The 288,358-nt window shown below is 34.7% G+C and overlaps 2 protein-coding genes across 4 annotated transcripts; one reads left to right on the top strand and one right to left on the bottom strand.

The window, feature by feature from the left end:
* Window positions 1-66,694: 66,694 nt before the first annotated feature.
* Unc-115a (actin binding LIM protein Uncoordinated 115a) lies at window positions 66,695-280,292 on the bottom strand. Of its 2 annotated transcripts, XM_085813788.1 has the most exons (22): window positions 280,115-280,292; window positions 166,608-166,703; window positions 149,722-149,905; window positions 144,095-144,231; window positions 143,888-144,014; window positions 142,445-142,538; window positions 142,212-142,302; window positions 136,194-136,294; window positions 132,368-132,439; window positions 129,805-129,970; window positions 125,828-125,878; window positions 125,699-125,713; window positions 125,406-125,573; window positions 113,983-114,110; window positions 113,701-113,842; window positions 111,448-111,561; window positions 109,506-109,606; window positions 106,827-106,896; window positions 103,349-103,383; window positions 103,125-103,259; window positions 68,980-69,051; window positions 66,695-68,874 (listed from the first exon to the last, which is right to left on the bottom strand). In XM_085813788.1, the coding sequence occupies exons 1-22, from the start codon at window positions 280,116-280,118 to the stop codon at window positions 68,761-68,763; spliced, it is 2,217 nt and encodes a 738-aa protein (XP_085669914.1). In that variant the 5' UTR covers window positions 280,119-280,292; the 3' UTR covers window positions 66,695-68,760. The 2 variants fall into 2 exon arrangements, with proteins under 2 accessions (XP_085669914.1, XP_085669915.1); XM_085813789.1 differs by lacking the exon at window positions 132,368-132,439.
* LOC118181220 (uncharacterized) lies at window positions 77,640-78,722 on the top strand. 2 transcript variants are annotated; one of them, XR_004756850.2, is made up of 4 exons: window positions 77,641-77,918; window positions 77,995-78,354; window positions 78,477-78,534; window positions 78,644-78,722. XR_004756850.2 is itself a non-coding variant. In XM_035350305.2 (3 exons), the coding sequence occupies exons 1-3, from the start codon at window positions 77,705-77,707 to the stop codon at window positions 78,479-78,481; spliced, it is 579 nt and encodes a 192-aa protein (XP_035206196.2). In that variant the 5' UTR covers window positions 77,640-77,704; the 3' UTR covers window positions 78,482-78,687. The 2 variants fall into 2 exon arrangements, 1 of the variants encoding a protein (XP_035206196.2); XM_035350305.2 differs by having other exon boundaries at window positions 77,640-77,918; window positions 78,477-78,687.
* Window positions 280,293-288,358: the final 8,066 nt, after the last annotated feature.

Here is a 288,358-nt window from a genome sequence, read left to right as displayed (position 1 = left end):
CGAGATCCAAGAACGTATCCTCGACGTTTTCTCATAGGTCTTCTACGAATGGGTCTTTGTGTTCCTCTACGATTGATATTGGAAGGAGAGGAAGAAGAAGATGCAGACGATGAAAAGGAAGCCGAACGACTTCTTCTTACAGGACTTCTTCTTCTAGAACGACGTATTTCTAAACTACGACTACGATTTCTCTGACTTTTTCTTCTTCTTGGACTTGGACTTCTGCTCCTGCTTAGACTTGGACTTCTGCTCCTTCTTGGACTCGGACTGCGTTTTCTTGGACTTCTTCTTGAACTTGGACTCGAACTTCGAGAAGAAGGAGAAACGGACGGTCGAATAATGTAAGGGCTAGTGGTTACATCGGATTTGGCATACGTGTGGAGAGGAAATTGAAGTTCGAAATCGTCGGGAAGGTCGACTTGGTTTTGAATTTGTGAAGGTAGAATATCGTCATAATAAATAACTTCGGGGGTTCCAAGAGGTGGAATTTCCTTCGAAACATCATCCTCGTTAGGATCATTCATTCTGACTTTATTTCAATCGAAACACGGATCCGACGACAGGATCTAAGTTATATCGCATAGAAGCTCGATACGCATCTTGAACCGATGTGCAAAGAATATATTCCAAAGGTCCGAATCGTTTCTTTTCTAAAATAATGGGAAGATCGACCGTCCCTGCTCGATAAAAAGGCGTGAGGGAGAGAATTTCATTCAATTGTAACACGTTCCCGTGCTGGAATTCCCTACAACAGAGATAATCGATCCATTTCTGAACGAGTTTCTTATAAGCACGAGCTTCCGCGCACGTTTTAAAACACAATTGCCAGCCTTCAATGCGATCGATATGATTCAGCATGTAATCAAAAGCTGTCCAAAAATGAAATAACAGTGACGACGTATTCCGGAAGGACGTGAGATCGATTAAAATCCATGACATGTTTTCTAAGGGAGTCGGATCGGGATTCTCGGGACTGATCCATCGATCCAGGGTAGGACTAGAACCGATCGAAAGAGCTTTCTTGGACTCTTTAACTTCGGGTAGATCCGTTTTGTAAAGGAACGTCTGTTCCAAATCCATCAGTTGTTTGGTTTTTTCCATATACCTTTCTAAACTTCCCGGGAAATGAAAATAGGATAAATAGGAACACGTATGGTATCGATCGATAAAAATCATGTGGCTCGTTAAAATGACGAGATGTTGAGCCGTTTTAATGTCGTGGTGTAAAACGGCATGCGGAAAAGGTTCAATGTAGAATAATAAATCGCACGTGTTCGTGCTCAATTCTTCCGGTTTAATTACACGCACATGAGGGGAAGACGGGTACGTATAAAAGGGACAAATGACAAAAATGGTGAGGTGGGATAAATGTTTGGAAATGTAATCGTTGATCACATAGGGTAATCGACTCAGGTTCCCAAACACAATAGTTTTCTTGTGTTGGAGAAGGTACTGAAACAATTCGTCTAAATGATTCATTCTTTGCTCTTCTTTTTCTTTTTCTGAAATAAATGAAAAAAAATATTTAAAAATAAGGAACCATGAATTCAGAAACGATTATGAAACAAACTGTAGCTTGCATTTCTTGGTTTTTGAATGAAACGTTCGGTCCCTCGATTGCCGATCGGTTCAACCAAGAAATTCAATGTTGGCCCGAGACGTGGAAACGGTTACGCGAATGGTTAGTTCATACGCCGATGCAGAATCCCAAAGACTGTATTTTATCGTTTGCTCAAACTCTGCCTCAGTACGAAACGTTCCAGGCCTCTTTAGAAAATTCGCTCGCTATTCACGAAGAATTTTGGAATAAAGTATTTACTAACTTGAGAATTGCCCAGTCGCTTTTAGGATCCCCATGAATATTTCGAAGCTAGAACCGTTCGGTATCTTTGCTTTAGTGGGCGGATTACTTTATTCCATTTGCGTGTTGATTGTGCATGAGGAAGAAACTCACTTTAAATTTCATTTCACGGTCTTAACGCTCGTCATTTTTCTAGCGCTCATGGCCATCACATCTTTCAAATATTTAAAATACCGCTATCAATGTGAGAGAATGGAAGATATAATGTCCACTTTGAAAATTCAATAATAATAATAAGAAGAGAAAAGCACTTCCATCATGAATTTTGTCGAACAGTTATACGAAATGACATTGGATGAAATGGCCACTTATTTAAGTGAGAAAGATCCTATTTTTCGGAAATTGTTCACTGAATATGTGGAGTATGCCAATTTATTACCCGAAGAACAAACTCAAGCCGAAACGCTTTACCGACAATATTTTCCAGAATCGGAGGATACTCTCGACGCGTTTATTGACAATTGGCGACGGTTTAAATTACAGTATCGTTCCGACAATGGCCGACAGATCGAAGAAGATGTCGAACCAGACGAGGTGGAAGTTCGTTCTCAAAAAGGTGGACCTTGTCCGGGTTTCGTCTTTGATCCGAAGGGGAAACGACTTTACAGTCCGAGAGTCCTGAAACCGTTCAAATCCGATCGCCGGCCAAATGAATTTGATGTGTTCAAGTTTCTCATGGACAAAGAACGCAATCATGAAGTGTATCACCTAAATATTGAACCGAACGCCAATGAGCTGTATTTAGATATGTCTTATGAAGATAGACGCAACATGGACACTCGAGCAGATCAAGCGCTACGGAAAATGGCGAAAATGGTGACCATCTTAAATCAAAATTGCCATTATAAGATATTGGATCTCTATAGCGAAAGACGAATCACATAAACTAAACGCGAAAAGCCAAAGAAACAAAAAATATATTATTAACATACCTGAACAGAAGCTTGTATTCAGGTCATAGCACAGACTGATTTGAAGTGAAACTGGGATGGTTTAAATAAATAAGTGAAAGTTCATTATTGTAAGAAAATGGTGATGTCTGGTCAATTGAGTTGGCTGGGAAAATTTCTGAGAGCTGAGAAAAATATTCTCCAGTAGTAAAAAAAAAAAAAAAAAAAAAAAAAAAAAAAAAAAAAAAAAAACTTTTTGTTAATTTTTATCATGTCTTCTAGACATGATAAAAATTAACTCTACCCTCCTTTTCGTTTTGAATGATGTCAACATGTGTCTAAAAATAGATTTCCAAGAAAAGTATGATTCATTCTTAGAGATCTATTTTTAGAAACATGTTGACATCATTCAAAACGAAAAGGAGGGTAGAGTGAATTTTTATCATGTCTAGAAGACATGATAAAAATTAATAAAAAGTTTTTTTTTTTTTTTTTTTTAGCTCTTGGGAAATTTTTCTAGCTGACTCTGATAATTCTTGTTCTTCCTTCTTGGGTGGGCAAGATGTCAATAAAAGCAGTTGTTGGTATATTTCTTCTTGGATTGAAGTTACGCCCGTCCATCACCTTGAACGTGTTTATGAATACGAGTGACTCATCGTTATCTATGAAAGTATTTCTCTGAAAGATTTTGGATTCATCTTGGGTAGGTCTTGTCATATTGTTTTTTAATTAAATCATTACTTTTTCATAAAAATGCCTCCACCTAGCATCAGAGCAATAATATGTAGCATTATATTTCCGTAAAACATCCAGTTGCGTTGATTAAAATGTTCGGCTCCTGTTTTGGGTGTCGCATCACTGTAAATAGCTGTTGCCAGGTAGCCGAAATTGAGTAACGAGACAAATACAATTCCTAATAAGATAATTACCATGATAGCCTTTGTATCCATCGTGATGTATTTTTGAATCTAGTCTTTATTCTCTTTTCGGTTACACGTAAAGTAATAAACCGACCATTAGTATATTGATCACATTGACAACCGTTGGAGCAATGAGCAACATTTTATTGTTGGCCCAGAAATCGCTCGCTGTCGTTCCTTTGGTCGTGACTTTATTCGGATCGGCAGCATCGTAAACGAAAGCCACACTGCCGTAGGAGAGACGATATACGATGAGGGCCATGATGACCAGTGTTGTCACCAGACATATTAAAATGGTTATGGCGAGAGTCGAACGAAGATTAAAACCAAACATTGTTTTATCCACTAATGATTCCTTTATTATGTGATTTCTTGATGGACTTGTCGATACCATTGAAGAAGATTGAAATGAAAAAGGATCGATTGTCCCGAATAATAGACGAGTAAATTTCGGTACATGAAACATTGGAATAGGTAAAGAAGAAAAAAACAGAGTAGATGAAATAATATCATGATGGAAACGATTCTTGATCGTTCATCAGCTTGGATTCCTTATCAGGAAGAATTTCTAAGAAGTCAATTGTTATTGACGTATCCCAAAAATATTATTTTTACAGCTCAACTCTTAGACGTGCATTTACGATATGTAACGGAACATGTTTATCCCAATTACCCCTCGGCAGAAAAATTCAACGTGGATTCTTTAAATGAGGTGGATTGGGCTCATTCCGTGATTCTGGTGAATCAAGACAGACAATTATTAATCGCTCCTGAACCGGTTAAACAGCTCGTCAACCTTGATCGGCGTTTACGATACCATGAAGCGGCCGAAACTATATTCCATGGATTTAATTTCTTTCCTAAACTCTTCTATATATTTCAGTTTCGATGGATCGTGTTTCTGGTGTTGGTTGCGTGGTTTATCGAATGGAGAATAGACATTCAAAAAAAGAAATTCTTTTAAGAATATGGACCCAAATAAGAAGGTTTTTTCCTATGATGGAGTATAAGCTTGGATCCAGTCCACAGCACTGACTGACGATTTAAATAGTTAAGTGAAACTTTATTCTGGTTAAAAAAGGGTAACTTCTTGTCCACATCGAATTGACTATTAAAAAAAAAAAAAAAAAAAAAACTTTTTGTTAATTTTTATCATGTCTTTAGACATGATAAAAATTAACTTTACTACCCCTCACCCCTTATTTTGGTTTGAATCAGGTGTCAACATGTTTCTAAAATAAATTTCCAAGAACGATATGACTCATTCTTTTGCTTAGAAATCTAGTTTTAGAAAGTGTGAGACATCATTCACAACAAAAAAGAAAAAGGGGGTAGAGTTAATTTTTATCATGTCTAAAGACATGATAAAAATTAACAAAAAGTTTTTTTTTTTTTTTTTTTTTCAGCTCTTAGAAAATTTTTCCAACTGACATTGTCATGTTTTGTTACTAATGGACTTTCGTATTTCTAAGCTTTTTTTTTCATTGGTTATTTTTCTCCTTTTCTAGGTGTTCCGATCATTTCAAAGTCAGGCGTAGATGCAGTTGCATGATTCGCTGCGATCGCCATTAATATACTTGTCACGTATTTACTGACGGCATACATTTGCTGCGTGAAACGATTATACAAAGGATTGGGGACTTTGAGAGGTTCCTTCTTTCACAATTCGTCTTGAATCAAAAACGAAACGCAATGGAGTTCCGTGGATACGTTCGTATCGTCTGCTTGCAGAGTTTCTTGGAATACGGCAAAAGCCCGATTCAAATCATGATCGGTGACAAGTTTCGTTAAATATGGAGCGATATATTTATCGTGAATGACTTTCCCGATCACGCCATTCAATATGTCAAAGATGGAATTAAACGCCATCAATTTTTTTAACTGAATTTCCGAATGGACGCATGTTTTAGCGATACTGTACATTTTTAAAAATCCTTCTGGAATTTCGGTCGTTGAATCTAGAACGTGTTTACTCATGGGCAGTTTTTCAATGACTTTCCGTAGATAAGAAACGAGATATTTTTCGCGAGCCGTTTCCAATTCTCGATTCATTTGCTGACCGGGATCTGTGTGTTTATTTTGAAGCTCTAATAATAGAGACACGTCCGACTGTTTAATTCGTTTATGGGTAGGTTCTTCTTCCTCCTTCTCCCCCTCTTCATGGTCCATTTCCTTTTCGGATTCTTCATGAGCGCGTTTCATTTTTATTTTGATTATATGTCTCCCTTTCTTTTATTTTGATTTTCTCTCTCTTTCTCTTTAAAAGAAATGACTTTTTTCCAACGCTTTCGTGGGTTCTCCTTTAATATCGGGAAAGACGGCTGGATCTAACGTCGCCGCATATGTTTCTACATAAGGAGCTCGAGCGAACGTAACATGCCACATGCCTTCCTCATTCGGTTTCATCTGAATACCGTTCGATCGAAGAAGGTTTGGGAGGGCTTTCAACAGTAAATGGAAAGGATTGAGAACGACATGGCCTTGATAAATTTCGGGAACGCGTCGATCCTCCTCTGAAAAAAGACATACGGGATATCGATACAGGAGCGTGTAGCCGTTCGCGTGTTGACTTAATTTTCCATCCAGTTCTTGCTCGATCAACTGGCAACGCGTGAGCTGGTTTTGTCGAATAATGGTTTCGTAGCACGTTTTAACATGAAAAATAGGATCTTCGTGGCAGTGACGCGTATGCACCGTAAAGGGAAGGTACTTAAAAACATATTGCATGTAGTCAAAAGGCCACGTTTCTTCGATTTGTAGATGGTGTTTCTTGGACTGGACCACGTAATAATTGAAAGGATAGGATAATTGAATCGGGTCTAAATTCTCAAATTCGATGAACGCGACCGGCGAATAATCAAACATGTAAAAATAGGCAAACAGTTTCACATGATGGATCGGGGAATCGAGTTCGCTTTTAAAAATATTCGCGCAAGCATTATAGCCCTTATCGTTATTTTTCAAATAATAGGGATGATCGAGTCGCACCCCGATATTCCCATACCTCGGATCACACACACAACTTCCAAATTCTGCATGATAAAAAGTATGTTTTAAAGGCTGACCTGTAAAAGCATCGAAGGAACAGGGCTGCTGGAAGTAACCGGGTTTTTGGAAAGACGCGAGATACTTTTCGGAAAATACGGTCGGATCCCATACGTTGTTTTTTTCTTCTTCCTTCGAAAACGCTAATCGTTCGTGAGCGGTCATTTCTTCACACCCGAAACCTTGCAAAAGCGGCTTGTATCCAAAATCGCAAACACATTCACCTTCTTTCAAAGGATCTTTGTCTAAACTTTCTAATCGGCCGTGAGGTCCGCAAGCAATGTCTACGTCACAATTCCCCCCGCGTTCTTTTTGCGTGACGAGATGAGGGTATTTACAAAAACAGGTCGCGAATTTCAATCCTTTTTGATTCACCAGAACCCACTCTCCCGTAGCTGAAGAACAAGTGGAATGGGGAAGGAGTTTGGGAAGACATTCACCCCGAAAACATATTTGATCGTCGTCACAATCGGTTGCGTGAATGCAAGTCGAATAAAGCGTCGTCCGCTGAGGAGGGTGGTAGGAAATGGATTGCCAAGGAGGGGTTGTAGTCGTTTGGGACTCGTTTCGAAACAGGTAGATCATGATCAGGTAAAGATAAAAGACGAGAAGAAATATCCAAAGCGTCATCTTCTTTTTTTCAATAGAGGTTCACAACTTTTATTTTATCGCCTCGATCTTCATGCAGCAGACCGGCATTATCTCGTTGGGCCCCTATTTGTTCAAAATATTTATATTTGGTTTGTAGATTCTGGATGGATAATAAATACTTTCGAACACTGTAGACCATATCGTTTCGTTGAACCTTCACCATTTTGACAGGGTCGTCCATTATTTTTTAAATTACTTGTTTACGCCAAACATTTGATTCAGTGCATCCTCCGTGGAGGTTCCTGGACCCCCCTTAATAACACTTACTTTCCTAGCATTTGGATCCTCTATTGGGTCTTTAGGAAGTCCTCTTGTGTCCATCGGTAATTCTTTCTGTTCCGGTTTCACCTTTTCCGCGATCGAGGTGGCTATTAACTGAAGGAGGAGAGGTTGATTAAAATTGCGGCAAGGAACGATTTTGTTCAAATATTGACTGTACTGAGGATCAATATTATCTTTTCGGTGTATAATGCTGGAAAGCATATGATCGGTAATCACAAAACTGTTACTCAACAGCGATTCCGATAAACCTCGATGAATAAACATATTATGAGGGGTGAGATAGGGAAGTTGATCCATTTCTTTTTTAGCCATCTTGGCAAAAAATCGGTAACGTCGTTTGGATAATAAATGTCGACGATGGATTTTCCATAAATCCATTTCTAAATGCTTTCTTCTTATTTAAAAATGAGTAACGGGTTTGAAGTAATTGGGAATGCCGATAATTTCGGGACACTTCTCTTCCCCTTCTTCCATCTCTTCGACTACAGGGAGGGAAAGAGGAGTTTCGATATCCAGATCGGTCGAGAACAGAACAGATTCTTTAAATAAGATAAATTCGCGAACTAAACCTCCTACCTTGTACGAATTTTCTCCGAAAGTGTACCGGTTAGAAATTTGAAGGTTTAGAATACCTAGAAAAGAAGTCGTCGTACCAAACATATTTTCAATCGAACACTGAAAAGTATTTTTTAAACCCTCTCCATTAAAGATCCGACTCTTTCGTATACACCACATATTTCTATGAATTTGAAATTTATCTTGGGCTCCTTTACAAGCAGAGCAGAACGCGGGATCACACCGGTCCATGAAAAAACGACAATTCTCCGCAAATTTGTGTTGCGGATTCTCTTTCATGCTTTCGCCAATTTTAGTTAAAGGAGCACACAGTCGAGTCATGAACGAAGTTCCTGTTTTATTATTCTCCCCCGGTTTCAAATACCAATAACCAGCCACGAGAACATTATAGCAATTTTGTAAACCAATAATGTTTCGGATGTGAACAGTATCTTTTCGAGTTCCTTTGGAAAATTGAACTTTTTGTTGACAATGTGTCTCGTACAGCGGATCGTGATTTAAAACATCTTCCCAGTTGGGACATATTAAGTTGAGAGCACCTTGACGTTCTTTTAATTCGTCGATAGCTTTCTCAAGGATGGGAGAAGAAAGAATATTCTTGATAATCAACGAATAATCCATTCTTACTCAATAGATTTCTTTTTTTCGAACAAAGTAGAAGGTAGTATCTTGGTTATTAGACTACTGGCCTTAGGAGATGTTACCTCTTTAGCAGCACAAACTGATTTGAAGCGAAAATGGGATGACTTAAATAGATAAGCGAGAATTCATTCTAGAAGGAATTTTGCAATGTCTTGTTTGGTTGATGAAGTCGAGTGGAAAAAAAAATTTTGTGAGAGCTGGAACAAAAATATCTGGAGAGTAAAAAAAAAAAAAAAAACTTTTTGTTAATTTTTATCATGTCTTAAGACATGATAAAAATTAACACTACCACCCTTTTGTCTCTGAATGATGTCTTACCATTTCTAAAAATAAACTATGACTCATTCTTTTGTTGGAATTTTATTTTTAGAAATGGTGAGTCATGGTGTATTTTAGAAACATGATGCTGAGACATCATTGAAAACAAAAAAGGGGGTCATTAATTTTTATCATGTCTAGAAAACATGATAAAAATTAACAAAAAGTTTTTTTTTTTTTTTTTTTTTTTTTTCAGTTGTAAATTTTTCCTGACAGATTTTTTCCAGCCAGATTTTCAACCGACCTTTTCCCAATCATCATTTTTTAAAACTGGCTCGCTATTGGTTTGTTTAAAAATGACGTCATTGCTTCAAGAACTATATACACATAACTTTCTCGTACTCACTTCTCTATACGGAATGGGGTTCCCAGCTGACATAGCAAAAACCCTATCTCGCTTCATCTACAACTCTCGTTGATGATCTATACAAAATTGGGTAATTTTTTCCACGACTTTATACAGTTCTTGATCACGGGGATCTATCTGCTTGTACGGCTTCACGTGAATTCTTAAATCATAACGCTCGTCCATATTTTCATTGACGTTATCATCGACCCCAATTAAAAGAATGTCGTAATCGTACAAAACTCTGATATGTTCCGAACATTTTGAAATATTATACTTTCGGCACGACTTTTCACATTGCGCGCGGCCAAATATCCGATACGCATATCGTGCAATATCGTGCAATGAACTGTTGATCACTCGCTCGACATAATCATCCGAACCTTTACTCCACAAAATGATATCGATATTGCAAAGACGTAAAAACTGGATCAGGAAATTGGTTTTGGGTCGAATTTGAAATGTTTCTCCTTCAAAGTATCCAAGCGTCTCATCCATATCTAAGACACAGACCACCACCATCTTTCTTTTTTAAAGAAAGAAGAAGATGAGTCGATCCACCACTCATACTATTATTGAACACGTGAAAGAAATTGTTTATTATGCTCCTTCCAAATGTCCTTGGCATTTTGATTATGCCTGTTTTCTCATTTTAAATAATTTGAATCAAAGACGATTCCACTGCCTGTTTACTTCCCACTCGATGCAATGGAGATCTTACAGTGCCAGCAGCTCTTGTGACTTGCCCGAACATTTTTTCGATTTGATCCTTCTTCATCGACAATTGAGTTCGGAGTATGTGTTGCCTTTTGCGACGCATTTCCGAGAACGTTCGGGATATACAATAGGTCTCTTTGAAATGAATCCTGGACTTTATAGTGCTCGCATTCTTCAACCGGAATATTTAGCAGAAACGTTTTACACGTTCATTGTTTTCTTGTGTAGTATTTGTTATCGACTCGGAGGAACGGCTCCCGTTTTAAAATTATGTTCTTTTGTGTACACGGACCATCATCCCGTGCTCGTGGATATTGGAGCTCTGAATGTGGAAAAGAGAGAACGCATCGGTCATCGAGAATTTTTAAACGAGAAGAAATGGCATCGGTTCTTGAAACGACGAACGACTCGAGACATTATTCGGTACGTGAAACTCATGCATCCGGATTATTTTAAGAAGAAATGTCGCGGTCAATGCATTCTCTCCGAGAAAATCGTCTTCAACGATGTAACGCATCAACTGATTTGTAAAAGTCGACAACGCAGTCTGGCCGAGGTTTTACATACTTTTCAAGAACTCATGCCCCATGAGCCTATTCGTCAACTCATTCGAACGTGGCTTTCTGCGAGATAAACAAGAAGATGGATTATAAACAACTCGTCCTCGATTTATTGAAACAGAAAAAATATCCCATTTTATTGGGTTATGTGGTCACGGATATTTATTACAAAGAGGTTTATAAATCAGACGGGAAAGTAAAACGATTTGACTCCCCATGTTTCGAGTTGAATCAAAGATATTTAGAAGAACCCAATCCATATAAACTGGAATTTATCACTTCGGACGAGAGTAGTAAATTGGTTATTCGACGACAAATCAATCCTAAAGATTTTAATATAAATCAATATCCGGAAAAATGTTTTCGTGTTAAACTGTCCAGTCACCATCTTGCTGAATTTGATATGTTTAAATACAAGATGTTAGAACAAATTTATAATTTCATAATGTATCTGAATAGTAACATTCCTGCCATTCGAGAATTTTTGAACTTAACTCACGACGAAAGTACTCGATATTTACCCCAGTCCATACGACTATGGGTGTATAACTATAAAACGGCCAAGATCACTCATCAAATTATGGATCCCGAATATTTTGGACCTCGTTCATCTCTTTTACTGGAAACACGCATGATTCAAGGTTTATTGTCACCGTGCACTTCTAAATCAGTATTATTGTCCCTTCGAGATGATTATGCTTGGAAGAATCATACCGATAAAGCCATTTTACCGTCTTATGTATATGATTACGATCCTTATAATTTATATTATTCGGATCACTGGAAGGCTCTTGTCCCGCTGGCTTTTAATCCGTTAGAAAATCCCATCATTTGTTAATATTCCAGTTGCAGCACGTACTCATCGTCTTCACTCCCGTCACGAACAAAATTGATGTAACGTTTCGTTTGAGGATCCTTGTAGCGACAGACTTGGCGAATACCCCGACAAATAGATCCCGGCAAATTTAAATCTCGATCCATTCCTCGAGTCGGTTTTAGAATCAGACCCGATTCGTTTGTCTCGAGGGCTTTTATAAACTTTTGATCGTAGCCAACACGAGCTTTGAGTTTGGACTTTCTCTTTCTCCCTCTTTTTTGGGGTAGAGGAGCCAAGTAATGCCGAATGGGTATATCTATACTCGAAGAGCGACTTCGGGATCGATTTCGGACTCTTGTTGGACTTGGAGATCGACTTCGGACTCTTGTTGGACTTTGAGATCGTGTTCGGACTCTCGTTGGACTTTGAGATCGACTTCTCGATCGACTTCTAGAACGTTGACGTTGAGATCGACGCCGCATATTTGGATTTATTTCTACTTTATTACGGTTTAAGAAACGTTTTACATAGTCTTGGACACGAGGTTCTTCACTCATAGCGTCATACCAGTAATTTCCCGGAATGATTATAAATTTATCGTCTCGAAACTTTATAAACTCTTCTGGACTATAGCGGGGAAAAAATTTTTGTAAATGAGACAAGTCGAATAAAACGTGCCCCAACGAACATGTCCCTGTCAATTCAGAACGACGCACGTTTCGATTTAATTTCTCTTCTAACACTTTTTGAACATACTCAATAGGAACTTTGGAAGGATAAGACATTTTTTTTTTTGCTTTATATTCCCCAAATGACTTGTCCATAGAAATATAATCGGAAGAAAACTGAATCTCGAACGTGCTGGTGTGTATCATAGTAAGCGTGATCGTATAAATCAAACACATCTAAATGAGCCAAGGCATGTAAAGTAAAAATGAATAATAATTGCCATGTCGTTTCATTACGATAAAATCGAGTTTGATCTACATTGACCTGATTAGCATAATAGGTGTTCATATTGATCGTGCCCCTGTTTTGATCTACCAGCATCTTGTTCGAAGTGGAATAGTTTAAGCAGTAATTACGATGAATTTTAATAAACTCGAAAAGATTAAAAATAACGTAGACGGGAATTTTTCCTTCCTCGGTTTCGGTTTCATTAATATATAACTGAATAACCTCTTTGGTCCTCCTGGCTCTTCACAATAATACATGGACATTTCGTAACGGTCCAATCGACGAATTGGATTTTCCAAGATACGATTGAGAATCGAGACCCATCGTTCAAATATGAAATGGAATTTTTTAAAATCGATCGTGGCCCAATCATCCATGATTTTAAAGCATGCCGTACAAGCATCTCGCCAAGTATTAATTTTAGACTGAAGAGCCGTTTGACGACAAGATCGACGTTCTTCGTGTTGATCAACTCGTCTTTCCATATCCTTATCCTTTGTTTTTTGTCCAAAGAAAAAAAAAGATGGCTGAAATGTATATATTCTTGATGATGTTTGGTCTCTTTCTATTTTTCTTTCCTACTTCTGTCATAGAATCGGATTCCATCCCCATGAACGAATCTATACCGCTTTAAGATTGTCGACGAGAAAAAATCTGGTGTGTGGATACATGTGATTTTCTTTGCACAAACGGGGAAGAAATGCAATGTGTTCGAGGACTCTGTATGCCCAAACTGAATCCTTACCCGTGTCAAACTGAAAAAGGAGGTATGATTATTCTTACCGAAAAAAATGGATTCTATCAGTGGTCGTGTTACTGTACGGATCCAGCTTTTTACAATGGACCGGATTGTGGAGAATTGGCGAAAGACGTTTGTCAAAATGGTACATTTATCTATAGGGGGTTCAATCAGCATGAATGCATGTGTCAATTTCCACAAGTAAAGGCTATGATTCAAGGAAAACCTCAGTGTGTGCATAGGAATATAGCTCGGTTTTATCGGGATCCGTAATGAACTGGATCATTAAAAAATGTAAGGACCAAATCAATTGAGTAAGTTGGAAAAAAAAAAAATGTCTCAAATTTTTTGAAAAAACAAACCGTGACTCTATCTTACATTGGGTGTAATTAAAAATTACCCCCCCTTTTTGTCCGAAAATGATGTCTCACAATTTCGAAAAATTGAAGACATTAATTTCAGACGAAAAGGGGGATTTTTTTTTAAGTTTACAGAAAATTTTTCCTACCAATTCGATCGACTTGATCTTTGTGGTTTTTTAATTATCCAGACTCTCACTTATCTATTTAAACAATCCGACATTCCCTACAGATCAGTCTGTACTGCTGAAGAGGTAACATCTTTCAACGCAGCTTTTACGTTACGACAAATGCTTCAATAAAGGTAAGAGATTTTTCCTTCTTAATTATTTTTCGTTTTACTAGAAAGAAATGATTATCCTATTTTTTTTGAACCTATCTAAGTGTTTTGAGTTCTACTTCAGATTATGAAGTGCTTTTGAAGATCCAATCTGATTATCTTTTTCAATCCATAAAAGCAATGATCCCTATATTTTTTGAAAGTTTTTTAAAGAATAGACTCTTGTGTTACTGATTCCATCTCTTTTTTAGCTTCTTCTCGTATATATTTACGATATTTTGCAATTTTCATGGAACGTTTAATGATGGTATAAGAAGGATTAAAGGGTCGATACGGAAAATACTTTCGAAAGAATCGTTTTAATTTTCTTAAGCAACCATCTAATGATCGAGGGAAAAGTGGGCCGGCAATAACCCAAGCCAAAAATTCATACAAAAACCGATTACGTTGATCCCATATATTGGACGATGCCAATTTCTTTTCTGCATAATGTCGTCGAAGATCTGTTTCGTTCAGAAGTTTTAAAATTTCGTTTGCTTTTAAGTCAGTTTCAAGAATGACAAGAATAAATAAAGCCATCTCTTCATATTCATAGCGATCTATAACTATTTTTCTAAGTTTTTTGAGATCATTTAATGTAAGAAGAGGACCTTGACATCTTTTAATATGAATTTGGTTCGAGCGCTCCCTTTTTTCACCGAGCAAACGGTATAAAAACACGATTTTATTTTTTATTTTATTATACGATTTCCTCTTTTCCTCAGTCAGATACTTTTCATATATCTCTAGTGCTCTTTTATAATGATATTTTATACCGTCACCATGTTTTTGATACCAATCATAGAATTCATTAAAATAAAATTCATACTTACCTCGTGTTCCTTCCGAAATGTTCATACGTTTAATAATATTTTGACATTCCTCCATCAACGGACATTGTTTGAATACTGTATTGTCAGGCTTATGTCTATGTTTAGGAAGAGCGTTATCCCAACATTTCCATCGTCTCATTCGTTGGTATTCTTTTTCTTTGAATCGAACGTTTGGATCTTTTCGCCTTTCTCGTTTTCTCCATCGATTTGCTTCTTTTACTCGTTCCAGTGACCAATAATGTTTCAAATATGCTTTTCTTTTTCTTTTCCTTTCAGATAAAGTTGTAGGTTCCTCAGTATCCATCTTGATTCCTACCCTTCATTATTAATTATTATCTATTATTTTTCACTTCGTCTTATATTTTTTAATCTAATCCTTTTTTGGTACCTAAAAAGTAAATTGATTAAAAAAAATATAAGGATTCCATAAAACTTTTAAATTTTCCTTGACCGTAAAATAACAAAGATCCTAAAATCCTTACCTTTTAAATGTAGTGTGTCCCATAGGACAAACCGGTTTGTCCTATGGGACACACTACATTTAAAAGGTAAGGATTTTAGGATCTTTGTTATTTTACTAAAAATTTGATAAAAAGGTTTATACTAGAAGGTTTCAAAATTTTATTAATGATATTAAATTATTATTAATGATTTTTTTGAATGGGTGCCAGGATCTGACGCTATTGATAAAGAAATAACTTAATCCATAATATATATGTCTGAAAAACAAATACCATGAAGGGGGAATATAGTTTTCCTAATATTTATCTTGCTGTGTTTCATAAATCATGTAGATGGTCAGATAAATTACTAATGTAATGACAAATAAACAGTAAAGCTGAATAGTATGAATAAAAGGCATAAATGTCTTATAATTAGATCCAAAAACGGATCGGAGAAATGATTCATAACTCATTTTATCTTGTTCATTCCTTTCTCTCTAATTACATACAAGTTCTATCAATATCCTTAATGGATCCAAGATTCTACTTCAACTATAAAATTGACTCATCGTAAGATTTTTTACTTGCAGATACTCAAGGCAGTTTGGTCTGTTTATTAGAATTCCAAATACATTTCCCGCATCTGTTCTAACCAATGGATTCTGGATTTACAACGAGCGGTTTTTATCAGAAGCATAAAAGATTTTCCCCATCTATTCTCTAGCCATGGATTTTAGATTTTATTAGACCCCTTAGCGAATGTCAGTTCGGATACTACGCCAACTATAAAATCGGCTCATTGTAAGCTTTTCCACTTGCGGATACTTTCTCAGATGTCTATTTTCTTCTTTTTTTAATCCGACCCTCTCAAAAACAAAGGATAATGAATATTCATAAATACGCTACACTTTACAGCCAATTTCATGGCTTGCATTTAGGAGGATTCAATGTGATTCAAGATACGATTTTTTTTCCCTTAGCCCATATGCGGCTTCAACCTTCTGTGATTCGAAAACTCGCTCATTTCGATAAAGTCGTCCCGAGTCAGAAACCACTCGTTCTCGCCCTAGCCGCCTATTGTAAAATGTCGGACTTGTCGTGTACCGTTTTTCTTCAACGCAATGCATCATGGATCCTTCTTTTAGAAAACGAACGGGTCATTTTCCCCACGATCCCGAATTCATCGGAATCCTCCCACAATCTTTTCAAACTTTTCGCCACACCATTTTTTGTGAAAGATCCTAAAACGATCGAACGGTATTTACAAAATCCCGTGTTCGAAAACGTGTACCGCTCCCAAAATAATCATACAATTCTATATTTAGACGAATGGGATATACCGTATCCAGGAGGACATTACTTTGATGATGATAACGGGCCCAGATTACATTTACCAGAAGATGACGGAGGGAAAAGGTATCGTCTTTGTTTTTTGTCCAACCAGGTCCATCACGAGAATGACCTCGTCCATAATTTCATCAACGAATGGAAAGATCGACCGGACGTTTATTACGATCCTCTGAAAACTCGAACGGCTTTTCCGTCTTCCTTTATTGAATTTTTACCGTCCGTGAATCCTGAGAAACCCATCCCGTTTCCCATTGAGTACAATAAGAGTACGGCGCTCATTCAAAAACAATGGACGTATCAGCACCATCCTCAATATATTGTCCAAGATATTTTGAATACGTACGATCAGAGAAATTCGCTTGAGAAGGTCGGACTCTTGATCGAATACCCGTTTCAAATCGGGTTCGAAAATGCTACTCGATCGAATCCTAACGGGAAATGCATTGGACTCGTCGTCAACGGTTCTGAACCGGAAACGATTTTATATGTTCGATCACCGTATCAGCGGTACATGGAATATCAAGCCATCCCCACGACCGTGCACTGGATTCCTATTCTTTACGAACCAGAAACCACGTATCCACTTCAACCGGTCGTACTCTGTTCGACGATCATCGGGTTTGAATACAAAAAGGCTTTCTTATGTTTAAGTTATGTCATGCTCGAATCTCATCCGAAACAACCTGCTAATAGAAACACAGCGTGTCTGTTCCATCCCGTCACAGATGTGAGCGAATTGACGTTTCTCGAGAGTTACGAATACGATTGTCAGCATGCGCTTCACCGAGTTCGATATGCTTCCATTCCTCATGATTTATGGTGTCTGACCAAAATCGAAGAAGAAAAACCAGTTCCACTTGCTAAACCCTATGCTCATCTACCTTACCTGGTTCAATCATGGCTGGAATTTTATCATCAGAATCGTTCCACGGATCCAGAAATCAGGTACGGCAATCTGAAACTCTTTCAATTGGCTCTAACTTTGGCTCGACATAAAATATGCTTTTCGGCCGAAACGGTCGAAACCGAAGAAGAAGAAGATATCATTGTACCAAGAAATTCATCGTCCCCGATCGTCATTCGCCTAAGTCGGGAAGCTCGAAAATTTCTCGATATTGTCCGGTTAAGAATTGAATTTATGGAACGACCAGTTTCCTCTCCATGTGTTCTGTTGTAAAGAGAAAAAAAAAACGAAACAAATATCTGTAGATTGAGAAATGGTGATTCCCTTAGCTCAGCTAGGAACTCAACTCACAAGAAGTGCGAAAGTTATCCACTGATATACACAATTCTTGAAACGATGACGTCATCTTGAAATGTCTTGTGAATCGAGTCGGCTGGAAAAAATTTCTGAGAGCTTAAAAAAAAAAAAAACTTTTTGTTAATTTTTATCATGTCTTTAAGACATGATAAAAATTAACTCTCTCTTCTTTTTGGCTGGGAAGGATGTCTCACCGTTTCGAAAAACAAACCGTGACTCATTCTTGCAATGATTGCCATGAGAAAGGATGAGTTATGGTTTGTTTTTTCAAACGGTGAGACATCCTTCCCAGACAAAAAGAAGAGAGAGTTAATTTTTATCATGTCTTAAGACATGATAAAAATTAACAAAAAGGTTTTTTTTTTTTTTTTTTTTTTTTTTTTTTTTCATCTACAGAAATTTTTCCTAGCCGACTCGATTGGCAAGACATCTCAAAATTCTTTCTAGAATGAGCTCTCGCTTATCTATTTAAACATTTCAAGTTTTACTTCAGATCGCTCAGGAGGGTTGAAGAAGAAGCATTTCGTAACTTCGAGATCATATTGTATTCTTTTCCATTTCGGAATTGGTCAAGATTCGATTAGGAGCAGCAATCAAGTAATCATACATCTGATTACATCGTAGCAAATAATCGACCGTGATCCAATTGAGTTGAATATTCACAATCAACACTAAAAAATAGAGTATTTCAACGCGAGTTATTTCGTACGTCATATCTCCCCGTTGAGCGAACTGGTCGGCTATCTGATCTATTTCCGTAATGATAGTAAAAAAGTTCAGTGGATCCACGACCAATTCTGTATTCCATTGAATTGTAAATGGAAGTACGAGGTTTTGTTCACTCAAAAAATACAAATAGCCGTATTTCTCTTTTTCTCGAAACAGCGTTTGAATATAGTCTCGCACCGCTTCCCGTACTTCTGGATCGCGCACCAGTTCGAGCGTGACGAGGCTCGTGAAAGGCGGAAATTTATGAAATTTGATATATTGAGGTACCACGGTATTCAGTCGAGGACGATATTTATGATGAAGAAGGTGATCGATAGGAGTCTTTAAGGATTGAAGTGTAACGATATCCATCTTTTCTTATACGAATTTCCAAATAATAAGGCCGATGATGACAAGAACGATTCCCAACAAGATTGATTTTAGGTACGGTATATTACCCAAAACATCTAAAATACCACTCGTGATGGAACCTGTCACGTCTTGACTGAAATGCGTTAAAGCTTCTCCGATCGTGGGTCGACGGCATTTCAATTCTTGCGTCGGTGTACAATCGTGATATTGACAATCACATAATCGACAACACGTATCCTCTTTCTCGTTGTCGTACCCTTCACACGCATTCCATTGCTGAATAGGAAATCCCGTGCACGATTCGATCTCGTGAACAGGTTCGGGTTGACAACAACTCAATTCTTTAAGTTTACAAACCATGTTCCCTCCGTTGTAGAGAAAACAGCCCGAATTGTCCCGAATGTATTGGTTGACATATTGAGAACCGAGCGCGACGGCCATCACCCCTCCTGCGGTCAGAAGAGCTTTCTTACTAAACACTTTATCAAAAGCTTTTTGAAGGGGTTTATTCTTCGCGACGACTTTAGCGACCTCCCCTGCTCGTTTGACAGGAATGTCGAATTGTTTAAATTGTTTAGCGACTTTGCCTCCAGACTTGTTAAAAAATCGCATGTCTCTTGACCCTTGCCGGATTTTCAGAAACCAAGACAATGAACGAATCCAATTGTATTTTTAGTAATCGAAAAATTCCTTGTGGGTCGGACAATATTTCGGCGTTTCGGAATATTCTCTGCCTGAACCATCTTCGAAATCCTTATGGATTGCAAATTTATTATCATCGAATGGAATCGGAATCGCATACCAAGGTCGTTGGACCTTTCCTGATTGTGAAGGAAAATTTCTCGTTTCCGAAAAATACTGTCATTTTACCGACGCGCGAGTTCCTGGATAAACATTTCCGACCCGATTTACACGACGTCCAGTTGGACGATCTCACATTTAAACTCAACCCGTGCATCGAGCACTATATCAACCACCTGTATTCTCAAGACCCGACCGAATTGAAACGCAATAACGCCATGGATGTGTTTGATCGGCGTTTCCATTACGAACTGCTACGGAATTTAAGTGTTGGCAACACGAACGAAATTGGTTTAGGCGTGAACAATACCACGAAGATGCAAGAAGAAATGATGGTTCATTTCAAGAGCACGCTTCAGCAACGTCTTTGCGATTTATACCACTATATTAATAATTCAAATGTAGCGACGCTCTTCGACAAGATAAAGGTATGCGACATGGCGAATGGAGGTCTCTTTGTCGACCCTAAAACGGAATTCTCTCCTTTTTACAATTTCCTGCTGGCGCATTGTTTATTCGATTTTCATAAACTACCCAATTTAGACCTCGTTCCCGAAACCGTCATTTCGAATGTCGCGTACAAGAAAGGGGTTGGGTTTTATACGTTAGAAGATATTTGTCACCCTGAACCGATTGTTGTGATGGGAGAAGAAACAGGATCTTCGTATCTCTATCAATCCAAATGCATCACGTATCCCAAAGAAACGGCTTTAAATAAACAATTGACGAGAAAGGATTTGCCCGATAATCTCATTATGAAAAATGCCATGCAGTTTTCTGATACGCGGTTCCTAACTTGCTAAATGCGAAAAGGTTTGGAGAAATAAATTGATTTGGTTGGGGGTTAAAATGTCAGTACAGAAAAATTTCTATTATGTAAAAAGGAAAAAAACAAAATGACAATATACCTTGACACAGAATCTGTTTTCATCATGTAGAAGCTTGTACACAGGCCACAGCATCAAACGATCTGAAATGAAACTCGAATGGCTTAAATAGATAAGTGAGAACACATTCTTGAAAAAAAATGATGGTCTTGTTGATCGAGTCGGCTGGAAAAAATTTTTAAGATCTTAAAAAAAAAAAAAAAAAAAAAAAAACTTTTTGTTAATTTTTATCATGTCTTTAGACATGATAAAAATTAACAACCCCCTTCCCTTTTTGTCTGGGAATGTTGTCTCACACTTTCTAAAAATAGACCATAACTCATCCTTTCTAATGGCAATCATTCCAAGAATGAGTCACGGTTTATTTTTCGAAAGAGTGAGACAACATTCCCAGACAAAAAGGGGAGGGTAGTTAATTTTTATCATGTCTTTAGACATGATAAAAATTAACAAAAAGTTTTTTTTTTTTTTTTTAAACTTCTAATCCAGATCATCCAGATCACGACGAGACCTGAGAGCGTACGGTTTATACGCAAATTTACTAAACTTGTTCTTCATAGAACTGGCAGAAACCTCACCTAAATAGACTGGATCCTCATTGCCTTTTACATCCTCAGCCTCCTTCTTAGGCTTCTCTTTCTTGAATGGTTTGCACAGATCTGGATTGATCTTGCTTTTGATGGGAACCTGGTCTGGATCCACCTTTTCAGTTTTGATTTTCTCTTTATCAAAGGTAGTGGAAATGGTTTCGTTAATAATATTTCTCGAAGAAGGTTCTAAAATATTTAACTGAAACACGGGTTTTTCGATCATATTCAGAGCATCTTCTTGAAAGAGAATCATATCTCTACAAATGCCTCCTACTCTACAATACAAAGCGTCCGTTTCGTAAAAGTACCGCGAATTAATTTTAATATTTAAAATACCAATAAACATATCGTTATTCACAAATTCTTGGTCCAGGGTTTCTTGAAACACGTTTAAAAGGGTCGTTCCATCAAACACTTTGGTTTTGCGTAAACACCATTGATTTTGAGACATCTGAGAATTCAGATCATTTCGTTGACTCATTTGCCGACACGCTTTACAGAGAGAAGGTCTACATTTTTCAATGAAGAACCGACATTGTTCTGAAATCAGCATTTGGGAATGATCGGCGGCCACGGCTTTGGTAATGTCCACCAGAGGAGGACAGAGTTTACATATGAAAGAATGGGCATTCAGATTCCTCTTATAATTAGTAGCGCAGAGAACCCAATACCCCGCTACGAGAATATTATAATGATGATTGAAATCTTTAATATTTTCAATATGAATATAACCTTTTTCTACGGGATGCTGGAACGGGATCGCTTTAGCTTGAAAATCTTGAAACTGAGGATTGTTGGCTAATATATTTTTCCATTCCCGGCTCACGAGGTTTAACGTTCTCGGGTTATTTTCAACGATTTCGTCAATCCCCGCTTTTAAAATCGGGTGCGCAAGAATACGATCGATTAACTCTGAATATTCCATAGTTCACCTTTATTATTATTTTATGGACTTCTAAACATCTCGGTCTGTTTCCTCAATTCTTTAGCGTACCGGTCAATGATTTCAATCGTTTGATTCATGCAATAGGTTAAGAATTCATCTTTAATGTAGGCTGTATGCGACCCCTGCCAATCTAATCCTCCTGTCAGAGTTTGTACGTCCCATTTGATGTATTGCAATAAAACATCGGTCCATTCTTTCACAGTCATATTGGATCGAATGCTTCGATCCACGAAATCCAATTTAATCAGCACGGATCTAATATATTCCTCCGACGAAAAAACGGTTTTTCCGTACACGACATCAAATCGTAATCGAAAATAGGACACGTATAATTGATAAAACAGGTCGCTGAGCATTTTGAAATCGGACGATACGGAGGGAGAAGGGGTTGGTTCGGTTTTAATGTGTTCCAATTCCTTTTGCAAGTGGGCTTTTTCGTCCAGACATCGATCTAAAGCGTGTTTGGCCTCTTGTAAATCCAATGACAGACCTCTTACATAGTCTTCGTCGACCGTCGATACGTGCTTTCGTTTATATTTCGAAGTATCGGACATTTCTACATCCTGCGGAGCTACGAGAGCTTTAGCCAGTTGGTTTTCTAAAGTTTGGTTTCGAGACCGAGACACTTCCAGTTGGTTTTGTAAATCTTTCACTTCCCGCTGTAATTCCTCCACTTGATCCGTAGGATACGTAATGGCCGGTACAGTAGTGGGTTCTTTCACTTCGGTGATGTGAGGACGTTCCTCCAACTGCCGTCGATATAGGTCTCGTTCCTGCTCGAAATATAAAATCACCGAATTCGCCAATTCTTCAATGGGATCCGGTATGTTCGGAAACTGGGCTCGAAGCGTGACAATTTGTTTATAATCGAGATCTTGAAATTGTCGATGCTCGTGAATCACGTTTTGGAGTTGATGGACAACAGCTTGCGGCCAATCTTCTCTTTGATCACTAGGGTCATTCTGAAGGATCGTTTTTAGGAACGTGGTTAATTTCGTTTTGTCGTAGAGAAGGTACTCATTACATTTCGTATAAGTACTTTCGACTTGATCGAGTTTCTGTTTCAATTCGAAAAGTTGTTCTTTGGTTTTACGGAGCTCGACTTCACAATCGTTGTGATTCTCGACCTGTCGAGCCCATTCGATCATGCTCGACGCCAAATTATCGAAATGAACGACCGGTATTTCGGGAAAATGACCTTTCAGTTGCGCCAATTGCGTTTCGAGGGTCCTCTCTAGATTTTCTTTGAAATGGAATACTTTTTCGAGTTCCGCGAGAATCTGATCGTAATCCGTGGCCCCAAAATACGCATTCCATTTAGTCCGTATCAGAGTTACCAAATTCGTTTTCAGGACCTCCAGTTTCTTTTCCAAAGCGACGCGTTGCCGTTTTTCATGTTCTAGACTCTGCTGTAATTTTTTATGTTCTTGACTACGATCCCGATGGAGTTGAGCTTGGATTTGTTGTAGGACCTCCTTCGCTTCGTTCTGGTTCTCAATCGATTGTTGAAGATCGTGCAGTCGTTGCAAGAGGGTCGTGTCTTCCATCATGCTTTTAGAGGAAGAAGGGAGACTGTGAAGAATGGTATGAGCTAAATTGTCAGGCGTTAGCGATTGATTTAAAGCATTCCCGAGAAGTGTTAATTGGTTCAAAAGTTGGGTTTGCCAATTTTGTAAATACTGGATATACGTTTGAATTTGCTGGAAGAAAAACGTTTTCCAATCTTGGTTCGCACCTAAAGGTTTCCAAAATGAGGGGGGAAGGATCGTCTGTAAAAACGTCATAAACTGCGTTTCGTGGAACTCCTTCATTTGTTTAGCCATTTCGTCTCGAAGAATCGTCTCGATATGAGGATTTTTCTTTTGCAGCGTGTCAAGAACGCGTTGAATACCTTCCTGGAAATGTGTTTCGGACTCGATTTTGCATTTTTGCAGGAGGTCGGTTCGTTCTTTCTGACCCTGCTCCAACTGCTTTTCCAATATCCGTTTTTCGTTTTGACAAAGGGTCAATTGTCCTTTCAGTTCCTCGTTCAATTGCTGGACGTGCTGGTTTTGTTCCGATTGATACGATGTTAAAAACTGGTCGAGGGTTTCTTGTAATTGCTCTAATTTAGATCGCGACGACTCGATCATGAGCTGCTGAGAAGGAGGCGATTCGAGCGGTAAAGTTTCAATGACCGTAGTCGTAGAAGAAGGAGGAAGTTTCAATTGCTCGATCGTTTCTTGTAAAGCCATTTGCAAAGGGCGGATTAAACTTTCCGTTCGTTGCATCCATTCTTCAAGTCCCGTTTCGTAGCGTTGGTGCAGCATTTGCCATTCGTTCATCAAACGGTTTGGAAACTCGATATTATTATTATTCAATTGTTGTTGTTGTTGTTGTTGTTCTACTATTTGCCTCTGCCATTGTATTTTTTCAGACTCATGCGTTCGAATTTGTGTCTGTAAGGTTTCGTGATCTCGTTTCAATTGCTCCCACTGAGTTTGTAAGGTTTCGTGATTCCGTTTCAGCTGCTCCAACTCAGTCTGCAGGGTTTCTTTCTCCCATGTAAGGCGTTCCAATTGTCGTTGCAAATCCACGACTGAATGCTCTTTTCCGAATCGAGCGGTATTCACATATTGTTCTTTTTCCGCTAGAAAATAACGCATTTCGTTCCTGTGCTCTTGTTGGAGCGTCTCGATTTGTTTCTCAAAAGCTTTCCGATCTGCCTCCAATTGAGTTTCCAAAGAAGCGATTTTGTTTTCCAGGTCCTGCGATTCCATCGGAACAATCTCTTCCAAATGCAAACCCGAAATGCGAAACAAGAAATCGATGATGCTCGAACTCTTTTTATACAGTTGAGGATAGAGATGGAGTAAAGGTCGACTCAGGAGAAAAGCATCGATCACGTCGTCTCGAAGATTTTGTTTGAGACCATCAACGACATTTAAAGATATAAAAGTGGGGTCGGACTGGTATTGAATAAGACATCGAACCAGTTTTCGTAACATTCTTTTCTTTTTGCTTTTTTTAAATCATTAAAAGGTAGGCTACTTTGTTCAAATCGAGCAACATATATTGATATTTTTCTTCGGAGCGGGACGATAACCAAATCATGACTTCTTTCAAGTAGCGACGATTCTTTCTAAAGTGGGAAACGTATATTTTAAATCCTTCTCGGGTCCATAATTCATTATTTCGGTAAAACGGTAGCCAATAATTACATTGTTCACGATTCACGTCGAGGAACGTTTCATGATGGAATGACGCAATCATGGGCGAAACATACATCACTAAAGACATATTCAAAACGACAAACCAAACACCGGTTAATTTCGTGTCGTCAAAAGTAATTTCACAAGTATAAAAGTCCGATGGAATAGAATCCGTATGCAGGTAAGGTGGAAGGGAGCGTTTAAACAATTTATGAAGTTTGGCAGCCAATTGAGCACTCGCAGCTTGTCCCGTTAAATGTATGAAGTGGAGGATGAGCATGGGATGTAAATAGTGATACCAGTTGGACCACGATTCCCAGACGTGCGTATTTCGTTTGAAAAATCGGAGGCGCATGCAATGCTCTAACTGGAAAGGTTCTCTTTTTATGTAGGTCATCGTCAGATCGCTTAAGGCGCGAAAAGCCATATTGCGAGGAAGTACTTTCCAGAACAAGGAAAACGGATTGATGGTCGAACAAACAAATAAGGTATTATTTTCATAGGAGACCTTGATAAAATCTCGAGAGGGAAATAGACTTTGTAAAAACTGATCGGTCGTATCTCTAGAGACGTTAATCCAACGAGGATCCTCTTTTGTTCCATGCACGCAAAAGACTAAAGACCCACGAGGAAACGGATAGTCTTTGTCTAAATTTTCTCCTTGGAAAATGAGTCGATTTTCACTGACCACGAGAATGCAAGGTGCTCGAACGAGACCCGGGCTAAAATGTTTCAAAGTATCGACATGGAAGATGGGTAGTTTGAAACGAACAGCTATAAAATAATATTGTCTATAAACATTTCCATACGCTTACACATAATCCGAAACATTGTAGTACTTTTCATTATCCATGACAGAGCTTACTTTATCTCGCCTTCTTCCTCGAAAGGAATAAGTCTACAGAGCCAACTTACACGCTTTATATATACATGAGAGATGACGTCATTCAAGGACATAAACAAGGACGTTTATGTCTAGAAAAGTAAAAGCTGGCTGGGAAAAATTTCTCAGATAATCTGAAATGTATATTAAAAAAAAAAAAAAAAAAAAAAAAAAAAACTTTTTGTTAATTTTTATCATGTCTTTTAGGTGTCCAGGGCTTGTCATTTAAATTGGGAACAATGATGATTTGATCACACGTGATGGGGTATCCACTCGCAAAGATTTGTTCCTCACTCACTTTCTTGAACTGAACAATGTACTCGTTATTGTATCGATCGACCGGGTAGTAATATTCACCCAATTTATTTTGAGCGTACCGGTTTCCTAAAGGTTTTTGGGTAATGCGCTTATCGGCATGAATAATTTCCGGATAGATTTCATTATTGTCTGCATCTTTGGCGTATCGTTTCACGGCCGGATCTTTCATCAATTGATCGTACGATCCTTTGTCCGTCACTAAATATCGTTCGTTGCCGTGTTGATCGACCGGGTAAATAATGACCCCGTTCTTATCATGAGCATAAAAGAATTCTTTCAGCCTCGTCATGGCGAATTGACCGCTATCCGGGTAAATTTCGCCTCCATCCGCTTTCCGCGCATACACTTGGTTCTGATCGGTATCTCTTCCAAAGATGACTTGCTGAGTGAAAGGGTGAAGGATTTGATAAAATTCATCGCCTGTAGCATTTTTAGGATAGATGGGTTTACCCTGAGAATTGATAGGATAGAACGGAATACCGTTTTTATCGAGGGCGTAAGACATGTATTCGGGCTTGTGTTCCGTATCGTCGGCGAACAAGGGATATTTTTCATTTCCTGTCTCATCTTTAGCATAATAATACCGCCCGTCGGCATCTCGAGCAATCATGTCGTTCCCAAACAAATCTTTGGGATACATCTCGGCCCCGGAATGCTCTTTGGCATAAATTTCTCGACCCTGGTACTTTAGAAAGACGGGCAAGTTATTGATTTTTCCATAATACTCCTCACATTTTTTTTCTCCACCGATATACACGGGTTTTTTAGCATAATGGGGAACTTTATATTTGTCTAGGGCATACAGTAGACTGGGATCGTCAGTGGTAATATATGTTTCAAATTCCCTTCGATCCTTTCTATATCGCTGATTTCCAAGATTGTCGACTGCATAATACTCATCTTTTGCCATCGAAGATCCTTTGGTAATCGTTTTGCTTTATTCGTCATTGTCGTCATGGTAAATTCTCGGATAATATTCGTCCAAGTTTTCATCTTTCGCATAAATGCCTCCTCCTAAAGCATCTAAGGCCGGTTCGTCCCTATTTCCAATTCGAATATACGTTTCGAGACCGTTGAGTTGCTTGGGATAGTATTCGTCCCCACTCGCTCTCTTAGCGTAATAAGGGGTTCCATCGATGTTCCTAGCCGGCATTTCATTGTGCAAACGATCTCGAGCGTAAATTTCATCGTTGAATTCGTTGACGGGATAATATTCGCCTAGCGTATTGTTTCAAACAGCATTGAGAGTTCAAACAGCGGTCGTTTTGTGACGAGATTAAACGGGTATTGGAATTTATTGTTCTCTAAGGGAATATAGATCCGTTGACCGTTGGAATCGAGAGGGGCATATTCGATGGGGAATTGATTGACATCGAGTTTTCGAGCATAGTAAGGCTTTTGATGTTCGTCTTTGGCAAAATAGGGTCGATGGTGCTCGTCTAAAGCATAGATTTGTTCTTTGGTCTGAGGATTTTCCGGATACCATTCTTTTCCTCCGTAGAACAGATACACCATTTTTCCGTTTTCCATGGGAAACATGGGTTCCCCATCACTATCAAATCCATACACGGGACGGTTTTGAGCGTCGACGGGTAAAATAGAACGGTTCAGATGATCGACGGCATAGACAGGGGTTATTTTACCGGTGATGGGAGAGATTTGTTTTGCAAACACAATATTTCCATCGGGATCCAGCATATAAAATTCATCTCCTTGTCGATTCTTAGCATAAATCTCATTTCCGTCAGCCAATTTGGCATAGCGTTTATCTGATTTCATTCGATCGGGGTAGTATTCTTCGTAATTCAGGAGATCTCGCCTATGCCGACGAATTATTTCCTCATCCACGTCCATGGGAATATTGCCTACATTATCATTATTAGGAGGATTGTCATGGATTGGAGGAGGATGGTTAGATGGATTGCTTGGAGGGTGATTGTTAAGGGAGTTGTCAACGACTGGGTCTCCTACATGATTAGGAGGAGCTGCTTCCATTCGAAGCAATTTTCGTTCCGCTTTATCAGATTTGGATTTATCCCTTCGAACCATTTTTTTAAATAATATGAGTTACTTTATTATTATCTCTTCTCTTCTGACTCAAAACAAAGAAAACAAAAATATGGTATCGATCCTCTTATGGATTTTATTATTTCTCTTTATCCACCATCCCGTTTATAATGCTTACCAGAATATTACGTATCGGACCCTTTATTACGAGACATTAGGTCAAGAATAGAGAAGAAGAAGAAAAGAAACAAATGGATTCCTTAACATTAGGAACGCTTTTAGTCGCTGGAGCGTATACGTCCTTCGTGATCCTGTTTTGTCTCATTTTAACACAAAGCTGGTTCTTTCTCCTTTTCCTCCTCATCAACGGACTCATTTTTCTCTTTCTGGCTTTTGGATACATTCGCAAGCTGACGATTTTTACAACTTTCGGGGAATTGCTCGGCAGTTTGGTGCAAAATAAAGACGTGGGAGATTGGTATTGCCGTTTTCGTCAATGGTGGTTTAAGTAAAGAGAATGGATGCTCAAACCTTTAAACGTTTAAAACGAACTTATTTAGAAGATGAACCGATCGTTTCGAACGAACTCCAAGAAAGCCAGGCTCGTGTTTCACCGTTCGTGGCTCATAAAATTCATGAACTTTTACACTTCAAAACCCCTTCTTCTCCACCTCCTCCTCCGAGTATTGACGTCACCCACTTTACGACCGCTTTCCGAGAAGAAGAGCCCCAACAACGATTAGATGAAGTCGTCGTCACCTATTTATTATTCATGGCCAATTTAATGAACCAAGATAAATGGGGACGGACGTTTGTACGACCTGGAGCTTGGGTAGGCGAATACAGTTGGATTCAACTCTTTAAATTGACTACGTACTGCGTCTTAACGCTCCTGTACCGTATTCGATGGAAGAGCGAATACTTTTTCTTTTTAGACGAAGCGGTGATTGAATTACTCCAGGGGAAAAGTCAGGCGATTCGAGACTTGATGACCCGGATCGGCATTTCCGTATCCCCACAACCTTTTTCAGCCGAAGATTATTTTCATCACATCAATTACCACAACACGTTGGTCTTTGGTCCTTATTACTGGCGGCTTTTACATTGGATGGCAGAAGCGTTTTCAGTTCAGGACGAGCAGGACGAGGATATTCGTCTCGCGAAAACTCTTTGGAGAGACTTTGTGACAGAATCTTTATATCGAACTCTCCGATGCGGGATTTGTGTGTATCATTACTTATCCAAACTCGAAACGTATAAAGAACGGTTTTTAGGCGAACACTTTGCCCACGTCTGGTTTCAATTTCATAATGAAGTGAATGCCAGTCTTCAAAAGCCACCTTATCCTGAATCGGAATTCCAGAAAGATCAAGAATATATGCGAGCTGCGTTAAAAAAATAAAGAATAAGAAGCATGGGATCTTTTCTGACTCGTCTCGGGAATCAAGTATGCGGAACAACCAGCATGGGTTCCATTCAAGATCTTTTCAAGAAATGTCAAGACGCACCCGTGACCGTTGTATTACGTAATTTAGGAAGGCATCCTTCCCTCTCATCCTATCATTTGGAAACCCTTTTTGTTCGACATCATAAAACGGTTCATATTCTTCTCGACGATTCCAACGATTGGTTCGTCAGCGGGTTAGATCCGTCTTACGAATGCGACGGCACGCATTGCGATCTCCTCATCTGGATCGAACCGAATTTTGGAGACTCGGTGGTCAAACCAGCCTATGCCGATCGTCTCATTGTTTTCACGAGCCATCTTCATCTCAATTTATCTAATTGTCAGTTACTGAATTATCATTTAGGCGATCCCTACGACCTTCCTTCCAGTACCATGAAACCGTGGATCGAAGATGAGGCTGAAATATATCCACACAATGAAGTGCTGTACCCAAGGAAATATCAAACTGGGAGATGGTGGAAGCAAGTCGAGAATGAAATGGATGTTGTCTTTCATTTGAAACTGTGTCGTACAGCTCAAGAATGCTATCTCAGCATGTTAAACGCTCTCGAGATTGTTGGAAAGTATCGTCCCAAAACCTGGCGATTCCTTCTTTGCGAATATATGAAAAAGTCATTGGCTTTAAATCTTCGGATGGGATTAAAGAAATGGGATGAATATCAGTCCCAATCCATTCCATCGGTTCGAGTCCAATCCCTACATCCGTCATCGGCTAATTTACTCAAACCCATCTATGGTCTCGATTCCTTTTTCCAGTCTCAATTAGTTTCCTCACTCTGGTTTTCTTCCTCAGGTTCGATTAATTCTGTTTCCTCCTCCTCTTCCTCCTCAGAAGTTTCCCAAGGTCCCAATAATTCATACATGAGTAAATCATCTAAATCAGCCTCATCGTCTGAAAACCTGATGCGGTTTTCATAATCGTAAATTACATCATATAAAAAAGAACGTCGCAAAGGGAGAAACATAGAAATTAATTTCTGCAGGGCATCTTCAAACGGTTCTCGGCAGACAGGACACGTCAATGCTTTTTCTCTCCAAATGTCAATACATTTCGTGTGGAACTGATGTTGACACGTTAAAGTAGAAATGGTTTCTACATCTTCGGCGATGAGTTCGTCTAAGCAAATTGGACAACATTCGGCCATTTTGTTTCTACTGTTTCTTCTTCTTATTATAAATATTTTTTTTGATTCAAAAACCTATTAAAAAAATTATAAATAAGTAAGAGTTCTTCATTATACCAAAAATAAAAGAAGCATCATGTCTCCCTCAAAAACTAGTAAATTAGTCTACTCTATTTATGAAAATCAATATGAAACTTGGTGTTTAGAAATGCATAAAGATCTAAATCATACCGAAACACTTCAAGAATATCACCAATATCTTATCGATCAAAAACAACGTTCCGCGAAATATATTTCAAATGCTTTAAATGCTATTCGACGAAAATGGTTCTTACCTTCTGCAGATGAGGTGGTCGTCAAGAAACCTCGTCGTCGAAAACACCAACTTTTTACAGCAGAGCAGATGAATCAAATCCGTAATCACTGTCTCTCCAATTATGAAACAGATGAACTGTCGCTGATAGTCTTATTACTTTTAGAAACGGAATTGAGGATGATTCACATCTTGGGCTATCTAAACGATGATCCAGAGAAACGAAAAGCGTTTGCGTCTAAATCTTTAGAAGTCTATAAGGATCCAAATCAGATAAAGTTATTCCAGTTTCTTTTCAATGCTCCTCCATCCAAACTATTTGGAAAAAATCATTACCAGTATTTATTTAATCTAAAGCGACGATTGAAGAAACAGTATAACATCAAAGGGCCTTCCTTCGAAATGCTGAAGCGGTCTCGATATCTCATGAAAGCAAAGGCGAAAACGAATGAATCAGAACCCAGTGAGTGAAACTTATATATCGACTTATATATCGTTATCAACATCTCCAAAAAAAAGAAAGTAAAACCGACCGACTGGTGGAAAATATTTCTCAAAAAATCTAATGTGGTATTAAAAAAAAAAAAAAAAAAAAAAAACTTTTTGTTAATTTTTTATCATGTCTAGACATGATAAAAATTAATGACCCCCCTTTTTTGTTTGGAATGATGTCAACATGTTGTCTAGACATGTTTCTAAGTATAAATTTCCAAGAAAAGCATGATTCATTCTTAGAAATCTATTTTTAGAAAAGGTGACATCATTCAAAATAAAAAAGAAGGTACAGTTAATTTTTATCATGTCTAAAAGACATGATAAAAATTAACAAAAAGTTTTTTTTTTTTTTTTTTTTTTTTTTTTTTTTACTATCAAATTTTTTTGAGAAATATTTTTCAACAGTCGGTCGGTTTTACTTTTCCATTTGGAAATAGATCTGTTGATATAACGATGTATAGGAGATGGATCTGTTGATAACAAAATATTATACACCAGTCGTGAGTCTTACTTTTCCATTTTTACGTACTGTATTTATTTTTATTTTAAGAATCATCTAATTCCTTCTACTTCGTCTTTGTCGTCTCATTTCTCTCCAAAATGCATTCGGTCGACCAAAATAAGGATTGACTTCCCGTTCTTCATCATCTGAGGTAGGTGAACTTTGTCTAGGTGTATCCATATAAGCATAATCTCCCACTAAATCTTCTCTTCTCTGTCTTCTGGGTCTCGTCTGACTGGTACTAGGCCCTGAAAAATCAGACCATGGCCTCCCAGATCGACTAATTCTTCTTCGGGTCTTCGTCTTCGTCGTTGCCTTGGCGGTTCTTCCACCTCTGGTTCTTCCTCCTCCTCCTCTTCATCCGAATCTATTCTTAAATGTTCCATTTGCAATGTTCCGCTGGTAAAATAGAGCATATCATCCTGGCTGATACGAGTCCGACAGGTCGGGCATTTCTTTTTACCATACTCTCGAATCCATTTCTTTATACATTTAATATGAAAGGAATGCTCACAATCGAGATTGTAGACTTTATGGCGTTTCGTTTCTTTGAAGGCCTTCAGGCAAATTCCACAGATTTTTTCCTCTGCGTCTGCCATTTTTTCCAATGATTTACTTGATTATGACATATCCATCTCTTCGCCATCTTCGTTTCTTCTTCCTCCTCCTCCTTGACATATTTCTTGACGAGAGGGAACTTGAGATTCCTTCGTCGCTACATTGAGTAACATTCTCAATTCTTTTTCCATATACCCGTCGGAACATAAGAACAGTTTCACCATTTCCATCGTCCAGAAAATTTCTTCGTCGGATTTTTCAAATTCACGTATTTTCAAGGCCACTTTCTGTACAAGACGGTAAAATTTCTTACCCGTCGCGATCGAACCTTTCACCAATCCTTTACCTTTGAGCTTGGAAATAATAAACCCGGTCCCGAAAAGATATCCGAGGTACTCATCAATTTGGGTGGCTTTTTTCGTCTTCTTTCGGAACAAACAGAACGTAGGGGAAATTTTGTTTGAACGCAAACTGCTTTATTCGATCATCCGCTTTTCCTAGGAACACTTTCGCTAAAAAGGTTTCGATTCGACTCATTTTTTCAATAAATTCTAGTGATAAGGCATCGCACGTGCCGCCTTGTTGAATCTCTCGAAGGAGGTAGTAGAATTCTGTATTCCGATGGTACGTAATTTGAGAAGTGACCAGTTTTCGCAATTGCTGGGTCAAGAACGATTCTTTGAAGAAGAAGGGGCGACGACAAATGCGAACTCCAAACTCAAACACGAAATTCGCCACCACGTTGAGTTCGTTCCGGCATAAACTGCAATAAATCATGACGTGCACAAGATCAAATAGGGTCGTGAAAGGAGAATAACGAGCCCGAATTTGATTCAAGGCTTTCATTTCCAAACATAATTGATAAGCGGGATCCTTTTCAACATCCTTGGAAGTAGGAGGTAGAAGGAACGAAGCATCGTCGCCGTCACATATTTTTACATAGGGAGCTAGGACTTTGTGATAATAACTTAAGAAATTGAAAGGTTGGTCCTCGTCTTGATAAACATTTTCCATGAGCGATTTCATGTTGGTGAAAAGAGCGTGCAGAGCCGCTTTATCGACTTGGGAGTGATTCTCTTCGTTGGCGATTTTTTCAATATGCTGGGCGTATTCGTCCATGTATTCGATCATGAACCGTTCGAGCGATTCATACGATTCAAAAGGTTCGGCCTGGGATCGAAAAGGGGCATTCACGCATTGTAATAATCGAATCCCGTTTAATAAAATACGTAACGTGACGGAAACATTACGGATCGGTAAAATACCAGGAATCCCTATGAGAGGAAATGTGCAGGGTACGTTCAAATCTCCCGTCCAATTCGCATATTCTCGAGCTAGACGAGCTGATAAGAACGGATCACTGTCATCAGGAAAGGACGCTTGTAAAATAAAAGCATACGCATCTTGAATTTGATCACATTCCGTGCACTGCAATTGACCATTGACACCTGCTACGATTTTATCGGGACCGTGACACGTTGAAATGAAATCAAGGAACATGGTAACCAAGATCCTACTTGTATTATTCTTATTCTTATCATGCCGTATACACCTATTGAAATAAGACGGGAAATTCGTCGTTCGTATTATGAACGAGGGCAAACGGTTCGTCAAATTGCTCGACACTTGAATGTCGCTCCTTCCACAGTTCAATATTGGATCTCCCGCTCCTCGGAAAATGAGGAGAACTATCAAACCAAACACAAATCCAGCCGACCTCGAGCCACGACCCAAGAAATGGATCAACGTATTTTTGAAATGTCGACGGGTGATCCCTTTTTACCCGCGACGGATATTGGTCGTCGATTACAAGTGCCTTGCACCGCTCAAACGGTTCGTCGACGATTAAAAGAAAAAGGATTAGTGTCGCGAATCCCCGTCCGAAAAGATTATTTGCGGGAGATTCATCGTCAACGACGCTACGACTTTGCTTCTCAGCGTGCGGAACGGACGGTTGACGATTGGTCCCGGATTATATTTTCCGATGAGAAAGTATTCAGTTCGATCGGGTACGGTCCTATTCGCGTATGGCGGCCTCGACAGGTCCTGCGTTATCAAGACGAACGTTATTTTTCTTCTGCGTTAGAAGGCCGTCAACGTTCCGGTCGTTTTAATCTCAGTGTCTGGATGTGCATGAGCGGAAAATTTCCCAACCAAATCCGTCGAATCGGGATCCAGCATTTAAATGCCGACTATTACCTCTCTAATATTTTAGAGCCGGTGCTTCTCGATCATAGTCAACCTCCCGATGTTTCTTTAAACCCTTTGATCACCGAACACCGTCTCTTGTTCATGCACGATCTCTCTCCGATCCATACGAGTTTACGCGTCACACAATGGATTCGAGAACATGAAATTCCTATGGTTGAAGACTGGCCTCCTAAAGGAGCTGATTTGAATCCCGTCGAAAATGTTTGGGCGGAATTAGAACGTCGATTAGCGAATCGGGTAGCTCGAAACCGATTGGAATTATGGGACTTGGTCCGCGATGCTTTTTATAGTTTGGAAGAAACTTATTTTGAAACATTAATCGCGTCCATGCCTCGACGAATTGCATCTGTCATAGAACACAGAGGAGGTTGGACAAAATACTAATCATCATCTATAAAAAAAAGACACTTCATTTGGTTCTTCAATGAATATATTTATTGACACCATATTTCACTATTTGTTGCAGGGCGATCATAGCCATAAATCGATGACAATATTTCGTTCCACAATACTCACATTGCTGTGGACGACGAGAAGGTTTATAGCTTACTGTCCATACAGATTCAACACGGAGCAATTGATAAATTTTTTTTCGACAATGTTCATTCGTGACATACAGTCTTTGAATATGAAGTTTTCGCAGATCCTCATTCAATTGCTGAATCCATTTGGTATGCGGTCGATACGTTTTCATGTCTCTAGAGGCAAACCGGACACTGTTTGTCAGAGTGTATCCATCAGACGTGATGGCCAGCACACCTATGATACTCGGATGAATTTCAGTTCGATATTTCTTTTTTTTAGTAGAAGAAGTAGAATGAGATGAGGAGGGAAGATCTTCTTCGATTGTAGAACGCATGCGTGGTGGAGAGGATTGGTCCATTATTTCTGAATAATGAGAGGAAGAAGACGAAATGGGCGATAACGGCGGATTGATATTCAGAGAAGGAGTATCACGAATTGGATTAGGTTTCTTCTTTTTGATCCTACGGCGGACAGGTGGAGGAGAAGGAGTTGGCGATATATCAGACCACGACGTGATATACTCATTCTCCGAAGAAACACATTCATATAAAGGCGAAGAAGGTTGCAAGTCCAAACAGGGTTCATTATCGTCTTCACACGTCATGATTAAGTCTCCCGTAGCCATCTGTTCTCGACCTATCTGCTCAAAAAAATGAGCCGCGATTCCTTCTGCAATCGTTTATATAGAGAAAGAGTGAGAGGGGGGAATGAAAGTAGGTAGGAGTAAAAAAGATAAGTCGTTGGGAAAAATATTTCTCTCAGAAAAAAAAAAAAACTTTTTGTTAATTTTTATCATGTCTTTAGACATGATAAAAATTAACTATACCCTCTTTTTCAAATGATGTTGATAACCTGTTGTCTCGATATGCTTCTAAAAATAGAACATGACTCATTTCTTTCTTGGAAATTTATTTTTAGAAACATATTCGAAAGGATGAGACATCATTCTCAGACAAAAAGAAGAGAGAGTTAATTTTTATCATGTCTTAAGACATGATAAAAATTAACCAAAAGTTTTTTTTTTTTTTTTCAAGGCCTAGAAATTTTTTTCTTGGCTTTCAGAAATTTTTCCCAGCGAACTCGATGGACAAAACTATCCAATTTTTTAAGAACGGACTATCGCTCATCTATTTAAGCATTCCGAGTTTCGCTTTAGTTCAATCCGTGTTTCCTTTTAGAATGAGTGTGTGCTCTCCAACATGGTTCTACCCTCTCTTCTCAAGAACCCCGTCCAGTGAAGAATTTAAGGATATCTCCTACCTATCTATCAAAGAAGCTACGCGTAAATTTAATAGAGTTGAATTCAATATGAGTTTTTCTAACATTTTTCATCAATGGATATTCACAAAATTAATAATAAACGCGGAACCACCCGTTTTTTATGAACACAGATTAACGAAAAGAAATGCTTTACATTTCGCTATTTTGTTCTCAATGGATGATATCGTTCGGCAACTCATTATTCTTGGATGCGACATGAATAAACATGATATTTTTGGTTTTACCCCTTTACACTATGCCTGTCAATTACGATGCAAACTCATCGTGGATATGTTGTTGCTTGCTGGTGCAAATGTCCGGTGTTGCGATCCCAAAACCGTTTTAGAACGCTGGCGAAAAAATGGAAAATTGGAAGAGGAAAATATGCGGTTACTCAATTATGCTGTTGAACCACGTATTCTTAGCCTGGAAAATTTATGTTACATAACTATTAGAAAACATATGAGGCATGTCAAAAGGAATACTCATCATCTCGGATTACCTGACTTAATGGTAAGACGTCTCACCCTCGAAGAATGGTAATAATATTCTTTAAAATAAGATCCCTTAGCCACCCCGCATTTCTCATTTGAAGAATCCATCCTATCTATTCTTTTTTTAAATGTCTAGGGATGTCATCCGACGCATTCTCTCCACCAAAAAAAAAAACGAGTTCCTCCCACCTACCCCAAAAAGAAGAAGAAGAAGAAATTTCCCATGAGTCTTTTCGAGAACACTCCTTCCCCTCTCTCTTCCTATATATAAAAGAAGCTGAGAGAAAAGTTGTCTTTTCTTTTTTTTTCCATCTCATCCTCAGGAGAAAGAGAGAGAAAACCAAATGCCATGGAGTGGTTACGGCGAGAGTCTTTTTCCCTCGCGATTCGTTTCCGTTTCGCCAAGACAATTCCCCTCACGTTTTACTTGGGGTCGGGCACGCTCTATTTTCGAGGATCGGAACTCGTGACTTACCTTTCCCAGCAAGGGACTTGGATGAGTCTGAAAAGTCAACGGATCCTTCAGCAATGGATCTCTCGAGCCCCTTTTCGCCCTTACCGATCCTTAACGACGGATCTCTGGATCGATACGTCGGACCGCCCTAGCCGGATTCTCCGCTATACCCCTTTTACCACCTTCGATTTCCTGGAACGACTCCTCAACGATTTGGGTCCAGACGCTCTCCTCTTTTCGACCTGGCTTCAGAGTGTGATGAGAGAACCTCTTCAAATCCAAGAAGATTCTCAGACCGGGGAAACTTATTTTAGTCCCGTGGAGAACAAGGTGATGGACTTTCAGTTTCAAAATTTATCGGAACTGTTTCAATGTGCTTTATGTTTTTATTCTTCTTAAAGAGGAGTGGGGGGGAAAAGAAAACCTAAAAATTGTAGAATAATCATAAAAAATAATTTTGTTTTTCTTTTAAAAAATATTGAGATAGTCCAATCTTGTGGAGGAGGTGGAAAATTCAAAATTATTATCTAAAACAGATATGGCGGTCAGTCCATTTCGATCCACGGAGGAGGATATGTGTGAGATTCTCTGATCCATAGAGGGTTTCAGGAAAAAAAACTGCGAAAGTTTCCCCCCTATCTCCAAAGAATGGGTATCCAGGTTGAATGCAGAGTACAGACTGATGGGAAGCCGAAACTCAAGTTCCTTAAATAGAAAAAAATGAGAGCTCCTTCTAGAAACAATTTTAGATGTCTTGTTTGGATGACTGAGTCGACTGGGAAAAATTTCTCAGCGCTGTGGAAAAAAATTTTGAGTTAAAAAAAAAAAAAAACTTTTGGTTAATTTTTATCATGTCTTATAGACATGATAAAAATTAACTCTCTCTTCTTTTTGTCTGGGAATGATGTCTCACCATTTCGAAAAATAGAACATATCCCATTCTTGAAATTCTATTATTTTAGAAAGGATGATGAGTGATGGTCTATTTTTCGAAACGGTGAGACATCATTCCCAGACAAAAAGAAGAGAGAGTTAATTTTTATCATGTCTATAAGACATGATAAAAATTAACAAAAAGTTTTTTTTTTTTTTTTTTTTTTCAATTCAGAAATTTTTTCTCTGAGCTTTGCCAATTTTTTTCCCAGCCAGCTCCATCCATAAAACAACACCTCTCAAAATCTTTTCTCACTTATCTATTTAAACCACTCGAATTTTTTTGCTTCCAATGAGTCCACGCATCTTGGCCTTTCTTCCACTCTGCTCTGAGAAAGATAAGGTTGATTGTTTTCGGTGGACCGTCCTGTTGACGCTTCCGATTTATATAGAGAGCTATATATATAGATAGGCTCCCTCCTAACTTCCTCTATTATGACTATTAGTCTTTTCTTTTTTTCCAAGAAATATACAAAGAATGATCCACAGTTTTTTTTCCGTTAATGAAAAAAAAATATGCTTCTATCTTCCGACTTCTTTTTAGTACCTCTTTAGGTGTCTCCTCCTTCTGGATCTTTTCCTTCTCCTCTCTTCCTCGCGAGCAGGGGATTGAAAATGCTGTTCAGGATGCAACGCTCGTAAAGACTCCATTTTCTTCCTGGAGAGGGCGTCTACGGCAAACACCGTCTTGTCATGAAATTGGAGTTGGTAGTAAAGAGGTCCGTGAATAATATACACGGAGCGAGCTCGTAGTCGATAGGGAATCATACGATACCCGTCGGCTTCTGATTCCATTTCCCATCCATAAAGACGGATAGAAGCTTCGCCGGTTTGAAGAATATGAACCCACTCGGGTGAAACGTAAAACAGTTTTAAAAAGGTTCCAGCATCGACGGCGATCACATTTTCCCATCGCAGATAAGCGTGTAAGCGAAAGGTTCCTGCCTCCATCATCGATTGGAAAGCAAAGTGCTTGAAAACTTCGATGGACGAAAAATAATGCAGGATTTTTCCATCGTAACAGGATAAATAGCACATGGTTTCTTGGACGATTTGTTCCATACGCTCCGGGTCCCGAAACCATTCTTCGAAACGGGAGAGCGGTTCCCATTGATCAGCTACTTCGAGATGACAGACGGGCGTGATTTCCACCAGGGTAGGTAGAACTGCAACAGCATCGGTCGACATTTTAGTTTTGCTCGGTTGAGAAGGAAGAACGAGAATGAACCCTGTAGGCAGAAAAACTCGGATCTATATAAATACTAGAGGAAAAAAGGCGGGGGGGAAGGGAAGTTCTTCCTTCCTCCCAAAGAATAAGAAAAGTGGGTGGAAAGAAAAAAATCATTTCATTCTCAGGAAAAAAAAATAATTTTTTTTTCTTGTCAACATGTTGTCTAGACATGTTTCTAAAAATAGATTTCCAACAAAGGTTCATTCTTTTCTTAGAAATCTATTTTTAGAAAAGAATTGACATATCCTTCAAAACAAATTTCTTTTTTTTTCCCTCCCTCCAGCAGCCAACTGGATGGGCAAGCGTTTCGGGTCAGATCAGTCCGTGCTGACATTATTTTTTTTAAATACAATGGCATTAGTACAGGAATGTACTAGAAACTGACCCAAGGTTAAAAAGAAAATATCAAAATCAATACTCACTTCTTGACGATTACTTTTTCCAAAAACCTGTCGAAGAATTCTTGATGGGTTATTCAATCTCTAGACCTGTTTGAAAAAAATCCACTCTAAGGTGAGCGCGCATTTACCTGACGCGAAACTCGGAATATCTGCATAAATAACAAAACGTCCATTCTTAAAAACTCATCGTCTAGTCCATTGAGTTGGTTGGAGGGAGAGAAAAAAATTTCTGAGTAATGAAAAAAAAAAAAAAAAAAAAAAACTTTTTGTTAATTTTTATCATGTCTTATAGACATGATAAAAATTAACTGTCCCCTCTTTTTGTCAAGGAAGGATGTCTCACCGTTTCGAAAACGAAACCAAAACTCATCCTTCTCATGGCAATTATTCCAAGAATGAGTCACGGTTTGTTTTTCGAAACGGTGAGACATCCTTCCCAGACAAAAAGAAGAGAGAGTTAATTTTTATCATGTCTAGAGACATCCTTCCTTGACAAAAAGAGGGGACAGTTAATTTTTATCATGTCTATAAGACATGATAAAAATTAACAAAAAGTTTTTTTTTTTTTTTTTTTTTTTTTTATCACTCAGAAATTTTTTCCAAAGCTCTGAGAATTTTTTCCCAGCCGACTCGATGATCCAAACAAGACAGATCCAAATTGTTTCTCATAACATGATAAAAATTAACAAAAAGTTTTTTTTTTTTTTTTTTTTTTTTTCAGAGTTAGAAAATTTTTTTTCCTGGCTCTCAAAATATTTTCCGAGCCGACTCGATTCTCCAATTGACGACACAGCGCCATTTTTTTTAAGAATGGACTCTCGTTTATCTATTTAAGCATTTCGAGTGTCACTTCAGATGAATGTCAGCCGTTGAGGAAGAAAAACGCAGATTCCCATTTTCTCATTTCCTTCAGAGAGAGAGAGGCCTAGATTTTCGAGACTCGATGACATTTCAAGCACTTTTTGTTTAAGCTATTCGACTTCATATTTGTCTGACGTTCAAGAGTATGATCTCTCGTGGATGGATCTCTTCCACCTCATTCTCTTTCCAGTCGATTTAGAAGGGGAAGGGGAGATTTTTTTCCCTCATGGAGGATGTCTCCTGAATACCGTTCAAAAAGTTTATGGAGAAATTATATGGTCAGAGTCACGGATTTCCAGGGCAATCTGCTTCTCAGCTAAAAAAAAGGATCTCTCTTTCCCAGTCTGTCTTCGATTGCCTCGTTAACTGTGAAACCCATCCCTTTTCAGATTTTATGGTTCTCCCAGTATAATCAGACAGTCGGTCACAAAAGTATTCGAACACCGGTACCCTATCAGAAAATGACAAGATGGCGTTTTTTTTCTCTTTCTCTCTGTGTGTCGTGTTATTCCATCCTAGGTTTTCTTCTCCCCCCCATCTTGGAAAAAACTGGAAAAAATTGGTCACGATCTCTTTTTGAATGGGGAGATGCCATTTTGAGAAAAAGTTGACGACCCTATCTTGGAGAATGAACATGACCGCTCTACACACCTTTTCACTCTCTCTCTTCTTTGAATTGGGAAGCCATTTTGGGAAAAAAGCAGACGACCCTATCTTGGAGAATGGAAATGAACGCCTCTCCCTCTCTCTTTGAAATGGGAAGCCATTTTGGGACCCTCTATTCTTGGGGAGGAAGGAAACTGAAGTCTGCACTTCGATGTCTCTGAATGCGGAAAGCCATTTTGGGAAAAGCGGACCCTCTTCTTCTGATCTTGGAGAACTGGAAATGAACGCTCTACACGATCTTTCTTTGAATTCAGACGGTAGTTTGGGACCTTCTAATGTTGGAAAACTGAAATGGACGCTCTACGCATTTTCTCTCTCTCTATCTCTCTCTCTCTCTTTGAGATGAGTAGCCATTTTGGAGGATTCTCCACCACCATCCTAACCTTGGAAAACTGAAATGAACGCTCTACACCTTCTCTCTCTCTCTCTCTCTTTCTCTGAAATGGGTAGTCATTTGAAAACTCCCTAACTTTGGAAAAAAACAGAAATGAACGCTCTACACCATCTCTCTTAAAAAATGGGGGGGGGTGTCATTTTGAGACCTCCCTTCCCTAAACTTGGAAAAAAACTGAAATGAATGCTCTACACTTTCTCTCTTTGGACATGGGTAACCCTTTGGGGACCCTCTCCTCTTGGTATATAAAAAAAAGAACTGAAGTGAAGGCTCTACACAATCTCTCTTGGAATGGGATCCATATTTCGGGAAACGTGGATCACCTCATGCTGGAAAACTGAAGTGAACCACCAAGATTGGATTCTATATAATATTTTTTTTTAATTGACATCATGACCCTCCTCCCATTTGTTATTAAAAAAGTTTTTTTTGTTTTGGTTTTTATCCCATTTCCGATGTGATTTCAGAAATGCAATTCCATAACAGTTCAATTTCATTCGAGGTTAAATGATCTAAACAGTCTTTGACCCACCCATCCGTATGATTATTTTCTTCTCCTTCCTGTTGCACCAAATTTTGTAAGTCCATATAATCATTCCATACGGGAAGGGCTGGATCCTCACAAGGCTGTCTTGAAACACTTGGAGTCTCTTTGGGATGAGTGGAGGGATCTAGGATGTCTGGACCCGTTGGAACTTGTTTACCCGGCTGCGATTCTGCCTCCATGATTTCTGGACCTGTTGGAACTTGTAGACCCGGCTGACATTCTACCTCTACGATGTCGGGACTTTTTGAAGCTTGTGGACCCGTCTGACATTCTACCTCTACGATGTCGGGACAGGTTGGAGGAGGAGAAGAAGAAGAAGAAGAAGAAGAGGATACTGGAAGAGGTTCTGTCTGTGAGGAGTCCGAAAGAGGTTGCCTGTTTGAACAAGTCGGGGAAGAAGAAGAAGAAGAAGAAGCTTCTGGATTCTGAAGCGGATCTTGCACGCCAGGTAGGTTCCGGTAAGTCGACCGTTTTTTAAGAGGTAATTTTTTTTCTTCCTCCTCATCTTCAATTGTGATGACTTCAATTTCATTCCGTTGCCGGGTCGATTTTGTTTCGGGCCATGACGACGGTTTGGTCCAGCTCCTCTTATCATCTAAGGAAGGGATGGGTAAAGGTGGCGGAGGGTTTTCTTCTTCTTTTCTTGAAACATCATCGGCGATTGGAAAGAAATCTCCTCTTTCAATTGTTTCCAAAGCGAGTACGAGCACCGATCGACGAGAAAGAGACTCTTCTGGATTGTGACGATGAGATATTGCGTTTTCGGGGGAACGACATAGTTTTGAAAAGGTCTTAGAATATATTTCTTATATTTCATCCTGTCGCTGACTTTAAAACTTCTTTCCTTCAGATTGGGGGACGATGATTCGTAATAGGCGAGAGGAGCGGCTGTGGTTTGAACAATATGAACTTCGTCCTCAGCCGTCGTTCTCACTCCAAACGTAAAATATCGTTTCGTGAGAAAAATATTCTTCCACCGAAAACTCGTGCGCGGATCTGTATATCGCCGGTCTGTTTGAATGGGCCGTCTCAAAGCTCGATCCATCCGATTCCAAGAGAAGGGAGATTCCTCTTTCGTTTGTTGCAATTCGAATAAATTTCTGTATATATTCTGAACGAGCAGGTTGGAGGATTCGACATCTTGGTTGAAAGAAACGATCGCTTGATGAGGTGGTAAATGCGGAATAAATGTCGCACAATGACACGCCAAAAAAATTTTTAAGTTGGAGATTTGCTTTAGCGTCTTCAAATCCTCCCCGTTCGAAATCCGTTGAGTTGGAAAAACGTCCAATAGCGACATGGCTCCCAATGGAAAAGAAATGATCTCGCGCAGTACTCTCGTCTTTTTATATATCTATATAGACACACACAGACACACATAGAGGCTCTATGACGTCCGTTTTATTTTTTTTTTTTTTTTTTTTGTTTCTCTCTGTCTCTTCTTTCCAAGAAATCTTATCTCCATGACCTCTTTTTCTTTTCTTAAAAGATGAATGTGTGTGGGAATGAGGAAGTGAAAGTAATAATTTAATAAACAAAAAATTATACAACCATGACCTTCTTTTTTTTTTCAAAGTAAACCTTTCCAATCCAAGGACGTCCAGTGATAGAGGAAGCAGAGAGAGAGGAGGAGGAGGGAAGGGAAGGTCACACTCTCTTTCTCTCTATAAATAAAAGGGGAGAGCCCCAAAGTCGTATTTTTGTCCAAGTGGATCATGAGGAGGCATCCCCAGCTCACTACGTGTATTCCTTTCAAATATAAATATGTTGATCTTTCCTTTTATATCATCCAAGGAGTCGTTTACCTGAAAGCCTCCGATTTTTCAAAATGTGCGGGTTATTATACCGTGGGGAGTTATCAAAAGATGGGGGAGGAATTTTTATCCGACGAAAACGTGTTGATGGCTCGTGACATTCCACCTTTGGATGCACAAATTTTGTTAATGAAACGAGCCAAATATTTTTACACGTCCCACTTTCTAGCCGTTTCGCAAATGAATAGGATTATGGATCGTCTTGAGAAGACAAAAGGGATTCTCGTTCATTTTAGTGAATGGTTGCACAAATGTTTGCACGAACCTCTCTCGATCGAGAAGACTGGGAAGAATACCTATTATATTCTTCTCGAGGACTCTCCTCCTTCGTCTCATCATAGAGAGGCCACGACTTTTGAAAAAATCCTCGAGCAAGAAAAAATAGAATGGTGGAACAACTACCCCATCCCTCTCCCCGAGCATCAAGAGGAGCCTGTTCAGAAGAAAAAGAAAAAACCTTTCCAAAATCCTATCCTCATCCTCCTCGATAATGATGGGGATGAGGAGAAGCCTGTTCAGATTCCTCTCAGTTTGTCAAAACCCGTCGAGGATGAAAAACCTCTCCCTTTTTCAAGACCCCTTGAGGAAGAGAGACCCCTCGAGAAGGAGAAATCTCTCCCATTGTCAAACCTCCTCGAAGATGAAAAACCTCTCCATTTATCAAGACCCCTCGAGAAGGAGGGACCTCTTCCTTTATCAAACCCCCTCGAAGATGAAAAACCTCTCCATTTATCAAGACCCCTCGAAAATGAGGGACCTCTCGATTTGTCAAAACCCCTCGAGGATAAGGGAACCAAAACTTCTCTCTCTTTCGAAGAGGAGGGACCTCTCAATTTGTCAAGACCCCTCAAGAATAAGGGAACCGAAAATCCTCTCCCTTTCTCAAGACTTCTCGAGGAGGAGGAGGAGAGACCGCTCCATGTCTCAAGACAGGACCCCCCCTCTATCTCTTGAGGATCCGAGGGAAACGATTCCTATTGAAAAACCATCTATCGACGATCCCCAGAAAAGGTCTTCGGAGGAGATTAGACTTCCATGTAGAAAACGAATCTGCCACAATCATCATCATCATCATAATAATAATAATAATAATAATAATAATAATAATATACCCCCTTCTCAACAACAGAATCCTACAACATTTGCAGATAAATGCATTCAAACCAATCCCTTTATAGTAACCCTTTTGATTGGAGAACCCGTGCATTAGCCTCGAAAAATAAAATGAGATTCTAGACTGTTTCTATGACCAGAATGTTAAGCCAATAGATAGGTCTAGCTCAGAATTTTTCTTTTTAAAAGAAAATAAATAAATAATCCAAAGACTATTCGTAAATATAAATGGTAAAGTCTTGAGTCGGCTGGAAAAGAATTTTCAGAGCTGAGAAAATTCTACAACTCAAAAAAAAAAAAACTTTTTGTTAATTTTTATCATGTCTTAGACATGATAAAAATTAACGACCCCCCTTCCCTTTTCGTCTGGGAATGTTGTCTCACTCTTTTGAAAAACAAATCGTGATTCATTCATGGAATGATTGCCATTAGAGAAAGGATGAGTCATGATCTATTTTTAGAAAGGGTGAGACATCCTTCCCAGACAAAAAGGGAGGGTCATTAATTTTTATCATGTCTAAAGACATGATAAAAATTAACCAAAAGTTTTTTTTTTTTTTTTCAGCTCTGAGAAATTTTTTTTCTCCCAGCCGATTCGAGACTTTACCATTTTTTTAAGAATGATTTCTCTCTGATCTATTATTTCAAAATTCCAAGTTTCGCTTCAGAACCATCTATGCTGTTGAAGAAGTAACGTGATATATGTATTTTTTTAATGAGTTCTGTCAAGATTGAATTGTGCAGGATCGACCTTACGAATTTCTTCTCTGTGTCTTTAAATAATAATGATACCGAACTGCTTTTTGTAGAGCGCAATGGAAAAAACCTTTTGTATGGTTAGGACAATTCATGTGTTCGATCCCATTGTATTTGAGAATCTCTTGCGTCGATCCCGAAATGCAATAAATGGATCTTTGCAACCATTTCTCTAAAAACCGCCGTTTCATTTCTCCTCGCACCCAAATCATGGAAAAAGGTTCCGTCAACATCGTTAACACCCATGGAAAATAACTGTACGGAATTTCTCCTTCGTACCACGACAAGCCGTGATAATAATCACTCGCCCACACAGCGGTTCGTTTTTCTTTCTCGGTGAGCATTTGCCATGGAAACGGGGGTTTAAAAACAAATACCCCTCGAGAAGTACCGTCCAATGTGACGTAAGCCAATTCTTTCACAATAAAGGCTCCTTGAGAATCGTAGAAACCTTCAAAGTCGAGCACGAGTTCCATGTTTTTTATTTCTTTTTCTTTCCAAGGTGACCTTTATTATTATTATGATGGATGTGTATTGAGATACGCACGATATTATTCAAAAAACAAATATATATACGAATGTGACCTTTCCCAGAATTCATACGACCTGTCACGTGCAACCTTCTCTCTCTATATATATAAAAGAGGAGACGGCGAGAGAACGCTATCCATTTTTTCCTTCAGGACACACAGCGAGCGAGAGAGAATTTTGTTTTCTTTTTTTCCTCAATTGAAGAAGATGGACATTTTGAGTGCCAAACCTCTCAAAGATTCCTACATTGTTCTGGACATGGAATACTTTCACTGTTATGATCCAAAGACGGGAGATATATGTTTCATCTTGAAAGAACTGGGCTACATCACTTGAGATTTAACCTTATGCGGATCCATGATTTTTCTCCCTCCTGTCCATTACGATGACTTATCGTCCCGCAATCAAGCTGTGGTCAACCAGACTACAAATAACCGACACGGCCTGCAATGGACCGAGGGTCGTCTTTCCTACGAGCATCTTCCTACAATCCTGAAAATACTGACCGAAAATGTGGAGGTGATCTACGTCAATGGATACGATAAAGCCGAATTTTTCAGCAAGCTCTGCCAGCGATCCGTTTATGAGTTTTACATCCCAGGGAAAACCGAGTGGCGGAACAAGTCGAAATGCACGCGACACCAATATTTCCAAAAGATGATTCATTGTGCCGAGAACAAGGTGAGAAATTTTCGATACCATTTGATGGAGGGTAGTTACGTTTTCCGGAAATTACATTGTTACCCCTCCGAGAGCAAAGCTGTCGAAGACGAAGAGGAGGCGGAAGAATCTCCCCAGGGGAACTCGTGCGACGATGAGGAGGAGGAGGATGATGAACTTTCTAATAATAATAATAATAAATGTCCAAGTTGGGATGCTTTAGAGACCCAAGAATATTGGTCTCAACCCTTATCTCACCTAGACCTGAAAGAGGATCCTCAAGTGTACTCTTTGTGGTCCTCTTCTAAAATTTGGTCTTGGAGAGAACCCTTGAATGTTCATGAATGAAATGGTATGTAAATCCCTAGAGAAAAAAAAAGAAAAAAAAGTTCCTTTTTTTGTAATATGTTGATTTCTTTCCAATCCCATTTCTTTTCCATAACTCCACCCCAATCGACGAGAAGAAGAAGAATTTTCCAAGTTACACAAGACGTAGAAATATTTCACAAGGATTTATAAATTACACGCTCCCACATGATATATGTATAGAGAGAAAAAAACCCTCTGTTCTCTAGCCAATACGTCAAGACTTCCCTAAACTAAGAGAGATCATGAGTACCGAGGAAACCTTAGCAGAGCAAGTGGAAAGACTTTCAAAGAGATTAGAAGAGTTAAGACGGGATAGATTTACAGTTCCGCCGACTAAAGAGGAAACTATCATCGATTTCAACAAACCGCTGTACTTTCATCCCCTACCCCAAAGAATGAGACGAATGGACTCGCCGTTGAACAGTTCCAATGAGAAACAAAATGTCACTTATTTGAATAGCCAATTTCAACACATGAATATTTCATAAGTATTTTTTTTTGTTTTTTTTTTCCCTAAAGCGTAGGGAGATCGGATCAGTAGTTTTTCCCTTTTCATCGTCGAAAAAGATTGGGAGGAAAAATCTTTCTCAGCTCTCTCAGAAAATCCTTTAAGCCTTAAAAAAAAACTTTTTGTTAATTTTTATCATGTCTTAGACATGATAAAAATTAACTCTACCCCCCCCTTTTGTCTGGGAATGTTGTCTCACACTTTCTAAAAATAGACCATCACTCCTCCTTTCCTAAAGAATAGAATTCCAAGAATGGGATTTGGTCTATTTTTAGAAACGGTGAGACCCTATTCCCAGACAAAAGGCGGGTAGAGTTAATTTTTATCATGTCTAAAGTTCAGGGTCCATCCATCTTCTTATGTGAAACGGTGACCCTGACAAGATCGAGATTGCTCCTCCTCACCTCTTCCACCAACTGAATGAAAAAAACCAAAAGACGAATGCCTGGCTGACGAGAAACCGGCACGGACTTCGTTGGAACGAGGGTCATATTCCCTACAACCATTTAGGACGCATTCTCCAATCGCTCACTCACAGCTTCTCCACGATTTATGTGGTGGGATGTCAGAAAGCTAAATTCTTTGCTAAAGCCTTGGATTATCAAAAACCCGTGACGGAAATTTATGTGCCAGATGGAATCATTTGGAAGTATCGGGAAAAATGTGCCCGACATCATCAAAGGATGAAATATTTCCATTGTGCCGAAAACAAAGTGCGCAACTATCGATGGCATATTACGGAAGGAGATTTTCATATCAATCACGTCTATCCAGACAGAACGGAGAAAGAGGAGAGGATTCAGGAGGAAGCAGACAATCCTCTGCAAGCTTTTGATAAGGCCTACGATCAGTTAGAGAAGGATCCGTCCCCAAAAGCGTACGATAACCTCATCCAGAAATGGGATAATCTGTCCTGTTTCCAAGTGATGGAACATCCGGATGAGCATACGCCTTTAATCTTGATGGGCTCTTCTTCTTTGTCGTCAACTTCCTCCAATAACTCGAGGAAGACGGAGGGTTGGGGAGACATACCTGAAAATATTCCCCATTACGATCCAGCAGCCTGTTGGGACGAACCTTCCAAAGAATCTCATGAGACCCCCAAAATATCTTCAGAGGATCCAAAGACAAAATCCACTGAGTGTTGGGACGATGAACGGACGACTCATGCTCTAAAATCCACTAAGACTATGTCCACTGAGTGTTGGGACAATGAACAGACGACCCATGCTCCAAAATCTATTGAGACTATGTCCACTGAATGTTGGGACAATGAACGGACGACCCATGCTCCAAAATCGACTGAGACTATGTCCACTGAGTGTTGGGACGATGAAACCGAAAAGACGACAGAGAATTGGGATGACCGTTCTCAAAAGTATTTGAATTGATATATACATAAACTCAGGAGAAAAAAAAATAAAGAAAAGATTTTTAGAAATAAGTAGGGAAAGGTTCTCCGCTTTCCCTATATTTATGGAAATGGACTGAGAAGAGAGAGAGAGAGAGAGAGAGACGAATCAGGAGACCAAAAAAATGGGTCTTGGAAGGAATGAGTGCAAATGCATTCGATTCCTTCCGAGACCCATTTTTTTTGGGTCCCTCTCTCATCCAATCTTGGAAAAGAACTTAGTCCTATTTTTCTAGGTCCATTCAAAAAGAAATGAATCTATCCATAAATTTTCTTAAAAGAAAAAAAACAAAAAAGATCCTTTACCTCTTGACGGTCCAAAGTCGAGAATCTTGGAAAAAGTTATCCACTCTCTCCATCCAGTCAAGCTTCTCTGTAGAAAATCTAGTAGGTGCATCTGTATTCTCGAACACCCGGCAGTTATTATTGGACGCGATACGTCGAATGCTGAAATAGTTAACAGTGAGCCCATTCTTAAAGAAACGGGGATGTTTTATTCATCCAGTCGAGTGCGGAAAAATTTCTGAGAGCCGGAGAAAAATTTCTCTGGCTGAAAAAAAAAAAAAAAAAAAAAAAAAAAAAAAAAAAAAAAAAAAAAAAAAAATACCCCCCTTTTAGTCTGAAAATTGATGTCTTCAATTTTTTAAAAATTGAAGACATAAATTTTCAAATTTTCAGACTAAAAAGGGGGGTAATTTATTTTTCAGAAACTTTTCCCAGCCGACTCGATGTGAATAAAACTTTACTGTTTGTTAAGAATGTTATTTAATGGATCGATTTCAACCTATCGAGTTTCGCTTGAGTTCCGGCCGTGCTGTGGGCCCACCTGGATACAAGTTTTCCCCTTTTGGAATAGAATAAAACTTTAGTCGGCGGAACTGTAAATCTATCCCGTCTTAACTCTTCTAATCTCTTTGAAAGTCTTTCCACTTGCTCTGCTAAGGTTTCCTCGGTACTCATGATCTCTCTTAGTTTAGGGAAGTCTTGACGTATTGGCTAGAGAACAGAGGGTTTTTTTCTCTCTATACATATATCATGTGGGAGCGTGTAATTTATAAATCCTTGTGAAATATTTCTACGTTTTGTGTAACTTGGAAAATTCTTCTTCTTCTCGTCGATTGGGGTGGAGTTATGGAAAAGAAATGGGATTGGAAAGAAATCAACATATTACAAAAAAAGGAACTTTTTTTTTCTATTTTTTTCTCTAGGGATTTACATACCATTTCATTCATGAACATTCAAGGGTTCTCTCCAAGACCAAATTTTAGAAGAGGACCACAAAGAGTACACTTGAGGATCCTCTTTCAGGTCTAGGTGAGATAAGGGTTGAGACCAATATTCTTGGGTCTCTGAAGCATCCCAACTTAGACATTTATTATTATTATTATTAGAAAGTTCATCATCCTCCTCCTCCTCATCGTCGCACGAGTTCTCCTGAGGAGATTCTTCCGCCTCCTCTTCGTCTTCGACAGCTTTGCTCTCGGAGGGGTAACAATGTAATTTCCGGAAAACGTAACTACCCTCCATCAAATGGTATCGAAAATTTCTCACCTTGTTCTCGGCACAATGAATCATCTTTTGGAAATATTGGTGTCGCGTGCATTTCGACTTGTTCCGCCACTCGGTTTTCCCTGGGATGTAAAACTCATAAACGGATCGCTGGCAGAGCTTGCTGAAAAATTCGGCTTTATCGTATCCATTGACGTAGATCACCTCCACATTTTCGGTCAGTATTTTCAGGATTGTAGGAAGATGCTCGTAGGAAAGACGACCCTCGGTCCATTGCAGTCCGTGTCGGTTATTTGTAGTCTGGTTGACCACAGCTTGATTGCGGGACGATAAGTCATCGTAATGGACAGGAGGGAGAAAAATCATGGATCCGCATAAGGTTAAATCGCAAGTGATGTAGCCCAGTTCTTTCAAGATGAAACATATATCTCCCGTCTTTGGATCATAACAGTGAAAGTATTCCATGTCCAGAACAATGTAGGAATCTTTGAGAGGTTTGGCACTCAAAATGTCCATCTTCTTCAATTGAGGAAAAAAAGAAAACAAAATTCTCTCTCGCTCGCTGTGTGTCCTGAAGGAAAAAATGGATAGCGTTCTCTCGCCGTCTCCTCTTTTATATATATATAGAAAGAAGGTTGCACGTGACAGGTCGTATGAATTCTGGGAAAGGTCACATTCGTATATATATTTGTTTTTTGAATAATATCGTGCGTATCTCAATACACATCCATCATAATAATAATAAAGGTCACCTTGGAAAGAAAAAGAAATAAAAAACATGGAACTCGTGCTCGACTTTGAAGGTTTCTACGATTCTCAAGGAGCCTTTATTGTGAAAGAATTGGCTTACGTCACATTGGACGGTACTTCTCGAGGGGTATTTGTTTTTAAACCCCCGTTTCCATAGCAAATGCTCACCGAGAAAGAAAAACGAACCGCTGTGTGGGCGAGTGATTATTAACACGGTTTGTCGTGGTACGAAGGAGAAATTCCGTACAGTTATTTTCCATGGGTGTTAACGATGTTGACGGAACCTTTTTCCATGATTTGGGTGCGAGGAGAAATGAAACGGCGGTTTTTAGAGAAATGGTTGCAAAGATCCATTTATTGCATTTCGGGATCGACGCAAGAGATTCTCAAATACAATGGGATCGAACACATGAATTGTCCTAACCATACAAAAGGTTTTTTCCATTGCGCTCTACAAAAAGCAGTTCGGTATCATTATTATTTAAAGACACAGAGAAGAAATTCGCAAGGTCGATCCTGCACAATTCAATCTTGACAGAACTCATTAAAAAAATACATATATCACGTTACTTCTTCAACAGCATAGATGGTTCTGAAGCGAAACTTGGAACTTTGAAATAATAGATCAGAGAGAAATCATTCTTAAAAAAAATGGTAAAGTCTCGAATCGGCTGGGAGAAAAAAAATTTCTCAGAGCTGAAAAAAAAAAAACTTTTGGTTAATTTTTATCATGTCTTTAGACATGATAAAAATTAATGACCCTCCCTTTTTGTCTGGGAAGGATGTCTCACCCTTTCTAAAAATAGATCATGACTCATCCTTTCTCTAATGGCAATCATTCCATGAATGAATCACGATTTGTTTTTCAAAAGAGTGAGACAACATTCCCAGACGAAAAGGGAAGGGGGGTCGTTAATTTTTATCATGTCTAAGACATGATAAAAATTAACAAAAAGTTTTTTTTTTTTTTTTTTTTTTTGAGTTGTAGAATTTTTCTCAGCTCTGAAAATTTTTTTCCAGCCGACTCAAGACTTTACCATTTATATTTACGAATAGTCTTTGGATTATTTATTTATTTTCTTTTTAAAAGAAAAATTCTGAGCTAGACCTATCTATTGGCTTAACATTCTGGTCATAGAAACAGTCTAGAATCTCATTTTATTTTTCGAGGCTAATGCACGGGTTCTCCAATCAAAAGGGTTACTATAAAGGGATTGGTTTGAATGCATTTATCTGCAAATGTTGTAGGATTCTGTTGTTGAGAAGGGGGTATATTATTATTATTATTATTATTATTATTATTATTATTATTATTATTATTATTATGATTGTGGCAGATTCGTTTTCTACATGGAAGTCTAATCTCCTCCGAAGACCTTTTCTGGGGATCGTCGATAGATGGTTTTTCAATAGGAATCGTTTCCCTCGGATCCTCAAGAGATAGAGGGGGGTCCTGTCTTGAGAAATGGAGCGGTCTCTCCTCCTCCTCCTCGAGAAGTCTTGAGAAAGGGAGAGGATTTTCGGTTCCCTTATTCTTGAGGGGTCTTGACAAATTGAGAGGTCCCTCCTCTTCGAAAGAGAGAGAAGTTTTGGTTCCCTTATCCTCGAGGGGTTTTGACAAATCGAGAGGTCCCTCATTTTCGAGGGGTCTTGATAAATGGAGAGGTTTTTCATCTTCGAGGGGGTTTGATAAAGGAAGAGGTCCCTCCTTCTCGAGGGGTCTTGATAAATGGAGAGGTTTTTCATCTTCGAGGAGGTTTGACAATGGGAGAGATTTCTCCTTCTCGAGGGGTCTCTCTTCCTCAAGGGGTCTTGAAAAAGGGAGAGGTTTTTCATCCTCGACGGGTTTTGACAAACTGAGAGGAATCTGAACAGGCTTCTCCTCATCCCCATCATTATCGAGGAGGATGAGGATAGGATTTTGGAAAGGTTTTTTCTTTTTCTTCTGAACAGGCTCCTCTTGATGCTCGGAGAGAGGGATGGAGTAGTTGTTCCACCATTCTATTTTTTCTTGCTCGAGGATTTTTTCCAAAGTCGTGGCCTCTCTATGATGAGACGAAGGAGGAGAGTCCTCGAGAAGAATATAATAGGTATTCTTCCCAGTCTTCTCGATCGAGAGAGGTTCGTGGAAACATTTGTGCAACCATTCACTAAAATGAACGAGAATCCCTTTTGTCTTCTCAAGACGATCCATAATCCTATTCATTTGCGAGACGGTTAGAAAGTGGGACGTGTAAAAATATTTGGCTCGTTCCATTAACAAAATTTGTGCATCCAAAGGTGGAATGTCACGAGCCATCAACACGTTTTCGTCGGATAAAAATTCGTCCCGCATCTTTTGATAACTCCCCACGATATAATAACCCGCACATTTTGAAAAGTCGGAGGCTTTCAGGTAAACGACTCCTTGGATGATATAAAAGGAAAGATCAACATATTTATATTTGAAAGGAATACACGTAGTGAGCTGGGGATGCCTCCTCATGACCCACTTGGACAAAAATACGACTTATATAACTTATATACGACTTATATACGATATAAATAAAAGGGGCTCTCCCCTTTTATTTATAGAGAGAAAGAGAGTGTGACCTTCCCTTCCCTCCTCCTCCTCTCTCTCTGCTTCCTCTATCTCTGGACGTCCTTGGATTGGAAAGGTTGACTTTGAAAAAAAAAGAAGGTCATGGTTGTATAATTTTTTGTTTATTAAATTATTACTTTCACTTCCTCATTCCCACACACATTCATCTTTTAAGAAAAGAAAAAGAGGTCATGGAGATAAGATTTCTTGGAAAGAAGAGAGAGTGTGTGTCTGTGTGTGTCTATATAGATATATAAAAAGACGAGAGTACTGGGCGAGATGATTTCTTTTCCATTGGGAGCCATGTCGCTATTAGACGTTTTTCCAACTCAACGGATTTCGAACGGGGAGGATTTGAAGACGCTAAAGCAAATCTCCAACTTAAAAATTTTTTTGGCGTGTCATTGTGCGACATTTATTCCGCATTTACCACCTCATCAAGCGATCGTTTCTTTCAACCAAGATGTCGAATCCTCCAACCTGCTCGTTCAGAATATATACAGAAATTTATTCGAATTGCAACAAACGAAAGAGGAATCTCCCTTCTCTTGGAATCGGATGGATCGAGCTTTGAGACGGCCCATTCAAACAGACCGGCGATATACAGATCCGCGCACGAGTTTTCGGTGGAAGAATATTTTTCTCACGAAACGATATTTTACGTTTGGAGTGAGAACGACGGCTGAGGACGAAGTTCATATTGTTCAAACCACAGCCGCTCCTCTCGCCTATTACGAATCATCGTCCCCCAATCTGAAGGAAAGAAGTTTTAAAGTCAGCGACAGGATGAAATATAAGAAATATATTCTAAGACCTTTTCAAAACTATGTCGTTCCCCCGAAAACGCAATATCTCATCGTCACAACCCAGAAGAGTCTCTTTCTCGTCGATCGGTGCTCGTACTCGCTTTGGAGACAATTGAAAGAGGAGATTTCTTTCCAATCGCCGATGATGTTTCAAGAAAAAGAAGAAGAAAACCCTCCGCCACCTTTACCCATCCCTTCCTTAGATGATAAGAGGAGCTGGACCAAACCGTCGTCATGGCCCGAAACAAAATCGACCCGGCAACGGAATGAAATTGAAGTCATCACAATTGAAGATGAGGAGGAAGAAAAAAAATTACCTCTTAAAAAACGGTCGACTTACCGGAACCTACCTGGCGTGCAAGATCCGCTTCAGAATCCAGAAGCTTCTTCTTCTTCTTCTTCTTCTTCCCCGACTTGTTCAAACAGGCAACCTCTTTCGGACTCCTCACAGACAGAACCTCTTCCAGTATCCTCCTCTTCTTCTTCTTCTTCTCCTCCAACCTGTCCCGACATCGTAGAGGTAGAATGTCAGACGGGTCCACAAGCTTCAAAAAGTCCCGACATCGTAGAGGTAGAATGTCAGTCGGGTCCACAAGTTCCAACAGGTCCAGAAATCATGGAGGCAGAATCACAGCCGGGTTCACAAGTTCCAACGGGTCCAGAAATCATGGAGGTAGAATTTCAGCCGGGTAAACAAGTTCCAACGGGTCCAGAAATCATGGAGGTAGAATCGCAGCCGGGTCCAGACATCCTAGATCCCTCCACTCATCCCAAAGAGACTCCAAGTGTTTCAAGACAGCCTTGTGAGGATACAGCCCTTCCCGTATGGAATGATTATATGGACATACAAAATTTGGTGCAACAGGAAGGAGAAGAAAATAATCATACGGATGGGTGGGTCAAAGACTCTTTAGATCATTTAACCTCGAATGAAATTGAACTGTTATGGAATTGCATTTCTGAAATCACATCGGAAATGGATAAAAACCAAAACAAAAAAAAATTTTTTTTAATAACAAATGGGAGGAGGGTCATGATGTCAATTAAAAAAATATTTTATATAATAAAATTGATATAAATAAAAGGGTCATGATGTCAATTAAAAAAAAGTCCAATCTTGGTGGTTCACTTCAGTTTTCCAGCATGAGGTGATCCACGTTTCCCGAAATATGGATCCCATTCCAAGAGAGATTGTGTAGAGCCTTCACTTCAGTTCTTTTTTTTTTCTACCAAGAGGGGAGGGTCCCCAAAGGGTTACCCTTGTCCAAAGAGAGAAAGTGTAGAGCATTCATTTCAGTTTTTTTTTAAGTTTAGGGGAGGGAGGTCTCAAAATCACACCCCCCCCATTTTCAAAGAGAGATGGTGTAGAGTGTTCATTTCTGTTTTTTTCCAAAGTTAGGGAGTTTTCAAATGGCTACCCATTTCAGAGAAAGAGAGAGAGAGAGAGAGAAGGTGTAGAGCGTTCATTTCAGTTTTCCAAGGTTAGGATGGTGGTGGAGAATCCTCCAAAATGGCTACTCATGTTAAAGAGAGAGAGAGAGAGAAAATGCGTAGAGCGTCCATTTCAGTTTTCCAACATTAGAAGGTCCCAAAATACCTTCTGAATTCAAAGAGAGATCGTGTAGAGCGTTCATTTCCAGTTCTCCAAGATCAGAAGAAGAGGGTCCGCTTTTCCCAAAATGGCTTTCCGCATTCAGAGACATCGAAGTGCAGACTTCAGTTTCCTTCCTCCCCAAGAATAGAGGGTCCCAAAATGGCTTTCCATTTCAAAGAGAGAGGGAGAGGCGTTCATTTCCATTCTCCAAGATAGGGTCGTCTGCTTTTTTCCCAAAATGGCTTCCCAATTCAGAGAAAGAGAGAGAGTGAAAAGGTGTGTAGAGCGGTCATGTTCATTCTCCAAGATAGGGTCGTCAGCTTTTTCTCAAAATGGCATCTCCCCATTCAAAAAGAGATCGTGACCAATTTTTTCCAGTTTTTTCCAAGATGGGGGGGGGGAGAAGAAAACCTAGGATGGAATAACACGACACACAGAGAGAAAGAGAAAAAAAAACGCCATCTTGTCATTTTCTGATAGGGTACCGGTGTTCGAATACTTTTGTGACCGACTGTACATGTCACTGCCGTAATGCAATGTTTTGAAGTCACAAACATGGACGCCGCTTGTTCGGCGGAGTTTCATTCCCCGATAGTGGAGGAAACCGCGAACCCTCCCTCCTTCTATTCTGACCTCCTTGGTTACTACAGTTAATAACTCCTCGAAAGTCAACCTTGCATTACCTACAATCCGCTTTAAGTGATATTTCACGGATTTTATTCGAGATTCCCATAGTCCACCAAAATTAGGTGTCCGTGGAGGAATAAACTTCCATACTATTCCTTCTTCACCTAAATAATCTGCTAATTTTTTGTCAGGATTTCTAATTAAATTGTTAATTCTTTGCAATTCGGCATTTGCGCCAACGAAGTTTTTTGCATTGTTTGAGAAACTGAGAAAAAAAAAATATGAAAAAAAAATTTTCCGCGCCTAGCAATAAATCTCTTTAAGGTGGCAATAAATGCGTCAGTGGTGAGGTCACTCACTAGTTCGAGATGCACTGCCTTTGTTATAAGGCAAATGAAAAGAGCTAAATATACCTTATGAAGAGTTCCTTTCCTCTGTTCCTCGTACCTAATAAAAATGGACCGCAAAAATCGGTGCCGACATGATTAAAGGGTGAGCTCGGATTTACGCGCTCTGCAGGTAATGACCTCATAATTTGTTCGATAGTGACTGGTTTATTTTTACTACAAATTATGCATTCAAATTTCTGTCTCATAAAACACAATAATGCTTGCGAACCTACGTGTAAATATTTCCGATGATAATGCTCAGCAATCAGCTTAGTTAGTTTGCATTTAACAAGCAAAATTATTTGATGTTTTTGTGAAAACATTACATTGGCCCCTTGTAATCGGCCTCCTACTCTCATCACATTATTTGCATCCAAAAAAGGGTTCAAAGAAAGTAAAATACTTTTATTATTAATGGGTTTACCTTGTGCGAGGGAGTTGTATTCTAAATAAAAACTACATTTTTGAACCTCTCTTACTAAAAAGGATTCTGCCTCATTTAACTCCTTTGAACTTACCTCTCCTGTTCTTCTCTGTGCTCCTTTCTGTTTTGCACACCTAGAGTTCCAAATGAACCTGAAAATATAACTAACAATACGGAATAATTTTAAATAATTGTTAGTTATATCTAGGACATTATCAATAAATTTTGAAGGCAAAGTGCATAAACAAGCAATGTCAGTTCTTTTTCTCAGTTCATTAGAAAATGTCTCTGTTTTTTCTAATTGTTCAAAGTCAATGTTCTTGTTAGGTATGACACCTTCACTCAAGAATGGAGGACCTTTCCACCACAGATCAGCATCATGCAGTTTGTCAAAATTCAGTCCTCGGGAAATAAGGTCTGCTGGGTTCTCCTCTGAACGCACATAATTCCACTGGCATGTCTGTGTTAGCTCTTGGATCTGCAACACTCGATTAGCAACAAAAGTTTTTAGTACATGCGGAGGATTCCGAAGCCATGCTAACACTATGGTTGAGTCACACCACAGACATATTTTACTGATGTCCAATTTCAATAAAGGCACCACCTTTGCAACAAGCTGTGCTAGCAGTACAGCTGCGCAGAGTTCCAGTCGAGGTACTGTCACGGTTTTAGTAGAGCTACTCTGGACTTGCTGCAAAGCAAATGTGAAGATAAATTATTGTCACTTCTACAGCGTAAATAGATGGCTACTCCGTATGCGTGTTCTGATGCATCTGAAAATCCATGAATTTGTATCTCAGAAAAACTTTCCTGTAAAACATATCTACTGACTTTCAAATTGTTGATAGATTGCATTGAATCAATAAAAATTTGCCACTCCTTAATTATCCTTTCGGGTAGCGGATCGTTCCAATCAAGCTTCAATAACCAAAGTCTTTGGATGAAAATTTTTGCTTTTGTTATCCCTGGACCAAGCAGTCCTAATGGATCATAAATGCAAGCAATATCAGACAACACTGTTCTCTTTGTGTAAGTAGTTGGTTTCTTGATCGTTGATTTGTACGAAAAATAATCTATCTTTGGATTCCATAATAATCCTAAAGTTTTGATGCTCTTATCGTCATCGAAATTACTGAAAGAATATTCCTCTTGTCCATCCGGAAACTGCAAAAGATCAGGATGATTAGCACACCATCTGTGCAGACGCATTCGTCCACGTGATAATAGGTTAATCAATTGCGACTGTAATTCTTTAGCCTCTATTAGAGTATGGGCTCCTGTGAGTATGTCATCGACGTAAAAATCCCTTTGTACTATTGGCGCTGCCAAGGAGGTTAGAATAGAACAAGGAGGTTAGAATAGAAGGAGGGTGGGTTCGCAGTTTCCTCCACTATCGGGGAATGAAACTCCGCCGGACAAGCGGCGTCCATGTTTGTAACTTCAAAACATTGCATTACGGCAGTGATATGTACGTGTTTCTAAGCTGTTCTGTGCATTTTTTTTCCAGTAAAAATATGTTAAATTTATAATGAAATCCCTCGCTATTGTTGAATTTTTGTTTTAAAGTAATAAAGATGATATCCATAATTTACTATGTACAGCAAATTATTAAGAAATAGTTCGAAATCTAAATGCATGCGCATAACATTAAAGCCTTTAAAAAATGATGTTTCTGCATATTTCACGAACTTGCTTAGGTTAGAAAATAAAGCTTAATAAAATAAAACAGATTTATCTGAATGCATTGATTTCAGTTTATGCGCATTTCATATTTATTAATCTCAAAGAAACTGCCTTTAATAAAGTTGAATTACAGAAATACACCTATATAAGTTTTTGGATACATCTTTCCACATGTTCAATGGTGTAAATATTTTACTTAATTTTATCACTATACTGCGCAGAAATTTGTAAGTTTATGCAAAAAATTTTTAACAACAGAACAGTTTATCTTAACTTAAAAAAAATGAATAATAATTAATATATAAAGAAAAGCATTGCTTTATTTAACATCTTTACAATTAATAAAAATAGTAACAATTGATTTCTTACTTTTCATGAAAGTTCTAAAACGAATTAACTAAAACGTTCAAATTATACAATTTAAATCCTACCATATAGCATTGTATCTTAAGGAACGAAGATACCAGCTATAAACAGAAACATTAAAATGTATTTAATATATTTTGATTATAGTTATATTAAATAACCTATTTTAAGTCCTTTTTTTCACATCTGGAAAGAAAACCACATGACATTGTGATATTTTTTGACATAGTTGTCATATTACATAAAAAAAGAAAATTAATACTTACGTGTGAAAAATAATGACCGGAATTTTTTTCGAGAATCTATTTGTGCATCCATATGCAATACAAGCTGACATTTGAAGCTTCAAAAAGAAAAGAAAAAAATGTTGCAATGACAGACTTCCTTGCACAAGTCACGGTGATAACAGGAAGATGGCCGCCAAGCTTCACCGTTTGAGTTGAACCTTCCCTCCTTCTATTCTAACCTCCTTGGAATAGAAGGAGGGAAGGTTCAACTCAAAAGGTGAAGCTTAGCGGCCATGTTACTGTTATCGCGGTGACTTGTGCAAGGAAGTCCGTAATTACAATATTTTTTTCTTCTTTTCTTTTTGAAGCATGTTAGCTTGTGTTGTATATGAATGCACAAACAGATTTTCGAAAAAGATTCCTGAGATTACTTTTCCCGCGTAAGTATTGATTTTCTTTTTTTTTTTATGTAATTTGATAAGTTAGGTAAAAAATATCACGTCATGTTGTTTTCTTTCCAGATGTGAAAAAAAGGACTTAATAATAATCAAAATATGTTAAATACATTTTAATGTTTCTGTTTATAGCTGGCATCTCTGGCATCTTTGTTCCTTAACATAAAATGATGTATGCTAGAATTTAAACTGTATAATTTGAACGTTTTAGGTAATTCGTTTGATAATTTTCATGAAAAGTAAAACACCAATTGTTACTATTTTTATGAATTGTAAAGGTGTTAAACAAAGTAATGCTTTTCTTTATGTATTAATTATTATTAATTTTTAAGTTTTGTGAACTGTTAGGAATATAATTTGTGCATTTGATCAAGATAAACTAACTTTTCTGTTGTTAAAAAATGTTTTTTTGCATAAATTTACAAATTTGTGGGAAGTATAGCGATAAAAGTAAGTAAAATATTTACACAACTGAACATGTGGGAAAGATGTATCCAAAAATATAGGTATAGGTATATTTCTGTAATTCAGCTTGATTAAAGGCAATTTCTTTGAGATTCATAAATATGAAACGCGCATAAACTGAAATCACTGAATTCACATAAATCTGTTTTATTTTATTAATATTTATTTTCTTGTTGTTATAAAGTTGTTGGTTGTGAAAAGAATCTATTTAAACTTTCATTTAAAAAAATGCAACTTGTGACTATTTTTTTAGAAAATTATTTGCTATTAATTTCAGGTTAAAATTATTTTAAATGATTCTTTAATAAATTACAATATTGTGAATAAATCAGAAATATCACTTCTTAAAGAAAAAATTTGAAAGTACACCCAACAGGTTGCTAATAAAACCTAAACAAATTCTTGAAATATGCAGAAACATTATTTTTAAAGGCTTTAATGTTATGCACATGCATTTAGATTTCGAAGTATTTCTTAATGATGTTCTGTACGTAGTAAATTACGGATATCATCTTTATAACTTTAAAACAAAAAACTAACAATAGCGAAGCATTTCATTATAAATTTTACATATTTTTAGTGGAAAATACATGCACGGAACAGCTTAAAAACACGTACGTTTCACTGCCGTAATGCAATATTTTGAAGTTACAAATATGGACGCCGCTTGTTCGGTGAAGTTTCATTCCCTGATAGTGGAGGAAACTGCGAACCCTCCCTCCTTCTATTCTAACCTCCTTGGGCGCTGCTAACGAAAAATTGTTTTTCTCGTCTTCTGCTAATTGATTAAGTGTGCGTGTTGCTAGATATGGTGCGTTGGATGTACCGTATAGTCTTCAGTCTATAGACCTTAACTGGTTCTTCTTCACTACTCTTCCATAAGATGCGTAATAAATCTCTTTGATGTTCTTTAATCAAAATATTACGATACATTTTTACAATGTCTGCTGTGAAGGCAATTTTATGCGTTCGAAATCTGCAAATAATATCAAATAGTTCGTCTTGAACTAACCCTCCATTCAGCAGAATATCGTTTAACGAAATTCCCGTAGTCGTAGGAGCAGTGGCATCGAACACTACCCTAAGTTTACTGCTAGGTTTCTCGGGCCTGAAAACCCCATGGTGAGGAATATAATATGAGAAACTAGAGCTATCCCTTTCATCAACTTCTTCGGAATGGCTTAATTTATTATATTCCTTAATGAAATCTTCTTATAAATGTTTCATTTGCGGAATTTTGAGTGAAGCGTTTAAGTAGATAATTCAATCTTTCGCTAGCGTTTTCTCTCAATTCCCCTAAAAGGCTAAGTCCTTCCTCCTTAATTGGCATTTCCACTACATATCTGCCATCATCTGGCCTCGTGTGTGTACGAAGAAAGTGCTGTTCACAAAATTCCTCTTCCTGACTTTTCGCTTTTTTTGCTTCATTAATACCTTCATTCTCCCAAAACCTTCTCCTGTTGTCAGATAAATTATCCCCATTTTCCACAAACCCACAATAATTATCAACATTGCCTTGCTGCGGCATGCGTACTGACCCGCTAACGATGTATCCAAAAACTGACTGATGGAGAACCAGGTCTTGCATATTTATTCTATTTGTTCCCAGTAAATCGAAAAATATTTCGTTAGATAATAAAACATGTATTTGACCAGGTTAATAAAACTCTGGATCAGCTAAACCAATGAGTTGCAACTGCTTAACATCAGGAATGTTTATATATCTAGCAGGCGTTACGCGAGTTATTTTTGGAACAACAAAAAATTGTAATGTACGAATAAAATCTCTAGTAGCGTTAGCGATGGTTGCTATAGCATTTTCCTTAACACCCATAACCGTACCATTGATACCTGAAATAGAAGCGTTTATTTTTCTTTGCTTCAAATTCAAGAACTAAGCACCTTCTTTAGTAATGAAATTATTTTGAGAACCGGAATCCAGCAAGGCTCTCAGCGAAATAAATTTTCCATCATCACCTTTAATGAAAATAATTTCAGTTGAAAGTAGAACTTGTTTATTAAAAGAGCTGGAAATATTCAGCGTAGTACCGTTAATGGACTTTGCTTGGTTGGTTTCATTAGTGTCACTAACCTTTTGGCTGCTTGCCATTGGAGTAAATGTATCAGCATTTGGAGAAAGATTACTGCTAAATTTATTAATCTTGTTTGTGATTTGATTCGATGTGCCGTTTGCTCTATCGAAATTTTCTTCATTTCGATCAAAATGTAAGAGCGAATTGTAAAATTTCTGACATTTTCTACATGTATTAGAACTTTTACAGTCCTTGATTATGTGGATCGAAGATAAACAATTGAAACATAGTTTTTTTGTCTTTACAAATTCAAATCGTTTCTTGACTGTTAGATTTAAGAATTGCGCAAATTTCAACAATAAATGATCAGCTTTACAATAAGGACAATTTTTTGAATTTTCCGAAAGTGATGCAAGAGCTTTGGTATTAAATGAACGTTTCGATTCCCCATGCAGAGGTTTGTAATGTGATAGGGTGTGAGCGTGTTCCTTCAAAAAACATGTCAGTTGTTTAAACGTTCCTATCTCGTCTTTTTTAAGTGACCTTTCCCACCAACACGGAGTATTTCTATTCAACTTTTCAACTAATAAATAAACAATTAACGTGTCTGAAAATTCTTCCACCTTTTGCTCCAATGCTTCCAAGGATCGTAAACATTCATGCACCTTATCGATAAATTTTAAAAGCGACGAAGTAGAATCACTCGTTTGAGGTATAGAAATTAATTTCTTTATGATAGAATTCATCAAATCTTTTTTGTTGCAATAGCGCTCAACCAACAGATTCCATGCTATGTCATAATTCGAATCTGAAATTGGAATGGACTGAATAATATTTAAAGAGTCTGCCTTACACGAACTCTTTAAATATTGCAATTTTTGCGCATTAGTTAATTTGCTATTTTTATGCACAGCTGCGGAAAATAAATCCTCAAATTCAATCCATTCTTCGATTTTCCCACTAAATATTAGAAGAGACAATTTAGGTAATTTTATATCCGAAACAATTATGTCTTTACTCGAACCGTTTTCATTTGAACAGCTATTCCTTTGAGAACTGATCTCAAAAATTTTTCTTTTTAATTTTCAAATGAATTTCATCGAAATTACTTATTACATTTTCCTTTTCGTTAATGAATTCGTCAGTGTCCTTTTCCTCACAATGTGCAAATAAAGAATCGAAAATGTTAATTCCTTTTTAAATTCTAATATTTTTGATTCGTATAACTCCAATAAGGAAATATCTGCTTCCTCCACTGTAGAATTTACCTTATTTTCAAACTTTCTGATACTGCATTTTAAACTTTTTTTGTTAGCTTTAATCGCTTTCAATTCACTACTCATCATGAACAAATAAATAATTTATCACTTACCGTAATTGCAGATTTCTCGACAGCAACACCGGAAATGAACGATGACACAGTATCCAATCTTAATTGCGTAATCCACACGAAAACGAAAGCATTCCAAACACTCTATATGAAGTTATGCGTAATACAACCAAACAAAAGTATTCCAATAATGTTCTAAAAGATTAATTTTAGCAACGATATCTTTTACCTGTGGCTCGGCGGGCCATAAAGTGTTCATGCGATGCGTGCGTTGTTATACACAACAATTCCAAATTAACTAGAAGTGGACTGTACTAAATATTTTATTCAACAACTTTAATCAAATGCATGCCATCTTTCAAACGATGACTTACTACTAATAACAACAGCAATAAAAGAAACTGAGTAAGCGTTTACAGGGTTGCTGTAATGAACATCTGCGCCATGCAAGGCGCCAAGAAGAGAAAAAATGACGTAATCTTACAGTTAAATAGTCTTAATGACCTAACAAAGCTCTAGTACTTTAATTATTTAACTATTTTAAAATTAATTACTAGCCTGTCCCTACGCTTTTACATTTTCATATTTTTATTTGTTTCCTAATGGTCTTTCACAAGGTTCCAGTACTTCAAATTGTCAAATTAAGCTCTAATATGGCATTTGATGTACAATTTCTACCTACAAGCATCATTAAAAATGACATGCATCTTAATGGCAGTACTACTGCTGCAAATAAATCATTAAAAATGGTGTGCATCTTAATGGCAGCACTATTGCTGTGAATAAATCAATGACAATTATTAAAAATTTGCTTGCTACATATATTTATTTCTTTTGTTTTCTTAGAATAAATCTTTTTTCAATTAATGGTACTGAAATTAAATGGTGCATCTAGCAACTGATGAAATACGATGCATACAATATGCAGTAATTAAATACCTGTATGCTAGGTTCGCGTTAATAATTGTTCACAGTCTTTTGAATAACTAATTTACATCATGTAATTTAATAGTTTCTTTTCATAAAATAAAAAGGTTCAATGGAGAAGAGCTACCCATTCTCTTTGGATTAATGAAATAATTCACTTTCAAATTATACCTATTTTTATAGTCAAAAAGTAAAGAAGTTCATTACTCTACAGAATTGTTTTTGTTTCATGAAAGTTTAGTATTAGATCAAACTGAATTAAAGCAGCATAATTAATTCATTTACATTTTTTTCGTCAAATCATGGGAAAAGTAGAACTTATTTAATGATAATGATACAGTTTTAAATAGAATGCATTTAATGTTTTCTAAATACAGTCGTGATAATATAGTCATTCTTCACAGGGTTTGGTTCATAGAGTCAAGTTACAATAACACCACAAACTTTATACAGAACAATAAAAATTAACCATACTAAAAAAGCAATATCACTACGAAGAAAAGCATGTAAATTCATCAATTGAATGAAAATGCATCTAGTACTGATTTTAAGTCAAGCCCTTTTATATGAATCAAACACAGTATAGATTTTTATTTAATTGAATGTATTTAATTTGTTTTTTTACAGTTTTAGTGTTATCAATTTTCTATAAATAAGAGACTTAAACATTGTTGAAGCTTGAAAAATTAATCGAAATAGTAACTTCAAATTACTTACGAGATTGTGCAGCAATTTAATATAATACTTAAAAAATGGATAACAGGTAAAACATTTATAATTTTAAAACTACATCTTATGCAATTTCAAACTCCAAAATTTGGGTTTACATTAGTTTTAATACATTTTTAAAAATAAGACTTTTTAAATACATCATATTATGATACGAGTCACTCATTAAAAAATGAAATTTCGATTTTTTTATCAGAAATTACAAATTTTGATAATAAAAAATCATTTTCTCGAGATTAAATTTTGTATTTTGCACTTTTTTAAATCAAAGCAAAACTAACCAAGATAAATTAATACTTTTGAATTTTATATATCCTTTAGTTAAATACACTACTTTCATTATACAATTTTTTTCGTATGAAAACAACGTATTCATCCCAATGACAGCAAGTTTATCAATATTAGCAATATAGTACACACAAGTTAATAACCACATACACAGTACAATAGAGTATATGGTACAAATATCCCTCTTCAGAAATGACAATTCAAGGTTAAAAAGTACTGAATGAATGAGACTTAAGTTGCACACAATTATACATAAAATTTTGTTCTTACTCCAAGTAATTTTCATATAATCATAATAGTGATTTTCGTTTAATAAATTAAAAATTATTTTTTATCATACTAATTTTGAATCAAGAACATGATACATACATATAATCAAATACATATTCTTGTCTAACTTACTCAAATAATACCTTTGAAAATTTCAATTTCACTATGTAAGACTGGCTTGTTAAAATTTTAAATACAGAAAAAGAGAAACTGCCCAAATTTTTCAGCACCTTTATGTGAAAGGGAAACTGGACGGAGTACATAATGACTAAGTGAGGAAGAGACATGCCAAGCTGCAAGGCTACAAACAGGCACTAAGTCTTGAGCAGTTCTTTCTACAGTCATGCTACTCCTTTCACACAACATAGTTTTGCTTTGAAATGCAAATAAAATAAGAGCAGTATAGAAGAAGAGCTTTTCAAAACATGAAAATGAATATAAATTTTTTATATCTATGAAAATGTAAAATGGAAATGTTACAAAAACAGAATATGCAATTTCTAATTTTTAAAGAAATTATCAAATTTATTTTATGCCTTTCATTTTTAAACACAGGTGTTTCACTGGCTGAGAAGAAAAATTAATTTTTTATTTCATGAATTAGAGATTCAGTATAGCACATTATTTCATCTCTGCATTACATGCTTTTGAAATGAGACTACAGCAATGCAAAATAGAAAACATTTCAGGAACTCATGTGCTAAACTAGGAAAGCTATAAAAAGATATAAAACACAGAATGCTATATGTACAATAAAATTATAAAAACAAACTTATGCTAAAATATTTTTATGATAATCACAGCACACATATGAAATCCAATTATAAAATAAGGAATATTTTATTAGCTTAAAACACATTATAAGCAATTTATACAAAATGACTGTCATGAAGTACATAATCTTCATTGTCAAATAATATCAATAGCTCTGGAAGCTAACACTTATTAAAGTTAAAAATAATATTTTCCTTCCAGGTTGTTTTAATTTAAATGTTGCTAGATTGCAGCTGAATGTTTCAAACTAGTAACAAGGGAAAAGCAGTATAAAAGCACCTCTTTTTGGTTCAAAATTTACAACAAAGTTTCCGGCAATTTTATTGCCATACTAAAAATATCAATTTAAAATAGCTTAGCTCTTTTCTTCAAATCATTCCTTCGCCATTCGGGTAAACGATAAAATTCTAATCGAGACATATGGAATATAGCTTGGAATTCTTCATTTGAAAGGTGACGCTATAAGAAAAGATGCATGTAAGAGAAAATTCAGGCTAAAATAAAATAAATAAATAAACTAATGGCTCTTAAAAATAAATAAATATAAATGCAAACTGATCTTACTTCTAAATGACACCTGTCAACATCTGGAGGCAGGCGGTAATTACCAGTAACTAGGAGGTGATAAGGATAAAGCTAAGAAATAAAAATTAATATAAATGGACAGTTTGTAGCATGTTAAGTTCAGAAAAATGTTACTTTCTTCTGCAGTGGAACATTTTAGTTTCAAATTACAACAAAAATAAAGATTAACTACAACATATAATATTTAAAGTGAAAATTTTTCTTTCCTTCTCCTCAGATAACTTTATGCAGACAAAGAAATAAAATACTAAAGCAGACTTCTTTCCTCTTAAAAACAATACCCATTTTTATTACATTTTTCAAGTACTGAATGAAGAATTTGTTTCCCATTCTACAATTCAGTCTCTTCTATTTAAAAAGGGAATGTTGTTTTTAAATATGTATTAGACATAACAGTAAAAAGTGAACATGAAAAGAAAAAAAAAAAAAAAAAAACTTTTTCCCCATGTTTTCAAAAACAGAAATTCCCTCAAATTATTGTTTGCATATTTATTATTAAGAAGTATTTACATTTGTTAGATCTTATGATATGGAATTATCTTTAATAATAGTTAAGACTAAAAAAATACAAATATAAACCGAAGAAAAAAGGTTTATATTTTTGTGTTTTATAAATCAAACAGTGAATTTTCTTTAAAATAACAAAATGATTCTGGTACTCCGTGGCTGTGAAGTTGAACCTCTACCTGATTATTATCTTTATTTTGATGTAATTTAGTAAATCGTGATTGGCAACAGTTGAGAGTTTTTACATCTAGGCTTGAGTTTGTTCTATAGTTTTACTTTTCGTTCGAAGTAATGAGAAAAATGACTTTTTGAGATGTTTTTCATGAGTATTTAAAAACTGATGAGTAATATTTTATGCCATTTATGTTCTGAGTATTGCTTTGAGGTGTCAAAGCTAAAACTAACACTTAATTAGACTTGTAAATAGAATCGTAATATTAAACTGTTTGTGTTGTGATGAGATGTCTTTCATTAGATAATTGATTGTATACTCATTTTCCATCATAATTCTTCTGATATCGAAGGTAAAACGGGATATCTGGTGTCCGTGACAGGACTACGGCTGCATTTTTAAGAGTGAGTGAAAAAATATTTTTATATTTTCTTTTATTCTTTGTGCGGCAGTTTTCGGATAACCGGCTCTTGGCGACCTCGCTACGGCGGCCGGTGGTGGCGATTTCCGCCAAACCCGGCTACCCACCCCGACAACTTTCTGCTGACGTTTAGGTTACTGTAGAATCCGGAGTATCGGGAGGGATTTAGGGAAAACTTCTGTGTGCTCATATTGAAGGTCACGTGACCATTTTTCTTCGCTTCTGCTGCGTGGTTAGAAGTTGAGAAGTTTGTCTCCTACTTGATCGGAGCGTAGGTAAATAAATAATAGTGTTAAATGCGAATTAAAACCGATAATTATAAATAAATAATAATGTTAAATGCGAATTAAAACCGATAATTATAAATAAATAATAATGGTAAATGCGAATTAAAACCGATAATTATAAATAAATAATAATGGTAAATGCGAATTAAAACCGATAATTATAAATAAATAATAATGTTAAATGGGAATTAAAACCGATAATTATAAATAAATAATAATGTAATTAATTATTATTTTTATATGTTTTTTTCCCTTTTGCTTTTCATTTCTTACATATATACGGATAATTAAATATAATAAGAAGATTAATTATTATTTTTATGTTTTTCCCTTTTGCTTTTCATTTTTTACATATATTGTTCGTAATTGGAGTTTCAATAAAAAAAAATTAAATTCCCTTTTGCTTTTCATTTTTATTTTTAGAATTAAAACGGATAATTAAATAAATGATAATAAGGAAATGTTCCTCTTTTTGCAATCACAACTCGAAAATTATAAATCAGAGAAGTAACTAGGCAGGATTCTGATACTTAATTTGGAATGAACTTTGCAAGTCATTCCGTAGCGTTTAATTTTTTTCATATCTTGAATCTCTTACTATCATTAAATAAGGACGAAATTGCAGGTTTAAATGTATAGTTCTCACAATGTAATAAACGACAGTACTTGCAACCTGTGCAGTCGCACGAAGAGGCATGGTTAGGGACAGAAAAAGTTTGGATTTAGAAGTACGATTGACATTACCAAATGGCAAAGTTAAAAGCAGATAGATTTTTTCTCTGTTATTTACACTAATAAGCGGGAGGGCAAGAACGCCTTTCTAATTGTTATTTGAAATTAAATTTTACAATTTACTTTACTTTTGCTTTTAATTTACTTTCTACAGCATTCAGTACGTGAAACCGTCAATAATAATATAATAATGATAATAAAAATGGTATCACACAACTAAAAGTATATACTACTTCGTAAATTTCGATAAATTAATTACTGAAAATATTAAGCATATCAATGGCAGCGTTGGACCTAATAGTTTTAAGTTGCATTTCAACATTTGAAAGAACGCGAATTACATTGCTATTTTCACCACACAAACGAATGGAATATTTCAGAAAAGAATTCTCCCCCGTTATTACAATATTTCAATAATTTTCGCAAATTAAAAAATTTATTTAATACGTTTTAATAATAAATGAAGCGATTTTCACTCATATAATCCCTTTGTACATTACTATCTTTCATTTCAGAACCACTGCATAACTTTTCTAAGACATAAATAGCTTCCGTTAATATATGTTCCCATACATTATATTTATTTTTTTTATATTTTTGTCTTTAATAAATTAATGATAGATAGATAAAAAAATTGATACTGCTTAATTTATAAGCAGCGTAAAAATTGGAAATCTGAGGTCATTAATTTCCGAGACATTAATAGTTTTTCAAGATGCAAATAAAGCAGATAACAATAATCATAAATATTAATGCTCCTAAAATATATCCGCATAACCTAACTGATTTTTGCTTTTTGATCCACCACAAACCTATTTTCATTAAATGAAGTTTTGCGCATTTCTCTGCAAAGTACGCAAAACTTGTTTCATACAACTTTATTTTAACTAAACGTTATACTTGTTTAGGGAAGTATAAAACAAGTATTTATGTGTACTACTTTTAAAATCCATGTGACAGAGTGTGAGTTCTCATCTTGAAATATACGTTGTGTCGATGAGCTTAACTACAAATTATTAAACATTTTTGGCAAAATGCCAAAAATTAAAAACAAAATTTTTTAAACACGTCCTGCGCTGTATCTGCAGGATCTATCAATCAATCAATCGACTCGACAATCGAAAATCAATCGACTTGAATGGAGCTCACCAACATGTAAAAAGCGTTTCTATTAATATGCAAGATATGAGAAAGAAGTTTGAAGACATTATGAAAGAAGCAGAGTTTTGAATATACAATTCTTGTATATTCACAAAAATACAAATATACAAGTTTATATACAAATTTTTGTATATAAAATAAATGGGACATAGAAACTAAATTTGAAAAATAGAAGAAAATAAAAACAAGAAAATATTGATGAGTTATGTGAGGATAACAGGCTTGAAAATTCCGAAATGTCTTTTAAAGTAACAGTTTTTTATGCTGCTCTCGACATTTTAAATACTCAGTTAAAATACAGAATGACTGGAATAACAAAAATCGCAATGATGTTTTCATTTTTGGAACTTAAATTTCATTGTTAACAAATACGGAAAATTATTTGTCATTGTTAACAAATACGGAAATTATTAATAACTAGCGGGCTGAAGCCCGCTTTTAATTGTTGACGTGTATAAGAGTTCCTATGTTAAATATCACCGTTATGCCATAGTTGGACCGAACTACCAGGGTTCAGCGGTTTTGCGCGGGTTCCCCCTGCTTTATTCCCGTGCGCATCCAGAAGATACTGCATACACGTCACACATGCGTAAAATCACGAAAACACCTAAGCAGGCAGCCCGCTCGCCGGGATTCGAACTTTGGACCGAACTACCTGTGTTCAGCGGATTTGCGCGGTCTGTGCCCGCTTTATTCACTTGTGCATCCAGAAGATACTGCATTCCCAATACACATGTGGAAAATCACTGAAACACATATAGAGTCAGCCTGTTGGCCGGGATTCAAAAGTTGGACCGAACTACCAGCGTTTAACGGTTTTGACCGGGTTACGCCTGCTTTATTCACGTATTCATCCAGAAGATACTCCGCACACAATACACATGCGTAAAATCACGAAAACACCCATGCAGCCAACCCGCTAGCCGGTATTCGTAAGTTGGACCGAATAACCAGCGTTCAACGGTTTTTCGCGGGATTCATCCGCTTTATTCACCTATGCATCCAGAAGATACTGCATACACGGTACACATACGTAAAATCACCCAAACACCCATGGACCCAGCCTGTTTTCCGGGATTCGAAAGTTGGACCGAACTACCAGCGTTAAACGGTTTTGCGCGAGCTGCACCCGCTTTATTCACGTATGCATCCAGAAGATACTGCAAACATCATACACATGCGGAAAATCAAGAAAACACGCATTCAGCCAGCCCGTTAGCCGGGATTTGAACGTTGGACCGAATTACCAGTGTTCAGCGGTCTAAGCGGGCTGCGCCCGCTTTATTCACATATGCATCCACAACATACTTCATAAACGTTACACATGCGGAAAATCACGAATGTTTGTCATTGTTAACAAATACGGAAATTATTAATAATGTTTCAAAAATACAGAAAAAAATATAAAGAAGACTTTGCTAATGTACTGGAAGTACAACTTTTATTATTTATAAATACTTTCAGAACAGATATCCAAAATTTGAAATCCGTTAAGGATTTAGCTAAATTAGCAATGGTAAAATACTATGACATGACAAGCAGTTAATCGGGAGTGCAATTAACTTATATTGTATTTATCATTCATTATCTGTAAACCAAAGCCACGAGCGAGAGGTCATTTTCAATAATAAAAACATATTTAAGAAACACTATGATACAAGATCGGTTGTTAAACCTATCACTATTGAGCGTTGAAGTTGACTTGGCTGTGAAAATGGACGTCCAGGTATTGATAAATAATTTTGCGGAAATGAAGGTTAGGAGACGCAAATTTTAATAAAAAAGATTTTTGTCTTTATGATGAATTTCGGTCACCAGTGTTATAATTACACTTATTGAGGGGGGGGATTAGAGAAGAACAGCAGTACGGGCTGAGGGAAAATTAAAAAGAAACAGGAAAAATCTTTAGCATACATGTTTTTTTATAAAAATGATGTATTCAAGTAGTTTAGTGTACCAAAAGGATTTTTAAAAGGACAGCAAAAATATTACATATTTTCTACTAAAATTGTATATTCAAATAGTTTTCTTTATGAAGTTTATGATAAATATGTTTTATATTTAACAAATGTACTTGTATATTATTGCATAAATTATGTTCGTAAGTTGAGTAAAATCACAGAGTACTATCTATTGATGTAATATTTTTTCTGTACGTTTATCAATTATCTTGTCTGTCAATATCAATTATCTATCACTCACACGCACGCACACAAAAAGTCTTAAATTACAGAATTAAAATCATCTGACGTCAAATACCCAGACTAAAGCAAATTTGCATTTCACCAGTTAGCAAAGGGGAAATATTTTCCTTTTTATTCTTTCTTCATATTACATAACTTTCAAATGGTTCCCTGAGAACGTGCTTTTATTTTTTAACAATTAATCCAGATGTGATAAAAATCATGAAAACATTAGCTCCAGGAATCTTTGATTTTTTTTTTTTTTTTTTTTTTTTTTTTTTTACTTTTCACGTTTTTTTCTTTAGTTTAATTTTTATTTTTAAAGCACGTTAAATTTATTGGTTTAGGGACCCAGGAAATTATTTTGCATACGGGACCAAGAATTCTAGTTACACCACTGTCTATAATGTATATATGCGTAGCTAGTATATGTGTAATGAGATGAACTACCAGTGCTTACATACTTTACCGCCAGGCCGCTGCTGAACCCTTCATTAATTAATGACATAATCACACAAAGCCACGCATTTACACGCAACTCCTGAACATAACAAGCAACCAGCGCATAGCGGGATTCGAACTTCGGACAGAACTACCAGTGCTCACACACTTTACCGCCAGGCCGCTGCTGAAATCTTCATTAATTAATTACATAATCACACAAAGCCACGCATTTACACACAACTCGTGAACATAACAAGCAACCGGCGCATTAGCGGGATTCGAACTTCGGACAGAACTACCAGTGCTCACACACTTTACCGCCAGGCCGCTGCTGAAATCTTCATTAATTAATTACATAATCACACAAAGCCACGCATTTACACACAACTCGTGAACATAACAAGCAACCGGCGCATTAGCGGGATTCGAACTTCGGACAGAACTACCAGTGCTCACACACTTTACCGCCAGGCCGCTGCTGAAATCTTCATTAATTAATTACATAATCACACAAAGCCACGCATTTACATACAACTCGTGAACATAACAAGCAACCGGCGCATTAGCGGGATTCGAACTTCGGACAGAACTACCAGTGCTCACACACTTTACCGCCAGGCCGCTGCTGAAATCTTCATTAATTAATTACATAATCACACAAAGCCACGCATTTACACACAACTCGTGAACATAACAACCAACCCAATTATTCTACACTTATATAATAATTCTATAATTATTCACATTATTTAAGTGATATGATTCATTAGTGTAATTGTACTGGCTCGTATACACACGAGGAAAACCACGAAATTTCCAATGCAGCCAGGGCAATATGAAAGACAAAAAAATGTAACAAATAACCAACAATTAAAGGTTACCAATAATAGTGTACAACAGAGATGTATACCTCTCGCCAACTGAAAACAATTGTTAAATTCAATGGAAATGAATTTTCAAAATCAACAGACATGCGGTCTTTAAATTTTGTACATCCGAACTGTCTTCTCTCTTAAGCAGCAATATGACAAAACATTTAAAAGAAGAGCATATCTTTAGAATTTCCGATAGACAGTCTTGCGCCGAACAGTGTTGCCATTGCTCGCTTAGAAATCGTCGAGTTTCTTAATCAAAAACACATAAATGCTTTTACAAAATGTTAAATAGTTAATAAAACAAATTACAAATTTGAGCTTTCAGATGCCCATATTCGGGTGGTGACGTACATATTCAAAATTTCATAGCTGTAGGTACCGTTGTTTTACACAGTATCTGCATAAATGTTATGTACGTTAAACATACGTATATTTATGCTGATTCTTTATTATTAAATATCTTTAAATATAACACACAGCGATAATATTCGGTAGAAACAGTTCAACGCAAAATGCGAAAACGAAATTAATAGCCCTTCTGGGCTAACGCGCTTTGGGATAAAAACGCAAAAATAGAACATAACAGCTTTCATTGTCAGTGCTTTAAAAAAAAAAAAAAAAAAAAAAAAGGCCTTATTTAATTTAATAAAATCGAAAAGCTGAGCAAGTTGCATATTTTTGAGAGGATAAATATGCCACGAAACCTTCAAAATCATTTTTTAGTTCATCACGCACGCATATCTGCACACAAAAATAACAATACCTATTATTCTTCTGCATCTCTGTTTAAAAATGTTTTAAAAAAACATATGTACCGAAAAACATTTATTTGTAAAGTAAAATATTTTTTTTTCGAAAATATTTTAAATAAATTTAAAAAAGAAGATTTTTCGCGATCATATTTTGCCGCGGTTAAGCCCGTGCAGCTGTCTGTCTGTCTGTCTGTCAGGTACTGAAAAAAATCAGTACCTCGGTACTTACGTGAAAACGTGGTTTGGACTTTGCCAAAGCTAAGTTTACTTTTAATCTATTTTCATCCATTACATTTTTTAATATTATTTTTCACTTAAAATTTGTTTTAATACTTTGTTTTCATAGATACATATCATTACTATTATTTTTATTTTCCTTTTTTTTTTTTTTTTTTTTTTTTTTTTTTTTTGTAACAGTACTTTCTAGTTTGAACTTTTCACTTCTCTATCTTCCTATAATGAACTAATATTGTTTAATTAAATTTATAATTACTTTTCATCTTTATTAAACTTTTTTATTTCTGATAGTTTTGACTTTTGCATAATTACCAAGTTTCTGAAATTTCTAACAATAAATTTCATTAAACTATTTCTGTCACTGTACTGACTTTTTTGAATATGGCTTCTTTGCATGAAAAACTGAAATATTTCTGTTTAATTACTGACATGCATTTAATTAATACAGAGGCAGCTGCACTCGAGTTTGCCACCGATGCTGGACTTCTTCCCAGAGAGGATGAGGCACCACCTTGCCCCAAGTGCCAGGCACCGATGAGAAGCAACAAGAGAAAGGAATCAAAGCTCGGATGGCGTTGGGTCTGCAGCCTGAGAAATCGCAACAACTGCTCTGGCATGATTAACCCCATTGAAAATACATTTTTTGAGGGTACAAAAATCCCAATAAGGGAAGCTTTAGTCATAACTGTGTACTTTGTTCTAGATCACAGTTTCAGTTACATAAATCAGCAGCTAAAGCTATGGAAGGAAAAGCAAAAATTACCGGTAATTGCAAATGAGACTATTGTTGACTTTTTATCATATTGTCGTGAGGTATGTGAAATTTTTGCCTCTTATCATAGCAGAATGTTAGGTGGTAAAGGAAAATCTATATTAATTGATGAAACATTTTTGACCCGCCGCAAGTACAACCGCGGCAGGGTAACCAAAAATATGACCATCGTAGTTTTAGGCATCTACTGTCGAGAAGACAAAGAAGGATTATTTTTCAAGGTTAAAGAAAAAAGCAAAAGGCATTTGTGGCCTTACATTAAACGTCATGTTCACCCAGAAACCACCTTCATATACACTGACTCTGCTCCACAATATAAAAGGATAGAAAATTTATTTCCGGCAGCAACACATAAAACTACCAATCACAAGAAAGGTAAATATGTGTCTTTTTTTTTAATGAGTGACATTTTTTTTTCCATCCTTAACATTCATTAATCCTTTATTTACAGGCGTATTCGTAGATCCCGATGATAAACAGAACACTATAAATGATCTTGAGGGTGAAAACAAACTTTTTAAGAGGTCTATAAAGAGCAAGAGAACAGATGATATTTGCACGCAGTACATGGCTGTACATTATTACAGGCGGTTCCGCTTGAAGCCCTTTACTTATGATGGAGAAAGACTTGCTCAGTTTCTACAGGACATTAAAGCTGTGTATCCAGGCCATGGAAAAGTCGGCCTTGAACTTAAAATGTTGGACGAACCAACATCAGAAAGCGAAGGAATTGAGGACCTGATGCCTCCAAAGAAATCAGCCCGACAAGATGATGATATACCATTCATTCAGGAAGATGATGATAAATGGGGTAAAAGCAACAAATATAACTTTATTTTTGACATAATTTATTTATTTACATATATATACATACAAAAATTGCATTTAAATATTAAATTACATACCATTATAATCTATGTGCTTATTTTTCAGAGTAAGGGAACACAGACCAAGTTTTAAAACTGGAATAAATGATAAGAAAAGCATACAAGTAAATTGTTTACTATAATTTGTGTAAATGTTCAGATGGTCCACAAATTTTGATTTAATACCTTTTTGTTTTTCACTACATGAAATTGTTATTTTTTATTTCCTTTTAGAATTCAACCAAAAAACAGAGCCCAGAAAACAAAAGGATGGAAATGTTGCGAAAATGTAGCATATCTTTTACAGAAAGAGGTAAATGTGTATTTCAGTTATTCTCAACTTTTATTTTGACGTGAGAGCTATTCTTTATATATTTTGTTATTCCTTCATTAAAATAAACTTTCTTTCACAGCTGCAGATCCAAAATGTCATGAAATACTATGACAGAGGTAAGACAAAATTTTAACCATTCACAGCTTATGTTTCAAATTAGTGCTTCACTTTATTTTAATACTACTCCTTCAGTAAAAGCAACTGTAAAATTTATTTAGTTATTATTAGTATAAGTTTACCTACTTATTTTTCAGTAAAAAAAAACTTTATTGCAAATTAGGTAATCCAAAAAAATAAATAAAAGAAAGAAGAAAACTAATTTTGACAGATAAATTGACAAACATAGAGATGAGTTGATTAATTTAAAGGTTTCCAGCCTACTTCTTACCAGAAAACATTTTATTGTTAAGGATAATTTATCACCCCTTTCAGGTAAAGAATATTGCAGAAATGAGAAATGAATCATGGAAAGAAATGAATCTTCAGTCAGAAAATATACAGGTGAATTCATTACTTTTAATGTTTCCAGCCTGTTTATTTTAATTATGTATTTTCATACTACGTTTAGTATTTTAATTTTACCGTTTATTTATTATTTTAAATATAAGGATTCAATCTTACATTATTAACTTCTTAAACTTGCCACCCTTTTGTGGTAATTGTGTATTTTTGTACTATGTTCAATTATTATTTTCTAGTTAAAAAGAGTATGTAGTTAACAAAAGATTAAAACTAAACAACAGAAAGAACACTTTTAGAAAAAATATTAAAACATTTAATAAAAGTGTTTATATATACGCTAACTTATGTTTTCATTATCGTAACCTTGTTTAGTTATCTTGTATTATGAATATGCATAATATGGATATTTTGTTTAGGGACTTCAAAAATAACATTTTTTTCTTTCAAGAAACACATCCGAGTTGAAACGACTGATGCGGGCCACACCTGAAAGCGAAGGAACCGAGCAACTGCTGCCACCGCAGGAAATCTCGACGATCATGAAATTTAAAATCTTGTTTACTTATCTTGTATTTTGAATATGCATAATATGGATATTTTGTTTAGGGACTTCAAAAATAACTATTTGCTGCCACTTAGACGAGGGAAGAAGCAGATGGAGAAATCAACTCGGATGACAAACCCAGTACCTGGGGGTATAGCCAGGTTTTTCTTTCAAGAAACACATCCGAGTTGAAACGACTGATGCGGGCCACACCTGAAAGCGAAGGAACTGAGCAACTGCTGCCACCACAGGAAATCTCGACGATCATGAAATTTAAAATCTTCTTTACTTATCTTGTATTTTGAATATGCATAATATGGATATTTTGTTTAGGGACTTCAAAAATAACTATTTGCTGCCACTTAGACGAGGGAAGAAGCAGATGGAGAAATCAACTCGGATGACAAACCCAGTACCTGGGGGTATAGCCAGGTTTTTCTTTCAAGAAACACATCCGAGTTGAAACGACTGATGCGGGCCACACCTGAAAGCGAAGGAACTGAGCAACTGCTGCCACCACAGGAAATCTCGACGATCGTGAAATTTAAAATCTTGTTTACTTATCTTGTATTTTGAATATGCATAATATGGATATTTTGTTTAGGGACTTCAAAAATAACATTTTGCTGCCACTTAGACGAGGGAAGAAGCAGATGGAGAAATCAACTCGGATGACAAACCCAGTACCTGGGGGTATAGCCAGGTTTTTCTTTCAAGAAACACATCCGAGTTGAAACGACTGATGCGGGCCACACCTGAAAGCGAAGGAACTGAGCAACTGCTGCCACCACAGGAAATCTCGACGGTCGTGAAATTTAAAATCTTGTTTACTTATCTTGTATTTTGAATATGCATAATATGGATATTTTGTTTAGGGACTTCAAAAATAACATTTTGCTGCCACTTAGACGAGGGAAGAAGCAGATGGAGAAATCAACTCGGATGACAAACCCAGTACCTGGGGGTATAGCCAGGTTTTTCTTTCAAGAAACACATCCGAGTTGAAACGACTGATGCGGGCCACACCTGAAAGCGAAGGAACTGAGCAACTGCTGCCACCACAGGAAATCTCGACGATCGTGAAATTTAAAATCTTGTTTACTTATCTTGTATTTTGAATATGCATAATATGGATATTTTGTTTAGGGACTTCAAAAATAACATTTTGCTGCCACTTAGACGAGGGAAGAAGCAGATGGAGAAATCAACTCGGATGACAAACCCAGTACCTGGGGGTATAGCCAGGTTTTTCTTTCAAGAAACACATCCGAGTTGAAACGACTGATGCGGGCCACACCTGAAAGCGAAGGAACTGAGCAACTGCTGCCACCACAGGAAATCTCGACGATCGTGAAATTTAAAATCTTGTTTACTTATCTTGTATTTTGAATATGCATAATATGGATATTTTGTTTAGGGACTTCAAAAATAACATTTTGCTGCCACTTAGACGAGGGAAGAAGCAGATGGAGAAATCAACTCGGATGACAAACCCAGTACCTGGGGGTATAGCCAGGTTTTTCTTTCAAGAAACACATCCGAGTTGAAACGACTGATGCGGGCCACACCTGAAAGCGAAGGAACTGAGCAACTGCTGCCACCGCAGGAAATCTCGACGATCATGAAATTTAAAATCTTGTTTACTTATCTTGTATTTTGAATATGCATAATATGGATATTTTGTTTAGGGACTTCAAAAATAACTATTTGCTGCCACTTAGACGAGGGAAGAAGCAGATGGAGAAATCAACTCGGATGACAAACCCAGTACCTGGGGGTATAGCCAGGTTTTTCTTTCAAGAAACACATCCGAGTTGAAACGACTGATGCGGGCCACACCTGAAAGCGAAGGAACTGAGCAACTGCTGCCACCACAGGAAATCTCGACGGTCGTGAAATTTAAAATCTTGTTTACTTATCTTGTATTTTGAATATGCATAATATGGATATTTTGTTTAGGGACTTCAAAAATAACATTTTGCTGCCACTTAGACGAGGGAAGAAGCAGATGGAGAAATCAACTCGGATGACAAACCCAGTACCTGGGGGTATAGCCAGGTTTTTCTTTCAAGAAACACATCCGAGTTGAAACGACTGATGCGGGCCACACCTGAAAGCGAAGGAACTGAGCAACTGCTGCCACCACAGGAAATCTCGACGGTCGTGAAATTTAAAATCTTGTTTACTTATCTTGTATTTTGAATATGCATAATATGGATATTTTGTTTAGGGACTTCAAAAATAACATTTTGCTGCCACTTAGACGAGGGAAGAAGCAGATGGAGAAATCAACTCGGATGACAAACCCAGTACCTGGGGGTATAGCCAGGTTTTTCTTTCAAGAAACACATCTGAGTTGAAACGACTGATGCGGGCCACACCTGAAAGCGAAGGAACTGAGCAACTGCTGCCACCACAGGAAATCTCGACGATCGTGAAATTTAAAATCTTGTTTACTTATCTTGTATTTTGAATATGCATAATATGGATATTTTGTTTAGGGACTTCAAAAATAACATTTTGCTGCCACTTAGACGAGGGAAGAAGCAGATGGAGAAATCAACTCGGATGACAAACCCAGTACCTGGGGGTATAGCCAGGTTTTTCTTTCAAGAAACACATCCGAGTTGAAACGACTGATGCGGGCCACACCTGAAAGCGAAGGAACTGAGCAACTGCTGCCACCACAGGAAATCTCGACGGTCGTGAAATTTAAAATCTTGTTTACTTATCTTGTATTTTGAATATGCATAATATGGATATTTTGTTTAGGGACTTCAAAAATAACATTTTGCTGCCACTTAGACGAGGGAAGAAGCAGATGGAGAAATCAACTCGGATGACAAACCCAGTACCTGGGGGTATAGCCAGGTTTTTCTTTCAAGAAACACATCCGAGTTGAAACGACTGATGCGGGCCACACCTGAAAGCGAAGGAACTGAGCAACTGCTGCCACCACAGGAAATCTCGACGATCGTGAAATTTAAAATCTTGTTTACTTATCTTGTATTTTGAATATGCATAATATGGATATTTTGTTTAGGGACTTCAAAAATAACATTTTGCTGCCACTTAGACGAGGGAAGAAGCAGATGGAGAAATCAACTCGGATGACAAACCCAGTACCTGGGGGTATAGCCAGGTTTTTCTTTCAAGAAACACATCCGAGTTGAAACGACTGATGCGGGCCACACCTGAAAGCGAAGGAACTGAGCAACTGCTGCCACCACAGGAAATCTCGACGATCGTGAAATTTAAAATCTTGTTTACTTATCTTGTATTTTGAATATGCATAATATGGATATTTTGTTTAGGGACTTCAAAAATAACATTTTGCTGCCACTTAGACGAGGGAAGAAGCAGATGGAGAAATCAACTCGGATGACAAACCCAGTACCTGGGGGTATAGCCAGGTTTTTCTTTCAAGAAACACATCCGAGTTGAAACGACTGATGCGGGCCACACCTGAAAGCGAAGGAACTGAGCAACTGCTGCCACCGCAGGAAATCTCGACGATCATGAAATTTAAAATCTTGTTTACTTATCTTGTATTTTGAATATGCATAATATGGATATTTTGTTTAGGGACTTAAAAAATAACTATTTGCTGCCACTTAGACGAGGGAAGAAGCAGATGGAGAAATCAACTCGGATGACAAACCCAGTACCTGGGGGTATAGCCAGGTTTTTCTTTCAAGAAACACATCCGAGTTGAAACGACTGATGCGGGCCACACCTGAAAGCGAAGGAACTGAGCAACTGCTGCCACCACAGGAAATCTCGACGGTCGTGAAATTTAAAATCTTGTTTACTTATCTTGTATTTTGAATATGCATAATATGGATATTTTGTTTAGGGACTTCAAAAATAACATTTTGCTGCCACTTAGACGAGGGAAGAAGCAGATGGAGAAATCAACTCGGATGACAAACCCAGTACCTGGGGGTATAGCCAGGTTTTTCTTTCAAGAAACACATCTGAGTTGAAACGACTGATGCGGGCCACACCTGAAAGCGAAGGAACTGAGCAACTGCTGCCACCGCAGGAAATCTCGACGATCATGAAATTTAAAGTCTTGTTTACTTATCTTGTATTTTGAATATGCATAATATGGATATTTTGTTTAGGGACTTCAAAAATAACATTTTGCTGCCACTTAGACGAGGGAAGAAGCAGATGGAGAAATCAACTCGGATGACAAACCCAGTACCTGGGGGTATAGCCAGGTTTTTCTTTCAAGAAACACATCCGAGTTGAAATGACTGATGCGGGCCACAGCTGAAAGCGAAGGAACTGAGCAACTGCTGCCACCACAGGAAATCTCGACGATCATGAAATTTAAAATCTTGTTTATTTATCTTGTATTCTGCATATATAACATGGATATTTTCTCTACAAAAAACTCCAAATAGTGAACTGCCAAGTAATACTGCTGAAAACTGCAAAATGTGGTGCTGAATGGTAAGTAATATAAAATATATGTGTACACATTAAAATTAGAGGATTATGGCTCCTGGCGAAACCTCGTAAAAAAAAACGCATCAGGATTCCTACCTCCTTGTCTTACACGTACTAGCTTAAAAATTGGGATTATTTGTAACTATTTTGTTTCACTAATATCATTAATCACATTTCTTACTGTTTCTATTTTTTTTATCAAATTTAGATTTAATTAAAAATCACTTTAACCTGCATGTAATGTCATGTAATGTGAAAATAGTGCCTATTTTTTAAATGAAATTATATGATAATACCCGCATAAATATTTTTTATAAATAATTGATTTAAATATAATTATAAAAACTAATTTACAAAATTTGGTAATGCTTCAATTAAAATGAATAGTCAAAAAGAAGAAAAGATTTTTCTTTTTTTAAGTACGTGTAAGTCTTAAGGTGATGTGGAAATGGAATCATTTCTAATTTCAAAATGCAAAATGCTTGTAAAAATTGTTCTTTTTCAGATCTGATGAACAGGCCTCGATCTATAAGAGTGGAGTTCAGTGAAACGAAGTATTGGATTTTAACAAGGAAGGAATCTATAACAGTTTTTCTTGTGAAAAAATGAAATTTTATAAGTTATCAGCAGAGTCATAGTTACTGTTTTCAGCACCCAGGGAAAACTGAAGATTTTGTGCCCCTCCCGACTACTGGCCAAAAATGGAAAACATTCAACTCTAAAAATTCGTAACATCATTTTGGCTTCCCTTGGATGATGTGCCCACGGACATATGCCCCCTTTCTAGCCCTGGTTATCATATACACAGTTTCTTGTGAACTTGTTGACTGTGAGAACCTGGATACATATTTTCTTGCAAAACTGTGAGAAACTAGATAAAAATTTTCTTGTGAAAAGATGAAACTGTGAGAACCTGGATAAAAATATTCTTGTGAAAAGGTGAAACTGTGAGAACCTGGATAAAAATTTTCTTGTGAAAAAGTGAAATTTTTATATAAATATAAATAACATAATTTAAGAAGACAAAGATTGTACAAGCAATGTCATCTAGGGGTAAGTACCTTCATTTTGCAATATATGTTTACATTGATAAATTAAAAAATATGAAATTCTAGCATATTGAAACATAAGTTAAGAAATATTTGTTTAAATTTATTAATTAAAAAAGGTGAAATTCTTACATATTGAAACAAAAGTTAAGAAATATATGTTTAAATTGATTAATTAAAAGAGTTGAAATTCTTGCATATTGAAAAATAAGTTAAGAAATGTATGTTTAAATTGATTAATTAAAAAAAAGTTGAAATTCTAACACAGGGAAAAATAGAAAATATATGTTCAAATTGATTAATTAATAAAAAAAAATGAGTGCTATATACTGAAAAATAAGTTTCTTAAAAAGAACTTACCATATATTACAAATACCTTAATAAATGTTCTAATTTTTCATTTCTCATCCATATATATCACGTTTAACTATCATACACTTACCCGCATAACATAATTAATTTAAATATAAATTCATTATTAATTTAAATGCCAAATAATATAATGCCGAAATTACATGCAAGTCAAATTTTTAGGTTGGAAGCTTTCTTTTAAATCGATTGTTTACAGTTTGAGCGTAAGTACTTCTTCGCCCTATAGCGTTTCATGCAAAACATTTCACTCGTTAAAGTACACGTTAATTAAAATTTCTTGTTCTATTACTTTAGACTGAATTACAATTAGTAAGTTATCATATCATGCTTAGTAATATAACATTAACTATGTTGTACAACATTGAAGAAATAGGGAATGTCAGGCGTCATCATGTCAACATGAACAAGGGTAAGTTCAATTTTTCCTTTTGGCAGTTCAGAATTGTTTTCCCTGTCCACTTCCCTCGGATAGGGTTTTTATATTATTTATTATTATTAATTTATATATTGTTTATATTTATATTTATATTTGTTTATATTTGGCCGCCATCTTGGATTTCGAAATGCGCTTTTTGGCGCATTTCTGAAATCCAAGATGGCGGCCAAAAACTCGCCAAATTCAGCCAAGAGCCGGGTATCCGAAATGAGCCCTTTGGGCATTATGTATATTGTTTTGAAAGATAGAAAGCAACTTGGAAGGTTGTTTACTCGAGCATGTAATGCTTTTGATGAGGAAGAAATCAAATTAAATCGTGCTGATAAAATTAATAAATTAAAGCTAATTGAAGAGAAAGCTTTATTAATGATAGCATGTGAAGAGAAATATAAACATTTGTTGTATTCTGAAAATACTTCTGATACTGAAATAGAGAAAGCGGTAGATGAGTCAGAAATGTATATTGATTGATGGAGATCTTTAAAACAGAAGCTAGAAACACTAGTGAGTGAACTATCTTCTAAAAATGAAAATTTGAACATTGTTTCGCAGCCGAACACTTTATTACGTTACCCAAAAATAAAATTACCTACTTTTGACGGTAGTGTACGAAATTGGCTATACATTTGGAGTCAGTTTAAAAAAATTGATGGGGACATTAATATCAATTTTCACGATAAATTTTCGTATTTATCTCAAGCAATGGAAAAAGGCAGTCCTGCTGAAGAATTAATTAAGAACTATCCCCCAAAGGGTAACAGTTACGAAAAAGCTTTAAAACAGCTGAAAATGCGTTTCAGCAGAGAGGAACTATTGATTCAGGTTAGAGACTTGTTAGTATTAGTTCTTCAAAAACAGAACACTTCTAAAAATTCATTAAGAAAATTGTTTGATCAACTTGAGAGTAAACTGCGATCACTTGAATTATTAGGTGTTACTAGGGAAAAATATGCTGCAATGCTTTTTCCACTAGTTGAATCATCATTACCCGAAGAAACTCTTGTTGCTTGGCAGTGCTACAGATCTGCTCATCGTAGAATTCGAGAAGTGAATTTAGATGATTCAGACGAAAGTAAAACTATAATTGAGAAAAGTGATTTAGAATGCATTTTAGAATTTTTACAAGCCGAAGTCGAAGCTGAAGAATGCATTTTTTTAGCCTCTCAAAGTTTCAACACATCGAAACCAAAAGCAGAAGTAAAACATAATCTTTCCTATGAGAAAAAGGTAATAGAGAACAAATGTAAGAGTAGAAAGTTTTCAAATATACCTAGTGCAACAGACCTTCTAACTTCATCTCAAGTATCAAAACAGTGTATAATTCTGTTCTAATTCACATTTTTCTGGAGACTGTCTAAAAGTAAGAAAAATACCTTTAAGGCAGAGGGAGTCACCGGTTCAACAATCTCACAAGTGTTTTTTATGTTTGAAATCTGGACATTCAGTCAAGGATTGTAACTTGAAAGCTGGTTGCTTGTGTTGTGGTAAAAAACACCATATTCTTCTGTGTAGAAAGATGCACCAAATAACTATGTCAAAAAATGAAGAATCACCTGAAGCAGAAAAGAAAACTGAGATTAGCGCTGAAGTGGATCAAGCTCTTTCCAATTTATCTTCTACTCCGGACGTAATGCTTCAAACATTCAAAGTTATAATTTGAAGTAATGGGAAAAAAACGCGTCGCAAGAGCTATTATCGATACTGCTTCACAGCGATCATATTTATTAAGAAATACAGCTAAAGAAAGGAACTATGAACCTCGGCAGAGAGTTGTGAATATTTACAACACTCTTTATTTGGAGGGAAGGACTCAGGGATATGCAAGCATGATGTATACACTTTATATTTATCGAGTGTGCATGGAAATTATAATTGCAACTTTAAAGTTCTTAGTCAACAAATTATATGTAAGTCAGTGCCACCTACTGTCAACAAGCTTTGTCTGAAAGAGTTAGCAGCCTGTAATATAAATATTGTGGATGATTGTCAAAATCCTATTGAGATTCTTATTGGGGCTGATGTAGCTGGAAAACTCACGACAGTTGGTCGTCGTGAGTTGCCTTGTGGTCTCGTAGCTATTGAGACCAAATTTGGATGGTAAGTTATGGGACGAATGCCGAATACTTCGAAAAGTGAGTTTTCATCACCGTTCTTAGTTACATCCTTGTTATCTACTGTGGAGACCATAACAGATCTATGGACTTTGGACACACTTGGGATCACTGACCCATCAGTCAAGAAAAACCAGACTGAACTGCAAGAAGCTGCTCAGTTACATTTTCTAAATACAGTTCGTATAGTCGATGATCGTTTCGAGGTTCATTTGCCCTGGTTGGAATATCATCCACCACTAACAGACTATTTTGACTTAGCCGAGAGAAGACTGAACAAAACTGTTAAACGTCTTAAAATCGAGTCCAATTATGAAGCTTATAGAGATGTTTTCAAGGAATGGCTTGAAGAGGGAGTAATTGAAGAGGCTGATAAAAATTATCAAACGCAAGTTCTTTACCTTCCTCATTGAGAAGTTATCAAAGAGAACAGCACTACAAAACTCCGACCGGTATTTGATGCTTCGGCCAAAGTAAAGGGATTTCCTAGTCTTAATGACTGCTTAGAAAAAAGCCCAAATCTAATAGAACAGCTTCCGAGTATTTTAACATGCTTTCGAAAAGAAGAGATTGGTTTAATTGCTGATATACGAAGAGCCTCTCTTCAAATCAGTGTTTCACCTACTGATAGAGACTTTTTGCGGTTCTTATGGCTTGATAGTGATGGTCAACTGAAAGTGTACAGGCACTGCCGTGTAGTTTTGGTGTAGCAAGTAGCCCTTTTCTTCTAAACTCTACTATTCAGCTTCACCTGCAAATGGTTTTAGAGAAAATAGAAACCGGTGAATCCTTATACAGTCAAAAGTCGTTAATCCGGACTCGTTGGGACTTCGGCGATTCCGGATTATAGATCATCAGTTTAAATCTCGTAAGATGGCATGCAGAAATTCTAAAATTAAAAATATGAAACAGTAATTTATGAAATAAAGAACAATTATGATCTAAAGGGTATTAAAATTTGCAAAAAGAAAAAGCTTAATATTTATTTGTTTACTTTATTAAACATTTCTTTTAATGAGTGTTGTTTAAGTTTTGCTTCGTTTCATGTGATAATACTTTCTCTTTAATTCTATTAGACAGACATAATTTCTTGTTCAGTTACAAAGGTTCCACTGTTCAAGTCCTATAATTGCTGTGTCGAGAACACCGACTAATTTGTCAATCGAAATTTTTTCGTTTTCAATAACCTCTGTTACTTTCTTCGCTATCGAAAGCGAATTATAATGACGAGGAACTTGTTTTAAATCATATCAAAGACGGAGCATGTCGAGATGAAATACTACATTTGGTAAGGAATTATAAGCCAAATAAAATAAAAACATCTGTGCTGAAGATAAGGATGGTGCTGACAGATCCACTTCCAATTCATTACGCGCCCGCCGCGGCGTTCCCCCCGCCGAGCAGCGTGAAATTGATAAACAGATTTCGGATTTCAAAACATACTTTCGCTTTAGATCCTTTACATATTAACAAATATATATCAGAAATTCTATTTGATATAATCGAAAGTTTAAGCTTACTTTTATAAAATTGCTCTTACAGTCTGCAAAAAATAATAAGCCGGATCCAATTCGAAAATTAAGGAACAACGCAATCATCAACATTAACTGAAATAGATAATTAGATAATTTTAGCTTATACGTCCATTATACATAAAGCGCGCACGCGAAAACGTATTCTGCACTTGCGCACACTCATATGCGCAGTCGTAAAAGGTCTTATGTGCACGCGTAAACGCCTATGCACATGTGTCAACGCGGCGCATGCGCAGAAAGTTTTTAGTTTTGAGGTCCGGATTATAGATCATTCCGAATTATGGGTGTCCGAATTAACGACTTTTGACAGTATACGAAAGGTGTCATTCAAAAACTTATGCATAGTTTTTATGTTGACAATTGTGTCAGTTGTGTTAAAAATGAAGAAGACTCAATCATTTTATTAGTGTATTACTGAGGTAATGGCTGAGAGAAAATTTAAACTTAGAGGGTGGGAGTTCAATGATATTAATGCCGATGCTTCTGCTGATACAAATGTGCTCGGTTTATTATGGAATAAAAAATCAGAGACTAAGAATAAATACTGGTAGTATAAAAGAGTTATGTTTTGAAAAAGTGACTAAGCGCTTAATCTTATCTACAGCTCATAGTGTTTGATCCTCTTGGTATGTGTTGTCCTGTTATCCTTATCCCTAAGTTATTACTTCAAGAAACTTGGAAGCAGAAGATAACATGCAATAAAGAAGTTGATGCCTGTACGAGAACTACATTTTAAAAATGGTTGAAAGATATTGACTATCTGGAAAAGATCCATTTTCCAAGATATTTTGTTCAAGGAGTACGAGTGAAAATACTTCAGTACATATTTTCTGTGATGCCAGTAAGCATGCTTATGCCGTGGCTGCTTTCATTCGTATAAAAACTCTTGATTCTACTAAAGTACAACTGATACAAGCCAGGAGTAGAGTTACACCAACTGGAAAAGAAGAAACTACTATCGCGAGATTGGAATTACTTGCAGCTACTATAGCATCTCGCCTTTCGTCCTCAATTTTGTCTGAGATACAGAGTGAAGAAGTTTACTTCTGGACTGATTCTTCTACTGCTTTAGCCTGGATAACGAGAGAAGAAGCCTGGAGTGTATTTGTCCAGAATAGGGTGAAGGAAATAAGAAGACTAACAAATAAAGATTCTTGGAGACATATTCCTGGTTGCATGAATCCAGCTGATCTTCCGAGTAGAGGTCGTTCAGCCTTCTCCTTATCGAAATCTCAGTGGTGGTTAGGTCCAAGTTGGCTTTACTTGCCTGAAGAAGATTGGCCTAAAGGTGACTTAAATTTAGATGAGACTGAGATTGTTAGAGAAAAGAAAAAGAGCATAGTTTCTTCTGTAACAAAATGTTTACTTTCTGCTTGCTTGGTTACCAAGAGAGACTGGTATTTAACAGATATTTTTCTCAATACAAAAGGATAGTTAATCTAATTGCCTGGATCCTAAGATTCACCTCCAATTGTCGAACTGAAAAAAACAGTGAGAAAGCATGGAAACCTTGATTCTGATGAAATTTTTGAGGCTGAGAAGTTATTGATCAAAATGGTTCAAGACGATTGTTTTGTGAATGAAAAGGATGAGATATTAAGAACTTTAGGAGTATTCAAGGATCAATGTGGAATCCTCAGACTAAAAACTAAACTTACCTTTCGTGAAGATACAGAAGACTTTAAAAAGCCAGCTATTCTTCCATCCAATCATGAGGTTGTCAAGAGACTAATGCGATACTATCATGAGAAAAATGCACATGCTGGTACTCAAATTTTAATAAATATTCTACGAGAGAGATTTTGGAATCTGAATGCTCGTAAAACTGTGAGATCTATCATCAATCAATGCACAGTGTGTAGAAGATTTTCTGAAAAGAACCTAGAAACTTGTACTGGGGCTCCTCCAGAAGATAGATTACGAGAAGCAGCTGTATTTGAAATCTGTGGAGTTGATCTTGCGGGACCAGTAATCCTGAAAGGCAACAAAAAATCTTGGGTTTGTTTATTCACCTGCGCTATTTATAGGGTAGTCCATTTAAAGTTGGTTGAATCGATGTCTACCGAGAGTTTTCTACTAGCTCTTAGAAGATTTAGAGCTCATAGAGGACGGAGCAGAATCATATACTGTGACAACGGAACCAATTTTGTTGGTGCTTCAAATGTACTTCAAGACTTAAACTGGAAGCAAATCACTGAAGACACATCTATACCACCAATTCAGTGGAAGTTCAACCCACCAACTGCCTCCTGGTGGGGAGGCTGGTGGGAGAGATTGATAGGAATTCTTAAGAAATTGCTGAGACGAGTATTAGGAGGAGCTTCGCTAACTTCTGAAGAAATGAACACGACTCTCTGTGACTGTGAAGCAGTAATTAATTCCCGTCCATTGACATATGTAACTGAAAGTGATGCTACTTTAATGCCTTTAAGTCCATCTCTATTTCTGCAAGGTAATCACATAAGTGGTGTTCCAGATCTTGATGACATTGGGCATAAAAGTCTTAATAAGTGAGTCAAATATAAAGAAAACTTGCAAAAGGATTTGAGAAACAGGTTTAGGTCTGAATGTTTAGGAGCACTTATTCAAAAAGCAGGAAACAAAAAATCTGTGAAAGTGAATATTGGTGATATGGTATTGATAGGAAGTGATAACACCAAGCGAATCAATTGGCCATTAGGTAAAATAATTCAGATTCTTCCAGGAAAAGATGGAATTACAAGACTTGTCAAGCTTAAAATAGCTAATGGACACTTGCTAAGACCAATTCAAAGATTGTATCCACTTAAAGTTTCCAACGACGATCCCATTATTGAGAAATTTTCAACCGCGAAGGTGGGAGGTGAAACCTGTGCCAATTCTTCCTTTGATAACGTGTGTGGACTTGAACCTCAGATTCAAAAGACTAGAGCAGGTCGTACAATCAAAGTACCTAAGAGACTGGACTTATGAACTACTTATAATTTTCTTTTTGTAACTTATAAAATATTCACAATTTTCTTTTGTAAGTTAAATTTTTGAGGTAAAAATATTAACTTAGGTAGGAGAATCTCTACCTGATTATTATTTTTATTTTGATGTAATTTAGTAAATCGTGATTGGCAACAGTTGAGTTTTTACATCTACGCTTTCGAGTTTGTTCTATAGTTTTACTTTTCGTTTTAAGTAATGAGAAAAATGACTTTTTGAGATGTTTTTCATGAGTATTTAAAAACTGATGAGTAATATTTTATGCCATTTATGTTCTGAGTATTGCTTTGAGGTGTCAAAGCTAAAACTAACACTTAATTAGACTTGTAAATAGAACCGTAATATTAAACTGTTTGTGTTGTGACGAGATGTCTTTCATTAGATAATTGATTGTATACTCATTTTCCATCAAAATTCTTCTGATATCGAAGGTAAAACGGGATAGTGGCAATAATCACTTTAGAAAGGAAATGTTTTGAAATCAGTGCTTGTTTATGTTCTTACATCAAATGGCTACTTAAAGATATAGTTCTCATAAGTAGATAGTTGCACTGAGGGGACTATTTTCATGAGGTTTTCTTTCCAAGTTTTAAGTATTCAGATAAATTTAAGAATTCATTCATACAGTCCATTAATAATATTTCCCTTTCCTTATAATTCAATTCTAGATTCTTATTTCTGAAAGCATTTGCAACTCTACATGTTGCACCGAATTCTTCTATGAAGATGAGGTTCATTATTTATTACTTTTTGGAAGACTATAGGTGTGTGGGCATAACTTCTTTTTTTATTAGTAGAACTTCAGATCAACTGGAAAAATATATAAGTAACTAAATCACAGCAGCACGATTTTTTGGCAATCCCTTTTGCATGAAAATTTTCAGGACTAAGTTTAGTTACCTTGTTTTTAGTTTGTTTTTTTCTAATTTGCATTCACTAGACTTGCGGAGAAATAAAGCCAAAGCAATCCATTATTTCCACATATACAATACTTTGCTCCTTTCCCCCCAAAAGATGAGTATCTCAATGTTCATACAATCAGGGTTGCTACTCAAACAGGTAAATGAAATTCCCTGACTTTTCCAGGTTTTCCATGTGTATTTTAAAGAAAACTCCAGTCTAGCCGCGCAGTATGCGTTGGCTGCGCTGAGAGGTAAATTAATTATGGAACCACTCGAAAACACAAAAATTTGCCAATTACATATGACTGATGATTATATACACAATGTTTAAAAAAAGAATATACGTATTACAAAGTGTTATTTTGTACAAACTATCAATCACTGTGCCTTGGCTCTGCTATTGGGGAAACGAATACAGTCTAGTTTATATTAATAGCTGCTAGATGTCAGTTGTCTTCTGTTTTATGTGGTAACCGTCACATGTTTAAAATGGCTACTCCACAGCAAAAATCATTTAGTGTTCTTGAGTTTACGAAGCGCAATTCTGTAATTACAGTGCAAAGATGTTTCAAACTAAGGAACCAAAGTGATCCTCCAAATGGGTGGAACATTCGCAGATAGTATCGACAGTTTGTAAATAGAGAATGTGTATGTAAAGGAAAGAGTCCTGGCCACCCTCGTGTTCCCGATGTAAATGTTGCACAAATTCAAACTGCTTTACAACGTAGTCCTTCAAAATCAACTCGTCATGCCAGTCGGGAGTTACAACTGCCTTCAACAATTTGGTGTGTTTTGAGACGTCAGTTGGTTATAAAGCTGTACAAGTTACATTTGTTACAGGCTCAGTGTCCTGATGACAAATGCAAATGTGTGGCATTTGGTAACGAGATTATTGATGCTATTGACAATGCTAACGCTTTCGCACAACGTGTTCAATGATGAATCGACTATTCATGTTAGTGGTCACGTAAACAAACACAATGTTCGAATTTGAGGCCTGCAGAACCCACATGCAGCCATTGAACATGTACGAGATTCGCCCAAAATCAATGTGTTTTGTGCGATATCCCGATCATCTGTTTTACGGCCCATTCTTCTTTGAGGAAACACGGTTAACGGTCATGCTATGTTACAAAACTGGTTGTTTCCAAGGCTGCAGGAATAGAACTTCATTTTTCAACAAGATGGGACACTATCTCACTGTCACCAAGTACGTGATTATCTGAATGAAATTCTACCAAACTGTTGGATTGGTTGTCAAGGAGCTGGCGACTTAGCATGTCTCAGCTGGCCTCTATGGTCACTGGATTCGACACCCTGTGATTTCTTTCTGTGGGGTTTCATTAAAGACGATGTTTATGTACCACCACTACCACAGAACCTGGAAGAGGTGAAGAACCGGATCTGTACTGTCATAACATCAGTGATAATGGACATGCTTGCCCGAGTATGGGAAGAACTTGAGTATCAATGTGATATTGTTCGTGTCGCTGATGGAGGGCATATTGAACATCTGTAATCTGAATTTGAGAGGTTCTCACATATGTGTGTAAAGTTTCATATTCATATGTCATACAGTTTAATAAATATATGCATTCGAAATACGTACATTCTTTTTGAAACACGCTGTATATATATTCCCAGAGCATTACTATTGTTTCTGCACTGAAGATTGAGATTAAAATCTGCAGACATTTTGCAGCTAAACGGAAGAAAGAAATCTATTTAACGATATTTTAAAATAAGTTCAGGTATTTTATATTTATTTAGCAGCACACATAAGCAAAAAATATGTGCATTAAATTTTGTGATAGTATGTCATCATACTGCTAGAATTAGTTTCAGGATTATGCCAGAGAATTGCCTTAAGTTTGAAAGTATTATTAACTAATAATAAATAAATTTAGAAAGAAGAAGCAACATTAAAAGATATGAATAAGATTAAAATAAAGTTAATTACTTAAAAATTGAATTGCAATAATCAACGATTTTTTGGCACATATAGTGATATTAAATGTTTAGCCTAGATGCCTTATTACAATTTTTTTATTTTACTGCAAAATGACAACGCATTTATTAAAAATGAAAAAAAAAGTTTAAAAGATTTTGTGGCAAAATCCTAGTATACGCCACGGCCTTGGCACGATTTTGAAAATTGTTGCCAACAGAAAAATGACCCGTTTACTGCTCCTCATAATGGTGCCAAAATCCAATGTATTAGGATTAAACCTATTTTGTTTTATACGAGAATGGGAAGGTATTTTCTTTAGTTCTCTCAATTATCGAGGTTACTGGAACCTCGCTTTGACTTTCTAAAAGACAATCTGATTGGAGCTGCAAAAATTGGCTTTAAGCCAGCTGCTTGAATGATGCTCACACGGAACAATTTGCAAGAAAGCGATCGCTTCCAATGTTGGCGCAAAACTCGCTTTTTTGGGGATCGCTATATGAAATTTTTCGACTTTTCCAGGTTTTGAGTAAAATATTTAAATTCCCTGACTTTTGCTAGTTTGGTACATTTATATTTACCGTATTGGCAACACCAAGTTCTCTCTTCTCTGTATGCGAGCTATGGATGCCGATGTAATGTTGTGCACGTGTTGTTAAGTTTCAATATAAAATGTGAAAAGATACGTTTCTTATTTTTCGATTTGCTTCTTCATATGACATCGATTTATTTAACATGGTAGCAGTTCTTGTGGTTTGTGAATATGAATGAAGAATTTAGTAGTTATAATTTGTTTTAAAAGTTACCGGTACTAGCGTAAAAATGGCATGTACAAGAAGCAGCGATATCGGAATACCGCTATTTGATGGTTCGGACTATTTTAATTGGAAAGTGCGTATGATGAAATTTCTTCAATTTAAAAAGTGTAAAGATGTGGTTCAGCAAAAAGTCAGTGAAAACGATGACGTGGAAGAAAAGGATATCCAAGCTACAAATTACATTTACGGCACCATAACAAACAAACAGTTGGAATATATTCATGAGTGTGAGACTGCATTTGATATAATTGCGAAATTTGATGCAATGTATTTAAAAACTTCAACATCTCAACAAATTGTTTGTCGAAATAACTTGAAATGTGTGAAATTAAAAAATTATCCTGATGTAAATATATTTTTCGATGATTTTGAGAAGTATGTGAATGAACTGAAACATGCCAGTGCCACCGTGATGGAACAAGAAAAATTGAACTATATGCTAAAAGCATTACCTTCAAATTACAGTCACATAAGTGACTTAATAGATGTATTACCAGAGAAGGACAGAACAGTCAATTACCTAAAGAGCAAAATCAAATCAAAATTACTTGAAGAGAAAAATGATTATGAAGATTGTGCACCAGCAGAAAAATCAAATTTGTTCAAAATCAAAACAAGCAAATCGGGTCCACAAGGGAATGTCTGTTATAATTGTGGAAAACCTGGTCACATTAAAAAGAATTGTTGGCATGTCCATCAAAGGAACTATCGTGGTAATGGCTCCACTAATTATCGCAATCGAAGTTCTTCAAACAATCGAGGACGTAGTCGTGCTTTTAGTGGACATCGTGAACGTGGAGCATACTCTAACCAGAGAATAAACAGTCATCAAGGCAATAAGTTTTCACACTACCATTATTGAAAGTACCATGACAAGTTCCAGTGCAAATACTGTGACGAATAAAAATGAAATCGATTGGTTACTGGATAGCGGATGCACAGACCACATTATAAACAGTGATGAATATTTCAAAGAGCAAGTCACTTTGAAGGATCCTATTCAAGTGAAAGTCGGTGACGGAAGGATTTTGAAAGCTACAAAGGTTGGCAATATAATAGTTTCTTTTCCTGTATATAACTCTGAATCTATTGTAACATTGAAGAATATATTTTATGTAAAAGAAATGAAAGCAAATTTATTAAGTTATTCGAAGATTACTGATAATCATAAAATAGTTTCAAAAGAAAAGTTTTCTAAAATATATGTCAATGGTTCATTAGTAGCAGTAGCAAAGAAAGAAGAAAGATTATATAAAGTAAAGAGTTATGTTAAAAATAGTAAAATATGTGCAAATTTGACCAACAATAAGTTAACGTTAAAAGAAAAATTGCACCGTTCATTTGGACATGTAAATTTTAAATATCTGGATATCATGTGCAAAGATCAGCTATTAGAAGGAATCCCTAAAGAAATAGAAACCGAATATATGAAGTGTGCCATATGTATTGAAAATAAAATGCACAATTTACCATTCAAGAATAATAGAAGAAAAGCAGAAGATATTCTGGAGATTATACATACAAGATGTAAATGGACCTCACAGAACAAGTGGATGTAATGGTGAGAAATACTTTGTGAGTTTTATTGATGATTATAGCAAGTTGGCAAAAATTTATTGTATCAAATCTAAGGATCAAGTCTCTGATTGCTTAATTGAATATGTAAATGAAATTCAAAATTTAACAGGGAAGACTATCAAAGAACTAAGATGTGATAATGGTAGTGAATATATGAATAGCAAGATATACAAATTTGCCAGAGAAAAAGGTTTCAAGATAAAGCCATGCCCACCATATGTACACGAATTAAATGGTACTGCTGAGCGTTACAACAGAACTATAATGGATATGGCAAGATGTCTTTTAGCCGAAGCAAAAGTTCACAGACGTTACTGGCCTGAAGTAATTAAAGCTGCTGCTTATTTGAAAAACAAGACATTAACAAATACTATTGTAAAGAAGACACCATATGAAATATTTTTCAATAGGAAACCATCTGCTAATGAATTGAAATTATACGGAAGTAGAGTGTATGTAAGAATACCAGAAGAAAAGAGAAAGTCTAAGTGGGATAAAAAAGCTGAATTTTGAATTTTACTTGTGTATACAGAAGTTGGATATAGAGTTTTGATGAATAACAGAATAATAGTTGCCAGACATGTTGATATTATTGAAGAAGACATAATGTGTGTAGGTTGTGATGATGAAGATAAGAATGATGATACAAATAAGAAGAATGAACCTGAAGAAGTGTCGTGTGAATCGAGTAATGATAACTCCAAGGACAGTGTGATAAATGAAGATGAAACAAAAATTGGAATGAGACCAAGAAGGCAAATCAAACCACCAGTTCGATTTCATGAAGAATTCGGGTACTACTGTGTTAGTGCAAATTTTTGTGATGCTACAGTTTCAGGTAACTTTGAGGAGGCGACAACATGCAGTGAGGCTGGACATTGGAAAGAGGCAATGGACAGTGAAATGAACAGTCTTGTTAAAAATAACACTTGGACACTAAACCAGAGGATAAAGCAATTCTAGATGTGAAGTGGGTATTCAAAAGAAAACCAGGTAATGTTTTTAAAGCTAGATTAGTGGTTCGAGGTTTTCAGCAAAAGGATAGTATTGAGGACACTTACTCCCCTGTCATCAAGATGCAAACCTTAAAATTGTTACTTTCATATTCCTGTCAGTATAATTTAAATATTCATCAAATGGATGTTGAGACTGCCTTTTTAAATAGTTATGTTGTGTCTGAGGTTTATGTTAAACAGCCACAAGGCTATAATGATAATTCGAATAGAGTGTATAAATTAAAGAAAGCACTATATGGGTTGAAAGAAAGCCCTCGTGCTTGGTATGAGTGCTTTAACGAGTATATTGAGAGTCTAGGATTTTGTAGAAGTAAATATGATTATTGTCTTTATGTAAAATCTGAAAATGATTTATTTGTATATATTCTTTTATTTGTTGATATGTTGCAGAGATACTCGGGTAATTGATGATATAAAGGAACAACTACATAAAAAATTTAAAATGAAGGATTTAAATAAAGTAAAAAGCTACATTGGAATTGATATTGAATATGATAATGAGAAAAGTAATATCTTAACACTGAGTCAGGAAAATTATATTGAATCTTTAGCTAAACTGTATGGTATTGAAAATTCAAAGCTTTATGATATACCAATGGAAACTAATCTTAAACTAAGCCAATCTAATTTAAATCAAAATGTCAAATATAGAAATCTAATAGGAGCACTCTTGTATATTAGTCATGGTACTAGACCAGACATATCTTTCAGTGTAAATTATTTAAGTAGATTTCAAAATTGTTATGATGAGACACATTTCAAATACGCTTTGGGAGTTTTAAAGTATTTGTACTTAACAAAACATCTAAAATTAACCTATAGTAAAAATCTTAAAACTGATACAGTCAAAAGTCGTTAATCCGGACTCGTCGGGACTTCGGCGATTCCGGATTATCGATTTTTCCGGATTATAGATCATCAGTTTAAATCTGGTAAGATGGCATGCAGAAATTACAAAATTAAAAATATGAAACCGTAATTTATGAAATAAAGAACAATTATGAACTAAAGGGTATCAAAATTTACAAAAAGAAAAAGCTTAATATTTATTTGTTTACTTTATTAAACATTTCCTTCAATGTAAGTTGCTTCGTTTCATGTGATAATACTTTCTCTTTAATTCTATTAAACAGACATAATTTCTTGTTTAGTTACAAAGTTCCGCTGTTCAAGTCCTATAATTGCTGTGTTGAGAATACCGACTAATTTGTCAATCGAAATGTTTTCGTTTTTAATAACCTCTGGGTCACTTTCTTCACTATCAGAAGCGAATTATAATGACGAGGAACTTGATTTAAATCATATCAAAGACGGAGATGAAATACTACTCTTAGTACTTACATATTAGTAAATATATATCAGAAATTCTATTTGACATAATCTTTCTAATCTATCATAATTTAATAATGACGTTTCTGCCTCCCCCCTCTGCCGCAGAGCAGCGTGAAATTGATAAACAGATTTCGGATTTCAAAACATACTTTCGCTTTGTAGTAAATATATATCCGAAATTCAATTTGACATAATCGAAAGTTCAAGCTTACTTTTATAAAATTGCTCTAACAGTCTGCAAAAAATAATAAGCCGAATCCAACTCGAAGATTAAGGAACAACGTAATCTGCAACATTAACTGAATTAGATAACTTTAGCTTAGCATATTACTTCATTACACATTAAACGCGCATGCGCACAAACATATTCGCAGCCGTAAGAGTCTTACGCGCTCTCGTAAACGTCTGTGCGCATGCGTGAACGCGACACATGCGCAGAAAGTTTGTAGCTTTGAGGTCCGGATTATAGATCATTCCGGATTATGGGTGTCCGAATTAACTACTTTTGACTGTATTATGAATTGTTATGTTGATGCTGATTGGGCAGGTGATATTGTTGACAGAAAGTCAACTACTGGGTTTGTTATTGAATTATTTGGTAATCCAATTTACTGGAAATCCCAAAAGCAAAATTGTGTGACAAAATCTTCTACTTTTGCCGAATATATTGCTCTATCTGAGGCTGTGACAGAAATTAATTTCTTAAAAAATGTTGTGAATGATGTTTTTGCTGATATAACTCACCCCATTAAAATTTATGAAGATAATTCAGGAGCTTTGGCCATTGCTAATCATGGGAACTTCACTAAAAATTCAAAACACATAGAAGTTCAATATCATTACGTTCACGAAAATGTTCAAAATGGAGTAATTGAAATTGTAAAGATTGATTCAGAATCAAATATTGCAGATATCTTTACTAAGTCTTTAGGAAAGATTAAATTTATGAAATTTAGGGAAGGTTTGAAATTGAAGTAAATTTTGTGTACTGTTTATTTAAGTGATGTTTATTTAAATATATTTGCTTGAAATGAAATAGATTTTGGTAATGTCCTTATGTAAACTAAATTGTGTTTAACTTTGATTTTAACATTTAAATTAATGAAAGAAACTTTTTTAAAAATAATTTGTGTTAATGTTATTGTTTATATCTATGCTTAATTGTAAATGGTAAAGATGAAAAGATTGCTTATATCTATGTTTGTTTGTAATTAGTAAATATAAATGTAAGGAGGTGTGTTAGTTTGGTACATTTATATTTACCGTATTGGCAACACCAAGTTCTCTCTTCTCTGTATGCGAGCTATGGATGCCGATGTAATGTTGTGCACGTGTTGTTAAGAAGTTTCAATAAAAAATGTGAAAAGATACGTTTCTTATTTTTCGATTTGCTTCTTCATATGACATCGATTTATTTAACAACTTTTTTGGTAAACTTTCGAATTCCAATACTTTTTACAGTTTTTCAGGTAGCATGGCAACCCTGTACAATGAAACTGTAAAACAAAACATATACTATGAAAATGTAATGTTAACAACGACTGATAATATATTAGAATAAGAATAGGGAGGTGGTTCAAGAGACTTCATTCGACTTCTTATTTAGCGAACTTAAAGTTCGAATAAAGACAGAAAAAAAGCTATGGAGAGAGAATAATTTCATGTGACTGCCAAACAATGCCAACCCAAAATAAAAATCTACTTCATTCATTTGCTGATGCTGGAAATACTTTTCATGGTTGAAAGAGGAGAACACAATACTGGCAGTTTATTGCTAGGTACTAGCTAATACCTAATTACTTTACAGTAATTATTGTATAGAACACTCTTCAGAAAATTCCCCCAAAAAATGAGACATTAAAAATTGCAAATTTAGTTAATATTTACTAAACATAAAAAAAGTTTTAACATACGAGATCCAGTCAAAAATTCCCGAATTGATAACTAAAAACAGATTCAGCTTAGATATTAGTGCCCTCTATACCAAAGTAGCTTTGAGCCTGACAACAATCTCAGTGGCACTGCAAACTGTTGAAGCATTCATGGCAGTCAAGCTACTTTAGCATCTTAGGAATGACTTGTGACTCTGCTTGAATTTCCTTCATCATCTCAGATCCCTTTCCTAACCCCTTCAGCTCATTTTCAGATTTGAAAATAACAACCAAGTTTCTTCATCCATAATTACATTAAAAAGAAAGCTGAGATCATTAGTAGCAATTTGTTTGCAGCTTTTTTCTTCAACATTAAAAAAGTCTGGGCATGAGCTTTGATGAGACACATATCATCTTGAAATCTTCCAGTTAATGATAGCTTCACTTCAGTGGCTAATTCTTGTTAGCAAGCTTATTTAATTAATGGCATAATCTGATGCATTCTTTCAATCATTTTTGATATTTAACTGATCATAACAGCACACACAGTCATCAACTGAAATCCTCCCCACCTTAAACCAGAAACATTTAAAAGTTTTGGAAAGACTCATAGCTTTAACATTACAAAACATTCTGCAACAATTTTTTTCTCATTTGAAACAGAATTTGATGCAGCATATTATTCAGTAAAATTCAACATGACAATATTTGCAAAATGCATATTGAATTTCTTTGCAAAAGCTAGGATACTGCTTATGTACAAAGAATGTTGGCTTTTCCTTCAATAATCTAACATGTTTTGGAGGCAATATCCCTAGACTGGTGCCGCAATAAAACTAACATAAGTAAAGGACATTCAACGTCCAGAAACATTTTGACTAGACCTCATAATGTGCCCATTTCTTATTAAATTATAATTTAATAATACTATTTGCAATCAAGTTATTTAACACTGGCAAAATTCTTTATTTGCTATTACCTTAGGTGGCTCAGTTGACATATGAAGATTGACATTTGGCATAGAACGCCTCAAATGAGGACTGTAAGATGCATGACGAAAAGTAAAGCCTTCTGAATATGGAGTTGATCTAAATGTCGTACTTGCACTATGATTCTAAAATAAGATAACAATCTGCAATATATGTAGAGAATTACATGATTAAATGCATTTATATGTACAATAAAATTTTATACAATACTTACCACCGGAATTTTTCCTTGCTCAGGAGTAGGTGACACTAAAAATAACAAATTGTAAAATTAAATCTATATATATTTAAGCAAGTGGTTCTCCTAATGGCAAATAAATAATACATAGTATACAACTCTCATTACTAAATTCAAATATTATAAAATGTGTTCATGTCATAAAAAATGATGATTTCTTGCTAAGCTACAGCAGCATTCTTTAATTCAAAAAATAATTTTCACAGATCTCATAAATTTTAAAATAGGCAGTTTATAGAAATACAGCTGAAGTGTAGCTGTGATCATTTTAACGCTTTATTTTAAACTGTATCTCTACATACATTTGCTTAAGATATTTTGATGATGATTGACATTTTATAGATTTCAAAACTACTATGCAAACTATCAGAAATTTTATCTTTTTCAGCCCTTTTTTATCAAGAATTGAAAAGTCATTAGACTTTTTTCGAGCAACACCATCTAAATTATTGAAAAAAGCAAACACTGACCAGATAACCTACTGCCTAAACCTTTTCATCATTATATTTACACACAGCTATTCGATTTTAAGAGTTTGTTAAAACTTTTTTCAAGGAACTACAAAAGCTTTCTTATTTAATTGGACATTTCCATTTTTTCATTTAATATTAGAACTTCCAGTGCCTGAACCCTACTTGTTTATTTTATCCAAGCTAATAAAAAGGTCTCTGCAGCTCTTCAGCATTTTGTTATGTTAGCAGAAGTTTGCTCATGGCAACATTTATAGGTCGAATCAGAAGTGCAATTCAAGAGACTTGTGTTGGAATTGTGAGACAGTACTTGAGTCCATTTCATGGAAGTGAAATACTTTACCTTGTCTCAAATAAGCTCTTCGAAGGTGAATTCAAGTAATACTACTCTTTCAAATTTGTGAGCGCTGACACCGTAATGGCAGAAAAGATTCACATTTGCAATATCCAAAAAATTTTGATTTACATTGAGGAAAAAAGGGAATTAGACTTTTAAGATTTTTTATACCCTCCCTTTACAATTTTAAGGTATTTTGTTTAAGTTTAAATAATTTATAAGTACTGCAGCCAAAGATATTTCAACTCTTACGTCACAGCTATTCAAAATGCTACTAAAACTAAATATTTCATTTAAAATATTATAAAAATGTTTCTCATTCAGATTTTTAAAAAGACCATATCAACACATTTAATAGAAAGAAAATTATTTTCACAATTAAAATAAATTTGGTTAAAATTTACCCCACATTAATAAATATGCTTATAAAATCCTACACATGAATAAAGGAAAATTATTGAAAGAATAAATTTTATTAACAGAGATTAAAACCCTGGTTTCTTTATAGCACTGAATTTGATAATATTAAATTTACAAATTATACTTTTATCAGTAATTATACAAATTTTCATTGCACTGATAACAAATATTGTGATATTAAGCACATAATTCTCAAGCTAGGAATTATGATATTAGCAAATATAATTGGAAATACATTTAAAGAGAGATTATTTGTAAAAATAATGTGCACTCATTATGAAGCTCACACATTGTAAAATAATTAGTCAACAAACCGATGACTAATTTTTAGTGAATTTAATTTGTTAAATATTTAAACATAATATTACTTTTGGAAACAAATTCTTAAACTTACAAATACACTGCAATTTTTGACGAATTATTTCATTATTTATAATAATCATTATTAAATAAATTTACTCCATGATAAAGGGTTTGGAAAAATCATCTTATCAAAAAGTTGAGGAAAAATGTTAAAAAAAAAATATTGCTTTAAAATACTTTTTCATCTTTTGGAATTTTCTTCTTCAGAAGAATGAAAGAAAAAAAATATTGGACTTAAAGTTAAGCAGCATATACTCTCTCTCTTCCTATATTCCTGCTTGTGACAACTGCACCACCATAAAAAAATCATGTAAATATACTGAAACTTGAAGTAAATGCAATGCTTGCTATGATAAGCAAATGATTAGAATTCCAAATGACAGTGCATGATAAGGGGTCCCCAGAAATGCTGTGTTAGCCATAAATAGAAGGTTAAAAGCATTGTTGCTTTATCTGTCCACAATAAATGTTTCAAGAGAAACCACTATGCTTCATCAACGGCAAAGGGCCCAATATAAACAAGTTACGCTGCTTCAAAAGGGGCGAATGATTAGTCTGAGAAGAGAAGGATTTTTGTATTATGAAAGTGCAACTAGTATGTGGTTTAATTGCCTTCTCAGTAATTAGTATGTCAAAGCTCAAGAGCTCAAGAATATTGGATAAGTCACAAGTCTGGCTATACACTTATCTCAAAATTATCGTTGCCCATGACTGTAATGGACTCGTCAATACAGCCAATGACATGCTGATTAGCAACAGATCATCTTTTTCAACAAATTCTGCTTCAATGTGGAATTCAGTGACGGTTGAATACTATTTAGAATCTATAGGTGTGAATGTCATCTTCTGGAGTGCATTATCCAATATCATACTGGATGATCACCAAGTATCATGGTCTGGGACACTACTGGATATGACGGGACGATGTCACCTGCTAAGAACTGAAGATATTCTCATCAGCATCACTATATCAAGGAGACTGTGGAGCCTCTTAAGTCATACTAGCTTCACTCATCCCTAGAAACTAGAAATGTTTCAACCATACATTGCAGAAATGTTTAAATGTTAAACTTCTTCTCAACATAACAAACATCGTTCGCTTCTTTTTTGGCATGTCCATTTGCCAGATATGTTGCCTATTGAATCTGCCTAGGATTTTGAGCACAGGCAACTAACTTGCTCACGACATTTGTCCCACAGCCATTACAAATCAAAATGCTGCATAGAAGCAATATAAAATGCTATTCATCAAGTACACATACAAAAGCTGCTTTATTCAATGCCACAACAAATAGTTTTTGTTGCATAACATGGCAGCTTCAACAAACACTAATTTTGGCCATTTAATATTCTTGGACTGCTTTGTGAATTTTAGCATTTCTTAGAATCACTATAAATCATAGCTAAATAAATTTCATTCAATTCTGAAAATTCCTCCACTGTATTGCAATTTTCACAAATACATATACTCATTTATTAAAAAAGATATTTAACTTTTACTTATGCAATGAAAACCCCTTTCTTAGTCAACTCAATGCACATCTTTGTTTTTCACTGGAATTACACACAAATTGGTCAATTTAGAAATTTATGTGACCTATTCTTGAATACTTTATATAGGAACTTAAGAAGTTAGCCATAAATGCAAATTATTTGATACTGCTATACAAACCACATTGCACAGGGCAGGGATATCGTGAAAGTCTACACAGAGAAGCATTTGTTTTAATGTCAACGCTTTACTAAATTAAATAAAGATACTTTTAGAGGCATAAGCTTTGGAAGAATATACACCAGAGATTAAGACATTAAAGTAAATAATGAACCATAAGCATATAAGTTTTTTAACATAGAAAACACTTACGATCAGATTTGCCACTGCCAAATTCTGAGCTCTGTGTTGGCTGAATTTTCACAAAAGCTAAGTCGCTGGTCTGAAATCAAGAAAATTTAAACAGAATTGAATTTATATTAATTTGTAACATTTATTCATATTATTCTCTAACTAATTATACTTTCAGATTTCATAATTCCAATTATACCAGAGAACATGTAGAATATATTTTCACTGATTTAAGGTCTTATTTCCGACATTTTCTCACAGGTATTCAAAATAATACAATTCACTCTTCAGCGCTCTGGAAAAAACTTCTACTCAGTAAACCCACTGAAGCATCCGATTTGAAAAAATGCCTGAGAAGTGAAATAATATGATTTTGCATCTGCATAAATCTATGCAATTTTTTAACATTTATTTATATCCACAGATTAAATATTTTGAATACTAATTCTGTTGTTCAATTTGCAATTTATTTCTTAATGTGCAATGACTTTACAAGTTTTTGATACAAACTTTCAGTTGTAGAATTTTTCATATCACAAAATACTAGTTCACAATAAATAATACTGAAATTCTGTGCAACATAAGAACTAATCATGATAATACATATATCTTTGTATCAAGAAGGAATGCAGTCATTTTGATTGGTTGGTAGTTCAGTAACTGATAAACATTACAAAGGCAAATTAAATCAAATTTATATACACAAGAAAAATTAATCAAATATTTACAGAAACATAACGCTGTATATAATAAATACATTCACGTTTGTGAAAATTGCAACACCATGAAGGACTTATGCGAGTGAGCTGAAATTTTCAGGAAATGCAAAGTAGCGCATGATATGCAAATGAGTAGAATTGCAAATCCGTAGCGCATGCGTATGCTGAGCAGCGCCCTCTGAACGGCTGATGAATCCGAATAAATAGACGGCTGTAGCGAGGCGTGTATGGTTATCGGTGGTTATCTGCTAGTGGTAAACGTTAACTCAATCTGTACTTATGCCTCGTCGACGAAAGAGAGCGAGATTTGAACAACTTACAGAGTTTGAACGAGGGAGAATCATCGGCCTTCGTGAAGCTGGATTGTCGTATCGTGCAGTAGCCTCTCGTGTGCAGCGTAACAGCAGCACAGTGATGCGCGTTTGGAAGCAGTGGACGGACGAGTGTCAGACAACTCGGAAATCCGGGAGTGGACCCCGAAATGTGACGTCAGCTCGCGATGATAGACACCTGGTCCGCATGGCACGGACGGACCGTACAGCTTCCTCTAGACAATTGGCAGCACCGTGGTCAATAGCTACAGGTGTTTCATTGTGTGCTTCATCAATTCGTAGACGTCTGCTGCAGTGTGGACTGCGCGCACGGACTCCTTTATACAGGATCCCCCTAACGCACGATCATCGCCGCCTGCGGCTACAATGGGCCAATCAGCATAGAGACTGGCGTGCTCATTGGCAGCATGTCGTGTTTTCTGACGAATCCCACTTTAATTTGTGGTACCATGATGGCCGCATTCGTGTCAGACGCTATGCCGGTGAACGCCACCTTCCGGAGTGCATTATCGAACGCCACAGTGGACGAACACCCGGAGTTATGGTCTGGGGCGCCATAGCATATCATAGATGATCTCAATTGCAACGAATTGTGGGCAATCTGAACAGCAACCAGTATATCCGTGAAGTTCTACAGCCCGAAGCTGTTCCCTTCCTTCAAAGCTTGCCAGGCGCTGTATTTCAACAGGACAATGCCCGCCCTCATACTGCTCGGATTGTTAAATCCTTCTTTGCAGCGCAGCAGGTACAGCTTCTTCCTTGGCCTGCGTGTTCCCCGGATATGTCGCCAATTGAACATGTGTGGGATGTCATTGGTCGGCGTCTTGCTCGTGATCCTCGTCCTGTTGTGTCTGCAGACGAACTTTGGGTACGTGTACAAACGATATGGAATGCTCTTCCTCAGTCAGACATTCAAACTTTGTTTGACTCCATGCCACGTCGTGTAGCAGCACTTATTGCGGCGCGTGGTGGCCACACAAAATACTGATTCTGATCTCTTGTTATTGTTTGTTTGCTTTGAACATTTAATCATTTATTTGTACCACTACCACTCAACTGTGTATTAAATTGCATTCAATTATGACAATTCCTTCTTGGTGTTGCAATTTTCACAAACGTGAGTGTATATCAAATTTCATATTTATTTTGATTACCAAATAATTTAAGAAATGACAAAATGCATAAATACACAACAAAAGCAGCTAACTGAATATATGCAAACTACTCGGATATCACAATTCAGTTTTAACAAGCAGTTTGCAAATTAAAATTAGTACTTTTACAAAATGGTTCTGCTGAATCAGTACAAACTGGCTGAATGTCATCAGTACACAATATCATATCTTGCAAAATTGTAAGAATGAAAAAAAAATTACATTTATATTAAAAATCATAAATTCTTAAATTGTTTTTATTTAATCACCAACTAATTAATATTGAATGCTCACATCTTTGTAAATTTCACAAAATATATTCAATTCTGATAACTAACAGAAGATTTTACAGCTTCATTTCATTTGAATGAATTACTGAACCTGCATGTAAAACTAAAGCTCTAATTACACCAATCGATATTAAAAGTGTTTTTTTACATTTTTAAAATTCTCGATTATTGATTAAATTTTCTTTCACATTACCAAACTACATACCATAAAACCCATTCCACCTTCTCTTCCAGCAGCTGGCAAGGTGGCAGACTTTGTAGCAAAACCATACCCTGGCTTTGGTATAGGTCGAAGAGATGATACAACTAAAAACAACAACAATTATAGAATTTAAACAACATTTTACGGCTGCTTAAACAATTTTATTAATATAGAAAAGAAAATTTGAAAGGTTTCAGATCTTAAATTACATCCAAAGGGGCATTTTTTAACATTTTGTGTGTTACCTTTATTTATTAAATATCATGTTCTTCGCACTTAAATCAAAATTCAATAATTTTAAATTCAGCATATATTTAGAATTTCTGATACACAATCTCCCGCGCTGGAGATAAAAATGTTTTTTCTGTACAACGTTGCCATTGCTCGCTTTGAAATCCTTTGAGTTTGTTAATCAAAAATTCGTTAAAGTTTTACAAAATATGAAATCGATAATAAAACAAACTCCAAATTTGAAATTTAAGCTTCCAGATGCCTATATTCACAGTAGGATTACATCATTCAAAATTTGATGGCTGTAGGTACCGTTGTTTTATCACAATGTGAAAAACATACATACATTTATGCAGATTCTTCATTATTTAATTTCCTCAAATATAATACATGGCGATAATATTTGGCAGCAACAATTTGAAAAGCAAAACGGACAATCAGAGTGATTTGACACAAAACGAAAACAATAGTCCCTCAGGGGACAAAGCCCATTTGGACTAAAAATAAACAGAATGGTTTGTATAAATTCACTAAATGAAAATATATAAATTATTTACGATAGGAATCTGGTTTGGTTATTTAATTATGGCAAAGCACCTGAGGGCTATCTGCTTGAGGAGAAAAGATGCCTTTGTGGAGGAATTTCTAAGGGCAACTGGATGATGTACATGTTACACATGGAGAAATAAAAATGCCCATGCAGCCAACCCATTCATTGCAACTCGAAGTCCACAGCAAGCTATCAGTGTTCAGTGATTTTAGAACCTGTATGTTGGCTCATTATAGGAATCTGAAATTATACTCTCTATGTACAGAGTGGAATATAGCTGAACATCATAAGCAGATATTGGACTTATTGCTAGCATTATGAAAGACGAAAAAAAAATGGAGATCAATTTAGATAGGATTGATTCTTAATCATGATCCTATGGCAGACAGGTCATTCTTACAGCATGATATCAAAGAAATCAATGTTTGGATCCAATGAATGCAGAATAATGTATATGGTTCTTTTAACCCCAAATCCACTATGACACAAGGTGTTTTACATCAACATACTGGAGGTCTATAATGCAACACAATTAGAAAAGCTTTTCCTTGAGCAACTCTTCAGCAGAATAGGCCTCCTTTCACAAAGATCTACTTATTAATTCTTATATAAAGATTTCCTTAGCAAATGAACAGACAGATATGGTTCTATTTCTTGGCTACCGATCCACTTAAACACTGTGACACTTTTTAAGGAGATACATTAAAAATATAGCTTATGATATTAATTAGAGATATTAGCATTTCAAACGGAAGGACAAATCAAGCTTTTGAGATCATCAATATACAAGATGCTACAAATACATATGAATACAGTATATTTGGTACCCCCTTATGCAACACACATGACCTATATTGAAGTAGACTAATGACTGGAGAAAAAGGGACACTGGATTTCAGGTGAATTAATGAAATTATGAAAAAAATTACGCTTTTAACTAGCTTAATTTCTTTACGATTTTTCATAAGAGAAAGATTTCAAAACATTCTATGTACGAACTGCTGCTGTGAAATAAATAAATATGAAATTTTAAACATTATTTAAATGTTATACTAGAAAATACAGATACAAAATTTAATATAGCTGCAAAATTAAATGAATTTTGTAAAACCAAAAAACAGTTGTACAGAAAATACTAAGATTATATTATAAATCAAATTTAACCATTATAACATGGTGTATTTCCAGATGAACGTCCAAGAGAAGACCGAAAACCTGAGCTACGGTCAAATTCATCATCCTCCCATGGTCTAGGTCTGTCAATGTCCCTAGAAGGAGCTATAAAGGGAAAAAAAAATTCTAACATATTCAATTAAAATCTGGATAATTGTAAACATTTTGTAGAAAAATTAATTACATTTTAAAATCTTAATATTAAACCAAGTATTCAATTCAAAATAATAAACCAAAATATATTTTTATTTAACAGTTTTTAAAGGCAATTTCAATATTTCTTTGTTTAATCAAGAGAAATCAATTTAAAACTTTTGTCAAAACTAATCACTTTTGAAAGAATGTTACTGGCAGTGACAGCTTGAGGAAACATCCAGAGATCAAAAAACTGTTTTTTGTAATACAGCATTTTGGAATGAAATTTTGCTCATGATAGACTGTAGAGATTTAACTGCATTGGTAACATACGAGGGTAAGTTGAAAAATAAGTTATCCCTGTCGACTGTGGTCAGAGTTGTGTATGTCAAAAAATAGAATGAGACATTAAAGATATGACATACCTTTATTTTATTATTCTCGTACGAATACGTTGAGACATTTGTCATATCGCTTGATAAGCTTCAAAAAGTCCTCCAAGAAAAATTCACACTTTGCATATGGAAGAAGCGTTGAATGGCTATGGGCGAAAGACGACACAGCAGGAAAATGCGCAAGTCACCGATACACCATTGAGTAGAGGTCACTGCAAATCAAGCAGATGGCGCCGTTGCAGTGCCTGCACAAAGCGGAGACCAGCCTCTCATTTGAGCCCTGGTAGGTACGGAGAGAAGGTGCGTTTTGAATTCGTGGTCAAAGGAGGAAGTGAGAGCGGTTATCCGCTATGAATGGGCACGTGGAGTATCAGGACCCTCGTGGAAGTCTATGGGTCAGGTGTGATGTCGAAGCAAATGGTGTGAAGATGGTGTCGCACATTTAGTGATGGACGTCAGCAAGTGGAGGACATACCGAAAGCTGGACGGACATGCACGGCCACTAAAGATGCAAATGTCAGGAAGGTGGATGACATGATTAGAGCGAACCGGCGTATCACCATCGATGAAGTAGTGGAAGAACTTGGAATCTCACATGAGCGAGCTCAAAACATCATCCACGACATTCTTCGATACAGAAAAGTGTCAGCACGATGGGTGCCCCGACAATTGACTTCGACTCACAAGGAACAACGCATGGGGGTCAGACTGAAACATCTCATGCATTACCATGAAGATGGCAATGACTTTCTGTTTCGGATTGTGACGGGGGATGAAACGTGGGTCCACCATTTCACGCCAGAATCGAAGGCCGCATCTATGGAGTGGAAACATCCGTCATCACCTGTCCGAAAGAAGTTCAAGACAACTCCCTCTACAGGTAAAGTGCTCCTCACAGTTTTCTGGGATGCCCAAGGAGTTTTGTTGCTGGACTTTTTGGAGGTTGAAACTATCAATGCTACGCGCTACTGTGACACCCTGTCGAAATTGAAAGAGGCGATTCGGAAAAAGCGGCCTGGCCTTCTCACATCTGGCGTTCTGCTGTTGGATGACAATGCCAGACCACATTCGGCGACTGCAACGCAAAACCATATTGCAACTCTTGGTTGGGAGCGACTACACCATCCGCCATACAGTCCTGATCTCGCACCAAGCGACTCCCATCTGTTTCCGGCTTTGAAGAAAAATCTCGGGGAAAGGCACTTTGGAAGCAATACTGAAGTGAAACAAGCCGTTCAACGCTTCTTCCATATGCAAAGCCCTGATTTTTTCCTGGAGGGCTTTTTGAAGCTTATCAAGCGATATGCAAATGTCTCAATGTATTTGGTACCTATGTGGAAAAATAAAGGTATGTCATATCTTTAATGTCTGATTCTATTTTTTGACTTTCACACACAACTCTGATCACAGTCGACAGGGAAAACTTATTTTTCAACTTACCCTCGTATAAATGATACCATATGCCACACCAAATTTTATGCAATCATTCATGCAACAATCGTTTTCTGCATTTATTTGCAATCACTTCTGAAATTAAGATGACTATTTTTATAAATATGGAAAATTCTGCAGCATATTACACTGATTAGTCATTATGAGTTAAGAACTGCTATCAATCAGCATATAAATTTGCAAATGAGAATAATACATGCATTTTAAGAAAATTTAATGCATCTTAATATATATATATATAATTTTTAAATCAGAAACTTACAAGCATGTATAGAACTATAATAACGAAGCCGAGATGGAGGTTCTTTATTAGCAGATGGAGTTCGAGATGCATTTCTAGGATCCAGATTGGCTTTTTTCCAAGCTCTTAATTTTTCTCGTTCTTTAACAGTTTTAAGAAATACCTAGAGAATATATTTTTTTTATTATTACGATAATGCTATTTTGAAAATGCTTGCAACATTTTACTTAAGTAATCACGTTTATTAAATTAATTTTTTTTAAAAATGAAAATGGAACAGAAATAAAATCTTGTTAAAATTACCTTGCCTATACCAGTTGCAATTTTAGACAGTTCTTCCTCTTCTTTTTTAAGACGCGGATCATCATCCTCTTTTTCTTCTTCATCAACTTCAAAATCTTTTGAACCACCACTCCAACGCCTTCTCCTTTCTAAAAAGATCTTCTTTATAAGTTTATACATCATTATAATTTTTAGATCAATATTTTGACTGGCTTTTTATATTCTTTCTGATTTCAACATTTCATTAATAGCACAAATACTATACTACTCAATTTCAATACTATACATTGTATAGGTACACAGAACTTCATAATATTTATTAACAAGAATATATATTTAATACACAGTTCACATATTGTTCTATATTTAAGTATGTTTTATATGCGATTAGAAAAAGATTAAATTTCAAAAATACAATATGCTTAGTTGCAAAGTGTAAAAATCATTCCTATCAAATGCAGCGAGATACCTATACACTATTTAAAAAAAAAAAAGTATTTAGATACTCATGCAAATGCCGATACCCAAAGTCTTGATATATGTCATGCCATCTACCATTAAATATCATGTAGGAAACAACACTGGCTAGTGGCACCCAAGATGCCAAAAGGTGCAGTTATCCGATTTCTCGAAAGGTGTAATCGTCAGGTATCATAAAAATGGCTAATCCTTAAGGAGCATATCTAGTGAGTTGAATTATCCAAATTTAATCACGTATCTTCTGAATCACGTATGCCAATCAATGGCATACGTGATTCAGAAGTGGAAGGTGAGTGACGATTATTGGATGTGCTTTAAGTTGGCAGACCAGCGAAACTGGGAGATAAAGAGATTAACATGTGCTGTGCAGAGAAATTCAGAAAAACTGCATGCAAATGACGGCCCACATACTCCAGAAGTTTTCAACAGGCAAGCAAGAGTGTTGTTTTGGTGAATACCATCCATAAGAAAGCATATCTGCGTGGTTTTCATGGATGTGCTGCTGCCCATAAGTCCAACCGTGTTGCTTTGTTAATGTGGTGCAAAGCACACCAACAGTGGACCATTGAAAAGTGAAAATAAATTCTCTGAAGCAACAAATCAAAGTTTACCCTCTACCATTTGTATGGCAGAGTCTGGGTCTAGCATCTGCCTGAAGAACGTCTCCTGCCAGAATGCACCGTGCCCACAATAAATTTCTGCGGAGGTGAAATTACAATCCGGGGGTGTTTCTACTGTACAAATTTATGGTAAACTAAACACAGATGTCTAATGCGCTATTTTGGATGACAGTGTGTTTTCTAAGTTGTGGCAGTTTTACAACTCATGTTATTTTCAGGATGGCATCGCCAGCTGTCATGCTGTGAGGTCCCAACGAATTGGCAATGGGGTTAACTGAATGGACTGACCTTCCAAAGCCCAGACCTGAGCATTATATCAAGAATCTCTAGGACGAGTTGGATCACTGAATTAAGGAGTGCAACAAACAAGCAATATCGGTGAAGAAACTTGCACGTCTTCTCCAAGTTAAGTGGAAGAAAATTCCAACAGCCCTCATACAAAGACTTGTGGAAAGCATGCCCCGGATGGTTGAGGGTGTAATGACCGCTTATGGAAGCTCTACCAACTATTGAATATGAATAAATTTTGTTTTTCTTTTCTATCATAAGTGTCCTAATACTTCCTCGTAGATAGTGTACATGCCTATAAGGTAAAAATTGAATTTCAGGGTTTAATAAAAAGGTTATTTCATATTCACAATTTTACTGAGTTATTTAAAAAGCAACTGCTTGCAATTCACTTCTTAACTCATTTTAAAATTATAGGAAATTCAATATTTTAATTTTGCAGTCTTATTAGTCACACATGGGAGAATTTGGCAGCAATCAGAACCCTTAAATGATTTGACTAATACATAAATTAATTTTGGAATAAAATATTTTAAATTCATGTTGACTGCTGACATTTTCAAGATACTTTAAAGAGGAAGAAATATAGAATACAGCGAAATTATGGCATTTCTGAATGTAACAAAATTGCTACTTGTTAAATTTTTAAAATGTAAATAATTGCACTTTACATATAATTGTGAAATATGCAGCATCATATCATATTTTGAATATTATTAACTGTAGGTGACAACTTTTTCAGAGGCAGAGATACAGTTAAAGAATCAGTGTCTTAAGAGTTCTTTTCAGTGGGAATAATTAGCCCTCACTTTTCTTGAAGATGGGCAAGGACATATTCTAAAGTAACATTTTACATATATGCTAATGTCACACACATTATTCACATTTTGTAAATTTTCCTTCAGATGAGCCATTTAGGTTTCAGCTAAGTACTATGTGGTATTAAAAATTTTAGTGGAAGCTGCACTCAAATATTTCATAAATTATAACATATTCCAGAATGGTAATATTTAGTGGCTCTCCAGATCAGACTTATCAATTTATGATTACTTCCTGTGGTGGGTACCTGGGTATCTTGAATACAATATGTATGAAATGCTTACTGAGTTAAAAAACAACATTATAGCTGCCAATCTTGCAATATGAAAAACAGGAATTTTACTGAAAGGTTGTGCAGCAACGTCATTCCAATAGAATTCTAAACTGGCTTTATAATACATGATTTAGGTTATTTATAATGTAATTTTAATGTAAAATATAAACATTTAATTATGTATTCTAAATTTTATGTTCATTGGATAATTTCATTCTGTAATTTTCTTACACTTTTGCATTAAGACAGACAAAATAGCTTTTATTTGTTTGTAAAAGCAATACAATTAATATGATATCACTTTCAGATGTACAATAAAATTAAAGAGAAATATTAACTGATTAAACAATGGTTGAATCTTCATAATAAAATTCTACAAATGTTGACCAAAAAATGAAGGCAATTTAGACCGAATAAAATATAAAAGAAAAAATAGTGCTGAAAATGACAAGGAACGGGAGAAGAAAATTTGCTCAATTCCATTAATTCAAAAAATTTCATTTATTGTAAGGAATTTTCTTTAATAAAGGCTAAAATTAAAAGCTGGGAGGCTCTGTGATCTTCCAGAAGACTGAAAGATGTGATGAAAAAATGAGTCTTCCAGTAGAACTGGAAAAGTTGGCAGCTATTGCAACATCCCCGTCAAATTTTTTAGGGGGCAATACTCATTGCAGACTATATATATATCAAAATAATGTTAGTGGTAATCAAAACATGACAGTGAGATTTAAGATGCAAAAGAGAAGGGTGGCTTGGTCAATGGATATATTTGACTTTTTTTTTAATTAAAAATTAAAAAAGAACTGATCTCTCAGTTCTGTTGTATTCAAAAATGCCTTTATTCTCCCATAACCCGTCATTACAAACAATTTCATAAAAATTTACACCAGAAGAAGAAGAAGCAAAAAAGCAAGACAATAAGAAAGCAACCACTGCACATACTAAAATTCATTACTTATGTATTATCTCAACACGTTGATGCCACCTCGGATATTCGCGGTCCATTCCGTGCGGCGGCACTTCAACTAGCAGTTCGTTTAATGCTTGCACCCTGATACCCACTAGCTGATTCGAATACACTGAATTTCCAAAATTCTCACGTGGCCCGCATGTTATCTGGCCTGCCGACAAGATCCACGGTGGCCAGTCGCATTAATAGAGAAAAAACGTAATTAGTTTTTTTATGGCTTAAAGCCCGGTCGATGGGCAAATGATGCATATGGTCAATGTCATACTAGGAAAAAGAAATAGTTGTGCGCTAGCAATGTCGTAGATTATGTTGAGTGCGAGCAGTGATTTCGTCGAAACTACGACTAAACGATTTCCAGGCAGCCAGGCACTTGAGGCCCCAATAGTATTTGGTTTCCTGGGCTGCTGACAAAAGATATATATTGCCGAGCTAAGTGGCCGAGGACTGTCCCGTGGTTTTCTCAGAGATCGGTTTGTATTTCCTTTGGAAAATCGCGGACCTCGGAGTGGGCTTTAGTTGGGCGAACATTGACCCGCCTCTGGATCTTCGGTAGCCCAATTAGAAGTACAGAACCGCGCATGCATAGTGGAGAAAATTTGACTTTTGAGAAATGAATACGCCCCAGTCGACACTGTTTGGATATATAGTGTGTGACCTAGTAACGAGGGACCATTATCGAACATTTAGATGACGATATGAGTTTTACTAAGTTTAGAGCTGACGGCAAGAGAGAAAGAGTACTGCTAGTGTGCAAGTATTCTGTGTGAAATGCCTGTGAGGTGCAAGGTCAGTAGAGTTCTGACATAATGAATTATCTGAGCACACATTTCTTCCTATAAGTGTAACGGTAGTAAAATGTTTCTTTCCTTCTAAAAAGGCAGTTAGCATTTTCATTTTTAATTTTTGCCCATCTAAATATTAGATACAATGGATATGGAATTCAGTCATTTGTCTGATGAATCCGTACCTGGAATCATGCAAAAGAGACGAAGAAATAGAATTTTGGGAGTCTGATGTATTTGACTAAGATGATGATGATGCGGAATAGCGGAAAATAGCAGAAAAATGTGCATCAGAGGAAAAGTATTCGGAAGAAGAAGAGCTACTGATCAAAGAGAGGAACTGCGATGATCCTGTTGCATTATATAAATTATTCTTCACAGGCGAGATATTGGAGATCATTGTTGAAGAGATGAATAGGTATGCTGAGCAGTGCATAGTGAATGCGGTATATGGCAGAAAACAACATCAACAAGCATGGAACTCCGTTAAAAAAAGTGAATTGAATACCTTTATTGGTATCTTGCTTATTATGGGTGTAGTGCAGGTACCCAAAATTCGACTATATTGGTCCAAAAAGGGGATGTATGCAAATGCGCATATACAGAAAGCAATGAAATGCGATTGATTCTTAGCAATATTGAAATACTTGCACTTTTCTGATAATGAAACGGCTAGAACCGAGGATCGGTTACATAAACTCTGAAATGTAGTTGATAAAATTCTTCGTACATTCAAGATGCAGTAAAACCCGGTAAAAATATAGTAACTGACGAAGGTTCTGTGGAGTTTTAGTTTTTGTAATATATAGTGTAATATATAGTCTTAGTTTTTGTAATATACAGTGGCACAAGTACGGAATAAAACTAAACATCCGGGCGGATATACATACAATATGCATATTTATTCCGGGAAAAATGAAATGAGAATCGTAAAAATGCATTTTCATGATGTAGTCATGAAATTGATAGGAGATCTATTATTCAATGGACGGATTTTATTTACCGACAGTTTTTATAAAAGTATTCCTTTAGCTGAAGATCTCAATAAAACAGGCATGAAAGTGCAAGTTGGCAAAAAAAGCTGAACAACGCGTGAATACAAAATTACACAAAAACTAAATGTGTACACGTGACCTCAAAAAAAAAAAAAAAAAAAAAAAACACATTTTAATAAAATATCAACCTTTTAATATAAAAAGTATTAAACATATACATATAATTAAACTAAAATAATACTTGTACTTACTATTTTGCTATTAATTTTATCTTCCACTTGTTTAAAAAAAAAAAAAAAAAATCAGTAAATCACCAAGAGATTGTAATGAATTAACCTTCTGTAAGATGCTCTTTATGTAACTTAATTTAACAGTTGATAAATGAATACTGTACACAACATTACAACATGCTAATATACCAATTTATGTTCTACATTACTGCCAATTTTCAGGCAATGATAAGTTTTAGAGATAAAAAAATATATATATATAACTGTTACTATAGCTTTCAATTATCTTCACTTTTAGTTCAATAAACAGTACTTTATATAAAACCAGAAAAAGTAGTCATGTGAGATAATATAGTTACAAAATAACATACAGTTAAAGGAGGAATATAAAAAAATAACTATTTTGTCTCAGTCTCACTTGATCCTGGTTAAAAATTTTTTAGGGAAAAAGCTTTTTCTTTTTTTGCTACTTTGCAGCCAACTTTTCTAATTTCCGTTTGCAAGCTAGTCTCAATTTCTTTCAGCAGCTTTTATACAATCCATTGATACTTTTTTTTTATTTTTCTGCAATGTTTAATTGTTTTTCTTTTTTTAGATTCTCGCTCCTCCTTTTTTATCTCTAGCTCTTCTTTGTACAGTTTATGAGCATTGCTTAAATTTTTACATAGAGTTTTGTGTACTGGAGAATGCAAGTGGTTATCCCTTTTAAAAAATTCCAGAGCTGACTTATTGCAACTCAAAAATTTGTATTTTACTGTTTGTATAGCAGACAATGTGTCTACTCATGCGGCCACACTTCTTGTCTAACACACTGCTCATAGAACTAAAAGCACTCTAAACTTGTGGCCCATGCAAACAACTTAAAATAGCTTTTTACCATTTTGGATAAAGCTGGATAACTGCCATCTGCAAATACTTTGGTCCACCATTCATCAAGATTTCATTATTTTTCCATCTATCTAATGGTGAAGCTAATTTTTTATCAATTTGGTATTTATGCACTTCTAAATTATATGAAATTTTGTCTTCTTGTGTCAAAATTTTCTGGATTAATTCAGGCAATCTTTTTAACTTAAGTAAGGTACTATGGTGACCTCTGGCTGTAGAATCAATTCCTGATATGCTTTTTAATAATGGGTTGTTCAATGGCAAAGTCTTCTGCAGATATTTTGCACAGCTGATGAAAGCTTCAGTGGAATTTTTAAAAAATTCTTTAACATATGTTTCACTAAATCTTTTTGAAACAAGTGCAATTGTAGCTGCTCCTAAATACATATTCTTTGGAGATAAAAGATGAGATTCATCTGTAATATTTAAAGTCAAAATTTCTGAGGTAGATTTATTTTGGAGAAATTTTGACTTAACAGTGCTAAAAAATAAATAAATAGCTGTTTCTGCTCATCATGCAATTTATGTATTAAAGGCTCTTTCATTTGAAATAGACAGACATACTTATTTAATAATGGCAATACAGACAAATAAAAATTCATAATTAATTGCAGTTTTTCCATCATAAAATAATTTTGAACTTATTCTTTCTTTTCGTTTCCTCCCATCACTAGTGAAATGCTTTTGCTGTAAATACATGTGGATATCCTTAATACGTTCTCTGCTTTCATTGCTCAGATTTCTTTGTTTATACATACTGCAACATATATTAAAATATAATAATCTGTTATGCTGATTTAAAAATCCATAATAAAAAAAATGGTTAAACAATCAAACATGAGTAAATTACTCAATGTAACATCATATATGGACAGCCAGCGGTATTTAATAAAATGTTCAATAGCAGTATATTTGACATTTGAAATCACACATATTTCCTCTAATTTTTCTTTTAAATCAACAGACCAGTTAAAGTCATTATATACATCTTGCAGATAATCTTCTACCCAACCACCAAATGGTTTCGAAAATACCTTGGATGCATTATGTATATAATGGCAAGAATCTCCATCAATACCTAACAATCAAGGAGCCTTCTCATTACGAAGTCTCACCTCTAATCCAGACTTTGATCCTCTCATTATATTGCAAGAATCCATCAAAACAGACATGAGATTCTCAAATGGCAGCTGATTTTTGTCAAAAAGAGACAATTTTTTTGAAATAGCTGTTCAGCAGACACATTAAAAACATTAACAGATATTAAATGCTCGACCACTACTTCATTGTATTCTGTAGAAACGTAGCTGGCAAATATGCACAAAAATCTCATTCGATTACTACTCGTAGCTTCATCAATATTTAATGAAAATTTATACTTTTTTAAATTGTTCACAGTTTCATTGAAAAATATTTTTGAGAGGCCTAATCTCATTTTATATGAAGCAGTAGTGCGAGCCATTGAGAGCTGTGACAGTGCCTTCTTATCAGATGCCATTGCTTTGGTCAAATCAATTATCACAGGTGCTACAGTATAAGGCAAATTATTTTCAGCCATAACTCCAAGCAGTTGACCCTATAAGCTGGAAACTCGATCACAAATTGGAATACTTTGAGCTGCTAATGTTTCTTCTATTTTTCTTTCCTGCATGCTTACATTTGTGTCTGTCAAAGATGAATAAGATGATGGCATCCTGTAATTATCTATTTTTACTACTTCTTTCCCACAATGTTTTTTGCCTTTGATATGGTTATTAATAGCAACATATCCCCTTTTTCCATAATATATTAGATCAGACCACAATGCACACTCCACTTTTCCACTGATATCCACTTTCTGAATGCAACTGCAAATGACCACTTCCATTTCTTGTCCATTCACATGAATTTTTACGATGTTTTTCAGCCATGCAAATCTGAACTTATTTTTTTCTACACTATCTACACGCCAAGCTTTGACCTCATGATTCAGATTTAAGATATTCATACTGAAAAACTTACAGCAACAAACAAACAAACAAAAAATAACATAACGATCTATGCTCTGAATTACAGTATGCCACTTTACATACGCTAAAACTCGCATGTGCTCTGGGTAACATCAGTAGGGTATCCGTATGTCCAACAGATGGCGCCAGCACAGATTGCTGAAATTATTGAAGTCAGCTGTCGTTTGACGATTGCTTGCTCTTCTTTGATTCGATATTCGCATGCATCTAGTTACATGCCACATAAGTCCCACCTACTTCGCCTTGATGTGAAACAACACATTTCGCAATCTCTGGCATTATGTAAAGTTTTTTTTTTTTTTTTACAAAGAAAAGAGGAAGAGAGAGAGCATGTCCTCCATTTACCCCCCATACACATTTGCCGGTCGCGATTTCTCAACGGTTCTGCATCGATCTCGGAAACAGCCCGGGTGACGTTTAAAAAAGCAGAGTTCCGCGAAAGCACGGAAAACTTTTATGCCTGCTAAAAGAACATATATTTGCGGTACAGTCAAAATGAATAGAAAATTTCTACCGCCACAGGCAAAGCAAAAACAGAAACGGGGTGACATTACATCTCTTGAAAATCAGAGCGGCATGAAATTTTTAAAGTGGATCAACAAAAGACTCCTGTGCATGTTAACCCCTTCGAGATCTCACACTTGCGCCATTATTCGTGGAAAAGATGATAAATTAAAACCAGATACCACTTTTTCTTACAATATTGCGAAAAAGGAGTTTATATATCTGCAAATGTGAAATGCGTTCCTATTATAAATGTTTACGGAAAACGGTAAAATGGTATCAAAAAGTTGTCATGGAGCTAATATGTGGGACCTCTTTAGTAAATGCATGGTACATCCACAGAAAGTGGGAAACCAAGTGTTACCAAATTTTAAAATTTAGAGAAAAAATTGTTGATAATCTATTGAAGAGTGTTGAGAATGCCCTTAGTGAAAAATTAATAGTAAGTAGACACGAAAAAACATTTTTTAAGTTCATACTAAAGATCCGCGAGGAAATAAGTAAAAGATGTAAAGAGTGTTACAAAAGATGTTAAAGATGTAAAGAGTGTTACAGTGTAGATGTAAAGAGTGAGATAAAAGGTACACAGTATGCCACAAACAAAACAAAAATAGTAATGACCTTTTGTAGCAGCTGTCCGGACAAGCTGGCACTTTGTTTAAAAAAATTGTATCAGTAACATTCGTTATATTTTGTTATATTTAATGTATTGATTAAATTATAAGTTATGTATTTTGTGTTAAATGTTTGATTATAAGGTAGAAATGTTAATGTATAATGTTAAATCAATAAAATAACATTTTGTACTATGCAGTTTTTTATATACAAACGTGGCCCATCGGTGATGCATGTCGCCCCACGGAACAATCTAGCATGGGCCACCAGTGGGTCAGGCTGCCCCATGGAACAGACAAGCATGGGCCCCTGGTGGGTCATGCTGGCGTCAACGTGTTAATACAGTCAAAAGTCGTTAATCCGGGCACCCATAATCCGGAATGATCCATATAATCCAGACCTCAAAACTACAAACTTTCTGCACATACGTCAACGCATTATACGTTGACGCATGAGCGTAATACCTTTGTGCATGTGCATATGCATGTGCATATGCGTGTACGCATGCACGTTTAATGTATAACGGACGGTATAAGCTAAGCTAAAATTATCTAATTATCTATTTCTGTTAACGTTGCAGATTGCATTGTTCCTTAATCTTTGAATTGGATCCAGCTTATTATTTTTTGCAGATCGTTAGAGCAATTTTATAAAAGTAAGTTGGAACTTTCGATTATGTCAAATAGAATTTTTGATGCTGGAGCTGCCAAAGGAATCTACAAAGCGAAAGCATGTTTCGATGTCCATCAAACAAAAAGTGAAATTAGCTGGAAAAAATGGATAAAGGCTCCTTTGTTTCTCTAACCATTCCGAAATCTATCTGTTTATCAATTTCACGCTGCTCTGCCGGAAAGAGCGGGGCACGTCGCGGCGCGCAATGAACTGGAAGTTGATCTGTCAGCACTATCCTTATCTTCAGGGCAGATGTTTTTATTTTATTCAGCTTATAATTCCTTACTAAATGTAGTATTTCATCTCGATGCACTCCGTCTTTGATATGATTTAAATCAAATTCCTCATCAATATAAATATCCCGAATACAAATCAGAGTTTTCTGGTTGCAATTTTCTAATTTCGACTATGTGTAATGTATGATTTACGCATGCACACGTTAAAAGAAATGTTTAATAAAGTAAACAAATAAATATTAACCTTTTTTTTAGTAAAATTTGATACCCTTTAGATCATAATTGCTCTTTATTCCATAAATTATGGTTTCATATTTTTAATTTTATAATTTCTGCATGCTATCTTACCAGATTTAAACTGATGATCTATAATCAGGAAAAATCAATGATCTGGAATTGCCAAAGTCCCGACGAGTCCGGATTAAAGACTTTTGACTGTATATATGAATACTCTTACAGAAAGCAAAACAATAATGTACAGAATATGAACTTTAGTACTGTTATACTGCACCACGAAATTATGTTTTACACTTTCTTGCAGTCACTTTTAAGAGATAAAATCCATGGTTCTGCAGCTTTTGAATGCTGAAAATACTTCACTACATAAGTTTGTTTAATAACGATAAGATTACTTATTTCAGCAGGTATGATACTGATTTCTGCCATTGATTTATGTGTAACTATCTAATAACTATAACTACGTATACTCTTGTATGGTACAGAAGCTCATAACATCCACGGCTTACACAATCTTGATTCGTTTTTGTTACAACACATTTTGTGATAAATATAAAAAATATTTCACCCTCTTCTTTTTTCTCAAAAGCTCGACTCTTATATTTCATAGTCAACAAAAGATGAAAATTAAATATTACACTTTAACAATTTACAATTTCCCCATCTCCTTGGAGATGTGATATTTGATGAAAAAATAATGCGGAAAAAAAATTCTATAGCATTCTAACTGAAGAATGTTATCTAACTCCAAATGTTCAAAACAAGTGTATAGAACATTCACACTAACTTAAATTTCATAATCCTTTTGAAAATATTGATACACACCAGGATCTGTATATGGGAAAGGTGGAGCTGGAAAATCATCTCTTTCTATCGGTGGTACGCTATCTGGTCTTGGTTTTGTTGCATCTGGATAATGAGCTAGATTGATTGGTTCTTCATTATTCATATGTGGTGAGCGTGGGCGAGGTGTTGATGACTGAATAGTATCCACTAAAAAAAGTCACAAATTGTTTAAAAAAACTTAAATGTTATTACTAAATTAAAGACACAAAGTAACAATGCTTTGTAGCTAAAGCTACTAAAAACAAACATAACATGAAATAAAATTTTCTTACCTAAGACTTGCATGCCTAGAAGAATCATATTGGGGGAAAAGTTTAAAAAAAAAAATTATTTCATGAGGAAAAATATAATGAAGTATAAAAGATATAATGCTTAGATATGTCGTGAAATAAAAATTATACCTTGTTTAGATGTTGGTCTTGAAGGGGTGGTTCTTCTTCTTCCACTCCCTTCTGTAAGAATAAAACATTTAAAAGTTTAAACATTAAAAGTGTAAGAAATTTTATGTGGAAATATATTTTAATCGCCAAAGAGGGCGTAAATCTTTCATGATGTATGTATACTTCTTGTTCTTGGATCTGGCATCCGCCAGTTGAATGTGTGTTAGACTTGAATAAACTTGGCAGTTTAGAAACCTGATTTGTAGTGTTCATGTATCTTGATGTCATGTGTGATTCGAATTAGTGTTTTTTGAATTAAGATATCATGCAATTCTTGACAGTTAATATAATATTTTATATAAAACATTTAAAAGTTTATCTCAGTGTTCATTATTCAGCAGAAACAGTAAATCAAATTAAGTTATACACATTTATTTATGAATTAATTATATATTTCTTATTTATTGGAGTAATTTTTAATATTTAAATGATAAAATAACTACCACTACATAAACCCTTATACATTCTATAGACTTACTATAAAATGTTCAGTGAACTGATTTATCAGTGCTCAGTCATCATAATCACCTATGCACATATTCTTTTGCACTGTATAATTATTCTTTAATTATAGCAGAACCTCATGCAAAATGGCACAGCTAATGAGAGGTGTGCTGCCTCAGGCAAAACATATTTTTTGGGAATGTTTTTCATAGAAGACAACTTATTGGTATTAATATTGCATCATTGGTGAAGAATGAAGAAATTCAAATTAGGTAAAGAATAACCTGATGCTAAATTATTATACAAATCTGAACTGGAGAGAAAAGGTTTTTACATTAGACAGACTACTTAATGAAAACTAGATTCAATAGCTTTATGCTCCTACTATGATAGATTACTTCGTCAAAACTTCTGAATGAAAACATAGATATCAATAAAATTATGATCTTGATGACATTAATAAGGAAGAATTCCTTGTTATTGGCAATGAAACTGAAAGAGACACGAAAACCTATTCCTATTAGCAATTTAATCTCAAATAAAGTTCCTTGCACTATAATATTACAGTAAATTTTCCTTACAATTATACTAAGTATTATGCTGTTATTTATGGGAAAAGTTTTTTTTTAAAAATAAAACGTGATTAGGCACTCAAGACCTAAAAGCAGAACTGCCCTGGGGCAGCATAAGTCTCTTGCTATGCTACTGCTGATGTGATCAAGACATTTGTTTACTAGACCTTAATACTTCTTTCAAATGATTTCAAGTATATTTTATCACATTTACTATAATATATTGAAGAAAAAAAAGGGCTCAAAATAATGAATGTTTACAAACAAATTATAAATTAAAAACGATTTAGAAATAGATAAATAATTGGTATTTCATCTTAATGAATTTTCTGTACAGATATATCACTAGAATTGAATCACAGAGTATAATTTTAATTAAATAGAAAATATGAGGGTTACTCAGAAACTAAGGTCCGAATCGCCATAGCTAATCGAATATTGAATGAATATTAAAACACGCATGCGCTGTGTACAGTGACAGTTCAAAATGTTTAAAATAATTTATTAGCTCACCGACTGTGAAATACAGTCAGTGGTTCTTTTTTTAACAGCAAGGAATGTTTCAGCAGCGCAAATTCATTAACAAATAAACGACATGTATGACACCTATGCAGTGAGGGACAGCAAGCAAAGAGCTTTAAAAAATCAAGACAGGAAAATGACCATATGATGAACCATGATCAGGCTGACCTTCAGTGATCACAGAAGATTTGGTCAATGCCGCAGAAGAAAAGATTCATGAAAACCAGGGATTCACAATTTCAACTTCAGCACTGGAATTTATAAATAGCGGTAGGACAACTCTGCATAAAATTGTCTCTGAAAATTTGTAGTTTCACAAATCGTGTAGCTACTTACTGAGGAACACAAAATGAAAAGAATGGCTTGTGCTCTTAATTTTTTGGACCAATATCATAAGGGAGGTGATAAATTTTTAGAGAGGATTTTCACAGGGGACAAGACATGGGTTTCCAATATGAACCCAGAGTCTATATATGTCAGTCAATGGAATGGCATCACACGGCTCTCACCAGTCAAAGTCAAGCAGACAATCTCAACATTCAAGGTTATGGCAACCATGTTTTGGGATAAACATGGAGTCCTGTTAGTTGAGTTTATGCAGCAAAAGATGCAGCTGCTTACTCGCTACCCTCGCTAAGATGTACGATACAGAATAAGCGATGTGGCCTTCTGACATCTGCAGTTTTGTTGCTGCATGACATTCTGCCATTCCCAACCCAAATCTGATGAATCGTTTGGATGGAAACATATTGACCACCCACCCGTACAGTCCATACATTTTCACTTGTTCCGCTACCTAAATCAGTTTCTCAGCAAGTGCTTTGCTACAGGTGACGAGGTGAAGGAAGAAGTTCAAGACTGGTTATCCTCACAAGCTACAGACATCTATGACTTGGGCATATAAAAGCTTGTAGAACGTTATGACAAATTTTCAAACAAATATGGAAACTAACTTCAAGACTGGTTGGACAAAACTAATTAAAAACTTTAAGACTGGCTATCCTCATAGACAGCAGACATCTATGACTTAGGCATACAAAAGCTTATAGAATGTTATGACAAACGTTTAAACAAACATGGAAAACTATTTAGAAAAATATATAAAGAATTAAATAAAAAAAGTTTTTTGAAAAAGTCTGTGATGGCTTATGTTTTATAAGAAATCTGGAAAAAAAAAAATCGACGCAACATCTTATAGCTTATGCTTAGCTGCTGTTCGAGAGCATATTATTGCAACTATTTAAAAATAGGTACTAATACATTTAATACAACAGTTTGATTAAAAAAAGTATCTCAGATGAATTAATACTGAAAGGAAGCTAAATATTCTATAAAAAATTTTGAAGTTATGTAGTTATAAATTTTATGTAGACTTCTTTTATATAAGTATTTCATAATCACTGCCCTCTACCAATATCAGCATATTATTGCAACTATTTAAAAATAGGTACTAATACATTTAATACAACAGTTTGATTAAAAAAAGTATCTCAGATGAATTAATACTGAAAGGAAGCTAAATATTCTATAAAAAATTTTGAAGTTATGTAGTTATAAATTTTATGTAGACTTCTTTTATATAAGTATTTCATAATCACTGCCCTCTACCAATATCAGTACTTCAGTATTTTTATCAATGTAATTTAACTAATAATTTTTGTTTTTAAATTCTTCTGAATTTCTCCTTTATGCTTGTAGGGATCTTTAACTAATATAGCAAAATTAGAAATATTTTAATCATTCCATATATACATACGTAAATTTTCAACATAATGTATTTTTCTTTCATAAATATTGCAAAGCTTATTTTTCAGATAAGATTTTATCACACATATTACAGGTTTGCTTTTATTTATTCGATTATGCCAAAGCTCTCGAGGGTTATCTGCCTGAGAGGATGGATGTCTTTGTGGAAGACTTTCCACGAGAAACTAGCTCATATACATGGGGAAAACACCCAAGCAGAGAGCCCATTTGTTGGGACTCAAATGCCGGACTGAACTACGAGTGTTTAGTGACTGCTGTTGATGGGCTAATATAGACAATGAGAAGAAAATATTAAAAAAAAAACTTAGCAGAACTTTGAGGATAACATAACTACACTGTCTTAAAATTTTTAAAAATTCTTAATCTGTGTTTATAAAATATTCATAAAAATTTCCATTTCACATGAAGTTAACTTTATGAGCAATATGTAAGCAGAAAAAAAAAAAAAAAAAACTTCCAAGTACACATCAGAGTTACAATCATAAATGTGATAAGAGATAAAATACACATTTAGTAATCATAAATGTGATAAGAGATTGTTATGACAGTTTTGGCAAAAAATGCGTTTTCAAAAACTGATTTACATACAAATGTATCAAAATGAACAATTTAAAATGATGGGAAAAAAAATACCTGGAGGACGATGGAATTGAGGAGACTTAGGAGGATGTGGTTGTATAGGTCGACGTAAATATCCCTGTGTTGGCTCTGCTGTCAAATAACTGAATGTATACACTCTGCTGAGATCAGTTATTAAAGGATCTTTATCTAGGAATATCCCTGGACTTGTCCTTCCATACTGCATTTAAGGAAAAACAAATTTTAATTTAAAATGTAAATAAATCTTTTTACATGGCAACACTAAATGAATCCATCTTGACTTGTTAACCTTAGCAAAAGGTTACACAGTCTGTAGTTTGTTACTTTCTCAAGAATCTGCCTCTCACATATACCAATTGCATTTTTATAATTACAGATACTAACAAGTTGATGACACTCCCAACTTTAGAATTTTTGAAGACTTTTATAGGTCACATTAATCCTCCAACTTGCCAGGCCATATATATATATATATCCTATATCTATATCTATATATATATATATATATATATATATTATATGACCTAGAATATTTTTCCAACACCTTTAAGAAAGTATATAAACACGCAAATATCTTCAAATATGTCCAAGATATTACGGCAATATATAAGTAGTATACAAGTATAAAGTACCAAGGAGTTTTGACATTAAAAAGAAAATACTTCTTTCTCAATGTTGTTCTGGAAAATATATGGTTTTTTTTAGTGACATTCTTGGCTTTTGGAGGCTTAAAGTAAAATAAGACTTCAAAAATATGATTGTCACCGAGAAGTCTAGCATTAGGCTAACCAAGAAAAGTACTGAAAGTTCTTATTATTTTTTTTAAAGCTATCAAAAACAAATATGACATCAATGGGAATTTAATACACATTTAGCATGCTTGATTTGGTGTATTTTATTATAGCAAAGCACACAAGGGCTATCTGCATATGGAAGGAATGCTTTTGTGGAGGATTTTTTAAAGGAAACTGGCTTGTACCCATGTTAAACATGGAAAAAAACACAAATATACTCATGCAGCCAGTCTATTTACCTGGAATCAAACCATTAGTGTCCAGAGACTGTACTGCACAGTTTGGTTGGCTGCTATAACATGTTTGAACTAATATTTTGAATGAATGCAAAAATAAGACCCCTGCAGTATGGTTAAAATTCTGCTTACATTCCATAAATAATATTTTAACTTTGATTTCTCAGAATATTTTTTAAATTAATGTTATAATTACAGGTATCACTCCTATAACACAGTAGATAGGTTCCTAGAAACTGTGTTACACAGACTAACAACCAATATAAAACAGAGAGATACAATCCAAAAACTTCTGATCCTAAATATAAAAATGAAGTCATTTTTTAATAGTTCTCACTTCTGCACCACTTTTTGGAAACACAGATGTCATTTCCTCTTTTAAAAAACAATTCAAAATTTGTACTTTTCATCCAAAGAAATCAATTTTCTTTTAAAATTTGTTTTCTTACTTTCAGACATAGTTTGAGACTGAAATATAATTCTGCAATAATTATTTCTAAAAATGATAAAACTAATCGTAAAACATACCTCAAATTTTTTTTTACAGAATCACAATTACATAATTTATGCAATCTCCCTACTGAACACTTGGAGCATGATATATACTAAGCAAATGCTGGGCATGATTCGAATTTCTGTTCTTATTATTAAAATGTTTTTGCCTTTATTAATATTTTTAAATAATTAAGAAGATGATTAAAATGAGAGTGTTGCTTACGTTTATTTTGCAGAAATGAATATAATTTTGATTGAAACATGCATGTTTAACATATTAAATAATTCAATAAAACTAAGTAAGCAAGTGAGTAATGCCCAAAATCTGAAAAAGGTTAGCCAGAATACTTTATTTAATTACTTATTTATTTTTCTTGTATGAATGGTGAAGGAAAACCTCTCTGAAAATGCAAGCACTTATAAAGATAAACCTCTTTTTATGCATACTTTCCAAGAAAATATACGGTTTTAAGTCATATGAAATGATATTTACCATTTAGTAAACTGACAATATAAAAAAAAGCCTACTTCTAACAATAATAAAACCACACAGATTACATTTCATTAATATTACCAACACATTTAATTAATATAACATATCAAAACTTTGAACATTCCTCCCACGGTGTTTTCTTAATAAGAAGAAAAGCAACCAATTATATACACAGCTGGAACAAAAATCAGTACTTTATCTCATCTTCATATTTATACACAGTTCAATAACATGCCCGAACATATATCAGTATATGCAAAAGAGAAGTTTTTACATATATGAAATCGCGTTAAAATATCGGCACCCTATAACGGAAATGGTAAATCAGTCTAGAAGATCATAATTTTAATTTTCATGTACTTAATGAAAGGATACTTGCAAAACATATTAGTTTTGAAAATTCAAATGTACTTTAAAGTTTTGAGATTTATTAAAAGATTCTCAAAATAAAAATATTTAACAAAAAAAGTATTATATTTTTGAAAATATACATAATGTAAGCAAGATATTTTAAATAAAACAATAAAGCAAAAATAAAGAAAAGCACAAAATAAATCTATGCGAAAACAAAAACAAACCTGTCTGGTGAGAGAGCTATATGGGCTTGTGGAACGTGAACTTGAGAGACTAGGGGAATAGGGCGGGGGGTACTGCCACATAACAAAGAAAAATCAAGCAATTATTTTCAGAAAACATAATTCAAAGTAAAAGATATGGCAGTTAACTGTTATATTTGCTATCACAGAACAAAACAAGATATGTTAATAAGTGAATAAGAATGCAAAATATATAAAACAGCAAAAATAGTTTTAAAATGCAAAAGCAAGAGAAAAGCAACAAAATAACAGAAAATTGACTTAAATCAAGCACAAGCATTCCCTTTTTAATGTTGGACAACTTGATCACCTTGAATGACAAGTTTGATAAGCTAAATACACTACAAATTCTTGTTAGTTTCATAATTATAGAATCAGTTTTAAGGTAAAAAAGCATGCTTTATAAAATCAAAATTTCTTAATTTTCCAACTTTACACACACAAAAAAGGATAAACTAATTTAATGATATACTATTGACAAAAGAAAGTATCTGTGATACCCATAATTTCTTAATTTTCCAACTTTACACACACAAAAAAGGATAAACTAATTTAATGATATACTATTGACAAAAGAAAGTATCTGTGATACCCATAAAATAATTAAAAACGTATAATGACAATTTAAAGAGTAATTCTTTTTTACCTTAGCCCTTGCTAATACATTTAGTAAAAGTATTTCCGAAAAAAGGTTAACTTGAAATCTCATTAAAACTTAGCTTCTCATGTTGAAGTTTCATGCATTTTCTAAAGTTTCATTAACCTTTTGGGCCTGGGGCTTTGGACGCTGCAAGAGACTTGAGAAGATGGGAATTCTTGAAACTAATACCCCTCCCTCTAAAGAAAAATCACTTCCTTATTTGCAACAAAGGTTCTTGCGTATAGTTTAAGGAATTCTCAAGGGGGTGCATTTATTTCACAAAAGGAAGGGGAATGTAGGAATTAGTGACTGAATTTCTAGATGCTTTTCTTCACTACAAAGAATTTCAAATTACATCAAATATTGTTCTGAAATCAGGCTACTCGATGATACACAGAAGGAAATGTTTAAATACATTACATAAAATGTCATTCTTTATATTATAGTACATAATTTAGTTTTTTACAAAAATTTTGTCCGAATTTTAAAATAATGATTTTAAATTGCATTATAAGATTATCAGTTTTTACGAAGTGCTTATAATAATGATTTCTATTACATTTTTATATTAAAAGTCATGCTATAAAATTCCTGCAGCTATTTGATTATTTTATAGTTAGTTTTATTCTTTTAGATCTGGTCTTCATTTTCGTCTTTTTTCACTAATAAATTTCCTTATAATTAAAAAAAAAAAAAAATTTTATATGTTATCGAAAATAGCTAAATCTTTACAAATTTTTACATACAAGGAATGGTTAAAAAATAAACACTTTACAACATAATTTCATTTTTATTATACATTGCTTGCACTGCAATGCCCAATTATGTAAGTGTACCTTATGTTCAGTTAGTTCTTTTCAAAAATATCTGCTGAATAAAACAGAAGCTAGAAAACTATTTTCTAGAATAATATATGTTAGTTTTAAAAGTTAAAAAGAGAAGGATTATTTAAACAAGTACCGTTTTACACTGTTCATTGAAAATTATGAATATAATTCAGGTATTAATAATAGAATGAAACATTTCATTAAAAATATTAACTTATTTAGTATGCACACTCATAATTAAAAACACCCCCATTTACACATGAATCTCCTTTGCACTTCTTAATAATTAAAAATGTCCCATTTACACTAAATTCCAAAGCTTACTAAGAGAACATGTTTTAATGTATAAACGTATTTTAATGTATTTTTAAAATCAAGGTAATTCTTAGTGCAAAGAGCTTTTCAAATCGGAAGGGAAAATTGTGTTATATATAGCTTTTGAAAAACTGGGCAAAAAGAAGTTACCATTTTCAATACCACGTATTATTATTCTATGTTTTATCATGTTATGTAATTTAACACTTTAGGAGAAATTTCCAGATAATTTAAGGTTCCTGATTAGCAAAAAATCTTTGAAATTCCTTTATAGTATAAATTAGTTTGTTTCCATGCAGGTATATTTTAAACTGTGCAATTTAAACTCTATTTGGGAGTATCTTTATGTATAGTTACTCAAAAAAATTTCATTGTCAGGTCAAGCGAGTTCTATAGTGACCCAGATGAATTGGCTGTTTTCCACTTTTTCTTTGATAATTTCGGTAGCCATCTACTGGTTTCAGCCATTATGCCCTATTATCTCAATTACTGACTGGAAAAGTGGCCCATGAATGGCAAGCCACTGAATTAGTCAAAAGGTCAAGGTTCAGAAATTCAGATGGAAAACATGCCTTGTTTTTTATTTATATAATATGTAAGAGCATTCTGTTTGCATTATGTCAGCTCAACTGATAGTGATAATTCACAAATGCTATGCTAATCTATTTTGAACATCTAACTTATAATTACCAAAGTTTTCTGTTTATTATTATGGGCCCTGTGGAGGACCCATTTATCAGTTTTTTAAGATAGGAAAGAGATGGTTGAGCCCTTTATCACAAAAAGTAGTTTTAGAATATTATAACCATTACTTCTTTTATACGTATTTTAAAACAAAATATTCGCATTCGTTTTTGTGGACGTTTTTTAAGTAAGACTATGCTGTTCGCTTTCTTATTCCAATTTTCTGACAAGCAGCACATCTTTTTGGAGCTTTGTTTTGAATGAGCTAGTTCCCTGTCCAGGAAATGGTATCCGAGACTTAGAGCTCACTGACGCTTATGAATCCCTTATGAGTTATTTTATAAGATTTTTTCCAAAAAATCTGCAAATAAAATGTCTACAATTTTCACTTTGTACAAAATAAATGAGTTTAAAACTGTTAAATTGAGCAAGTGGAAAAAAAAGTCCCCCCCCCCTCAAAGTTTTCCTTCTCAATGTGCAACTGTTTGCCATTTGGTCACTCAAGTCAACAATTCCCATGTTTTCGCTGTAGGGTGATACAATTTTGGGCTTTCCTGTTTTATCACAGGCTGTAATATGATTACGCACATAGCTAAGCATAAAAAAATTCTCATAATTTTTCCAACAAGCTGCAGTCATCCCCGATGAAAATTTTAATTTGGCCTTTTTGTACTTGGATTTTAGCATTCAATTTTGGATAATTTTTCTGATTGCAGCAAATGGTATTATAACTTGATTTGATATTTATGCAGCAATTCATGAAATAAATCAAGTGAAGAAAAGAAATTATCCATAAAAAGCTTATGTCCTTTGACTTTTACTATCTGACATTATTACCATGTCATGAGTAACACATTTTCCATTCTTTGACTCATATGAATCTCTTCAGAGGTACACTTTCATATCATACATGTAACCACTATGTGAATCTTGCATGTGAATTTTATATATAAAGGTATAGTTCTTACTGTATCTAATTTATTAAGCATTATTAACATTTTATTAATTATTTCTGCTACAAGGGGACAACAAAAAAAGCTAGATTTTTGTGTTTTCATGACTTAAAATGGAAATTTACTCAAGCTAAAAGATTTATAATATAATACAATTTGAATGTGCTTGTGAGTTTAAATAACACTCAAAATAACTGACATTGTTTATTTAATAATTCTTTTACTTAAATAAAAATTTAATTCTTTCAGTAGCATACTTTTATTCTTTCAAGCAAATATAATTATTAAATTAGGAAACACATTTTAAGTTATGTTATGAATAAATATATTTTAAATACATCATACCATGACAAGACATGTTGATATTTTAAAGTAAGTACATTACATACATGCCCATCAATTACACCATTTGTTTTGTGATCCTCTAAATAATCATCATCTATTTTGCCATCTGGTGAAGGTCCACATCGAGGATGCCATATTGCTCCACCTAAAAAATGTTTCCCCTTATTATCAACAGCTTAAAAAACTGAGGTAAAATGCAAAATAATTATGGCATCAAATTTCATCACATTAAAAAGTATAAAAATTGTAATATGTCTGAACTGTCTATAGAACTTAATCATACAACAAGTTCAAACAGAGTAAGCATATAATACTGATAAAAAAGTGACAGTAATGATTCATTTAAAACATACATATGCAGAAATTACTTTCAATGTTTTTAAAAACTTGGAAAAAGTAATCAACATTTGGATTTAATCTGTATTTCATTTCCTTTCTTTGCCTGCAATTGGATTCCATTTTAACAAAAGAATTTGACTATAGAAAAAGTAACTGAGCAAATAACATGTATTAAATTTTACTCTCACCATGGAACTTTGGCTACAAAAAGTCAATGCTGCAAAAAGCTTTTGAAGACAATAGTTTATCAAAAACAAGAAGTTTCAAATACTCTGAGATGGTTAAATTGAATAAAATGTATCAAAGATGGTTAAATGGATGAAATGTATTTAAGATAAACCAGGCTATGGTAGATCCTTTAACTAATGATTAACACACCAACTAAACTGACTCTACAAGATCTGTGTTCATCTAATATGTAAAATGTGTGTTTTTCTTAATCCCATACTTAAAACTGCCATTTTGTAACCACTATTTTGACTCAAAATGATATAATGAAAGAAAATTCACAGGAACAACTTTAATGTATATTCCAAGGATTGGCAAACACTACTTAATCTGAATGAGATTACTTTAAAATGGATGCATTAAACTCTGACAATTAAATTAAAATCCTGTGTTATACAAATAATATATCATTTCTAATACTGTTTGATTACTTTAGTATCATTGTTTTACTGCAGCACTCACTATGTTTAAAACATTAGATTTCTAGGAAGGGGGGAGAATGCATTCAGTAAGTATATTAGCTATATATATGGCTCATGCCCACCTAAACTATCTCCTTAATTTCCAGCTGTATAACACCTGCAGAAGGACAATTATCTAAATTTTCTTTTAAATAGCACCTTTACTTTGTTCTTCATGCTGTCTAGATGACTAGAAGTCCACCTGCTGTGATACAGGAATAACAGAGTCATTATTCAATGTCTAGTAGCATTTTTCGATTTGATCTTTTGTCTTAGCTATGGCATTGCGAAAATTAATCTAGGCTGCATCTCATTTATGGAGATCTTTATTTATATAGACAATAATAGCCACAACTGCAGTTTGAACTGAGTTAATCCTTTGGGCAATAACTTCAAAACAGCCAGGAATTAAATTTGAGCTTATGAAAATAAGTTTGAGGCATAATTTAACATACATAAAAAAATTATTGGTACGTTCAAAGAAAGAGAAAGTGACTGAATCTAAAACTTCCTGTGCTCCACAGGTTACAGAATGAATTTTTAAATATATTTTTCTGCTTGCAGGCTGACTCAAGGTGCCAGTGTAACCAGAATGATGTCAGCACCCGTGGATGATGTCAGCATCCGCTGACAAGCAGTAGCTCACCAGCAAGCCACATCAACCTCCATGCTGCAGCATGTTCAATACACCATGAATGCTCCCATATTGACCAGAACCATCTGCCATTGATTGGCGGCTAGTGGCCTGCACTGTCACATCTGTTAAGAAGACTGTCACTGACCCCACATCATAAATGCCAATGTCTGCAATGGTGCTGTGCAAGAGTGATGTGGAGGACAGAATGGCATAGGGTCATGTTCTCAGGTGAGTCATGCTTCTATTTCTCCAATGATAGTTGCCACGTACTAGTGTGGTGACGATGTGAAGACAGGTCCAACCCGGCAGCAATTGTGGAACACCTCCCCGCATGACAATGTGGCATCATGGTTTGGTGTTTTTCATCAATTATAGAGGTCTTCATCAATTGTGTACAATTTCAGGTCACGTCTAGTTCGTATTCAGAGCACTATGACTGCCCAACGATATGTGGATGACGTGCTGTGGCCCGCAACCCTCCCTTATCTTCAGGGAGTGCCTAGTGCCTGTATCAGCAGGATTACACCTGACCGCACACTGAATGCATCAGCCAAAATGCTCTGCAAGGTGTACAAATGCTTCTCTGGCCACCGTTTTCTCCTGATCTCTCACCAATCGAACTCATTTTGGATGTGATTGGATGCCATTTGCAGACTCTACCATTGCTGCATTCAGAAGTCAATCTGTGGCAAATTGTTGACACGGAATGGACAGCCATTTCTTAGGACATTATCCATAGTCTCACTGACTCTGTACCTAGATATGTTGCTTCATGCATCGGCGTCCAAGGTGGTTCTACAACCTACTAAGCCGATGCTGTTCTCACTCTGTATCACGCATATCATTATCACTTATAGTTCGTTGCTGTCTCTGTTTTCCGAGTTTCATCACTCTCTGGCGACTCCTTGGTGTTACATTTTCAAAGTCAGGTAGTGTAAAAATGCAGTTATACTGGAGATTATGTGTGCACATATTTGATGAGTGGTTGCTTAAATGGATACTTACAGCTTTATATATACATATACAGAACAAAGTCTGTAATCCTTTAAAGTAATCGGGATTTCGGCGATTCCGGATAAAGGTTTTTTACGGATTATAGATCATCAATTTAAATCTGGTAAGATGGCATACAGAAATTATACAATAAAAAATTTGAAACCGTAATTTATGAAATAAAGAGCAATTATGATCTAAAGGGTATCAAAATTTACAAAAAGAAAAGCTTAATATTTATTTGTTTACTTTATCAAACATTTCTTTTTATTTTCTTTTAATGTAAGTTGTTTAATTGCTTCATTTTTTGTGCTAATACTTTCTCTTTAATTCTATAAACAGACATAATTTCTTGTTCAGTTACAAAATTCCACTTTTCAAGTTCTGTAATTGTTGTGTAGAGAATACCGACTAACTCATCAATCGAAACTTTTTCGTTTTCAATAACCTCTCTGTCACTTTCTTCACTATCAGAAGCGCGCATGGGTAAATGCTTTATGGGCATGCGTAGCAGACGCACACATTACACATGCATGCGTAAGTTTGTGGTGTATTGGGAAATACGGCAAAGCACACTAGGGCTATCTGTTTAAGGGGAGGGATGCCTTCGTGAAGGACTTTCTAAGGGAAACTGGCTCGTATACACGTTACACATGGGGAAAAACCCGTAAGTTTGTAGCTTTGAGGTCCGTATTATAGATCATTCTGGATAATGGACGTCCAGATTACAGACTTTGTACTGTATATGTGTGTGGGAACAAAATGCCTAAGTGAAACGTCATCTTAGACACATCTCACATCCTTATGAAAAACAGGTAGCCACTACAGTACAAAGTCCGAAATCCGGAAGTCCATTATCCAATATGATTTAAAATCCAGACCTCAAAGCCACAAACATTATTTTTTATTAATGCTTTACACATGCGCATTTGATTTTTCCTTCCGTAATAAAACATGCGGAGATTTTCACTTAAAAATTCCGATTCTTAACTTCCCTTATGCACTAAATAAAATACCTAGTTATGGAAAAACAATCATGCAAGCATAAATTTGAGAGATTAATAATTTAGCTCTATAGCTGAGTGTCTACATGGCATACATCTCAAACCAAAACATTCACCTATTTTATATTCCTGCCACCGACCTGGCTAGTCATTATTTATTATATTTTGCCATCATCACCACATGTTTATCAATACATGACAGCTTCAGTAATAACTCATGCTGTGATGTCTAAACTTTTTTTTATATCAATTGAATTACAAGAGTATGACAACCTTTCATGCTAACATTACACTTAGCGCTGATTCTAGATTTTTAAATGTTCTAAGAAATGTTGACGAGGAAAAATTCAACAAAATTTTTTTCATATGCTAAAAATAGATTTTGTTAATGAAGCTCATAGGCCAAAAGATTACATTTTGAGCTATTTTAATAAATAACAACTAATATGTTATTCACCATAAACCCAGAAGCGGCGTCAGAATATATCGGCACCGGACAACAGAATTTAGGGAAGACGAAATTTTTGGAATTTGGAAAAGCACCAAGTGGCAAAATTAAGGGATGAGAAGTACTTATGATTTAGGGAAAGCACTGGGATCCAAAGTTTAGGCACGATGAAAATTTAGAACTTAGAAAAGTGCTTTGTAGCAGAATTTAGGACCCATAGAGACTGCGCCAGGCAGTATCCAGCGCCGGCCCTAGATAAACCCTTAAGTATATGTGGAAGTTTGTTTATTCATGACTCTGAGTAGTTTGAAGCATGTGCAAGAAATAAACGTAGGCATAGTAATAACTAAACTAATACAATTCAGGCTTAATTCAATATGAAATAGGAGCAAGCCAAAATTTAGAGAGACAACTTGGCTTTCATCGCTAATCTTGTGATACACAGCCAATAATGTATAACGGGCGCTATTAAGCTATGCTAAAATTATCTTTACCGATTCTAAGGCAGACTGCGCTGCTCCCTGATCTTCTAATTTGATCCAGCTTATTATATTTTTCAGACTGTTATTATTACGGCAATTTTATAAAAACCAAGCTTGAACTTTCGATTATGTTGAAAACAGTTTCCAATTCTGGAATTGTCAAAGGATCTACAAAGCGAAATCATGTTTCGATGTCCATTAAACAAAAAGTGGAATTGCTGCAAAAAATGGATAAAGGCATATCTGTCTCAAAATTATGGGAGGAGTATGACATTGGAAAGTCCACTGTATATGACACAAGAAAAAAGAACTTTTTGAATTTTCTGTGGAAGTATCTTAAACAACTTACATTGAAAGAAATGTTTAATAAAGTAAACAAATATTAAGCTTTTTTTTTTTTGGTAAATTTCGATAGCTTTTAGATCATAACTGTTCCTTATTTCATAAATTACGATTTCATATTTTTAATTGTATAATTTCTGCATGCCACCTTACCAGATTTAAACTGATGATCTACTATCTGGAAAAATCCTAGTTAAATTCAAGATACTCATCATTATAAATTTGTTAGTTTTTTATAATTCTTTCATTTGATCTTTCTTAATAATGAAATAACATTCTAGCCAAATTTTTAAATCTACTAAATAAGTATTACGAAAAGATTTAAGAGGAAGGTCTTTAATCATGTTTTTAATGAAACAACTAAACTAATGCAAAGTGCTAATGAATAAAAGCACACTGTGCTGTTTCTGTGACATATCTGACATTTAACATCAAAACAAGTCCATGAGTTTTATTTTGGCAAGGAGTGTAGGATTATATTTGTCACTGGCATGGGCCTTGGGTACCTTACAGGTGAAATTATGATTTTGTTCAGCTCTGTCCCAATTCTAAGACTTCCCCAAGGAATGCATTCAAAGGCCTCCCACTCTACCCACCACCAAACACTGTGAGAGGATTTTCAGTTCACCATATGTTTTAAGTGGCCTCATGCTGCAAAGGCACTATACACTTACAAACATACAAAACTTCTCCAGGATTCAAACCCGAGCTTAAAGATACAGCAGCATAGCACAATCCAGATCAGGGTTGCTGAGTGAAAGCATACTTACATAAATCATTTTAAAACTATATCAATAATTTATAGCTAGCTGTCCAGATGGTATAGCGGTTAGTTAAACTGATTGCCAAATTGGCAAGTTCAGAAATTCCGAAGACAGTAATATAAGTGTATAATGTCTATGTGAAAAGGGTGCACGCAAAAATGCATGGTGTGTGAAAGTGTATCGAGTGGTTGTTGATATGAGAAGAGGGGTGGGAGAAAAGAAGAAACACTTTGCTTTTGCATAGTCCAAAATAATTATTTTTTGACAAAAATGAGACACTGAATATTCATTCTTACGATCTATCCTGATACCACATTTAGGATTAAAAAAACTGGTAAAACGTGAAGATATTAATTAGACTTACCTTGAAGATACATTTCTTCACCATCACCAAAAGGGTCTCCACATTTGGAACAACGAGCACAAGTTGGGTGAAAATGATGATTATCACCAGCCTATATATAGAAATAAAAAAGATTTAAATATTTGTTACATAATTTTGCATAATGAATAACATATAAACACTTAAATATTAAATTTTATCTTACTAAAAATAAATATTTGCACAAACTATTTGACAGAGGAAATTTAACTTACACGTAATACTTTGCCAATGATGTAACGTTCACAATGATTGCACTTAACACCAAATTGTTTTTGATAATCTTTTTCACAATATGGAACACCATCCCTACATGAAAAATTTAAAAATTAATTTCTATGAATTATAATTTAATCTAAAGAACATAATTCAACAATATAATAAAAAAAGTTTGATGGTAATCAGCAAACAGAAAAATCATGAATTTTATTGCAGTAAAGAAGAGTACTCACAAAAACTGTATCAACAAAAAATTCCAAACATGACATTATCAAACAATCCTACATTTAAATATTTTACAGTCGGTCATTTCTAACAATTTATCAGAGTCCTTAAATTTTTATTAATTTGTATTTTATTCCATTACATCAGTAAATGTACCTGTTAGTCATGTTTTGGCAAATTTTGAATTTTCTTTCTTCTTATAATAACAGTAACTATACAAGTATAGTATTTTGATGGAATGGGAGCCCTTAAAATACTATGAAGTCAGAAGTTTTATTGAGATGGTGGTGGTAAAGGAAAATGGATAAATAACCATTGTATCTGTTCCCTGAAGGCATTTTCCCTTCAAACTGAAATGCAGTTTCACCTTTATTGTGATTGTAATTTGGTCCCTCCAGTGGAGAACTTTGGGGAATTTTTTGGTGATAAAATAGCTAAATGACTAACTATTTTTGGTCATTTCTGGTAAATGCTTAACTAACAAATTGTCCAGCTATCAGGGGGGGGGTTAAGAAAAAACCATCACTAAGGTAATGCTTCAAGTGAGATTACGATGATATGTGAATGAAGGAAATTACTAAATTTAACAATATTAAAAAGAAAGGTTTAATAATGATGAGCTCTATAGACTGTATGAGATGGACACAGTAATGAAAGTAAAAGTACAGTCTTTGCTGCTACAGAAAATGATTCATCAGTTATACTAAAATCACACAATACTTAACAATACTAATATATAAAAAATTATGAAATAGCTTACAGATTACAATCCATATCATAATCAGCATTCCAAGGCCTACAAAGTATGCTTAAAGTGATTCCTAACTACACAGCAAATTAAAAACAATAAAAAAATTAAAAGCAATATCATATGCTTATATCCGAAGAAATATATCCTTAATCAGGTTTTTTAAAATAACTACATTCTTATTGACAATTTCAACTCCTATATTATAAACAAACGTTTAAAAAAATTCACTTTGTTGTGTTTAGCACTTATTTTCAGCAATATATTTTAAATATTAACTAAGAATGTATTTGAGGTATTAACTAAGATGTGAATGCATTTAATAAAAATTTATATTGATGCAAAATGCAGCCAGATCAAATTAAATATTAGGAGAAAGTATACATACTTCAAATTAAAACACCTCTACAAACTCCTTTTTAATAAATTAAAATACAACTAAAAGAAATAATTAAAGAAAGCATACTTATCCATATACTCTCCATGTAAAACTGCTTCACAAGCTGTACATTTGAAACACCAGATATGCCATTCTTTATCTAATGCAATTAAAGCTTGACCTTCTTTTAATTTCTCATTGCATCCAGCACAAACTAAAAACAGAAAGGTGTTAATTGCATAAATTTAATTGACAACACAGTCTATTTTAACAACAGAAAATACTGAAACATACTTTTAGAAATCTGTCCATTTTGGAATTGAGATTCTTGAGTTGGAGAGTCAGCAGAAACTATTGGAATTTGAATACATTTGGTACACAGAATGTCCTTGCCAGTATATGTCACTTTTTCGCCAGAGGGAAAAGGTTGCCTGAAAATGAATTTATGAGAATAAAATTTATCATAAAAAATTAAAGAGCTTAATACATACAAGACTTTTTAAAAACACTCTTTTAAGTTAAATATTTAAATAATAAAATATTTTTGAAAGCAACGTCTCCTTAGAGTTAATTTTCATACATGGAAAGACTAAATTATATATATATATATAAACCCACAGATATTATATTTAAATGTATTTTTCAGGTTTTGCATGAATTTTTATTGACTGCTATGATATGTAATTGATATTGCTTCATTTATGCTAATACTCATCAAATACAACAACAGAAAAGAAGAAAAAGAATGCATGGCACCAAATGCAAGACGCCATTAGCTACGCTACTGATTTTTTAATAGCACCAATTTATTACATTAAATACATTTCTTTAAAATACCCTAAATATTCTTTCTTAAATTTTATTTTAAATTTGATCACTTAATAACAAAACAGATTCCAAATAAACCTCTCATTTTTCAACAAAAGAAATTGTTGATGATTCTTTCATATTAGTTGTTATGCTTCTAAAATTGCATAAATGTGCAAGATTTGAGAGACACTTATCAAATAATTTTCTATATTCATTTTATATAATTTAAACAATATTATAAAAATCACCCCATTCAGCCATTTTAAAAACACAAAAATGTGTATAATATTATACCCATTTCAATACGTTAATTACTCATTGATCAGAAATATAAATGTGCTATAATTATACATTTCGGAAATATTCAACTAACATTTTATTTCTTCTACTCAGTTCCAATTTCGGGGAATTTGATAAAAAAAAAATCTGTCAGTAATATTATATCAAATGATAGTTACTTTCATACTATAATGCATACTGAAACAAAATTATTTATTTCAGTATGTATTATAGCTATAAAGAGCTTTTCTAATGTGTGTCATAGCTATAAAACTGAAAATAAAAAAGTAAAGAATAACATCTAAAACGTTTTTATATGAAAAGTAACATTTCTCAAAACACTGGAAAATTTTTACATACATTACAAGAAGACATTATAGAAAAATTTTAAATTAAATATGCAATTCAAAAAACATATTATACAACACATGATATATAACTCATATTCAGTAAACCCGAATGACAGATTGTTAATATTATTCATTGCTTTCTAGTTTCTTCAGTATTTCATAATCAAGGTTAAATAAAAAGAAAATAATTAGCAAAGTTTTGCCCACATCTATATATGTATGGTGTTTTTCTTACGACTATAACTATGATTTTGTTTCCTTCCTTTGTTTTTCGAAATTGGAATAAGTGGATTAAAAAAAATGATAAGCAAAGAGTAAATATTTATCATAAATTCTGTCACTACTGAGAATACCAGTCTCTGATAATTTAAAAAGAAAAAAAAAAAAAAAAAAAGAATGAATACCCATAATATAGAAGACATATTACAAATCCTATTTCTAGTAATTTTTTTCACAAACTAGTAGTAGCTCTTATTGATCATTAGTTTATAATCACTATAAGCAAAAAACCTTAATTTATGCTCCTCTTGTTAATATATCATGTACTTAATTATTTACTGCAGCTACTCATTGCTGACTTTTTAGGTCATAAGCAGGACGATAGTGCACCGATAAAATAATTTCATCTAAATTTTTAAATATAGACTCCTGGATTTCTTTTTTTAACAGCTTAATTTATAAATCATAATATTACATTATGGCTGTTTGCTTGAGGACTGGAAAAACATGTTTGAACTTTATTAATAGAATTCCATATGAGTGCTTTTCATAATTAATTTGCTTCCCCCTATAAACTCACTTTGCTTACCCATTGTTAATAACTGCTGTATTTTTCACCTCAAACACACAGAGCCATAACTAGGACTTTCAGTGCCCGGTGACAGCTGAAGATTTTGCGCACTCTTCTGTTAGTCAAGAATGGAAAACACTCTACTCTAAAATTTGGTAGCATAAATTTAGTGCCTTCTAGAGGCTGTGCCCTGGAGCTGATGTTCTCCCTTGCCCCTCCTTAGCTATGCCACTGCAAATACATCCTCCTAGACTAGAACTACAAAACTTCACACAGTTACGTTCTGGTGTCTGCGATGTGCAGAAGATTTCAATACTGTATATAAGCGATAGCCTTAATAAATCATTGGTGTTATTTTATAGCATAAGATGTTCAACTGTTAGATCATGGATAATGAATGAATGGATAATTCCTTTAACAGGAATGGATAATTCCTTTAACAGAGTAAACCAGTCACATTAGGGGAACCATGAATACCAAATCCATTCCAAAGGTACTGACTGAGTTTTATTTCCTTGACTGCTTTATCTTGGTTGCAATATATATATAGATAACAGCTGTGATGCCCATTGTCGGTACTGATGCGATCTTAAGAAACTGGAGAATGTGGAATATCTGAATTCAAGTGTTGATAAAATTTTAAAATCTTATTCTTGAAATATTCTGCAGCAGAATAATTTCGTTAGCTAATTGAAACATTTTTTTTTTTTTTCCTTGAAAAACATATTTTTTATGCATTGAAACATATGAAAATGGCAGAAGTAAATAAATTAAGAAAGAAAAGACCCGTCTTGTGAACTGCCATTTGAGAACTATTTAAGAAGATAGAAAATGAATTAGATAAATTAGTATTCGTGAGCTTGAAAACTATTAGAACAGCTCAAAGTGGAAATACTTTCTAAAAAAATGGTTAGTTAGAACCATCTTTAAATGCAAACACCATTTGAAAATGAATACAAAATTATAGGACATTATCAAGAGAAGATAACACTCTGAAATTTCAAGCTTAAGAAATGTATTAAAGAACTTAATATCTACTTGAACACTAATATTTCTACAGTTTCGGTTCATGACAGTGATTTAAACAAGCTGAATAAACAAGCAAAATGTAAAAGATATTCCGAATATCAAATTATTGTAACTTTCAATTCCCATATTCTTTGAAGACAATAGTCAATGGCTTAATTTTTGGAACATTTTTTAATCCTCTTGCTATAATAATGAATTATTAAACAACATAGACAAATTTAAGTACTTGAAATCCCACTCAGAGAAGACAGCAACCGGTTGTGTTCAAGATTCTTGAATAGCACTAAAACATTTTGATTAAGCTATGAAAATCTTACATGATCATTTTAAAAGGAAAGACAATCTTAATAATGCTCATATGAAAAATTGTCTAAATATGTATCCATTAAAAATGAAAATTATTTAAGGGATCTCCCAATTCATATTATAAAATACAGACTCAGGCAAGATATCTCAAATGGTTAAAACACGTAACAGATTTTTAGAGCACTCTGTTGTGTCCTATTATTCTAAAATTTCTTCCTCAGGATTTGACCCTTGAATTTTACAAAGCATACAATATTGGTCCCAAATTATAAAACAAATGATTTCATAGAATTTCTACAGAGAACTTGCTTCATGCAAACATGCCAAGTCAGCAATTTACTAACAGCAAAACAGGCTTGCCTCAATAATGGCATCCAAACTAAACTTATGAAAGGCCCCCCTTCCATGATATTTTGAAGTGATTTTTTAACAGCTTCAATGATCAAAATGGCAGCAGTGGAAAATGTTTGCTCACAACAAAGTTCAAAAAACATAATCCTTAAGAAATTCTTCGTTTTAGAGACTTATTCTCAGGAAATCTTAAGCCTGCTAACTTTCTTTCTCAAAAATGTAATCCTGATATTTCAGCCAGATTAAAATGGTGGGATGGTCTATAAAAACTTTAACATATGACATACCTCAGAAATACTGTTCAATTTACAGATTGTGAAATTTGAAGTGGATAAAAGTATTGTCATCATGATAGACTCAGACATTCCATCTAATATTAGTTCTGAGAATATTTTCTCACACAAAATTCTAAAAGTCATTTCACAGATCTACAGATTTTGCAAGAAACTCTAGACTCAAATGTGATGATAGAATTTATGGGAAAATTACGGCACAAGACTTCATAAAAGCAGAAATGGTCATTCTGATATTGGTTCAAAGAAAAATCTTTCAGGGGATTAAAAGATCTTGCCACCAATGGTCAATTCTGATGAGCATTTTCTTACAGTTCAAATACGAATCTTGAGATAACATCTTGAGCTTACAAATATGAATCTTGAGATAACATCTCAAATCTCTTCAAATACGAATCTTTAGTTGACATCAATACTGGACTTTGAAAACCCAAAACACTGTTAAATAAATTATTCAAGCTTGTGTCAACTGAAAAAGGTCAAGTCTAATGCAATAAAATGCTACTGCTTCACTCTACGAAGAGTGAAAGGGAGGCTTCTGTTTTCAAAGTTACAGGAGTTAACTTGACTGGACCACTGATATTAAAAGGAGGTCAAAATACATGGGTAGTGATCCCATGTATTGCCATGTACATTAGCAGTGGACCTAGCTTTTCTTTTTCTACTGACTTGAAGCTTTCTACAGGTTACTTGAATGAATCACAGATCATACAGAAAGACCATTACACTATTTGTTTGGATAACAGAACTAATTTTCTTGGAAGTGATAGGCAGTTCAAGTATATAGATTGGGAACAGATTTCTGAAAAAGCAGTAGTAAACAAAATCACACGGAAATTTATAACACCACGTGGGTAGCGGCAGCATCAGACAGTCATATTGAAAAGAATTCTATAGAAGGATTTTAAGATACTCCTTGCTTGATTATAAAGAAATAACAACTAGCCTTGCTCTTCATTTGATCATGAAGAAATTACCCTATGTGACTGTAAATCTTTTAAAAACAGTTGACTGTTAACTTACATTTCAAATTATATAGAGGATTTGAGCCCTATCATTCCTATGTTTATACAAGAGATTCGAGAAACTGGTGTGCCATATCTCAATCACATCTCTAAATATAAGACTCAACAATAAATCATCATCACTCATACAGATTCAACATCTCTAAATAGAAGGTTACAATATATACATAACAAAAAATATCTAAATTAGCTTTATAATAATGAAGTAATGAAATAAGTTATTTATGCTCCACTCTTGCCACTTCAACAAAAGAATTTAATATTCTTAAAGATAATGCAGCTTTTCAAGATTATCCTCACCATAAAATACTTCATATAAGTAACTTAGCAAACTTATTTTCCTTTTAACATTAAATCATTTCACTACAAACATAACAGTTCTTATTTTTCTTTCACCTTTCATCCCTAACTCTGTTCCCCCCCCCCCCCATGATTCAAACAACAAAATTTTCTCATATCTCTGAAATTATCTTGTGTAAAAGATACAGCACTATAGCTTTAATAAAGCTGGATTGAATTCTAACAAAGATGCAGTCAGCAATATACTTCACTTTGATTTTCTTTTATTTTTAGCTTGGCCACCAAGAACAATACTAATTACACATCTCTAGAGAACAACCATCATAAAATCTATGCAATATACTAAATCAAAAATTTCAACAAAAGAGGGAAACAAACTTGTTCTTACCTACAGCTAGCACATACAAAGCACTTCTGGTGATAAGTGTTCCCTAGTGCTGTGACTACTTCACCTTCTACATAGTCTCCACACTCAGCACATCTAGTTCCAAAGAGCTTTTGATAATCTTTGGAACAATAATAAAGGCCACCATTTAGGAAAAATCCACCTTGTGCTAATGATGCTGAACATTCTAAACGTGAAAGAGAATATAAGAAAGTTTAATTGACAAGTTATTGTACATTAATTTAAACATATGATCAGAATTCAGATTTATTAAATTTATATTAAAACATGAAATTTAAATATTTAAGTTATGTAAATGTAGACTATAATTTAAGAAAGACAACCAATGATATATTTTTACAGATATTAGAAAAGATTCTATTTATTACATGAGACAAATGTGTAGAGCTGAAACATGTATATAAAAGTATTTAGAAAATTACTTTGAACGCAATAATACTTGCTTGAATTTTTAAATTTCAGTTACGAATAGATTCAAGATGTTTCTCATTTCCTTTTATTAACTAAATATTTTTTTCCCTAAAAATAACTTGGGGACGAGCAACATGCCTTAAGAGAATTTCTCTAAACAGGATTTCTCCCAAAAGTAATGAGAATAGTTTGAAAGAATTTTTTTTTATTGAATATATACATAATTATAGTTCACCATCTTCAAAAATAGATACCTTGTGATTTAATACAGGACTTCCTTCCTGTCCATTTTATAACAAAGCACAAAGTTTTCATTTCTGATGTTTTTCGTACAAATCTTATTGCAACAGCTTGAAGAGACTATAAACTGTCCCAAATGATGGTCACCCAGCCAGTATAGTAGTTATATAGAGAAGGACATGGGATAGAGTTTGTGTGACAAGGGAGTATTAAAAATACATAGTGAGCTGAAAGGTCCTCTCAAGAGCTCGGTGGTTCAGAAAAAGGGAGTGGAAGACCCTCAATTGCTTATTCACACTCTCATTTCTCTGTACTTTTTTTCTGCAAGATTTTCTTTATTCTCATTGCAGGGGGGGGGGAGAGATGTATTCTTCTATTTTTAGAGTTCTCTTACTCTACTAGTGACATTATAGTCACAAATGTTTCTTTCACCATTGTGAGGGGAAAACTTTGATTTATGTTCTACTACCTCTTGAAATAATATTTTATACATATTGTTGTCACTCCTATTAAATTTAGCATTTCCTGCTTGTTATTATTTAATCCTTTGTTTTGTAATTTTGTTTGATGTATGAATCTGGCAGCCAGTTTTGTTTTGGAATGCTGTGATAGGAAAATTCCTGTTCTAAGTATGCAGCAGTTACGTTACATTACTGAAATACTGAATGTTTTTCATCATTAAGATATATGGATCATTTGATTATTATACTAAACTCTCTATATAACTAGTCTCATTAATCTGTATGTGTTCATAAAGTGAAATAAATTGGATATTAAACAAAGTTGGATTTTGAGTCAGACCATATATATGTGGGGATTTTAAACGATGAACAAATTAATTAACGAAAGACATTTTAATTAGACAAACGATTATTACATAAATTTAACATTTAAGAGAATTAAACAAGTAATGATTCGTCAAAGTTCTTTTTGAACAGAAGCAGCGTCTCTGCTTTCACGTCAATCGTCTATCATCTCAAAACGGTAATTCCCCTAATTTTTGCTTGGCGCCTTCGGAGCTCGTAGAGAGAATGACGTCACGGCATCTGGTTTTCATCACAGCTCCAAGCGATTGGCACTACATATATATATATATATATATATATATACAGGGCTTAAATCCAGAAAGAGCCTGGCTTGGATAATTCTTAGTTTTTCAGTAAAATTGTAATTTTATGTGAAGTAAGGATTTGGGAAGGATAAGAAAAAAACAACCTAGAACTTTGAAAACAAAACATCCAAAATTTCCAGAATACTGCAAAAACTGGCAATACATCAATAAATTCTAAATTAAGCAAAATAAACAATAAAAGAAAAACCACTAAATAAAATGCATTAACTAAATAAAACAATACACGAAAATTAAATAATAAATACACACACATCAAATACTGCAAAAACTGGCAATACGTCAATAAATTCTAAATTAAGCAAAATAAAAATAAAAGAAAAATCATTAAATAAAATGCATTAACTAAATAAAACAATACACGAAAGTTAAATAATAAATACACACACACATATTCAAAGCTTAAATTGCGCCGGAGACCGGCTCCGGTACTTCTTAGTTTTTATAATAAATCATAATTCTAGCCGGAGTGCACTGGAGCCCTAAATAAGGCTTTTTTTATGTATTCAGCAGAAATTTGATACAGAAAATTTTATTTTTAGCAATAAAATTACATAAAAAATATCTTATTAAATTTTAATTTATCTCTTTAAATTTTATTTAATTTTAATGAATTAGTTGTGAATTAATTAAATAATAATTGTAAACTAAATACTATTTAATAAATATTAATTAATATCAATTAGATAATTATTAATTCATTTGATATTCATTAACAATTTAAGTTTAAAATTATTAATGATTTTAATACCCATTTTATTTATTTATTTACTCTTGCTGCTCTATACTGACGGTCTTGCACAGGGCTCCGGCACTTCTACTTTTAGAAATTAAGCCCTGCACATATTGATAAAAGCATTACACCAATTTCCATTACATGCTGCATTTGTATTATAAAATGGGTAACAGAAATTTTTGAAAGCTAAAATCAGAAGAAATAAGATAATATGTCTACAGCATTATGCTGTATTTAGCCATAAGTGTAAAGTGCTTGTTAGCAAGATGAATTGCCTGTCTGTCAGCACATACCAATGAATTAGAAAATATTTCAGATGATACACATACAACTAAGATTACATATCAAAAAATGAAAAGAATTATGTGTTCTAAATATCTACAAGTACAGTAAAAATTCAACTCGGGAAATGCCGAATTTCGGATATGCAAAAATTCCGGTTAATTGAACGTATAAAAAATGTAATTCACAACAGAAAAGCCAAATGAATGGAAGAAAAAATGTCGTGCCTAAAATTACAAAAAATAGTCATTTTATTTGTTATCAATTTGAATATCAAATGCCTACATTTAAATTATGCGAGATTTCGATAATAATAAGGGAATTACAGACATAAACGCCGAAGTAAAACATCATATTCGATTATGCAATTCCGTCCACCATACAAACTGGAGATCTCTCCAAGCTTACATTAGTTAGAAATCTCACCATTTCCTACCCATTGGAGCTAAATCGCACTATTTTACGACATTTTTCTATTTGACGCAAAACGCAGCTTTGTGCTTTTTAAGAGTTACAAATCTCTTTCTTGCTTATTTTTGCATAATAAATAAATAAAAAATATTTCTAAAATTTGAAAATATTCCAGTTACTTGAACTCTCTGGTTAACTGAATACCGGCTAGTCCGGCTTTTACTCGATAAATGAAATAAACTCTTTTTCAAAATCGCACGACTAATGCTTTGCTTTCCAACAAAGCTAGAAGCATTCTGCAACAGAATTAAGTCTACTGTGTCTTACGGTAAATACTGTGTAAGCTTGAAAACTAACCAAGAAATACAAAAGACCACGCTTTACTGCACTGGCTTAGTTTAGAATTGTTCAAGAACCAGTGCTTAAATTGCGCCGGAGCCCACCGAAGCCCGGCTCCGGTACTTCTCAATTTTTAAGATAAATTACAATTCCAGCCGAAACGCACCGGAGCCCTAAATAAGATGAGCTCCGGTACTTCGTTTTATAAAACTGAACCACAATTTACAGGGAAAAAAATTTAGAATTCCTAACGTTTTAGTTTAACAATAAGTAGCTACTGCAATACTCTATTTCCCTAGAAATACGAACTCATGAGAACATGAGACGTTCAAGTAAAGTCCCCTCACTCACACGCGGAAAACTTTCCTTTTCATAAGGGCAATAAATTTGGGGGAGTTTGTTCACGAACGGGTAAATTTCTCGCCATGCCATCGTATCTAGTGTATTGTTATCGGTGCTTACAGTTAGTTTTCCTCGCAGGAAGGAGAATTTGTGTTCTTAAATGTGCGTTAAGTGACAGCGAGTAGAATAAGAGTGAAATCTTGAGATAAACTGCTCAAGCACGTCCTATACATCGGCTTCCCACAGTATCCAGTAATGGGAGGGGGGGGAGAAAGCGTAATCAGCAACTTTACATTCATCCTTAGGAGTCAGATTCAAGACTCATTTTACCCTGACACACATCTGCTTAAAGGCTATAATTATATCATCAGAGAGCCGCGGTCAAAGAGAACGTTCTTTCTCACCAAGATTCCCCTCATTTTTTTTTTGTTTCCATCCACTCATACTCCCATTCTGTTTCGCCCTGAATTTTCATCAGCTATACTTTAAGTATATTTAATTTTTGTGAAAAGAACTCCCCCCCCCCATGATCAGAGCTTAAATTGGGCTGGAGCCCACCGGATCCCGGCACAGGTGCTTTTTAGTTTTTGTTATAAATCATAATTCTAGGCGGACGCACCGGAGCCCTGAATAAGAAGGCTGCGGCACTTCTTTTATGTTATTAAATAAAAATTTCAGTGGAAATTTTGGTTCAAAAATTTTATTTTAACAATCAAATTATATTAATCGCTTATTAAATTTCAATTTATCTTTTTACATTTTATTTAATTTGAATTATTTCAATAAATAAAAATTAATTATATAATAATTATCAATTAAATTTTAATTAATTATATAATAATTATTAAGTAACAATTTATAAACATTAATTAAATAGCTATTAATTAATTTGATAATAATTAACGATTTAATTTTAAAATTAATAATGAGTTTAATAGTCATTTGCTGACGGTCTTCCATAGGGCTCCGGCACTTCTAATCTTAGAAATTAAGCCCTGCATATGGGGAGTTTTAAAAGCAGATACTCATAACACCTAAACTAACCCAAATAGCAAAAGAAAAACTGGCTGAAAAATTATTTCAATACAGCAGTGGGATATTACTGGGCCAAAATCGACGCCATCAAGGCTGTTCTCCGAACTTTACCCGAGCAGTGTATAAACTACAGTAAATATTTTGGTCCACTTTAAAAATTGTGCTTACATTATACTCACTACCAGTGGCACAAAGTGAAGTAGGCGCAATGGACTTCCGACGATGGCTTCTTGGCTTCACAACTAGCATAAGCGGAATCTCCGCAATCAGCCATTACTATGAAACTGGTATAAGGATTTTATCCTAGTGTTTAAGTATATGCCATCTGGTATAAGAACCGACCAATCACAGAGAAACAAACACGAATTGATATCCGGTCGATGATTTCACAATGTTAGCTGCCTGTTCACGCAGCGCAAGTTTATACCTTCTACGACTGGCTATGGCTTAACATTTTTCTTAAACAGGTGTGAACAAAGCCAAGTTTACATTTAAGCGTTAGAAGGCAAGCGTCGTTCAACATCTAACCTATTGATCAACCACATCAACATCTAACCTACTAATTTACGGGAAAAAAAAAAGCAATTCTTGGCTTAAGTTCCATTTTCTCGAAGGTGTTACACAGAAGGTCCGTTAGTTTTGCTTTGAATAATATACGCATGTGTAAACACTTACATATTTAGCTGAGGCCTTAATGCACTAACACGCCAGAGAATTTTTATTTTTATAACAGATCTGGGTTTTATTTTACATCAATAAATGATAAAAACCGATATCATCTTCGGATGATTCTGAGGAAATACTTGTCATAAATTTCCGAGAATCTACTTCTATCCACCCATGTCTGCAAAAAATAATATGGCGTACGCCAGCTCAGTTCAGAGTTCACAATTTAATCAGCATACAATTCAGAGCTAAACACTCCTGAGCCTTAATTCAGGGAAACAGTTTACAACTTTACTCCGCTTTCTGAAATTGGACGTTGCAAATTCGCAGAAGACAGTTATTTTTCAGTTAGAATTTAATGTGCAAATATTCCACTTTTAAAAAGAGAGCATCTGAGAAAAATGCGACTATGTGTGACTGACGTCTTTCCTAAAGTATTTTTTATCTAAGAAATCTAACTTGGAACATCTAATCTTGCATACCTAAATTACCATGTTTTTGGAAGATTTTTAAAAGATTATAAGACCTCTACACTAAATAACGGATTCAAAAAGTTCTTGTATGCTTAGAATGAAGTTCTTTCAAAGAACTTTATGGAGATATCCCGACTTCTGCTACTGCACTGGCTTGTTCTCAATCACAACATACTTTAATATTCACTACAGACGCAACGAAAGGTGGAATATGTGTAGCTCTCAAGTAACGACCAAAACGTGATTTCCCGTTTCAGTAAAAAGCCTCTCACTACTTTATTATAGTTCGACAGTCTCAAATGCAACCTTGGCTGGCATTCTACCAAAACACAAACGCTTGCCCAAAAAGGGCGTTATTACTTGCTGTGGCGTGAAAGGCTTCTCTTTTATGGAAAGAGAGAATTTATATGCTCGAGAGAAAGAAAGTTTTTATCTTTCCACACTATTTTGAGAATAATTAGGTCCGAATGGCGTACGCTGGTTTGCCCTCATGGTCGCGAATGGAGGTGGTCGAACTATACTATGCAGCCACTAAGGAATCTTAGATTAAGTCTGTAGAATATTTACACCACTATCTGCGCGATTCCAGCGGCATAATGTCCATGCTTCAATGAGTTGGTAACTTCATTTTAAAAAGCCCAAGAATCAAGTAGCCCACGTTTGGTTTGGTTTATTGAGACTTTGGCAAAGCACACTAGAGAACACTATCTGCCCAAGGAGAAAGATGCCTTCGTGGACGATTTTCTAAGGGAAAATAGCTCGTATACACGTTACACATGAGGAAAACCACGAAAACGCTAATGCAGCCAACTAATCCGAGGGATTTGATAAATAGCCAAGGGTGGATTCAGCGAGTAAAAGAACGCTACAGAAAGATTCAATACTGTAAAAACGTTTCTTACGACATGCACTTCCATGAAATATGTGTATTAAAAAAAGCTGCTTAGAAACTAACACGCAACTGAGTTTTCAGCGTGGTCAGAAAGGTTATTAGTATCATCAGAGAAGGGTGGATACTGAGAATTTACGAAACGTGCAGAATCCTGACCTAAGGAAGTAGATATGACGGAACATCAAGGAAAACAGCGACCGGCAAACAGTAGAAGCAGAGTTTAAAGCTAGCCATGAAGCAACAAAACTGCGCTTCAAAGGAAGGATTCTCTACATTTGGGGAAGAAAGTTTTAAATTTACACCAAAAAATAAAAATCCTTGACATACACAGGAAAAGAGAAATTACACGAGACCATCAAAAGTGGCCTTAAACGTCTACTTTTAAAGCAACAATTGTCGGTATTTAGCCTTATTTTTCACACCTTTCTTCTGCTAGAAGTCAGCTTTGAAAACGGTTTATAAGAAAGAATCTACGAATTAGTTCTGATTGGCGTGCATCAGGAATCGCATAAAAGTTACTGAAAATCATCTACTCTCTCTGTTAATTCTACTACTGGGAATATCCATGATTCGGAACGCAACGATTTAAGTATTTTTCTAGGATCATTGAATTCAGAACGCAATTCTAATTAGACGAGCACAGTAAAATTTTGAGTACACCGAGAAATTTCAAGGCATAATCCAAGAAATGTGCTACATTATATTTTTGTTAAGAAAACTCCGTTAGCCATGACCACGATGACTGTTCTTTGCTTTTCTTCTAAAAAAGAGCTACAATACGAAACGACTTTCCCGGTTTGCTTGACCGACAGAGCTACACGGAGAACCAGTTTTGCAAGTCTTACAGAACGAAAATAAAACTTTAAACACCAATTATTACTTTCGTTGATCTTAATTCTAAAGACATAAACACGGAAGTTGACCACATTTATTCCGTAGTGGCAGCTAAACAGCTTAAGTCAACGAAATAATAAAATTAAACTTCGAGAGAGATATTTGATATGAAATATAAATCTTAGAACAAGCTAAATAATTTACAGTTGCAAATTAATAAAACTCTTACACATGACCGGAACCAGGGCCAGTGCAAACAGTGCGTCTGCACCGGGCAGCAGAATTTTTAGAATTTACAGAAGTACTGAGTAACAGTACTTAGGGATGGTAAACGTTTTAGAATTTAGAGAAGGCATGAACAGCAGAATTTATGGTGGACAAAATTTTTAGAACTTAGGGAGGCGGCGCTCAGTAAAATTTGGGATCCGTAGAGTTTGTACCGGACGGCAAAGTGCGTAGTACCGGCCTTGATCAGAACACATGAACTGAAAATGATAACGGAACTACCTACGCAATTCTATATACACTTCGATACCATTAATATAAAACCATCCTTCGATACCATCCATAAGACCAACTTGTTTGGTTAGGTGGGTCGTCCACTCCTGCGCCCGCTACTGATACTGATACCGATACCAATACCATTAATATACGTCAGCTGTCACGAAATCCCATGAGATAAGATGCAAAATTTTCGAATTTAAATAACATTTACTCGTATATTCCTCCCCTTTTTTTACTAATTTTATCATATGAAAATCGAGAGAGAAAAAATTATGCAAATAATTTAATTTTCGAAGGACGCGGTTACAATAAGAATGTAACAAATGAAAAGAATTCATGGCTAAACTACCGGTTTTCATCACAATATTATTTATTTGAAAGAAACATACATTTCAATAAGAAGAAACAGCGGCATTAACATTACCAATAGGTAGAGAGATATCATCATTTCTCTTGAAACTCGCCTCGCTCTTATTGTTATCCATTGTTTCTCCATAGGCCTCGGATGATTTAATGTTGCTGGAACAGTTGTCTCTTACAGCTTACAAATAGTTGCCATCGTCAACCGTCTTCAGCAACGTTCAATCCGTTTTCCTGCGTGCAATGATCTCCAAAACCACCATGACTCTTAACTATTACCGCTTCATCAATCAAAGCACATGCAACTAAAATCCGCGAGCAAATCAATTCATTACTAAGAGAAAAATCACTACGTAGACAAATCCATTTTGAAATTTAGGGAACCTCGCTTTCTGAACGCCTTGAGGAAGCTGAAAATTCCGCGAATACTTTAAAAGTTTTCAGACTATTTATTCATTTCATTTTGATTCTAAAATGTCAACACTTGAACATTTATTCATTCGTACTCTTTCGACTGCATCTTCGACTCAGAATTAAGAAGGTTTTACACCACACCGGATACAGCTATCACTGCTACCTTCATTGGTTATAAAATTGTTAAGACTTGTTAAGCGATTCTACCACTACAGCATAATTTATGAACATCAGGTTGATTGGAATTAATTGATTAATGTAGGGTTGAGATCTATGGATTGAGAATGAAGTGAAGAAACCTTAGACTGTTTAGATACTTGTTAAATTATAAAACTCAAATATATATTCATTATCATTCTGTTTTCTAAATCATTATTTATACATTTCTAACTGATTTGTCATTCATATACAATTCTACGCGCCGGCCGGTTAGTAATATTACACCAAGATTTGATGTCTCAAATAAAAGTTCCTCCAGTAATTTATCAAAAATTATTAAATGCACAAGTAGTTTGATTTAGATTTCCAGCTTGGTTAACGCTACAAAACTTATTAGTAAAAATCATAATTGTTATTCAATAAATACACTAGCGGGAAAATTAAAGGAATAACTATAAAAATTCATGTAATTTGAGCGATAAACTGTTTCCCGCTTCTTGACATAACGTTGTTGGCTACTTTTAATTATTTACAGATGTGGATAAGCGTGTTCTGTTTCCATTCTTCCAATCGCAAAGCCATTTCTTACAACCCGTTAAATGCTTTCTAACACGTTCCCTCTTCCATTCGTAAAATTTTATCCAACCACTCGCATAAGTCTTTGAAATTAGAATTTAAGCATTCTCTTACATTCCTTTCCATTCGTACTATAAGAAGGGCAAAAATTCTGCGTCAGTGTCGCGAAGATGAATTCCAGTGGGCTGTGTGATAATGCTGAAATTGAGCTAAAAAGCTATCATTAGACTTTACTTGAAACAACCAAAATAAGGTACATTTTATAGTTATTCCTTTAATTTTTCAGCGCCAATGTAAATATGTAATGACAATTATCTGAAAATAATTAGAGTTTGAATTTCCGAGTGAATGTTCCGAGGTTTCCTAATGACAAATTATTGAATATTTCTAGCACTATTATTGTAATAAAAGGCTACTCCGAAAACACAGTGTTGAGGTCATAAACACTGAAAATTTCAAACCTTTGTAATACGAATGTCATATATTTTAATATATATATATATATATATAGTATATACACACACATAGAAGTAGTGGCGTGCAATGGTTTTCATCAAAGAAGACAAGATCAAAACAAAGTGTTCTTCTTAAAAACTAATAATATCGATAATGAAGCTCTGGTGAAATTAAAGAAAAGCAGGAAGGGGTTGTGGCATCAAAGGCTATAACGTCACAAAAAATTTCTTAAAATTTGACGGATAACATAATAATTAAATATTTAAAAAATAGGTTCATCATAGAAAGAAAACAGGACCAACATGAGACAGTCTTAATTTATGTCCTCAATCATCATGAGATTGGATAACATTTCACCCTAAAATGAGGGGCATAATATTTCATTTTTATACAAACAGATTAAGTGGTACTGAATGAAATTCTGTGATTAATTTTTTGTTTCTTTTGAAAATATACAGGCCTAAATAGCAATACGGATGCGTGCTCAAAACTATCGTGATGCTGACGATTAATTAGCGCTTTGACGCAAAGCGGCAGGCTCCTTACTTGCTTAGTATGCTTCGCAATAATCTCTTGCATTTCACTAAGCTTCTCATACTAATTTAAACTCATAATTATATATATATATATATATATATATATATATATATATAAATAATTCTGATTATGATTCTTATTATATATATGCATATATAACTGAATAATTACATATTATGGTACCAATATATACAAGTGAGCAAAAGTATTTCCAAACCTTGACATGTTTTTTCTCGTGGAAATACGAAAATAATATGTTGGGTCCACCTTTTGCTTCGATGACAGTTATTATTTGTTTAATTAAAATCAGCCATCTATATTCTGGAATGTTGCAGAGGGAAATTAATTCTTTTCTTGGAAAAGAGAAATGATAATTTCTATCATCAATGCGACGCAGTCTAACCTACGTTCCAATTCGTTCAATTTGTTAACGTTCCAATTCAATAAACAAGTGATTAACTAATTAACGAATTAAAGTCATCAGTCTGATTAGGTCAGTCTAATTCTTCAAATCATAAAAATGATAAGGCACCTTAACTGTACGCAAATTCTCTTCGGATGGATACATGACTGTGATAAAATAGTAAGGGACACTGAATTTTCTAAAATATTGAGACAGGCTTCGGCGTTCCTAGTTTCCTTCATAGGTACTAGGCAGTTGAGTTTGAATCATTCAAAACAATTCTGAACTATCAGGCTAAGTTGCGATCCTAAATTATTATACCAACCAACACCAAAAAACATCTAGGGATATTCGAGTTACAGAAATGTTATTTCTATGAGCCGTGAGAATAACAAACCATCTTCTAACTCCATAAATAGATAAGAACATATTTATGACGCCAATAGCAATCAAGTTAAAGTGAATAGTCTTCCCTTGGCCAATTCGCGAGAAAATTTGATTTTACTTCAAAGAGGCGCGTTATCAAATGCGATAAAATGACGTTACCTTTAATATTTTTAATTATTAAGTAAAAAATTACTTGAAAAGTATTATTACCAAAATGTTAGCTCATTAAATATAAACTTCTATTTCAGCGCCGGCAAACCACTAATATTGACTAAGTTGTAAAATTTTAACATCGATCTCTACAGCTATAAATAACCAGATTTAATACACTGTTACGAATTTTGTACATAGATAGATAGATGATTTTAGTGCAATTATTGTATGTGTGAAATTGTTGTATTTTTTGTATACAGTAACAAGAAAATCTTGAGAAACGAGTTATGCCGGCAAAATACGAATACAGGGGCAAGTCTAAAATTAAGTGAGTATCTCGATAATTTGGGGAGATATCGCGAAGCCGGCAAAGGTTTTGGAGACTAACTTTTGTCGCTAAATTTGACGAGAAATCGTCAAAAGTCGCCAAGCTTGGCCACTATATTATCTGTAACCGTAATTCGGCCCTCTTATTGCCTTCCAGTAATTTCGAGAAGCAGAAAGTATCAGAAATATCTCGGCAGCCAGGTGAAAACCATAGCAGGCAGGAGAGAGCATTTGCTCTCTGTTCCTGAATAGATTGGTTTCCGACAAAATCTTTCTATTCCTAAACAATTAGTAAAACTATTGTTGAGTTTGTTGGCACGGCTCTTCATAATGGCCAAAATGTTGTCTTACTCATGCTGAACGTGACTACATTCAACTGCGTCTAACATGAGAAGCTAATTTACAAATTAATAAACTAGAATTTCCATACAAAGTCATACTTCTAATTATGTCCTTCTTACAAAAATGTCATTTAAAGTTACTATTGGTAAAGCACAATCAGACTTGAGAGAAATCAAAGCTGAAGTTCCACAGGGCTCTGAATTATGCCCTATCCTCTACCTCTTCTATGTGATGGGCTTTTTCAAACCAGTGAATTATTTTATGGTCTGTTACGACGATGATACCGCCTTGGCAGTCAAATCAGCAAATACAAATCATGGATCCGAAAGCTCCAAGAGTTATTGCCAATAACTGAAGACTAGTGCACAAAATGGAGAATATCCACCAGTGCCCATAAGTCAGTTGCTGATATTCATAAAACGCACATGAATATTTTATCTAGGGAAAACCCGACTTTTTGATGAAATTATTCCAAAAGTTTGCAAAACCGAATACGTTGGCATCACTTACAATAGCAAACTTAATTGGAAGGACCACACCGAAAATGTTAATAATAAAGCAACAAAAGTCATCAGCTGCCTTTTCTCAATTATTCGCAACTATTCCACATTAGACTTCAGCAAGAAACGTCTCATTTATATCTCAACTGTGCATCCAGTTCTTATCTATCTTCACCGGCTGGGACTACTCTTACCAAAAATGACCTGATCAAACTCCAACAAGTACAAAACAATATCTGCGCATCATTACTAACGCACACTTTTACATGCGCAATCAAAGACTGCACGAGTAAGAATACCAAAATTATTCATAAGTTTCTCAACAAAATCAATAGAAATTTCCACAAAAGTAACCTTCTCATGAATTTTAACTTGTTTCAATATGAAATTTTACAACAGAATAAAAAATTACATCCTTATGCTACACATCTCCTACGAGATTTAAATTTTCCAAAATAAACTTTACACAGACATTGCTGTATTTGTACTTATTGCATAATATTATTTCTTTGTCTCTATTTGAATTTCTGTTAGTATTTTGTGCATCTATTTTTATCTCTATTATGACTTTAATCTCGTATTCCAATCCATTAGGACTCTAGTTTGATTTCTCAAACTTGGGAGAAAATATTTCCTCTCTTCCACATTTGTTAAATTTTTTCTTCTGGGAATCTAACTTGATGTATTTTTAGGTGAAGTGCCTTTAGGGCAACATTTTATTGAGCCGGACACATTGCGAAATTTGCAATATCGCGGCATAACGTTACCGATATGTGCCCTCGGTTATTGTTATTAGCTGTTAGCTCAGCGTGACTTCTGAGTATTATCTCCGGTTTAGCTTCGCTTGCATTGCGTAGTGTTGTGTTTAACGTTCTTGGTAGCTTGAAGTGTAACTACCGATTGTACTCTGTGATACTGTGATCACCCGTAAGAGTATTCTTGTGGAAAATTCTAGAATTCTAAAGTGTTTCTTTTGGGACCTATGTGCATTTAACCTATTACGGCCCGTACGCACGCAACAATACATATATTAATCACATTTAAATCCACGAAGAATCGATTTTAGATAAGAGTAATGTAATTTAATACTGATTGTTAAATATAATTTAGATTAGATAACCCGAAGCATAAGAATTTACATGCTTCATTTCCGCCTTATACTACCAAGACAACAGTTTGTAGAATTCGTTGTTACGGTCCGGCGCAATCTAAAATACGCTGTAAATGCTATTCTGCGCATTTAAAAAGGATACAAATTTACTCTTAAGAGTTAGGAAAACAGATTAATGAACAGATTCTTACTATTTTACACTAGCCATTAAGATTGCAACACCAGGAAGGAATGATCTGACGAACGCCAAAATAACATGAAAGGAAGAAGAGGTTGGGATATGCACATGATTAGTATTTCAGCCCATTATTCATGATTATTTCAGCCCATAATTAGTATTTCAGACGACGCAGGAGGGAGAAATGACATCTAAAGGTCTGCATGTAGTTAGTAGCTATGTAGTGGATTTCTCATTCGGAAAGCGCTTTTTAAGGTCGGAGTTTGCTCAATATCGTGTTTATGTCTCGAACAATAAGCAGAAATCCAGCAAGTGTCGGAATGTGATAGAGGCAGGATCGTTGCCTATCGGGAGTGTGATTATCGTTCTGTGATATCGGCCGTCGCACTGGTCAACATCCAACCACTGTCATGCGAATATGGAATCAACGGGTTGCTGAGGGTTATAATACTGAACGGCATTAAGATCTCAACGCACTCCAATGACTAACGCCGTACAGAACAGACATATTGCAAGGTTAGCACTTCAAAACCGTACAACCACATCATGGACCATTAGTAAGGAGATGGGCATGTTTGCGCACGCTTAGTATCCGCTCGTACGGTGCTTCGACGTTTGCAGCCGCGTAGACTATCAACACGACGACCATTAATTACTTCGGCTTCCCTTGACAATGCAGCACAGAGAGACGTCCCCTCTGGTGCGCCGAACGACAAAGCTGGATACAGGAGTGGCACAATGTTGTCTTTTCAGACGAGTCCCGATTCTTCGTGCAGTATTCTGATGGCCGTATACGTGTTTGCAGACTCCAAGGAGACCACATGTCGCCTGCTTGCATTCGATATCGGCATAGGGGCCTTGCACTTGATGTAATGGCTTAGGCAGCCATTGGGTGCACAACACGCAGACCTCCAGTTCGAATCGACAGTAATTTTAATGCACTTCGGTACATTTCTAACATCTTACGGCCAGTGGTTGTGCCCTATATTCCAGGCTGGCCAAATGCCATCTTCCAACAAGATAATGCAAGATCACATATTGCATGTCGTGTTCTAACCTTCCTCTGTACACAGGGTATTTGATTGCTGTCCTGCACAATCACCAGGTCTGTCACCCACTGAAAACCTCTCACGGGTTGCTGAGAGACTGGCCCGCCACCTCTCTCCAGCTAATACGGTTGATGAAGTATGGCATATACTTGAAGTAACATGGAATGAGTTGCTCGTTTCCGTTATCCAAGCACAGTTCGACTCCATGCCTAACCGGGTAAGAGCCGTCTTAGCTGCCATGGTCGGCAGCTGTTTCTACTAATTTTGTCCCCCCCCTTGTGAACCCCCAAACTGCTTATAAATTTAATAAGTCTGTTTTCATGCCATACTGTTTACGCATATTAAATATCTTTTTCGTATTTGCTTTCCTTCACGGTGTTGCAATTTTAATAGCCAGCAGCGTATTTATGTATATATATTCCACTTAAATCTTCTTATAATATACAAAAGCCCGGTGGCGAATGGGCTAGCGCGTCGTGCAGCTGCACCACAGGTCCGGGATTCGATCCCCAGGCTCAAGGTAGACTCAGCCTTTCATCCCTCAAGTGGGTCGATAAAATGAGTACCAAGTTCGCTTGGGACTAAACACCGGGGGCCCTGCGACAAGCTGACCACTTGCCCACGGCATATCCCGATGCACTCCGGAACCCAGAGGTCAAGAAAGCAGAAAAAGAGCGCCGTGGCCCACTATGGCTGTTGCGCCACTGAGTTAAGCTTTTTTTTTTTTTTTTTTTTTTTTTTTTTTTGTAATATACAAAATCATTTTATATTGCCAACTCCATGTTGTAATCGAACTCTAGCAAAAGAGCACGGCCGTGCGAGCAAAAGTCATAATGATTTTAAATTCTCATCTAAATTTCACTCATAACCCTCGCATAGGATAATAGTTACAAACATGAAATTGCGGACAATAGGTTAGTTTAGGTATAAGTGCAGGGGCCACCTATTATTTAGCCTGAGCAATTAATAAAGGTCCCTTACACAATCTATCCAGATTAACATCGCCTTCCTGGGGCCTACGGTGCCGTTCTGTTGCCGAGTTGCTATTTTTATTTGGTGCAAGCGACATCGCAAGCTCTCCCACCGCTGGCGGTGTCATCAGTTGTCCCGTTTCTATGTTCGGACTTGGGCATTGCTCCATTAAACACTGTATACACGCAATGGCTGTAACAGAAATACATTACACAGTTGCTTAAGTAATATGTTAGCTTGCTTGGACCGGCGTAGCATGGTATATAACTGCGTATGAAATGATTGCATCTTCACCACATCTGGCCATTCGTTACTTAGGCCCTTGACTATTTTTGAACAAAATTCTATCTATGTTTCTGAGCTCTTTTTAACATGATAAGCCTGTTTTATCTTTCTTTCCAGTTAGCCTGTGATTAAGATTTCATCGATATATTGGCAGTCGGAGATTTGCGTAGAATTTGACAGAAGATAGATTTAATAGAATATAATTTTGTTAACGGCACATCGTCAATCAACAGTACTGGCGTGGTCTCAATGAAAGTACTGACACAGTGTTTAACATTCTAACCTAGTTGGACTCCGTAAGTTTTATTCAGGGGTTTGAAAATTATTAAAAAAACTCATATATAAACATTTTTGTTAAGACTTACCGGCACATTTAAAACAATCTAAATGAAAGTATCGATCCTGCACCCTCAAGGCGTTGCCACTGCACTTCTTCTTACAAACATCACACAGAACCTTACCTAGAAAAACAAAAATTCTTTATGATGAATGTACTTTAAATTCATTCACTAATACACATTCTGAAAGCAAAACATCACGCAGAATATGATTATGAATGAGTATATAATAAAAAAATATACTTAATTATGAAATTTGACAGTATAATGCAAGCTACAAATATATGTCTACGAATTTCATAAAAACTAAGTTAACATTTATCTAATTACAGGATAATGTTATTTACAGCATAAGCTACTTTAATTGGCAGTTTAAAAACAATCTGAATGGATCAAGGAAAAAATTAAGGTCGGGGTCTTTGATGAGATTATGTAACTTTTAGAAGATTTCAAGAAGTTTCAATCAGCTTCACAACGTAGCCTTCAATACACCACAAAGACCTGCGCGGTCTTAGTAACATGCGCACCAACCAGACGAACAGTTTTTCTTCTTTTGAACTCCGATATATCTTCCATTTAGGTCCTGTGATTCTGAATGCTTAAAAAGTCAATACTTCCAATACCGCTGAAAATTTATACTTCGTACTTTGCTGCTACAGATTAAAATTCAAAAGCATTCAAAATTTCCAAAGGAAGGCGCACACATGCTAGCATGAAATTCGGGGCGCTATGTTCGCGAAGTGCTTCAGCTTCACTGTATAACACCAGTACGTTTCTTAAATGATAATTTTATAAACCAGTCAAATTCTGGTACTGTTATAAATGGCGTTTTCAAAAGATCAAGATTTTTATTTAAGCGATAGGCCTTCGATACATTATACTGCGCATACACAAATTTTTCAAAATTATATGTTTTTTATCTGTAACACTTTTTTTAAGACTTCACGTACTATGGCATAATAAATTAACTCACCAACTATCTTTTAAATATCTTATTTGGGTGTGTTTAAGAGTTCAATGTTTCTGTTATATTAATGATAAATGCTAAAATTTTTCTTGTACCGTAATTTACAGAAGTAATCCCAATTAAAAATTAAACCATTGAGCTGTACCAGTTTCCTGATCTTTAAAACAGGCAACTAAATTTATAATTGAAAAATATGGCATTTAATTTAGGAAGTTTAATGAATAACCACGTTAAGCTCAAGAACTAGTTTATCTTACTTGGACGATTTTTTGACTAGTAATGGGCCTCAACTAACATTTATGTATTTATCATCTACTTTTAATTATTACAAGTACATTGCTGAGTTGATTAAAATTTCACCTGGAATTATCGTTCTATTTAATTAACGTGAACTTTACTGACCAAGTACATCGTAGATGGCTCGAATTTTTGTGGTAGCAGTATTTTAAAATTCAAAAATCTTCATCCAGAAAATCACTGCGCAGAAATATTAATCTTTAAAAGGATATCGAGAGAGAAATTTCATAACAAATGAAGCTGCACAGAAAATTGACGACTAGTTAGCACTTAAAATTTTTGTGCATTTATAAAATCTATCTTAATGATAAAAGGCGACACCGTTCACTAATTTTTCGAAAACTGCGGAGCCGTTTTTGTATTTTGCGCATCATAACAGGCTTGGCCACCACTTTTTTTTTTTATTTCATTTTATAAAAGAATTGCATCTAAAAATCCAAATTTTACACAAAAAAATAAAATTTAGAGGGTCAAAAAAATCTCCCTTTCATTTGTACACTTTTACATACGTTTTGAACATATTTGCTCCCATTTACTTTTGTACCGCGCAGTCAGCGAAAAAAATTAGAGGGAACATTGATGATGAACGTGTAGTTACTCGCATTTTTAGGTATATATAAAATAAACCTTCGAAATGTCGATTGACGACACCTTTCAAGAGTTAAATTTATAGCAATGAAGATAAATGGAAGTTCTTTACTTTTACGTTATTCAGGCATTTCTGCAAAAGCATATTCTGAGGCATTTCTAAAAAATGGCGGACAGCAATCTTCTCTTTGCCGACCGTTTGACGCAAGAATGACCATCTTGTCTCAAACCTCTATTACGCATTTCGCGGTTATCGCTGTGCTACAAGTACGGGGAAAAAAAAAAAAAAGTAAAAAATGTCAGATCCATAACTTTACGAGCACCGATATGAACAGGACTACCGTTCACTATACAATCAAGGTCGTAGATGTCCAAGAAGCGTAAACATAATCTGGTAACACACTTAACGACAAGGAAGAAAAGAAGTTGGTGAAAATGTGGAGGAGTCGTCTGATCAAGATAAAGAGGATGTTACTATGACTCAGCAATGATCTGAGCTCTGCGTCACCTCGTAACCCATCCAGTTGTGAATGGAACATTTTTCACAGTAAGAAAGTTGTTTTCAGTTAAGCACATGAATATAAAAATCACTACATGACATGCAAATAAAAGAGTTAATGTCATTTATAACCGCTTATATATCATGGCATCTGACAGTAACCTAATACGGACTTTTTTCCCCTAAACTTCTTCAGCTACTGCTTTCAAAATGATATGGCAAGCGACACATTCATTACGTGAAAGAAAGTAAAAGTTTTAATGGATTACATAGTTGTACATAAGCTGCATATAAAAGTGGATTGCTCTTTATCCGTCCATTCGTACTTAAATAAGTACATTTAAACCGATACTCGTGATAGATACGACAAAAAGAAGAAACAATATCTAAACCGCATAAATATAGATCAGGATTAGGAGGCATGTATAAATATAGACCAGATTAGGAAGTCATCAAATTGCTAGAAATAAAACTAGAAGTATATAAATGAGTAATCATGAAAAACAAGTGTATAAAAATGAACATGAAACTGTAAAAATAAATTATAACCTCGAGGGGAAAATGTACATTTTAAAAAATCAACTATTATACATGTAATTCTCGACCGATAACATTGATTTTGAAATCAGACAGAGAAAAATATCAAAATAAACTATACCTTATTGAAAGAGAAAAGTATCAAAATAAATTATACTTTATTTTGCATCAACATAACATATATGGCTTTATTGCAATTCTGCACTGCGTATGATGAATAAAAACAAATTCGCATATACTATTACAACTGTTTCAATACTATAAAGTGGCTTTAATGAAAATAATTTAACTATACAGATTGTGTACCCCGATTTTATTCGAAGCATTTCTATCAACGAATGAATTTATTTGCCGTGGAAGTCTTGAACTCTTCGTCGCTATATGATTTCTTCAGATCTCCCGTTTTACATGAATGCAAATATCACGCAACAGCGATGATGGTGTATAACAGACATGGCCAAACCAAAGCATATGTATTGTACATACAACGTTCTCTGGCCTAACTGCGGCTCGGGTTTCCCGACACCTTAACTGCGGCTCGCGAGCTACTTGCGACCATTTACCATCTATGCGACTTGTTTTTGAATAAATACACTTTATTTTCTTAATAGAAACGGAATTTGAAATAGAAATCATGCAGTGTCACGTTTCTTTATTAATCTATAATTTAATTTCTGATATTATATGTAAAAATTTGATAGATTTCAAACTGTCCACTGCTGGCTTATCGTCAGAGCAACAAATACGTAGGATTACAAATAATTCCATTTCTGGTAATTACTATTCCGGTTATGTTACTTTTTGCACAGGTAATGGTCATCGGAATACAATAATACGAAGTTAATCAAAAACGCAACGCTAATATTTTTATTTAATTACTATCCGTAATATTTTTCTCTCAAGTTAATTTTACTTCAGGAAGTATCTGGTTACATTCCTGTGTGATCCCATTCTTCACAACAGTTGTGATCCCTCTAGAAGATTTGCTATTCGTTGTAGGGTACTACTTTTCAGTCCTTGAATGGCGTGAGTATCTGCTGAAGAAGCCTGTTTCCTCTTGCAATTCATATACAGCTCTTTTTAATCTGTGGAAGAATTTTACGAGGATTTTATTTTGGGTGGAGTGAACCTTCAGCCTCTTACAAGAGACTTGTCCCAATTTTCTGCAAAACTCCTTCAAATTAATTTCCTATCCCTAAGCAAGTCAGGCATTTTTATGCAATTGCTTCCCAGATTTCGCAATAATATCTTAATGAACTATTAATTCACAATAATATCTTAATGAACACTCTTTCCGCATGAAACTCTATCTTTCGTAATAATTCCTTGGTAATCCTAGGCAGATACCATAATTTATGTCACCAATGGTTGTTCATGCTGAAATATTCGGAGTCGTGGGAAGAATCACTGGTTTGACAACGATTTATCTTTTAGTCAAAAAGTTTAATTCCCATTTATCAAATATTGTTATTCCAGATAGAGATCTTTCCCCTTAATCATCAAATCTTTAAATCAACAACGTTGCACCAAGCAATGAGAGATCAACAGAACACAAACATCCGTCTTCTCAAAAGTTACAGTCAAAATTGGTGAAATCTTTTTAGCTTGTGATATTTCCTCATATTTTTTATTTCTTGTTTTATGACCTTCTTTCTTTCTACCTCGCACTAGGTTAGAGGCATTTTGCTGCCCGGCACATCTAAAAATTTTCACCCCTTAGTACTGCCGCTCTGCAGCTGCACCGGTTGCCCTGGCTCTGATGCCAGCATTACACGTCTTTTAATCTGTTGATATTTTTTGTTTAATTTTCGATCATCATGTGCGTCTTACACGTCCTTCATGAAAGCTGCACAATGATCCACTGCTTGATCACTATAAATTTCAGGGAATAATGTGAAATGTTGCGCCCTTAAAAGTTTATTCTTAAAGTCTGATCTTTTATTTTCTAAAGTATCCTCTGCCTACAGACTTCATTTCAAACTCCATTTGAGATTAATTTTCTATACACAGGTTAGATAATCCAATGGAAAGTTGTACTATGTAACCGTTAGGCTGCCATTAATTTATTATAAACTTTCTTCCGAGTTATTTTAACTCAGAAATTCAAGACGAGACGGTAAGTCATCCGACTGCCTTTATGGGTGTAACAATTAGAATATAGTGAATCCGTACAGCTATTTGGCAAGAACTTGGGAACTAAACTATTGTGCAGATGTCTGCCGTGTTATAAAAGGCCTCGAAATCGATCATCTGTGCATATCCATAGAAATATGAAGTTATGAGTTCATATTATATCTGGTTGGTTGATTTTTTTAATAGCACAAAACCTCGAGGTTTTCACATTATATCTGCGTTTGCGAAATAAATTCATTGTAGTAGTGATAGGTATGTTTTCTTTCTATAACATTAGTTTTTATTTGCTATGTATTTGAAAAACAGCTTAAAATTAAACAGCTAGGTTGAAGAGTTCGGCTGGTAGACAGATGGAATATGTGCTCGACTAAGCCTTTATATAGCCTGGCATGAACTACTAGATTTATTAGATCTAGGTAACGTATGTCCAGAATTATCGTTACGATTCAAGAGGTGGTTTCGAGAATTTTCAATGATGCTCATGAACTTCGTTACTATGTCTAAATTTATCAAGACAATTTGAGAGATGGTTTCAAGAATTTTAAATGTTGCGCATGAATTTCGTTATCTATGTGCAAAATTATCAGAACGATTCGAGAGGTAAGTTTCGAGAATTTTCAATGATGCGAGGTGTACTGATTACTAAATAATTCTGGCAGATTCCGTTAGATGCCACACTGAAATATTGTCAGTCAGGGCCGTCATGACAGATACTGATTATTCAAATACCAATGAAATTGAAATCCCATTCTTTTTTTTGGTGAATTCTTCTATACTGAGTATCAGTAAAAGTATTTATTCCAAACAAAATCGCAATAACGACCTTGTATTTAACGTACGTATATTAAAACAATCGATTTCGAGGGCAGCTAAAGGTCCCTCTCCTCATCAGGAGAACAAAATTACTAGAAAGAGGGAAAAAGAAGAAAAAGCATCTGCAAAAGAGTCTCAAAAGCAGGTGGTAGTTGTCAGCACTGCACGTGGTCGTAACCAGATTTTGAATCAGAGTTACACAGGCCGCCTACTTTTACTGAGCCGGACTATCTGATCAAACATATAACACATAGACTAAAACGAAAATAGTAATAATAATAATAATAATAATAATAATAATAATCAGCGAGGTCAAAATATAGCGTAAAAATTTTTATTTATGAAAATATCAGCATTACAGTTGTTTGGTTTCGTGCAACACGACTACCGATTTCCCTGAAAGATAATCCACACTCTCGGTAGGTCACTATCCTTCCTCTGTCGAGCTCGGATACTTGATCAAACGATGATCGCTGTTTGGCATACTTGGATCGCTGTACGAGGCATAATTGATCTTTTTTTGAAAAAAACCACAAGAAAAACACAATTGCCAAACTTGAAATCATCGAAAACTCCAAGCCTTAAATAGCGCTTTGAAGTGGCGCCAAAGGCGCGCGTGATGTGCGTCTGCGCTGAAATTCTAATCATATGCATATATCACCTCCGCTAATGCATGTTGTAAATTTCATGTTATTTGCATACTTCTTTCAGGGTGTTGCACTTACGATGGCCAGCAGTGTAATATAGTCTAATAGATTGTTTACAGATTTCTATACTCTTTTATGGCTCATCCTTGCTGTGATTCTTCAGTTTTTTTTCCCTTCTTTCTTCCGCTAGCCACTCTTTGATATGATGATATGATATGATGATATATGATATGATGTTATCCTGAAGTCAAAAAAATGTTTGCTGAAAAACTGAATGAATTTTGGTTGTTTGGAACGTTTCTGATGATTTCTCTTAAGAAAAGAACTTAAATATCCACTTTCCTAGGAAAATTTGGTATTTTTTCAAATTATCTTAGTTTTAGAATAATCTATTTTTAAGTTTAAAAACTCATTACGAATAAATAACGGTTAACAAACATTTAAAAAACTAACCACCAGTTAAATTTGCTTTAAAGTCAAACAAATTCGCGACTTAAAAAACTGAAACATAAAAATAAAAATTAAATCAAGAAAAAGGAATTGCTGGATATTTCTACCTTTTCGCCATTTCATTAACCCATGTGCCTCATAAAAGGGTAGTTCGAATTTTTCATTTTGATCTCCTACTTTTAGAACATTCTTGTCCGCAGATTTCATTTTCTATCAATTTACTCCACGGGAGAGAAATTTGAGGGCAAGATTTCAGATTTTAGTTATTTTTAAAGGCATGATGTAATGCTTTGAAAGCTGACAGAAACCCTTGCTAAGCTAATGCATACAGAAACTGTATTACAAAGGAAAATTTATCCTAATGAATTATATGACCGACTGTACTTTCATTACTAACACCTAAAAGAATACTGCGCCTTTAGTAGATATCAAAGAATAACTATAGATTCTGTGGCAAATTACTTAAAAATACAACCTAATATTCGATTGTTATTCGAGAAGTTTCTCATCCACCCCCACCCCGATAAGATTTGTCAAATTCTCGAAATCGACGACCTTCAGCACTTACCCAAAAAATGAGATTGCAGCTAACGCAACATACTTCAAGTCAAGGTTACTATAGTACAAGTTTGTTCTTGTACGATGTCAACGATTCCTAGTCTTCTCAAAAGCAACTTTTCCCCCTACTCCCTTTATGTACACCCCTTTTAACCCCTAGTCCCTTTCTCGTTTCTCCTACTTCTGTAAGCAACGTCAGCGTTGTGAAAAACCCAAACTTATCGTCTTGAGCTTGCTTCAAGCAATTCCGAAATTAGATAAACTTATGCTTTGAATTTTTATCAGGTCACCAAAGACATGTATGTGTGTTGAACATCACTGAGCAGTAGTATAGTGGTTACTGGGGAACGACTGCCCGAAATCAAAGGTATAGTTTCGACATCCATGGAAGGCTTGGATGTATATATAATGTATTTTATTCGCCTGTTTTCCCATTGTAGCTTTTCAGCACAAGGTTCTGGGAGAACTGATGATGCAATAATACTTGTAGTAAAGTGTTTCAAGAAAATGGGGATATCTAATGCTCTTCATGCTTCTGAAGATCATTTCACGCGAGAAGACAGATTAAATGGTGGCGAAGACGGTGACAACGCTGACGACTGCGACCTCTTGCAAGCAACAGCAGACAATACACAGCAGTTTCAGGATTTGAGGCTTAAAAAGGAGCACTGGGCAACAGTAAAAGCGGGTGAGATTCAAGATACAGGAAAAACAAACATGAATATATTTTATTAGATAATCTAATGTTAATCACAGTGGATTCTCATTTGAATGAAGGTTTCTTCTAAATATCTTCAATCAAAGCCCTCGGCGATGAGACGGTTAAGGGGTTCTGCAGCGTCTCTAACAGTGTTTCAGAGCAACTGTCCAGCCATTATGAGGATTGAGGGGGGGAGTAAGTCACAAAATTTTAAGCAGTCATTCCGAAATGACTTTTGTCACACCCGTAAACGTCAATTTCGGTCTACATAAAATGAACCGGCAAAAACTACTGACTATCCATTTTCATCGTTCCCGTAATTATTTTAAACGCAGATATTGTCAGTAGATGATAGCGGAAGTCCAACAAATTAATTAACATTTTATGTTAATAATTAATTTTTTCTAGAACTTTGTACAACACAAAATACATGCTCTGTGTAGCCTTTTCTTTATCCTTTATTCTATTTTATCGCATATTTTTATAAGAGACTTTCCTTTTTTTTTAATCATGATTTTATGAGATAGCATACAATTCCATGTGAGTAGAATACCGTCTAATAAAGTAGCAGCATAAATTATTTACATCACAGTTGTAGATTTATAAATGAATATTTTAAAACTTTCCTGCGAAGCCTGAGTGTGTGAAGAAAGCCACAAACAAAGTTAAAAAAATCGCGAGCTACAAATAACTTTACACCGCTTAGAAACTGAAATTTCAGGGAAAATATGCTGCTAACAAAATCGGATCACAATTTTGTGTGTAATCAAACAGGGCAAAAAAAAATCATGACTGCTGAACGAATTTTATAAAAAATACACAACTGTTAAGGAGTTAAAAACCAGAACAAGGGAAGAAGAAGAGTTTTCTTTAAAAGGTCAACCAGAAATATGTGCAACAAATATTTCTGAAGGCGCAGTTTTTGCTTTTAAACACTTGCCATCCAGATACCTTTAGAGCAAGACAAAAATACATAAACTACAATAACTAAAATTGAAAAAGAGAACCCGAAGCTAGAATCCAAATTTACAATTTCTATTTGGGGCTATTTTAAACTGCATATGAATATATCTTTAAAACCACAAAATAATAATGTGTTGAAAAAAGTTATCGTAAAATCACCATACTTTTGGCAAATAATTCACAAGAGGAACAAAATCAGTTTAATTTCAATTATCAGCAAATATTCATATCGTAAAATATATCCCATTTAAATTTTTCAATGGATGTTAATAATCGAACACTAATATCAAAATAAAATTGTTTATTAAAAAAAGCTTTTTTCCTTCAAAACAGCAGAAAATGGTGAATCCAATGGTGTATTCATAAAACAAGGAAGAGGCAATTTGTTATTCCGAGGACATAAGAAAGAAAATAAGACTCATGCAGAGCAGAATAAATATTTCTTTAGAAAGGCATGTCCAGATTACTTAAACAGAAGATATAAATTAGAAGCACACATAGATTACGTAAGCGCTTAAAGAGTTTCAGCCCGAGGATGTAGGCCAACCAAAAGGATCTCACAAAGCAACACACCTGCAGGTCGTAACTTTCTCTGTCAAATACCCTTCTCGACAATACGCCCGCATAGTCAATATTTTACTTTCTGTTCTGAAAATGTTAAACAGGAACGTGATAAAATATTTTCGCAAGAAAAATTACCTATTCACTAAATGAAGTCTTGTTCTAAGAGTTTTTCGATTTCTGAGTGTTACTGGTTTGGAAAATCCTAACTCCTTCAGAATTATCAAACAACTTCATTTTGGAACGCATTAAATTGTTAATTAATCAGTATATTAATAACTATTACATCTGAACAAATGATGCTATTCAAGAAGAAATATAAAAGGATGTTATACAGTTTATAAAAAATGCTACGTAAAGACGGTAAGTTTTGAGTAAAATGAATGAATTCTGTCTTTCTTTGAATATCGATCTATTTAACGAGGGGGGGGGGTAGAATCAAACAAAACCAACGCAACTCCGCAAATTAGTTTCTTTACCTAACCCGGGCAAGCGAAAAAAATTTTGGCGATGCTAGCTCTGCCCATCGATGAGTAATTTAAATAAGAGATTAGCAAAGACCCACTAAAATACCTTATATGTACGAATAATTTTAACTTGAATACCGAATGACAGTATTACTGTAGAAAGCACTCATTAAATTTTTTTTACATAAATCACTGAATCGAGGGATTTTATTATATTATTAATTAAGGCTATTCTTAACATACTATCAGTCGGAGATTTAGGGATGCATATTACTTCTTGCTTACAAATAAAATCTTTGAGGTAGGTGCGAGTGCTGACAAAAATCAACGAAATAAAAAAATATTTGCATATTTGACTAAGTCCAGGTTAAATCCAGTTGATCTCTTATATCTCTATATGTTAGTTGTTGAAATATTGAATTCAAAACCAATCCTAAATTACCTATTCATATTGGCAGGTTATTCAACTTAAAGACTAAGCATGAAATCACCTAAAAATTTAACTATACCTTATTTCTTTCTCTTGTTTTGTCTTATTTCTCTTGTTGTCTTGTTATCTATCTTATCGCTATTTGGATGAATTAAAGTTAATTACTTTTTCCTGCCAATTTTAAACTTATTCCTGCCTTATTCCTTAGATAAAAAATATCTACATAAAAACTATAATTTTACCTAACAGTAACCCTTTAATTCTCCTTCTATGTTCTAAAAATCGTAACAACTTCTTTGGATTGTGTCATTTCTAGATAATTCATTTCATTCAAAAAAAAAAGTCTGCAGTTAAAACTTTACTTCAAGAAATACCAAAAAATGCTAATAATTTCAACATTACAATGCTTTCCAACTTATTCTGCGAAAATAAAATTTAATATATGAAAACATGCAGAGACAATAAGATGAAAATGATGACGTCATTATCTTATACAAGTGAAAAACAATACACAGACGACATAAAAAATGGACGATATTATTTGACACAGAGAAAACAAAATGCAACTTTTAAAAGAAATGCATATGAAACAATACAATTAGCTTCAATCACAACACATTTCCCCTGTTAGATTATTACAAAATAATATAAAAAATTATGTGGAATTAATTATTATTACATACTGAACGAAATCTTATAATGACAAATGCGGCTATCAAACATGTTAAAGGAAGCTGGAAATTTGACGTCAGATAAGATTGTCCTAGAGTCATAGACTTTCATTTTCCGGCTGTGCACACTTAGTCGAGTGGATAAAGAGAAACAAACAAACAAAAAAAAAAAAAAAAAAAAAAAAAAAAAAAAAAACATTAGTATTTTCAAAGTCGCAGAATAAACATGACGTCAAACTGACAACATTCCTTTTTTCACATAAATCTGACTTCACTGAAGACCAAATCTTTTGACATTTTCAACATACGGTCATTATTTAAAAGTTCATATTAATAAAAAAAAATATAAAATATAATAGCATTTTAATGCACATGAAAGTTCGGAAAAGATTCCCTAAATAAAACATCAGCAATCCAAAGTTAATGGTCAGTAAGCATTTTAAAACTGGAGTCCTAATATCTGCGAACAGACGAACATTTGAATGAAATGTTTGAGATTTACTCAATATAACACGTGAAAGGTTTTCGTGACTTTTCCCAAGCATAACGTTAATATGAGCTAGTTTTCCTTAGCAAGTTTTCAATGAAGGTATGCTTTCGGCAGATAGTCCTTATAGGTTTTGCCTTCATTAAATCAAACCACCGACAAATACGGGAATGTTTCACTGACAATTTACTGAAAACGGACAAACACCTACAGAATAAGCACTAAGCAATTTTCTCCCCCCCCCCCAAGATTACTGAAGCGCGCCAGAAATCACTCAACAATTTAGTACAATGCAGTATACTTAGAACAAAAACAGATATAAAGATAGTTAGAATACATCGTATTCATTAAAAACTACCGTGGGAAAGTATTTTCTATAAAATGTTTTATGTTTAAAAATACTCATAATTTAAGATAAAAATCAATTTCGACTTCTGAATCATATTTTGCTACATATTAATAAATCTGTTTTCGATTTACATACTTTTAATGCTTCTGTCATGTAGATATATTTATATGTAAAAAAAAGCTTTAGGATATTCGTCGTTATGCGTCATTATTCCTTCTAAAAATATAAACAATAAAAGTTTAAAATACGAAAAATTTCGTGAAACAAACTAATATTTTTTAAATGTCATAACACCGTTCTATTTTATCTTCCCCTACCTTCATCTTTAGTTGTCTGCTATAAGATAATATTTCTAAACTATAATATTTCTAAAATGTCACACCACTGTTCTGTTTTATCTTTCCCTACCTTCATCTTTAGTTGTTTGCACTACTTAGAATGCCACATGTCGCAGACTGTGACATTCTTCCTCTTTTCACACAAATACGTTTAAATGCTGGTTTATACCTGTTTCTTCTTCTCCAGAAACTAAGTATAGAAATCCAAATAATGCTTAAATAATCCATTCAGAGCATCAAGACGGTCAAAGGTACTCAAGCTAACAATTATTAAAGAACATCTTATAAAATAATTACCTAATGCTTAACAGTTTTGTAATTTTCCCTCAACATCAATTAAGGCATTTTTATTATAAAATGCAATCATTCCGCAATAGATTACTATAATATGTCGATATTGGAGTTCAGCGAATTTAATTTGACACAAGATAAGTCTGAATAAATTTCATATAGTACATATAACGTCGAATTTAGACTTATGGTCTCTGAGAAACGACTGCCAATCTGCCCTTTCACGTTGAAATAAATATAAAATTGTACTATTAAAGGCTTTTCACCATCAAACTTTCGGATTTAAACACGCCTTTTTAAAGAAGCAGTAATTTTATAAAATCAAAATATTTTCTACATATATTTTAAAACACATATCGTCAAACTAAACTAATAGTTATTTTTCTTCAGCATGAAACATCACAGATCTTTTTAACGATCGTGCAGGTGCATTAGATATTTATTTTCGAAAACGGTCGACCGCAGGAAGTAGACTCGATCCTTTGCTTTCGTGAAACCTTAGTCGTAACCACTGGATTTATCTTACACGCACACATCTTAAATTTAAAATTCGTAGATTACATACGTTTATTAAAAATGAAAATTCAAAGTTTGTAAATCGGGTTATTTAAATTAAGGGGTAGAACTAAATGACATAACACCACGTTTTGGCTTTCAGAAGCAGTTTTGCAAACTCAACTCCTTTTGTTCTTAAATCTATTTTCGAGTTCTTATAAGCAAATCTGTCACAAGAGGTTAAAACAGCCGCAAATTTAAATTATAAAATTTTACTTTGTTCTGAGGTATTATGTAAAAAAAAAACTTGCTTTTTAAATGATTACATTAACAAACGTCCATACCACACTTGATACTTTTACTACGCACTGATATTAAACTAATCTTAATTCTGATTCTCTAGGAACAAGAGGGGGGAGAATATGACGTGAAAATTGCAAATACTCAAAATCATTGGTTTCTATATATACGGATAAGATATTTGCACCAAAATGAGGAAGCAGCAGTAATTACATGATAACGTAAAATCGAATGGGAGGGCAAGAGATATTCTTTGAAAAAACACCAAAAGACCAATCGAAAGCGCACTCATTCATCAGCTTTTGTTGCCTTCTTCCTGCAACATGCGAGAATAACAGGAACGAACAACATTTTCCAACCATAAATTCAGGTCAGTCCGATGGTTATCCACTTAAGCTTAATATAATTCTCATAGACATCTGGACGGTGGGGTCCAATCAAGCGTGATGGAAAAATGACCCCGATTCCCGCCAACGCCTGCGTCATCCTTGGGTGGGTGGAGCTGCCACCATCGCAATTCTGGTACGATTGCTCTGAATTGCGAACGTCGCTAATAAGTGGTTATTACCAGGCACGGACGCAGAGCTGACTCTGTTTATTAGAATTTATGGGGAGATAAAAGTGACATCTTTCGGATGATGATCGCAGCCTTATTATACCAGAAAATGTATAATACAGTACGCTATCTAATGGGGGGGGGGAATGTCTTAACCATCTAATATAAAAAGGACGATGCTCACTCCTTTTATTTCTTTCCCCCCCTTTTCTAAGTTTCCCCCTTTTCTAATAAATGGAAATGAAACATAGTAACTTCTGCACCTGCTAAGTAAGACAGCTCATAAGCAATGCAAAACCAATTTTAATTTTTAATATGTAACTTTTGTTTACTTAAAAATTCACATTTTCAAAGGATAAGCAAAATAATTATTTACTGCCTATTTAAGCTAATGAACAGTGTCTCTAGTCCATACACATACATTTACTGCGACAGATAATATTTCCTAATCATTGAAGCTCTGAATACATTCATATCACGAAAACATAACGGACGCCGATAACTGATAAAACAGGGATGTATCTGTAAAATGAAATAAATGTCCAATATAAATATATTATTTAAAATTTTATTAGGTGATATGAAAAAGACAGTGATACATGCTACGTTCAGATGCAATGTTTGTATAAATAACAATCCAATATTTATTTTAATAACAAACCTTCCTTCAAATTTTGGCCATCTAAACTTTGGGCTAAGATTAAACTTAAGAAGCACGTGGAAATATGAAATCTTTCCATAAAACAATTTACTAGACTAAGATTTTTAATTTAAAACTTTTCCCAGTTATTAAGAATTGCATCAAAAATAGAACAATTTCGCCTATAAACTTGACTTTTCAAAGCATGCTGAAAAACTATTTTTCAACATGCTTTACTGTTACCGTTTTCTTTAAGCATGCTGATCCTCAAACTGCATAGCAACTTATTTTATAAGAACAATCTTTTGCCGTTTAGTCATAAGAGAAATTAACGATAGCAACTTCCACATTCGAAGACCGAGTTCGAATCTTTGGTAAAGCATATAAAACGTTTGTATGACCTTCTGTATCCCACAAGACAGGAACAAGTACATGGGGGGAGGCACTAAGCAATTGCCATTGGCAAAAATGGTATAGCTTCCAAGCACTACTTCTCTAGCGTACCGCCCCTTCCACAGAGGACCTGACTACAGTACTTCAACACATCGGATATAGCGCTAACATACTGTTAGATTATTTACAATGCAAGAAGTTATGTTCATTATAGAGTTTGTTGGTTTTGGCATAACATACGCTTTATGATACCTAGGGTGTTATATTTGAATTATATATTGGATGTTGTAGTGTAGTAATTATGTAGGTACTGTTCCATTTGGTCCAAGTTCAATGTTCAGAGTTTAGCGATCCATGGGTGCACTACTTTAATATGTATTTTGAAATTATTGCATTTGATGCACAGTTCACTGTTCAGCTGTTTCAATTCACGTATGAAATTGGTACGTTATACCTGGTGTAGATTCTGCTACCTGTTTAAGGTTGTGTTTCATGAGTTGAAGGCACCTGTCTGTATCCGACAGACGGATACAATAATCGATTATGAATAATGTTCTCAAGGCGGAGATGGCGAAATGTTCTATACTTTCGACCACTTCCCAAAGAAAGCCAGGTCGCTTGGAAAGTGAGATTAAGTAATAATTTCTTTTCCCAGCACTTTTCTCCATAGTTAAATATTCAAAAATTAAAAAATAATCGCGAGTTTATGTAATTCATACCACTCACTCGAGTTTATGTAATTCATACCATTCAATTCTTCCTGTAATTGTTATAAAGTGCACAGATGCTTCATAAAACTAAAATATTTTACGACACCAACGTAATAACACATACCAAAAAATATTGTTTAATAATAAATTTGATATTTATTTCAAGTAACTGATGACCAAACCCCCCGAAAATCAAATTGAAAAAATAATTAAGTAAACACCCAAACAGAAAATTTCAAAGCCAAGGCGATCAAGCTTAACCTCTACACAGAACCATTTCTTCTCTGCATTATGTTCCACATATTTAAAATAGTATCACGTATTCCAAGAATCTGGTTATCATTAAATGCAAAAAGACAAAAACTCGAAAGTTTGTTATGTTTACTCAATATTGACATTCATTTATTTCAAAAAGAAGTACGCATATGCGTTAGTGAATAAACTTTCTGATATTACACAGAAAACAAAATTCCATTCCTTCAAGAGTCTACCCTTAAGAAATCCGACGGGACTAAGTACTTGCTTTTAAGAACGTCATTTCTTAGGCAGATTTTATCCCCCTATCTGTCGACTTTTCCACAAGAGCACTATTAACTCCCGGCGTTGGCTCTAGTTCCGAACATTGACAGCTCAGATTTCATTAACTGACTTTGACAGAGTGACTTGAACTACTTTGACAGAGTGCTTCCTAGACCGTGGGAAATAAAGGCTGCAACTAACAGGAAAAGTTTACAGTAATGATTAAATGGTTCTTTTATTTTAAACAGTACCATGCATTTTTCTAAAATTTGCGCTAAGAGCATATATCGATTTTATCAATTTTGAAAATACACTGGTCATGAAAATTAAAGGATAATGATAGAAATAAAACGTAACTGAATGAAAAATTATTAATAGAAATTTGTCCAAAAGCATTAGTTAACATAAATCACTATGTCTAGCAGTTGATTATTTGCAAAATATCAAAATCAAATTTATGGAAATTGGAAAATAATGGAAAAATTAAGTCACTTCTAGTGGAAAACGTTTTTCTTTAATATGGTGTACGGTCATCTCGGACAGATATGCATACCTCACATCTCGATTTCATAGACTTTACCAAAGTGTTGATCAATTTCTTGTGGAATTGCACTCTCTTCTAAAAGTGCACTTTTCAGCTCCTGAAGGGTTCGGGAAGAAATTTGGCTGGCTGAAATTCCGCGCTCTAAGGCATACCAAACATGCTCAATCAGGTTTAAGTCATGTGAATAAGGTGGCCAATCCATTCGAGGGATACCTCCTATTTGCAAGTATTCTGACATCATATATGCTCGATGAGACCAAGCATTGTCATCAATTAGCAAAAGCTCTGGGCAACAGCACCGCGTAAGCAGTCTAACTAGGGCTTCCAATCGTCCACATTTCTCCGAGTGATTACAGAACGCCCTTGAAATATATGCAGCTTGGTGCGGCCATTTGTCATGATTTCTCCCCAAACCATTAAACCGCGGTCGTGGAAACGGGATATTTCATGGACAAGGGAAGGCAAGTTACATGTTACTTCCTCTCTCCATATCCAAACACGTCTAGAATTAATATTCATACTATAATCTGGACTCATCATTAAACAATACTCGGGCACAGCAGATCTTGGCTCCATTGAACATGGCAACAGCACGAGTTTAACACGTTGAGCGCGTCGCCGAATTTGCTGTCCTTTGCAGCAGCGAGCTAAGCCGTATTTTTTGTTTAGAATGTTTCAATAAATTTCATTAAAACTAAATTTGATCACATTTCATTGAGACTATATTTATTTTTTAACTTTAATACTGTTGGTCCCGGGGATCGACGCCAGCCAAACGAACATTCCAGTGCCGGCCACACGGAAAGTTCACTGCCGGTCCCCAGGGACAGGCGTCGCGCTCAACGTGTTAAACGGTGTTAAACTCCATCCATTGATGATGGAGTGAGTGGGACACGAACCATTGGTTTTCTGGCACTAGGCTTTTGTGCAGCAGTAGAATGCCTAATTCGAGTTCCTGTGGCAGCCTGAATGTCCAAAACCAAATCTCTTGTAATCATTTTGAGGTTTCTTCAAACCGACAAAAACAGAAATCGGTCTTCTGATGCAGTTGTTGCTCTTGGTCGCCTTGACAAGGTTGTCTATCAACTGATCCAGTGCTTAAAAGGCGGCTCCAAACTCTTTATTTGACGCTTTGAGGGATACTCAAATCTTGGGCGACCTCCATTTGTGCTTGTCTTCTCTCGATTCTATCAATAATTCGCTACTTTTGGCCTTAACTTAAATCATGCCTTTAAGCCATAAGTACTGAAAATACTGATCACTCTCAAGAACCACAAGTTACTTTAAAACAACACAAAAGATTGGAATTCCAACATGCATCCACTGTGCACCACACTCAGTCACAGAATTTGTATATTTCCAGCGCTAAAGTGCAATTTTGTGTTAAATGGTATTTAATTAAGATAAATAATTACAGCATTGGGTATAGATTGCAACATTAACTTAGTGAGCATATTTTTTCTCATTATCCTTTAATTTTGATGGCCAGCCTACATACAACACTGAAATTCGGGAGTGCTCAGAAAACGAAAAATACATGCGATTGAAACAAAATTAAGGTTCATGAAAACACTGATATGTTGCAAATATTCCTAATAACTTCTAAATAAATAGAAATTTAAGGAAACAAAACATGTCTCGATCAAAACAGTAACATATCTAACAAGATTATGTCACAGCAGCGAATGGAGTTTATTTAAAGGAGTGGAGTATCGCTCTATTCATATTCAGTTCTAGCCATCGAAGCAGGAATTCAATCTTTGCTATAATTCTTCCTTTCTAGTTACCGCAATTTCTGTAGGAGAATCTTAATATTGCGTTATTTAAATAATGCCTGATTTGTTAAAAATTAAAATGACTATCAAACAGATTAAAAAAAGTCCTAAAAGTTTTCTATAAAAAGAACTGATAGAATTGATACCAAATATCGGGAATGTTTTGGATTCTCTTCCTTAAACAAGCTATTCTTTCGTCTTTACAAAATGTCAGAAATGATTTTAGAACGGGAAAGAAAAATTGTTAATTTTTGAACAAAAGGAGATGAAAGAGTCAGTTTTAGAAGAAAATAGTTTTAGAACACGAATAATTTTAAATTTATGCTGCATGCATGTATGTATGAAGCTTCACGTAACCAAGCTGCTTTTAAATTCAACTCAGCATTCGATCACAATGAAGCGTCATGAAGAAATATCACGTAATTTACCGGGAAAGTACTTCATAAGATTTTCTTATGAATATGCTGAAACACGATTCGTTTTCAGGTAGGAAGGCACATTCGTAAAAGATGCTTACTTTTCATGCGTCTCATCTGGCAACATAGCGTACTATTCTGAATACCGTGATTGGAAGTACAGAAAGTTTAAATATCCAAGATGTCTGTAGCTTTGAAATATTTACTTGCACTTAAAAGTTTAGTATTATAATTAAATATTCGACTTGTAACACAGTATTTCTCTCATTTATAAGTTTTATCAAATTAGTCCATTTTAAATGTTAATATAAAAGGAATTCCGCATTCCCCCATGCGTGCTTTCGTCATGTACGTGGTTATTACGTCAGCTTGAAATCGAAGATAACGTGATTAAAATTTCGGCAAGGGTATAAATGATTCATCATTTTCCCCAAGTTAGAAAAATTCCAATGATCTCTATAAACATGAAAAGTATAATCATTAATATTTTAAACTTACACAGAATGGAGAGGATAGCGATGGGGGAAATCGTTCACATTTTCCCCAAACTGAATGAGAAAATTATAAAGCTTCCATTTCTACTCTTAAGAATCATGTGAAAATTATGGTTCTAATTCCTTACATTTCAATTTCTAAATGAATACCTTATGAAGCAGTTGCATGAATAAAGTAGCTTCAAAGTCACAAAATCTGCGCGACTTAAGAATATGACAATATAAAATGTTAGTCACAAACATTTTTTAGAATTATGAGCATTTCTTCATTTTTAGTTTCATTCGGCACACACATCGAAAAGGTAGCAAACGTCAACTGAAAGTGCAGAACATTTATAGTAAATTTAAATACATGTTGGTTTTTTTAAAATTATTATTATTATTATTATTATTGTCTTTAAAATTTCAATTCAGTAAGAATTTTACAGGATGATTAGTTCTGATGTGGAGGAAATTAACAGAACACTTAGGTGTCCGAAAAAAATACTTCCAATTTCGAAATAAAGAAAGAAGGCATTGCTAATGTTGCAGAGAAAAGAAAATTTCAATCGTTATCCTAATCGTCAGTTTTAAATTTTACTCGAATAACTAGGAATTATTGAAATTGGACTATTTGCAGATAACATTGTTCTTTGGAGTTCCGACTCTGATACTGGAAAGGTGGAAGAGAGTATGAATCTGGCTCTAACTGACATGTGGAGCTTTGCTGTAGACCACAAATTAAGTTTTAACCCTTCAAAGTCTACTGTGAGTTTCTTCAGAACCAATAGAAAATTATATAATTTTCGACCAAGAATTCTGTTGAACAGTCAGCTTTTGGAAGTGGAGAAACACCCAACGTATTTGGGCTTCATATTGGATCCTGAGATTTTGAGTAATAGTCACTTGGAACATCTTGTTTTGAGAGCTAGGAAACGCTCTCGAACCGTCATTGGGGTGCAGATGCTAGTACCCTTCAGAAACACCTATGTTTCCCTTATTCGACCCATTTTGGAGTACGACTTCCCCATCTTCTGTTGTGCCTCTGATTCAAACCTACAGAAACTCGAACGAGTGCTGCTTAGTGCTGCAAGGATTATTATTGGCCTTCGCAATTCATGCCCGAAAATTGTGCTTTATGAAGCCAATCTGCAGCCTTTAAGTCTTAAGAGAAATGCATGTTTAGTGAAGTACTACAATAAGCTCTCCTGTCTTGGCCTCCAGAATAGTACCTCGAAATTTCTAGGGTCAGGGAACAATAACCAGAGGCTCAAACGTAGTAGTCCTTTTGGACAGGTTGTTTCTGACCACCATCACAGCTTATCGACCCCTCTGAAGGTCTCGTTGGGGTTTACTTTCATGTTTACCTTTTTGTCCAAGTTAGCAAACAGATGGAATTGCAGCGCTACTTGAAACAGTTAGCTCTTGAAATAATTAATAATGTCCCTATGGACGCTGTCCACATGTATACGGACGGCAGTAAACTTGTTAATGGCAGTTCTGGTAGTGGCATTTATATTAGATTTCGGGATCAAGAAATAAGAATTCAAAGAAGAAATCCAGACTTCTACTCGGTATTTCGAAGCGAGCTTATTGCAATTCTGGAGGGTGTGGACTCCACCAATATGGCTTCCTCAGTTAAAAGATATCTGGATCTTTTCGGATAGTAGAAGTGCCGTTTAGCACTTGGCTGATTGGTATAATGCGAGGATAATACAAGTGCAAACATCCTCAGAAAACTAAAACAACTTTCCCTTTCTCATCGGATCCGCTTTCAGTGAATTCCATCCCATGTCGACCTTGCTGGAAATGAAATTGCGGACAGCTTGGCTAGAGCTCGTGCTAGCGAGATCACAACGCCTGCCGCTCCTTTTACTTATATGGAACTATTTTCTAAATGTAAGGCAAAGAATAAGGCCATTTGGATGGTCCCACCAGTGCACCCATGGTATCAGAGTAAGTGCCCTGGTGGCTCCTTGGTTCAGAGCAGCAATAGACGAGATCACTTACTAGATTCCTTAGTGGCCATCTGTTATCAATAACTTTTGTCGGTGGTAATAAACACTTTGAAATGTGCACTAAGTGTTCTACCGCAAAGGCCTCTCCTGATCACATCTTATTTTGTCTGGGGCTTACCAGACAGGGTTTGGTTCAAGACCCGCTTTTTGTACTGAACTCTTTCAGGATGAATGGGCTCATGGACCTGATCTAGCTCTGCTGGTCACGGGGATGAGAAACAACAACAACACTATATTAATAATTAAATAACATTTAATTGTTAAAATAAACTTCTTCATAATCAGAAAAACATATCGAAAATCGATTTGAGCAAATCAAACATTGTCTACACAATTAAGAATTTCTGTAGGTTATTCAACAGCTTTCGGGATTTTTGCATTCAGCAAGACTAGTACACTGGTGGTCATTAACATTGCCACACCAGGAAGGAATGACCTTACGAACGTCAAAATCACATGAAAGGAAGAAGTGGTTGGGATATGCAAATGATTAGAATTGCAGTGCATTTAGACGACGCAGGAGAGAGAAATGACATTTGAAGCACTGCATAAAAGAAAAGTAGTGTAGTGGATTTCTCCTTCGGAAAGTGCTTTGTAAGATGGAAGTTTGCTCAGAATATCGTGTTATGCCTCGAATAATAAGAAGAAATGCTTACCAGTAAGTGTCGGAATTCGATAGAGGCAGGATCGTTGCCTATCGAGAGTGTGGATTATCATTTCGTGATATCGCACTGGTCGACATCCAACCACTGTCATGCGAATATGGAATCAATGGTTTGCTGAGGATATTACTGAACGGCATGCAGGGTTTCAAACTCCCTCCCATGACTAACTCCCGAGACCTGCAAAACCATACAACCATATCACAGATCATTAGTCAGGAAATGGACGTTTGTAGTACGCCGAGTATAAGCTCGTACGGTGCGTCAACGTTTGCAGCAGCATGGACTATCAGCACGGCAACCATTACTTTGGTACCCTTTGAGAATGCAGCATAAAGAAAGACGGCGAGGGTGTGCCGAACGACATATTTGGATACAGGACTGACACAACGTCGTCTTTACAGACGAGTCCCGATTCTGCGTACAGTATTCTGACGGCCGTATACGTGTCTCGAGGCTCCGAGGGGACGGGACGTCGCCCCCTTGCATTCGATATCGGCGGCCCTGCACATGGTGTGATGGTTTGGGACAGCCATTGGGTACACGACACGCACATCTCGAATCTAGTTCGGATCGACCGTAATTTGAACGCAGATCGGTACATTTCTGACATCTTACGTCCAGGCGTTATGCTCTATTCGAGGCCTGCCAAGCGTCATCTTCCAAAAAGATAATGCAAGACCACACGTTGCACGTCGAGTTTTGATCTTCCTCGACATACAGGGTATCCGATTGTTTCCCTGGCCTGAACGGTCTCTAGATCTGTCACCCATTGAAAACATCTGGTCATGGGTTGGTGAGAGAAGGGGCCGCCACCTCTATCCAGCTAATGCGGTTGATGAAGTATGGCATAGACTTGAAGCAACATGGAATGCGTTGCCCGTTTGTGTCATACAAGCCCAGTTCGCCTCCCTGCCTAACCGGTAAAGAGCTGCTAGGGGTGGAGCTATTTCTACTAATTCCGCACCTTTGTAAATCCCCAAACTGCTTAAAAATTTAATCATTCTGTCTTCATACCATACTGTTTTACGGACAATTTTTTTTTTTTTTTTTTAATTTGCTTTTCTTCATGGTGTTGCAATTTCAATGGCCAGAAAAGCGTGTTGAGATAGCACAAGCCAAAATTTCTCTCTGTTCTTCCAATAAACACCCAGATACTTTAAATATTAATAGAAATAGTTAATACTGGTTTTCCCCATTTAGATACTGCGGAATATGTAGTTTTCCTTAGAAGTTTTTAAACTAAAATTATTTACAAATATCTTCCATCGCTCAGACTTTTTCACAATTAGAAAAATTCTATATTAAACATTTCGCAAAAATTTCGAAGGAATTCAAAAATTCACAAATTAAATTGCCCGACACTAACTTCCAACTACAAATGTACGTACATTAAGTCCTTCCTTTCTATTTACCCCGTTTTTTGTTTATCTCTTCAAAATCGATTAAAGCAGTTACGTGTCCGTTTTCAATATTAACGATGTGAAAAATGCAATATTTATTATTTATATTATTTTATTTACTTATTTATTATTATTTATTCACACTTACTTATTATTTATTTATTTATTTATTCATTATTATTTATTTATTCACATTTACTTATTATTTATTTATTTTATTTATTTATTTATTCATTATTATTTATTTATTCACATTTACTTATTATTTATTTATTTTATTTATTGTTATTTATTTATTTATTATTTACATTTACTTATTATTATTTATTTATTTTATTTATTATTTATTTATTTATTTATTTTATTATTTATTTATTAATTTATTATTATTTATTTATTAATGTATTATTTATTATTATTTATTTATTTTATTTATTAATTTATTGTTTATTATTATTTTTTATTTATTAATTTATTGTTTATTATTATTTATTTTATTTATTAATTTACATTTATTATTTACTTATTTATTTACTATTTTATTTAAAATGCAATATTTATTCACACATCTTTCTTCATATGTGCTTTCAAAGTCAAAGGAACCGTTGTGTTACCGCACATTAGGAAAGAAATATCACAATATCAACAACAGGTTAACAAAAAATCTTTTTCCCACTGAAAGCATTTGTCATTCTCTACTTCAAAGAAACAGCAATACAGCCTGAGATATTTATTTCAAAGGCCGCTCATTAAAAAGTCTTAAACTAAGACCCTAGCTTCCGGTTTGATGGCAACCATGTTTTTCATCTAGCCGACACTGATGACTTGTCTGGCATTCTATAAAATGAGTTCCTAATGATGAAAGGATAAGCGAATCTAGTCATGACTAATCACCTTCCGGATAGGTAGTTGGAATATAACAAGTAGCCAATTTCTTTTCTTCGCTCTCTATGTTCCAAAGAATCGCTGTGCTGAGAGATCACACTACGATGAACCAATAAAAGGTGAATCTTAGCCAGCCATCTACGCTAAATATGGAATACCTGGGACTATGACAACTACGCATTTCTAACAAAACACTGAAAGCTTTCAGATATTTCATATTACACACAAAGGGGCCTTTTTTTAAACGCTTTGTGTGCTACCTTTGTTTATTAAATATCATGTTCTTCGCACTTAATAAAATTCAATTCAACAGCATTCCGATACAGTCTCGCGCGCTGGAGATAAAATACCAAACCAAAGATGCCAACCAAATATGTGCATTTGAGTGTTAGCCATCAAAGTCTCAGCTCTAATTAACACTCAAACGTCAAGTTTTCGGTTTTATCCGTTTTGTGCACTCTTTGTGAGTTTGTCACTAAACTGATTGTGCAACATTTGGTCTCGTTCATTCGCTCTCCCAACACTGTTTAAGTTCGGATTAGAATTCTATTCTTCTTCTTTTCTACTTCTCAGAGTGGAATGCGACCCTATGTTCTACGGTAATTATTGCTCATCTCTTAATTTGTAATACCCCTCTTATAACTTGCGTCTTATGTAGTATGTGTTCATAAGCATGTAGATGTACAAAACAAGAATAGATACATTTAATGATATTGAGATATTTTTCTCAACTGATGTCTTTTAAAAAATCTTTCTCAAAATCTTTGGTTTCTACGGTTAGATCAGTTAGTAAAATTAAGATTCCATTTTTCGAACGCTTTTCTTTTTCCAGATATTAAATGGGTCGAACATTTTCGCGACAGTATGTTTCACATTTAAATCCTTTTTAAAAGGAAAAGAGACACTATATGCCTTTACGTTTTTCAGAATCATGATATACGATTTCAAAATCTTCAATCCTCTTCTGCAATTTACTTTTCAATGTAACAATTACGATTCCGATGTTTTTGTATGTGATCGAACACATTTGGGAAATGATTCAAATTGCTTTGTTGAAGTTCTTCTATTTTCATACTAAATTTTGGTTTGTATGCATTAATGCTACTGATCGTTTTAATTATTGTCTCCCTTTTTACTTGCAATTCTAAACTTAAATCACTAAACTTCGATGTAAAATCGGTAAGAAACGCTGGATCACTGAGCCAAGATTCAACGTTTATTTATACATTCTTGATCTTGCTTTTCGAGAAATTTTTATCTCTATTAATCAATCAAGAAATCGTTACAGAAATTTATTTAGTCACTTTGCATCAATATGTAAAACTAATTCTGGCTGACCTTCTCCAAGTGGAATTGGAAGAGACGTCATTTGAGGTAACTTCCTCGAATGAACGCTATGTCCATTATTTCTTTTGTAGTATTTAATCTTTTGCTAGCTAATATTTGTTTGTGAATTATGCATAGGTATTATTAAAATTAAAACGTTTGGGAATTTATCATAAATCTGGCATAAAATTATAAATTATTTCTCAGGGCCATCAGAGCTCCTGCTTCATTCGTCGTTACTGAAACTAATTTTAAAAGAAACAGTTTCAAACTAGTGAGGAATTTTTGAAACAGCAGAGTACACTTTAGTCCTTTCTTCCGAAGAAATCATTCAGAACAGCTCTTCAAATATAAAATATTTTAAAAACTATACGAATAAGAATAAGCAATTACGTTGTGTCACTTATATCTGCCAAGTTACCAAATAAGATAATTAACATTAAATCAAAACACTTATTACATTACATTATTGTTCTCTTACATTTTGCCCATTTTCTCAATTCGTCGCAACACAGTATTTCTAAACAATTATAAATTTTAAATTAAAGCCATAACTTCAATCTTGTTCTTAACATCACTAAAAAGTGAATCTGACACTTCCAAGTAAGTGTTTTTTTAAAAATTCGTCAGAAAATGGTTTTAAATTTTTTGTCACTGTACATGATTGCAAAAACATTTTTCTGAGTTCTTAGTTGAGCCTTAAGAAGTTTCCCTTTTCCATCAAAATGTTCTTAAAATGAATAATAAAATCGATGCGATCGATTTCACCATTATTCATTTTAATGGATACTAAAATGCAAAAGAAGTATACATGTTGTAGGCAGTTTTAATTTAAAACAGGGTTTCTTAAACTGTGGGTCGCCATAAATTTTAGCAGTTTTGATATTTAACTTATTATAATAATTTTATAATTGCCAAATATTTTTACATAATGTATCTGAAAATAGATAAAGATAAGAGAATACAGACAAAGAAAAAAACGAAAACGTTTCGACGCATTTCTTTTTAAACGTTCATTTTCCTTGCTTTGCACGTGACGCTGTCATTTCGTCTGTTACTTATTTAAAATTTTCACACTGTTCTATGTCTTAAAATTAGAAATTAAAGTTAATGACCTAAAACTGAAATACTATATTACAGTAAATTGACAATTTCGCTTACGCGTGTGTCGGATTTGCGCAATACTAATGGGGTCGCACAAAATTTTCGTAAATATTATGGGGTCCTGGGGGTTGCGAAAAAATCTCAGTGATAAAAAGGGCTCGCGTCTGAAAAACGTGTGAGAAACCCTGATTTGAAACGTAGTAAGAAGATACTCACATTTTTGCACAGCCAGTAGCGTTAAGAAAACTTTTACAGAAATGCTATTACAATGTTACCACTATGAAATATTAAACAAAAAACTCAGGAATGCCAACTTACGTATTTTTACACTGAGCGCCGCCTGAGATAACCACTGACCTGACTTTGTTGTAAAAGTGTTAATAGTCATCCTGGCAGAAGGGAAAATTTCCTCCGTGTAAAAATAGACATATAAATATTACATGGGCATACAAGGCCTGTGTATAAGCATAGATATGTTGATTACAATCATTGTCTTGTACAAGTTACATAATATGATAGATACATAAAATCATGATAGCTATGTGTACATTTAAACATTATATGAATTCATATTTACAATACTTTTACTGAGATAATTAAATTAAACTTGTAATTCATTTACACATTGACTGGATTTTCAATATCATTTAAACTGCTTTACAATATTATTTTTATCAAGTACATACAAACTGGATAGTAATATGCTTACATTACAATAGTTTTGCTCTTAGAGTCCTGTTATTATTCGACGGGGTGAGCTATTTTCCTAGTGTTGATATTCAGTTGTAGTAGTATTTTGAATTGCTATTAAAACGTATTTTTACACTAAGGATTAATAAAACAACGTGTCCAGAAGCCCGCTAAATGAGGTCGGACAACGTACAGATGCTAAGTGACGCAAAAGCCGCTCTTTTGACGGCTGGCGCGGAAGGAGAATTATCTACTACGATACTGAAGGAGCCACAACAGTTTGTTTCTATTAGTGAGGTAAACTGCGTTTGCGTGTTAAATTGTCTCCAATCGGCTGTAATCGACAAAAACGACTTGTTCGCCCTTTCTGCTATATTATATAATTCTGTGAGAAAGTTTCAAGTTAACAAGAAATTAAAAGTGTTAAACTGAATACAACTGCACTCATGTCTTTATGACAAGGATGTTCTACGTCGCCATATCAAAATCATTATATATATCTTTTTGGTGGGAGGGGAGGGGGAGTAAGGAGTATATGTAACATGCAAAAATCGCCGCCCTAAACGGGATAATGGTTAGTGACGCTAACTCCCATATCGTAGGGCACGGGTTCGAATCCCGGAGAAAGCATGGATGTTTGTAAATGTACAGTGTGCGTGCGGCATGGGGGCACTCTAAATATGCGGCGAGCCGAAAGTCCTCTTGAGAGGTTGGTGGTAGGTGTTGGTGACCCTCGGACCCGTCCACCCGGGGTGCTCTCGCTCAAAACTGGGGGCGAAACTGAGTTAAAGTCGGGCTGTCACCTATATGATGCTCAAGGGCTCTTGCCAATGACGGGCGCATTTGGCTCTTTGCCACGATGAATGTCGTGGGCTTGTGCTGACCTTTGTCAGACAAGAGACTGGTAACCACTACAACATGCAAAAATAAAAAAAGACACTAAAACCAATAAGTTCATCAAAAGTGCGCCTTCTACTCATACAAAATAATATAAAATACCATATTACATCGAATTTAAGCCGCAACAGGGTTTTAAATTGAAGTAATTATAATAATAGTAATAAATAGCCATCCTCGATTTTGATCCCAAGAGAATTTTAAAATTAGAAAATAAAAAAAATAAAGATGGTTTTATAAGGAATTTTCTTTTTCGTTACCGCGTACCTTTGTGGTATAATTGGGAAACAAGTACCGCTAGCAATCAGAAGATTTGGCATTTGAATCCTGGCAAGAGGTCATCGATTTTCCATGTTCCCTGATATGAAATAAACTTAATGATTGTACAGTTTTACAATAGGTGTTGAATATTCCCAGTAAAACACTTTACAAAAGTTAAAAAAAGGGGGAGAGGGATTGCTTAAAATTATCGTATTTGATTAATAAATAATATATTTTACATCTTCTAGAGGTGGTGAAAATTTCTCTTGAATGCACAATCCCATCTTTTATCCGAAATTTCTTCATAAAAGGCATCATCATTTCACCATATGAATTTGATAATGATCTATCTAATCCACACTACAATCAAATACCAATGACTCATAGCAAGAAACAACAAATCTAATAATCAACAGAAAAATATTTCGCTTAAATGGCTCATTTAATGGCATCGGAATGCAGTGGTTATCGCTATCATAATCTGGAATGAAAGTAAAATTCTGCGAAGAAATCTGATTAACGAGCAATAGCTGGAAACTGAAAGCATATCACGGAATCAATTTCATGCGTATGTAGCGCATTTATGGATATGCTATCCAGCACTATCACAACTTCAAAGTAAGCAAAAATATCTCATATGAAGCACTGATTTGAACCATCAAACTGGGGTCGACAAGTTTGAAATTTGTTAAGTAAAAGTGCAATATTACCTAAATCCACCCCCCTTTTTGTTCTTAAATGGATCTTATAATTTCAGTATTATCAAAAGGAAGAAGGACTTCCATTTACGGGAAATAAATGAAATAAAATACTCAAATCGCCTAAGATAATGCTTTTTTAATGATCACCTCTGATTAATTAACAGCATATTTTATTTAAATATGTATTACTTAGGAATAATTTAGTAATTCGGGGGGGGGAGGAAAATCAGAGATAGTAAGACGCTGTCAATTCTATAAGACGTAAACCATTTTTTGTCAGCTACTTTTCACAAAAGGGGTACACCTTGAAACTAAAGAAATCAGGTATACGAATTTTATATTTTGCCACAGGTTTTAATTATCCTTTTTAATTTATCTTCGATATACTTAAGGGATAAGAATATTATAAAATGAATTCAAGCAGAAAATGAACATCATTACATAGCTCAATTAAGTACTTTAAGCTTTTATGACTTCGTGTGTTACAGGTTAGTTAATTGATGAAAATAAAAACAATACATAGTAATACCCTGAGACTTGAGCGAATTCGAAGTTACGCAAGTCTTTATTTTCTTTGGAAAATCTTGAATGAAGTTTCTTAAAAGAACCTTGAATGGTATCTGGAAGAAATTTCTCTTCATTCTGCTTCAAAACGAGACGAAAGTATAACAGAAGAAGTTGATCAGTCGCTCATGTAACAGAAGAGGTTTTCAATCTTGTCAGGCAGTTTGATTTGGAAATTGATAGCAATGACTAACAAAGATAGGACAATAAATTTACAGAAATGCTGAGTAAATTGCTACGGAAGAAGGCAGCACCTTTAGACCCAGATCTACCAGAAAAGCATGCGACATTTGCAAGCTTTTATGAAAGATCTCGGCCTTACTGGGGGAAAAAAAAACCTCATGAAAACATCTCACGACTTCTCCGTAAACCTATTAAATTATACACACTGTTTGCTGCACTTCATTTAAACTTATTTCTTCGAATTTTTCTAATTAACAGATCCCAAGGCAAGTTGAAAATGACATCAAAGCTGCAAATTTTGAAATTAAATACCCAGTCAATTTTTGCCGTACAGTTGTCAAACTTTTGTATTTTTATTTTTTCATAACGAGTATAAAACGTTCCAAAATATCAGTATAAAAACCGAGAGACAACATTAAAAGTTGGATTTCGTTTATTTGCACAAAATTAATTTTTTAAAATTTGAAATAGCCGAAACATTAATTATTTTGTCATTTGAAACACTTCTATAATTGCAAACATATGTCTACGACCAATGATTGCGAAAATAAAGGCTAAAACAAACTAATAGCCGGGGCTACACAATCAATTTAACGCGAAGTTAGCTCTAAACTTAACTGGCTTGAAATTTAACTATCGTTAATTATAACGGAAAACCGAACAGAAGAACTCTTACCTAAGATAGTGAGGTGGCCACGAAAGGCAAGAACACTCACTCTCTTGTCTCACACTTTGCTTTGCTGTATCATCTAGTGTCTAGAAATGTGATAAGTATATAAAAATTTCTGAGGTACTTGTCACATCCACAATGATGTGAAAAGGAGGATATGTATATTAAGATATCATTCATCAAGAAATAAAATTATGCGGTAGATATCCAGCTATTTGTGGTTTTGCAAATGCCATCCATCTGTTGAGCATACTATTTGTGTGCCAGCAAATAACTAAGAAGTAACTGGTATCATCATCTACAAAATTATTACATACATATATGTATGTGTAATGAAAGCAAACACTGATTGTCATGAAGGAATATTAGAAGAAAAATGATGTTGGTAGAAGTACTGGTAGCCTAAAATGTTGATCCATACTGAATAAGAAATTGGCAGCTGAGACAGATTAAAATATTCATTTTTATTTCACAAACAAATCGGCACCATAATTTGTGCCTACTTCAAAAACGTTTACATTTTTGATAGCTTTGCAGTAAGAAGAGAGCAGCAAGCCAGCTAGGTCGAGGTCCAGAAAGCAAGTGCAGTAGTGTTCAGGATGAAATCTTAATTCAGAATGAGTTAGTTTCGGTTCCCAATGCATTTGCTTGGATAATTAATACTGCTGTAAAATTATTATTGATTGTTTTACAAATAGCTCCATTTACATCACCAGCATTATGCAACAATCGTATGACATGGATTGGTCTTGAAATAAAGAAAATGCAGAAAAAGATTACTATTTTTCGAACAGAGAGCGGAAATATTCGAAATAAAATTACGCATTAAGGGGAAACGCACACACACAACACACATATATATACTTTTGGTACCATCGACTGCAATAAAAAAGGGAGGTGCATAACTAGATGTTAAAGCAGACCCACATAGAAAATTTTACGGTTCTACGGCAAATCGCTTTTAAGTTATGCGAGATATATAGAGTCCTTTATTCTATGCGTAGGTACAGACGTCAGGAAAAGAAAAAATATCGTCCAAATGGATTCGGGAAGGGTACAATGGCTTTTTCCACTGAAATCTGAAACCGGAAATTTTTCTCGATTACAATACTCCCTTTACTTCGTAAAAAAGGCTTTAAATTTTGACTCCAATGAGAAACGCGTTTTAACTTACAGGCAATGCGGGAAAAGTCCCTTGGTTGTTATGAAGACATTTTAACGAAAAAGGTCAACGAATCATTAGACAGAATTGTTAAGTTTTGTGAAGTCACCAGCATCGAGACAACTCCATTTATGTAGCATATATCAATTAATATTTTGTATTGATATGTATGAAACCTATATTCTTCATTACACATTTTTCTTCTACATACTTTTTTGGGGGGGGGGGTCGTTTATCCTACCTGGTTGAAATTCATACATATTTACTAGATCCTTCCCCATCTTACAGCTTTTTCCTCGGTCCTACCTATTGCGCAACTTCGGAGTTGAAAATTTGTTATTGAGAAATAATTGTTGCTTTTACAGGTGATACACATGGATTTTTAAAACTTAAAAAAACGTCCATTGTTTCTTACCTCAAGCTGAAATTTTTTCAGAGGAATATTTGATAAATATCAAACACTAAATCCATCCTATTTGCAATGTACTGTCATAAACTAATCACATGAGATTAATGGAATGCCATTGAATTACATCATTCATACGTTAATTTAATATTGTTGCGTTCTTTCTTACTCTGCTTATTTACCTCTATTTCCTGAAAACCAGTTCCGATGTTTGCAATTAGAGTCGCATTGTCACTTTCTTCCATCTCTTTACATACGGCCAGTCTGACGTTATAAACAGTTATTACGTTATTGTCTTCCTTCACGTTCGTACGGGGTTCGTAGATTTGGAGTGAATAACGACGACACTGGATGAAGTATCGAAACACACTTTATTTACCAATATTAATCAGGTCAGCTCCAAAACACTTTTACAGTCGTCGAAGATCTACAATAAATACGCTGGAACAATCAGCGACACAGCCTTCACACTCTCAGGCAACAACGGTGGAGACAGCTTCACTGCAAAGCACCAGAGTACAGCTTTCGAGTCTCCTTGGTCGTTCTCGGAACTCCACGTACTCTCGAGACTCTCCACGCTAGAACTCGCGATGCACTCGGCACTCTTTGCCCGACTGTCAACTCGATCGACTCCGCACGGCTCCCTAGACGAAGCACACTCTCTGAGACACTGACTGACTGCGAACCAGTATGGTTTATATAGCTTTCGGCCTGTGTTCGAGAATATTCTGGGCTAAACCGGTAAGAATTCGTTCCAGAAGATTCTCCATCCGTCCATGGGGATATCAACAATTTTGTCGCCAAATGGGCGATTTCTCGCCAAATGTGGCAACCCTGCATTTCCTTGACATTTGCATTCCTTGACATGGCAACCCTAAAACTGCTTTGCGGGGAAGCCATCTCACCGCGCTTGTACATTTCGTAACAATATAGAGCGCACAAAATGCTTACCCATAATGTATACTCAAGAAGGTGGGTAAATTCAAAACCTAATAATGTAAAGATCTCAGATATTAGACTGTTATTAAAATTTTTTCCAAGGAATTCTCAAATCGATTAACTTTATTAACTCCATTCAACGGAGTGATAAGGTTATTATTAAGACATCCTCAAAAACTTTCGAAGTGTTTGGGAGATATACCCCTTTCAAAATGACATTAAAAATTAAACAGATTCAAATATCACACTAGAACGTTAGATGGAAATAATTTATATACGAAAGGTTAAAATTATTTAAATGCGAAAATAATTCTAGCAAAGCTACTCATAAAAGATGAGCATAAAAAATATAAAATTCTTGATCAAAACTCTTACTAGCGACTATATGATTCAAAAAAAGGGCACTTTTCCATTTTGCCGGCGCAGGCGATAAAGTCGCCAGAAATGGTACAACCGATGCCAAACGGATTATCCTCGCTGGTAACCTTTTACGCTTGATTTTCAAAACAAGTAGCAGCAATTTCTTATCGGATTGATTGTTTCTTTCAATACTGGCATAAAATTACATAGAATTTTTACCAGATAGTTCAATTTCATGCCCTAAGTGATAGAAATTACTTTCAACGTGTTAGGCTTAGCTTCGCCGACGCTGTGGATGTTGCTTTTTTTTTCTTTCGGAATAAATCAAAATTTCTTCTTCGTTTCTGCTAAATAAACTTCTTCAGAGCATATCGTGCTGATAACGTGACAAAAATGACTTAAATGGCAGATATATTTTGAAAATATAGTAGAAAGAAATAAGCAAACCACAAATACATGTTACATGTTTATTTACTTGGCTAACAAAATATGTAACGTGCATTTGTGGTTTGCTTATTTTTTCTGCTATATTTTCAAAATATATCTGCCATTTAAGTCAATTACCACAAAAGTCCTTAGTGATAGAAATAAGTCATTTAGGATGCAATCACACCGCTCACCTGAAGGCCAAAATATAGAAAAAGCGAAGTCAAGGGTTAAATTTATCAATTCTAATGAGAATGCTCTAGCGAAGTAACGCACTGCGGTTTTACAGAATTTCTGAGTAAGCTATTCGTACGAATTGAAATAATTCTTGCATTTAAATTTATATTCCATAAGATTTAATTCAAGATTTAACTTGAAATAATTGCAGATAATTACTGACAGAATTAGATTTTTGTAGCGTAGTTTACGTGAGATGAGATCACTTGGGGTCATGTGATATGAACCGGTGAATCAGGATGTTGAATTATGAGATCATAGTATATTCTTAAATTAATGTCTTTTTACAAATTTATTACCTTTATTTATCGTATTTTTACAAAATTTTGAATGATATTAAAATGTTTATGCTTTCAAAATAAAAAAATTCTTAGAACTAACATTTATTATTTATGTGCATACTGTGTGTTGCCGATAATAAATTCTGCTTGGCGAGATTTGCGCCGGCCAAACGGAAAAGTACCAAAAAAAGTTATACTTAATGGGTTCTCTTTAAAGAACAAACAGCTGTAGTTGAATAAGCTGTTATTGTTTTACAGAGTAAAACTATTTCCCATTCGCGGGGAGGGAGCATTCATAGGAAAAACTAAACTAAAACACGGCAGTTACATATTAAATTCAATTCCGAGTGCAGGAAAGTTCTTCAAATTATTCAGCATAAGAGAAAAAAAGATTGAAAGCTTCTGCAGATGATCTATCTGGAAAACTATAAAATAAATGAAAAGAATACTGTGCCCGAAGCCTACAAATTACATTATTCAAGAAAAATATTTTTGTTCAACTGGTAGTTCACAAACACAGAATGCTGAATACAATTCCTCTAATTCTCACTGAAGTTCAAACTGTCAAAATAAGCACGCAGCGAAAGCATATGAATTTTCGAATTTATCATAACAGACATTGATTATTATACCACATGAAGCGAAAATTCATTTATACGCAGAGTAAGAAAACGCTCCTGGCTACTGGCGTGTCTGCGTCTAACTCTCTTATAACGAACGGACTGCTCTAGACATCTCTTAACACACACGCCCGAGATGAAATCAAAACTAAAAGGGAAAACCCGCCACTCTATATCAAAAAGAGCAATGGACTCGGAAATGGAAGAAAGTCCTCGGTCTGTTTCCGACACCACCCCTTTCTCTCTCTTTGCTGACTCATCGTCAGTGAAGCAGAAAGAATGCACAAGAGCACGTGACTTGGATAAAAACTTCTTTTTTTGGAATTCTGCTCAAAACTTCTCGTACCTTCTCTCGCGGCAGTATGCATTTTTTATTAGAATTCGATTCAAAAATATCAAAACAAATTTTCAAACAAGGGAATGTTTCGTGAAGTGATCCTTCTCTTCGATAAAATGCTTCTTTTATTTTCCGAAGTCAAGAACTGCCAACATGGAGCACGCATACGCATGCCTCTAAGCCTGCATATTCACCATACTACTACACGCATAGTGCAAGATATACGCCTTGTAAGCACGCATAAAGAGCAAACGGAGAGAATTAAAAAATAGATTAACAGAATAAGAGGCTAAGAATCGAGGTGGTATCAATATTTCATCATCTTTAAACTTGAATTAAAATCCCAAATAAAAAGGCTGAGTATTTAAACATCACAAAAATGAAAACGAAATAAATATCAAAAACTTCAAAATCTACGTTCAGAATTCAAAAGAAAAATCACCGAACTACGTATATAAAACACTATTTCAACCCAAATCCAAATTCTGCCGAAGAAGTATCTAATTCTGCAACTAAAGGTTTACGATTCCATACTGTAATCAAAACCCAAAAAAGACGATAAAAAGCAAATATCACGAACTCTTAACGTCTTACTTTCAAATAGGGACCTCGGGGCCATTTTCTTCCTCCTCGTCTTCCCTCGTAACCGTGATAACGACAGCTCCAGCATATGATAAAGTCTTATTGTTTTTAACCACTTGATTTTTCGTTTAGCGTGTTTCGCTTCAGTAAAAGCGCAAAAATGAAGGCTGATTTGACCAATCATTTGTCTCAAAAGGGATGGAAAAAATAAGTGCTATACGGTGATAATGACATGCATTACGATCGTAACTGGGGAAGAGTGAAAAGTCCTCGAACTCTCCATTTCAAAGTTAACACACTATAGATGGTTAAGTCACATTTGATTCCCAAATGTTAAAGATCAGATTTAACCCCCCCCCCAAAAAAATACGAAAGTATAAATAAGTAACTTTTCCCCTCATAAATAAAAATATAAATAAACGTTCACTTTGGCTAATGCATTATATTTGAAACTACTTATTGAATTTTGCTATATGGTACTTTTGAAAATTCTGGGACAAGTACAAAATAATGAACTGCATTAAGAGATGGCTAAATACACTCACTTCCAAAAGTTAAGCACGAAGATGTAAAATGCAAAAAAATCAACAAATACTGCTTTGACTGACACAAAATTCGGCAGGAAAGTAGCATATACATTTATGCATAAAGCAAAATCAATAATTATATAGAGAAATGGAAACAATATTAAATTTTCGTAAGTTATCAGATAATAACATACTGGAGACTTCAATAGAATTATGTATAAAGTGAAAATAAACAGCATAAAATAAAAAAAAAGGACATTAATAGGGTATGTGATCCCCCCCTCATAGTTTATATCTTGTGACCATGCTTTCAATTAGGTGGTCAACCACCGCAGAATTAAGCAATCGCCATTCTTGTAGAGCAGTTTCCAGCTCAATAAGAGTGGCTGGAGGTGGGAAATGTGAAGATACAGCACGGACGAGAGCATCCCAAAGTTTTTCAATGGGATATCAAGGTAGGGCGAATATGCTGGCCACGCCATACGCGCAATCCCTTCATTCTCCAGGTAGTCATCGACGATGTCAGCTCTATGGGGACGTGCGTTATCGTCCATTAAAGCAAAAGAAGGGCCAACTGCTGAAGCGTACAATCTCACAATGGGTTCTAGGATTTCATCTCGATACCGGACAGCCGTCAAAGAACCCCGTTTAAAGATGTGCAGGTAGGTGCGGTATCCTAATGAAATCCCTGCCCACACCATAATGCTTCCGCCTCGGAATACATGATGTTCGGTGATGTTTTGAGACAGATTGCGTGTTCGTTGTTCACGCCATATCCTTATACGCTTGTCATCAGGCTCCAGAGCAAATCTTGACTCATTAGTAAACATGACATTGCCCCAGACAGACACATTCCAATTGACATGTTCCCGGCACCACTATAATCGTGCCCCTCTTGATTGGACGGATAGAGGAACACAAACTCGAGGTATTTGGGCGTACAGTCCACTCATATGTAATCTTCGGCGTACAGTAGCTGCAGATATCGCCTTACCAATGGACGCTTTAACCATAGATGTCACACGTGTGGAGGTCGCTCTGCGATTCCGCTTGGCTACAATAACAATATATCGATCTTCCGCGGGGGTTGTAACTCTTGGGCGATAGGCTACGGGTCTTCGGACAACTGTCTGTGTGGTTTGGAATTGTTTCCATAAATGTGAAATTACAGAATGATGAACGCCGAAGAAAAGAGCAACATTTGTGACCGACTGTCCTGCTTCAATGCACCCCACAGCATGCCAACGCTCAGAATCTTCCATTCGTCTTCTGGAAGTCATAGAAACACGTATGTCTTGAAAACAAATTGTACGAAAGTTTTAAACACCTTCTATCAGCACTTACAATCAACTTCTGTAACCCTTCATAAAGCTGGCTTCTTATAAGACTGCCTTTTTTATTTCTTGACATGAAAGCGCGATTGGCTGTTACCTAACATATTTGCATACTTCCATCTACCTTTGCAGCGAATTGCATTCTCTTCAATTCTCATTGGCTTCCGGAAATTAGCATTTTCCTCTCCGTGCTTAACTTTTAGAAGTGAGTGTATATATATTTTTCTTAAATTCCCGATTGCAATGTAATGGAAGTTTTTACAAATCCTCAAATATCCTCTCCATTTCATAAGCATCCACATCAACATTTCAGTATTAATTCCAAGAATTTCCAAATTAACAGATTCAGTATTGTATAACAATTTGCATCTAAAATAATCCATAACTGGCTTTCCAGATTAACAGATTCAGTGCTGCACAATCATAGACGGCATTTCAGATTCATTCTAAATTTCATATAATAAAATCATTTAACTATTCAAGACAATAACAGATACCAACCGTCAAAAGAACTTAGTTGCATAACTTTTAGATTAAATGTGCAATAACAAATCTCCCGTTGCATGCATTTATTAGCTTAAAACAATAGGCAATAATTTCACCCGCAGTGACGAAACTGCAACAGTCAGCGACAGAAAATGATGAAACAATCAAGGAAAACCCAACTTGTAAAGGATTAGAAATAATGATTTGAAACCAAAAATGTTGTCACAAAAAAACAAACAGAATATTTTTCGCATTATCAATATTATGAATTACACTGGTTATCATAAATCAAGAAAAAATCACAAAAATCACCATTACTGAAAAAGTTACATGTAGAATTTAATGAAACTTACCCACAATATACAACACATAGTAAGGTATCAAATAACATAAAAAGAAATTACCAGACAAATATGGTAGTACAGAAATTAGCACATGTATAAGATGAACAAATCGAAGGTGTCAGTTTGCTATACGAAAAGTACCTTCAATACTGAATATGATCGCCTCTAGAAGCAATACAGCACATACAGCGATGTGTGATGCTTTCAATTATGCGGTCTATAAGTTCCATAAGAAGCGAGAGCCGTTGCTCTTGCAAAGCAGTTGCAAGCGCGACAAGGGTCTGAGCGGGCGGATTGAGAGCAGATAGACGTCTCCCTAAAGCATCCCAAACGTGTTCGATAGGATTCAAGTCCGGGGATCGAGCTGGCCACTCCATGCGCATAATTGCTTCCTGTTGAAGATAATCATCTACGATGCGAGCACTGTTGGTCCTGCGTTGTCGTCCTGTAACAGGAAAGCATCACCTATTGCCCCGGCAGATGGACGCACATTAACATCAAGGATGTAATCTCTATAAATCTGAGCATTCACGGTTTCCCTTGGAAAGACATGGAGGTCTATGCGTCCACCCAAAGAGATGCCACCCCAAACACAGACCCTTCCGTATACATCTCTTTCACGGATGATAACGGGTTCTAGGTTCTCTCCATATCAAATAACGCCTACTATCTAGACTAAACCTGGACTCATCCGTAAAGAGAACCGCCCTCCATTGATCAGGCGTCCAGTTGACATGTTGCCGTGCCCACTGAAAACGGTCCCTCCTATGGCGTGACGTCAGCGGCACACAAATGGCTGGTCGCCTCGCATACAGACCACCTTCGTGAAGCCTTCTACACACAGTTGACATTGACACGAACCTTCCGGTGGCTGCAGCAAGGGAGGATCTAAGAAGAGTCGGAGTAGCGGTTATATTCTTGCGTGCACATAATGTCAAATATCGGTCATCGGCGCTCGTCGTAGCAGTTGGCCGTCCTTGGCTTAACATCCTAGATGCCGAATATGTGGTTTGAAATCGCCTCCAAAGTCTATGAACCACAGCAGGACTCACATTTAGCCATCTGGCCACTTCTGTTTGACTTTGTCCTGCCTCTAGTATCCCAATGGCTCTCGATCGCAGTTCTGCAGGCAAATGATGCCTGGAGGTCATTGTTACGAATTGGCTATCTCAGATTTTCTGATGCCACTGTGCTCTCAAACATGGACTTTTATGCTCCTCGCGGATGACGTATTCCGAAAGCAGCGCCACTAATTTGCATATCGCAGTTTTACTCAGCTGCTCTTACTTAGCAAAATATTCAAATTTTACACGGTTTTGAGGGAGTTATCGCTATTTTTGTGATTTTTCCTTAATTTATGATAACCAGTGTATGTTCTTGTTCAAACTGTATAAAATTACTTTACACAAAGAAAACTTAAATATGTATTATTTTCATCTGCCACGCTCATATCATTTCAGCCCACTTATAAAGTTCCACAGAATTCTCCACACTAATACTTTAAAAATGCACCATTAGAAACGGTAAAAATGTTACGTATTCTGCAAGAACTACCTGGCAGGACATCTTCATGCAAGATTTTAAGGGAAAATTGGTTTCGTTAACACATGGAGAGCTGTGAAAATACACAAAACCCATCGCTAGCTAGTCTATATCTCGCCAAATTAGCAAGATAGCCATTTATTAGATTGACTTGTCCCTATAATCTTATTTTTCTGGCAGAGCTTCATTACTTCAGGCACATCGTATTATATTAAAAAAAAATTACAATTTCCCTTAAATTTACATATATACAAAGTAGAACGTTAAAATATTGCATATGTGCAGTTACAATATAGTTTAGGCTGGATAAAAATGAGAATAAAAACAGATTACAATTTATGGTAAAAGCCAATTACCTTTTTTAAAAACTGGAGCAATTTATGATGAGGTTGTCTTCCTATTAAATTTTCTAAATCCAACTTGAAACAAAATGTTTTAAGCGAAAATATTTGAAACAACAAAATTTCAGTAAAATACGACGAATTATCAGAATTTTACACCATGTGGATTCCTCTCGTCTTTCACGCGACAGTGACCAATTCTCAAACGAGTTAAGAATACTCCTTCCCTTCTAGCTCAGACGGCGAGCACTCAATAAAGGGTTTAACACTTCTCAGCTTATGTTTGCTTGATCATCCCAATGCATATGCCATTAGAATTTTACGTTTGATAAACGCCCTAATATTGTGAGTGGGACCTGAAGGTTAGACATTGTAACAGGGGGACCGGAAAGTAATGTCGTTTCTGCGCATGTCGATATTTGATTGTCATTTGTTAGCTCATTGTGTATCTCGAAGGTGTGTCAAAGTCATTTTAAGGTTACTGTGACTTGCTCACTTCTAAATAATTCAATATTAAACTTTTTTTTTTTAATTTGGAGTCAAATGGCCAGCCAAATAAATATCAGAAGAGCATATCGAGAATTGTATGCTTTTTGAGTTTCGCAAGGGAAGTAACACAACAGTTGCGACCAAAAACATTTGCGATGTTTATTCACGTGCATTAGACGTTCGTAAATGCCAAAGATGGTTTTCCAAGTTCAAATTCGGTAGATCTTTCTGACTTCTATCGATCAGGAAGATCAAAAACATTAGACAACGACATGTTAAGGGCAGAAGTAGAAGCAAATTCATGTCAAATAACCGAGGAACTGTCAAACACCCTTAAGCAAACTTGGTCGACCATCCAAGAACATTTAAAGCACATTGAAAAAATAAGCAGAGCAGATGTTTGGGTCCCCCATAATCTGTCCGAAGAGAACAAAGCCAACCGATCCATCACATGCAACGTATTGTTTCCAACGGCACCATTAGAACCGTTTTTTGATCGTCTGATTACTGGAAAACGAAAAATGGGTCCTATATGATAATTCCAAACGCAAAAGGCAGTTTTAATAGAGGCTATAAAAGGGTTTACATCCCAAAAAGGCGCTCTGTATGTTTGTTGGAGTATTCGCGAATTTGTTCATTTTGAATTGCTGAAACCTGGACAAACTGTTAATGCAGACCTTTATTGTGAACAACTGCATCGAGTGAACCAATCTTTAATAGAAAAATATCCGGCGATTGTCAACAGAAAAGGCGTCATTCTGTAACACGACAATGCAAGACAACACTGTGCAAGACGAACACTGGAAAAAATTAATGACTTGAGGTGGGAGGTATTGCCTCACCCATCATACTACCCGATATCGCACCCTCAGATTTATATTTATTCCGATCCTTACATTTTCTTTGTGGCAAAAAATTTGAAAATTGGGATGATGTCCAAAATGCCATCTCGAGATATTTTACTCAAAACACAATTGGTTGTTATCAGTACGGGATTGAAAATCTGCACACTAGATGGCAAAAGGTTGTTGATAACCAGAGCGATTATATTACTGATTAAAAATAAAAACTTGTTAAAAATTTATTCGTTTGAATTTAATATAAGAAAGAAAGCGACATTACTTTCCGATCCCCCTATTAGTAATAGCTATAGCTGTAATACCTTTTGTTCATTACCTTTTACGCCAATGCGGCCAGGGATTCAGGAGTAGAGGAATCCGATATCCTCCAGATTTTGGAATCTGACTGAGCTCCAGAATTCTGATAATAATGGGGAGCGGATTATAAGAAGGTTCTACAAGGCACTCAATCTGTATAGATAATGAAATTCTTGCAGAGCTATTTCGGGCGAAAAATTAAAGCATGATAAATCGCAGTAAGCCCAGAAGTGAAAACCGAGGAGAATCGAAACCCAAGAGCTGTTTTTTCCACTACAAAAGCTGCACCAACATGAACTCGGGATTTTAATCATCTGTACAGAGAGGGATATAATTCCTATATCCGTATTCTGAAAAGATCTGCCTGTAAATGATATCACTAGTGTTATATTTATCCAAAACGTTGGAAAGAATCAAAAATCTGAATTTTTAAGTCCTTCCATGGTAGAATTTCAAAAAGATTCTCCAGATATGCACTGATATTAGACATTTTATTGCTCTAGCAAAGTGCCTACTCTTAGACCAAATGATGATATACACGATGATCGTGTCTAATACAAACGACAGCATGATGAGTAAATGTAAATGAACAGGATTCTTGACTTGCAAAATGTTTAAAATAGTGCTTGAGACAAAGAATTTCACGTCTTAAACGCAGGGAAGTCTCGTAGTATTCCACATACGGGCTTTCCACTGGAGATGCTGTAAAAGCACCGGCGCAAATAGGTTGTGCTTTTATTGTACAGGATCAAGTTCGGCTAGCACTGGAAACCTTGCCGACCAATAAATAACTGCTACTTCTTCAAGTTTTGAGCGAATAAGGGCTCTCTATATAAGAATCACCGAGCTGCGGTCGGCTCTGAAGGTATTTGACAAGAATTTCAGAATATTTATGATTTTTAAATACTTAAAGTTTTTGAGAGATGACAGGGAGAAGGAAAATTAGCTTGAGAACAGCACACCTAGGAATTTTACCTCCTTTTCGTCCTGAAAATATAGTTCGGGATCCCGCAACAAAAATGCACGCACAAAGTCTCTTGTGTAGAAAACTGAAACGATACTCCTGCGACAATTCAACTATTCTATTCAAGGATATTTGTAATTAACTCTCGATGTATTTCAGGTATACCCCTTCACAACTAACTTGCAGGTTGTCACCTTAACGCATTCCATGGACTGTTGGAGAAAGCTGTTTTAAGTCAGAGTTAATTTTTAGCTAAACAGAGCGAGTGACATTTAGTACTATGCCTTGCGGAACAATTTCTTCTTGATTGATCACATCAGAGTGTACACAGTCAATCTTCACTTGAAACTTTCCTGTAAGAAGTATTAGATGAATATCGGCAGATTTCCTAGTAAGCTACTGGTCGTGAATGTACCGTATCTCCATGTAGTGTCATAGACTTCCATTATATCAAAAAATATAGAAGCGAAGTTATTTCTTTTTATGAGTGCTTTAAGGATACCAGTTTTTAACAGCAGAATATTATCAACAATTGCTCGTCGTTTTCTAAATGCACTTTGATTAGAGGGAGATAAAACTATTCACCTCTAAATAGTATACCACAAGCCAATGTTGACCATCTTTTCCAGCAGTTTGCAATTGCATCATGTTAAAGCGATGCGGCGATAACTTGGATTCGTAAGATCTTCTGGTTTGGCTATTGAGATAACGAAAGCTCTTCTCCATGCACTGGGAAATAAATACTCTGTTGAATAGAAGGAGCGTTGCCAATGACTTCCATTTTAACATGGGGTAACTAACGCTGTCAGGACCAGGACATGATATCCTTGTCAGTGACAAAACTCTTTTCAACACTTTCAGAATTAGATCTCTATTATACAGTTCAGAAGTGAGAAATATGAAATCAATGGTCTGTTTTTCAAAGAGTAGCTTTACAAAAAGAAATGTAGGAATGATAGTTATTGCTATTTGAGACGGCTGAAAACGTTTCTCCGACGACTAGCATGTCATTCTCGACTGCTTATTATATCACCACTTCAAAATGGAGAATGTGTGATATTTGTATATACCAGGTGCTTTCCGAACTCTTTCCCATACATTTTTACTCAAAGTAGAAGAGTTGAATGATGACACATACGAGATCCACGAATTCCTTTGACTCCTCCGACGCACTTCACGTACTTTTGCTTTAACTCTTTTAAAGATTATGAGCTTTGATTCGGTAGGATATCGCAAAAATGCTCCAAGCCTTCCTATGTTTTCTGATGGCTTCCTAGCACTGAGAAGTGTACCGACGATTTCGGAATATGTATTTCAGTTGCTTGAACAATTTCATCGGCAAGAATCCTCACAGAATATATTTTTGCTCATCCTTCACCATTTCTTCAGTAAGCAAAGGAATCCCAGTCTGCTTTATTTAACAAGGTGGACAGAAGGTGGTGGTGGTGGTGGTGGTGGTGGTAGTAGATTTATGGCGTAAAGCTCTATAGGCCATATGCGCCAAACGCAGGATTCGTATTTCAGCATAAAAAGATAGTGAAATGGTGGGATGAAAATGTTGATTATGATTCAGATAATGACATATGCAATATAGATATAAAATCTTAAAATATCTGATTCATTAAAATTCCAACATAAAATCTCAAGACAAAAATCAAATTAAATAATAGAAACCTGTATCTTTCAGGTAGTCAAACAAATTGGTATTGACCTCTCTTCCGATTAAACGGTCGAGAGGCAAGTCGCAGCTATTAAAATACTTCTCACGAAGATTATTAAAATATGGACATTCAATTAAAATGTGATAGACAGATAGGCAAACATTACAATTTCCACAAACAGGCTCGTTTTCAGCTTTCAAAAGGTAGTTATGTGTTACTCTAGTGTGACCAATTCTAAGGCGAGTTAAAAGAACTTGTCTCTTACAATTGCAAGTAGTATGCCAATGCTCTATTTTAGTCTTTACCCTTCTCAACTTGTTATGTATCTGAATGTCCCAAAGTTGTTGCCATTTATATCTGATCTTCCCTTTGATGACACAACAGATATCTCTAAAAGGGATGAGGCGGCCAGACGTTTCAACAGTAGATTTTGCTGTGATGTCTACCAGCTCGTTGCCTTTTATTCCTGTGTGTTCAGGGACCCAGCAGTACAGAATTTTATATCCACGACTTCTTAATTTAATATTTAGCTTCAGTACATCCCCGATCACAGGATTTTCGGTGCTTGAAAAGGATTCTAAAGCTTTCAGTGTACTGTAGGAGTCTGTATATATTATGAAATTTCTATAACATAGCGTTGATATGTACAAAAGTGCATAATAGATAACAGTCAGTTCAGTGGTTAAGACCGAAGAGGCGTCGTGTAAACGTCTGCCCTCCAAGTGGTCTCCAATTATACACGACATCCCAGTGTGACAAGTTGACTTAGATCCATCCGTATATACGGGAAGATAACTGCTGTAATTACGCCTGTGCTCAGCAAAAATTTGTCTGTATATGATGTCATTAGTCGTTTTTCCGTAACTGTGGAAAATGTCAAGAAGCTGGATTTGTGCATTTTTCCCAAGGTGGGATCTCAGCTGTACTGCTTGTGGGGACATATCAGATAAGGAGAATTCTTCAATGAGAGGACGAACCCTGATAGGAAAATAAGGCACACAGGATGGACGTGCTTCAAATAAAAGGTCACAGCTATCATCAAATAAACACAGTTTGTAAGGATGGTCAGGTTGAGACAATATATTAAAATACTGTAAAAGAGAACTCCTCACGCCTCAAACGGAGTGATGGCTCGTGACAGTCAACATAAAGGCTCTGCACAGGAGATGTCCTGAAGGCTCCAGAACAAATCCGCAGAGCCTGATGATGAACAGGATCGAGTTTTAACAACACTGAAGACCGGGCAGATCCGTAAACAACTGAGCCGTAGTCCAGTTTAAAGCGAATTAGAGCTCTGTAAATGCGAAGCATGGAGCAACGCTCTGCACCCCAGGAAGTGTTCGCCAGGACTTTTAAAATATTTAAAACTTTGGTACACTTTTTTCTCAAGTTTACGACATGAGGAAGGAAAGTCATCTTTCGGTCGAACACCACCCTAAAATTTTACATCAGGTGCAACTGGAATTACAGACCCATTGAGGTATAATTCAGGCTCAGGATGGAGACCTCGCTTTTTACAAAAATGCATGCACACAGTCTTCTGTTTTGAAAACGTAAATTCTTGTCTTTTTGCCTTTGGATCCTGTTCAAAGCGATCTGGAGCTGCCTCTCAACATGTCTCATATCCGCACCTCGACAGCTAATTTGTAGATCCTCAACATATAAAGATCCTGAAATGGTGGGAGGAAGTTCTTTTAATACAGAATTTATTTTTAGGCTGAACAGAGTTTCACTAAGCACACAGCCTTGAGGCACACCCTCTTGCTGTTCAAAAATATCTGAAAAAACAGAGCCAATCCTTACTTGAAACGTCCTAGTATTCAAGAAATTCTGAATGAAAATTGGCAGGTTGCCGCGCAAGCCACTCTCGTGAAGATCTCGAAGTATACCGTATCTCCATGCCTTATTATAAGCTTTCTCAATATCAAAGAATACCGAGACAAGGTGACTTCTTCTTACAAAAGCTTTTCGAATGGATGTCTCTAAGAGGAGTATATTATCTACGGTAGTCCTCCCCTTTCGAAAACCACTTTGATAAAGGCGATATAATATTATTCTTTTCCAAAAAGTAGACTAGGCGGCTGTTTACCATTTTTTTCAAACAGCTTGCATAGGCAACTCGTAAGGGCAATTGACCGATAGTTGGAGGGATTCCTTGTATCTTTCCCTAGCTTAGCAATAGGAATGACTCACAGCTCTCCTCCATGCACTGGGAAAAGTACGCTCCTTCCACACTCTATTGTAAAGTGTGAGAAGGGCATTCAGTAACTTATAGGACAGATGCTTTAGCATTTCGTAATTCACGCCATCAAGACCCGGAGAAGACCTATGTGTCTGTAACAAAGCTCTCTTTAACTCTAGCACAGTAAAATCTCTATTATAAGGTTCAAAGTTGGAAGAGTTGAAAACGATGGGATTTTGATTTTTCTCAGAGCGTTGCTTGATAGAAAGAAATGCAGGTGAGTAATTTCGGCTGGAAGAAACGGCAGCAAATGTCTCACCAATAGTATTCGCAATTTCTTCTATACAGCTAATCACTCGGCCATCTTTTTCCAAAAAGGAAAGTGAGTGGTCCTTATATATTCCGCATGCTTTTCGAACTCTTTCCCAAACCCGTTTACTAGGCGTAGAGGATGTTATTGACGACACATAGGAAATCCAAGAATTTCTTTGGCTCTGCCTACTTTTCGTGCATTTGCTTTGGTTCTTTTAAATGCTATGAGGTTTCGCAGAGTAGGATATCTACGAAAAATACCCCATGCTTTTTTCTGTTTTTTCAGTGCTTCATGACAGTCGCGATTCCACCATGGTTTCGTATATTTGAGCATTTTTCCTGATGTTCTAGGAATGGACATCATAGCTGCCTGAATAATAGTATTAGTAACAGCTTCAACAGCGTCATCGATATGCACATCTTCTACCATTTCCTCTGTGAGCTCTGCAATGGAAGAGAAGAGTTCCCAGTCTGCCCTGTCCAGTATAAACCGAGGGAGTCTCGACATGGGGTTTGCTCCTCTTCGTGCAAGAGATATAAAAATGGGATAGTGATCGCTGTTGTAAAGATCATTTCCCACACTAAAAGTGCAAAATGGCAACAGAGATGGTGAACAGATGGCAAGGTCGAGAGCATGGAATGTCTTTGAAGGCTCATGGAAGTAAGTATCCTGCCCATTATTCAGGAGACAAAGGCTATGATCTTCAATCAATCGCTCAATTTGTCTTCCTCGGCAATTTGTATCTTTACTACCCCAGAGCGGACTATGGCCGTTAAAATCACCTATTATGATGAAAGGCTCAGGCAGCTGCTCTATAAGGCCATTTAAATCTTGCTCATCAATATGCTCATTTGGAGGCAAATACAGAGAAACGACTTAACAACAATATCAAAATTTGTTTGAGTAGCGACAACTTGGAGGGATGTCGTCATAGAAAGTACATTTGAGGGATAATCTAGTGAGGTGAGGAGACCTACACCTCCACTGGCACGCTCACCTGCAAGGTTATCTTTCCTGACGAAAGAAAACTCCGAAGTTTTGCCTGTTTTTCTGGTTTTAGATTTGTTTCCTGTATTGTGAAGCATACAGGATGATAAGCATTAATTATGTCTTTGATGTCGAGCAAATTTCGGTGGAAACCGCGACAGTTCCATGAGACGAGGGTGGCCATTATAATTGGTTTTTGTTCTTTCTGTGCTCTTGTTTGGTTTTTCGTGGAAGTAGATGCCTGGGAACTTCTAGACCCTCCTCTACTTCCATAGTGTCTGAATCCGGAGATTCAGAAATCATTTCATCAAAAGAGCTATTGCCGAAACTTCTATTTTTATTTGATACTTTTTTAGTGGCAGTTTTGGGTTTACTTTGAATGACTGTTTCTTTATTTTGTATTAAATGAGTTGAATTTTCCGTTTTCTTGTTGGATGTGGTCGGTTGGGTTTTATTTAGTACAGTCTGCGTGCCTATTGATGTTTGGGTGGCAATGCTACGTGTTGTTTTAACGGCACTGGCATATGATTTGTTTTGTTGGAGCTGTGTGCTTTGAACTAGTTTTCTGGCTTCAGCATACGAGATGTTCCTGGTAACTTTTGCAGTCTGCACTTCTTTTTCGGATTTCCATTTTGGGCACAGGCGTGAAAATGCTGGGTGCTGACCCTTGCAATTTATACACGAAGGCGCAGCGGTACAATTTTCAGAATCGGTGCCAATCTGTGAGCATCGGGCGCATGTGAGGCTGCCACGACAAGACATGTTAGAATGGCCGAAACGCTGGCATTGGAAACATCGCATAGGGTTAGGAATATAAGGTCTTACAGGACAATTTAAGTATCCGGCCTTAATATTCTTAGGCAGAACAGGCGTGTTGAAGGTAAGGATCACGTGTTTCGTGTCAATCAACTTACCTTCCTTTCGCATCTTGATCCGCCTAGCACCACAGACATTTTGGTCAGCTAACTCGGAGACGAACTCTTCTTCTGAAACACACAGAAGGTCGATCTCCGAGATCACACCTCTACAAGAATTAAGTGTTTTGTGCGCTGACACAGTTATAGATATTTCTCCAAATTTGGTTTGTCGGGAAAGAGACGCAGACTGGGTGGCCGACATGGTATCAATAAGCAGGTCTGATCGGAGACGTTTTATGTTCCTTGGCTCACCTATGCATGAATGTATATATTTACTTACGAGAAAAGGAGACATCTTTTGCAGTTCACCAGAAGGACTAGAGACAACGAGGAAGCGAGGATTTTCAGAAGTTTCCTTGGCATTTGAATTTGGTACGGATCTTCTTGCTAGTCGTTTTATCATCAATTTCAATATCTTTGGCATTTGCATCTGTACGGATCTTTTTATTGATGGATTTGTCAACTATTTCAAAATCTTGGTTGGTTTCATTCGACTCGGGTTTTTTAAGAATAAATAGAGAAGCCATATTTAAGAAGAAAAGATTCGGGTCCGACGGCCCCGCCCACCACGGAGCCCAACAAGGGAACATAGATTCCTGTGTTAGGGCTAGCCGGACCTATACGCAAACTGAAGCCCCACAGTCGGCTTTCCCGAAAGCAGGTACTCCCGAGAGCTTGACTCCAAGCCACTGACACAAGGACTAGTGACCAGCCGATTGACACCCGTGAGGACGACTAAGGTGCCTCCCGTTTAGCTGAAGCAGAGGCCAAAGCAGTGTGTTGGGGACAGTACCTCGCCCCTCAACTACCAGGACCCTCTTTTCCAGCGACACGGGTCTCCACGCACGGCAAACACGTGGGCAGTTTTCTTGCCACTCGAAAACTAGAGACAAGGGATGCTCCAGTCTCTAGTGACGAGCCCCAAACTCCGTAGAGAGAAACCACAAGGGTGAAGGGAAGGAAAAAAGTTCCAGCTAAGAGGAGAGGAGACGGAAAAGAGGATAGATCACTGGGGCTCCAGGATCGTGACACCCGTCTCACCAAGAAGATGATCCCCTGAAGGGCTAGGGTACCTCGGGATTGCCACACCCGTACTCACTCACAAAAGTGAGTCCCCTGAGGGGAGGTGGACAGAAAGGACTTGCATTTCCTACACACTTTACGATAATAGGAAAAACTGATAATTCCCAATACTAACGGAGCAGAATGATAGAAGATACAGATAGACAATAGCAAGGTCAATCAACAGGAAGGTTGTTCGCTAAAGAAAGTAGTTTTTTCAGTGCTGAGGATAGAGACAATGGTCATGCAGTAGACGTTTCATTTACTTTCCCCACACTTAAAAACACTTCACACAAGAAACCACAGTACACTGTATCACTAAGAGAACCGAATCACATCGCTCGGTGGCATCTCAGAACTCAAAAAACTCAACAGAAGTAGCCGCGAGACGGCGCTACAAAACAAGCATCGGCGTCATCTATCTCGTGGAGCGTTTAGAACACAAAATATTACACATTTTTTCACAGATGGCGCCTCTGGCGTCAACAACGAATTTTTAACTTTTCGGTATTTTACTTCTCTAAAATTTCTTTTAGCGATATTACAGGCTTGAAAAATAAGAAATAATACCTCAACTCATTATACTAAGGAAGCCACGGCCTGATTATCACCTAGGTCCCGTACTTTCTTGTTATTTTACTCCGCGTTTTTGGTATTTATTAATATTTTCTATTATTTTTCCTGTTTAGTTTATAAAACATATTAAAGTAATCTAAATTTAAATAAATATATATGTGTTTTTCGAGTTCTGGTGTGGGGAGGGGAAATACTAGTCTAGCAATGGTGAAAGGCTGCATGGAGCAAAAAAGGTTGAGTACCCAGCAATGGTGAAAGGCTGCATGGAGCAAAAAAGGTTGAGTACCCATGATCTATACAAGACTTCATAAGAACATAGTGGCCACCAAAATCAAACTGTTCCAAGCAATGGTTTTCAATACGAAGTTATAGATCCAATTTTCCTCCAGAATAACAGACTTCCAGACTCGATAGTGGGACTGAACCAACTACCATCAACAAAAAGCAATCTGCTGCACCGTTTTCCTACTCAGACCATCTACTTTGCATCACTGTAAAAGGTGTCTTCTTCTGCATTACTAATTGCAGTGTGCATTGAATTTTTTAGCTATAAACAGAATAATGGTGTTAATGACAAAAGCATTCTCAATGACAAAAGCATTCTCCTTAGCGACTAAAACAAAGTCATTCATGTAGTCACGAAGTAAACCGCTACGTAACGTAGCTGTTTAGCCATGTTATTTAATATTAGCTGACAATGCCTCTCAACTTGCATTAGAATCAGGTACAGATTTTTCATGAATGATGATTCATATAGCTTCAACTGTCTTCACAAAATTAACGAACACACGTAACATGATGGTATGTGTGATTCGGTCAAGCTCATCATAGTACGCGTATTTCCCCAGTTATCTGAGTGCTAGTATAATCAATCATTGGCATATTTTTAAAGGAATACTTTTGTCCTCTGCAGCACACAAGAAACCAACCAAATATTTGCTGCATACATAGTGTATGACTGTGTTGTTTCGCCTCTTTAGATAATAAACAAGAGAAGAAACTCCCACTGCTTTATACAGTTATTTGGTTTTGCCAACCTAGCCTTATTTTTAGCTCGCAGTAGTAGTTCAGACATATTAGACATTTATAAGAAAAAACCAAAATAACTACCAAAGTGAACTTAAAGCACATCATACAAACTAAAAAAATAATGTGCATGACTGCATTTGTTAACGGTAAAAATAAACTGGAAAAAACTGCATAAGCAGCAACTTGACTGCGATAAAACAGCAAGCATCCGGCAAAGCGTTGAGAACGCTGAAGAAGCAAATAAAAACGTGAGAGAATTATCCTCCACTCTATCAGCATGACCACGGCCACCTACGCTACGCAAAGAGGTCAAGGTTCTTGAAAGAAGGCGATTTTAGTGAAGATCAAAGACGGCGATAAACATGCAAAAGACAACTTTTCATGAAATGCGAAACTGCATCATTGCACAGCTGAGAAGATTACAAAAAAGGATTAAAAAAAACCACAATTTCCGCATGATAGACGTTTAACAAAACACATGTCAACTAACTTAACTGGTGCAAAAAGTCTGTAAGCAAAGTGTTAATTCAAGCGATTTTAAAACATAGATGGCAGTTTAAAAAAACTGCAACTTTGTAATTCTTGAAAATACTAACTAAAAAAAGCTGAATAATGCTGCACATCAATGCATAATTCAATCAAGATCATGTATAGATTAAGGAAACATTTAATTGAGATCCTGAAAATTTTGAATTATATAAATGTAAGATTTTTTAAGCGTGAAATTAGGATAAAATTTAAATCACAGTGCAAGCCTCGATGCTATTCATTCTGAATCTGAACGCTGAAAATCGCAAACCAACAGAAATTTCTTACTAAAGGGCATTTTTAAATGCGTCTACTAAAAACTAGAATTTTTAAAAAATCCTATAACTATTAAAATTAGCTATGGCATAATAAAGCCACTTATAAGTAGACTGAGATTCACTTTTATATAAAGATCTCTGACTGTATAATATACACAATAATACGGCAAATAGTACATAATTTTTGCACAGAAAACTAAGATTTTTGAAACTTTTTTTTTTAGATTTAGAAACTATTTTTGCACAGAAAACTAAGATGCATATTTCAGGGGCACATCTTGTCGCAGACAGCACTAGAACACCATTAGAATCTGGCAAAGGGCAAATGCATGTCAATTTTAACATACTTTACGATTTATTATGTAATCCCTTCCTCCCTTGAAGTACTGCCTGTCACCACAGAAAAGGGTCTTGACTACAAGTAAGAAAATCATCAATATACTAAAAATATACAATGCTATCATCCAGGTCAGCAGTAACAATCTCCCCTTCCTTTGCGTTCAATGAAAAGACATTCCAAAATTAGACTTATCTGAAAGAGTATTTTTCCTTTCGAAGCAGACGAGGAATCCATTTGATAAAAACCCGGTCTGTATTCCTGCAATATTTCAATCACGCAATCAATCTAAAAAGAAACGCTAAAAGCTGCTCAAAACCCGGATGTCAGCTCGCTATCAGACGCACACACAAACTCTGCAATGCACCTGCATAAGTCAATCAGCGCCCACAGTCGCGTTTTGGTTGCAGTCCCTCCTCCTCGCAACTCCACCCCCATCAAGCGGTCCTCTCGTTCAGCTCGACACGCACACCTGTGTGGAGGCATCACGAACAGCGAAAGATATACGGAGCAGGAAAAAAAAAAAAAAAGAAGATGGCTGCCGATATTATACAGGAAGGAAGGCTACATTGTGCGTGACGAGCGTGCGCTATATTCAGCACAACCCCCCCTGTCAAAGATGAACTACTGATAGCCATGCAATAGGGGATTGATTTCAGAAATATTTTTAACGTTGACGTGACCGCTGGTTACGGAAAGGCATCGACACTGTGAACGCTGAAAATGTGAAATCTCACACATGTGCAAATCATTTATCTCATACAAAATCGCTTTCAAAATGTTAAATGGACTTTTGAAATATGCATTGTCCATTTAGGAAATTTCTCTATATTTAATATAATATACATATGAAACAGTGCGTTGTTCATACAACTACTTAGTTCTGAGGTTTGTTAAGCCACAGGCATTATGTGAAGCTTTAAAAAGCGAAATCAGGTTAAATTTACACATGCTTCACGATGCGAAAATGGCGTTAAGTGCTGATATCCAGAACAAGTCGAACAGAGAAAAGTATCAGGGAGCGGTGAAATGTAAATATATTTATCTCAGGTATCTGTCAAATAGCGATGGACCTCCTCAACGGAACTGAGAAACAAGTGGGAAAGAGGGTGCAGATTAAGCATACATAATCTTCTCTACATTAGATAAGACTACTTGAAGTCAACCTTCTACATTTAGTTGTTTTTCGCGGAATGGGGCATAGTAATGCACTTTTTCATGATTACGTATGGAAGCCAAAAATTTAAATGAAACTAGGCTGCTTTCAAACATTAACAGTAATCAAGAGATTAATCTAATGCCCTTCCAATAAAATTCCAAATTTTTCATGCTCATTCCCGCACATTTCAAAATTTTAAAAGAAGTGATTAATTAACAGGTTACACATTTGTATCTCAGATGACTTAAATCTTTAATCTAATTTAATGCTGATCGTTTATTTAAGTTTTAAAGGGGAAGAAAACTTTTTTTTTAATTTTATTTATTTATTATTTTTTTAAATTTTATACACGTAATGAAAATTTTATTTTTCTTCTTAACTTGTACACGTTATCTATGGGAACTGTTATATCTCATCCTCGTGTTTAGCAAATATGAAGAACCCATTACGCATTTAAAACAAAAATACTAATCTAGCACATGGAACTTATTTCAAAATCAACATGCTTCTTCAGACACAACAGCATCCTTATGTATAGTAATGTAGCTAAAATTAGTATAATTTGTAATACAGAACAGCAATATGAATACTGATGGATAATTGGAAATTTTAACAGCAGTAAAAAGAGCCGGATTAAATTAATTAGATCAGCTCTTTATTTTTAAATAATGCAGGAAAACGAGGCCATATTATGCAAATCATTTATAAAAATAATGAATAAGGCAGACTGCATATTAACTGGACAACAGGTCACACAGAACAAATTTTTAGCATGATTATTAAAAGCGTGACTCACTGAAAATGAAGCATTATTAACTGATTTAGCATGATCAACTGAAATTTTCAAGAACGATTTCCATTTTTAACCATTATTATCATCAATTCTACAAACAAAATACGAGATTACTGTCACATGAAATGAAGAAAAAATATTCCGATTCCACTTTTATTAAGGCAAACTAAATGCAGAAAATGCAGATTTTAAGCCTTTATGAGAAACACACCAGACCAAGATCTCCCTCCCTTGTTTCTTCTTTTAGTTCCAAACTATTTTCTCTTCAAAAATTTTTATACTCATAATTCTCAAACTGCCTGTTCTCCGAATATTACCCTATTATCTCAACAGTAAGACCCCACTGAATATAACAGCCTTTTAACATTTTAAGAAAAATTTTGAGAAATTAAAGTTTGGCGATAAAAGCAACAATGATTGTGATTTTAGTTACATAATTAAGTACAATATTTTACTATGGTACAGAGAAGAAAATTAGGAAAAGTTAAAAACGCATTATTTTTAGATATACTACTGATTAGTACATACCGGACGCAGTAGGCCTAAACTGAAATCGCTTAGTTGAATATGGTTATGATAATTAGCGACAGTTATGCGACTTCTATATATCAGGGGTGTTTGTGGGACCCCCAAAAATCCCCTGAAACTTTTATGGACTTACTTTACCGACATTTTGGAGTTTCGAGAGGGGGGGGAGAGAAATGAAAAATTACAATTATGAAGTATTGAATGACCTAATTCAATGAATTACTTTTTTTGCAAAATTAATTACCATAAATTTTCAAACATATAAACTACTACATTTTATGTAAATATTTTAAATTACCTGAATTAATTCTTTAAAAAAAATATCTAATTTCTGCTGCTTTTCTTTATTTTCTGATGTTTGTGGGCTTGTCTTTCTTTTGTGGTGAACTTCATAACTGCAGGAAGGTTGACTTTTATTTTCCTCATTTACAGTTGAAGAAATTTCCTCAAGAACTGCACATGCAGAGGTAGAAGCAGTTTGCTTTTCTGCTAATGTAGAAGGTTTTCAGAGACTTTTATAGGTGACTCATCTGAAATACATGTTTTTAAGTCCTCTTGATATGTTTTCCAACTTCTGTTCATATTCAGTAAGAGATCTTTGTGAATTGGATCAGTCATTGGATTTTTTGAGCCATATTTTTCACATGAGGTTTCTTTAGAAGCCATTAAATCATATTTAATAGTCTGCACACTGCATCTAGGGAATCAAGAGAGGTTCTATAGTCAGTGACAAGTGTATCCATTAAGTTGAATGCACTTTCCACTAATGGGCCATGGAAGCAGCTAAGGCAGGCTTTAGGCTTTGACCAATTTAGCCAGTGTAGGATACTTATAATCATTTGTGAAATCATCTTTTAAATTAAAAACTTTAGGCCAATATTTATCAATTGTACACTTGACTTGATTTCCACTTTCATCAGATGTGTAGAGCATTTCTTTGGTGATATCAATATCACTCTGGTTATAACCTTATTTCAGCTTTTACTTTTGACTTTTCATTATCACTAAAAATATGGGACATAAAAGATGATAATTTTTCAAAAGCTAATATTGTACTGGTTTTACCTCTTAGCTCTGGATCTAATGCTGTAAAACTAATTAGATATGAATTTTTAAGGGGTAATTTTCATATGCTGTGCTGTATTAGTATAAGCTTTCATCAGAGAAATTTGGAATTCTTTTGCTATTGGATGATTTTTTGATAATTTCTTCAGGAGAGTGGAAGCTTCTGCACCAGTAAATATTACTTTGCTAGGTAGATGGAATTCTCGATTTGTGACGTCAACCTTTAATAAATCATTATAAGATGTGCACTCTATATTTTCTGGCTTCATAAAAAAAAAAAAAAAAAAAAAAAAAAAAAAAATTGCCATCAATTTATAAATACTGGAATGTATTAAATGAAGCATTGGTTTTTTTGTTTCAAATAATTTAATATATGTGTTGAACTCTGGTAATACTGCTGAATATAATGCCATATGCAATAAAGTTTTGTTTTGCATAACAAATAACCCATTTAGTATTCTTTTTTTCCGAGCTAAAGCATCCTCTGTGAGTTGTTGGGAATGCAAGCAAGAATACACCCCTTCAACAATTTTTTTTCTGAGCTGCAGAAATATATCTTTTATTTTATACAGTTTCAACATAAGAAAAATAATCCCCTTTATCAGTTTTATCCAAGTAGTGAAAATAAAATGCAATAAGAGCATCCCACAGATCTTTGATTCTTTCTAAAACACATAAAATGTACACCCACCTATGGTCTGGTCTCTTCAAGGGCTTAAGTTTTTTAATGGCAAGGGATTCACAGATTTTGAAAAAATTTTCTCTTTTACTGCAGCTTTTCATATCAAAATAGATGTCATCAAACAAATCTTCCAAGTATCTATCAAAACATGAAGCAAATTTTTTTGCACAGTTATTAGCTGTATGACATGAGTCACCATCAATATCTAATAAGTGGGGTGCTTTGTTTGATCATAGTCTGGTTTCAACACCCTTTTTTTTTTCCACGCATGGTGTTACATGAGTCCATTAATACACTAATTAAGTTTGCCCATGGAATATTATTATCTTCAATAGTATTAACAACTGCTATAAAAACAGCTTCTGAATTGCAAGATTCCATCTTTAGAGATGCAAAATGATGAACTACAACTTCATTTTGATTGTTGACATAAAACTGCACCAATATTGCCAGTATACTTTCTTGAGCATTGCTAGTACTTTCATCCAAATTTAGAGAAAATGGAGTCTCCTTTAAAGTTCTAATGATATTTTTCTTAATAGTTTTTGCGAGCCCATATTTCATCTTATAACATGCAGTAGTCCTGGACATTTCCAACGAGTTTAGTGCCGTCTGATCGCGGCTCAACTGCTTTCAGAGTTCAATTAAATTGGGAGCTACATTGAAAGAAAGAGAATTCTCGGCGATAAACGAAGTTATTAATACCTCTTGGCGTGCTTTTATTGTCACTATATCCAATGGCCGAGCATCAGTCATCAGTATTTTTTGAATTAGCATAATTACTTAAAGTCATTGAATGTCTAATGCACTTTGAATATTTTATGTGCGTCACAGTTTTAGAATGATTTGTGAAAGCTTTGAATCCTTCCCCACCATACTTCGGCAGTGAGTTACAAAAAACACAATATGCTTGTCCAGCAACATTTATTTTCTTGCACCATGTGCCGATGGTATCCCCATTACCATCTCTCCGTTCAATCCAATTCCACATAATTGCATTCCGGACACCTTCTTCTAATTGTATAATATCACTATTTATATCGAGAAATTTCATACTGAAATTCTCTTGCGTACATAAATAAAAAAATATTTCAATAAACGAAACGAAAAATTTACACGTGCATCAATAAATGAAACAAAAATTTTACACAGTGGAGAAAAAATAAGTTGAGAAGCGATCAATGACAATTAGCTAATACGGCGAAAAATCCCCCTTCTCTACTTATTGGCGCCACGCCAGGAGAGATAAGACCTTTGAACCCAGAGTCACGTGATCGCACATCTGGTCGAACGAAGTCTCTCCCTTTTTTTTTTCTGCCGCGCCTACTTGCCGAAAAGAATCCAGAAGAGAATGTCCGAGAACCGGGGGGGGCTGAGTTATAACTCGCAATAAGGAAAGAATAAAAAAGAAGTTTTTCCCCCCTTTTCATGCATTATCACTGCCTTTGGAGAAAGAAAGGAAAAGTTTTCACCACACACACTGACCTTGCGTTTTCTGCTTTCAAAGCAAACAAAATTACCCAGATCAAAATAAATAATTCATTATTATTCCTACTTCCTCTTGAATGACGATCCCCGGAATTTCCGGGAATCGAAGTTCAAAATCCCCGGAATTCCGGGGTTTCCCCGGAGCACAAACACCCCTGATATATGGTAATTATTTCGAGGTTTAGCTGTAAATATTCTATATAGTATAATAATTAAAAATTTCATCATTTTCATTTATCAAATAAGAACCTACCAAATTTTAGAACAAAAATATACCAAAAAAAAAAGGGGTCTTACTTTATAGAATACGTTAACTAAGTTGCGCATTTTCCGAAAGGTGGCTTTACATCCCGGACACGACTGCAAATTTCCATACGCAAGAATTCGATATAGAACTCGTTTGATCGGTTTCCGCTCAGAATAATTTCGGCACTTCGGAACTACATGAAAAACTAGAGAAAATGTATAGTACAGCCCATCATTGTTTATTAATTTTATAATGCACATGTAACAAATGGTAAACGCCACTTAGCAAAACCGCGCAAGGTAATTCGTATACTCATGCAACCACATTCCCTTCTATTAATTACGAATTCGCCCAAATCCTCTACAAGACCAAAGAATAAAGAAATTTCTCCTCGAATACAGTTAGTGATTGAGGTTTTGAAAACCACTCCTTCAAGAAACCTTAAATGAAAATGAAAAGCGTCCTTTCATAGTCTAGGTAACAACTACGTAAGAGTTTTTGCCTATAGTTCAGGTAAGGCCGGAGGCCGCTTACATTTTAATTTAAATTCTAGTAAGGGTGCCGTAGCACCGCGCCCGCAGCCGAAATTGAAGAGGTGGCAAGTCATACGGGGAAGAAATTCGTGATTGATGAATTAATTCAAGTTGAATCAAGAAACCTTACACATACAATAAAACAGTTAATAATTTTATAATTATAATTTTACTATTGGATAGTATTCGCGCATTTCATTTTTTTAAATTAATTTTCTCCTTGAAAAGTCTAACTATTAAGCTTCCTTTCTAGCGTAAGCCAAAGTGTAGAGTAATGTGTATTCTTGACAGAGAATCCCACTAGGCATTCTGCGCATGAGACCACTGAACACCAAATTTATTCATGATCTAACCAGGGAAAGGGGCTGACTGCATGGGTGTTTTTCAAAGTTAACGTGAGTATGAACCTGTTACTTCGAAAATCTTCCACGAAGGAATCCCTAGTTTTAAAAAATAGTCTTCATGAGCTTCTTTTCCCCTACTCAACCTTATTTTAGAAAATCCTTACGCTAATTAACAAAAACCATTTGGGCGAATTCTATACACACTTAGGCATACTGCAATACTGGAACACACACACCCCCGTTCATACATACATTCTTGGACCACTTCTTTTTTCCAACCAAGGGCACTAACTGTTTACCATTGCCTCCCTCCAAATAAAAGAAACTTAAGATACTGAACTCGTTTGATCGGTTACCGCTCAGAATAATTTCGGCAACCCTCCCCCTCCCGCAGCTCTTGCACTCATCTTTTGTTTTTGAATAAAAGTATTTTTTAAGCATCTATATCTCCTTATTTTAACAAAAGATTTACTCCCCTTCACTAACTGGCAAAAACTAACATTATTTTCTCTTTTGAAAAATTATGAAGAAAAAATTTGAATTTCTCTATAAGTAGAAAAATTACATCTAAAATGTTTTTGAAAGAAAGAAACTTTTTCCACAAATTAAAGATACTTTTCTTAGCTAATAGAAACTCTTAAACAGTGGTTCTCAACTTTTTTTGCCCCATGCAGCCCTTTCACTACTGCTAGATGATCATAACCCCTTCTTTCTAAAATTCGAAAAATAAAAATACATATGTTACTTAAATTTGGATTCTTTTAAAAATAGTAAATAAAATTAATATTTATAAATTAAAAAAGGGTAAAGCATAGAAAATGTTGATAAATACCAAAACTTGAATAAGTTTTTTTTTATATTCATAAATTAAAATTAAATCTTTAACACATAAATAAAAAGCTGACCACATCCCTCTTAAACTATGAAATTCCCCCCCGATTGCGAACCCTGTTTTACACAACTGCTACGAAAAGTGGAATTTAAAAACATTAATTAGACTAAAATATCAAGGGTAGTGCTCTCTTGAATTAAATACATATAAATGCAGGAGTGGATAGTCCGGAAATACAAATCACGCGATATCCGTAAAAAGAGTGGGATTGGAGCAGCACGTGTGCATCAAACAATCCGGTCAAGTTTATTGACCTTTCGCCACAACAAATAACCGACCAATCTTCATTAGGAGCACCAAAGCGTTTTGTTCACCGAAAAAAAAAAAAAAAAAAGAAAAGAAAAGAAAATCGAGTATGTAAAGGTGGAAAAAAAAAAAGAAGCTTACATAGACAGAACAAAACGTAATTTAAAGCATCCACACCCGGACGAGCACGAATAAAACCCGCTCTCCACATATAAAATAAGTAGAACATACACAGACAATGACGTCTCGATAGCCAGTCTCCATTGTTTTGCAGATACCATGCTTTGGCGACTGCAGTCATACGTCACTGAAGCCGCAGACCCCTCACCCCAAGGCGTATGCTATGACATGGTGTATGAATATGAATGAAACCCAATCACCAAGTACTGCACCCCGTCTTTCTTCTTGAGAAGATTCACATGATAGTTTGAACGCGAAATAAATTAGACAAATTTTTATTGCAAGTATTCACCAAATTACTTCATAGATTTTAAATGAATTTACCAAGCCCATAAATAACTTGAGCCAATCGCTATATTATAGCGCTTCTAAAGAGACGAATTTTAGATATCAACTGTACAATGCATCTTGAAATTTCTAAGATACAGCAACATAATTAGGAATGCTACTCGTACACTCAGAAAAACCCAGAGAAACACCAAGGCTGTTATTATTACGGTATGAACAAGCTTTTGAAAAGTTGGGTTACTTTTATAACAGCAAAACATTCGAGAGCTTTCTGTCTTAGAACTTTCCAAACATGTCCTATTACCTACAAAAAAAAAAAAAAAAAAAAAAAAAAAAAAAAAAAAAAAAAATTCCCAATTGTAATTAGTAACACTGAAAAGTACACTAGAGAAATTAAAGGTCACTGAAGATTTTGAGGTTAGATTTCCTAATTTTAAAAGTAGCAGTTGTGCAATATCTGCCTTTTCCTTTTAAAATTTCTGACCCATATATATATATATATATTCCGAATTTAATATATATATTCAGAATGCTTTATTAAAGCATTCGGAAATAAAATTACAACTCTATAAACTGATCTAACCTTACAAGCCACATAACTTAAAGATTTCTGGAAATACATCAAGAAAACTATTCCAACATCAAGAAATGTAGCTTATATATCTACTCTTGTTTTGGATCTACATACTTATGCGAGTCGGCTTTTTTTATATTGAAAGTTCTCAATGGATAAACATAATTTCCTATTTATTGATCCCTATACTAAAAACTCATTATCATAATCTTTGCCTTCTTGGAAAATCTAGTCTTCCGTTCACATATAACTTTCTTTCTTCAACCTTCCTCATCGTCGTCATTACCTTTCTGCTTTCGTAGTACATGTCAAATTAATTCGTCACCATTTTGAGTGTGGCGGAAACAGAATTGTCTACAGCCACCAAAGCCTGTTCAATAACACTGATCGCCTCTTCAATACCACTGATCTTCTCCGAACAAAAAACTAAATCCAAGATGTCGGTTACGAGGACCGGATATGTTTTATACCAAGAAAATCTCCGTCATTCCACTCATCATTCATGAATATGATCATTTTCATATTTTACGCCAACAGTGACGTAAAGTGATGTTCTTTATACCTTTTTTTAAGCAAGCGACAAAATAAATTTGGCATCTTTCAATGTGAATTATTTCTGAAAATCATGGACACTACCTTTAAAGTTCACACACTAACGCATAAAAAAGAACTGGTAGTTCCATCTTTATATTTGTGGATTATTCCTTGCTTCGTTTAGTTGGATATTGTTTCGTAAGACGGCATAACATAAATGTTTTCCACATGCAAATCTTCAAATTGCTAGCCATTCATTTTTTTTTCCTTTTAATAACCTTAGTGGCTAAAATTTCGGATTTAAATTCAAAACTTCAAAAAGTTCCGTTATTTTGATATTATCAGTTAATGGGGAGAGGTTACTGTAGATTTTACTGCATATAGTTAGAAAATATTGTCGAAATGAATTGAATCTTATTATCTTATTATTATTATTTGAATTTAATGCACAATGGATGCGAATTTATCCAGTATGATTTATTACAGACTTTACCATATTTTTCACAAGTGTAAAATGTCATACTTTGTGCAACTAGCTCCAGACGAAATAGTATAGCATGTAGAAAGCATATAATGATGTCTGTCCCAGACAAAGCGTCTCCACAGTGCTAGTTAAAATCAGACTAAAATAGGTTTATTCTACCTGCGTCCGTAATCTTCGCAATTTTAGTAAATAAAAGCCGTCCAAGGTCGCATTCCGGCCAGATCGATGCCAGCATAGAGAGCAATCTCTATCGGCCTAGACGGCCCCCTCAGACAAGTTGTCTGCAAAAATCGATGGCACGTGCTATTCGTGAATTCCGGGAGGGTAGTTCCGCAAGTGCTCATAAGAACAACTTTCTGAAATCTCTTTCGTCAGTTTTGGAGCACATGCGCTCGAAATTTTCTTTCCATTAGCATTTATTTTCAACGGCAACAACAAAAGTTTCAAAATATATTTTTATCAATATTAAATGTATTTTACTAATAAAAGAATCATTTCAATTTTAATTTATGCATGAAAGAAATATCTTTTCCCTTTTCAATACACTGAATTTTTAAAATTTAAAATTTCCAAATTATGTGATGTTGTACATTAAGGCTATTAGTGTTAAGGATAATATGTCTTGCTTCGAAATATTCATACGAGAAAAATGAGATTGACCTTATAGAGCTTATCAAAGAATCGCATACTATTTACACAAGATATAAAAATACTCAAATAAGGTTGTACTCAAAATACGGCAATCTTGGAATTTTGGCATTAGTTGAGTGGCGCAAGTGGAGAAACCAAAAATCGAACTCAAATGAACGTCCTACGTGCTAATAATCATATGACCAATCCCCCTAAATTTACCAGTTCATTGAAGATATATATCACTCTGATAAACTTCATCTTTTCAATCTTAGTAAATATCTAGTCTGATAACTTAGATAATAACTTGCGCTTATTACAGTTCTTACTTTCGAATAGGCACTTCAAGGCCGTTTTCTCACTTTCCGCTTTGCCTCATAACCATGGCAACGACTGCAACAATGCCCATCTCTTCTGTGCGGTGGTGATGATACATGTTTAAGTGTCTTTTTAAAGTATCTGACTAGCGGCGTTGATGTAGAGTGCACAGATCTTAAATCTTGAGTACTACTATCAATACTCTGTGTTGGCAGATTTGCAAACTAATGGTGACCCTTTGACTGCTAAATACTCTAAGGCGCTTCGCGTGAGGCCGCAGAATGACTCTCCAAATACAGATTTAAGCAGGCTCAAATCTCGCAATCAATTTTAGAATTAAAGTATTATATCTTAAATTCTGATAATTAAAATAGTAACCAATTTTTAATCTAATATTTTTTATGTGTGCATATTTAATACAAATAGCTAACAGATTGTACAAATGGCAAAATATATATTTTTTAACATTTCTATTGAGAAATTGAAAAATAATCATTGTAAAATGTAATGGTGGTACTAAAGTTTTTCAATTTTTTGTTCGAATGATTCGCGTTAAGTCAAAAGGTTGAGAACCGCTGGTCTTATACCAATGGCTTGCGCCGGACGCACATAAACGCCAGTAAGTCACACCGATGGTTTTTGCTGGACGCATATATGCGCCTATAGCAATCAAACAGCCCACCAGATCATGGAACTAGATGCTACAGAGAATTGAATTAAAGAGGAACAACCATACCAGCGTTCCCCAGCTGTTATTTTTTTGGACAGCTTATTCCCTTTATTTTATCCGATATAACTGCCTTTATATTCAAACTCGACAAATTGCTAAGTTTTTAGAGAAAATGCTACTACTAGGTGAATGTCACAATTTTAAAAACTGGGTTAAAAGAATAAAATACATTTTTCAAACTTTTGATAATTTATTTCAATTTTAGGCAAAAACTCAGTAAAACTGTTTTAAATACTGTGTTTTAAAAACTGTGCAATAAAACTGTGTAAATTATAATATTTTTTTTTTCTTTCAGATCATCACTACGAAAGATTTAACTCCAAGAAAGGGAGCAAGAAAAAATCCTCAAACATTCTAATTATCCCACAGAATATCTGGCGAAAATTTATTTAAATTAGCGTTTCTTAAATACTTTTCTCATTTACAATTCTTTTCCATCATTGAGGTTTTTTTTTTTTTTTTTTTTTTTTTTTTCCCGCGACCCCAGATGTTAAATACAGAATTTTATTTTTTGTTAGACAGTATTTTCTAGTCCAGAGGAGCTTCTTTCCTGAAGGACTATTGTTTTCGTTTTGCGATTTTGCGTTGGTTCGCTCTAAATGTCAGTTTCACTTTTCAAACTGTTGCCACCAAATGTTAGAGTCATGCATTATATTTAAAGAAATTAAATAATAGTGAAAAATATGCATAAATGTATGTATATTTCTCGCATTGTGATAAAACAACGGTACACAGAGTCATCAAATTTTAAATGACGTAATCTTACTGCGAATATGGCAATGTGGAAACCCAAATTTGGAATCTGTTTTATGATCGATCGATTTCATATTTTGTAAAACTAACGAATTTTTGATTAACAAACTCAAGGATTTCAAAGCGAGCAATGGCAACGTTGTACAGAAAAAACATTTTTATCTCCAGCGCGCGAGACTTTGTGTAGGAAATTCGAAAGATATGCTCAATTTAAAATTTTTTTGCGATATTGCTCTTGAACAGAATTTTATGGCTTAAGTGCGAAGAACGTGATATTTAATAAATAAAAGTAACAGACAAAATGTTAAAAAACGCCCCTTTGGACATAGTTTAAAATCTGAAACCTTTCAGATTTTTAATTTTTTTTTTTTAATTTTTAATTTTTATTATTTTATTTTATTTTTAATTTTTCTTAAATTTTTAATTTTACTTATTTTTTATTATTTATTTATATTGGTTAAACAGTATCCATAAGAAAAACAGTTTTAGAATTTCCTTCAAATATACAAAAAGTAATGAAAGGAAATCTTGCTTTAATGAGACGGATTATGCGTAACAAATTAAATCTTAAGTCCAATATAAAAAATCTTCAACATTTCTTTCAATATTTGGATTTAAAAAGCGTTAAAGATGAAAAAAGCGTTTCACATACGTATGCGGTGCTGAATGGCGGAAGATCATTTAAGTGCTATTTCAAAAAAATTGGAAATTCAGTTCTAGTTCCGCTCTCCAGAATTTAGCTAAGTACTTTTGTAGAAACTCAAGTTTTGAGTAACTCATCAGCTCAACAAATTTCTTTTGGGCTTTACATGCCAGGTTATTAATATCATTAATGTTATTGAAGGTAATTTCTTATATTAAAGTTAATCAAGGTAATAATCAAAGTCTCATTAACGAAACTTAAATTCAGGAACCTAAATTACATTTTCGCAACATCACTATTTCCCATATACTGCAACTGAACTAGATCAGAGTTTCCCAACGAGGTCGGTATTCACTTCTAAGGGTCGATGAAATTTTAAAAGGGGTCAAAACGATGATCAAGGGGTTGACTGGGCGTCGATAGCCGAATATGTATGGGCAATTAATTCATAGGCATAATCAAATCCCACTGATAACAAAAATTGTTTTAATAATATTTGCAAAACTGGTATTTAAGTGTTTATTGATGTAAAGCTATATCATGTAGTAAACAAGAAATCATAAAATATAAATAAGGGGAAAAACACACAAAATATTTAATACATTTTGAAAATAAATATTTTTTTAATATGTAAATTTTTACGCATAAATGTGCAATAAAAAACGCATGAAAACAAGAAAACACAGCCCCTACCCTCCAAAAAATAACTATGAAAACAAAACTTAAAAAATTTAGAATTTAATATTTTCTTAAGACATTTAAAATTTAAATGCCCCCGTGACTCAGAGAATCGCTGAACTGCAATACATCTGATCTTGATATTAAGGTACAAGAAGGGTTTATTGCATTAAGGAGAATGTTCAAACACCGAGTGTTATTCAAAACACATATGCATGTTCAGTTTTGGAATTTAAAAATCACCCAAACATATATCCCATAAAAGTTATCGAAAATCATCATCGACTTTTACTGCTTCTTATCTAGTAGAAGCACGCTGTAGTCAAGTCAATTATTTACTATGGAAAACAAAAAAACATGAATATTTTTTAGCAAGGTTATCTAGAAATTAAGCAATTTTATGTCAAATATTAAGAAAATTTCATCAGTACATCATGTGCATCCATAATATTAATTAAAATCGAACTCTCTGTAATTTTACTTCTGAAAACTTCTTTATACTTCTATTCCCCCAAAACTTTTGTTCACATTCTTAGTTCAATTGTTACCCTCAAATATTGCACTCTATATTAACAGAGAAAAATGTAAAAGCGTTGATGAAGAAAACTATTTTGTTTTTAAGGGTTTGATCCATGAAAAAGTTGGGAATCCCTGGACTACACTATTTACATAACTTAAGCAAAACACACGAAGGCTATCTGCCTAAATCCCATACCAATTTTGGCCGGCGGTGCTAGAGGGGGATATGGAATATGAAGATCTCGTAACCTCTCTAACAAGAATTTCTCTACAGGACTTCGGTTTCGATAGATTTTATATGCCGCCAACAGCTAGTTATAAATATGAATATCTCGTTCGGGATTGGAACACGAGCCAATACCTTGAAAACCGTTAAGCTAACAACCATAGAGACGACTTCCTACATAGTAAAGATGGCATGACCCACATATAAATACACTCATATATTGGGAAAATATTCAAAACAATAACATATGGCATCGTTACGCAGTTTAAAGAATAAATCCTGTACAGCCCACCAAATGACCACAAATATTGGTAGAAGCAGTTACAAATTTCAAAGAGCTACTTGCCTTAGGAAACATCATCTAAAGATATTCATGCTAGAAAAAGAGGGGTTGCGAGACCCTCAGATTCCATACCCCTCGAGTATTGTCGGCAAAATTTATATGGAATTTAGACAGACAGCCTTCGTGAGCTTTGCTTAAAATTATGAAAATAGTATAGTCTAGGAATTCCCATTCTTTTTCTTGATACAAACGCTTTTAAAAGAATGGTTTTCTTCATAGACCCCTTTACAGTTTTCTCTGTAATATCACTCTTTCGGTACGGTAAACGGATTTCAAGAATTTTGCAACAATTGATTAACTAATCAAATGCAAATATTAGCTATACAAATTTGCCAGCCACAGATATATCATTCTACAAAGTGTCTCATAAATCACAGTACAAATTCATTTTATGCTCTTTAACAATGCATTGTGTAGACATAAAATGTATTATAAACTGAATGCTAGAAGCAACACACAGTGAACAGCAGTTTATAAAATGTATCATGACTAGCCAAGGCATGTCTTCACATGCTTTCTTAGTCTGAATGCCTACTTTCAGATTTCTGTAAAATTTCAACTTCAAAACCTATTTCGTTTCATAATTAAGAACTACTTCCTATTTTAACAAAATCACACCAGACTTAAGGTGCGTTTATATTGCTACTGCACATTATACTAGCAGAAACTTGATGAACATGCTTCTGAAATTTCGAAAATTTATGTAAACTTGGGCAGATATATAAGAATTTTTCGATAACGCCCTCGCCGATCTTCTGATTGATAGCTAGACCTGCTACCAGCTATAAAAACTGAAAGCACGCACTAAGGAATACGAAAAACTTTTTTCTCATCAAAATTTACAGAATATTTCACAAATATTCTTTATGCCATGATTAGTCTGAAATCTTCAATTAAATTTTAAACACATTTTCTACAATTCGTCATTCTCCTATTTAATTCATTTCTCAGGAAAGGTGTTTCTTCAAGGATATTTTTCTAAATACTTTTAAAATAATTCTTTTGATTAGACTAGAGTTTCACATACAGAAAAGGCCATACTGCAGGGATAAATATCGCTTGACAAATCAAGAAATTTTTTTAGCATAACATATCTCCTCCCTGCTCCATGCCTACGCTCGCTTCTCTGTCGTGCGCGAATAGACAAGTAAACATCGTTAGAAGAGATGACAAGCATTGAAGTATATGAGATAAATAACCTTGTATTAAAAAAAGACTTCCTTTTAAGCATTCTTTAAAAGGAGATCTTGCTTTCCGGTACAACGTCTGCATTAATGTACTTGTTTCTTTCTTTATAAGAGTATTTACTATCTCATCTTCCTTTTAAAAATCAGTCTACATTTAGATGAGATAAACATAGAGCTTAACACACAAGTTTGATAGCAGCAGCAACATTAATCCTTGAAGATGAGACCTTTTTAGAAGCTTATATGTGAAAAACAAAAGCATTAAATGCTGGGCTGACTAAATGACTATTCAATCTCAATATAAAGAACTAGTGATATAGAAAAGGTTATCGTCAATCCTTCATGCAAATTTCTACTCCTGACCAATGACAACCATCCTTTCATACTATTACGTGCGAACGGGTTCGTAATAGACTGAATGCACAAGTCCGATAATAGGTTAATAAAATTAATTTTTATCGAAAGAAATATTTCAGAACTCTGGAATACTCGTACAAGTATTCACAATATCGCACAGTATAATCAGTAGTTACACTTCAAACTACTAAGATTGTTAAATACAATGCAATGCAGAGCGCATCTAAAAAGAAAGCTAATCTGATCTCACGCTAAACTCGCAACAATAGCAAAAACAGCAACTGACTGACTGACTAAACAACTGATGCTCTCTCTCCAGCCTTAAATAGTTTTCAGACGACCGCCGAGATATTTCTAGTTTCTGCTTCTCGAAATTACTAGAAAGCAATATGAGGGTGGAATCATGGTTACAGTTAATATATTACAATCAATTACATTTACTCAGCTTCAATACATATTACAGTGATACAGGGATCAGACCAAAATGTCGCCAAATTGTTCCCAAATTTGGTGGCAAAATTAGTCGTCAAAACTGTTCTCACCCTGGCGATATCTCGCCAGATTACCGAGATACCCAATGTTAAACACACTTGACCCTATATTTTTACTTTTCCGGTATAGCTTTCTTTTAAAATTTGTTTCGCGTTACATTACACAGAAAAATACAACAATTTCACAAATAACTGCGCTAAAATAATCTAAATACGTAAAAAATTCGTAACAATACATTAATTTTTAATACTCATGGAATCCAAACAAAATATATTCTCACTAACTCGGATTTAGAAAATTGTAAATACCTCACAGTCTTCACAAGTAATATTTAATACATAAATATGTCCGTGTACATAGCAAATAAGACTCGCTAACTGGGTAAATACTATGCATGGAAGATTTCATAAAGTACAAACAGCTGGAAGTTAATCAGGGATATGAATTGCTTCAATTTGCTCAATTCTCGAGATAAAAATTTATTGAATTAGTAACGAATATATTTCTCGAGATCTAAGATTCCTTTTGGAAATTTTTTAGAATATCAGGATTCGAAAAAATTAAAAAATATTAATTAAAATAAGAATACTATTTATACTAAATATGTGTACTATTTTACACTAAATATAAGTACTATGTAAATTAAAAAATGGAAAGAGAAAATAGAAATACTAAGTTCTTTTATATTTGTTTATATTAAATCTTTAAATATATTAAAAACTGTAGTATTTCTTTTTTGAAATTATTTAATTTATTTTAAACAACTCCTTAAAATGCAGACTGTATTTCAGAATTCTAAAGTGAATACGAGTAAATAAATTATCAAAGGTATAAGTAGAAACCTAACTTTTTGATAAAACCAATCAAGCTAATACGCTTTAGATGACAATCTCGTCCCATTTTCCAAAGTATTGATAATTAGCGTTAAGTACTAGCATACATTTTCTTCTCTTAGAAGGAAATTTCCCAGATATTCCGGTTGATTGGCTGCGTCTTACGAACAGAAACATTTAATCTTCCTCTATATATCCAATGTAAGAATCATTGTATGTATTTGTTCAGAATTTAGTATATTTGCGATTAAATCTTCAAATAAACTCCCTACTCACTGAATATTTTATTAAATAAAACAAAGTTTTCAAAAGGTGAAATTTCTGGATTAATCATATACCTTGTCATCCCCCCTGCTTCTTCTTCCACATGCTTATCTGTATCAGTCACAGGATAGGCAGTTGTGTTATTTTACAGCATATTGATATAGATGCTTGAATTATTTAGATTATAACAAGAGCTATCAGCCGAAAGAGAATGATGCCTTCGTGGAAGTCATAAAGAAAATTAGCTCATATTTACATCACACACGAGAAAAATTTATAAAAACCGCTATACAGCCAACCTATCCGACAGCATTTCAACCCAGGTCGAAATCTCAATGCTCATCGGTTTCATTGCTTGGTCATAAGTAAGCCACTGACACAGCTGAAGAAAAATCTTTTTCGTGTCAAAAATCAGTGCTGTATTAATTATCTATTTCTGACATGTTGTGCATCCATACTATTTAAAGTTTAATCTATCTGACATCAAGGCATCTAATTCTCAAAATATTTTATCATTAGCTTTCAAAACAAGAAAGAATACTCAAAAAGCACATCAGTCAACTATAAAACAAAATAGTTACCTACTAACATGCACACACATATATTAAACTTTATAAACACTATCATGCCACATACATCGTACAAAGTACGACCGTTTCATAAATCGGTTTTAAAAGAGGAAGCAACAACCTACAGAATTGTAAAAATATGCCAATTTAAAAAAGATTAGGATCATAATTAGCTAAAATGTTCCCTTTTATCTAAATATTTAAATATCTGGTGCAAACATGATAAATCAAAAGCTCTAGTAGAAGCTACTGATTCTCAACAGCAAAAAATCTACGCATGTAACTGTCAACTTTCATTACACGAAGAGCATAACATCTGTAGCAGCATTTTGACAAACCGAAATTAATTTCGCCAGTTTCGCTAAACCATTTGTATACAATATAATAAATAATTAATTCGACTGCTAAATCCAATAAACAGGGTGGAAACGCATATTTACTGGTCTACACAATAGGTCATACTTTATTGTTTTGGCATAATCCAAATTTTTTGATGAAATAATTTCTTCTGCTTCTACATTACACATGTCGCGACAAACCGGCGGCCAAGTAATAAATTCGCTGAACACTGGTAGTTCGATCCGGGGTTGAAATCCCGAGGAACGGCTAGCTGCATAGGTGATTTCGTGGTTTTTCTTATCTGTAACGTGCATTCTTTAGAAAGTTCCCTTAGAAAGTCCACAATGGCATTCATCTTCTTCGGCAGATAGCCCTCGAGTGCTTTGCCATAAACAAAATCCAGAAGCCCTTCCAGAATTTTACAGATATTTTACGGCTTACATAGGCGAAAAATGCTAATTATTATAGGAAGTTTCCCTTATGGTTAATATAGGGGATACATCACAAATTAATAATTAACCAATATATAAATGAATTCTCGTAATTTATTACGTTTTACTTCTACAGTACAATACCACAAAGATAAATACTTCTGGAGAACACGACCGATGACTACTAAATGTTTTAAAATTTCACTGAAAATAATAATTTCTAAAATGGTTTAAAATTTCTTTAAATTTTCAAAATTCCTTGCTGATTCCATTATATGCATATATTCTCCGTCTTTCAAACAAAGATCTCTTAAAATTTCACGTCAAACCACTACTACTCAATGCTTCAGTTATCACTAAATTTTAAATTACAAAATTCAGCTTATAGAATTTACTTTCTTTAATGTTATTAATTACATAACGGTAAAACATTCTTGAACTCTTTGCTTACGGGAAAAGCCTTCTTCCCAGAGGAAATCGTTCGTACTTACGTTTTATACATACGATAAAGAATAGATAATAATTTAATAGATTAAGATTCTGACATTGTTTTAAGATTATTAATTTAAGATACTAATTTTAAGATTTCATAAATAATTTATTTTTTAGAAATAAAGTAAGCTTTTCTGGCAGCTTTTTTTTTATATAAAAACAAGATGAATAAAATTTTTTAATTTTTTATTTTTTAGTATACAAATTATTTATTCAAACTAATAATTGAAGGTTGTCTTTTGTTAAAATATTGAAAATATACGATTTTCAACAGAAAACAGTTTATTCTTATTCAAACCATTTATATAAATAAACGTTAATGATATTTAACTAGTCGTATTAACCATTACGAGTATTCTAGCGTTACGCTATAGAGCTATAAAATAAGCAAAATAAACATATACTTAAAGCATTATGGCTGAAGCCCAGCACAATAGAAATTTTCCCCTGTAGGATTTCAGCAGGTACAGTGCAAATGCTATCAGAGACTGAGTACAAGATAATTCATATTTAGAGATGTGTCCAAACAAACGTATCCTAAACCGTATATATATAATAATAAAATTCCATAGTCAAGAATACACTTAAAATTCTAACTGTATGTTCTTTTCATTTTTAATGGCGACGTTCTCTTATTTGAAAGTACGTGGAATTAAATCCACAGCCCCGTAGTCAAGTTGTTTTTCCCGCCTTTTGTACACGTACAGTTTTAGAATGTTCTGGAGATATTTAAAGCGAACTGGATTGGCTGACGAGGCTCACGTCATTTCTTGGAAGCTCCGCCTTTCCAGAGGCTATAAAAAGACTCTGTACGTTCCGTTGTTTAAAAACAGTGGACTGTAAATTGACTTGATATTACTTCAGTATAGAACCCAAGAAACCTCAGAGTCATGATGTTGACCGAAACTTCTTTATTGGCTTTCAAACAGTAGGTTGGTTGAGGAACGGCGAAGACCACACTGCAAACTCCGACTTCGGTAGCGGCTTACCAACACAAACTCAGAAGAACCTCTGCTTAGTTGAAACTCCAGTAATTCACAGCAACCTCAAAGCTCTAAACGCGAGCTTTAAAAACCTAACAAATTTGCGTCTGCGTCGCTCCTCGGTACAAAGAAAGAAGTTCAATTTGCATAACATCGAACATACCCCCAGCCTTGAAGTCCCAAGGGGGTTCAAACAATAAATTTAATCTATTGAACTGAATAAACCTGAAAATAAAAATTAAAGTCTCTAAATCAGGAATTAAATGGCAAAGCACATAGCTTTGCTATAGGTCGTTTTATTTCACCATTAGAAGTGCGTAAACTCACCACTCGACCTTTCTCATCAAAACCAGGATACACTTTAGTAATTCTACCTAATTTCCAACGTAGCGGAGGTAGATTTTCGTTCTTAATACGAACCATATCACCAATCTTCAGATCTTGTAACTTGCACCACTTGGGTCTCTGCTGCAACCTAGATAAATACTCACTGCTCCATCTCTTCCAGAAATGTTGAAATAACCTTTGCACATTCCTCCAACAATCACTGCAGCTCATGGTTTCTTGAATTTGGTTAGATTCTGGAATAGCGCTTAAAGCCGCTCCGGTTAAAAAGTGTCCTGGTGTTATCGCCTCCAAGTCGCTACAATCACTTGAAGCTGGTACAAAAGGCCTAGAATTAAGACAGGATTCAATTTGGGTTATTAATGTCAAAAATTCCTCGTATGTTAAAATAAGTGTTCCTAAACACATCTTTTTAAGTGATGTTTCATAGACTTGATACCCGCTTCCCAAAAGCCCTCCAAAATGAGGGGCAGAGGGAGGATTAAATAACCATTTAATATTTTCTAAAGAAATATAACCCTGTAGCTGTTCATCATTTTGAACAATAGAAAAGGCTTTCCTTAATTCTTTATTAGCTCCTATAAAATTCGTTGCACAATCACTGTGAATTTCACACGGTTTGCCTCTACGAGCTATAAATCGCTTAAGTGTCGCGAGGAATGATTTTGTTGAAAAATCTCCAACTAATTCTAAGTGTATTGCTCTTGTAGTAAAACAAATAAATAAACATACGTAACACTTAAAGGTTTTGACTCCTCTACCAGGACGATATTTAACGTTAAATGGTCTTGCTAAATCAATCCCTACACGAGAAAAAGCTCTACTTTGAGTAACTCTTGAAGTGGGTAAATCTGCCATTAGCTGAGTTGCAGTTTGCGCTCTAACTCTACGGCAGATAACACATTGGTTTATACACTTCCTTATAATATCTCTAGCATTCACAATCCAAAATCTATGTCGTATGACAGAAGTGAGTAGCTGCGTACCTGCGTGAAGATACGTGTCATGATAATGCTTAATAATTAAACGCGTAACATTGTGATTCTTAGGTAAAATCATAGGATGTTTCTGATTATTTGAAACTGTAGAGTTTCTGATCCTTCCGCCTACACGCATTATTCCTGCGGAATCCAAGAAAGGACTTAAAGACAATAATTTACTTGATGTCTTCATGAGTTTACCAAATTCTAAACAGAATAATAATTCTGGAAATTCGGCTCTTTGTACAACCCTAACAATCATAGAAGTAACTTCACAGAATTCTTCAGTAGATAAACAACCCTTTATACGCTCGGTAGGTAACTTACTACAATTATTTCTGAATCTTAAACACCACGCTAACACTCGACATAACTTTAACCATGATGAAAATCTTGAAAACACACTAGGCTCTTCAAATTTGGAAATATTTGAACTTAAACTCTTTTTTAATTCCTTCAACATAACTTCACTCTCTAATTCTACACTTGAATTTTGCTGTACATGAATTAGGGATTCGTTTAACCACTGCGGTCCCTTCATCCATAACTCACATTGTAAGAATTCTGATGGAATAAAACCTCTGGTCCCACATTCTGCAGGATTTTGTTCATAATTCCATTGAATACCTGGAACAGCTTCCTGGATTTTCGCAACTCGATTTGCCACAAAAGGTAGCCAACGGCGAGGTTCGGACGAAACTCATGCCAATGTAACCCGCGAGTCGGTCCATGCGTAAATATTGTTAATAGGCAGTTCTATGCATGATAATACTGCATGTAAGAGGTTAGTTAAAAGTAACGCAGCACACAACTCTAGTCTCGGAAGAGATTGGGTTTTTAAGGGCGCTACTCTGGTTTTCGATGTCAGAAGGCTGACTTTGACTGACGAATCAAGGTTGATTGTTCGGAGATAGATGACTGCACAATAAGCCCTTTCTGAAGCGTCGCAGAAAGCATGGATTTCTATAACTACTGCCTTCGGACTCAAGACATACCTCGGAAATTGTAAGCTTGAAAGTAAGGGCAATTCTAGATAGAAACGCTTCCATTTTCTACTTATTCTCTTATCAACGAGTTCATCCCAACCCAGCTGCAAGTTCCATAACTCTTGTAATAATATTTTCGCGTATATTATTGTTGGCGCTAACCATCCCATTGGATCAAAGATTTGGGCTACCTCTGATAAAATAGTCCTCTTAGTAAACTCTTTATCACCTATTGCATACCGAAAAATGAAATGTATCACTAGAGTTGCTCCAATTAATTCCCAATACCTTTACTTTCTTGTCACTGGTTATTTCAAGAGAAATACTGGATTCTCGTAAGCAGTCGGGAATATTCTCTAAAATGGCTGAACTGTTTGAAATCCACTTCCTTAAGCGGAATCCACCCCTTTTCATCATTTCATTCAACTGCTGAACTAGAACATTCGCTTTCTCTTTACTTTGTGCCCCTGAAAGCAAATCATCAACATAAAAATCACGAAGGGCAATTTTTGATGCTAAAGGGAATCACTTGTTCATCTAATGCAAGTTGTTTCATTACTCTAGTAGACAAATATGGCGCACAGGCAGTCCCATATGTAACTGTCACTAATCTAAATGTACTCAAGGGCTCACTAGGACTATCCCTCCAAAGCATTCGTTGCCAATTTGTATCTTCTGGGTGGACACGAGTTTGTCTGAACATCTTCTCTACATCGGCACTTACTGCAATTTTGTGAGTTCTAAACCGCAGAAGAATTGGAAACAGCTCTTGCTGAACTCTTGGCCCAACCATCAGAATATCATTTAATGAAAGACCCAATGTCGTTTTTAGCTGAAGCATCGAAAACAACTCTCAGTTTAGTCGTAGTACTTGATTCCTTTAATACGGCATGATGAGGCATGTAATACGTAGAGTCAATAAGAATCTCTCCGTCAGGCACTCCCTCCATATGTCTAAGCTCAAGGTATTCCCTCATGAAATCCTTATACTGTTCATATATCTGAGGCCTTTTTAGAAGTGAATTTTCTAAAGATTGGAATCTAGGCATAGCTAATTGTCTGGAATCTCCAAGCTGAGAAGGCGGAGAGTGAAACGGTAATTTCACAGTATATACCCCACTTTCCTCTCTCGTATATGTAGATTTGAAGTAATCTTCACATGCTCTCTCCGATTTAGTAAGCATGTCAAACGTAGGTACAGCATCCAATTTCCAAAAGTCAGAGAGCATCTGATCAGTTTCCACTTGTATATTATTCACATAGATAGTAGGATTAATTTCTGTTGAATTATTCACACTACCTGAAATAATCCATCCTAGTTCAGAACGAGAAGCTACCGGTTTACCTTCTTCGCATTTAATTATTTCTCCCTTTAAAAGAGGTAAGGCAATATCTACGCCTAAAAGTATATCAAAAGGCCCGCTTTTGTAAAATGTTGGATCTGCTAACATTAAATCATTATATTCCTCAACGTACTTCTTATCCAATGTAAAATGCGGCATAGTTCCAATAATTCTATTGATGATAAATACTGGTGTTTTAAATGACACTTTCACCGGAAAATGCGGAACGAAGTTTATTTCCGTAATTCCATTAGTTTTCGTATCCAAAGGTCCTAAACATGAAATAAAAACTTTGACATTTCTTTCTTGCTAACCCTAGCCTTTGTACACAATCTTCTGAGATCAGGCTTGCTTGACTGCCAGGGTCAAGGAGGGCTCTACACAATTGGTATTCACCCGATGAATCTAACACTTTAATAACAGCCGTACATAATAAAACTTCACGCTGAAAATTAAAGTCTGAAACACAAGATTTAATTACTGGACTAGAACTTGCGATATTCTCCCCTGACCCAGCCGATTGAGCGCGAGGTTCTGGCTCAGGGAAAAATGGCTTAGCCGTCACTGATAATTCATTCGAACTGTTCGTAACTCCTTTACGTGCCTTTGGTTCATTTTGAACTCTTTCGAAATGCAAAAGTGAGTGATGATTTTTAAAGCACTTTTTACATTTATGTGTACTTCTACACTCGAAAGCTTTATGATTTGAAACCAAACAATTAAAACAAACATTACTTCTCTTGACAAAATTAATGCGTTCCTGAACATTCAGATTTAAAAACTTATTACATTTAAAAACCGAATGACCGGCTTTACAATACGTACACTGCGCGCGAATCTCTGAAGCCAATGAAGTTAATTTGTCTTTTGTAACTTGTTTTTTAACACCTTGCGTTTTACCTGCTTGCAAGGTTCTGGCATGAGATTTCAAGAACTCTAGCAGATCATTAAGTGTTGGTATTTCCTCACTCTAATGTTCTTTCCCACCATCCTCTTGTCGAAGAATCCAATTTCAACTGTACTATTAACATTAAAATAGTATCCGCGAATTGCTCCACTTTGAATCCTAGATTTTCAAACGAACATACACATTCTCTTACAGTGTCTACTAACGCTAATATCTGACTAGGAATTTCAGCTTGTAAATTTGATAAATACAAGATTTTCTTTAATAACGATGAAAGTAATTCTCTCTTATGTGAAAAATCTTTGACACAATAAATGCCACGCTATTTCGAAATTCCTATCACAAATATTTAAAGCTTGAACAATCCGCAAAGCATCTCCTTTTAAAGAACCCTTTAATTGATCTTTGGAATATGGTAACTGGTAGTTTGGCGACATTTTGGAGGCGATAAAGGTTACTACCTAGGACTTTGGTAATAATGTGAGAAGCACTCAGTTCCGATTACGCATTATTTTGTGTGAAGGAAATGAGAGATCATGAGATATGTCATGTGACATTAATGGACGAATTACAGTTGTTTAATCGGAAAAGGGGGGAAATCTGGAAATTTCGTATTTAGCTATATTCTGTGTTGTGTGAAACGTGACATTAATGGACGAATTACAGTTCTTCAATCGGAAAAGGGGGTTAATTTGGAAAAGCTCCATTGTGTGTAGTGTGAAATAGTGTTGGTTAATTTTCGGATTGCATGGCGCTATGTAAAGTGAACTATAAATTTTTAATGCGTTTATCTGATAATAATAATAAGTTGAGATTGTGTGAAAGGAAGGATATTACAAGTTTAAATGGCGGTGCAAGAAATACGGTGAAAATGGACATTTTGTGAAAAGGAGTGTAAGGAAGGGTACGTGGTTTGCTGAAAGTAGTTTGAGTGTAGGTGAAATTTTATTAATTTCTTATTACTTGGTGAATAGACTTCCAGTTGACTACTGGATTTAGAATTTAGAAATTAGCAGTAGTACTGCAGCGACGTAATGAAGATTCTGAAGAAGATTAGGTAAGTTAGTATTTTTAATCATTTGAGGATATTACTTTTATGCATTCTTCTAAATGTAAGGAGTAAATAAATTAAAATGGTATTATTTGAAAATTGTTATTAGCAATGATTTAATTCAGAAGTCAAACAACAAAAATCAGCGTTATACCTACAAAATTTTCACAGGACTAGTTTCGATGGTTTTACCGAACCATCATCTTCAGCTGCAAAACCGCAAATGAACAAGATAGGAAATAATGATTAGATAAGATAAGAAAGCCTGGACAAGAATAAGCAAGTGGCGCCATCTGTTGGCGAAACCAGAACTAAAACATAATTTCTCTAAAACCCGAAGGCAAATTTGGGTTGGAATTAGGATCGTTAACTAGAACAGAAAGATTTTTATGAATGTGAAATGCCTCTAGAAAATCCAGTTCTCCAATGGAAGATGTTTTTTGAATAATTTTGGCAGCAGAAAAATTGAAAGTGTGATTTTCGGACCAACAATGTTGAGCAACAGAAGACTTCTGTGTTTCCTTTTTTCTAACATATGCCTCATGTTCTTTGACGCGAAATTTTAAGGCTCTCTTAGTTTGGCCAATGTAAATTAAACCACACTGGCAAGGAATCCTATAAATACCCCAGTAATTCATATCCGGAATGGGGTCCTTGAGTATAGAAGTTGGAATTTTATTGATGGGAGAATAAACAACCCGAAAGTTAAATTTCTGCAAAATATGTGCAACTTTATAGCTAATTGATGGAAAGATGGACACGTCAACAATTGTCCAAAATTGAACATGAACTCTATAAGCTTCATCTGGAACTCGCTAAATCATATCCAAAATTCACTGCCCTTGAACAAAAGTCTTGGTCTAGAACGGAGAATGCGGTTAACTGTCATAAAAACACCCTTGCAGTTAAATTCGAAAAACTTCTTCTACAGTCTTCCAGTTCAAGTAGTTCAAAAAATCTTCCCATTGTAAACATCAAGCCAATAGTTAATATTTCTAATGTTAGTCTTTCAGAAGAACAAGAGAGAATTCTAAAATATAATTTTAACTTCTCACAAACCTGTAAACCCTCGATTCCAAAGATTTTGGGCTCCTATCGAAAAAGCTTTCAAGTTCAGTAAAGTTTCAGATTCACAGAAAGAAATGATTAGGCATCTTATCGCTCATAATGTGAAATTCAATAATAAACCTTTGAAACCAAATCTAACTGCGAGAGAAAGAGCTACAATGCGCGAAATTCATTCTAACCCGGATATTATCATTTCAAAGGCCGACAAAGGTGGCCAGATAGTCGTCATGGATAAGAACACTTACATGGATGGTGTCACTAAACTCTTAAACGAAGGACCATATAATCCGATCCCTAAAGATCCTTCACCTTCGGACTTATCCAAAATAAAAACTGCGATGAAATCTTCGCAAATCATTTCAAGCAACTTAAAACATTCCCATCTGTTGCGAATTGTGCCAGATTATATGCTCTTCCCAAAATTCATAAAAGTGGTATTCCTTTCCGCCCTATTGTATCAAATTTAGGTACTGCCTCGTATCCTTTAGCTAAATATTTAGTTTCTAGATTTTCCACTCTATTAGACAATAACATTTACACCATAAAAAATTCAATAGAGTTTGTAAAAAAGGTTAAAAACATTTCCCCTAGTAATTTACTCATGGTTTCTTTTGATGTAAAATCATTATTCACCAATGTCCCAGTGGAGGGTGCATTAAGATGTCTAGAAACCAGACTTCACGAATTTCATTTCTCTTGCATCGAAATTGAGGAGCTAATTTCTCTCACTCAACTCTGTTTGAAACAAACACATTTTGTTTTCCAAAATAAATATTACAAACAAACTGAGGGATTAGCCATGGGAAGCCCCCTCAGTCCCATCCTGGCTGATATCTACATGCATTATTATGAATCAAAATTGTTTGAAACTTTAAACTTCCCTGCATGGTTCCGCTACGTAGACGATACTTTTACCCTGTTTGAAGGTAATAAAGATGATTTAAATAAAGTTCTTTCAACAATGAATTCTATTGATCCTGCTATTCAGTTCACTTTTGAACTTGAGACTTGCAATTCTCTTCCGTTTCTCTACATTCTGGTCACACGTAACACATCTAACTTCAGTACTACAGTTTACCGTAAACCTTCATCGGTTTGCCTTCCACCACACTTTAAATCATGTCATCCGACTAAACAAAAGTTAGCTTCATTTTATTCCTATGTTTTCCGTGCTCTTCAAGTTTGCTCCTCCAAACTAGCCCTTGATGAAGAACTAAATTATTTAAAAGCAATAGCTATTGACAGGGGCTTTTCACCCAACATTATTAATCAATCAGTTAAAAAATTCTCATCTGAACACACTAAAAGCCACACTCTTATTTTAGGAGATTATAAAAATTCTGTTGTCATTCCCTTCTTTCCATCAATTAGCTATAAAGTTGCACATATTTTGCAGAAATTTAACTTTCGGGTTGTTTATTCTCCCATCAATAAAATTCCAACTTCTATACTCAAGGACCCAATTCCGGATATGAATTCCTGGAGTATTTATAGGATTCCTTGCCAGTGTGGTTTAATTTACATTGGCCAAACTAAGAGAGCCTTAAAATTTCGCGTCAAAGAACATGAGGCATATGTTAGAAAAAAGGAAACACAGAAGTCTTCTGTTGCTCAACATTGTTGGTCCGAAAATCACACTTTCTATTTTTCTGCTGCCAAAATTATTCAAAAACATCTTCCATTGGAGAACTGGATTTTCTAGAGGCATTTCACATTCATAAAAATCTTTCTGTTCTAGTTAACGATCCTAATTCCAACCCAAATTTGCCTTCGGCTTTTAGAGAAATTATGTTTTAGTTCTGGTTTCGCCAACAGATGGCGCCACTTGCTTATTCTTGTCCAGGCTTTCTTATCTTATCTAATCATTATTTCCTATCTTGTTCATTTGCGGTTTTGCAGCTGAAGATGATGGTTCGGTAAAACCATCGAAACTAGTCCTGTGAAAATTTTGTAGGTATAGCGCTGATTTTTGTTGTTTGACTTCTGAATTAGTATTTATTCGGCGTGTTATTGTGTCTTAGCAATGATTTAGTTTAAAGTAATTAGGATTGTAATCTAATTTTTATTAATTTAATGTATGTGCTTATTTATATTTTAAGTAGTGTTTTTTAATTTAATTATATTTTAATTTAATGATCGTGATTTTGTGAGTTATATGTTTGTAGTATTTTGGAATATGTTTGAGTAGTATACGTTGAGTATTTTCATGCATTTTCGTGAAATTTTTCTAATTTATGAGAAAAAAGCAGTGTACGTGGATATAGTGAAGAGTGTGCGCAATGCCATTTTTGTGCAATTCTGGGATGTTTTTTTAAGTAAAAATAAGTCGACGTGTACATGGTTTAGTCATATTTAAATTAAATGATAGTTATTTTGTGAATTTTATGTTTGTAGGAATTTGGTATACGTTTCAGTTGAAGTAATCGTATATGGAAATAATTTAAATATTTGACACTAAGTATTTGTAATGTTTGCGGTATGAATTCGTTGGTGACGTTTATAATATAATAGATAATTTAGAGGTAAAAGTTCTTAGATATTTTATTTATTTTATACGTGGAAATGTTCATATTTGGAAAGTGTATATACTTTTTCGCGATAAGGTAATTTCGTATATGTTCTTTTTACCGGGTTTAAAGATTCAGAAAATTGTCATGCATTTTCGTGAAATTTTTCTAATTTATGAGAAAAAAAGCAGTGTACATGGATATAGTGAAGAGTGTGCGCAATGCCATTTTTGTGCAATTCTGGGATGTTCTTTTAAGTAAAAATAAGTCGACGTGTACATGTGTATGTATTATTGTGAAAAACGCGCAAGGAGTTTGCGATTGTACACTTTTCCCGAATTTTGCAGTGAATATTTGTCATGATTAAGCAGTTTTGTTAGATAAAATTTCTAGTATAAGTGTAATTTGGCTAGTAGATTGTTGGAAAAAGTGTTCAGTAAATAAAAAGAAAAGAAACATGTCTTTACTTCGTGAAGACAAAATGGCGACGGAAAAAAAAAAATAGAGGGTTGTTGTAGCAGAGTTGGTCGCCAAATTTTCGCCAAGAAATCGCCAAGTTACCATAATCCAAAGATCAACCAACCCTTTAAATATTGTAGCTTTTGTGCACCTGATAAACGGTCATTATCCACTATCGCCGTTTTAAATAAATCAAAAAATGATAACCACTCTTCAGTACTGCCACTAAATACAAGAAGAGTTAGCTTAGGTAAGCGTATACTCGCTATTTCCCAAGATTTAGTTTCCACACTAATGTCTTTAACATTCTTAACTCTGGTTAGCATTAAAATTAACTCATCAACAGTATCTTGTATGACCTGTTGTTCTTCTATAAATACATCAATATCTTTTTCTTTACACACTACAAATACGTTACTAAAAATATCCGAAAGTTCGGTCATTAAATTATTTAATCTAGATTTAAAAAGTTCCAACTGATCAACATCAGCAGTCACTGTAATTTTCTCTTTCAGTTTACTTAACTTAGCTTTAGCTACAGGCTTTTTAGTCTTAAGCGTTGTAAATTCCATTATCTAATAAGAACGATAAAAAAACACACTGACTTACCAATTTTACTGCAACTCCGTAGCCGACGGACCAAAAACATGTACGTTCCGTTGTTTAAAAATAGTGGACTGTAAATTGACTTGATATTACTTCAGTATAGAACCCAAGAAACCTCAGAGTCATGATGTTGACCGAAACTTCTTTATTGGCTTTCAAACAGTAGGTTGGTTGAGGAACGGCGAAGACCACACTGCAAACTCCGACTTCGGTAGCGGCTTACCAACACAAACTCAGAAGAACCTCTGCTTAGTTGAAACTCCAGTAATTCACAGCAACCTCAAAGCTCTAAACGCGAGCTTTAAAAACCTAACAAATTTGCGTCTGCGCCGCTCCTCGGTACAAAGAAAGAAATAAAATTTGCATAACATCGAACAGACTCGCAAAAGGAATATCGGGGCTTTTTCTTTAATGTCATCATTCAGAGTGTCGTTATATCAATTCTTTAAATGATATAAATTTTGTGCATTCTGAGTTATAATATGATAATATGCATAGCTCTTGCGACGACGACTGTTCTTGATTTTTGGTAAATATTATTTTTGCTTGTTCTCGATATGGCCAGTAATAGCGAACCACCAGATAGAGGCAACATTCCTTGGCATGCTGCTTTCAGCGATTATGATAGCGATACTGGTTCTACTTATTCGAATTATTCAAGAAAATCGACTACATCCAAAGAGATGCCTGTAATTGCTTCAGATGACCCGGCGCTTCAAAGTATACTAATTTCTACTAAGAAAAGTAAATCCCAGAGAAAAGAAAAGAAAACTGCAGGAAGTCCGAAGAAAATAGCCGATAATACTAAGAAATTCAAACCCTCCCCTTCAAATTTTGAAGCAGTAGTTAACAAACACAGAAAAGTTTTTCCTAATTTAACAGAAGCTATCTCGCAAGAATATTTTAATACTCAACTTCCGACTAACCCAAAAGATCTCTCACTCAAATTAGATAACGAAATCGCCGATAAATTAAACTGTATTGAATCTATGAAGTGATTGAAATGCGTTCAAAGTTACAAGAAGAAATTCAACACAATCAGTTCATTTTAGCAAGCATTCAGAACACCCCGAAGCTAAAACAGATGATAAAACAATATATCAGAAGGATTGGCAAACTCCAAAGAAAACAGCAAAAATTTCCGAGTCTATCCCACCAGCAGCTATTCCGCAAAATAACAGATTTGAAACTCTTAACGAAAATAACGAAGATATGGAAGTTACAGATGAAACGCAGATGACTACAACACAGAATAAAGCAGAAAATAAAACGAAAATTTCCCCATTAGTCATTCCAGAAAACGATGTTGATTGGCCTGAAATTGACAAAATGCTCAGAGAGATATGTAAAAACGAATTTGAAGTTACAATCAAAGCCAGACAGATTTTCCTTTACACTACCACCGAAGCCGATTATAAAGCTACAGTTGATAAATTCAAGAAAGCACAGATTAGTTTTCATACGTACCAAATTTCCTCAGCCTCTTCAATTAAAGTTATACTTAAGAATATCCCAAGATCCTACACAGAGTAAGCAATTCATGCAGACTTAGAACGCAGAAGCTTCCCTATAATTAAAGTAAAGCAATTCACGAAGAAAGCAGAAGACCAAATTATCCATTTACCTATATTTTTCCTTGAACTAAAAAGAAATTCTGCAGGAGAGAAAATTCATCAATTAAACAATATGTTCGGATTCAATATCACAATAGAAAAATATCAGCCCAGAAAACGCCCAATTCAATGTTTCAATTGCCAGGAGTTCGGGCACTCCCAAAATAACTGCTTTAAAAAGGTCAGGTGCTGTAAGTGCGGACAAAATCACAGATCCAATACCTGTAAATTAAAACTATATGAAAAACCAACTTGCATTTACTGTCAAGAAAATCACGTTTCTTCTTATCGTGGTTGTAAGGTATACAGAAAAAGATTCAATCATTTAGAGAAGATAGAAAAACCACAAGAAATTCCTACTAAAGATGACTTCCCCGAATTTATTCAAGCTTCAGGCCAAACTTATCAAGAAATGCCTAAAAACCTTTACAGTGACAAAGTTAAGCAGAAAAACCTGCAGGAAAATTTAGCAGAAATCATTAACATTTTCAAAGATCAGAAAACCCTTTTTCTCATGAAATCAATAACCACAATAGTTCAGAGAATTAAATCAGCTAAATCAAATATGCAGAAACTTTGCCTAGCTTTTCAAGCCATTGAGATGACTCTGAACTGTGCAGATAAAGATTAATTCGCAGCTTCTCTCAAGAAAAGCATAGCCGAGCGGCAGAAATTCTCAAGTTGCAGATCCTCACATCGTGGGGCCACGTTTACTTCTCTTCTAGAGACTCTGCCCTAGGTGCAAAAAGTACGTTCCATCTTACTGGATTCAACTCATCATTAAAGACACCCTACTTATAATATATTGGTAAAGGCCGCACTAGGCCGATTGCCTCTTAATTGTGTTATGACATAGACATTTAATGTCACAATGCAGTAAACTTCATACAAAAAGTTATTAGTAATTCTTTTTATTTACTCCGGATGTAACTGCTATTTCTCCTGAATAATAATAAATGGATCCTGTTTTTTAAACTTATCGTCTGATTATTTAAGCTACGACTAAAGCTGATACATCACAAGGAGCCGGCAGGACAGGTGTACCCAAAAGGAAAATAATTCCAATGGAAGAGAAAGAACTTTTTACTAAGTGCAAGTTGTGTCTGTTTTTTACAACTGAAGAATTGTGAATTGTGATACAGCTTTGTCTTCGAATTTTGAGCGCGTCTCATAGTTAGAACCGTATGATTTGGATATCGTCTGCTGGAAAAAAAGCTGAAGAATTTCAATTTTTTATGCTTTGTTTTTTTTTTTTTTTTTTAACAGCGTACAAAACGAGCAGGATCAAATAGTGTACTCAACAGCCAAGTAAGAACATATTTTAAGAAATTATTTTTTCTCAGTGTGTGAACTATGATGCTACGACAAAATATATTATGTTAAAGTAATTACGAGTTTATTTAAATTTCAAGTCTTATTCTAATTAATAGTATTCTAAGTAAGATTTGATATTATCCTGAAATGTGTATTGATAATCATAAAATTTGAGAATACAAATTTTTATTTAAGTCTATTATTCTATGAAGTGTTGATAATACCCTGAAAAGTTTTTGGTTAAAAAAAAATATTTTAACTATTGTAAAAATATTTCGAGAAAAGTGCACATTTTTTGTTCTCAAGAAAATTTTAGTTTTCAGTTACAATGTCGACAAATCAGGAACCCGTTAATCTTGACGATTCACTGAACGTGAATCAAGATACAATAGATTTAAATATTATTCCATTTGAAGATTCTAAGGACAGTGACATAATTTCTTGGTTAGGTTATTTTAACAGTCTGCCAAAATAAGGACGAAAATTGGAAACTTCAAAATATTTCTCGTTACATTAAGGGAAAAGCCCTCTGGCTCTATATTAAAAATTGCCATGAGCTAAAAACTTACTCAGAATTTGAACAAATATTAAAAGAAAACTTTATCGATCCCACCTTAACTACTTTCGGCGACTTCGCTAATTTAAAACATAACGCCAGATGACATCACGAATTACTTTCGAAAGAAAATGGAAGTGGGTAAGCGGCTTAATTTGGATAAATCAATGATCTTAGAAGGTTTGACAGATGGTTTGCCAACGAACTTAAAGTCTTTAATGATTGTTTAAAGTACCGCTGATCCGATAACTTGGCTAGAACAAGCCCACAAACGTCGACAAATTCATGAATTTAAAGATGAAAATTCACAAAATTATAACAGAGATAGGAATAGTCAACAATTTAGACAAACTAATTTCCGAAATAATAATTGTCAGTATGTTGATAATCGACCCAATGCCTCTAATTACAAACCTCATAGTTTTCAACAAATTGGAAATAAATCTAACAGCAATATCAACAACGGAAAGAAAGTTGTAAGTCACCATACTAATAGTAATTTTGAAGGTATAGCCCCATCACCTTGTAAAATATGTACCAAAAAAGGGATACCTAATTGTTATCACTGGGCTCAAATTTGCCCATTCCGAAATGAGAACAACGAAACTGAAACTAATTCTAATGTGGAAAACAAAAACTTGGGGTCTGATTCTTCGGGAATTTGACAACTAAGAATTAAGGGATTTTTATCCCATGGCAGATAACTCGACTGTGTCGTGGACACTGGCGCGACATTGTCTATCATCTAAGAAAAGTCTGCAAGCAATTTACAGTTAAAAATTCAAAAGGTAAAAGGTATTAAAATTAAGCAAACTAAAGGAAACTTTTCTATTGATAAAATGTGTAGATTACAAATGAAAATTGGAAATATTATTAAACTAATTAACTTGTTAGTGTTAGATACTAATTTAGATTATGTTCTCTTGGGTTTAAATGCATGTAAATATTTTGAATTAAAAATTGATTGTAGTAATTTAGTGGTAACTCAAAGAAATGAAAACATTTCAAATTCTGTGAATGTAAATAACAGAGTTTCTTTGCATGTACAACTTGATCAAGTACTTGAAAAAAACAGTAATGTAATGCCATCAGTTAAGACAAAACCTAGAAGTAATATCTCTGAGGTAATAAGTGTTGATGAAAATAATATATCTAATGAAAATAATGTGTCTAAAGGTATAACAGTTAATGAAGGTAATAAGTCTAACATTATGAAGCTTAATGATGATAAGATGTCTAAGGTAACAAGAGTTAATGTAAATGATGAAAATAATGTAAAACTAAAAATTCAAAAAAGTGATGTGAAAAAACATAGTAGTAAAATGACAACAGATTCAGAGAGTATGGAGGAAGAAAACCCTGAATTAATTAAATTGTTAAATAAATATAAGAATGTGTTTTCCAAAAATAAATATGATGTAGGTAAAATTAACATTGAACCACAACGAATTAACTTGACTTCTGATTTGCCTGTCACTTTAAGATCTTATCGAACTTCCCCTAAGGAAGAGGAAGAAATTAGACGATAAATTGATCAATTATTAAAATATGGAATCATTAAAGAAAGTAGTAGTCCTTATGCATCACCAGTAACTTTAGTATTAAAACGCGATGAGGGCAAAAAAACCAGTATGTGTATTGATTATCGTAAGTTGAATGCTTTAGCAAAGACTGATGCTCATCCCCTACCCCGGATAGACTTTTTATTAGACAAATTAAGTAATGCAAATGTTTTTTCTACAATAGATCTAAGATCAGGGTTTTGACACATTCCTATTCACCCTGATGACACCGAAAAATTGGCTTTTATTACAAATTTTGGACTGTATGAATGGCTAAGACTCCCTTTTGGCTTCAAAAATGCACCTGCTATCTTTAACAGAGTTATTAAACGCATCCTCACTAAAAATAAAATCCAATTTGCTTGTAATTATTTTGATGACATAATTGTTTACTCTTCTTCCAAAGAACAACATCTAAAGTATTTGAGTGAATTATTTGAAATATTTATTCAAGAAGGTATTAAATTGAACCAGAGTAAATGTGTCTTTGCCAAAGATAAAATCAATTTTCTAGGTTATGAAATTAGAAAAGGTAAAGTTACCCCAGATAACCAAAATATTGAAAGTATTAAAAATTTGAAATATCCAAGTAATGTAAAAGAACTACAAAGAGTGTTAGGCAGTGTAAATGTTTATCATAGATTCATACCTAATTATCCTAAATTAAGATCTCCCCTAAATAAATTATTGAAAAAAGATGTACCATGGGCATTGGGATGATCAATGTCAAACTGCTTTTGACGAACTGAAAAATATTCTTATTTCAAAACCAGTCTTACAATTGTATGATCCAAATAAACCTTGTCATGTTTTTGTTGATGCATCACAAATTGCTGTGGGAGCTGTTTAGAAGCAGCCAGATGAAAGTAATGTATTACACCCAGTTTCCTACCATTCTAGAGTTTTAAAAGATTACGAAAAAAATTAGGCAATTACAGAACTTGAATGTTTAGCTATTGTTGATGCATTAGATAAATTTTATTACTATCTTCACGGTCAAAAATTTACAATCCATACCGATCATGCAGCCCTTGTTTGGCTTAAAAATGTTAAGAATTTAAGAGGCAGATTATTCCGTTGGTCACTCCGACTCAGTATGTTTGATTACGAAGTTAAATATCAAAAAGGCTTTACAAACGTTGAAGCTGATATGCTTTCTAGACAACCTGTTTCTCACCAACTCCAACATTCTGTGTATTTACTTAATCGTGATGAAATTATAGAACAGCAAAAAAGTGACAATGTGTGTGATAAAAAATATGTAGAAATAAATGATTTGATGGTAATTTAAGAAGAAAAAAGGTTATAAAATCGTGGTACCAAAATCCTTAATATTAAAATTATTAACTGAAACTCATGAAAAATTCGGACACCCAGGTATTCATGCTATGTTAAATTTAATCACCCCACAATATTATTGGCCCTACATTAGTAAAGATATTGGAAATTTCATGAAACATTGCCATGTTTGTCAAATTAATAAAAAGAAAAAAAACCAAAAAATTTGGACTTATGCAAGAAGTACCCCCAACTGATAAAACCTTTTGAATGTCTTTCTATTGATACAGTCGGCGGTTTTAATTATTATAATTCTACAAAAAAAAATATTTACATCTTGTGATCGATCATGCCACAAAATATGTCTGGGCTTTTGCATCTAAACGTGCAACTACAGAAACTTATGCTAATATTTTGAAACAAATTTTCCAAATTCAAGTCTCTGAAAAAATCCTTAGTGACCGCAATGCCGCATTCACCTGCAATAGATTCAAAAAGTTTCTTAGAAATTATAATGTAAAACAACTTCTAACTACTGCCCATCACCCCCAGACAAATGGTAAAGTAGAGCGTGTGAACCAAACGCTAGTAACTCGTTTAAGATGTAAAGTAAATTCTACATCATCGAAAATTCCATGGACGAAAATTTTGGATCAAGTTATTAGTGAATATAATAATTCTCCTCATTCGGCAACTAAATTCACCCCTGCATATCTTTTATTCGGAAAACTTCCTTTCGATTCTCCCCTAGATCAAAATACTTATCCTCCAGTTGACATAGCGAGAAAATTAAAAGAAAGAACTATTGAATATCATAAATGGAATAAAAGTCGTTATGACACAAAATTTGCAGATGTAGATTTTCAACCTGGTGATCTAGTTTTATTTGATGAATTTGCATTTTCGAATACACGTAAATTGACAGCTCCCTATTCTGGACCATACCAAATTGTCAAAAAATTATCTGAGGTTTATTATGAAATTGATAAAGAGAATTACCACACAAAGAAACCTACTGATAGTCCATGTTTCCAGACTACGACATTACCAAGACCCAGAAAATTTTAAACTACATCACCAATAGGTAGACACACCTTTTGGTAAATGCTCAACTGGGGTTGATACTAAAGGTAATTAGAGCACCTCTAATTATTATCTAATTATTTATTATAAGTCAAATTTTCTGTGTTGTAAATTTTTGGTGTGTAGTTTTGTATTTTTGTATTTATTTTGTATTTATGTGTCAATTTTTTGGCAACGACTTTAATGGTAATTATAAAAATACTATTGAAGTTGAATGTTGTGTTGAACGACAATGCAGTACGTAACATAATTGTCATTGTCGATAGTAAAAGGTAAAATACGAGTAAAATTATTGTGTAAAATGATTATTACCAAAATAAGTGTTTTATATGAATAAGTAGTCAAAATAAAATATTATAAACAAACTAAAAGTCAAAAGGAAATGTTAAGAAATTTGTCAAGTATTGCAATTGTCAATGATACGAAGAAAAAAATAGAGGAACACCTCACCTCAAATAGAAATTTTTAATATTAAAGCCACGGCGAACTGGAAATGAAAGATTTGTAAAATACGAACTGCTCTAATGTTTTGTAGCAATCTCTAAAGACCTGGATCCAGACCTGAAACTATTCTCGAGAAATGTTTTCCCAATACTGCATGCATAATGTTATTTTTGCTTTATTTTCTATAAATATCAATATATTATTTACGATTTATATATTGATATTATTATTGACCGTGTTATAGTGAGAGTGTCTATTTAAGATTAATATTTTTGTAACTCGAATTCTGGATGCGAGTTCTTCAAACAAATTAAACAATATTTTAAAATATTTTTTCTATCTGGAATGTCTTGTGGTCGAGGCGCCCGGCTTCAAGCCTTTTCAAATGGGGGGAATATTTGTAATAATAAAATTCCATAGTCAAGAATACACTTAAAATTCTAACTGTATGTTCTTTTCATTTTTAATGGCGACGTTCTCTTATTTGAAAGTACGTGGAATTAAATCCACAGCCCCATAGTCAAGTTGTTTTTCCCGCCTTTTGTACACGTACAGTTTTAGAATGTTCTGGAGATATTTAAAGTGAACTGGATTGGCTGACGAGGCTGACGTCATTTCTTGGAAGCTCCGCCTTTCCAGAGGCTATAAAAAGACTCGCAAAAGGAATATCGGGGCTTTTTCTTTAATAACACGATGCAGTAAACTTCATACAAAAAGTTATTAGTTAATTCTTTTTATTTACTCCGGATATCTGATTTTCGTAATTGCTATTTCTCCTGAATAATAATAAAATGGATCCTGTTTTTAAACTTATCGTCTGATTATTTAAGCTACGACTAAAGCTGATACATCACACACACACACATATATATATATATATCAATCTGAGAGAAACCACATTCCACAACCTCATCATCTACTTGACATCAAAGTTGAAACCAACTGACTGGCGCTTACGTATTAACTTACAGTATTTGAAAACTTATTTCTCTCCTGATCTTCAGTATTGTCATCGTAAGTCCAGTGCAAGAAAAAAATGAGAAACCATAATGAAGCTATTGAATTTTGTAAAATACCGGGAAAATGAAATGCTGAATATTCCTTTCCAAATTTAGACGTCTGTGTCCATACTTTTAACGTAAATCGTAGCAATTGCATGAGTGATTGTGACTCCATTTCAAAAATCCTGACAACTAACTACCTTGCAGTAAAAATGCTACAAAATTTCAAACAAGTCGTAATATAATTGTAATGCATATAAATACATGCATTCACACAAATATTCAAACAATTTCATCAACGGAGCGAAAATCGTAATGCATTTTAATTTATCTGGGTTTTAACGAAAGTTTCCTGCCACCGCAAATATCGTCTGCGCAAACAGCTCGCATTGGCGTGTTTAATCATATTTTGTCAATCGAGTTTTGGCATTTGAAAGAAAGAGACATGTTTTAAAATACTATTTATAAAAAAACTTCGTTATCATTAAGTATGAGGTGTCCGAAATGGAATTATGCTACCAGATTAGAACCACCACTTACTTCCAGTTCTTTTGCAAAATGTCAGCTACAGAATGTCATCGAATATGTACAGCTTTAGGTACCAATGTTGTATCATATGGCACTGTGAAGGTTTGGTACCGAAAGTTCAAAAATAAGAAGAAGCATAGCGCTCTCACCAGCCTACTGATGTTGATCAGGCTCGCCTGCGAGAACTTGTGAAAGAATATCAGTATGCAACCACTCGAGAGCTTGCTAAGAAGTTAAACGTTAGTGCCATGTCTATTAGTCGCAATATACATCGCATAAACTTGACACAGAATTCCAGTCGCTGGAGGCCGCATGAGCTGACTCAAGCATACAAGGACAGACGTGTTCGAAGGGTCTGCGCTCGGTGAGCTCGTCAGAATCATCGCAAAGCGCAATTCGACTACCAAAAAAATCATGCTTTGTATCTGATAGGATTGCTGTAATATCACCCACAGAGTGTATCTGGAAAAAGGTAAAACCTCCGACAGTGAGGTGTACAGCGAGATGGTAAGTCCGCATTGACGATCAAGGAAAAATGATGAACTGAGTTTTGGCGCAAAAAGGTAATGTTTCGTCAAGATAATGCATACACATGGGTGTGCATTCACCGGCTGGATTTTGTACGGACTCGAATGGGATCTTTTGCCACACCCAACCATATAGCCCTGACATCACTCCTTCGGACTTCTACATTTTTTCACGTTTGCAGCTACATCTTGCTGGTGCTATTTTCCATTCTGCACAGCACTTCCAAAATAAGGCTGATCTTTTGGACTCGCGGCCACCAAGCTTCTGGGCTGAATGGCTTTGAAAACTACAAAAACATTGGCAGAAAATCATTGATTTGGGTAGTGATTACTACCCGCACCAAAGGTTACTGCTTTCATGTTTTTTTGTTTTTTTTTTCCCTAACTTTATTTAGAAAATTTTCGTAACAACCAGATATATACTGTTAATTCATGTTTTACTGCATTCTTTAAAAAAGTTACTTACCTTTTTGGTTTCTAAATGCTAAACAACTGCAATTATTAAAATAATTGCTTTTCGGGAGAGGGGTACAGAACACAGTAAGTAGTAGTACTTGATTATAGGGCCTTGAAAGTAGATTTCCAGATGAAAAAAATTTCACATGTATTTTGGTTTAATGAAAATAATATTTCACTCTTCCCAGCTCCTAGGCTGTCAATGTTTAAAGATGTACATTCTGCCAAAATACCATCCCTATAATTAAACGCACAAATTTAATTAGGTATATCAATACTCGGTGTTTCTGTTTTCCATCTTCGTTTAGTCTGAATATTTCAGCACAGTTTCTTTTTATTTGTTTGTTTCTGTAAATGACAAAAGATTATTTGATATTTTCCGGCTTCTTTCGTGTAACAGAAATATTTCATTTTCTGAAATGACATTTTGCAATTTATTTATCAAATTCATCAAAGCAACGAAAGTCATTTCACAACGCAGAACAGGATCCGTGCTTGAATTTGATAAAGTTCTTTCATTTCAGTTTTTTTCTCCCCAGAGTTCCTTCGAACATGGTACATAACGAAAACTACGTGTACATACGATTTTCTGAGGAAATAAAAAAATCTGGATTTCAGGCTATATTCCGAATATAATTTCTCCTGCACTAAGTATTCATCAGCCCCTTAGCTAAATTACATTAAAAAATCCCAGCAGAACAACTATGAGACAAGGATAAAAAATAGAAAAAAATATTTTAATAAACTACTCAAAAAACAAAATTTTATTTTATAGTTTAATAACACATATTTTGAATGGGTATCAACGTGGCAGTAAATTCTGCAACTCTTTGAGGGGCAGGAAAAGGCAATTAACTTTTTCAGCAAACTCTTGTTTTATTTACTATATCAGGTGTTACAATGAAATTATTTGAGACAATTACACATATTTTGTCCAAGACGCGTGAAAAAAAAAAAAAATGACCACTTTTGGTGGTTAGTGTCAGCGACCACCGCCCACAGAGCACATCCCTACAAATCAGTCTCTAGTGGTACTTATGAAAACAGTTTTTCTTTTTCAAGCAGAGTGCAACTTTGCGTGTGCTACATTCCCACGCTGTTCTTACAGGCTTTTTCTTGGTGCTGCAGAGTGCACATCGTCGTGATGCTGTCTTCGATGGTTGATGCTTAGAAGTCGAATTGCTGCATCAACTACTAGGCTTATGTTTCTTGATTGCCATCCAAGGGAACTTCAGAAACGGTCAGTTCTGAAAATCACTCACGAGTGAGTAAGACGTTCAATAGAAAAGGTGGTTGCTGTAGGTAATCACCGCCCTTCAAAGAGTTAAAATACTCAAAGAACCTCTAGCATTTTCAATCAGCAAGCTGCCCAATTTTTTTAACCAATTAATTAAAAAAAATTATATTCAGGTAAGTCTTTTTCCAACTGTTCTTTTCTAAATCACAAACGAACTGTTTTATCTTACCTCCCCCACCCCCAATGAGAAAAAATGACACAAATCGCGCTTTAAATCCCATTATAACGTCCACAACTCTCTTCCACGAAACAGTATGTACTGTTTTTTTCCAAACACTGTCTATAAGAATATTGTTGAAAATTACAGTACGCTTTTCAGATCGCATTCCTCAATGCCTACAAAAACGTTTTAAATGAAAACGCTTAAAACAAGCAGTTCCTTCGAAACAAACCTGAAATACAACTGAAATAAAATCCAGAAAGTAATTTCGATCCCATCTTTGATGCGACAAGCCGCTATTTGATAAAAACATCGGAAGGAAAAAGATAAGCATTTTTATTAAACGGCGTATGATTTGAATCGGGAAGCGCATTTAAACATTCCAATCCTCCACTGGACCTAGAAAATACTCGAAAGAATTGAAAAAAAGAAGAAAAAAAAAAAAAGAGAGAAATTCTTGAAAGAGAGTAAAGGAGACGAAGAAATATCTTCACAATTGTTCCCCGTCTCGCAGAATGCGTGCGTGATGAAGGTGTAAAAACTTCTTGCCTTCAACATCATTTTGTGGCGACTATAATCCTATTTTATTTTCTACTGACTGTCAACGGAGTTGCTTTCTCTCTCTGTAATTTCCAACCTCTTTAAACACCTGTCCTCATTATTTAGGAATATGTTATTAATCTGTCAGAGAATAGCTTAGAGATTTTTAATATTCGTGAAGCATCCTGGCAGCATTCAATTGTATATCCGATTAAAGCTTCTTTAATCTATTGTATTCCGTGTATTTTATTGCTCTGTTTTTCACAAAATGGACAATCCACCTCCAAACAGCCGGAAATAATAAATGCCATCTAAAAGTTTCAGCCTTCGTTTGCAGCATATTCTATTTATTTGGCTCAATCTTGCTTTCAAAGTTTATTTAAAGCGAAAATTCAAATGACGATAACAAATCTTAAGTCATTTTAAGGATAGAATGGATTATCTAATTTGAGTAAATCACACGAGGGTTATCTGTCTCAGCAGCCACACTATTATAGGCCCTAGAATCGTATCCCTCTTCCGTTATCATCGATCTCTCGACACGACTTCGAAATTCACAGATTTTATAAACCACAGACACAACACAGAACAAGAACATAACCACAGACGTCCATTTCTTTAGCCTGGATGCGAACCAAACTCAATGGCGATTTTCCAATTTACAAAAAATCGTTAGCTTTTCTCATACAGCAAGCAGTCATAGTAAAATATGCAACTATGAAAAGCCACGTTTACAAGGTGTTTCGAGAAAAGCGTTAAGTAACAGAAAAATACACAGATCTATATAGTTTTGTATTTTGTGTTTTTCATATCAGCTATAGAAGTAACTCTCGATTTTTGTACAGGAAGCCATGAAAGCTATACATTAAACTATACATTAAACTATACATTAAACTATACATAAAGCTATACATTAATGATATAACACCTTCATTTATTATTTAAATCATGCTTAATCCTTTCTGGAATTTTTTCGAGGAAATAAGCGTTTAAGATTTACTTCGTAATTTTTAATACAGATATTTTATGTATTTCTGCCTTGTCGCGAAGTGTAAACTGAATTAATTGAATGAGAAATACTCAATCGTCTGTGAAAAACTGTTTCTTTTTTTGTTTTGTTTGATTAATTTCTTTTATACATAGTTCTAGCTTTATTATAGTATTTGAATAGAACATGTGGCAACGATTAGATAATTCTTTAAATGATTTAATTTTGTGCATTCTGAGTTATAATATGAACGAAATATAATACTGTTAAGTGAATCTAGCGCCAGAGTGTCGCTATGGTAAAGTGAATTTTAAAGAATGCATTTATTCTATTGTGGTTTATGTGCTGTCGGCGAAGTAGGTTTAATTCAATCTAATAAGTTTAATTGAAATGCAAGAAAAAATGCGTATAATTTAATATTCCGTACAAGGAAGTCATGTGGTGTACACATCAGATTTTTTATATTTGTAAAATTAATATAATACAATAAATAATGAAATAAACCTAATAAACACTTTCTTTTTTCAAAACTTTTATTCATATAAGCATGTGAACAATAAGGATCTAATTGCTATCTTTAAAATTATTCTTGTGAAATTATTTGCATTATGATTATGTTGTATATTACAGGGGAAAATGCAAAAGGGTAGAAAACCTTTCTTTTAAAATGAGTCAAAGCAAGAGAAGGGTTGTGAAAACCAGATCTAAACACTACTATGCTTAAGTTTTGTTCTCCAGATTCTTAAAGTAGACTATAGTGTTCATACCATGTATTTACTATACAATTTCTGCTGCTATCCATTGGTCCATTAACAAAAATTTATTCTTATTATTACTAATGATAATTCTTCCCCAACACAAAAAAAGTCTTCTTCGAAGTATTTCAAGTTCGTAAAGCAGGAGAGTTTGAATGCAGCACTTTACTGTATTTAATCTGATCTTTATAAAATATGACGGCTAATTACAGAAAATCAACATAAGTGATTAACATTATACAAAATATCAAGCAAATGTCCAATTTTTCTCGGTAACCAATGGCATGACGATAAATTGACTTCTAAGAAGAAATTTTAGTTTTAAATTGTAATTTACTTTCTAAAAAAGAAAAAGAAAAAAAAAAAAAGAGAGAACAAAAGATTACATCAAAAAGAAAAACTGATCTGATGTAGAAAACTATACAACTATAATTAATAAATAGCAGAAGATTAGCAATCTTTTGAACTCCCCAAAAACACGCAAAAATTAACATTTAAATGGGTAAATGAAATTAGAAAACGCACTTTTATGATCAAACCAAGAATCAGTCGTAAAACAGTTTCTTTAAAAAAAAAATCTAAATCCTATTTTAAAGCAGTGTTTGCAACCTCTACTATTATTCCTAAACTCCATCCCATTTATTGACTGAGAGGCCAACGGAGGCCTGACTGAGAGCCCCCCCCCCAAACGAGTCACTCACTATCTGCCCTTACCCTAACATCAACCTCTCGAAAGAGCTTTCGACTATTCATTTACTTACTGCGACTCCATGTCGCAAAAATACTAGTCATAAACGTCCATGCTGTATCAGGGTTTCGAACCTAGAACCAATGCCCTGAGAAACAGTAAAGCATAATTTGTAGGGAGGGGGTTCTATTTCTTCAGGAAATATTTCATAATATTCGACCTACACTGGCAGTTTGCGTAGTCATGATTCACATAAACAAATTATTTTGAGAACACAGAGGCACATACGCAGCTCTTTTTAAAAGCTTTTCATACTTCTTAAGTAACAGAAATTCAAGTATTCTGCTACAGTACTGCAGCAAACATTTTATACGCAACATTCGGCACAATTAAGATACCGAAAACTCTGGATTAAAAAAAAAAAAAAAAAAGGCTTTTGATTATTAAAAACTTACACAAAGCTTTACCATCACATACAAAAAGCAAATACTCAACCACTGCAAAAACTGAATATTTGTCTTTGGAAAACCTAACCTGTTAGTATAAAAAGCCAAATTTACTTTAAAAAGGGGAAAGCGAACTTTCACGAGCTACAAAATGCTAATTCCATTATTCTACGGAAAAAAAAAAGTGCAATCAAATTTTCCATGCATATGCATCCCATCATTCTGTATGTTTAGTTCTATAACGTAACAAAATGTCCTCTTATAAAAGGAAGGAGTTACTACTCAAATAGTGTAGATTGAAACAATTTTGAATGGAACTGCATAGTCTTATACTATATATTAAGCCACCATCGTAACACAATGTTACTCTAGCAGCTTGAGGGATCTAACACGTTCCTTGCATAGATATTTGTGTCTCGTGCAATGCAGTAGAGCAACTTTTGTTTCCTCAGCCCACTTGGCGAAGTGCCCATTTTTATCGACATAAAATCACAATTAGGAAGAGGTTGATTACGCTGCAAAACAAGAAACACCACGTCCTGCACCTTCCTCAAACAATAACGGGTACTGCAAAAATAACGTGTCGTGACTCGTCGAGCATAATAAAAGATACTAACTACAACTTCCAGCTCAATGCACGTGATCAAAATAATTCAAGGTTTTAAAAATTAACATCTACTGCCTGCTACGGAAGAATTACTTGCAGAAATTCTTCATATATAGTTCTAATAGTTACACAATAAATAAATAAGCTTTCAGATTTTATACTACGCCTATAGGAGAATTTTTTTCATTTACACACATATACACGTCTCGAGAGCATTTGGACTGATGTCCAGTTGGGCTAAAAATATTTAAAAACAACTAGAATTTCCGATAGGAAGTCTCGCGTACTGGAGGAAAAAAAAAATTTTTTTCGTACACTGTTGCCTTTGAAATCGTTGAGTTTATTAATCAAAAATTCGTTAAAGCTTTACAAGATATGAAATAGACAATAAAACAAATTCAAAATTCGGGCTTCCAGGTACTCATAATCGGGTGGAGGATTACGTTATTCAAAATTTGATAGCTCTAGATACCATTGTTTTTTCACAATGCGAGAAATATAACACACATTCATGCAGATTCTTCATTATTTAATTTCTTTAAATATAATACGGGGCGACAACATTTGGTAACAACAATTTCAAAAGTGACAACGCTTTTTGTGCAAAATGTCGTTTTGAGACTTATAGCTCTTCTGGGCTAAAAATAAACAAGATTTCAGGGTACTATTCCATTTTGAGGGCCGTAAAAAATTGCAGCAGTAGAATTTTGGGTAAAGTGCAGAATTACCCACTGCTTGACGCGTTTTTAAGAATTGCACATACTCGGTATCCATGTGCACATCGACCTATTTTCACTTTAAAAAAAATCTTAGAATTGCACAAAAATGGCACTGCGCACACCCTTGACTTTATCTGTGTACACATCGATCTATTTTCACTTAAAAAGTAAAAGAAAATTGACAAAAATCCAATTGTTTTTACCCTTGTAAAAAGCGGCAAACAAATAAGTGAGCGATTCTGCACTTTACCGAGAATATTTTCAAAGAAAAGGCATTATTCATTATAGAAAATTACTTTTGAACAACCAATATGAAATTATGCTTTAGCGATAAGTCGGTAGCGAAATAGTGATGCAGGCATCCATTCAGTTATGTTTAGCAATTTTTATATAAATTATAATAATGTTCTGAAATAGTTATTTACTCTTATGCTTCCTTTCAGTTATGTTTAGCCTTTTTCATATAAATTATAATAATAAAAAATATTATATGAAATTAACCTTTCATCTAAATTAAAACATTAATCTTAGATAGTTATTTACTATTATACTTCCTTTCTTGCCGCAATTATTAGGGTTGCCGCAATTATTTTTGGCAGCATTGGCATCAACAATAGTTTGGCGATTTTTTAAGGCCCTCGAAGCCGAATAGTACCGATTTGAGTGTCTTTTTCCTTTATGGCTAATACTCAAACCTGCAAAATGGAAGTGGTTAATGCATGATGTCTGGTAGAATGCAAAAAGTTTTAAAATAATTCTGCACAGCTAAAGCATTACCACGAATGAGCAGTCTGCACATAAATATGCACAGTTTTCCTTTATTAAAAATATGTTTTTACATAATATATAAAAACTTATATAATTTTATATAAGTTTCCCTTTATTAAAAAAGAAAAAAAAAAAAAAAAGAGAGAATCAACCGTTTCTTATTTGTACTAAAGGCTATATTTTCTCATACTACAAAATAGCCTATAGAACAGATACATAAGTCTATGTAAGAAGCAATTCTGGTTCAAATGCTAATAAATTAATGCATGATTTTCATTCAGTACGTCTTTTTGACAAATTGTAAAAATTGTTATAAAAATTTTATTCGTACAACTGCCATAGCAGGTTTTTTTATACCATCCAAATTTCGCTCAAACTGCTCTTTTTAATCACTTTTTAAACCACCTAATCGAGAAGCTTTGTTAAATAAATCCGAGTCTTATGGATATCAAGTCATTATATGGTTATTTAAATAACAGAGTATACTGAGGTAAACTTTATTTGCTAATCAGTAGCGCTACTTTTATCAACAGCCTAGTTTTTCTCAAAATTACAGTTGCAGTTTGTTAAATGTATTTTTTTATTCATTTCGAACTTCATTTTAAGAATGAGATTTTTAAGTTATATTCATAAAATGTTGAACTGCCAGTAATGCCATCAGCTTCAGGCCTGCCCCATTGCGATTGTACACAGGGACAATCCACTACCAACACCCAGACCTGCTTGCTACAAAATAGAGGTACTTAAAACATGACGGTTATTTAAATTTTTAGGCTTATTGTTTGTGCGTTTCGTGTAATAGGCTTTTAATGTTCGTTTACCGCGAGCTAAGCTTAGGCAAAGACACTCAGTTTAAGGTCCTCCGTAAACTATGCAAAATTTGAGAGAAATATAATAAGCCGCGATTCTTTTCTGGTGAAATTGTAACTGATTTAAATACATTTTTTTACGTGTCATGACTTTTACATGCCCTTATTCTGGTTAAATGAAATTTTTGACCATTTTTTATATTGGACATATTCTTTTATTTTTAATATTTATTGGTATACTTTTTTTTACATTATCAGAATGTTTAATGTTTTCTACTTCGAGATATTTACAAAAACCATCAAATTTTACCTCCTTTGAAGCGTGAATTAAGTTAATATGATACTCCAAGTATGGGAAATTTATACAAAATATGCTCCACTGAGGAATAAAAAAACTTATATTATTTTGCTTCGTTTATCACAAACGCATAAAAATCAAGGACCGCGAACGAGACTTCACGTAACTACAGAATAAAAAACTTTACAAAACAGGAAATCTGTATATATTTTTTAGAATGTTTATAATTTTTTTACAGAGATAAAATACAGAAGCTATAATATTTCTAATAGTTATCAGAAAAATATCTGAATAACATTCCAATGAAAATGTATACAACGTATATATTTCTTGTATTTGCGAAGTTAGATTAAAACTGACATAATATATAAAACTAAGAACCTCATAAAAAAAGAATTTTTTTCCCATCTTTTATAGAAAACTGTCAATTCAGTAATGGCAGTTACGAAACAGTATAATATTTATAACTCCTATCAGCTTAAAGAAATTTTGTCCGTTATCGAAGAAGAATGGTCTTCTGTGAAAACAGGTAGATATGCAAAAATGGAAGTTCGCGATGACGTTTTTCTCACGTAAGGAAATAAGTGATATCTTCAAGAAACTTTTTGATAGACACAATGTTATCTCAAGTTCCATAGGCTTCAAAAGCAACCTACCTCTCTTTGCTATAAATACGTCGTTTGCATGGAAATACGAGCAAAGAGATGGAGTCACGATGTTATTTGTAAATAGGAAGAAAATTATTCACGTTATTTTCAATTAACATGACAGACAGCATGCTCAAATTTGAGCTGAAACTTTCACAAAACACTGAACCATTGGAAAGAAGATTTTAGAAAGCTTTTTAATACTATTGGCCGTTCAACTAAAATTACATGTTCACGCCAAACACTGAAAAACGCATTTTACATATTCAAGTATGCATACATATCTAACCTGCATTCTTAATCTAATTTTCTAATACTAAATATATAAGACTGAAGAGAGCTGTATGCAATTAATAATTTCTTTGTTTTTGCAAGCGCAGAAACCTGAACACACTGTATATTACCAACTAATAAAGGTCCAAAATCGGATCCATCGAGATTTCCCAAAGTGAGGATATAAATTCCAGAAGAGATTTCACCTGAAAGATTTCTTTATAACAAGACTTTTGAAACTGTTCGTGATCTATCTTTAAACCATACTACAATATTTTCATTAGCTATCGCCTATAAGAAATTTACAGATCATTAAATAACATTTCTTTCTTTTCGCCATCGCTAAATTTTTAACTGGCATTCCCCCCCCCCCCTCCTCAATACCTGGCAAAGTTGTTTTCACTTACATTTTGATATAAAACTACGTTGTTACCAATCGATGATGCATAAGATTTTTAATTATATCCAATATAATATAGTGCATTGCTTAATACAGCGTAAATCACAAGGTCTGGACTTCTTAATATTTTGCAACAAATGTTAGCCTATACAACTGTCATAAAATAGGTTTCTAATACCATGTACTATGTTAACTGCAAAATTCCTATTTCTTATATATGCTTTTAAAATAAAATCTAAATGTTCTGAAACAACTTTGTAGGATTAATTGCAAGCTTCAACTAATAGGCAACAATTTCGTGCAAGACTTTACAAATTAGTCTTTTTTAATTTTGTTCATATGACAATATACTTTTAACACTTTGAATTTTTGTTTGCTCCAGTATGCCCAAAAATCAAATGCAGAAACAAGTGTCGGAGTTTTTAAAAGGGAAATTCTTTTTCAGCTGATTTTTGATTTTACTCAATTTAAAGATTTAATTATAAGTTAAAATAATATGCATTTTTTCATAAAATCTTCTTCAAGGAGTTAGTTTGCAATCTCAGATTTTCAGATCGCAATAATTTTTAAATACACAGATTTCGGTAAATAGGCTGATCTTACGTGATTCTCTACCCAACATACCTATCTGATTCAAATGTTTATTTTTCTATTAAAAATTTATGATTGCATTTCTCTCACACAAACTACTTTCCTCTGCTCTTCCAGCCATTTCGAACAATATCATAATGAAATAGCTTACGTTTGCTCTCTCTCCACAGTCTCAGAAACTGCAAAATATATTTTTCAATTTGCAGATGTACGATTCATTCCTGCGCGTTCATTCACTCCTTTTGTTTATTTTCCTTCAAATATTACTGTCACTTAAATTTTGATAAGCATTTCCTTTTTCTCAATAAAAAAAAAAAAAAAAAAAAAAGGTTGCCAAGGGTGCATTTTCTAATTTCCGGATTGTTGCAACTGCTCTAAAATCTATCACGTTAACAAAGTTTTGCAGGTGTTTAGGTATTATCGCAACCACCTTAACAGAAATCGCCAAAGCTTCAGAATACTTCAAAATCTGGTTACCACGCGCATAAAAATTAATTCCGGTAATCATGCGCGAATGATAAATATTCAGTTTCCAACGTCGCCATTTTTCGTACGCATTCTTTTTGTTGTATTCAAGTTCTAACGGCTTTTACAGAAAAATCATGATTAACTTTTGTTAAAATAAAAGTAACTTTCTTTTCTTCCCGTAACATTCGCCCAACTGCGCCAAGGTGGTTGCAATATTACATACTAAGTACCGTTCTGCGTTTTTATCAAACCGAAACGAATTAGAGATGATGAAAAATTTTACCTACTCAGCCCTTGGCAGGACCACAAAGATAATTCTGAAGGTGTTACAACAAGACTGATTTCACTGTCATCCACTACTGCCCAGTACATTTATGGCAAAAAAATGGAACCACAATATCCAGTAACAGAGAAATGAAGTATGGATTCTGACAAGTGAAAGAATCTTAAAGCATTTGCGTGTACAGTTATTGAGATGTTTTCTTCTTAAGTTCATTAAAGGCAGAAGATGCCTCATTTATCAAATAAAAAGTCTACTTGCGCTTGTGACTGCAAGAACACCAATACACCTGCAAGTACACTATTCGTATTAAATTATTCAGTTTCACTTCCTGTGTTTTAAATGGAAAAATTATAAGAAATCGTCATAGAAACTGAGCATTTCTTTATTTTTCGGACAGGTTATGGTAGTTTAAAAGTTTCAAATAAATGTGGTAAATATATTGTTTCGTCTTATTTTTCTGTGCAGAAAAGCTTACTTCAAGCTGTGCTAGTAAATTCCCGTTCGAAATTCTTTTACAGCCTCCGCGTTTCTAAATATATACACTTGGTGGTAAGATGGTGAAAGGTTCTTCCTTTCTGTCAGCTGGTTTACGATATTTAAACCTTTAATTCTCTTTAAAATCACATAATAATTATAAAATATTTCAGAGTTATCTGTAGAGAATTATTCTTCACATACTGCACCAACAGCCATTATGTTATCATTAAGATACTGCATACAACATCCCACCGTTTAATTAATGCTAAGTTTCGAAACGGAGGAAGTTAACAAGCTTACTGCATATCTAATGTTTAAAAATTAAGACAAAATTCAGCCTTAGACCAGCAGCAATTTTAGCGAAAGTTCTGTGTATATCGAGTGAACATGATTAACAGTCAGGTTCTCTTAAAAAACATAAGCTTTCCCCCCCCCAAAAAAATTAACAATTTTGTCTAATTTCAAGATTTATTTTCATGTGTTGTCATAATTCCTTTCATAATATATGAGCAAACCTTATAAAACCCTTTAAGCTTTTTCTCTATTTAAAAACAACCTCTAAGCGCAGTTACTGGCGACTGCAAAATACAAACTAATGCTTATGCATCGTTCTGAATGCCCTTTCGCTTCTTCTCCAGAAGCTATATTAGACAATGTTTGTTACCGCTTATTTAATATTCACCATATGTAAGATTTAAAATGTAAGCGCGAAATTTTATACCATAATATGGGAATATTTTAATCATTTGTCACAATAAAGCAACTGTATGTGGTTTTACGAGAAAATTTCAGAACTTTAAAGTCCGCGAAAGAGCTCAAAGCATCCAAAATGTAAACGCAGTGGTACTTTTCTATTAACGAAGCGCAAACGCCAAATGCATGCCAAAGCCATAATGTGGTAGCCTATGTATATCGTGTCATGAACAGCCGTACAATTACATATATAATGCTTAATGTGCGCAATGCCGAATTTGTTCAATTCTCTGATATTTTTTCTATATACTTACATTTTTAGATTAACAAATATATTTATTAAGATGAAATAATGAAATTTAAAAATGATACTGGTAATCTAGATCCATAATGGATGTCGATAAAATGAATATTTACAATGTTTTGAACTAAAACGTTTAGCGAGTCTCCCCCCCCCCGCCTTTTTTTATGTTAGAATTCAAAGCATTATGATTTAAGTTTTGAATCTCGAAATCTACTTCGAGATTTAAGGGGTTCGAAATTCTCAGCTTTAGAAAATATAATAAGCCACCAGGGGAAAAAATGGTGTATAGATTAATACCATGCGAAAAGGGTATCATTTAACCAATCAAAATTCATTACGTTTCATCAAAGTATGTACAAGGAAGTAAAGCTTGGTTATTTTAGTCGCAAATGGCTAATGACGCTTCAAAACATCCCAACGAAAGGATAAAATTATGACGAGGAAGACTTTTACAATCGAAGAGTTACCAAGCAGCTGTAAAGGGTGAAAAAATGGACGGGGGGGGGGGTAAAGCACTGCAACCGTGCTTTAAACTCACGAATTTCCTCTTGAGAAGCGAAGGAAAAGTGTATTTCCTGAGAAATAACAATTGCTGCTGATTCTTGCAGTAGATTACTACAGAGCTATACATCTGCACTTGAAATCGTGAGAAAAAACATAAAGCTCCCAGTACTCTTTCATTCAAATTATATCACATAGAAGAGGGCATTAGTTTACGAAAAAAAAAAAAAAACGACACTCACGAGATATTTAAATAAATGGGTTTCATTCTATTGCATTAAATCTAAATACATCATATTTTAAGGTTCAGGCTGCTAGTTCATTTAAAATAGCTGATGCTCATGATCATGCTGATAATATATTGCCATTTATTTTAATCAAACTAGGTTTTCTAAGCGTTTAAGATTTCTCTTCCTTTGTATGGAGAAAAGGAAGTACTGTAATCTGGAAAATTTCGTTTTTTTTTTTTTTTTTTTTTTTTTTTTTTCCCCCTCTCTCTCTCTTGACGACTGTACATATGCACAGAATAGAGAACTCTTTTCCAACACGATCTGTAAAATGGGTTCAAAAGGGATTTTTTTCGCGACATTTGTATATACGTACGTACGCATAGCTCAAAAACGATTAGCCTCAGAACGCCGAAATTTTGTATATGGGACTGCTACATCTAGTTGTGCAGATTTCTTTTTTTATTGCAATCAGCACTAGCAAAAGTATACACCCACCCCCGTATCAGCCTTTAAAGTCCTTACCCGGCCTTTATTTTCGCAATCAATGGTCGTAGTAATATACTTTCAATTACAGAAGTGTTTTAAATAACGAAAATATTCATGTTTTGGCACTGTCAAATTTTTAAAAAAAATTTATTTTGATCAAATAACAAAATCCACCTTTTAATGCGGTCTCCCGGTTCCTACACATATATTTGGGAAAGTTTTATGCTCGTTAGGAAAAAATTAAACTAGAAGAAATTTGACTCCTGTGCTACAAAAACTGACCGGGATATTTAATTTGAAAATTTGCAATTTCTGATGTCATTTTCAACTTGCCTTGAGAGATCGGTTAATGAGTTCATCATTAACCGGTTAATGAGAGTTAGTATAATTCGAGGAAATAAGTTTAAAACGAAGTGCGGCAAAAAATGAGTATAATATAATAAGCTGCGCAAGGAAATCATATGTGACGTCTACATCAGCTCCCCTTCCGAATAAAGAGTGAAATAATCCGCTGTTCAAACAGTTCACAGAAATATGAAGTCACGTGCTTGAAACTTGCATTGACTAAATTTCTAATTTAGCTGCTTGGAAACGTTACCATGCTCCCTAGCATGCGCTATATCATTTTGAACACGGTAGTTTGTCATAATGGCAACACAAAATTAAAATATAATTAGATTAATGCGGGCGAAATCGCAATTTAAGGAAACGGCCTTGCAGCAAAAACATTCGGTTTCGTTGATACAAATTGATCCCCACTATGCAACCTTACTTGCCAGAGTTCTCCTGATATATATATATATTAATCGAGATAGTTCTATGAGGGGCAACGTTTTTACACATATCAAATTCTCTAAAACGGTGGTGAGCAAAACTTCTAGCGGTTCATGCCTCAAGAAGAATTTACAATTATTTTTTAGTTACTGTGTAAGCATTTTCCGCGCACTTTAACACAGAAACAGACTTTCGCTTATTATTGGGAAGGAGGATACAACAAAATAAGCAAAGATCATACTCGTTGAATGTAAAATTTATATAATCACTAAATTATTTTTGCAAATAATTTAAATTTTACACGAACTAAAAACAAAATTCATCTCGTGAAATATGATTCGTCAATTGTAACATATTTAAAACAGGGCTTTAAATTAATTATGGCAAAGCACATTAGGACTAACTGCCTAAAGGATGGGATATCTTGATAGAAGACACTGTAAAGTATCATTGCCTCTTATTTACGTTAAACCTCGAGAAAACATTAACACAGCCAGCCAGTTCATCCAAATTCGAGCCCACTGGCAGAAAATACGGGAAAAACTTAAGACGGTGGAAAAAAATCAACGTATGGATTGACACTTTGCCAAACGTACCATCATGAAACTATTACGGAGTTGAGAATCTAGAAGAAATGTTATGCTGTAGACACAAAGCTAACACTAATTACACATTTAGAAAGATTAAAATTGACGTTCAAAATTTTCATTGTTGCATGTTTTCGTACTGCCTCAGACAGAAAGAAAAATGCCAATATCAAGTCCGACAATAATTAATAACTATTTTCCAAAAGAACAACGCGATAAAGGTATACAAAAATTTCATACTACTATATTATGTAGCTGAAAGAGTATTTTCCCAAGAAATCGTATCATTTTCACCATTAATGGTTTCAACATGTGTGTTGTCCTCCCTTTATTCAAGATCAAGGCTGGAAAATTCCTTGCGATTGCTCGGTGACTATCGCTTAAAAACAAGTTATGCTGAGCGTCTTCTTATCACTACTGTGACATAATTTAATTTCCATTCTACGTTACGTTACAGGCAGTCTACCGTCTGCATTTAGATGTGTCTACATATTTACTTCACTATCAATCACAAAAATACGACTGCGTTAAGTGCACTGCACAAATTCCATCGACATGATACTTAACATTAGCTTTGACAAATATGTGCATACTTTACATGCTTAACTATAAAAAGTTCTACGAAAAAAAATTTTTTTTAACTAAATACGGGAAAACACATGAAGATTAACATTCTAATGGGAGGAATGATTTCGTATAGAATTTTCTAAAAGAATATGGCTAATCTTTACTTCAAATACAAAAATCAATAACAATAATGATAAACCCGCATACAGCCACCTAGTACACCTGAATTCGAACTCGGCAGCGTTTAGTGGTCTTAACATTCATCCATTGATGTTCCATTGTATTTTTAAAAGGATTGGATTAAAACGTTCTGTGGGTAACAAATGTGTATCCAAAAAGCTAACTGCGTATCTGAAAGTAGTTTACTTTAATAAAAATATTTTTTAACAGTAATAAATATTTACTACTGCTTTGGTTTTTGCTGTATAATACCCCACATGAACAAATGGAACGAATAAATGCATGAATTATACGCAGTTTCAAAAAATATTAGGCCTTCTGGGCAACCGCTTAATTGCACTAAAATATCACACAGCAGTTCATCTCGAATAAATGGAAACGATGTCATCGATACACTTGACTAGAGAATAATTTCTCAGCAAATAAAAAAAATACCGTAGTCTCAAGGCTTCCTCGATTAGAAGGGTATACAAGTAGCTCAGCATTTTCGGAGAAAAAAAAATATGCATTATTCTTAATAATACTTTTGACGTAAAGATATCATATGCAAAGTACAACAGAAATTTCTAAAACGGATGTGGCAAATGAGATTTTTATTACCATTCCATAACGAATACTGATTTTTCGTCTTGTGGAAAATATATTAATTTCTATTTAACGCACACTACTGTTATAATCTGCGCGAAGTTCGGATTTCTGCTAATAATCTGATGAAGATTCTTGCTATTATCTGATGAACATAAAAAGGCTAAACTGATCTGGCAGGTTAAGAAATCACGTTGGTACAGCGAAAAACATCCGTGTAGTAAGACAATCGAATCTTAGAGAATCAAAAATAAAACTATATATAATAATTTTCGAATATGTAGTCGGTTATTCATAGAAATAATTAAGATTTAGGATAAAATACCTTAAGCAAGATGAAAATTCAGGGATACACATAACCCGAAATTACGCAATATGCGGCGCCGATGAAAGTCGGGGATTAGTCCAACTTTGCATACGGAATTATTGTTAAATAGGTCCAAGAGCTAAAACAAAATACTTACTTAGAAGAAAATTATGTAGTAAAGGATATAAGTTTAATAAATATCAATACAAAATAGTATTGAAAATAAATATGCTCTATAAAACAAGAGTTATTACGACGCTGATGGCTTCATAAAATTTAACAAGTCTGCTGATTCGTTGACTTTTTATAATTACGAAAAAATTCTTTCATTGTTGGGGAATTTCTTATTTCTTGCTTTGCAACTACAACATATTCCTCCTTAAGATGTCTATATTCTCGAAAATTTGTAACAATTTTTCAATCGGGTGCAGCCAGGGCTGCATTAACCGTTAAGCAATATAAACACGTGCTTGGGACATCAAGGAAAAAGGAGGCACCAAAAATTTCCCATTGCCGGTTTTATCATGGTGCAGTTAAATATAACCATGAGACAGAAAGAATGAAGAAAAATACTGGCATAAACGTATGTAGGGGGCACCAAAATCTTTTAAGTGATTAATACCTTTAAAGGTTTTAAAAATATGGCCTTCTGTAAAACTTGCAATTGTCATATGCTTTTCTGGTAGATCCAAGTCTGATATGTCGGCTTCTTTAATAGCGATCTGCATCTAAATCAGCTCCTCGATTGCTAGCTCTGGGATTTCACACCAGATCGTTAATGTCATCGCTATCAACTTAATTAAACTGCCTTACAAGACTGCCTTCTTCCATTACATAAATGACTTGATCTACTTATGGCGTTATTTTTGACAGCACTTTTAAAAAGAATAGGCAAATTTTCTTCCAGGCATCACTCAAGATTTTTCTGAAAGATTTATTCCAATATTCTCCAAAGTAAATAAGGAACCGTGTTAACTTCGCGTAAAGACAGAGACCGTATTTCCTCTAGGAAACAAAAAATCAACTGAAACATAAAATGGGGAGGTACTACGGGTCTTAAAGCAAAATAAAAATACGTGATCAAATTTTATTTTTTTATTACTTATTTTTTTTTTAAGTGCACGTATGATTTTTAGGCTTAAAATTTTACCCGAAGTGGTTTTAAACTTGGGTTTAAAATAAAGAATTTAAGATATTTTAATGCAGTTGAACATCTTTTCAAATTAATGCCTTAATTTTTTTAAGTATGTTTCTCAATGATAAAATAATTCGAGAATTTAATACCTGAGTACTCAGCCTTCCATTAAACTTGACTATTTTCATCATCATTAGAATAAGTAGTGTGAAATAAATTATTCTCGGCTTTTTTTTTAATGTGTGTACGTAAAATCTTAAGGAATGAAAACGAAAATTATCAACAATACGGACAGATCAGGAAACCATTAAAAGAGTATAAAACGGGCTTAGTTCTCAGTTTAATTAATACTAGACAGTTTTGCCATTTCAGAATTTATTAAAAATTGAAAAATAAAAATTTATTTACAGCAAAAGCGAATTTATAACGTAAATCTCACCCTTTTTTTTAAGGGGGGGGGGTAATCATTTTAAGACCCAGCTTATACTTATTGTTTTTTATACTTTAACGCTTCTTTTTTCGGATCCGAAAAGTGGTTTCCGAACTCTCTGAATCACGGGTCCTCTCACGATTGCTACTTACATGATCCATATAATTTACGGAAAATACGAATAGCATAAGGAAATTTGATTCTTTTAGATTCATTCGGTGATCTTTTCAAAATACACTACTTTTGTTCACAAAAAGTTTCAAATCAATATCTTTTAAAAATGGGAGAATTTATATAAAATGCATTTCTGAAGTTCTCTTAAATGTACTTAGCTATCGTTCAATTTTTGTCAGCTTCTTATTAGAAAATTTCTATATTCAGAAATCCAGAATTATGTATACATTAGGAAATCAATTACGAAAAACCTGTGAAACAAGTAAATAAAATAATAACTGAATTTATTTGCTATATCGTATAGTGTTACTTGCAGTCACAACAATTAGCTGAAAAGAACAAAATTTTATTTTAAAAGAATGGCAATGCTAATTTTAGCATGATATTTAAACTGTACTATAGTGAAGGAACACTGTAACATACAAATAAAAATATGATTACACTTTATTAGTACGGCGGAGAAGAACGCATATAAAAAATTGTTGAGTAAATAAACAATTTAAAAAGAATGCTAGTAATAGGGACTTTAAATGCAACGTTAGGCCTAACAGGAACATTCACCGGTAAGACTCTTAAAATATCAAATACACTTACCCATTTTGTAATCTCGTAACAGACTTTTAAAAATCCCTTTGAAAAATAACCATTCAATGCCAACAAAACGTATTGTTTAATTAAGTTATGAAAATGAAAGTATCCAAACATCTAGCCCTCGACATACATTTCGCTTCGCACCGAAGTCACCCTCCTCACAGCTGAAACCAACGCGCTGCAGAACACTCGCGTTTTTCACGGTAGCCAATTCGAGGGTTGCCATCATCATGACATAATTTTCTCGCCAAGGAGACAAGCTGCAGATACTCGAACTCGATTTCTCTAGTTAACTTGCTAAAACTGTTTAAAAAGTTTTCGATATTGTATTCCTGTTCTCAGTTTGTGTAATATAACGGAATGAAATAACTCACCTTTTAAAGTAAAAGCTATCTTGGGATTCAATTCAAATGCATGGTATATTTTTATTTTGTTTTATTTTAATGAGATAATCGGATTTCCTTATTTTTTTAATAGGAAATGAAGTTTTCCAAACATCCGTACGCATCTAATTCAGGAATAGTTACTATTTCCAGCTATTTTTATCATTTTATTATTTTTTTCAAAAATATATGTTTAATGTACATAAAATGATGTTTAGTAAAAATGAGGAATCTAGATTAACAAATTGCACGTTAAAAAATTCAATCACTGTTTCAATTCGTATAATACCTTCGTTACAATATTCTTTATTTTCATAATAAAATTTGCTAATGAGAAAGATATGCTCATGAGTTTGAACTACAGCTGACATATTAAATATTGAGAAATAATATGATCTGATTTCTGAAAAATTATGTTTAATAAAAATTAAAATTAGCTTTAATATAAAAAAATAAAGTTTTTGGAAGCATTTTCGAGAAATTTTTGTGCTTTTGCTTCATTAGCAAAAGATTATCTTCTGATAATTAATTATCTCATTCTGAAAGAATGTGCAATGTCTTGCACACACCTGTAATACACAATGGTTCTTATTTTTTTCTTTTATTAAAGTGGTTGCTTAAAGATTGTCTAATTTTTCTTGCATGTGGAAAACAAAAAAATTAGTCTAAAACTAAGCAAAGTAAGTAAACTGTCTGATACGAGTATTAATTTTTAATAAAATTCTTTAATATTAATTAGAATGAGCAAAATTATCGCATTTTTTTCACTGCTTGAAATCATTTTAGTATTAAATATTCTTTAGAGATTAGTAGATTTATTCTCAGAAGGTATATTTGGTGGCTAAAATACTACCCTGTTTCCCCCCAAATTACACCTAATCAGTCTTAGTACGATTTTTCAAGATGATCGTAATATAAGTCCTACTCCAAAAATAAGTCTTAGTTAAGATCGTCACCCAGACTTAATGCTGAATGACTAGTCGGAGTGCGGACTCAAGATACCTGAACGCTTGATAATGAACGGAAATGGTTGTGACTATTCATAATCTTTACAATTTACGAGTAATAAGTCGTGTGTATAACTTACTTAATATACACCTTTAAAATAAAGAAATATTTTCTGAATTTTGTGCAGTTTTTCGTTGTTTTTGAATGATTTATCATTCTTAACAGTTTCTGTTTCCATTTCTGTCTTGAATGTCTTTAATTAACTGTTGAGAACTAAATAGGTTTGAAGGGAATAGTATTTTAACCCCTAAAAGTATGAATGTAAAAAAGAGAGATTTCATCAAGTACAAGAAAAGAATCGTAAAGTAAATCTAAGACAAGAATTTTACAGTTTTCTGCAAAGAGAAGTTAGATCTCCGAGTGGCCTGAAATAAAGATTAGAATACAGTACAATGCACAAATGGAAGAGGTAAGAAACACAAATATGCGTGAGATTGGCAGTCAGTTGGAAGACATCACCTGTAAGTTGATCGTTGATAGAAAAGCAAGTAATATTAATAGTAAAATAGTCTTTCGCTGGACTAATACTCAAACATTTGCCCTTCCAATGGCACCGCAGTTAGAAAGCGGCACATCCTGGAAAAATTCAGAATATAACAATGTTGTTGAGAATATCATAATATTGTAATTCATACCTTCAATCAGCGTTATGAATTGCCCTAACGAAGACAGGCAAAGACGAAATTCAACGTTTGGAGTTTATGATGATGTGCCAGAAGAAGTTGGAATGACTGGTACTTTGAATAAATGTGATTTTTTTGGACATGAACAAATGTATAAAAATGCAGGTTTCTCAGTATATGAATAAATGAAGGTTGTTGAAGCGGATAAAATTTAATTGCAGTGCGGGAAAAATTAAAATATGCTCTGGAAATAAACCCTAATGCGTCTTTTGGACTAAACTTCAATGTTAGTTAATGTTTGCTAAAATTTGCCAATATTTCCGGTAAGCCTGAAAATACTCCTAAGATAATGAAAATAAGCATGAATTCCAAAAATAAAAATAACAACAAATTTATTAAATTTGAATTCCAAAAATAAAAATAACGACAAATTTATTAAATTTGAATTCCAAAAATAAAAATGACGACAAATTTATTAAATCTACTGCAGGCCTCCCTGCTTTCCAAAATTTTCAAGGACCGTATGTGCTCCACAGGTGATCAATTACTAATTTCTAATCTAAATTAATAAAATGAATTTCTAACGTCACATGGCCAACCAGTTTGAGACCACTGAACGAACACTTGCAGCTCGTCCTGAGCACAATTCTCTCCCAAGATACTGACTGCGTGTCCTGTCCCTGTTTTTTTTTTTTTTTTTTTTTTTTTTTTTCCATATGTAATTTAAATACGAGCCAGTTCTCTGTAGAAAGTCTTTCAAGAAAGTTTTTCTCTTATTGCAGATAATCCTTGCTTAATTTGCCACTATCAGTTAACAGACCATCCGAAATCAAATATTATGTATAATGGTCATAGAGCCGCCTGGACTTCGAATATCTCCTGCACATTACCCAACAATGAAATTAAATATATGCTGTCTAACAGCAGTCATTGCAAAAAGTTCAAAGCAACAGATTCAAATTAATTTAAAATTTTTATGTGACATTATCGACATTTTTATGTGACATTATCGACATTTTTATGTGACATTATCGACACTGGCAAGATTTTCCAATATGCAGTTTCATCGACATTGATTAATGCCAAAAAAATTAAGAGTGTCTTTTGGGCAATCAATTTAACCTTGTTGTAGCCATGGAAACCTGTAACATTTTTTTCGGTTCTTGAAGATATAAGAATTTTTATTAGAATTATTTACAGAGATGTGATAAATAATTCCTAGAAAATGTATGTTCATTATGATTAGCAATAAAATTTTATATTGAATTAAAAACATTACTTTAATTATTCATTATGTATTTCAGAGTTGTCGAACGTATAGTACCTAATGTTGATATATTTCCATGGTTTATCGAAACATTTTGTTTCTATAAAGCATAATGTTGACATATTTCCATGGTGTTTTTAAACATTTTGGCTCATGTCTATAAATATCATTTGTATTAACTGGCATGAACTAAAATATTTATTCAAAAATAATACTATGGGCCATAACTATAATTTCTAGTTTGACGTTTTTGACAAGTGCTACCTATGAAAAGAATGAAATTAATAAAGATGTAGATAAAAATGTTGTATAATATGTTACATATAGTTATTTCATATGGTTCTTATCCGTACAATTGCTACTGTATGTAACTAAGCAACTATAAGGTAAACATTTGTAGTATGCAACTATGAAATCAGCATATAAGTAATGGATATCAAATGGTGTATTGAGTATAATATAGAAAATATATAACCTTTAGAATATTGAGTAATGTTATAATGAATACAGAAATCCTTTAAATTTAAGAAATGGAATAATTGTATGTAAAGACAGAGTATGTTGGGGAGTACTAGTTCAAAACAGTCTATTTTTAGCTCTGCGTAATTATTCTTTTTATCCTCTTGATACAAGATAAACCTGAAAGCATGAACCTTATGAAAAAATATGATTTTTTCGTACAGAATTATTATTTTAATTTTTTATATAATGGAATGCTGCTTTATTTATTTATTTGTCTTTATATAATGATATATTTAATGCAGTTCACAAAGGCCAGTTAGCTTATGTAAGAAACGCAGAGTTTCATAAGTAACCATCAGAGCATCCCTTAACTACTGAATTTATACATCAGTCAATTAGAGTGGATATGCCCAAGAGATGGATATGTTTGCATTTGAAGAAAACTGCGGAGTCTTCGAGTTATGTGTAAAATAAAAAAATTATAAATGAAATAACAACAAAGCAACCATAATTTCAAATATTATAATATTTATGATGTTAAAGCATAAGTTAAAATAATAAGTATTATAATATTTATGACGTTAAACCATAAGTTATAAATGTGAAAGTTACTGCAGTATAAAATTTTAAGATTTGTCATGAATATTCCAAATAAGTAATGGATGAATAAAATTTTTATAGTTGTGATATTCTGTACAAAATTTTTGAACAATCTTTCTTGAAGAATCATGATTATCATATGTACTCAAAATCAAGAACATTAAGAGAATCAAGAATAATTTCAGAATGTATGCCAAATCAAGAACATTTTAAAGTTCAACTGAAATATTAGTAATTAATGGGATTTAAAAAAATTACTTAAATTACTTAAATTAAAAAAAAACAAGTTTTTTTTTTTTTTTTTTTTTTTTTTTTTTTTTTTTTTAATTAGACTGAATATTGAAAAACAGGAATATAAAAATTGCATTTGTTCTCTAAGTTGTAGTGCTCAAAATTTAGGTTGTACGTAATTAAAATATTAATACAAAATTTCCATGGTTATATTTTCTAAATTACATTTCTTTTATTTTGCTGCTGGAATGCTTGATCTCTTAAAAAAACTTTTCTGTCGCTGAGCCTTTTACTCTTTTAAAGGGAAAAAGTATGTAAAGATAAAAAAAATGCGTAAATCAAAACTATAACTTAAATTTAAAATATCTCCTTGATTCTTCCTTTTAATTTGAGCATTCTTCCTCTCCATTCTAAAAACATTAATTGCTTATAATAATTTTTTTCTGGAGTGAGTTATTTCTAGATTAATTCATATCATACATCTTTTACATAACGCTGGCGATGTAAATGGAACTAAAACTCAAATACTTAGTAATAATTTACTATCTTTATTATTTGTTCAATGAAATTGTTATTAAAACCGAAACTAACTAAATAAAAACCTAGCTCTTTTTCTAAAAAAAAAAAAAATTAATTTTGTAAGGGACTTACGTAGTGAACACTATAGTTTATAAAAAACAACCTTTTTATTCACCAAAATTGCTATAGAAAAATAAAATGTTACTAATTTAAGCTTTTTGTGTCACTTCTAAAAATTTTAAGTAAGCATAGAAATTTTAAATTCCCGAAAATCTCAAATTTGATAAAATATAACTAATAATCTGATAAAATATAAACTGCTTTGTTATGCTAATGCATTAAAAACTGTAGTAAAATAAAATATATTTTAAAGAGAAATGTTTAATCAAAAGCTCCTAAAGTTACATTCTTGACAATATATGTTACTTATTTTCTATTTGCTTTGTTCGACGTTTCCGCGAACTGTAGGCGTTCAAAATCGAACGGTATTATTTACGCATGTGATTATGCTTCTGTGTCATAACAAACACAGCCGTTTAGGTAGAAATGTCTTTCCCTGTCTTATTGGTCTTTTTTGACAAGCTTTTTTTTTTTTTTTTTTCTTTTTTTTTTTTTTCACTAGAGTAGACAATACTAAAAATGTTGAGTAAATACATTTATCAAAATAAAATTTTAAAAAGTGCACAGTATTATTGGATTTGGATCTGCGTTTATTCCGAACTTATAATCAAAAGCAGAAACATTATTTTTCAAAACAACTACAGAAGAATGCAGAATCACAGATAGAAGTACTTCCTGATAACTTGAATGTTCATTTACACATCTCAAATCATTTCTGATCACTGGTACAAAATGAAAACTCTTCACTGAAAAAACAGGGTGCAAAATCAAAAAAAAAATATATATATATATATATAATATTAAAAGTGAATAAAAAATTAAAAGGTAAAAACTTAAAAATGTGCGCAGCCTGCAACTAAAAGCTCAAGGAAAATTGACTTCATATCTGCTGGAAACACTGTAAGGATTATGTTAATTTCTTTAACAGTTAAATTTTAAGGAAATTTAACAGGAAGTTCCTTTCCTGTCTTCCTGAATTTCAACTTAAAACTTCCAGCCAGAACGTAGCTTTAGAATCGCGTTTTAATGCAAATGAGGAGAAGTATTTAGCCGTGAAGTTATACTGAATTCGTGAGGGAGAACCAGTGATTCTGGCTAGCACGCGTCCGCCTTTTTAGGCTACTCTCTTTTAAGCTATTATTGCGCTCGGCTGTACTTTAGGCCCTTTTCGCCGTTATTTAGCTTTAAGGGGCCAACTCGGTTAGAATCTTGATAGCTTCGGCTATATCTTTTTAGTTAAGATTAGTTTAGTTCTTAGTTTCCTAATTTCAAGCCCGAGTGGCGGCTTTATTGTAAAACTCCAAGACGGAGTTCTGTTAAACCTTATTGGAATAATAAAGGGTAATTTCACACTTCTTACATGTTGTCTCTGTCTCAAGAACTCGAGCGATTATTCGCTAATCAATTCTTAAGATTCTTCAACTTCAACTGTAACTTAAAAGTACACAGGATAGAATTTTACAACTCTTTTAATATTGTTCCTGGATCTGTGTTTGTTAGTTCAAGAAATATATAAAATATGTTCTAGAATAGAAACTACCACAAGAACTTTGGAAACTCTCAAAGCCAAATATGACCATTTTATCGCTTATTTCTCCAGGTGTTATTAACTTTTTGTAAACAGGCTTAACGCATAAGACATATTTTCAACTAAAATAGCTATATTTTTCTGTGCAAAAAGTAGATTTATTTTCAGTTACGGATAAGGTTTGGAATAGGTTTTCAGTTATGGAAAAGATTTCAGTTATGGAATACCAATACGCGCTGTCACTGCGTATTACTGGGAAATAGCGTTCGGCATAACTGCATTCGTTGTGCGAGGTATCTGTCATTGTTTATAAATTAATGAATAAATCTGATTTTAGAAAATAAATTTTTTTAGTAATAAATTACAGAAATTCTTCCTAAAACAAATTTATTCAATTTATTTATGTTCTAATTTTATCAAAAATAATTTTTGGACTATCAAAATAGTCTAAAAATAAAATTAAACAATTAAACCTTAATTTAATAAAATAAAATTTTTCTTGTTCAGCAGTCGACTGTTGAAACAGAAAATTTAGCATGGTTGAGTTCGCCAATTTAGAGCGATAAATGACAAAATCAAGTTTCAGGAGTTGCTTAGTGACAGCACTTAAACGCAGATAGCTACGGATTGCCTAAAAGCGAGATCATCTGGCGTCATCCGTTTGTTGGCGCAAAGTCGGCTTTTTCAACTTTCACCCGACCTCGATGCCTTTAGAAAAAAGAAAAAATGAAAAAAAAAAAAAAAAAAAAAGAATAAAAAGAGAGAGAATATTAAGGTCGAACGAATAATTTATTTAGCGTTAAACGGGAAGTATTTTAACTGCTGAAATATTAGGGACCATGACGGCTATGCGGTTTAAGGAAAATAACGAAGCTTTTTTATAACTTTTACTAGTCTTCTGCCTAAAATAGCGGATCTACTGAAGATTCAGATTCGTCGTTAATAATTAAAAATACTTTTAATCTAAATCCGAAATAAACTGTAAGAATTGTTAATTGTCATAAGATATTCTATTCTCTAATTGAAAAGGACTTAAATATACTGAAAGATAAATTATATAGAAAATCACAAAATAGAAAAATTACGAGATGTAATAAAAATGATTAAAATGTTATAAAATAAAAAGATTCAGGGAAGTAACTATATATCTTATTATCAAAATTAATAAAAATATTATAAAATAATAATATCTTGATAAAATATAGCATGTATCAAAGACCAGTAGATGAAGAGCTGAAACATCGTATTTGTTGACCATTGTAATAGCAATATTGCTAAAATCAATATTGAACAGCATTTTTATTTATAAGGTTAGAATTGTTGAAGCTGTGTAGAAGCGTTGATGCACTGTAAAAATAAGAATGACAAATAAAAGATAAATGAAAAAAAGAAAACTGTAGTCTATAGAGTTTAGGTAGTATAATACTACTTCGAAAAGTGAATTATCATAATTTTTTTAATATTTAAACAATTTTTTAAATTTAAAATTCAAGAATACATTGCAAA

This window comes from Stegodyphus dumicola, chromosome 3 (genome assembly GCF_044657685.1).
Source record: "Stegodyphus dumicola isolate Sdum_Otavi_A_Nest chromosome 3, ASM4465768v1".
NCBI classification, from domain to species: Eukaryota; Metazoa; Arthropoda; class Arachnida; order Araneae; family Eresidae; genus Stegodyphus; species Stegodyphus dumicola.
This window is presented reverse-complemented; position numbering and strand designations above follow the sequence as displayed.

Excerpts from the sequence above, each read along its gene's own strand:
- LOC118181220 (XM_035350305.2), top strand. The coding sequence starts at position 77,705 with ATGACCATCGTAGTTTTAGGCATCTACTGTCGAGAAGACAAAGAAGGA. Across the intron at positions 77,919-77,994 it reads AACTACCAATCACAAGAAAG|GCGTATTCGTAGATCCCGAT; the intron begins GTAAATATGTGT and ends CTTTATTTACAG.
- Unc-115a (XM_085813788.1), bottom strand. Across the intron at positions 144,015-144,094 it reads AAATGGACAGATTTCTAAAA|TTTGTGCTGGATGCAATGAG; the intron begins GTATGTTTCAGT and ends TTCTGTTTTTAG. Across the intron at positions 68,875-68,979 it reads TTGACAGGTGTCATTTAGAA|CGTCACCTTTCAAATGAAGA; the intron begins GTAAGATCAGTT and ends CTTTTCTTATAG.